The following is a 283,188-nucleotide window of genomic DNA, read 5'->3' as shown; positions in this document are numbered from 1 at the left end:
CTGGCACAGCCCCATGTCCTGGGTGGGCTTTGCCTCGATTATCAGATGAAAATCTGAGATTTTCTCACTCTGAAATCCCTGGACTCGTCATTCCCTGGAGACTCAGCGCTTGTGGAATTCGCTGTTAGGGAAATAATGCTGAAAAATCCTTTCCCTTCCAAATCAGGAGAGCCCTTCCCAAGTGGAGCAAACCCCACTCCCAGCTGTGGCGCTGCCTCAGTTTCCCCAGGCCCAGGAGGTGCCCTGCAATCTCTGCACCCCCGGGTCTGCAGGAGGAGCCTGAATGAACCTCCGGCCCTTTCCAGCATTCCCGGCTTTCTTATTTGGGTCGTGCAGCTCTCCCCACTGCTAATTAGGGTAATTAAGGAGTGTAAATGAGGGGTCTTGGAGGCAGAACGTGGTGCTCGAAGTGAGAGCTGTTCATGCAGTTTCCCGGTGCATCCAGCTGCCCTGGAACTGAGGATGCTCCTGGCAGCAATTCAGGGAATTCAACATTAGGGGCTTTAAGGGCTTTGCAGAGCAGTTCAAGGGAAATTAGGGCTGAAAAATGCAAATGTGAGGCTGGGATGTGTCTGGGTTTGTTTTTAGAGGAGATAATTCGGGGGAAAGCTGAAGAATCCCCTGTCCCAGCCCACCCAGGCTGCTGCTCCTTCACCCCAGCGTTCCTGCATGGATGCTGCAATGAGAGCCACGTGTGAACACGCAGGGAAGGGGGAGCAGCCCTGGGATCAATAATTCCTGCCTGGGAAGAAGATCCCAGCTGATTAACTCAGCCCAGATTCCCTGCCTTGCCCTCCAATGCTGCCTGTGTGGAGATGAGTTCATGTCAAAGCTCTGGTGGAGATTGTCTGGTGCTTTCTCTCTTCTGCTTTTCATAATTAAACATTTCAGCTTTAATTTCTCCTGTCTTTATAAACAGCATCATCTTTTAGCCTCCGAGTTATGCTCTGGTACCTTTTCCTTGCTGCAAGAGCCTCAATGACCACAGTTCTGTTCCCTCCCTGATTTTAACAGCTCACTCCTCTTCATGAGCCATTCAGAGCCTCATTTGAAGTCTCTAAAATATGAATTATCTGGGAGGAGACTGGGAAAATATTGGAAATTTATTGGATTTTGGCTCCACCGCACAAGGTGAATGAGATCTTTGGCCCCTTATTTACGCGAGTCCCTTTAAAATGGGGATTTTGAGAATTAGAGTTTATTTTTCTCTTGTGATGAAAGTAGCAATAGAGATTTCTAAATAATCTTGAATTTTCCTCCTGGTTTGTTGGTTTGGGTTTTTTTTTTTTTTTCCCAATCAATTGATTTACTTGGAACTGCTGTCCTAAAGGCTAATGAGGCAGTACAGAGATTTATGGATGATATTTCCCTGGCTCTGATGGGACTCTTTTAATGCCTAATTAACTCTGTATCAAAGCATCCCAACCCTCCTGAAACCTAAGCCACCAAGAATCCACTTCTTGTTGATTTTTCACTCAGGACTTGTAAAAACTCAGTCTTGGAATGAGCCACCAGCGCCACTGGCTCTGGGATTGAGCCTTTGTATGCAAAGATTTGGGGTTTCCATACAAAATATCAATTTTTCTGGTGAAGAGCTGAGGGGATGTGTGAAAAGTGGAATTTACTTTTCACATTTTTGTTCAAGCCTGCATCTCCTTTGAGAGAGGGAGATTGCAGGGGCGAGGCTGAGGCAAACATAAACAGCTTTGGGGAGCCGGAAATTCCTCCAGTGCCACGAAAAGAACAATATTTGTGGAAAAGCTGCATGTGAAGCCAGCCATCCCCAGAGCAGCGTGAGCATCTCCACGAGGTTTGTTTTGAAACAGAAGCCACCCAGAAATGTGAGCAGGGCTTTGGTGGCTTTGGCTTTTCTGTGGAATGTGGTTCTTGCAGGGGGAGAGGGAATCAGAGCATCCTCAGGAGAGAGAGGCCAAGGGGCTTTGAAGCTGATACTGTAATTAAGGCCATGTTTATATAAAAGTAAACATTTGGGATAAGAACTCAGCGCTTCCTCCTTTTCCTGCTGCTGGGTTTTGCTTTTTATTCCTGAGCTTGGCCATTTCCAGATGATTTCCAGCAGCTCAGGGTGAGGGGAGATCACTCATGTCCCCAAACGAGCTGCTTTGGGGCTCCCCAACATCACTTCTGGCAAATTCCATGCTTGGGGTGCCTGGGAAACAGCTCGGGGTTGGGATATTTGTTTAAAATGCAATTTAGGATGCAATAATCTGCTGTGAGCTGTTAACAGCTCTCACTGAGCACCAGTTCTGCATCCAGGACCCCTTATTTACACCCCAGAGAGAAAACTGGGAATGGATTCTTCCCCAAACCTTTTGGGGGGTGGGATGAAGGGGAGAGAGGAGCAGTCCTGGCCAGCAGGGAGTTGGGGTTGGGGTCTTACAGATCCCTTATTCTGTGCTGCACTCTGCTCCTCTTCTATTCAGCACCACAACAAGATTTTCTGCCCTACAGAAATGTCCTGATTTTTGGTTTTTTTTCTGATTTCCTCAGAAATTTACTCCTGATTTCTGGAATTCAGGGAATTGCTCTTGCTGAAATTCTGCCTGGACACCTCCAGGCCATCAGAGGTGTTGCCTCTCCTGCTGAGCAAATAAAGCTCCTTCTGCAAGCACCATTTGCTGGATTCCTCTTCCCAGTGGTTCTGTTTTCCAGACCTTCTGTCTCTGTGTTATGGCAGAGACAGAAGCACTTGGAGAAGTTCTCTGAGTTTGAGTTCTCAGGAGAGAAAGAGGAGAAAACCTCTGAATGTCCCTAAAAAAATAATTTACCTGGAAGTGGCTGTGCAGCTGAGAGGGCACAGCACTGATGGACCAGTGCAGAGGAACTGGGGTGCAATAATTAGATATTATAATATATATTGTTATATAAAGAGTAAAGATATTATAACTATTACTATAATTATAATAAGATATATATAGTATGTATATTGTTATTATAATTATATATAATTATAATGTATAATTATATATACTTATTACAATATATTATATATTATATATTATATATTATATATTATATATTATATATTATATATGTTATATATTATATATTATATATAATATAATATGTATATTATAATATGTATATATAAAATAATAATATATATAATATAATATAATATATATAATGATGATGTAATAATAACATATTATAATATTATAATAATTAAAGATGATATTATTATTATTATTATTATTATTATTATTATTATTATTATTATTATTATTATTATTGATATAAATAAAATTTTCCAGCAGTTCTGTTGGTCTACAACCAGCCCAGGCTAAATCCTCTCAGTGTCCATGTAAGGACCTGCAAGAGTTTCTCTTCCTGGGCCATTTTTTATAGATTGTTTGGGAGAAAGATTCTTCTTGCCTGTTGATGTGACCTTCAAAAGCAGGGAGGGGGTGGAAGGCTGGAGCACAGGCTGAAGTGTCTCATTTCATGAAAGACACAAGGAAAGTTAGATTGATTGATGTATAATTCCCTAAGGGGAGAGAATTTTATTAGAGGAAATGACTGCCAAAAAAATCTTGAAATAATTAATATCAGCACTTGCAGTTTTTAAGTGCCGGGAGAGAGAGAAAATGAGGGGAATTTATAATCCAGAGCTGAATGGAGGGGCTGTGTGTTTTATCCAAGGTATTGAACTGATGGAGAAGCAGATATTTCACTGTTTCAATTAGCACAGATCACTTTATTACTTTCTCCCAGACAGTAATTATTTTTGGTGATGAGGAAGCCTTGCAGATTTTTTAAATTTTCCCCGTGCATATGGGATGGAGCGCAAGGATGAACTGCACTGACAGGAAGTCAGATCCCCTGAGAACTTCAGTCTCTCTGAAGGGATGGATGGCTCAAGGAAACACTTCTGACATTTAACAGCATGCAAGTGTCAGAAACGTCTGAGCAGGGAAATTAACAGTGTTTATTAGCAAACACAACGACAGCTCTTGAAATCCCTTTCATTAGGGCTGTGTTTGGAGAACAAGTGGAGCAGGACATGTGTGAGAACATTGAGGAGGAGCTGGCAGGAGCTGGAGGATGAATGAATCTGAGCTCAGAGCGCCTCACTGCAGTGCCTGAAACGGGGAATTTAAACTGGGGCTGTGCTGGTTTCAGGCTCCTTTAGTGGGCTCGTTTATCCTGTGATGAGGGCAGGGATGGGCTCCAGAGCTGGTGCTGAGCCTCCCCTTGCCGTGGAAATTGGGCTGGGGAGTTCCAGGTTCAGCATCCCAAATCTGCTCAGATCCTCCAGGTTCAGCATCCCAAATCTGCTCAGATCCCCCAGGTCTGGATCCCAAATCTGCTCAGATCCTCCAGGTCTGGATCCCAAACTGCTCAGATCCTCCAGTTCTGGATCCCAAATCTGCTCAGATCCTCCAGTTCTGGATCCCAAATCTGCCCAGATCCTCCAGGAGAATTGGATCCCAAATCTGCTCAGATCCTCCAGGTTCAGCATCCCAAATCTGCTCAGACCCTCCAGGAGAATTGGATCCCAAATCTGCTCCAATCCTCCAGTTCTGGATCCCAAACTGCTCCAGCTCTGTCAGTGTCAGAGAAGAAGGGAGGGAAGGGCTGAGCTGCCTGAGCTGCAGAATTGATCTTTGAATGGATTCTGGTGCTTTTCCCCTCAGAGTTGCTGCCCTGTGCTCCCAAAGCCCTGCAGCAGCAGCAGCCACAAGCACAGAGCTGCACTTTCACAGCAGCTTTTGGGAATGGTTTCAGCAGCTCCTGCCTTGATTTTTTTCCCCCTGGCTTTTTTGAAGTGGAGTTTGACTGGTTCTGTGGCCAGGGCAAAAATCAGTTGTGTTTGTGCCTGTGATCTCTTTTGTGGGGGAAAAACCTACAGGGGAAAACTGGAATGAATCAAAGCCAAACACTGCTTTTTTATTATTTTTTATTTTTATAATTTTATTTTTATTTTTATTTGAAAGATTTCCAGGTTTTGTTATTTATTATTATTTTTATTTATTATTCATTTTTGGTTCTATTTTAATTTTTATTATTTAATTTTATTTTTATTATTTATTATTATTTTTTATTTTTATTTTTATTTATTTATTATTCTTTGTTAATTATTTTATTATTTATGATCTATTATTCATTTATTATTTATATTTTAAATTTTATTTTTAATTTTTATTATTTATTTTTTATTTTTATTTTTTATTTTTATTTTTATTTTTATTTTTATTTTTATTTTTATTTTATTTGAATTTTTTTCCCACTGAAATTTGTAACGGGCCAGAAGTTTTTATTTCAATAAGACCCTGTTAGATTGAGGAAAGTGGCTGAGAAAACACAAGACTTGATGGAATAAGAGGCACTTCAAGAGCTGCAGAGAATCCACTGTGGCCCTGCCCTGTTTGCCATGCTCGGGCAGAGCTGAGGTTTTATTCTGCTCTGGTACCAACCCATAAAAGGGTGATGAGGAATCCTGGCTGCCAAGCTGCTCCCGAGCAGATGTGCCATTGTAAAATCCCATTTTTGTTCATTGCCCGCTTTGTGTTCCCTTCCAGGCCTCTCCTGTGCCCAGCAGCCCACAGCAAACACTGCTGGCACTCTGCAAACAGCCAGCCAGGCTGAGCAGCCTTTTTGGGGTACAGAAAAGGAGATTTTATCTGCTCCTCTGCCCCCCAGCGCTGTTAGCTCCACTCTTCCCCAATAAATGATTCCCCTGGGCAGGCTGGGTGATAGAGGTCTCTGTCCTGGGTGCTTTTTGTGCTCAGCCTTATCAGCCCTGCCCAGGGATGGTTTCTGGCTCCCAGTGCCAGGAGCTGCTCCTGGAAGGGCTGTGTGGAAGAAATTCCTTTTCTTTGCCCTCTGGCTGTATGGTTTTGCACCAATAGAAAATAAGAAAACCATTTCAAACACTAGGAACTGTGTATTTCTGCAGGAAAACTCAGTGTGACTCCACTGATTTCACACACTTTGATAATTTACATTGGATTTTTCTTGTGAATCTGATTTGGTTTTAATCCCTCAGGAAAGTGAGGGAAAAGTGCCATCTCTGGGGCAGACAGGGCGGCCAAAGATGTCACTATTTCATCTATAAATAAGGAAAATACTGAATTTGGGAACACTTTTAAAGCTCCTGAAACTCCCTCCCTTGTCAGGAGCACTATGGGTGAAAAGGGAAGGAGTCACTGTGGATTGAGCTGCAGAACACCCCAAACCCTGGTCAGAATTTATCTCTATAACAATAATTAGCCCCAAATCCACAGATTCATCCCTCCCCTGCCTCTGACACCCACCAGAGCAGCTGAATCACCACCAGGGTGTAGAAATATCAGAGGACATTACATTTCCTCCCTCCCTGCGCTGATTTCCCTCTGCCCTTGGTTTTGGGGCCAAACCAGGTGGGAGAGGGAAGCAGGAGCTGTTCCATGGCTCTTTGGTGCACAGAGCCACTCTAATTTTAGCTCTCTGCCTTATAATTAAGGCTTTGAGCTGGTTTTTCTCTGCCTCCCCTCTCTGTGGTCGTGTTTACCAGGAGGAAAATAGATAGGAGCTCTCCCAAGGCCAACTCTCAAATTGTACCCTTAGAAAATGTTGGGTTTAAATTGCCTGTGGTCCTGAAGCTCTTCCCAAGGTCCTGCCTTGGTCTCAGTTTAAGAGCAGCACTATAAATAAGTACAAGCAATGGTAAATCTCTGAGTAATGTGCTTCTATTATGTAGCAGAAGCTCTAAAAAATCAGCACAAAGATGCTTTGCAACCCAGAAATTCCAACTGCTGTGTCAAGCACGCTAAAGCTGAAGCATGGATGAGGTAAAGCCAAATATATCCCAAAGCTTTAAATTTAATCCACCCCATTCTGTGCCATGAGGAATCATTTATTGCTGTAAATCACCACCAGAGATGATTAATTGCCTGGCATTAGCACCACGTTCTCTGGTGAAATTATCACCCCAGCCATGGCATGAAAACATATTTCACCTCCTCTCCCCAGGATGAAAACAGGAGCACGTTCCTGTGCGCTAATCAAGCCCTCCATTAATCAGGGTAAGGCACTGTAATTGTGATTACACTCAGAAATCAATTAATGCTCACCTTAAAATAAAACAGTGCTCTCAGCTGCAGCAGGTGCCCACTCTGTGACTTTAAAGCCCTTTTTGGTCTCCTCAGCACCTCAAGCCCTGCCTTGCTTTTGCAATCAACTGCATTTATTTGTTGTGTTTTCCTTCCCTCCCTTCAGAAGGTTCTGGAGCTTTTTCCAGAGCAAACAACTCTGGAAGTCAGGGGCAGAAACACTGCTCAGGCAGCTGAGCTATAAAACAGGGGAGAGGGGTAAAATCCTGTGCTCTGGGTGATCTGTGCTCCCCTGGCAAATATTTGAACCTGGAAACATTGGTGGGAGATGTGGCTGGTGGGGCCATTGGAGTGAGATGTTAACTGTGGGGTTTTGTCTCTCCTGATCCCTGGAACTAATCCCGTTTTTGGCATCCAGCTCTGGCCAGCCTGGCCCTCCCTGCAGCCTGAACAATGCCCGGATTCTCCAGGCTCAGCATTCCAGGGTCTCTCAGCTTGCTGTGAACATTTGCAGGGCACAGGAGAGGGACTGAGGTGTCGCAGCAGCCTCGAGTGGGTGTTTATTCCCTTCACACCCAGCCAGACTCCTCAAAGATTCCAGAACTCCTGGCTGCCCTTCAGTGTCCTGAGAGGCTCAGTGACTGAGAGCCCAAGAGGAGCAGCTCCCCCTGAGCCCTGCTGGGGATGAGCTCTGGGGCAGCACTTGCAGGATTTGGGGAAGTTTTTGGGAAGTTTCTGGCTGGATAGCTGAGAGGGCTCACAAGAGCTGCTGGGCAAAGGATGGGACCCCACGTCTGTGGCTGGGAGGAACTTTCTGCTGAGAATAAACTGGCACAGACAGCAAAGAAAGCTCTGGTTTGGGGCTGGCCAGCCTTGCCCACAAGTGGATAAGAGAGGAAAGGTTCTTGTGGTTTCCCTGTTCACCCGTTGTGTGCCTGCGCTCAGCTCCTGCTGCCCCGTTTGTCCCAGGCTGCACAGGCAGTCACGGACGTGTTTTATGAAAAATCCTCTCCTGGGAAGCTGAGAGGCCTCAGGAACAAAATGTAAACAAAATGGTTATCTGCTGCAGTGGAATGCAACAGGTGCATCTGGGATTGGTCTCGTGTGGTTGTTTCTAATTAATGGCCAATCACAGTCTGGCTGTCTGGACTGTGTCAGTCACTCACAAGCCTTTGTTATCATTCCTTTTCTATTCTTAGCCAGCCTTCTGATGAAATTCTTTCTTCTATTCTTTTAATATAACATAAAGTATTAATATAATATATATAATAAAATAATAAATCAGGCCTTTTGAAACATGGAGTCATCATTCTGGTCTCTTCCCTCATCCTGGGACCCCTGTGAACACCAGCACACAGGCAGTGAGCAGAAAACCCAGAACAAGGCTGGTACAGGCAAAAAACCCACAGTTTGGGACTGTTTGTTCAGCATGAAACTCTTTTTTAGCGCTTCCCCTTTTCAATTAAGCTACCAGAAGTGAATCCAGATTGATTTTCCGATCTAGATCTGATGAGCAAACGCTGCTTTGCTTCCCTCTCTAACAGCTCTCCTTTCAAATATCACCCGCCTCAGTTCTGGCCGCTGCTGGTGGAGAATTTCCCCGAAGAAAACTGCTGCTTGTGGCCTGTGGGAAGAGCTCTGGAGCAGGAATTGCCCTCCCAGCAGCTCCCACCTCGTGTCCCCTGCCAAGGAGCCAGATGGAGGTGGGCTCTAATCAGGTCACTGCAGGAGAAGGAGCTGAGAGACTTGGAGGAGGCAAGAGCTGGGAAAGGCTATCACAGCTATTTCTGACTCCCGAGGAGGAGAGATTAATTTAGATCGTCTGGTGTACACAAGGAAAGAGGGGGTGGGAAAAGAAAAATAATAAAAAAAAATCTGTTTGGAAACAAAGGGGCCCAGTCCTGAACGTTTCTCTGGGCTCCGTCATTAACGGCGCTGATGAAAAGGGAACAAACGGCTCCTGCATCATTACTGAGCCCGGGCTGTCACACAAACTGCTCCAGACACGGGGCTTTGTTCCCAGCAGAAAGGGAGGCACACATGCCCTGCGTGCACAGAGAGCTGCGGGCTCCCATGTGCCTGATTAGGGCACACAAAAGTGAAAACACAAACACTGACAACGCACCGAAGCCAACGGTGCCTGGTGACCCCAGCCCAAAACAGGAAAACATCCCAAGGTTCACAAGCTGCAAACCAAGGGAGATGATTTCTGTTGAGTTCTGCCACTCTTCACCAGGGAATTTGGGGAGAAAACCACCAAAATGCCCCAAACTCCTCCTCAGGCTGGTGAGAAGTGCTGAATGGTCTGGGGTGCTGAGCTATAAAACAGGAGAGAGGGGTAAAATCCTCTGCTCTGGGTGATCTGTGCTCCCCTGGCAAATATTTGAACCTGGAAATGTTGATGGGAGAGCAAAGGAAGAATCTACAAAGGATTGTGCAGAATTACAGAAATTGGGGTGTCACATGGGAAGCTTGAATTTAGAGTGATCCTGCTCTTTGCAGATGTGGGAGGTGAAGGACTTGAAGCATCAGGTGGCAACAGTGCAAGCTCTTGGATATTCTCATTTTCTTGCCCCTTTTCTCCCACAAATTAGCAGATTTTACTTTTCTGACAGTGCCTAAGGGAGCTGTGAGCTGGGGGAAATTCTGAATTAATGGAAACTGCTCAAAACAAGAGCTGAAATACAGAATAAAGTGAGGTTGGGTCTATTCACAAGCCAGTTCCGGGGGTTCTTGGCCCACTTCTACTCCTCCATTCATCAGGCAAAGGTAATTTCTTTATTGCAGTAGGAATCCTAACACAAACACAGTAAATGGAGTGAAAACCTCATGTAAATGAAGTGCAAGCCTCATGTAAATGAAGTGAAAGCTTCATTTAGGACTCAATTCCTTTGCCTCACCTTTTCCTGTCAGAGCAGAGAGAAGGAAGAGTTGATAACAGGGAGAGGTATTGAACCAACCTTTCCCCTCCTGAATTTAAGTTTAGCTCAGTCTCTGACCAAAGGCTCTGCAAATCAATTAGGGCTGACAAGCCCAGCTCTGAGTGCAGCACAGGGCAAACGGTGATGGCTCAGCACTGAGAAAAAACCTCCATCATTTCTGACCCTTGGGTGGAGCAAAACACTCAGGGCATGAGCAAAACAGAGAAAAAAAAAATCATTTATTGGTGAGCACCAGGGTTGGAGAATAATCAGCTCCCTACAGCTGCTGGGTGGCTCTGGCTGGGATGTGTCCAGATTTTTGGACTCCATTCTCTTCCTTCTGGTGCTGATCATTCCCATTTTTTGGGTTTGATCTCTGTCAGTGCCACCTTTTGGGTGCACACAGAGATGGATTTTTGCTGGCAAAGGCAGTCCCTTATCCCTGGTTTTAGAGCTGAGGTGTTTTCAGCCTGCAAATTGCTGCTTATTGGGATCACTCTGATGGGATAAGGACAGCCTTGGGGGACTTCAAACTTCCATTACTTTTTAATGTGAGGAACTTTAATAGAAAGGCTGAGATGCAGCTCCTTATTGCGGTGCCTCAGCATTTCTGGAGCCATCAATCCTCCCCTTGCCCCTCCGTTATTACTGATGTATCAATTCTTTCTACTTCTCTGAGCACTTAAATTGAAATAAAATCAGGTTTAGGCTTTATGTGTCTTTAATATAATGAAATTCAGCTTAAAGTCGTAGGAAAACACTCCTTGGCATGAAGTCCTCCATAAACGGGAGCAGCAAGAGGGGAAATGCAGGATTGTAAATCTGGGAGGGGGAAATTCCCAGTTTTGTCTCTCCCTTATTTCAAATCCCCCCCTTTTCCCTGTTAATTCTGCCTGCAGGGGTTCATGGTGTATTTTATCTGGTTTATCCCCTTTTCTCAACCAAACTGCTGAGGCACAAAGGTATTTTCACATTCCATGCGCCCCAGTGCAACAGCAGAGGGCTTTGCCACACCCAAATGCCCTTATTTGGGATTTACCCCACCCACATTTCCTTATTTGGGTTTAACCACGCCCACATTTCCTTATTTGGGGTTGGTCACACCCACATTCCCTTATTTGGGGTTGGTCACACCCACATTCCCTTATTTGGGTTTAGCCATGCTCACATTTCCTTATGTGGCTTTGCCACACCCACATTTCCTTATTTGGGTTTAGCCCCACCCACATTCCCTTATTTGGGTTTAGCCACACCCACATTCCCTTATTTGGGTGTTGCCATGCCCACATTACCTTATATGGACACAACCACACCCACCTTTGCCATATTTGGGATTAGCCCCACCCACATTCCCTTATTTGGGTTTTGCCCTGCCCACATTCCCTTATATGGACTTGGTCACACCTACCTTTGCCATATTTGGGGTTAGACCTCCCCAAATCCCCTTATTTGGGCTTTGCTCTGCCCCTATTTCCTTAGTTGGGTTTGGCCACACCCACATTCCCTTATGTGGATGTTGCCCTGCCCACATTCCCTTATATGACTTGGTCACACCCACCTTTGCCATATTTGGGATTAGCCACACCCACATTTCCTTATTTGGGGTTTGCCCCACCCACATTTCCTTATTTGGGTTTAGCCCCTCCCACCTTTGCCATATTTGGGTTAGCCCTGCCCACATCCCCTTGTTTGGATTTAGCCCTGCCCACATTCCCTTATTTGGGCTTTGCCCCACCCACATTTCCTTATTTGGGTTTAGCTCCTCCCACCTTTGCCATATATGGGTTTAGACATGCCCACATTCCCTTATATGGACTTGGCCACACTCACCTTTGCCATATTTGGGATTAGACCCTTAAACCCCAAAAAAATCATCCTTTTTTTGTGGATGAAAAGCCACAGCAAGGGCCACAGCTGAGATGTGGGGCTGGACAACCTGAAAAATGAAAAATCATAATAAAAAAATGGTTCAGACCAAGCTGAAACAATTTGCGTGCTCACTAAATGATATTTTTTTCCTTTGTTGAGGCATTCCTGAATACTTCATTTTGTTCCAGACCAATAAATCTTGAGATTTATCAGCATCTCCACCCAAGGTTGGCTGTGATTTTTTTTCCCCAATAAATTTAATTGGTCCTTAGAATTCTTCTGTTTCTTTCCCTGTAAAGAACTTTGTGCCCTTTTGATTAAAAAAAAGGAAGAGCTTGGTGGGGAAGTCAGTGAAATCTTTTCTTTCCCCGCCCTCCTGGTGCTCCTAAATCTGATTTTAAGTGTCTTCAGTGGGGATCACACAGGATCATTTGTCCATGTGTGAGAGTGCCAGTTGCTTCCAGGACTCTGTGGAGCAGCAGAATAAATTGAAAAAGGAGGGGAAAAAAACCCAGGAAAAATAGAAATACACGAATTTCACAGGAAAATATCCCCTGCCCTAACAGTAAGGTTGGGACTGCGTCTTTTGTCCTTGGGTGTGTGTGGCAGCCATCTTCACATCTTCAGTGTCATGCTTTCTATAAGCTACAAGAACATAAAATTTGGTGGGTGGTTGGTTGATGATTTATGATCATGGTTTGTATTTTTGTTTGGTTTTTGGAGGGGGGCCAGTTCTGGGGTTTGTTCTATGTTTGTTTGGGGGTGGTTGTAGAGTGATGGTGACGTTTGATTGTTGTTTTTGACAGTAGGAAATACAGAGGAAGGTTAATTGAAAGTGTATTGGTGACAAGTGATTTGGATAATGTAGGGATATATGGTTTAATTATTTGACAAAAATAAAAAATAAAAAATGTCCAAACTGCATCCAAACAGCATGGCAGCAGTTTGCAGGGAGCCTCCTGAGCAGGCATTTGTGGATTGCTTGGGAAGGACATCCAAATGTCAACTAACACAGGCAAAGGCATCATTTTCAGTGCACCCCGAGGCTCCCAGCCCTTCCTGGCTGCTTTTAGGAACAAATTAAATCATCCTGGGCAGGGCTGCAGCATGCCAGAGCCCTCAGCAGGGGTTGCTGCAGAGAGAAAAGGGGGGAAACTCTGCCCAGAGCAAGGTGGGAGCTCTGTGTGCAGCTGGGAGCATCAGCCTCGGGTTCTGGAGGGGTCTGAGGTGCCTCCTGCAGAAATCTGCATCATTCCTCATCCTTCCCAAAGCCTCTGGGCCTCTTCCCTTCCCAAAATTTCCCTTTCTCCTCCCTTCCCAAGCTCTCCCTTTCTCTTCCCTTCCCAAAATTTCCCTTTCTCCTCCCTTCCCAAGCTCTCCCTTCCCTGCCCTCCCAAAATATCCAGCTCCCATTCCATGCTCCACATCCCAGAACACTTGTTGGGCCAGCAGGTAAAAAAACCTTTATTCCAGATTGGAAAAAACCTTTCCATCAGGATAAAGAACCTTTCCAGCAGGAAAAAAACCCCTTCCAGCCCAAGGACAGGGCTTGGAGCAAGCTGGGAGCTGTCCCTGCCCCTGGAATGGGATTTGGGGTCCCTCCCAACCCAAACCATCCCGGGTTCCGTGATTCCCAGGTGTGCCCAGAACCATCCCTCCCCTGTGGGAAATGTGGAGGTGCAAACCCTGCAAGCAGAGGGAGCAGCAGCAGCCCAGGACCCTGCTCTGGGTGAGGCACAAATGCACCGAGCTGAGCAATCAGGTGGTGGCAGCTGAGCAAAAATGAAATTACAGCTGCTGTGACCCCTGGCAGGAGGCCAGGCCTGCACTCAGAAGGATGGTTCTGGAAAAACCAGGAGGCTAAATGACATTTTTCACATTTATATCTATTCTTTCCCTGTCCCCCAGCTTGTCAAATTCAGCTGTGCTCCAGCCCTGCCAGTCCAGGCTTGTATTCCCAATTTCCAGCTGCGTTTTGGGATCGTTTATTAAGCCAGAAACAATTAAATCAAATCCTGGTGTAGCTGTTAATTATAAGGAAATAAGGACTTATTTCAATAATCCTACTGTTGTGTTCTGCTTCTCTTTTGAACTGAGTTTTTTAATCAGATAGAAACGGGAGCTCGGGATGCTTGGAAGAATCTCAGCATCCAGATTTCCAAGCCTGGTGCCTCTGTTCCTTTAAGCCCTAACCCAAAAGCTTTATTTTTAAAACTGCTCTCACTCTGTGGTATCTCTTCAGAGCTTCTGTTCCATTTGGCAACTTTAGCAGCTCATTAGGGCTTCTTGCTTTTATTTTGACTTGGGTAATGAGGGCTGTAAAGAATTGCCAGTCTACACTGGTGCTAATGAAAACCAGAGTGCAAAGGGCAGAGCTGATAAATCCCGCTCTGTGAAGGGCTCAGCAAAACATCTCAGCCAGGATTTAGCTCTGAGCTGCCCCAGCAGGGCCCAGCTTTGCCAGGGGTGGTTTGTGTGCGGGGATGAAATCAGCCCCTTGATTTCCAGCGGGTTTGGGGCTCTCAGGCTGCAGGGACGGCGCTCCCAGTGCCCCCAGGCTGGCTGTCAGTCTGTCCCTGCCTGGGCAGATGGGGACAGCACACAGCTCCTCCTGCTCCTCAGCCTTGCAGCTTGACTCGGGGCTTGGCTTTTCCCAGGGTGAATTAGGGACGAGGAGGGAAATCCCTGCCCTGCTGCCCTTCCCTGCCAGCCCTGCTGTCCCTGTGTCACCTGTTCCCGGCTGGATTTCTCCTATTTCCATGGCAGAGGCTGCCCAGCCCTGCTGTCCCTGTGCATCCCCACCCCTCTCTCACCTGGATTTCTCCCCATAGCAGAGGCTCTGCCCAGGTCTGCTGTCCCTGTGTGTCCCTATCCCTCTCTCACCTGTTCCCGGCTGGATTTCTCCCATTTCCATGGCAGAAGCTGAGGCTTTGCCCAGCCCTGCTGTCCCTGTGTGTCCCCAGCCCTCTCTCCCCTGTCTCACCTGGATTTCTCCCATTGCCATGGCAGGGGTTGGGGTTCTGCTGTCCCTGTGTGTCCCCACCCCTCTGTCACCTGTCCCACCTGGATTTCTCCCATTTCCATGGCAGAGGCTGAAGCTCTGCCCAGCCCTGCTGTCCCTGCGTGTCCCCAGCCCTCTGTCACCCAGATTTCTCCCCATTGTCATGGCACAGGCTGGGGCTCTGCTGTCCCTGTGTGTCCCCACCCCTCTCTCACCCAGATTTCTCCCATTTCCACAGCAGAAGCTGAAACTCTGCCCAGCCCTGCTGTCCCTGTGAGTCCCCAGCCCTCTGTCACCCGGGTTTCTCCCCGTTGCCATTGCAGAGATTTGGGTTCTGCTGTTCCTGTGAGTCCCCAGCCCTCTGTCACCCGGGTTTCTCCCCGTTGCCATGGCACAGGCACAGCTTGGCACCTCTGCTGCCACCTGCCCAGCTCTGAGCACGTGTGGCCGCCTCTCCTGCAGTCCCTGCACATGAATATTTCATGTCTGCAGCCAGGGATGCATTCCATCACTCTGAGGGCTGGATCTGCAGCATCAAACCAGGCCCAGTGATGGCGTCAAGGCCTGGCTTCTCCTTCTCTAAACCCGCTGTGAAACCCGGCCTGGCACTGCCCACATCGCCCTGTGCCCCCTGAAAATTCATCATTTGTCATCCCCAGTGTTTTAAGTCTGGCCTGGCTCCAGAGGGGTCTGACAGAGAGGAGGTCTGGATTGGAAATCAGGGAAACCCTTCCCAGGGTTTCTCTGCCACAATTTGTGCCAGGGAAGGATTTTTACGGTGGCTCCACATTCTCCTCTGCCCCCAGCTGATCTCATCTATCAGCAGGTTTTGTTTTTTTTTTTTTTAAAACCTTTTGTTGGCAAAAAATTTGTAATTTTCCCTGCATTTTCTGTCATCTCTAAAGGCAGGGACCGTGCTGCTGTCCCAGAATTGTAATAACTTATCTCTCCTTGTTGCCTTTGTGTCAGGTGTTATTATTAATCCTTATCAGTCTGTTGAGGGGAGGAAATTAAAAGGTCTGAAGGGACTGAAAACTCAGAAAAAAAATTGTACTTTGCTCACAAGCAGAAGCAAAAAAAAAAAAGATTATGTACAAGATTGAGAAGTATATTTCAAACTGATTTCTTTTATTTTTGGAAATAAGTTGTACAGAGGCCAAAAAAAAAAAAAAGGAAATTTTCACTTTATCCCCAAAAAGGGGGAGAAGCCAAAGGAGAACCACAGCAAACCCAGACAGGGCAATTCAGTCCAGCATGAAATTGCAGAGTTAAATATATTTCACTGCAGAGAAGTCATTTGAAGTTGCTGTGAATAAATAATGGATTTCATTTTCATAAACAACTCATTTTACTTCACAGAAAGCACCCAGAGCAAATGTTGCTCTGAAATTGTTTAATTACCAAGCCTTGCACTGAGTTATTTGCTGTGAACTTTCTGTCTTTCAGCATCTTCCCCTCTTAGATTAAATCTCATTTTCCCACTCAAATGCTGGGGTGTGAATGGAATCAGCACTTTCTGTATTTAGAATGGAACTGGGTTTCTGCATTATTAAAAGGGGGAAAAAAAGGGTTTTTCAGGAATCCTGGAGCTCATTTGGCTTTTCTGTTTCTTGTTTTCAGAACTGCTTTCCAGGGCAAGCACAAGGAGTGGGGTCCAGCTGTAAAAGAAAAAGGAATTTTGCTCCAGTCTCACGCCCATGACCTTGTCCAGCTGCTCATAAAATGGGATTTATTCAGCACCATCCCAGGCTTTGACCTGAAAGGTTAATTTTAACCAAACTGGCCAATTTACCTTTAATGGGATTTATTGGCCCCCAAATAGGGATCAATAGGAACTTTCCATTACTGGGCTTGTAAAACCAGCCCCGAAAATAGAAATAAACAGGAATGAGGAGAATCAGGAGAACAGCAGTAACAAATCCAGAGCTGTGCCTGGAGCTGATTCTTGGGGCTGAGCTAAAGGAGTTTATTTTTCCACCCAGACATGGATCAGACAGGGCTGAAGCCAGGACATTCTGTCAATAGAGCAGGAAGTGCAAAGCACTTGATGTGTGAAAAGAAATATTAATATTTGAGCTAAAACTAATGGGAAAAAAAATCTAAAAAATCTGATAACCAGAAACAGCTTTAGGTGAGGATTTATTCCTTTTTCCCCCCCTGAACTTGCAGGAAGTTTGGGGGCTCTGTGCATCTTGCAAAAGGAAAAGGAAAACAATGAGAGCAGTTTGGGCTCTGTTGGGTTTGGGATGAGGACATTCTATCAATAGAGAAGGAAGTGTAAAGCACTTTATGTGGTAAAAGAAATATTAATATTTGAGCTAAAATGAATGGGGAAAAAAATCTGTTTTTTCACCCACCCTGGTTCAGAGGGAGATTCCCCCTCAGGAGGGTCCTGATTCAGCTGCTGGATCCATGGGGGATTTCTTTGGATCATTCCAGGGCTGGAAATCAATCAAAATCCAGGTCTGGCCACAATCACAACTGAGAGTATCCCAAGGGCCTGAGCACAATTCCAGCTGCTGGGGATGAGAAAATGTTGGATTTTGGGATGGTGATCAAAGGCTGAGTGCCCACCACTGCCTGGGTTTGAGGCAGTGGAAATTGAGTTTCCTCATCCCTGCCAGGATCTGGCTGCAATAATTTGGGGATGTCTAAAGGAGGCTCAGGGGGCACTTTTCCCTCCACAGCTCCCAGGAAACAACAGGAAAAGGAGAAACAGCCCCAAATTGTGCCAGTTTTCCTAGAATTTCCCCATTCTTCACCCTGTGGGCTGAATTGGGAGCCTGGCAGGGAGCTGAGGGCACCCCAGTGGGACCCTGGCGTTTTTATCTCATTCTGCAAACCACAAAGAACCGCAGTGAAGGTGCCACTGCTTTCCCTGCTGGAAACGTGTGTTTTCTTCTCTGAAAATCTGTGTTTTCCTGTCTCCTCCCCTTTCCCTGTCGCTCCTGCCACTCTGCACACCTCCATTTGCAGCATATCTAAATTCCCCGGTAACAAATCCCCTCTAAACCCTGCTCTTCAGCGTTTCCCTGCTGCCATAAATCCAGGCTGAGCAGCAGACTGGAAGGGGTGTAAAAAATGCCACGTCAGGCAGCAAAACGGGCAGATAAGGGGCTGAACAAGCCACCAGGTGTTTGATCATCCCTCACGTGCTGCCAGAGCAAACAAACCTTTAAAAAGAAGTAAATGGACACCGTGTCCTTTTCATCTGCTTTATCTCGCCTGCTCCCAGGCAGGAGATTCATAACTGGCTCTCCCTGGGCCTCGTAAATTGTTTCTATTATTCATGATTAAAGTCCGGAGCAGAAGGTTCTTGCATATATCAGCAGACACTTGTTAGAGACAGCCCGGTGTTATTAAGACATAGATCCAGGCAAAGGTCGTTAGGAGAGCGTCCAAATGGAAACATCACACGGGAGACAGGGGAGAAATTCGGGGCTGAATGCAAAAGAGGAGAGGGGAAGCGTCACAGAGGGACAAAAAGGGGACAGGGGGATGGTTTTGGGGCTGGGGGAAAGAGAGAAGAGCTTCAGCACATCCCTGTCCCGTCATGGTGGAGTTGAACCCCAAACTCCACTCAGTTTGTTCCAAGGATCTTTAAGCTGGGCTTTATCAGGGCCCATGGGGGACAGAGGAGAAAATCAGGGCTAATTATAAAATTGAATATATTCACTGGGAAGCAGGGCAGGACAAAAAGGGGATGGAGGGAGAGAGGAATAGCTTCAGCACATCACCATCCCCTCCTGGTGGTGTTCAGCCCCAAAACCCTGCCCTGTTTGTTCCAAGCATCTTTAAGCTGGGCTTTATCAGGGCACATCCAGAATTTAAAGCCACACTAGAGCTTATCCCTGTGTGAAAAACGCCAGTCACTTGGTTTTAAAATTTTAAAAGTTTAATTGTAATAAAATGGTTATAAAAATAGCAATGTAATTAGAGTAATAAAAATTTGGACAATCCGAATTAGGACAATATGAGACAATGAAAACAAAGAGTTGTGGACAGTCTGGGTACCTTTTCTGGGCAAAATAAGCCTGAAAAAGGACCCACGTGAACAGAGGATTAACCCTTAAAAGCAACAGCCTGTTGCATATTCATACAGCTCATCCACGATGCATAAATTCCATTCAAACACAGGATTCTGGCTGGGCAGTGTCAGCTTCTTCCTCTGAATCCTGACAGCATCTCCAGGGCTGAGCAAGGCAGGAAGAAATTAATTTATCCTGATAAGGGAGCAATAAATTCTCTTTCTCTGAAAGACTGAGGTGTCCTGTGGCTGCTATCTCAGTGAGAGTACTTTCTTTAAAAACTATCTTACACAGCATCGTTTCTATTTTAGCATTATAACCTAAAACTATATATAACCTAAAACTTATAACCTAATAATACCCAATAACCTTATAACCTTATAACATTAACTTATAATGTTATAACCTAAAACTATATTTAACACATTACTTAAGAAAATTAACACAGCATAGTTTTCTAACACAACACATATAATATTCATTTTAATATCTGCCAAAAGCCAACGATAAAATACCCATTTTTCACACCTGTTTACCACAGCCCCCTGCATGCCTGGCAGGAATATCAGGTTGCAGATATTCCAGATGTTGCGGAGCCTCACTGAGGCCGTGCCTGCAGCTCCGAGAGCAGCTGGGGCCTGGTTGGGCTGGGAGCTGCTGCTGCTGGCCCAGATGAGCCCTCCCAGCTCCACCAGCCCCCTCCTGCTCCTGCTGGGGAAAACAGAGGTGTTGATTCATTGGTGGTGCTTTAATTGGAGCAGCTCCACAGGGCAGGAATGGCTGCGGCTCCCGGGGCTCCCAGGGAAATCCAGGCAGGTGCATTTGTCACATGTGGCTCATCTGGAGATCCACAGAGGAGGCTGAAGGGGAAATAAAGGGTATTGGGAGGAGAGGAGCTGAGCCCCACATCTGGGAGCAGAGTGAATCCCACATCTGGGAACTGAGCCCCACATCTGGGAGCAGAGAGAGCCCCACATCTGGGAGCAGAGTGTATCCCACATCTGGGAACTGAGCCCCACATCTGGGAACTGAGCCCCACATCTGGGAGCAGAGTGAATCCCACATCTGGGAGCTGAGCCACATCTGGGAGCAGGTTCCTGCCTGCCCAGCCCCTCCTGTTTGGGTCTGTTTGTATGTCCCTGTTTTTTGGAGATGTTTCTGTGTCCCTGTTAGTTTTGGGGTGTTTGTGTGTCCCTGTTTTTTGGGGAGGTTTCTGTGTTCCTGATTGGTTTGGGATGTTTCTGTGTCCCTGTTTTTTGGGATGTTTCTGCGTCCCTCTTTGTTTTGGGGATGTTTCTGTGTCCCTGAGAACACAGGAATTGTGTGGAATTGGGATGTTTCTGTGTCCCTGGCAGGAATTTCATGGAATATGAGATTGGCACAGCCTGCTCTGTGCTTCAAAAGTGCCAACACAACTGTGCCTGCCTTGTCTTAGACTGGAATCAGAGCAGACCTCAGGAAGGTACAAATACTCATTATTCTGTTGTAGAGCCTGTTTTGTTAAATCAAAAAGGAGCCATAAACAATGGCTGTCAGTGGGGTGGTTGTTAATCCTCACCACCACACCTGGGCCTTAAACCAGCCTTTTTATCCCATAAATATTTATTTATTTTTTAGTGCAGGGAGAAAGTCCAGAAAACAAGATGATGTTGCCTTTTTAACAGGGAATGGGAATCCTTTCCTTTTTTGTTTTGTTTTAAATTTAAATGATGAAGTGCTGTTTGAGATCCCACCTCACTGGGATCACCTCTCCTCCTGGTGAGGGCGAAAGCTGGGCTGGGTCTCTGTTCCTAACCCAGCTCCTTTTGGCTCCCTGGACTTTCTCCCTAGCTGTTTTAAGGGGTTGTGGTGAGAATTCACAATCACCCCCTGCCAGCCAGCCATTGTCTATGGCCCCTTCCCAACGTGATTTAACAAAACTGCCAGCGAGTCAGAATTAATGCAAATGAGTGCAAATTCACATATTCCAAAAGGATTAGAATATCATTAATGTGGGCATTAAATATTTAAACAATATCTCAATGAAAGAATTATGAGCTTTCAAAGCTTGTCTGTGTTTTATGACCACATTAAAGCAGTTGTAATGACATCTTCTATGCTGGGACTTGGAATTATCCTTTTTTTGAAGGGATCATCGTGGCCAGAGCCCCCAGTGTCCCCTCAGGTCCTGGGTGTTGTTTTCAGTGGAATTTTGTGGCTGGGAGAGGCTGTGGGTGTAAAACCCGAGCAGCACCAGCAGAGCTCTGCAGGGTGATCCCAGCTCTGTTCTGGAGTCAGAGCTCACCCCTGGCCTTGATCCCTGTGGGATTGAGCTGATGGAGAGCTGGGAATGTTCTCCTGGATGTGGGGGATCCTGTCCCTACAAACAGGGCAGGAATTCCCAGGAATTCCCATAGGATTCCCAGAGCAGGAATTCCTGTTCCAGCTGCTCACTCTGGGTTTGGTCTCTAAGGGGACTCTCAGGGCTGAGCATGGACAGGGATCTCCTTCCTCATGGAACGAGCCTGATCCATCTTTATTTACACATCTGGTACTCTGCTTTCCCATCCAAACCGAATTCAGGCCAAGTGATAAAGCACAGGCACGTTCCATGGCCAGCTGCAGTGAAAAGTTCTGATTTTCTGGGAATAACTTGATGGAAACTCTGCCCTGTTTCAGTTACTTGGAGAATGTCTCAGCTGAGAGAGGAGCTTGCAGGAGAAACAGATGGGCACAGATCAGATGGGGACAGCGGGGATCAAGGCATTTATTTGAGTGGCAAATGTAAAATTAGGATGAACTTTGATATTCCTAGCCTATCTTGAGCCTGTCAGGCCTTCCCCTCCAGTGATCCTGGAGCTCATCAGGATAACTGAAAGGATCCAAATGTAAGATTTGGGATGCTCCCAACCCCACAGTGATGTTTTTAGGGCTGTGACAGGCAGGGCTGCAGTGGGATCCGAGCTCAGCTCTCCCCTCCTGGCACACAGCACTTCTCCTGTGCCCCTTCCAGCAGTGCCATGCGTGCCTGACAAAGGGATTGAAATTAAAAAATCAAAGGGAACCAAGTGCATTATTCCTCTCAGGGAAAAGAGAGAGCAGTGAAGAGCCCACTTGTGGGACTTAATGCGTTTTTGGAGGAGCTCTCTGGCACGGTGGGGAGGATTGCAGGGAGAGAGCCGCGGATCCAGAGTCGGGGGAGATCCTTGGTGATGGCAGGGATTGTTCTCCAGGCTCTCAGCCTCTGCTGGAGGCTCTCAGCTCTGCCAGGGGCTGGGAGCTGCCTGGGAAGGGCAGGGAAGGAAGGGAAGGGAAGGGATGAGCAGGGAAGGGAAGGGCAGGGACGGGCAGGGAAAGGATGAGCAGGGAAGGGATGTGCAGGGAAGCACAGGGGGCTGGCATGATTTCCCAAAAACTCTGTGCCTCCATCTCTGCCTCTGCTCACAGCCCCTGTAAGGGTTCAGGTGAGCTGGGCTGGGATGATTTCCCAACACTCTGTGCCTCCAGACTCTGCTCACAGTTCCCTGTAAAGGTTCCAGATGAGCTGGGCTGATTTCTCCAACACTCTGTGCCTCCAAATTCTCTTCTGTTCACAGCTCTCTGTAAGGGTTCAGGTGAGCTGTGCTGGGATGAATTCCCAAAAACTTTGTGCTCTAAGCTCTCTTCTGCTCTCTGTAAGGGTTCAGATGAGCTGGGTTGAGATGATTTCCCAAAAACTCTGTGGCTCCAAGCTCTGCTCACAGCACCTGTAAATGTTCAGATGAGCTGGGCTGGGATGATTTCCCAAAAACTCTCTGCCTCCAAGCTCTGCTCACAGCCCCTGTAAGGGCTCAGGTGAGCTCACCTGTCCCTGAGTGAGAGCTGGCATGCAGAGGGGCAGGGGACCAGGACTGGGTGGTGCCCCTGGGTCCCTCCCAGCTTATGGGGTCTCCATCAGAGCTCCTTTCCTCAGGAATGGCAGCTGTGGCTCTGCTTTCAGGAACTGTGGCCCTTTTCCACAGGGCTGCAGGCTGGGGAGGGGAGCTGGGCTGGGTGCACAGGGAAACCCTGGGTTTTGGAATCCCGGCAGTGGAAATCTCCCCTTCAGCAGCAGGGAATTTCCTTGTGCTGCTTTCAAAGGCAGGGCAGGGCTGGGCTGCTCACCCTGGAACAGCACAGGGGGGTTTCTGTGGGGCAGGAGGGATCCAGGTGCATCCAGGCAGGGATCCAGATGGATCCAGGTGGATCCAGACCCTGCAGCACTCCCTGTTTCCATCTCTGAGTGCAGAACCCCCCAAGCTGAGCTTTGGAACCTGACTGAGGATGGTCAGACACCACGGCCATCAGGTCTGTGACCAATCTGATCCAGCCCTAAATGCATTCCTTGTAATCAGCAATCTGTTTGCTTTAGCTGCAGCCGCCACTACGTGACCAGGACGTGATCTAATTAAATGCAACATATTAATGATCCCTACATGGATTTGTGATCCTGTAATGAACGGCAGAACTACACCACAACTCTGCTTGGTGTGGCTGGGGCTTGGATTTTAAAATTATTTGCTGCATTTAATGGCCAAATAATTAATGATAAATCCGTGCGTGACGTTGCTGTAAAATCCCTGATGAAACCTGCTCTGAGAAGGACACCAAGCCCAGAAAGGTGGGAGAAATGAGAATTAATTTAGATTAATTCAGCTCCTGCATGGATAAGGGCTGGTTGCAGATCTGTGCTTGCTCTGCCAGCTCCAGCTCTGCTGTTTTGTTGCCTCATGCACAAAAGCAGCCCCAGGGATGGATGAAGGGAGCAGCAGGTTATTATTTTTTATTAATTATTTTATATACATGTGTATATATATATATAAATATATACACATATATATAATTATTTTATACATATGTATATTATTTTATATATATGTTTTTATTTATTTTTTATTAATTATTTTATATATATGTGATTTGCTGGCATGTCAGCCCTGAGATTCCCTGTGATCTGCTGCAAACCTCGTGGCAGATTAAAGACACAAACTGGGAACTTGAGACAGAGCTGGCTGCGACTTGAAACAATCCCATAAATATTTATTTGTGCACAGCTGCTCTCGTGGGGGACTCACAAGGGGACCCCATCCCCCTTCCCTTTTGATTCCTACAAGTCCCATAAATTGTCATTTTTTTGACCCCTGCTTTATTTAATGGCTTGGTTTCAAGTTAGACACGAGGAAAAGGAATAAATAAATAAATGGTTTGGGAGGAGTTCATCATGAAGGGAACAGAGTTTCTCAGCAAGGGGTGAGTGGAGGCTGATCCTGCCTTGGGGCAGCAGAGCCCCGAAGCTTTTCCTGCCCCTTTTTGCCCCAGTTCTGAGGAATCTGTCAAATGCTTGTTGAGTTTTCTCAGCTGTTGGTGTAGAGTGAAAAACCCAGGCCTGACCCTCGAAAACCAGACTGTCCTCACACAGAATGCAGGGGGTGACAGCCAGAGAAAAACGAGCCTGACACTGCAGCCTGCTTTCTGTGCTGCTGCCATGGAGCCAGCAGGCACATTTACACAATTTATTTCCACCATTTCTGGGCTGGTTTTGTTTTGTTTTGTGGTTTTTTTTAGCTTTGCAAAGTCTGGTGATTGGACTGGTTTCAACTCTTCATTGCTGCTGGTTGGTCCTGCTGTGAAATCCTTGGTGGTGCTGCTGAAACTGGGGTTCCAGAATGAGATTTGGAGCTGGGGTTCAAAAATGAGATTTGGAGCTGGGGTTCCAAACTGAGATTTGGAAATGGGATTCCAAACTGAGATTTGGAGCTGGGGTTTCAAATTGAGATTTGGAAATGGGGTTCCAAACAGAGATTTGGAGCTGGGGTTCCAAACTGAGATTTGGAGCTGGGGTTCAAAGCTGATATTTGTTGCTGGGTTTGGGGTGCCCTGCGCTGCACAGGGGGCACAGATGGAGCCAGCACAAAGTCACTGCTGCCCCTGGAGGGGACACAGGCTCTGGGCTGAGCCTCAATGAACCCTCCAGGGGGAATTTCTGCAGCTCTGTCTCCTGAGAGGAGCACAGGGAACCAGATCGATTTTCCTCTCTGCTGGCAGCCGAATTTCCATCACAAAGGAGCTGGGGGAGCGTGCAGAGAACTCGCTCAGGCTCCTGGATTTGGGGACGGAACCTGTGGTGGTGTTCACAGGGGTCCCAGGAGCAGGGAAAGACGAGGATCTGAGCCCATGTTTCAGAAGGCTTGATTTATTATTTTATGATAACTATTATTTTATATATTTTTATATATATATATATATACACACACACATATATCTATGCACACATATATATACACACACACGTGTATATATATATACACACACACATATATATATATACACATATATATAAATTTATGATAATTATATATTATTTTATGACATATTATATTAAAACTATACTAAAAGAATAGAAGAAAGGATTCCATCAGAAGGCCAGCAAGGAATAGAAAATAATGATAACAAAATCTTGCGACTGACCAGAGTCTGAGCCAGCTGACTGTGACTGGCCATTAATTAGAAACAACCACATGAGACCAATCCCAGATGCACCTGTTGCATTCCACAGCAGCAGATAACCATTGTTTACATTTTGTTCCTCAGCTTCTCAGGAGAAAATTACCTTAAGGAAAGGATTTTTCATAAAACGTGTCAGTGACAGGAACGCCCTGGAGAACCTCAGGCAGTGCAAAACCCAGGCAGGGAAGGGTTGGAGCCTCCACAAGGCTGCAGCGATTCCAGGGAGCTCTGGATGCTCAGGAATTGGTTGCTTGGCTGCTTTCAGCAGGTATTTTATACATATATGTATAAAAAACAGCAGAAAAATTGGGGCAGTGCACGCTGCCTTTGATCAGGGTGTAGCTGCTCCAGAGCTGCCCTGATTAAATCAGAGGGAAAATAAATTGAAAGGGCTCCTGTCTGATTCGTGAGACTTCTTCAGGTGTTCAGGGGAGAGAAAAAACATCCAAGGAAGCAGCAGGAGAGGATTTACCATTTCATTGCCAAGGAAACTCCTGCTGGCACAGAGGGCAGGGAATGGAGGGGAGGAACTGTGGGATTTCAGTGTTCAGGGAGCCAAGAGGAAAAACTGAGGAAAAACTGAGGGAAACACTGCAGAATCATCAGCACCATGTCCTGCAGGCACAGGACAGCAAAGCTATTTTCCTGCTCTGCTCTATTCTTATTTTCCTGCTATATTCTGCTGTATTCTTATTTTCCTGCCTTATTCTGCCGTATTCTTATTTTCCTGCTCTGCTATATTCTTATTTTCCTGTTTTATTCTGCTGTATTCTTATTTTCCTGCTATATTCTGCTATATTCTTATTTTCCTGCCTTATTCTGCTCTATTTTTATTTCCCTGCCCTGCTATATTCTTATTTTACTGCCTTATCCTGCTATATTCTTACTTTCCTGCTCTGCTATATTCTTATTTTCCTGCTCTGCTATATTCTTATTTTCCTGTTTTATTCTGCTATATTCTTATTTTTCCTGCCCTGCTATATTCTTATTTTCCTGCCTTATTCTGCTATATTCTTATTTCCCTGCTCTGCTATATTCTTATTTTCCTGCTATATTCTGGTCAGGGTCCAGAAAACTTGGAAGCATCAGAATAATATAAACCAACATATCAACCATTTCATCAGAATAACGTAAACCAATGTATCAACCATTTAATCAGAATAATATAAACCAATGTATAAACCATTTCCTTTTCACTCCCTGCTGGCTCTTTCCCCCCATTCTGACCCTGATTTGTTTGTGCCAGTTTGGGATGGACAAACAAGCCCAAATCTCTTTGTTGGCTGCTGTAAAACACAATATAAAAACCAAAATAAGCAGAGATTTCACTGCAAGAGGCACCAGGCCTTCAGGGGATGTTACCTCTGGGGAATTTGTTCAGGTTTTATTTTTAATGTGAAATGGAGGAACAAACCACGGAATTGAAGCTTTTTGGTAAACCTTGCACAGGGCCCACAGCCCAGCTCGCTCTTTTTGCAGCCTGCTTTTATTCATGCCCCAGATTTGCTTTTTCTCAATGGGTTTCCCGAGATAAAAATGTGCATTCTGTAGAAAAAAAAAAAAAGGGAAAAAAGGATAAAATCAGTGTATTTCTGCTTTGTAACCAACCAGGCTCCATCAGAAGTCTCTTTTTTAAAATGAGCAGCGCATTTCAGGTGTGCAGCTGAATTTCCTAAAGCTGCTTGTCAGAATTACCAAGGTAGAAGGCCCAGGTGCAGTAATTGGATTATGAGGCAAAGCATGCAGAAATCTCTGTGTGTCCCTCCCCTCCAAGAACAGATTTTTACTGCTGCTTTCAGTGAACTTTTGCTGGGGTTCAGGGCTCTGAGCAGAGCAGCAGGAGCTGCTCAAGTTTCCTTCAGCTCCAGGCTGATTCCAGAAAAGCAAAGGCAGGAAAACGTGAGGAAAAGCTGTCCTGGAAACGAGGCCAGGGCTTGATGGCAGCCAGTGCCTGAAAGGGGAAGGAACTTGGACAAAAACTCCATCTGGGAGCTCCTCAGTCTGGGTTTCCAGGCAGGCTTGAACGTTGCTCCAATTCCTTCTCTTCCTGCCTTGACCCCAGCATCAAACTTGGCAGATGTGTGTGGGGATCAGGGAGGAGCTCAGCTTGGAAAGCTCCTGAATAAAACAAAGATGTTTTCTTTATTTATTTTGTTATTTCTCTCAGCAGCGAGGAAACGGCCAGGGCTGCAGGTCTGGAAGGGGCTGGGGGTGACACTCCTGTGAAAAACGCCAATCACTCGTTTTTAAATTTTTAAAAGTTTAATAGTAATAAGATGGTTATAAAAATAGCAATATGATTAGAGTAATAATAATTTGGACAATTTGAATCAGGACAATATGAGACAACAAATACAAATTAAAAAAAATTAAAAGGGAGGGTTATCCATTAGAGGGAAATCTTTGGGATCAGGTGTTTTAGGGAGTCTGAACCTCTCAAGTACCTCAGAAGTGGGGAAAACCCCCTAAATTCCATAACAGTTCAAAATTAAAAGGCAGGGTTGTACATTAGAGGGGAATCTTTGGGATCAGGTGTTCTGGGGAGTCTGAACCTCTCAGGTACCTCAGAAATGGGGAAAGAGAGAAGGGAAATGTGGCTGGAAATTGGGATAAAAAGGAGGCTGCATCCTCCAAAAATTGGAGAGACCCCAGGGGATGCCCCATGGCCTCTCCCTTTATTGGAATAAATCCAAAGGACTCCTCTGTCTCCTTTTTGGACACCAACCTCTGGTGTTTGTGGGTTCATTTCCCGGACACTAATCAGTCCCCACACTTGGGAGGAGAGCCCCAAACCCACCCAAAATGGATGTGGACCAGGACTGACCCAAACCCTGGCTGTGGGGCTGAGGACACAGAGGGGAGCAGAGCTCAGCACTGCCAGCACCACTGGGGAAGGCTCTCAGTTTGTTTTCCCCACAGGGATTTTTTGCAATTTCCACATTCGGTGCCTGTGCTGAGCAGGCAGCACTGGGGACGTGGCCTGGGTGCTATCAGGGTGCTCATTGCCCGTGCCAGGGCTCAGCACGAACATTCTGTGAGGACTGGGGACCCAGGGAATTGTGTTTACCCGGCACAGAGCCCGGAGATGCTGCTGCTCTGTTGCCTTGGTTACCACACAGCCTGACAATATCAGCAGGAAAACGCTCACATTGATTTCTCCCCCCTCCCCTTGTTTTCCCTCTGAAGGAAAAGATGATACCTGGGAATTAAATTAATCCCTGGGCTGGCTGCAGTTGTGTTTCCAGCACAGCTCCTGGGGATGGATGCACAGGGATGGATTTTCCCCCTTTTTCCCAGTTTGCCACTGCTCCTCTCCCCTTAACCCTTTGCCTGCCGTGGTTTGCAGAAGGAGGCTCACTCAGGGCTGGGGGAAGAAGGATTATCCGGGGTTTGAAGGTTTTTGTGTGCACTGGGAGGTGGGCATGATTTATTTAAGGTGAAATTTCCCAGCAGTTCTGTTTCATGGGTGCTCTCATTTCACTTCCTAACTCCCATTCACACCCAGGCAGCTGGGAATCAATGTAGAGAACAGCACCAAGGTGAATTTCCCGTGTTGAAAGGAGAAATAGAAGCACAGGAAATGGAGTTGGCCTCTCTGACCTTGTTAATGTGACATCCACCCAGGTCTGAGGGCCCAAACCAGGAGTGTCCCCATTTGAGTCCCTTCTCCATCCTCTGGGCACACCTGGTGCTGAGGCAGATTCAGAACTGAAGCCAGGCTGGCACAAAATTGCTTAGGTGGGAGGCACTGGAGGCTGCAGGAGAGATGGAGAGGGGTTTTCACAAGGATTGCAGTGACAGGATGGGGGAATGGCTTCAAAGTGACAGAGAGGGGTTTAGAGGGGATAGCAGGAAAAACCCTTCCCAAAAAACCCTTCTCTGTGAGGGGTGGGGCGAGAATCCAAGAGGAAACTTAATTCCTCCACTTTTAGCAATTAAAATCAATTTCTCCTCATTGGAATCTGAGAATCCTAAAATCTTCCAGCACTGAACAGGAAGGAAACTTGCACGGTGCCAAAGGCTCTCAGTCCATCCCATCAGCAGCCCCCTGACAAACCACAAAATTACATTTGTGTTTTAATAATAACTTCCCTTTTTAATAACCCCTCCCTGAATCTGGGGTTTCATCTCTGGTTTATCCTGAAATGGGAATGGGGGTATTGAGGAAGCACAGAGCTGAGGATGGGCTGCTCAGCAATTCCTGGCAACCACTGCTCAGCCCAGATGAACGCAATGCTCCACAGAACTTCCAGCATCCCTTCTTTGTGCCATTTCAGCCTTAAACATCCCAGGATTTTTGTTTATTCCCTAATTTCTGTCCTTCAGAGCTCTCTGTCCCTCAGTTTGTCCCTCCCACGCTGAAGAACCGAGGCAGCACCCCACGATTCCAAACACATCCGTGTCGTTGTAACTTTTGCTGCAGCAAATGGAAATCACCTGCTGCTGCTGATTCCCCTGCCTGGAGGCTTAATGATGCCATGAACTCTGCAAGGAGAGTTTCTGGCGCTGGATCCAATTATCCAGAGCTCAGGATGACTCAGGGAGGAGAGGGGGACAATGCCAGGCTGCTGTCACCCCGTGGTCACGCACGGCAGATGAGCCTTTGAACGGGCTGTGTCACAGCTTGCGCTGCAAAATCTGCTTCAGGTGGGCAGGCTTGAGGGCTGGGGGGAGAAATTCTCATTCCCTCAGGCCAGCAATGGGGAAATGAGGGGCAGGGATGCGTGAGAACCTTCAGAAAGGGGACTCTGGTGTGCCTGATCCTGCCTGCAGAGCTTCCTCCTGCCTCATGGCTCCTGCTCCTTCTCTCTGCTTTTAATTTGCACTGCACAGTTTAACCATCACTGCATCCCCTTTGGGCTGTGTATTCTTGGAGAATAAAAGCTGGGTGGGAGCACGGGGTGCAGGAGCTGGAGCAGCTGGGGAACCCTCCCTGCTACTCCCCTGAGCTGGGGCTGCTCTTTGTCCCCAGACAGGTGACAATGGACAGAACAGAGTGCCCAGAGGAGCTGGAGAAGTTCTCTTTGGCTCCAAACAGGTGACAATGGACAATGGACGGTGACCAGAGGAGCTGGGGCTGCTCTTTGTCCCCAAACAGGTGACAATGGACAGACCCAGGTGACCAGAGGAACTGGGGCTGCTCTCTGGCCCCGAAGAGGGGACAATGGACAATGGAGGGTGCCCAGAGGAGCTGGGGCTGCTCTCTCTGGCCCCAAACAGGTGACAATGAAAAGAAGGGATTCCTCAGAGGAGCTGGGGCTGCTCTCTGGCCCCAAACAGGTGACAATGAAAAGAAGGGATTCCTCAGAGGAGCTGGGGCTGCTCTCTGGCCCCAAACAGGTGAGAATGGACAGAAGAAGGTGACCAGAGGAGCTGGGGATGCTCTCTGGCCCCAAACAGGTGACAGTGAACAGAACAGGATGCCCAGGGGCAGGAGGGAGCCCTTGTGATGGCCAGCAGGGCTCCAGGAGACCTTTCCTGGCCCTTTCCCACAGCCCAGCCTGTGCTCAGGAGCTCCTCATGCCCCTGGGCAGCTGCTGGCCCCCACAATTGGTTCCTTTCTCCTCAGCAGGTCCCAGGCAAGGCCTGGGCTGGGAGGGGAGGCTGCAGGCCCCCGTGACAAGTGACATGATGGAGAAAATTGCCATGTCAGCCCCGATTAGGGACAGCATTTCCCTCCCTGCCCGGCCTGAGCAGGGTCCCTGGGGCTGGGGATCACCTGGAGCTGCTGCCCTGCCCGGGTGGGGACGTTTGGGAGCACACCCAGGGCAGGCTGTGGGGCCTGGGGGGTGTTGGAGCACATTTTCCTGCTTGACCTGCTCCTCACCCCTCCCTGTGCCAGCAGACAGGGGAACAATGAGCTCCTTTCTGAGCCAGGGTGCTCTGGGGGATTTTTGGCTGCTTCCTAGGGATGAGATCACGGGGAAAACAATTCCTTTTCCCCCTAATTGGAAGCTATCAGCAGCTCTCCCTCTCCCTAGGTCCAGTCAAAACCAATTGCTGGCTCTTGCAAAGCCCCTTCCCAAAGGCCTGGGTTTAGAGAAACAAGGCTGGGCTTAGCTCTGCCAGTGTTTTTGGGGGTCTCTGGGGCATCATTTCCCTGTTCATCAGCCCCACAGCACCTCTGCTACCCCTTGGGTTAACTCCCAGTGCCTCCACGCATGCTTTCCTCCCTTAGAGAGGCAGAACTTTGGGAAGAGTCCCAAATACCACCCTAAAATCTGCGTCCCAACCTCACCCAGGGAGCCTTTTCATAACAATGCCTTTCCATCCCACCTGACAGGGACCATAGGCAGCTGCCACCCCGATTACCCACAGCACAGAAATCTCCTTTGGCAGGTTTGGTTTCCTTATTTCCTCACATTAACTGTTTCCCTGGGAGCCTGGAGAGAGGTTCTGTCCCAAGGAAAAGGAACAGGGGGCAGCTGAGGTGGGAGCAGCCCTGCCTGGGCTGTGGGCCTGGACATCTCTGGGGGTTTCTGGAGAAGGAAATGAATCTGACTCCGTGTTCTTAAAAGAATATTATATTATATTATATTATATTATATTATATTATATTATATTGTATTGTATTGTATTGTATTGTATTGTATTGCATTGCATTGCATTGCATTGCATTGCATTGCATTGCATTGCATTATATTATATTATATTATATTATATTATATTATATTATATTATCACATCATATTATGTCATATTACATTATTTAACTATATTACATTACATTATATTACATTTCATTACATCATATTATATATTATATTGCATCATATCATTGTGTTACATTACATTACATCACATTATATAATTTTATATCATATTATACCATATTATATCATATTATATCATATATCATATCATATATCATATCATATCATATATCATATCATATCATTTCTTATTTCCCTAAAAGGGAAAGGAATAATCCCCATCCCGGACCAAAGAGATTTAAAAGGATCTTTAGTGCCTGGCAGTGCCACTAACAGCAAAGGAAGCTGCTCCAGGAGCCCAAACATTGGATTTGTGTGGGGAAAAGAGAACTTTTAAAACACAGATTGCCCATGGGAGGAATATTTGCATGGAGATTTTCCTCCTGGCTGATATCACATCTCCCAGCCTGGGAAATGAGGCCAGGGGAGGTTTTTGCATGCTCTGCATGGAGGGGGAAATGGGAGATAGCAGAATCACATTGGGCAGGTGAGAAATTGCCTCTCGCTTTCCTGCAGCCACGATCACCCCTCCGAGCCAGGGAGGGGGGGCTGGACACAGAAATTATCTCCAGGAAAAATAAAGCAGCTTTTAAAATAGCAGGCCTGGAGGAACAGGTAACTCATCTGCAGGAGCAGTGCAATGCAAGAGGAAATCCAGATTAATATTTAGCAGGAGCAACAAACCCTTAACACCACATTTCCCCCCAGAACATTCTTCTCTCCATTTTATTGTTCTTTCCCTTGGAATGCTTTGGAAACAACTCAGGTGATTCTTTGCAGGCTAAAGCAGTGATAAGAGGTTTTTTTGTGTTTATATAATTTCACGTACAGCTGATGGAGCAGATTGTGCTGCTGGTGCAGGTGCAGCTCCAAAATCCTTCCAGGTAATTGGGATTTTTTTGAAGGAGCCATTATGGAATTTCTCATTCCCATCCCATCATTTGTGAGGTTGCAGCTCTTCTCTCTGTTCTAAGATTGGGGTGTTTTTTTAATGGGCTTTTAGCCACTTCAGGATCTTTGTTTTGGATTTTAATATGGTTTTAATTAAAATAAAGATGTTAATGGCACACTTAATGTTCAGGAAAGCAACAGCAACACTTCCCCAGTGACTCACTTAAGGAAAGCACATCAGGCTGTGCCTTTATACTGAAATATCCTGGTTGTGCTGTTTGCCCATTTTATCTCCTCACAACCTTGGAATAAACTGGGACTGAACTGAAATTCCAAACAAAGGTCCTGAAATGGCTAAAAACCCACAAAATTTGGCTTTCCCCCCTTCCCTTGGCTGGCAAAGCCCCTTAGCTGGGAGGAAAACAGGGCAATAATTGGGAATTTGGGGTCACCATGTGACTGCTGAGCGCTCTATAAACATGAAGGGAAACCCAAGGAACCTGAAATTAATATTTGGGGCTGCCCAGGTTCATCCTCTCACTGCAGTCACTCTGAATTCTCCTCTCCTTGCAAGCCCCCACTCTGCTGGCATCAAGAACAAATGAAAATATCCCTGTGTACCAAGCAGCTCTTAATAATTCCGTCAACCCTTAATTTGCTGCGACTCAATTAGTGCAGCAGCTCATTGACATTGTTAAGGTTAATAACTGCGAGATGCAGAGGACAGGACTCCTCACCAACCACGCTGATTGTGGCAATTGTGCAGCAAAGCAGGGGAACAACAGGAAAATGTTACTTAGCAGCACTCAGGCAGCAACTTTGGCAGCAGTCAGATCCCCTGGGAGAGCTGCAGGGCCCATGGATGCTCCTTGGATGCTCCTTGGATGGTCCGTGGATGGTTCTGACTGGGAAATTCAGGCAGTTTGGGCTGGGACGGTCTTTCCTAAATCCTGGGGGATTTCTCCTCGTGCTGGAAGAGCCAGGTTTTGGTAAAAATTAGTAAAAAATAGCAATTTTTCTCATCCCAGTGGTGTGTCCGGACTACAACAATCTCCCTGAGGGAAAAGCCCAGTGGAATATTGCCCCAGCAGTGCTTTGACCCTTTGTTCTGAGCATGGCCTTAAATAATTCTGCTTTTCCTCCTCCGGAGCTGCAGCCAGGCAGGACCACTCCTCCCATCACCACCACTGAGCACAGGAGTGATGGTTTAATGTATGTGCTGGAGTGACTCCTCAAATGAATCTTAATCACATGGGCTAATTAGAGGCTGTGTTTGTTAATCAGATGTGAATAGCAGGCTGATTTCTCCATTTAGATAAACGTCTGCTGCAGAACCTCTTGGCAGATGGGCCAATGTTTGCTTCCCCCAGCCTAAGTGGGCATTTTAGCAGGTTGCAAACATCATTTCATTGCTAATTAGGGACAAATGAAAACAGCAATCCTGGTGTCCAGCACGGGGCCCAGACCCTCTCCTGTGCTGGGAGGTGTTGAGAGCTGGAATTTGCCTTTGGAATTCCTGGGATTCCTTGGGGTCCTGGGCTGAGCTGTGCACAGGACTGCTCAGAACTCTCTCCCCCACAAAATACATCAGGGTGGGATTTACTTGCAGGCTCTACAGGAAGAAACCAAGGTGAATTCTTGGGGATGCCCTGTGCAGGGCCAGGAGTTGGACTTGGATGATCCTCGTGGGTCCCTTCCAAATGGGATTCCATGATTCCGAATAAAACTGAAGCCTGGAGAGCTGATCCTGTGGCTAACCCAACTCCAATCCAAGTTTCTGATGCCCTCAAGTCCAGAAACCAAGGCAGGTGAATTTAGCCTTGAAATGCCCCTGGGATGTGGGAGCTTTGCCCTCTGCCAGCTCTGCCCTCTCATCCCCATGGATCCTCTCCACAGTGCTGGGCTGGCTCTGCCTGGGCCATCTCCTCCCTCCTGCCTCCTCCAGCCAGTGCACAAATGACATTTTCAGCGCGTTTGCCTTCCCTTGCACTCTCCAGAATTACCCTGAAGAGTATTTAAATATCTCTCCCCATAATTACACCGAGTTCCCTGTGCCCGTATTCCCAGCAGCTCCTCTGCCAGTGGAAGTGCTGAGTTCTCCTGCTTTTATCATTCCTACCTATGGATTACAAATAGATCTTATTAACTGCTCCGAGCTGACACATCTATTGGAATAAAGGGGCTCCTTCCTTCGCAGGCAGCAGAACAATCTTCCTGTTATGCTAATAAATGCAGGAATTTGCATAAATCTAATCAGATGGGGAGGCTCAGATGGAGCCCAGCGCTCCTGGGGGCTTGGGAGAGCTGCTCCTGCAGGGGAATTGAGGGGAATTGTCCCCACCAGTTGGGACTGGGCAGAGACTGGGAGGGAAGGAGGTGAGAGCTGTCTTTCCATCAACCCAGCTCAGTTTCCAGGGGATTGTGGTGCAGAGCCCGTCCTGGCTCTCCCAGCCTGTTGTATTATGCATTTTATGCATTAAATGTTGTGCTGGAGATAAGAGAAGGCAATTTGCTGCGAGCCCTGATTGTGCTGGACCATCCCTTTGGATGAATGATGAGTGTAAGCACTGTTTGTGCTGCTGGGATGTGCAAATGCAGCGCCCCAAAACCCCCTGGGCCTGGAGCGTCCCCAGCCTCACAAACCCCCTTTGCTCTGCTGGTGAACAATCCCCTTCCCTTCCAAGATAAAGAAACCATCAAAAATTCCTGTGGATTTGGGGACAAAAGCTGCTGGAAGGATTTGTGACACCCATGGCCCTGTGTAGGGTTTTGTGTCTTGGACAGCTCTGCCTCAGGTTGGGCTGAAGCTGGAGGTTTTTGGGGCAGTCCTCTGCCCCCTTGTTTTCCATGTGTTGGAAAATAGGGTGAACACCCCTCAATTCAGACCTTATAAAAGGGGAGGATGGTTTAATTCCCATACAGAATCTTTGAGCTCCACCTGCTCCTTGCACAACCCCTGTAAAATGAAATATTCGAGCTGGTTTGGGCAGCACCTGCTCCTTGCACAACCCCTGTAAAATGAAATATCCCCACCCAGATGGGCTGGGCAGCAGCCCTGTGTGCAGCACAGAGGTGGGATGCAATCACTTGGTTTGTTGTGGGTGAATTTTGGATTTTAGAAGGCTTTCATTGCCCACCACTGCTCCCTTGGAGCAGTCACAGCTCAAACAAACAAGAACAGCACCAATGAGGGTGAGAGAAAAGCAGCCCTGGCCCCCAGAGCCCTGCAGGTGATTTATCCCTGCAATGATCATTGCAAATTCCATCACTTGGTGCAGCTCCAAGAGCCTCACAGAGCATCCACAACTCAGGAAGGAACTTCAGACACTCCAGCAGGGCAGGACCCTTGGAGGAACCGGGAGGTTTTCCTGAGAGCCTTCAATGTGGCCCTAAATAAGCCCATAAAATGGAAGTGCTTTTTAAAGGCAATCTTGCACAGTGGGGCCTGCACTGGCAGAGCCTCCTGGTGATTTAAAGGTTCTCCTTCCTCGTGGCTCCTGCAAAAACTGCAACAAACGGGAGCCTGGCTGCTGTGAAAAACACCCCTGCCTGTAAATCTAGGGGAAAAGCTATATATATATTTATATATGTATATATAAAAATATATAAATATACCTATATATAAAAATATATCTATAAAAATGTGATAAACATCCATAACCCCGAGCCATAAAACTGGGAGGCTGGGAAGCACTGGCAGGGGAAGAGCAAACCTGGATTTTTGCTTGACTGCTTCTGGGATGTTTTTCCATGGTGTTCCTTGTAGTATTTACTATTTTTTTTTTTTCTGGAGGTTCACACTGGATGCTTTGAACAAGAGGAAATCCCACAGCACTGCAGTGGCTCATTTGTCATCAAGCTGCTTTTTGGGGTGGGTTTTTTTTGTTATTTTGGGTTTTTTGTGTTTTTGTTCTTTCTGTTACGTCATTTGGGTCTCCCTTGCTGGTTTCCAGCATTTCCTCGGGGTTTTCTTCTCTAACTTTTCTCGAGGGAGGGATGGTGCTGTGGGATGGGACCTGGGGGCTGGGGCTGTTCTCCTTTTGCTGCTGACTCCACCTGTGCCTCCTTCCACTGCTTCTCTTCAAATCTGTCCCCTTTGGTGGTGGTGCTTTATTCAAATCTGTTTGAATGACAATACTGTGTTTTGTTTGATTAACCAGGGCTGTGAGGAGCTGGGTCCTGCTCTGCTCCAGCAGAACCAGGGAATGAGGAGCTGGCTGCACAGGGTGGGCAGGAGCTCAGTGATTTGCATACAAAGAGCTGAGATAATGAAAATGTCCAATTAAAACCATAAATCAGGAAAATCCTGGCAGGGCTGCACTGTCCCCTCCAACAGGAGGTGGCTCTGCAGTGAGGGGGCTTTGCTGGAGGAATCCAGGTGGATTCTCACACCCAGGACAAACCCACACAGAGCTTTTCCTTTTCCTTTTCCTTTTCCTTTTCCTTTTCCTTTTCCTTTTCCTTTTCCTTTTCCCTTTCCCTTCCCCTTTCCTTTCCCTTATCCCTTTTCCCTTTTCCCTTTCCCTTTTCCCTTCCCTTTCCCTTTCCCTTTCATTTTTCTATTCCCTTTCCCTTTTCCCTTTCCCTCTTTCCTTTCCCTTTCCCTTTCCCTTTTCCCTTTTCCCTTTCCCTTCTCCCCTTGGCTTTTGCAGCACCTTGGACCAGAAGCATCTCCCGTTCCCACATCAGGAACGAGTCCAAGGATGGTGTCAGTGCTTGGTGTTGGCTGCCAGCTCTGCAATGTCTTGATTGCAAAACCTGCTCTTTTCCCAGGTTCCTAAATCTTCCTTTCTGGAGGTTTTAATTGGTGGTGAGCAAAGTAATGATGTGTCAGCCAGGCAATCCTTGCTCTATTCATCTTGCCAAAAAGGGGAAAAAAACGGGAATTAAAGGAGAAAAGGATGATCTTGGAGGCGTTGAGCAGGTTAATGATGCTGTGATGCTGCAGAGGTGGCCTGGCTGTCACCAGGGGCTGTGACACCCGGGCTGGGCATCCAGGCCCAGGGCGAGGGCCAGGGGGTGCCCCAGAGAGCCCCACTTATTTATTTATTTGTTCATTTATTTATTCCTTTCCCAGAGCCAAGAAGGCCAATCCAGACTGCATTTATATATTTATATATTTATATATTTATATATTTATATATTTATTTATTTATTTATTTATTTATTCGTTCATTCCTTTCCCAGAGCCAGTAAAGCCAATCCAGACTGCATTTATTTATTTATTTATTTATTTATTTATTTACTTGTTCATTTATTTATTTCTTTCCCAGAGCCAAGAAGGCCAATCCAGACTGCATTTACATATTTATCTATTTATTTATTTATTTATTCATTCATTCATTCATTCATTCATTTCCCAGAGCCAGTAAAGCCAATCAAGACTGCATCTATCTATCTATCTATCTATCTATCTATCTATTTATTTATTTGTTCATTTCCCAAAGCCAAGAAAGCCAATCCAGACTGCATTAATCAATTAATTTATTTATTTATTCATTCATTCATTTCCCAGAGCCAAGAAAGCCAATCCAGACTGCATCTATCTATTTATTTATTTATTCATTCATTCATTTCCCAAAGCCAGTAAAGCCAATCCAGACTGCATAAATTTATTTATTTATTTATTTATTCCTTTTCTAGCGCAAAGAAAGCCAGTCCAGACTGTATTTATTTATTTATTTATTTATTTATCTATTTATTTAGTTATTTATTTTTCATTTTCTAGAGCCAATAATGCCAATCCAGACTGCATGTATTTATTTATTTATTTCCCAAAGCCAGTAAAGTCAATCCAGACTGCATTTATTTATTTATTTATCTATCTATTTATTTATTTATTTTTCATTTTCTAGAGCTAATAATGCCAATCCAGACTGCATGCATCTGTTTATTTATTTCCTAAAACCAGTAAAGCCAATCCAGACTGTATTTATTTATTTATTTATTTGTTCCTTTTCTAGAGCCGAGAAAGCCAGTCCAGACTGTATTTATTGATTTATTTATTTTTCATTTTCTAGAGCAAGTAATGCCAATCCAGACTGCATGTATTTATTTATTTATTTCCCAAAGCCAAGAAAGCCAATCCAGGCTGCATTAATCAATTAATTAATTTATTTATTTATTTATTTATTTATTTATTTATTTATTCCTTTCCCAGAGCCAAGAAAGCCAATCCAGACTGCATCTATCTATTTATTTATTTATTCATTCATTCATTTCCCAGAGCCAGTAAAACCAATCCAGACTGCATTTATTTATTTATTTATTTATCTATTTATTTAGTTATTCATTTCCCAAAGCCAAGAAAGCCAATCAGGACTGCATTTATTTATTTATTTATTTATCTCCTGTATTTCTATTGCTGGGGATTGCAGGGTTGGGGTGTGAGAGGCTGAACACTGAGCACAATAATTCAGTGGCTCCTGGGGTGGCTGCAGAGATGTCCTGGAGCTGTTGTGAAGCAGAATCCAAGGGCAGGATCTGGAATGGGGAATTCAAATGCTGATAAGAGCATTTCTTGCTTTAACCCCATTTCTGTTCAATATCCCTCTGCTGTTATCAGCTGGGTTTGTCAGGGTAGCCCCAGCTCCTGCAGCTGCCACAGCAAAATCCCAAACTCCTGCCCGTGCCTGTTGGGGCTTAGGGATGGTTTTTTTGGGGTTTTTTTTTTTTGTTTTTTTTTCCCCACAAACAAATGTATCTGAGCCCTGCAGGGCACAGGGCAATGCCCCTCCTGCTTTTCTGCTGATAACATGGCAGCTTTCTCACAGGCAGCAATTTGGGAATTGCACAGATCATTTCATTTTCTTGCTGTTTTGTCCAGGCCCTGCTCTTCTCATCTCTCTCACAAATGCCCCTCTGTAGAGAAAACATAATAGAAAAGAGCCTGGGGAGAAAAGCAGAATATTCAGTGATTCAGGGATCCTCGGGGAATAGTTCAGCTTTTACTGCACAGTCACCACCAGGAAAGATTGTAAATCACTTCTCTGCCTTCCTCTCATTGCCTTGCTATTTAAAAATGTAATTAGATCTGCATGTTCCTTGGTTTTAATTTTCATTATGTGTCTGGAGCTGTGTTGTTAAGGTTGTTTGATGTTGGCTCCTAAGTGAAAATAACTCTGCTGCATCCTGAATATCCCTGCACTTGATTCCACTTTGGATCAGGGAAATGTATTATTTTAAAGATAATAAGTACCAAAATAAAGCATTTGAAGATATTTAATTCACATTTTCCAAAGGGTTTCTGGCTAGACCAGAGGCTGGTGTTATCTGCAGAGTTTGATAACAGACAGGAAAAATCCCCTGTGCTCTCCTTGGGGTTTTGTTTGGACGTGTGGATGGGGATCTCAGGGGTTGTGGACAGGGGATTGATGCTGAAACTTTAAATGGGACAGACAGGATGGAATAAAGGAGCTGTAAATGCACTGCACACTCTGGGGTGTTTGTGCTGCTGGCGCTGGTGCAGGGTTTGTTTTGCTTTGCTTTGTTTTGCTTTGGTTTGCCTTGTTTTATTTTAGTTTGGTTTGCTTTGTTTCTGTTTGTTTTGCTTTGTTTCGCTCTGTTTGTTGGTTTATTTTTTTCTGTAAACACAAACAGTGAGAGGGCAGCAGATAATTCAGGGATGGATCTGAGCTGTGAACTGTCTGCTCCTCTGTTTCCAGTGGGAATGCTGCTCGGGCACTGGGGGCTCTCAGCACAAAGCAAACCCACTCCCACCTCCCCTGCAGAACCCAGGATCCTGAGGGGGCTTTCTGCACAATTCCTTTAATTTTGGGACCATTTCAGGCACCAACAACTTCTCCAGGGCCTTTGGAGAGGCCACAGCCAAGCTCCTTTCTCATGTCCGGGATCCAGCCTCGTTTCTTTGCCTGATTATTTGGGTACAAACCCTTAGAGCTCTCCCAACCACACACATTTTAATGTTTTCCTCTGCTGGTGGCTCAAATCTCTTCCTTACTCTTTGATGCTCTTTATGGGTGAAGTTTTCCCTGAATCCCTTCAGGTTTCTCAGCATGGGGATTCCTCTGAGTTGTCTTGGGGCTGTCACAGGTGCCTCTCTTGCCCCTTTTACAGAGAATCATATAAAGCCCTTTTCCTCCTCAAATAAGGACCTTTTCCTCCTCATACAAAGCCCTTTTCCCCCTCATATAAAAACCTTTTCCTCCGCAAATAAAGATCTTTTCCTCCTCATATAAAAACTTTTTTCTCCTCATATAAAGATCTCTTCCTTCTCATATAAAGCCCTTTTCCTCCTCATATAAAGATATTTTCCTCCTCATATAAAGCCCTTTTCCTCCTCATATAAAAACCTTTCCTCCTCAAAACCCACGGCCTAGGAAGCAGAATTGAGAGTTGCACAAGGCGTTATAGGGAAAAAAAATAATTGGTGAAATTTGATACGATGCTTCTAGTTCAGGCGTTTGAGCTTTGCACAGATAAAAGAATCAATTCCCACCTCACAACAATTCCTGCTGGAGCCCTGGCAGGGCAGGGCAGGGAGGAGCCCGAGCTCCCTGTGCTGCTGCTCTGGGTTGGTGCCCACTCCTATAAGCTCCCAGAGCTGTCTCCTGTCTCCCAGCATTAAATTCCTCATTATCTGCCTGCTTAGAGACCAGCACTTTCAGGGCCAGGGCTGCTTGACTCAGATTTTGTCCAACAGCTGATGAGAGAAGTCTTTGCTCTGCTTGGGGTTCTCTGGGGAATGAATTTCTCTGGACTTGGAGAGGAGTGGTGGAGGAAAGGTTGATCTAAGATTGAATTAACTGGGATAACTCTTGATCAGCAGCAGCTCTGGGACATTAATCTGTGAATATTCAGGTGCAAAGTGTATTTTCCCTAAAATTGTCACCTCCTCTTTAGGGCAAGAAGGAAATGGGAGAGAGAAACTCCTTTTGGTGCAGGTGTCATTCTCAGAGAATGGAAATTATGACTGCAGCATTTGCAGGATGAAACTTTCCTAAGTGACAATTAACATGAGATATCTGATGGCTTTCTGTGCAGAGTGACAGGCAGGAAGTTTCCAGCTGCAGCCAGCCAAGGAACTTTGCTCTTCCCCCTGGAGCCATGTCACAGCAGCTCAGTAATTTGCTGTGTCCTCTGTAATGATTCCTCCCTTGGTTTGTTCCTCCTCCTCTGTCACTCCCCCAGCACCGAGGGCAAGCTCTGTCCTTTTATTTTGTGATGAGAACAGTTAGAAACGGAGCTCAGCAAGAAAAACTCCGAGTTTTTCCCAAGCAAGGCCGAACCATGCAGAGCAAACCATTTCTGTCTCCCAAGGAACAATCCTTCAGGAGCCAGGTACTGCAGCTCCATCAATCCTGGTGTCAGCAGAGCAGCGGCTTGTGAAGGATCAACTCCAGAGCAGGCACAGCACTGGGGGACATGGAAATGCCTCTGCCCTGCCCATCCATCTCTCTCACAAGGCCAAACTGAGGGACGTTGCTGAGAACATTGCTGAGAACAACCAAACAGAGCATTGCTGCTCCCTGCCCGTGCTCCTGGAGAGGGTCTGCTGATGGAGAGAGGGATCCCAGCCCTGGCACAGGGATTTCCTGCTCAGATTTCCAGAGGAGACTCTGCAGCCCCTGCTCTGCATTATGGAGAGTCTGGGACTCACTGGTGCCCCTGAGAGACCCAAACCCTGCCTGGAAGTTCTTCCCATCCCTGAGGTGTGAATTCCTCCTGGTTCACACCCTGTGCTTTCCCTCCCTGCTGGGGCCTTTCCACCTGCACCTGCAGCACTTCCAGAGCTTTCCCTGGAGCAGGGATGGGATCAGTGCTGCCATGGGGTTGTTGTGCCAGGCTGGGGCTGCAGAACTGCCCCAAACCAGGGCCAGACACGAGCTGGGATGTGAGGAGGCTGCAGACAACATCCAGCAAAGCACAAATCTGTCACCATCACATTTTCTGAAGAATCCTCTTTGCCCAGGATTCTTTATTGGGAAGCTGAGAAGCCTCAGAGAAAAAGGAAAACAATAATTATCTGATTTGCTTCTCCTGTGTTTGGCTGCTTTGGAATGTGGTTGGAGATTGTTTATCCAACGGGTGATTGTTTGATGGGTTTCATGTGAATTGTTTTAACTTAATGGCCACTCAGGGTCAGGCTGTGTCAAGACTGGAAGGAGTCAGGAGTTTTTCATTATTATCTGTTAGCCTTCTGTCTGTATCCTTTCTGTATTCTTTAGTATAGTTTTAGTATAGCATAATGTAATAAAATGTAATAAAATGTAATATAATGTAATATAATGTAATATAATGTAATATAATATAATATAATATAATATAATATAATATAATATAATATAATATAATATAATATAATATAATATAATATATAATTCAGCCTTCTAATAGCATGTAGTAAGATTCATTCCTTCCTGCCACCCCAGGAAACACCACAGAAATTCTGATTTTTTAATGTTTCCCCCTAGTTCTCTGTACCACAAGTGCAGGGAAGGATGAGATACAAGACATCCCTGCCCAAACCCAATTTTGTTACACATTTCCACCGTGCCTTTGTTTTAGCTCCCCAAACCCTGCCTGGCTGCTCCAGTTTATCAGCCCCATCTCAGCTGCAGTGGATGCTGGCCAAGGCTTTATCATTTAATTTTGCTGCCATCCCTCATTCCTAATTCATAACCCAGCTCTCTGACAAATTGAATTTGTGTAACACAGTAAACAAAGGGGCCTCCACTCCAGTTCCTGTGCTGGACAAACCTTGTTGGGAGCAGGCAGGGCTGGGGACAGGGCTCAGCCCCACTGAGAGCCCAGCCTGGTCATTGTGCAGCCCAGCCAAGAGGAGTTTGCACCTGGTGTGATAATTTTAAATGATATTCATTACCCTCTGCAAGGAAATGGGGGGAACCTCTGTGTGCAGTGACAACCAACAGCTGAATTCTGCTTTATTCTTGATAAAGGGGGTGGTGGTTTGCACAGTCTGGGCCCAGAGGGGCTGATGGAGATGAAACAGAATTTCAGAGCTGCCCTGAGCTCACCTGTGTCCAGCTGTGCTCCCTCCACTGCAGTTTAAAACCATTTATCTTCCCTCACCAACACGTTTCCCACTCCTCCATGCTCAGCCTTTCCCTATCCCTCTATTTATTGTTATTTTCCCTTTTTTCCCACCTCTCCATGCTCAGCCTTTCCCATTCCCGTTTATTGTTATTTTCCCCCTTTTCCCACCCCTCCTTTCCCCATCCCTCAGTTTATTGTGATTTTCTCCCTTTTCCCACCCCTCCTTTCCCCGTCCCTCAGTTTATTGTTATTTTCTCCCGTGGGAGCAGCCTGCAGGGATGGGAGCAGCTCCACTGCCCTCCTGATTTACACCTGGCAGCAGGGCTGCTGATCAATCTGCCACCTTAAAATTCATTTTCCCCCCCATTTTTCCTCCCATTTCTGTCAAAAACCTGAGCGTCTCCCATCCTATAAGTGTTGATTATAGAGGAAAAAAGAGAGAGAGAGAGAGAAATTCCTGTCACTCCTTTGCATCCAAACACAGCATCCAGGGAGACAAAGTCTAATTTTAGAGTGCATCGGAGACAGCAGCATCTGAGAAACTCAGCTCTGCCCCTGGGGAGGCTGCGTGTGTACCTGCAAGCAGCTGATAATAAATAACTCTGCAAGGTAGAAACAAAAATAAGCAGAGATCCTTCTCCTTTCGAGCCCAGCTCGCTCCCAGCCCCGTTTCCAGGGGCAGGCAGGGCTCAGTTGGTGCTCTTGCAGGGATGTTTAAAGAGGGAAAAGCCTGTGTTGGCTGCAATAAAAAGGGCAGGGTTTGGGGTTTGGGTGGCACGTTCCTGTGGCAGATCAGCATCACAAATCCTGCTCCCCTCTGAAATTCATCTCTTCTGCATTTCCTTCTCCCTTTGAGGCTTTCAGTTCAAAGCCTCGTGGGGAAAAAAAATAATCCTGACAATGGAGAAGAGATATTGAACCTTCCCAAATACCTGAAAAACAAGGTTTTCCTTCTGGGATTGGCACGTTATTATAAATAAACACATTTGTGCCTGGGCTGCTGAGACAAGGGGAGAGGTTTGACCCGGTGGGGCAGCAGGGTCAAGGTGCAGGGGGGGAAAAACTCCTTGGAGGGAAATCCAGATGGGCTGAAAATCCAGGGAATGAAAATCCAGGGAATGAAAATCCAAGGGAATTCCAGGTGGGCTGAAAATCCAGGTGGGCTGAAAATCCAGGGTCATTCCAGGTGGGCTGAGAATCCAGGGGTATTCCAGGTGGGCTGAGAATCCAGGAGCATCCCAGGCAGAACAAGGGACTCTTTTTGTGGTGGAAGGCACAAACCTGGTGCTCAGGGGTGGGAAAACGGCTGGGAAAGGACTGGGGTCAGGGTTTGTCCAGGGAATGAGAAAATCTGGGGCAGAATTGGGATCAGAGTTTGTCCAGGGAATGGGAACAACTGGGGCAAAACTGGGGCAGAATTGGGGTCAGGGTTTGTCCAGGGAACAGGAGCAGCCTGGGCTGTGGCACTGACCCATGGGCACACTCCTGGCTGCGGCACTGACCCATGCCCACATCCCTGGCCGTAGGAAGCTCCACGGCCCCCCTGGTGCCTGCCAGCCCCTGCCAGCCCTCCCTGGGTGTCCCTGGTGTCACCAGGGGCCCTGCACAGCTCGGTGGCACGGGGGACAGTGACAGGCTGTCAGCCAGGCCCCGGTGTCACAGCCAATTCCACCTTGAGGAGCAGGATGCACGAGGCATGCTGGCTAATTGAGAGCAGAAATGGATGATTGTCTGTGCCATCATCCCTCTGGGTGACACTTGAAGAAGATGACATTTGAGTGAGGTTTGCTGTTGAAATAAGCAGGAGTAATTCCCATTTTTGGCCATTGGAATAAATGTGTTTCTTTAAAGGGCTCTGGCAGGGAACAGAGTTCTGCTGCTCTGCTCCCCTCTGGCTGCTCCAGAGACCCCTGGGGCTCCCAAACCCCTCCCTGCGATGAACTCCATTATTTCTGTCACTGGTGGAGCCCCTGGTGTTGCTGAACTCCTGCTCCCAACGAGCTGCCAGCTTTATTTTCCAGCTTTATTTTCCAGGTTTATTTTCCATCAGGGGCCCCTGAGGACCAGGATGCTGTGAGTTAATAAACACCTCTGCTGCCCCAGCCCCACATCCACCAGGCAGAGCACAGCCCCGCTCCCCTGGCCAGGAATTCCTCTCTTAGCATTAAATGTCCTCCCACCATCCCAGACCCCATCCAGCCTGCCTGGGACACTTCCAGGGATGGAGAATTTCCCTGCTGGGCTTTCCAGGCTGCCCTGAGCCAGCCCTGCTTTTTCTGCCTTTGCGAAACACAGCTCAGACAGCAGGACAGGGGCAGGCTGCTGGAAATGCCTTGGGAGAGGTTATTGCAGATCTGTTCTCAGTGTTCTCCTCTCCTGGAGAACCTCTTCCAGGGGAATGCTGGAACATCTCAGCCTGCTGTTTTAAAGGGCTTTAAATATTTTGGGGAATTACAGAAAAAAATGCCCCTGGCAAGTCCAAGGAAGTCCTGCTGAGCATCCAGAGCCAGAAGAAAATGTATTTTCTCATTTTCCATCTCCCCAGAGGAGCAGGGCCAGGGGCTGGTGGGAGTTGCTGGTGATTGCAGCGTCCCAAGGGTGTGATTGCAATTTGTCTCCATTGTGAACACTCCAGTTTAGGAATAATCACTTTGTGTAACTCCAGCTCTGTCCCTTTGGCTCTGCATTTAAAAACACCCCAGAACATCTTTGGAGCCTCAGATCCACCAGTCCGTTGCAGAGGAAGGGCACAGAGTGGGGTCAAACACACCCAAAATCTGCTGAAATCTGGATTTTCCATCAGCCCACCAGCAGCAGCACTGGGGTAGTTAAGCTGAAGCCATTAATTGAATTAGCAGCCCTGTGAAATGCTCTGTCTGCTTTCAGGAACACGAGCTTTCGTCCTGGTGGTTTGTGCAGCATTGATTTGCTCTCAGGAGCTGCAGGGACTTTGCCACGCGGCTCTGTGAGAGCTGCCCCAGACATTTCCGACGGAGGAAATCAGAGAAACTTCTGCAGCCTCAACAAAAGACACGAGTTATTCCTGCCGCAGACCTCGGTCTGCCTTCCCCTTCCACTGGGGCAATAAACACATCATTTGCTGATTAATTCTGTGCCTCCGGCTGCTGCCTGAGTGTTCTGTGGCTTCCCTCTCCCCCTTCCCAGCTTGCTCACAGTGAGAGCTGCTCCAGCCTCCCAGCCCATAAACGCCACTGCAACCCAGCTTAAACCTTCAGGTTGTTGGGAAAAATAAAAAAATAAATAGATAAATGCCTTTTCTTCAGTTTTAGAGCAGCCAGTGCTGGCTGTTCCAGCAGGAGATGGAGCCAAATTGGGTTTTCTCAGCTTTGTGCTGTGCCTGCACCTCCTTCCCGTGCTCCTGGTGAAATTCTGTGTAAAGCTCAGCCCCAGCTGCTTTTGGAACCTGCAGTCCTGCCCAGAGCCTCATTCCCTGCCTCTGCTGCTCACTGCACATCTGGGAGGGCAGATTTTGTTGTCAGAGGGAATCAAGGAGTGCAGAAAGAAAACATTAAAAATAAATCTCCAGCTCATGGCAAGGGGCTCTCGCTGCCCATGCCCTGGGTGAGAGATAAATTGAGTTGTTCTCTCTCTGTGCCTCACTGTCTCTTGCCCATGCTTTGCTGGGTTTCTCTTACTCCCAATTTCCCCCTTTCATATCCAATTTACTTGTTCAAAGGGGCTTGTCCAAGGTGAGTTATGGAGTCTCCATTGCCCCAAGGCTCCCAGGTGTTTGCAGCCTGGGAGCTCTGCAATATTTTCTGCTCCACTTGCCCAGGGCTGCAAACCCCTGGTCCAGCCTGTTGGGCCTTATCTGTGTGGAGCAATCTCCCCAGGCATTTATTTAATTCAATATTTATTTCATTGCCCCCGTTTTTCTGCTCTTTTGAACCTTGGATATCAAGAGGGCTGACAGGAAACGTGTGCATTCTGCCTGTAGCTGTATTTATTACAGGTTTTGGGGTTGTTTGGGGTTTTTTTCACAGCTTTAAGTGCCCACCAGGGGCAGGTTCAGCAGAGAATTGAAAGAAATTTAATATTTCCTTTGCTAAAGACCAAAGCTGCCATCAGAGCAGGCCCATCATGGCAAGTGGAGAGTTTTAATCTCCAGGACTGATGAATCCAAACTGGAATTATGGCAAGGAGGGGAAATCAGAGCAGCACAGAAAGGTGCAAAGCAGGAGCTGCTTTGTGCCACCCCCATCCAACTGGGAGCTTTGAGTTTCTGTTTGAGCTGAGCAAAGCAAACACCCTTAACCCAGGGAGGGAAATGCCAGGAGACTCCTAAACCCAGCAGTGTTTGCATGGGTAATTTTACCTGGCACTTTACCTGGGGCATTTCCTGCCCGTGCTCCAGGCAGCAGAAAAATCCATCCCCAGGTCGAAAAACATGGAAGGAAAAAATGGATTTTGGTAAAGCAGGGCGTGAAACCAAAGAGTGAGTGTGGACAGAACTGAAATAAACGGAGAGATCCACAGTGAGCTTCTCCTTCCCACCCCACCCTGTAGCTGCAGTGTGCTTGTACTCATTCCCCAAAAATTTACTGATTCTGGAATGTTCAGAGATCCTGCAGCCACAGGTTTACCTGGGCACTCCCACATCTCCTAAAAATTAACAGGGGCTGATATTAAATATTCCCCTACTAAATATTCCTCTTCTCTGATATTAAATATTCCCCTATTAAATATTCCCCTTCTCTGATATTAAATATTCCCCTACTAAATATTCCTCTTCTCTGCTATTAAATATCTCCCTTCTCTGATATCAAATATTCCCCTTTGATCTACCAATATCAGAACTCACAGTGGGCTTGGGCAGAACTTTGGGCTCCAGATCCCAAACCATTCCAGCCTGGCTGCACAGAGGAATTTTCCTCCTGTCTCTCCTTTCTATATTTAACTCCCCAAGGCTCATTAAGCACGAGCCTGCACCTTGTTACCACATCAATCCCACCGAGTTATTTTTCTGCTGCAGTTATGCTTCAATTTGGAGTATTAATTTCCTTTAACTCTTGCCCTATTAATCACTTTAACAATCAAATTAAGACAATTATTTTAATGAGTTAATGGATTAGAGGGAGCAGACGATGCACATTCATAACCACTCGTGCCAGGGCACTTTTACCAACGTCAATAAAATATGAGATCATAAAGGAGCTCCTATAGGGCTGAGCTTTCTGTCTGACTGATTTAAACCCGTCTGTCTCGGCTCTCAGGGAGCTTTTATGTGCTCTGGGCCTGTTAAAATCAAGAGGCAGGCAGGGAGAGGCAGAGCTGTTATTTTTCCCTGGGATGTTAATGCTGCCTGGCAAGGTGTTCTCTTTTACAGCCCCTCCAACGTGGCTGCTCTGGATCTGTCATGGCAATGGAGCTTCTGTCACCACCTTTTGTCACTTGTTTTCTCAGGAGATGCTGAGTTGTGAAGTTCCATCATCCCTGCAGTGGCTCACAGTTCTCTGCTCCCCAGGTGGGAATTTTGGCCTGGGGAATTCAGGGATTCTCCAAGTCGTGACACCTTTCCTGTTTCCCTGATTTAAAATGTGATTTCTGGTGGGATCAAGCTGGCGTTTCCAGGAGATGGAAAGAGGAAGAGTGGAGGGACCAAACCCAACCTGTGCAAGAGTTTCTGGATGTGTTTCCATCCCACGGGGCAAGGGGGGTTTGGAAAGGCTGAGATTTTGTCTTTTTTGATGCTGAAGAGGTAAAATTTTAAGGTAAAAATGTCCTGGCCATGATCAATGGACACCAGAGCATTCAGAGGGTTTAGAGGGGGAACAGAGAATGACCAGGACAGGGGGAAATGATGGTGATGGTACCTGGGGAAATAACACCTGACGGCACCTGAGGAAATAATGGTGATGGTACCTGGGGAAATAACACCTGATGGCACCTGGGGAAATAACACCTGGTGGCACCTGAGGGCAGCCTGCAAGGAACATGGAGAGGGATTTTCCCAGTTCAGGACCAGGGGAATGGTTTCACACTGAGACAAGAGGTTTGGGTGGGATTTTGGGAAAGAATTCCTCCCTGCCTAGAGCAGCTGTGGCTGCCCCAGCCCTGGAAGTGCCCAAGGTTGGATGAAGCTGAAACACAAAATGGGGACTCAACGCTTTTATCTCCTTTGGAGCAATTTCTGAGCCTAAATCCTCTCGCTGCAAACAGCAGGTGCCTGATAAGAGGGAAACCCCTGCTCTGGGAGAGCAGCTGTGGCCCTGAGGAAGGATTCCCTGGCAGGGGCAGCAGAGCCCTTCCCTGTGCATTTCCAGCACTCAGGACAGAGAGGAGCTGCTCCAAATGCCTCTCTGATGGCCCAGCTCCATCAGCAGGGCTTTGCTCTCTGCAGGCTGTGATGGATCTCCCAGTCCCACGGCACAGGAACCCATCCATATTCCCTGAGCAGCTCCTGCTGGGATAATCCTTCAGCTCCGTGCCCATCCATCCCAATAAACCCCAGGGAAAATAATAAACTTACAGATCTATTGGGATTTCACAGGGAATGTGCTCACAAGGAGATAAATGACAACTTTCCAGTCTGGAGCATCGATCCCCAGGGTGAAGGGATGAGCTCTGGGTGGGACAGGGAAATGCATCAGGGAGATGGAGACGGAAAATCCAAATGACCAGGGCTGAGCTGGGATTTGGTATTTTTGGTGTGCCCAGGATGAAATGAGAATCTGACTCTATGTTCTTAGAAGGTTAATTTATTATTTTATGGTTTTATATTATATAATATTACATTACATTATACTATATTACATTACTTTATATTACATTATGTTATGTTATGTTACATTATAATTATTTTTTGGTGTTTGAAGTTCACCAAATTTATATTATATTATATAATATTACATTACATTATACTATATTGTATTATATTATATTATATTATATTATATTATATTATATTATATTATATTATATTAATTATGCTGTACTAAAACCATACTAAAGAATAGAGAAAGGATACAGACAGAAAGCTTAACAGGATACTAAAGAAAAACTCGTGACTTCTTGCAGAGCCCTGACACACCCTGACTGTGATTGGTAATTAAGTAAGAACAATTCACATGTTGGATAAACAATCGAGCTGCCAGGAGAACTGGACACCCCCAGTTTGTGGGTGGGTTTCACTGCTGGCACCCCCAGTTTGTGCGGGTGCCAATCCTGCAGCTCCCTGCACAGCCCCAGCCCCTCTCCCTCTCCATTCCCAGTTTAACCATTCCCAGGCTTAGCCCAAATCCAAATTAAAGCAGCCCCAGAGCCAAAGCTCCAGGCAGGAATGGTCCCAGGGCTGCTGCAGAGCAGGGGTTGCCTCTCCTGCTGCTCCTCTCACTGCTCCATTTCTCTGGAAATTGGGATTGTTCAGCCAAGAGCACAACGTTGTCAGCTCTCCCCAGCCCCACAAAAAGGGACAGAATTCAGAGTTTTGCCTCTTGCACAAAACCATGAATAAATCACCGTCAGATTCCAGAGAGTTCAGACCGAACCCTTTGCCAATGCAGAGCTCAGGGGTTTTAAAGTAACTGCTGAGTCCAGTAATAAATTTTAGAGGGAGAAGTCGCTGACCTTTGGAACAAAACCCAACTCCTACATCTGTTGAATTCCTTTCCAAGGTTTTCTGTGCCTGAAAAGTCTGCAGAATGGAAAAGTTTAACTCAGAGAAGGGTTCGGTTCAGCAGGGCAAGGGATGGAGCTGATGAGCAGCTGCCCCTCCTGCAGACAGAGATTGGGGTGCAGGAGGCAGCTCTGGAAATGAACAAGGAGAAATAAGGAGAAACAAGGAGAAACAAGGAAAAATAAGGAGAAATAAGGAGGAATAAGGAGACATTTATCCAGAAGTCCTTCAAAGTAGCAGCAGCTTCTCCTTGTGTTGTTCCAGGCTGCAGGCACACTGCTGACCCGTGCAGGCCGGCTCATAAAAATAAACTTGTGGTCTGAAAAAGTGCCAAATCTCCCTCCCAGTCTGCCCCAGCAGAGACCTTGGCTGTGGTGCCTGCAGACACGTCCATACATCACTGCCTGTCCTTTCATCAGGGCTGCAGGGCCTCGTTAGCCGTCCCTCATTTCGTGCAATTTGCAGAAAAACGCCAGGTTTAGGCTGAGAGCAAGCGAAGAACATTTATGTTTTTTCCTCCGCCCCCTCTGTGTTCTTTTCATTGGTGCCTTTCCAAGCGGAGCTCCCAGCCCGTGTCCTGCTCATCTGGAACACATCAGGCTGCTGAGGAGCTCGGCCCCACTGGGAAAAGCTGCCCAGAAAGGCCCTGCTGGGGTCACTCATTCACAGCAATCCCTCCCAAAGCTCCTCCTGGCTCAGCCCCATGCCCTGAAGCTCATCCCACACCCTGTACATGGAATTAGGCAGCCAGGAAACAAGGAATTCCTTTCCTTTTCTTTTACAGGCTCAGCCTGAGCTCTTAACACCAAGTTCAGCTTTTAGAGGAGCTCAGATCCTTTGGAAAGGGCTCACCTGTGATGGAAAGAATAATTTATATTTGTGGTGGAGGGGAGAGGAAAAGAAAGAAAACCAAACACTAATTAGGCTTATTAAAATTCCTGCTTCTTACAGCACTTACAGGAGATCATTTACAGTTGGCCAGGAGAAAATTTTGGGGTCTAAAGAATAAAAGGTAGCTTTAGGATGCATTAGAGCACCTTGTAAAGCACTGTGGAAAGGCTGGTGCCCCTGATGGAGTCAGGGACTGATCCAGAGCTGACACACAACAGCATCATTGTCCTTGCATCAGGGAGCAGCTGTTGAGTTTTGGTTGTGAATCCTCCCTTTCAACCAGTTTAGGATTTGTCTGCTTCTACCAAAATCACTGGGAAAAAAGGAAAAAAAAAAAAGAAGCAAAGCACAGCCTGACTAAGCAAATGTTCTCCCTGCTGTGATGGCAGCATCCCCAACAAATTCGGGGGGAAAAATACAATAATCACGAGCAAAGCAAACTCCAGGGTCTCTGCAAAAGCTGTTTTCTAATAAAACATCATCCCCTCAGGAAATTAATTTGTATGCTTAATTGGTTCAGAGAAATAATCTTCAGCAGGTTCCCTGAAGGACTTTGCCTTAATCTTCCTTTATTTCCCCACGTTTGCTGCTAGGACCTGGAACAGCTCCTGCTGCCTCTGGGCATCCATGTGTGGCAGCATTCCCATTTCTGTGGGATCCCTCTGGCCCTGCTCACCTTGTGCAGCGTGTCCTTTGGAGGGGACACAGGAACCCTGCATTTCTGGCCGTGCTCCATCCATCCATCCATCCCCGGCAGGGGCTGGCTGTGGCTGTCACACCCTGCTGCCAGCTGGGAGCGCGTCCAGGCTCCTGTGCCCTCCCTGCCTCGTGCCAGGATGTGCCAGGCTGCTGATGGATCATCGCGGGCACAGCTCACAGGGAACTCCAGGCTGGCACCAGCAGGGACCCTGTGCTTTGCTGGGTTCGCCTGCATCCCTTTGCTCAGAGATCAGAAACCTCCTGAAAGTGGCTGCAGCCTCCCAAGCTGGGCTCTTCCTTTGGATAAACCCAGCCTGGAAATTCCAGAATTCTGGATAAACCCAGCCTGGTGAAATTCCAGAATTCTGGATAAACCAGCCTGGTGAAATTCCTGAGCTTTGGATAAACCCAGCCTGGAAATTCCAGAGCTCTGGATAAACCCAGCCTGGTGAAATTCCAGAACTTTGGATAAACCCAGCCTGGAAATTCCTGAGTTTTGGATAAACCAGCCTGGTGAAATTCCAGAGCTCCAGTTTGGCTCAATGAACCCATTTTGGTGAAATTCCAGAGCCCCAGTTTGGATGGCTAAACCCATCCTGGTGAAATGGTGAAATTCCAGAGCTCTGGATAAACCACCCTGGTGAAATTGCAGAGCTCCAGTTTGGCTCGATAAACCCATCCTGGTCAAATGGTGAAATTCCAGAGCCCCAGTGTGGCTGGGAGCTGTCCCAGGGAATAGCAGGTACCAGATCACTCCCAAGGGATCAATCCCTTCCTTGTTTAGGATTCTGGAGCTCAGGTCCTGCCAGAGCAGCCTCTGCTGAGTTCTGGCTTTTCCCAGCTCTTACAGGATGAGTTTTACTTCAGGAATTGCTGGGAATTGTGAAACAAAAGCAGATTTTGGTGCAAACTCCACACAGTTCTTTCTGAAGTGCTGCAGATTCAGAAATTATCAATTCTGTTATCAGCAGAGCAGCTCCCTCCTCCCCAGATCCCAGGGCTCTTATTTAGGCTCAGCTTTGTCTCGTTCCCTTCTCCAGAACACAGCCCCCCTGCACCTCCATCAGAACAGCAAGTCTGGCTTTTATTAAATTATATAAAAGCAAGAAGCTTTTATTTCTTTCACATTTTTAGAGGATTGTTCGTAGCCCACACAGCATCTGTCGGAGAGTGAGATGAAGTCACAGAAATTCCCTTTATCACCGGGAAACTGGGTGATGCTCACGAGGGAATAAAAGCTCACCCTGAGAAAAGAGACTGGAAAAAGCTGTTCCTTGGATTTCTGCTCTGCTGGAACCACAGCAAGGGCTGCTGGCTCTGAGGGAATCATTTGTGACAGCAAACAGCAGCCCTGACACACCTGGAGTGCAGCTTACATCAGATTTCAGCTCCTAAAAAAGAAAAGGTGGAAATGGGAGCAGAGAAACCAAAGCTGATTCCAGCTCACAGGATTTGGGAGAGAATCCCAGAGCATGCAGGACACGTTTCATCTGCACCACAGCTGGCCTCTTGCTCCTATTTATAGGTCAAGAAAATAACATTTTGGAATCCAGGAGTCGAGGCAGTTGCCAGGGGAAACTCGATATTCTCGAGGGAAAATTGTTCTTACATTTGCAAAACTTGGGGGTTTCTGTAACAGCTAAATGTAAACCAAATGTGACATGAGGAGGAGGAGGAGGAAAGAGTGGGTGGAAGAATGGGAAGATGAAGTAGAAAGCCAGCTCAGGGTTTGGTGTGGGGTCCTGGAGTGAGTTTTGCCCCTTTCCATGAGGAATTCTGCACCCTGAGCTCTCAGAGCACGCTGTGCTGGAGGGCTCCGGGGCAGGACTCTGCTTTGTGCGGCACAGCAATGACAAAAGCACACCACGGCTGAGGAATGGGGCTGTTTCAGGTCAGAGTTCTCCAGCTGGGTTTGTGAGCACCCCGAGCTCATCTGCAGGCAGCTCTGCAGGCAGACGTGAGCTCAGGCTGCTGCTGCAGAGCCTGCACACACAGGGCAGCCAAATTCAGGGGTGCAGAGCTCACCCCAGCCTCCCTCATGGGGCAGCTCTGTCCTGAATCCAGCTCAGGAAGTGCTTCATAGCATCACTGCTTTGGGGTTTGTTGGTTTTTTTGGGTTTTTTTTTTTTTGACTTCCAATCAGGAGAAAATGGATTTTTTACAAAGAACAGATGAGAAGCAGACAATGCTTGTGCACCCACACACAGCACGCAGGCACTGAGCAGCTCTGGACAGGAGAGGAATGGAAAATCCATGTAAAGGCACAACAATTGGCCGCTCTTTGCAGGTGTGAGCCAGACCAGGGCAGGAGGGATGGGTCAGTGGCCACCCAGGAGCTCCACAGGCTGCCCCAGCCCTGCCTGGCTCCCTTGGGAACAGCAGCAGCAGCCCAGGGGTGGCTCTGCAGGACCAAAACCTGGCCAGGGCTGTCCCTGTGGCTCAGAGCTGTTCTGTTCCTGTGTCCCAGAGCTGTCCCTGTGTCCCAGAGCTGTTCTGTCCCCATGTCCCAGCGCTGTTCTGTGTCCCAGAGATGTCCCTGTGTCCCAGAGCTGTCCCTGTGTCCCTGAGCTGTTCTGTTCTGTGTCCCAGAGCTGTTCCTGTATCCCAGAGCTGTTCCTGCATCCCAAAGCTGTCCCCATGTCTCAGAGCTGTCCCTGTGTCCCAGAGCTGTCCCTGTGTCCCAGAGCTGTTCTGTTCTGTGTCCCTGAGCTGTTCCTGTATCCCAGAGCTGTTCCTGCATCCCAAAGCTGTCCCCATTTCTCAGAGCTGTCCCTGTGTCCCAGAGCTGTCCCTGTGTCCCAGAGCTGTTCTGTCCCCATGTCCCAGAGATGTCCCTGTGTCCCAGAGCTGTCCCTGTGTCCCAGAGCTGTTCTGTTCTGTGTCCCAGAGCTGTTCCTGCATCCCAAAGCTGTCCCCATGTCTCAGAGCTGTCCCTGTGTACCAGAGATGTTCTGCCCCTGTGTCCCAGAGCTGTCCCCATGTCCCAGAGCTGTTCTGTCCCTATGTCCCAGAGCTGTCCCCATGTCCCAGAGCTGTCCCCATGGCTCAGAGCCCGGGGCTGGCACAGCCTCTGCCCGAGGCAGGACAGGATTTTCCATTGTGTCCCCAGTGCCCATCGATCACTCCCGGCTCTGGGGTTGTTGCTGGCTGCAGGGGCATTGATCAGGAGCGTGAGCATGGGCAGGGGTCAGGTGCTGCCATCCCCTGCTCTGCCCCAGCCCTGCTCACGTGGGCTGGCAGCTGTGCCCTGCTGGAGCCGGGCTGGGCTGGCACTGTCACCTCCCTGGCAGGGGACAGTCCCCACAGCTCTGACAGCAGCTGGGCACAGGCTTGGGTGATGCCTGAGCTTTTCAGCTTTTCTGTTTTCCAGGTTCTGCACTCCATTCTGAGCAGTTTTCTGGTTTCTGTTTTCCACGTTCTGCACTCCATTCTGAGCAGTTTTCTGGTTTCTGTTTCCAGGTTCTGCACTCCATTCTGAGCTCTGTTACAGTCCTGCTTAGCTCTCCTCACTTTTTGGGCAGAAGAAATCCTTCTGGGTCTGGGAACAATGTCACCATCAGAGCCCCGGGCCCAAAAAGGACAAACAAAAGTGAATCACAGGGAGGAGCCAACGGGGCAATGGGACTTCATTACCTGGAGCTGTAATTGGACAATTAACCCCTGACATGCAAATAAATCTGCCCAAAAACCTCGTGGCTGTGCCCATCATGGGCAGACATTAATCCAGGCAGGTTTGTGGGGACACAGCCCCCAGGAGCTGCTGCTGCACCCTCAGCTGCTCCTCTGGCATGGAGATGCTGAGGTTTTTCCCATTTCACTCTCAATAAACGCCCCCGGCCTGCTGGAATTGATGTGTTGTAGGAATTGGTGTCAATTCTGACGACATGCTCACCACGGGGGTGAAGTGCCTTCAGTGTCACAGCATCCTGTTGTGATGTTTGCAGAGCGCTCGGAGGGGCTCCTTTCAGGAGGCTGTCTCAAAATGGGATTTGTTTTCTCAACATCGCAATCATCTGAAAAAAATTGACAGTCTGGAGATTGTTGTGGTGGAATTTGGAAACTTTTTCACTCCCTTCATGCACGGAAATGTGAAGGTTTTAATTGCTGCCTTTCTAAAGAAAGGAAAAATCAGCTTTCCCCACCTCCTCCCCCTCCCATCTGAAGGCAACTGCATCAAAAAAACATTTCTTCCTTCAAATTTGTTTGCTGTCCTCTCCTACTAATGATGTTTTCCTCCCCATGTCTCACACCATTTATGTGAACAAATTAATCTCTGGAGCTCCCAAGATGCAAAATAAAAAAAAGAAAAAGAAATATTTGACAGCTGGAAAGCCAAGAGATTAAGGGGGAGATTTTGGTACCTAAAGCCAGGTAAGGATGGGATGCTGTTTATAAGGCACCAAGGTCACAAAGATTGCATCTTCAGGCATCAAACCAGCTCTGAAATCTGCCTGTGACTTGCACAGAAATCCAGAATAAGGCTGAAAGCAAATCTTTCAAAAAATCTTCAGAGGTGGAACCGCCTCTGCTCGTGGCAGCTGAATGAAACATTTCCCCTTGGAGTGAGGAGAGCAGGGAGCAGAGCCTGGCGTGTCTGGAGTCCTTCCCACAGGGATCCATCCCCCACAGACCCGGCACACGCTGGCAGGGCCGTTTGGTGACACTGATAAATGTCTGTGATAGAAAATCCCAGCTGGAGCCCCTCACTCGCTCCAGCAGCTGAGCTCAAACCATCCCACGTTTAGGAAAATCCCCTCTGAGCCCCTTTGGGAGGCCAGCAGCCCGGATTGCCTGGTTTAATTTGTTCCCAGATTTTGCCTGGACAGTAATTTGTCCCCAAAGAGACAAATTTGGGGACAAATGGGACTCAGTGGCACAGCCTGCGCCCAAGGTCAGCTCTCAGAGCCCAGCCCTGACTGTGCAGCCCCCCAGACAAATCCACTCCTGTGCAGGGAACACCAAAAGCTTGCTGGACAAGGAGGCTGTAAAACAACAGCTAAAAATAAACCAAAAATTCCCATAAAGTTTCAGTGGTTTTGATACCAGCAAATTTACAAAAATTATTGACTGCTTGTAGCACAGAGAAATGAATGCAGGGTTTTCAGTGAGAAGTACAGGCTGGGTGCTGCTGCCCCATGAACATTTCAGCTGGGCACAGGCAGAGCATTAATTCCGGGGGTTCTCCAGGCCACAGGACAGCCAGGGAATCGCTGGAGCTGGGTGTGATGAAATCTGATGGTGGAGGAGAGAATTCCTGCCCGTGGATCGGGGCTGATTTATGGGCAGCCCTGGCCCAGGAGCTGCACTGGAGCAAGGCCCAGCTCAGTTTGTGTGCTGGGGGATGCTCACAGCTCAGACATCTGGAATTACAGGGCCTGGAGCTGCTCCCACTGAGCTGAGCTTACCCCCAGGGCCTGAGAGAGGAGCTGGCACAGCTGGCAAGGACATTTATGCCTTTGACCCAATCCTTAAATATTATATACTAAATATATCTTGACCCAATCCTTAAAAATTATATATTAAATATATTTATTATATATATTAAATATATCTTGACCCAATCATTAAATATCATATTTTATATATTAAATGTATTTTGACTCAATCATTAAATATTATATTTTATATATTATATATTAAATATATTTTGACCCAATCATTGCATATTATATTTTAAATATTATATATTAGATATATTTTGACCCAACCCTTAAATATTGCATATTAAATGCATTTTGACCCAATCTTTAAACATTATATATTAAATATTCTATACTGAAATATTTTGACCCAGCCCTTAAATATTATATATTATTTTGTCCCAATCCTTAAAAGTTATATATTGAATGTATTTTGACTTGACCCTTAAATATTCTTTATTAAATATATCTTGATCCAATCCTTAAATATTATATGTAAAATATATTTTGACCCAATCCTTAAATACGATATATAAAATATATTTTGTCAAATTCCTTAAATATTATATGTAAAATATATCTCGACCCAATCCTTAATAATAATAATAATATATAATATTTAAGGATTGGGTCAAAATATATTTAATATATAAATATATTTTGACCCAATCCTTACATATTACATATTAAAAATTCCATATAAAATATGTTTCGTCAAATTCCTTAAATATTATATGTAAAATATATTTTGACCCAATCCTTACATAATAATATATAATATATAAGGATTGGGTCAAAAAATATTTAATATATATAAATATATTTTGACCCAATCCTTACATATTATATATTAAAAATTATATATAAAATATATTTCATCAAATTCCTTAAATATTATATGTAAAATATATTTTGACCCAATCCTTACATAATAATATATAATATGTAAGGATTGGGTCAAAAAATATTTAATATATAAATACATTTTGACCCAACCCTTACATATTACATATTAAGTACATTTTGGCCCAATCCTTACATATTACATATTAAGTACATTTTGACCCAACCCTTAAACATTATACATTAAATATATTTTGACCCAACCCTTAAATAATTAAATCCCTAATCCCAAGGGCTGCTGGAGGTCCCAGCAGAGATTCCGAACCCAGGAGGATCCCCAGGAGGGAGGAACACACAAACTGCGCTGCCAAAGGGAGAGGAGGGAGCGTGGAAAGCGATTTGCAGCTTTTGCAGGGAGAGGCTTCCCCTGCTGCACTTCCCCGGAGCTGCTGGGTGGCACAGCGAGCAGAAAATAGCTTGGAGCAGCTGGTGGGAGCCTGCTGGGGCAGGACAGCAATGTTTGCTGCCAGGCTGGGGCACCGCAGAGGGGAGGGCTGTGCCTGGCACCCGCAGGGTCAGGCAGGCTCCGCTCACACCCAGCCCCAGCCAGACGCAGCATTTGGAGCAGCAGCAGTGCGGTTATTGCCGTGAGTTATTGCTCAGAGCGGGGCTGGCAGCAAGGCCTGGGCTGAAGCTCCCCACAAACAGGCTGTGACAATCCTGCTGCCACGCTGCTCCTGCCTGGGGGCACAGGGCTGCCACAACCTGGGGCTCTGCTGGCTTTTAATGGCTCCGTTGTAGGGCAGGGCTGGGCTCACCTGGGCAGGTGAGGGTCCAGGGAATGTCCCACAGAATTGCTCTGGTGCCCTTCTCCCATGGAAACGAGAGGAATTGGAAGGTGGAGCTGGGGTTTGATTTTGAGGAATCGGAAGGTGGAGCTGGGGTTTGATTTTGAGCCTTTTTAGCCCCAGAAATTAGAAGAATCAGAAGGTGGAGCTGGGGTTTGATTTTGAGATCTTTCTGCCCCAGAAAGGAGAGGAATCAGAAGGTGGAGCTGGGGTCTGATTTTGAGGAATCAGAAAGTGGAGCTGGGGTTTGATTTGATGCCTTTCTCCCATGGAAAGGAGAGGAATCAGAAGGTAGAACTGGGGTTTGATTTTGAGGAATCGGAAGGTGGAACTGGGGTTTGATTTGATGCCTTTCTCCCTCAGGAAGGAGAGGAATGAGAAGCTGGAGTTTGATTTTGATGCCTTTCCCCCATGGAAAGGAGAGGAATCAGAAGCTGGAGCTGGGGTTTGATTTGATGCTTTCTCCCATGGAAAGGAGAGGAAATAGGAGGTAGAACTGGGGTTTGATCTGGGGAAATGGGGTCACCCCTGCAGAGCCCAGCAGCACCTGGCTGCCCTGGGGCTGTGTTTGATCCCCTTTCTCTGCAGAAGGGATGCAGGATCCCCACAGAAAGCAGCCATGAAATTGTAAAGAATTCAGCAGGAGGAATCCGTGTCCCTCGTGGCAGCATCCCTGCAGCAGGAGCAGCCAGAGCAAGGTTTGGAATGCAGATGCTGTTGAGATTTTGAATGGGGATTTTAGGGAGCAGGGAGGACTTCCCCAGGTCACCCTTTCTGGCTGTAAATGAGGATTTCCCTCTTTCAAGGGTCTCATTTCAATGTGTCTCACTTCCTCCTTTTTTCCTGGAAGAAAAATTCTCATTGTAGGCCACGGCTGGAAAACCCAGCAGATTGGGGACTTGCACAAATGCCATTTATTTCCCTTTATGCAGAAAACAACAGAACTGCTGCGGGGAGCTGGGTCCCATTACTCAGCTCTCTGCGTGGTGTTGGACTTGATTTAAGTGGCAGAACCCTTAATTAGGGCTCTGAACAGGCCCCTAATGGAGCAGCTGGGGGAGAAACATTTGTCTGATCAAAGCAAACAGAATTGGATTCCTTTCCCTGAGGGAGCAGGGAGGGAAAGGGGATGACAGAGTGAAGACACCGAGTCCAGCAGGACACAGCTGGGTTTTCCCTCTGGTGACCTCTCTGGCTTTGAAAACATCTGCCCTGGAAGCTCCAGATGCAGATGAGCAGCTGCAAGGGGGGTCTGGAGAAGAAATGGAAAAGCTGCGTCCAACCTGGGCTCCTGGTCCCCAAAAGAGCAAAAACAAAAGGGTTGTTTCAGAGAAAAAAAGCTGTGAAAGAGCTCAGAGGGAAATCTCAGCAATAACATTATCCTGGTCATTCACAGAGGCCACATTCTGCAATGTTCAAAGCTTCTGCTTGAAAAGGCTTTTGGAAAATGGTTATTTTAATACAACCTGTGAAGCTTTAGTGTTAACTCTGCATAATAAAACATTGCAGAGGGTCTGCAGTTCCCCTCCATGCAGAGGAAAATCTCTCCCTTGCTGCAGTACTGAGGAGAACAAGGTGCAGGTCGTGGAAGGCTTTGGATGCTGAACCCCTCTACGTGGCATGGAGATGAAATTTATGTTAAAAAAATTTGCTTTATGGAGAAATTTTGTGCTGGGCCCAGCCCCAGTGCCTGGGACAGGGAAAATCACCAGCTGAGGGCAATGGGGGCATTTATTAATGTATTTTCCAGGAGGTATCATGGTGACCATCCCCAAAAATCAGTGATCTTTACTCCTGGTGGAACTTTATTCCCTGCAGCCACACAGTTTGTGCTCAGCTGTGGGAAGGGACAATCCCAGGGCCGAAGGCATCTCAATATCTGGCTCTAGAGCTGCTGAAAATTGGGGGTTTTTAGCCCCAAAGAGCCTTTGAGACATCAGGGACGGGGGAAGCACAGTTTTGGTGTAAATTGCATTGTGAGCAATGCCAGGAGGAGCTGGGGGCACGGGGCAGCTGCCAGAGCTGGGGCATCACTGGAATTAGTGGGAAAAGGCCTGGTTGTGCTCCTGAAAGTTCTGTGTGAAGTTGTTGTGAGCTGAGGAGAGCAGCGTGTGTGATGGATGTCCCCAGGAGCCCAGGTAACAATGGCAGCAGCCCTGTTTGCTTTGCCAGGGCCTGTACACAGCAAATTAAAATCAAATATTGGTTCTGCAGCAGGGACTCCGAAGGGGAGAGGGGTTTTTTGCTTGATAAATAGCTGGGTTGGTGTGGGGATTCATCTCAGCCTCCACACAAACAAACCCAAACTCAATATTTGCCCATCTGGGGTGGGCTGGGGGAGATCCCTCCCCATTTGCTGTCATGGGCAAAACAGCCTCCACTTGGGGGAAATTAATTTAATTTATGACCAATCCCATCAGAATAAATAAAACCTCATCCTAAAACACCTTCCCTCCCTTCCAGGCTCAGTTTTACTCCCATTTTCCTGAACCACCTCTCCGCCAGCAGCCTGGGGGCTCAGAGAATGGGCTTGGGCTCAGCTTTTCCCACCTTGCTTCTTTAAGAATCCCCGTTTTCCTTTTCTCTACGTGAATAAAAAACACCCAACCCAACAAATACCCAGAAAAAGGGAAGGTCTGCAAAAAAACGGGCTGGAATTTAAAGACAAGATCTTGGAAAGGGAATCTGCTGCCCTAAAAGTGAATCCCTGCTTTTCCCTTCCCAAAATCCCAAAGATCCCACCCTGGGGCTCCCTCACCCCCTGCACACGGACACACAGACACAAAATCTCCTTTTTCAGCTGCCTTTGGAACACAAACTCTGCCAATTAGCCCAAGTTTCGTGGGGGAAACAGAAAGTCAAAATATTCCTGCAGATCCACATATGGCCAGATCCTTGCTGGGTGTCGACGCTCGCGGTTTTTTTGGAGCTGGGCCACCCTTTCCTCTGCGCTGCCTCAGTGGAGCTGAGCTGATTTTGGCTTTTCTAAGATACAGATCTGGGCCATTGTTGTTACAAATGAGTGGAAAAATCTGCAGTGGGGTGTTGTTCTGGTGAACAGCCCCGTGCTGGAGCATCCCTCGTTCCCTCAAACCCCCTTGTGAAAAACGCCAATCGCTCTTTTTCAAAATTTTAAAAGTTTAATAGGAATAAAATGGTTATGAAAAATAGTAATACAATTAGAGTAATAATAATTTGGATGATTTGAATTAGGACAATATGAGACAATAGAAACAAAGAGTTACGGACAGTCTGGGTACCTTCTCTGGGCAGCAGGAGCCCGAAAAAGGACCCACGTGAACAGAGGATTAACCCTTAAAAGCAACAGCCTGTTGCATATTCATACAGCTCATCCATGATGCATAAATTCCATTCAAACACAGGATTCTGGCTGGTCATCATCAACTTCTTCCTTCTAATCCTAACAGCAGCTTCGAGGCAGGAAGAAGTTCGTTTCTTCTGATAAGGGAGCAATAAATTCTCTTTCTCTGAAAGATTCAGGAGTCCTGTGGCTGCTATCTCACTGTGAGTCCTTTCTTTAAAAAAAGTATCCTACATAGCATCATTTCTATTTTAACATTTTGTTTTTGTAACCTAAAAAAATAATAATAATGCTGTATTAATTCTCTTCAGTACTATATTTAACACACTACTTAAGAGAATTAACACAGCATTATTTTCTAACACAACACATACAATATTCATTTGAATATTTGCGAAAAGCCAGTCATAAAATACATGCATTTTTCACACCCAGGAGCAGAGGGAGCAGGGCCTGCTCTGCCTCCCCACGTGGTTTTGGCACCAATAATGCTCATTTCAGACTGAATTTAACATATACCTGAAGGTTGCCCACTTGCTCCCAAACAGAAAATTGCAGTTGGCTGCTCTGGCTCCTGGCAGGGCTGGATTCAGAGCTGAATCTCCTGGCTCTGTGCAGATCCAAATGGGAAGCCTGGAATGGGAGCTGTTCCCAAATATTTGGGGTTTCGTCACAACAGAGGTCAGGGGAGTGTGGACAGAGGAAATTCTGCTCCATATTCACTGGGAAATGAGAAATCGCCCTCCAAAATGTGCCATGGCTGGATAAAAATAGGAGTTTAATGGAAGATTAAATCCATGGAAGCTGAGATTTGAATGCAGCAAATTTTAAAACCCCCCATGTCAATTAAAACATAAAATAAAATATATTTCCTTAAAAAGAACTGTCCCAAGGCAGCACAATTTACACAGAGCTTGTGCTGGACCATGAAGTGGAAGTTTTCCTGCCTGGTTTGTCAATTGGAGGAATAAATGGAGTTGAACACTAACAGAACTCTCCAAAGGGCATTTCAAAACCAGAAATGGAACAGAAACCCACAAACAGGAGGAGAAACAGGGAAAATGGCAGTGAAGCTTGAGCAGCCACACGGTGAGAGGGGATCCTTGGGAAAAATACCCCAAATATTCAAAATGAGAATGCTGGCGACCTTTTTCTAGCAATTTCTCCATGAGAAAATTCACATTCTCTCATGAGCTGAGTGAGCCCCTTGTACTATCCTGGAACCACTAATTCAAGGGGAATTAAAAGTTCTGGATGGTGAATTTTGCTCTCTCAGGAGGTCCCGTGGATGTGTGATGGCTTTCAAATATTGAAATAAATGTGCTCTTTGGAAATCAAAAATTACTCTCTGTCTGTCGAGTTAATCATGAGCTATCTCTCAAAATTAATCAACTTTTAATTTTATCCTTGTGCAGAGGCACAATCCGGAAAGTGCTTGGGGAAAATCAGAGTTGCATGAGGGGGAAAAGGAGTAAATCAGTAAATCCATGTGGATCCCTGAGTGCAGGGAATCCAGGCATAACTTCTGTCAATGCATGAATGCACTGTTTGTAATGGGAAATAAAACCCCTGGTAAATAAAAAAAAATGAATGTGCAAAGCATTGAAAAGTCAGGGTTTTGTGAAGTCTCACTCTGCCATTATTTGCAAAGCCCAAAATGAGGTTGCACACAATGTGTGGTTTATTGGGAGGATTTTTCCTGATGGTGCAGTTTAGAAAGGGGGGAAATGATGTGGGAATGAGAGGAAGAGGCAGCTTGGGGAGGGGAAAATGAGACAAACACCCTTTTCTCCTCACCCCTCTGCTGAACAGGGCAATGCATCTCCTCTTTATGCCCAAATTTTGGGACTGTAAACCTGCTAAAAGTCTTTGCTATAATTTCATGACCCAGGTGGGGCAGAAAATGGAGTTATTTTTGCTCTGAAAGCTTCTGCCCAACCCTTCGTGTGGGCACAGGCACGAGAGAGGCTCTGCCTGCAGCTCTGCATATGCAGATTTATTGTTATTAATTATTTATAGGTCACCAGGAGTGTACATGGAGCGTCAGACACACCAGAAACAGGCTGGCACCTCCTGTGAGTTGTTTCCCATCCAAGTCTTCAAGCAGGAAATTTGGAACCCCAGCATTTTCAGGACAAATGTGCTGATCCAAAAGGAATAACTCGTTTTCCACTGAAATTGGCACAGACTGGCAGGGAGCAGCTTTCAGGAGGGAGGATTCCACCCGAGTTTTCATTCTGGGAGAGCTTTTCTGTCATTCTCTGCCCCTTTTCCTGCTCATGAAATGGTTTCTTTATGCTACCAAAGGTGTTGTGTCACCAAAGGCAGAGCTGGATTCCTGCAGGGCCACATCCCAGAGGTGCAGAACATTTATCCTGCATCTCAGTTCCTGCTGATGGAGCTCCCCAGGTGTCCCTGGGTGTACTGTGCCACGCTTTGGCTGCAATCTGAGCCAGGGATTCCCAGCTGAAGGGTGGGAGAACCTTTGCTAAAGCCACGGGATTCCCAGGGGGAGATTCCTGCTGGGAATGCCACAGGAATTGCACAAAGCACCAGCCTGGCCACTTGGAGCCTCTCCAGACAGCTCCTGCTGCAAACCCTGCTTTTATTCTCTGAAAAAAAATAAACTCCTGAGTGGTGACACTGGTGCTGCTTTGGTGTCCCCAGCTCTGCTGCTGGGCTGCTGCAGCTGCTCCCTGGGGTCAGAGAGGCATCAAAGGAGTGGCTTCATCACTGATGCTGCTTAATTACGTGCCCCTGCTCTATCCCTGGGGCTGGAAATAAATATTTTTCCGTGCTAAACATAGCATTGTGCTCCATTCCCAGCTGATTCCATTTCCATTTCCCCTTCAGCACTGCTCTGCTCTCTCATCTGCCTATGAACACCCAGCCCTTCAGAGCTTCTGCTGGGGATGTTTCCTGGAGTTGGAAGGACTTCCCTTCCCTTCCCTTCCCTTCCCTTCCCTTCCCTTCCCTTCCCTTCCCTTCCCTTCCCTTCCCTTCCCTTCCCTTCCCTTCCCTTCCCTTCCCCTTCCCTAATGCCCATACAGACCCCAGACCTAATTAGGAGATAATTTAATAAGCTAAGATCAGCTACAGAATGTTCAGGTTGAGTTTAGGGTTAGGGTGGGGGTTAGGGTTCCACCCAGGTTTAAGGGTTTTTAACCCACAAATCCCAGATCTCCAGGCACGCTGCAGCTCACTGCATCAATTGCAGCCGAGGGCCATCCCCTCCTGAAGCAAATGTCCCTGTGTGTCCCCACGGTGCCATTCCCTGGCCAGGTGTCCCTGTGTGTCCCCACGGTGCCATTCCCTGGCCAGGTGTCCTTGTGTGTCCCCACGGTGCCATTCCCTGGCCCGGTGTCCCTGTGTGTCCCCACGGTGCCATTCCCTGGCCAGATGTCCCTGTGTGTCCCCACGGTGCCATTCCCTGGCCAGGTGTCCCTGTGTGTCCTCATGGTGCCATTCCCTGGCCAGGTGTCCCTGTGTGTCCCCACGGTGCCATTCCCTGGCCCGGTGTCCCTGTGTGTCCCCACGGTGCCATTCCCTGGCCAGGTGTCCCTGTGCCACCCCCACAGCCCAGAGCTGCCCAGCCGGGCCCTTGTCCTGCTCCCACCCCCTGCTTGGCTCTCCTGGGAGCACATTTTGTTTATGGAGGCTGTTCAAAGACACTGAACCCCTGCAGGGGCTCAGCTCCAGCTCCAGCAGAGGGGCAGGGAGGAATTTCCATCTGGTGCCCGTGGGTGCAGGAGAGGCCATGAGAGGGCTGCCTGTGAAACCTTTGTGAAGCTGGGCCTTGGTTGTGCAAAATAAAAGCCAAGGCTGGGTCGGTGCCAGGGCAGCACAGGAGCGAGAGGAGGTTACAGCAGCATTTATGCCTTTGACCTACATTTCCATTTCCATTTCCACATCCCAGCCTCTGCAGAACTCATCTGAGGGGCTGCAGTGGCTGCAACGGGAATCAGGAGCATTCCCAGAAACACCCAACACCCTGGCTGGGAAAGAGCAGAGCATGAAATGCACGAGGTTTCTCCCCCCAGGATGAACACAAATCACTTGGGCCACCCTTTTATTGCCCTGTGAGGATGTGGCTGCCCCTGGATCCCTGAAGTGACCCAGGCCAGGCCAGACAGGGCTTGGAGCAGGAGAGGCTGAGGGGGCTGGGCCTGGGGCCTGGGCAGAGAAGGCTCAGGGGGTGCTGAGTGAGGGTTCATTGCTCTGAATGTGGGTGTATTGCTGTGAGTGAGGGTCTATCCTGTGAGTGAGGGTTACTGCTGTGAGTAAGGGATCATTGCTGAGTGAGGGTTATTGCTGTGAGCGAGGGTTTTTTGCTGTTCCCAGTGTGGGGATTCCCTCCAGCCCTGGCTTCACCCCCGCACCAGGGTGCTTGCCCACATTCTGACACCATATTGAAGAGTTTTCTGCAATGATGCAATATTCTGACATCACATTGCAGAGTTCTCCATGGGTTGTGAGGGGCTCAGCAGAATGGTGGCACATTCCCTCTCCACCCGCCCATCACTTGGGCATTTCCATCCCTCCCCAGCCCTGTTGGCAGGCAGGACCCACTGTGACTCCAGGGCCTTTGAAATCACATTTTCACCGGTTTAAATTGCCCAAGCCCAGCCTCCTTCCAGCGGCTCCCTCCAGTGGCTGGCTCCAAGAGCTGTTTGCTGCCAAAGCCGTCACTTTTGGCAGGGCTGTGTTTGTGGCTGTGTGATAAACACTGAACCCGGGCACACCGGGGCATCCCCGAGGTGCAGCTTGCCAGGAAACAAAAGCCCCGAGGATGAGAGCTCGGGGGAGCAGCAGTGAGTGGAGCCCTTTAATTGAGCCTCTGAGGGCTGAAATGGGAAGGGGAAGGTGCTGCAAGACAAGAGGATTTCTCACCAGAAAGCTGAGATGGAAACATTAATGGAAATATTAATGGTGCCACTATCAACCCACCTAAATTTCTCTGTCAGCCTGGATTAAAGTCCCTTAAAACAAATAAAAGCTGAATGCAAAGGGTGTGAAACAGCCCTGGTTTTGCTCTGGGACATTCCCACCTGTGATGGTGTTCATGTTGAAGGAAGAGATGAGGATCTGACTCCATGTTTCAGAAGGCTTGGTTTATTATTTTATGATATATATTATATTAAAAATATACTAAAATAGGAGAAAAGGTTTCATCAGAAGGCTGGCTAAGAATAGAATAGAAAGGAATGATAACAAAGGTTTGTGGCTCGGACAGAGAGTCCAAGCCAGCTGACTGTGATTGGCCATTAATTAGAAACAACCACATGAGCCCAATCACAGATGCACCTGTTGCATTCCACAGCAGCAGATAACCATTGTTTACATTTTGTTCCTGAGGCCTCTCAGCTTCTCAGGAGGAAGAATCCTAAGGAAAGGATTTTTCATGAAGAGATGTCTGCGACACTCACCTGTTCCCAGCTGCAGTTTGGAGTGATGGAGATGAACGAGGGGCACGGCTGGAACATTCCAGATGGAGGAAGGATGCCCTGATCCACGGGGCTGTTCCTCAGGCACAGGCACAGGAGTTGCCAGTGTTGATTCATTGAGCTCAGGCCCAGGCAGGTCAAAATCAATCACGTCAAAAATACATCACCTTCATCCAGTGGGTTTTTTAAAAGGGAATGAGAGGTGCAGGCTGCAGGGATAAATCACGGCAGAACGGGGGCTTGCTTGGAAACAAACCCATCATTTGCTCTGAAAGCATAAATATGTTGTTTGCTCCGAACATTTCCGCAATATTTAACAGACAGCTTGGCGGGGAGACAAGGCTTGGCTTGGACAAGCTGTGTCTGGAGCTCAAAAAATGGGATTGAGGAGCAGAGCCCCCCTTTTCCAGACCTACAGCTCCCTCTTAGTGGTTTGAACGACACCTTCACCCTGGGCAAGGCTTGAAATTGGGAAAAAGAGGATTTTCCCTCCAGAACTGAGGGGAAATGCTGTTTCTGTGAAGACAGAAAGTGATCCCCAAACCTGCTGCCCCAGGGTGCATCCCCAGCGTGTCCCACACCAGGATCAGCTCCCAGGGCAGGGGCAATGAGCTCTCCCTCCTTGTTGGCAGGAATGGAGCCCACGTGTGATGGGCTGGGAGCACATTCCCAAGCTGACAAAAGCAGCACAAAGGGAGCTGTGAGTTATTGTAGCTGCTCCTGCTCGGTCAGAGTAAATCATCCCAGCTCTGCTGACAGCCCTGCGGCTCATCCAGCCTGCCCCAGCTGGAAATTCACCCCTTTTCCTCCTCCAAACACAACACTGAGGGATTTCCAGGGGGAAAAGCAACAGGATGCAATGAGAAGGATTAGGCTGAGGCAGAAGTGTTAAAGTGGAGGGTGAGAACTGAGGCAGGGATTGTAGGGATGGTCTCACTTCTTCCATCAGCTCTTGACACACAGATTTGCTTTTATTCAGAGTTTGAAAGAGGAAGGGAAAGAAGAACAAACACTGAAAGAGCAAACACTTCTTCCAGGAGTTAAACTCGCAGAGCAGAGCTCCCTGGGGAGCTGTGCCCAGCTCAGCTGAGCCTCCCTGCCAGCTGGAGATTTCCCAATGGGGGCTCTGGGAAGGAGCATTTCCCTCCTCAGCATCCCAGGGAGAGCCCAGGAGGGAGCCCCAGGCTGAGGAGCTCCAACACTCCCAGTTTCACAGGTGGGGATTGCACCCAGAGACTGCTCTGCCACCCCAGCCCTGCCAGCACCTTCTCCACCAGCCCAGCTGAGGGAAAACCTGGGAATAAACAGCACCTGCAGTGGCACCAGACAGGTTCTGACTTTGTACCTCACCTCCATGCTCACTTCTCATTCCAAGGGATGTTGCTTTTGCCTCGCTGCTGCCAAGTTTCTGTTTGCGAGCAGCTCTCCCAGTTCATCAATGAAAAGTGAATCAGGGAGCTGAGTCAGCCCAGAGCTCAGGCTGCTGATTGCAGGACCAGCCAGGAGCCTGTGCCTGCAAGGAGCAGCTCCAGGCACCCCGAGTTCCCCATGGGAGCAGCCTGGGTGCAGAGATGTCCCCGGAGATGCTGGGCACTGTTTGGGGTGCAGGGAGCAGATCCCATCCCCAGGAGCACAGCCCTCACAGCTCAGCACAAACCCATGCAAAGGCCTGTAGGGTCTGTGGGAATCTTCCCCGTTGCTGGTTTGCAGCCAGGAGCTGGGGCCTGGCTTTGTTTTGCAGGAATTGCTGGGGGATCACGTGGAGCTGCTGGCGCTGGGAGGATGAGCTGGCACGGATCCCCGGGGAATGAAGAGGGGTTTTGTTGTGTGTGAGTGGCTCCTGGCTCCTCTGAGCTCTCCAGCCAGCCCTGCAGGAGCAAATGGCCAGGCAATTCCAATTCCAGCTGCATTCCTTCCAGAGCTGGGAAAAGGGGACAACAGGTGGTGGTGGCAGATGCTCAGGGGTTAAAAACCCTCCAGAGCAGAGGAGGTAGAGGGAACCACCACCACCCTCACTCGAGACACCCTTCAGGATGTTCAGGTAACCTGGATTCTGCCTTGGCTCTGTGCTTGGGAATTACTGGGAGCATTTCTCTCCCACTTTTGGAAGGAAATCAGAAGCACTGAGCTAAAACTGCAGCCTTGGTTATCCCAGCACACAAACCACCAGCTGTGAGCCACCGGAGGAATTCAAACCTTTGTGCAGAAGCTCTGAATTCCTCCCCTGCATCCCCGGGGCTGTCAGTGGTGATAAAGTGACCAATATGAGGCAGGAAGTGAGAGGACATGGATGGCACTCCCAGCTGGAGCAGGAGCTGAGTGATGAACAGGGAAATCTTCTGGCTGGGGCTGCTCAAGCTGCAGAGTTCAGCCCAGATATTAAAAAGGAACGTGTTGGATGCTTTAGGTCAGGAAAGAGATATCAGGAAGATGCTCTGGACACGGTGCCTCATCCATCAAAGGGACAAAAGCTCAGGGTACCCTGTCAGGGAGCTCTCCCTGGGCTCAGGGAACAGAGCTGCATTAATACTCTGGGCATGGAGCAGGGAAGGACCCAACTCTGCAGCCTCAGTGCAAAAAAAGAGCCCCAGGAGCTGTGGGGAGCCATCCCCAGCCTCTCCTGGCTGCAGGTCTCCATCTGTGGAGCAGGAGGGGTTTGCATTGCACGTCCTGGTGATCATCCAGCCAGGCAGGCGTGTGCATTTTCACAGGAAGCACAAGGAGGAGGAAACACAGCTCGGAGCTGCGGCTTCTGGCAGGTGGGAGGGCTGGCAGAAGGAAGGAACTCAGGTTTTCACAGCTTGTGCATCTACTGAGGGGTTCCTTCCATATCCAGAGAGCCCAGACAGCAGCTGGGGAAGGCAACAAACTGAATTAAAGAGGAGGATTCCTCTTTCCTGCACTTTCCCTCTGTTCATTGAGCTCTCACCCTCTCAATTACAGAGCAGAACCAACCTGGGCAGAGCTGGGAATGTTCTTGTGGCAAATCAGCCCCACCTCAGCCCTCAGCAAGGACACACAGCCACATCCTCCTCAGCCACGAGGGCCAGGACCTCCACATCCACTGGGGCAAACTCAGGGGTCCCTTCCTCCTGTTCCACCTTCACACCCCCTGGGGGAAACTCAGGGGTCCCTTGTCCCTTCCTCCTGTTCCACCTTCACATCCACTGGGGGAAACTCAGGGGTCCCTCCCTCCTGTTCCTCAGGGGGGGCTTCAGGCACAGCCCTCATTCTTGGTCTTGATTGTCCCAATGAAAGCTGAGATTTCTTCCTAACCCAGACACTCTGGGGTAAATCAGGCTGAGTTTGGGCACCTGGGTGTCCCTGGGCACCTTTCATGTTCCCCAAGGGTGCATTTTCCATGGATCTGGGGGCAGACTGCAGCAGCCTGACCTGGGGCACTGACCCCCTCCCCAGCTGCCTGCCAGGGACGGATATTTGCTTTAATGCTGCCCTGGGAGTATTTAAGGACTCTTTTAGGCAGCTTTGCAATTTTAAAAGGTTCTCAGTGATGCAAACACCTTCCCCTCTTGCCTGAACCCTCTGCCTGGGCTGCAGAGCCATCTTAGCCTGCCCTGCTTTGAAATGGAGGAGGTTTAAAACCCCAAAACACCCAGAGAAAAGCCCCAGCAGTGCCTCAGTGATGCCCAGCCCCAGGTGGGTCCTATCCCAGGCTCAGGTTCCTCTCCCCAGAGCCCTGCTGGGTATGGGCTGGCCTGGCTGCTTGGATGCTGCTGCTGGGCTGATGCAAACCAGCCCTGCCACACATCACTGTCCTCCCCAGGGAGCAATTTGTGTGGCCCCAGCCCCAGAGCACTGCTCAGGCACACAGCGAAGGCATTAATGGCAGTGAGAGGCACCTGGAGCCACCTGGAGCAGAGGCAGCGATGCCACTGCGGGTCACTGCCCTTCCACTCTCGCTGCTGAAATGTCAAAAGGCAAAATAACCCCAAAAAACCAAAAAAAAATCCAAACCAAATGTGAAAAATGATTGTGTCCTTCTGTTTGTCTCCTGACAGACAAGTTCTATAAAAGGAGAGGTGTCCAAGGGAGTTCCTGTGAAAGGAGAAGGGGAACACCACCAGCAGCATCAACGGGCAGCAGGAATAATGCAGATTTTTTGTGGGAATTAAGCCTGCCCCTTTTCCATAGCCTTTCATCCTCTGCTTACAGCTGAGGTGCCCTCAGCTCCAGGGCTTGGTCCAGGCTGTGTCTCCCTTCCAAGACCCCTCCTGGAACAGAGTTTGTGTTTACAGCAGGGAGATGAAAAGCCAGGGGGAGTTTTCATCTCTGCTCTGCCCCTCAGGAGCATCATTAATTGGGGCTCCAGCCCTAAATAATCCCCCTGATCTGTCAGATCACAGATGATGAACATGACAGGCAGCAGCCTGAAGCAGATCAGTGCTGGGCTGGAGGAGTCCCCAGAGAGGAGCAGGGAGAGCCAGGCCCAGGGGTGTGCTGGTGTTCACAGGGGTTTTCAGACTGGGGAAGAGATGAGGATCTGACTCCATGTTTCAGAAGGTTTGATTTATTATTTTATGATATATATTATATTAAAACTATACTAAAAGACTAGAAGAAAGGATTTCATCAGAAGGCTCTTGTTTTTAAAATTTTAAAAGTTTAATAGTGATAAAATGGTTATAAAAATAGTAATGTAATTAGAGTAATAATAATTTGGACAAAGTGAATTAGGACAATATGAGACAATAAATACAAAGAGTTAGGGACAGTCTGGGTCCCTTCTTCTGGGCAGCACAAGCCCGAAAGAGGCCCCACGTGAACAGAGGATTAACCATTAAAAGCAACAGCCTGTTGCATATTCATACAGCTCATCCATGATGCATAAATTCCATTCAAACACAGGATTCTGGCTGGGCAGTGTCAGCTTCTTCCTCTGAATCCTGACAGTGCCTTCGAGGCAGGAAGAAGTTCATTTCTTCTGACAAGGGAGCAATAAATTCTCTTTCTCTGAAAGATTCAGACGTCCTGTGGCTGCTATCTCGCTGCATGTCCTTTCTTTAAAAAAAGTATCTTACATAGCATCGTTTCTATTTTAACAATTTTTATAACCTAAAACTATATTTAACACAGTACTAAAGAGAATTAATACAGCATCGCTTTCTAACACAACACATATAATATTCCTTTGAATATTTGCAAGAAGCCAGTCATAAAATACACATTTTTCACACCCTGAAACAGCTCCAGAGCACAGCAAAGTTGTTTTGATGCAACATCTTCCAAGATTGGGAGACTTTGAGCCACTTCTTTCTGAGGGAAGAAGAGTCAAAGTTGGTGTGTTCCTTGAGGAATAATGAAGTGCATTAATTGATCCTTTGGGCTTCCTGCAGGTTCCTGAAAGTCTGTGGATGGAGGGAGAGGGATTTATCAACTTGTTTTTAATGGCTGTGAGGAGATGAAATTCCACCTGGTGTCTCCTCCATCCCTAGGACACCGCCGGCACTTTCCTGGTTCCCAGGTAACTTGTTAATCACCAAACCGGCGCTAATCACCTACAAGAGATAAACACCATGGCAGGGATGTCAGAAAGCTTTGGGAAACCTTTCCTGCCCTGAATTTATGGCTGTGCTGCTGGGAGAGAGAAAATCCTGCCCTGTGTCCCAGGGAAAGCCCCAACGCAGGGCAGGAGCTGCCCCTGGCAGTGTGGGCAGGCAGGACCTGGCAGTGCCGTCAGTCCCAGCCCAACCCCTGTGCCACAACATCTTTGATGGAAGACCCTTTCCTTAGGAGTTTTCCTCCTGAGAAGCTGAGAGGCCTCAGGAACAAAATGTAAACAATGGTTATCTGCTGCTGTGGAATGCAACAGGTGCATCTGGGATTGGGCTCATGTGGTTGTTTCTAATTAATGGCCAATCACAGTCAGCTGGCTCGGACTCTCTGCCCGAGTCACAAACCTTTGTTATCATTCTTTCCTATTCTATTTTTAGCCAGCCTTCTGATGAGATCCTTTCTTCTATTCTTTTAGTATAGTTTTAATATAATATTAAAATAATGTAATATAAAATAATGTAATATAATATATAAGATATAATACAATATAATATAATATAATATAATATAATATAATATAATATATATAATATGTTATATATTATACTATATAATAATTTAGTATATATGTAATATAAAATAATAAATCAATGAAATATGGAAATCAAATAAATCTGAAACATGGAGTCAGATCCTCATCTCGTCCCTCATCCTGTGAACACCATCACCATCCCTCCATGTCTTTGGTGATGCCTGGGACAGTGAGATGCCCGAATCCCACATTCCCTCCCTGTCCCTGCCTCTCTCCTGCTCCCGAGGCGCTGGCCCAGGCTGGGTTGGTGCAGTCAGCGCCTGTCACCGAGCTGGAGTTATTAAAGTTATTAACCATCTCACCTCCCTGAAAGCCCTGACAAGAACCTCATTCCAAAGGCCTTTCAAACACTCCTTAGCCCAGATAAGGCTTGAAGGGTGAGGAGGCAACAAAAAGCAGCTAATCCACTTAGCTGCCAGGGGAGCCTTCAGCAGCCAAAAGAGCAAGTGGGTTTTTGGGATGACTTCTGGCCAGGCACATCCTGGGGATTTCCAGCAGCTGCACAATCCTCGCTGCCCGTGTTTTCTGGTAATGAATACTAACGATCCTTCACTTCGATTTTAATTGCCTGCCCATCAAGCTTTGTTAATCTTCCCTATTCTCCTGAATCTTTCATCGTGTCACTTTTTTTCCCCCCCGTGTTTCTTCTGTGTTGACAAGGCATTTAAACATTTCGCCAAGCAGCCCGTGTCCTCAGCCCAAGGAAAAGGATGAGAATCCCCATTTTGGAGGGAGGAGAGATGAGAGATGCTGCACGAGGAGTCTGCTCAGAGTGGCTGGAAGTCAGGCTCTGTTTTTAAACAGGACACTAAATACCTCCGAAGTGGGATTGCCAAATTTGCCACATTTGGGACTCGCTGTGAGGAGTTCCTAATTTGAATTTTGTGTGAAAGCAGCATTTCTATCCTCAGCTTAGGCTCTGGGATTCCTTCACTTTGTGCCCTTCAAGAGGAAAGGAACAGAGATTCCTGGGGCTCTCTCATTGCTGGCCAAGAGACCTGGGTTTGGAGCCACACAGAAACTGAGGGTTGCTTTGGAGACAGACATTGAGCAGCAGCAAGCAGCAGAAATTAAAGTCACAATTCCTGGCTGCAGCTGCCAAAAAATCCTTGCAGGGGAAGGATCACACAAGGCATGGAGAGTGCAGAAATCACTGGGGAAGGGCTCTGCTTGCAGGGACCTGGGGCAGTTTCACAGCCCCTTCCCAAAGTGAGACGTGGGAGGGATCCAAATCTCTCAGAGCTGCAGATTTAGAATGAGAACATTTTAAGGATATTTTTTTTTTCTTTCTTTTCAGGAGTGTTTGTGGCCAAACCCCTCCTCTGAGGAGTCTGCAGAGCCTGGGGGACAGAGCCTTGGAGTGATGCTGGCAGGGCTCTGCTCCTGAGAATCTGAATTCTGTGGGCATTGACTAAAGCATTGGGCATCTCATTGCACAACTGACCCGGCTGATGTTCCAGGACAAAAATCTCCAGCCATCCCAGTCTGCATGGAATCTTAGTTTCTAAGTGGAGGATTTGGGGAGGAAACTTAAATCCCTAAATCTAAATGGACTTTTGGGTGATGACTTTGATGTATAGATTACCCAACTGCTGCTCTGACTGTAGATCCACAGCATTGTCCTGTTGGAAGGAAAGCACAGGCAGAGTTTTGGGAAGAAATACTCTTAAAGGCCTGCTTGAATTCATGGTTTCACAGCCCCTTCCCAGCCAGGCAGAGTGAGAGTGGGAGCAAGCCAAATCTCTCAGAGCTGCAGATTTAGAATGAGAATGTCTTAAGGGTCCTTTCCTTTCCCCTTTCCTTTCCCCTTTCCTTTCCTTTCCCCTTTCCTTTCCTTTCCCCTTTCCCCTTTCCTTTCCCCTTTCCCCTTTCCTTTCCCCTTTCCTTTCCTTTTTCCTTTCCTTTTTCCTTTCCTTTCCTTTCCTTTCCTTTCCTTTCCTTTCCTTTCCTTTCCTTTCCTTTCCTTTCCTTTCCCCTTTCCTTTCCCTTTTCCTTTCCTTTTTCCTTTCCTTTCCTTTCCTTTCCTTTCCTTTCCTTTCCTTTCCTTTCCTTTCCTTTCCTTTCCTTTCCTTTCCTTTCCTTTCCTTTCTTCCCCTTCTCCTCCTTCTCCTTCTCGTTTCTTTCTCATTTCAGGAAAATCCGAGGGAGTGTTTGTGGCCAAACCCCTGCTCTGAGGAGCCTGGGGGAGCCCTTGGAGTGATGCTGGGCTGGTGGGGAAGCTCAGAACCAGCCCAGCCCAGCTCAGGCTGCCCTGGGACAGCAGCCCCGTTGTTGTCACACCTGCCGTGCCGCGGGAGGCCCCAGGTAGCAGGGACGTGTCCCCAGCTGCCACTGCTCGCTGTCACCAGCGCTGCTGCCCTGATTAAAGTGCTCCGGGCAGCTCCTTAACGAGGAGTTTAAAGCAGCAGCAATTACAAGCCCTTAATCCATCCCAACGTGGGAGTGGAGCTGGGCTCGCTCTCGGAAATAGTGCTGCAAACTGGGCCACAGAGCAGGGAAAGGAGGATCCTGGGAGCCAGAGGGGGTGATGAGGATGGGGAGGGAGCAGGGAGGGGAGCAAGGCTCGGCAGGAGCAGCTGCCTTGAATTTTCAGCTGCTGTGGGACAGCAGAGTGCAGAGAATGATCTGCAATCATCTGTCAGTCCAGAGAGGACATTTATCAGGCTGATCACCTGCCAAGATGTGTGATGCTGCTAAAGAAAAGGTTGAACATTCACTCAAAAGTAGAATTTACTCCTCGTGTCTCTTCCTCTTCCCAGTTTTTGGCAGCCCAGATTCTCCGCTGCCCTCCCACCTTTCTATCATGAAAACCATAAAAAATCTGAGGTCACCGTGGACAGGATCCCACGGAATCATGTCTGATGGCAGCTGGGAGCTTTCAGGAGGCCCTGAGAGGAGGAGGAATTATTCACTCTGCAGTGTGTCCAGCTTCTCCTCAGGACTGAAAAACGCAGGCACAGGTGAATCTGTCAGGCTGCAAACAAAACCAATCCTTCAGCAGGGGAGGAGCTGCTCAGATGTGGAAAGGGAGAGGGGATTTTGCCCAGTTTCACGCACACAGGGAGCAATTCCTTGTGTTCACCTGAGGAAATGTGTGTCCTTCTCAAACACAGCCAGAGCAGCACTCACCAGGCAAAAAGGGCTCATTTCTGACAGAAGAAAGAAACTCAAAGCAATTAAGGATGATTTTTGTGCTTCAGATCTCTAGAAAGCCTCGAGGAAGTGTTTGCACTGATATTTAAACCCCAGACATCCCCAGTCTTCCATGGCTACATGGAAACCTTAGTTTGGCATCTGTAAAATAAGTGTTTCATCTTATCTTGTTGATATGTCACATTTTAATAGAGAAATGCAATCAAATGAAGAGAGCTGCAAAGGCGGTTTTCCTATGAAAGCAGAATTGATTGGTCTCTGGTTGAGGAGTAAGAGAAGGTCAAGGATCTTAAATCAGGAGCTCCTGTCAGACACCCCCATCTAATCCCCTAAAAGAAGGGGGCTCCCTCATTCCTGGCTCAGGACAGAAGCCAGCCCCTAAATTTAATTCAGAATGGGCTCAGGCAGTGGCTGTTGGTGCAGCTGCAGCCCTAGATATCAAATCTCTTAGGTTTTAATGCCTCAGAGACCAATTCTGCTTCCTCTGCTGAAAAGGAAAGTGCAAAACAAAGGAGGGGGGAGGCCACAACCTCCCCAGCAAAGGGCAGCTAATAAAGCACCTGCTTTGCTCCTTCTCAAAGGCAGGAAATTGGCAATTTTACTGCCTGGCTAGGAGCCTGCAGGATGGGGCTTCACACCCCTGAAGGTGAGCCCGGGGCAGGTAAAAAGGCACAGGTAGAAGTCACCTCCCTGCTCCACAATTATTGTCACAAGAGCTGGGTGGCAGCAAGGTCCTGAGACAGCCCAGCCTGCTCCACTTCAGCTCCACAGCTCAGAAATTGCTCAGTGGCACAATTAAACCCTCCCAATCCCTCTGGGCCCGGGTCACAGCCCCTTCAGGAACAGGGAAGGGCTCTTGGAGCTCCTCTTTAAAAATCTAAATTAGCCCAGGAAGTAATTGCTGATTATTATTGCTATTATTATTTATTACTTCCCGAACTGATAAGGTGTGCATGATCTGAATGCTTCCAAATCCTGCCTGCACTCAGAGAGGAGTTCTTGCAGTCTCTGGGAGGAAGAATTCATTAGGAAATGAATTTCAGTTTTATTGCCAGTCCTTTGTTTTTTCCCCCCTGAATGGCTTCTGTGAGCTTTGCATTTATCATGTGGGGGGAGAGGCAATTAAAATGCAGGCAATTAAAATGTGGAGGTGAGCACTGGTGCTGTAAAACACAGCTAAGGAGAGGGCAGGATGGATCTCCCTGCTGCTTCCTCGGGCAGGAGGGGGTGAGGGATGCTCTGGACTAAATGGGGCAGCACTGCCAGCCAGGAGAGGGGTGCAGAGCAAGGATTTGGGCTCAGAAAAGGCATTTCTTTTCTGACCCTTTCTATACCTTTCTGAGCCTTTTTGTGCCCTTTTGTGCCCTTCTGTGCCTTTCTGAGCCTCTCTGTGCCTGTCTGAGCCTTTCTGAACCTTTCTGTGCCTTTCTGGCCCTCTCTGTGCCTTTCTGACCCTCTCTGTGCCTTTCTCTCCCTTTCTGAGCATTTCTGTTCCCTTCTGTGCCTTTCTCAGCCTCTCTGTGCCTCTCTGTGCCCTTCTGAGCTATTCTGTGCCCCTCTGACCCTCTCTGAGCATTTCTGAGCTTCTCTTACCCTCTCCGAGCCTGGGAACCCGGGCAGGGCCAGCTCCCCTCGCCACCCAGAGAGAAGCAGCCCAGAAAGGATCTGGGATGTGCTCCAGGTCACAGAGCAGAGCAGTGGCCAGGAACAGGAGCCAGCTCCCACTTCCCTTCCCAGAGCCTGTCCCCCGTGTCCCCCCCTGGGCTGGCTTTAATCACCAGAGCCTGTTTGTTTTCCTGGCCCTGCATTCCTCACCCACACGACATCGGATCCTCTCTGCCCTGCTGGGCCAGGTGGGTGGACAGCAAGCAGAAAATACTCTCTTTTTTTTATGAGAAAGAAAATTCTCCAAACCTTTTCCAAGCTTCCTGCTGGACTCCAGCACTAGAGTGCCCAAATTTCCTTGGGAGGGTTTTGTCCCACTCAGCAAGGAGAAAATCTTCTCCTTTTTTTTGAGAAAGAAAATTCTCCAAGCCTTTTCCAAGCTTCCTGCTGGACCCCAGCACTGGGAATTTCCTTGGGGGGTTTTGTGACCCCTTATCCCACTCAACAAGGAGAAAATCCTCTCTTTTTTTGAGAAAGAGAATTCTCCAAGCCTTCTCCAAGTTTCCTGCTGGACCCCAGCACTGGAGTGCCCAAATTTCCTTGGGGGAGGTTTTGTGACCCCTGGTCCCACTCAGCAAGAATAAAATCCTCTCTTTTTGAGAAAGAGAATTCTCCAAGCCTCGTACTGGACCCCAGCACTGGGAATTTCCTTGCTGGGTCTTGTGACCCCTTATCCCACTCAGCAAGGAGAAAATCTACTTTTTTTTTTGAGAAAGAAAATTCTCCAGGCCTCCTTGTGTACCCCATCACGGGGAATTTCCTTGGAGGGGTTTTGTGACCCCCTGGTCCCACTCAGCAAGGACAAAATTGTCTCTTTTTTGAGCAAGAAAATTCTCCAAGCTTCCTTGTGGACCCCAGCACTGGGAATTTCCCGGTGGGGTTTTTGTGCCCCCCTGTCCCTCTCAGCCTCCCCTGGCCAGGGGAAAGAGGAGCTGCAGAGTTTCACCCTGAGCTGGCAGGCAGGAGCGTGTGAAGGACACTGAGGAGGGGCTGGGATGTGCAGAGCTACCAGAATGTGCTCTTGAACAGCACTTAATTAATGAATTGCAGGTACAGGATCACTCCAGAGAGGGGAGGACGCCCTGGCAGTGCTGCTGTCCCCAGCCATGGGTGCCCACACCGAGCAGACCCCACAAAGGAAACCCAGAGTGGGCCCAGCTGAGCTGAACTTTAGCTCGGAGCCCGGTGCCACATTGCCATGGCAACAGCAGGGCCGTGCTGGGCCTGAGCGCTCTGCGGCCTCATCTGGGTAATGTCAGACCCAGAACATCCCTCTGTCCGTCCTGGGGTGCCCAAACCCCTGCCAGGGGCTCAGAGACCCCGGCACAGAGCCCAGAATGCCCCTGTGTGGGTTTGAGTGTGACCCATGGAGCAAGTTACCAACCTGAGGTGAAGATGTGCAAGCCACGACAAATTGAGTAGAATAACAGTGAATTTTTCACCAGGTGAAAAATAGATTTTTTGAGGTTTTTAGAATGGTGATCCAGGGAGCAAGATGGAAGAATCTGGGTGTGTCCAGCCAGACAAATTAAGTAGAATGACAGTGACTTTATCACCAGGTGGAAAAGTAGATTTGGGGGTTTTTAGAATGGAGGTTTAGGGAGCAAGATGGAGGGAACTGGGTGTGTCCAGCCAGACAAATTAAGTAGAATAATAGTAAATTTATCATGGGGTAAAAAAGTAGAATTTTGGGGTTTCTGGAATGGGGGTTCAAGAGGCAAGATGGAGGGATCTGGGCGTGTCCAGCCTTTCTCCTTCTTCTTCTTCTTGGCCTCCATCTTCTGCTGTGATGGTGGCACTTTGGGATTGGTTTAGAGTAGAAGCTCACTGTCTAACATAGGTGATGGGTATTGGGAAGTAATTGTAAACATTGTACAGGTAGTTTTTAGTATAAAAAGATAACACCACCCTGGGAGCAGACAGAGTGGCTGGACTGTCTTGCTGAGTGGGCCTTGGTGGGACAGGAGAAAGAATTTTATAGATAAGAAACAATAAACAACCTTGAGAACGAGAAATTAAGAGCTCTGACTCCTTCTTCGACCACCGGGCTGGGAAAAGAGATTTTCTAACACATCTTGGGGTCACTGTGAGCAGCAGAGATCCCGACAGCTTAAAATATCACTTTTCCATGGGATCACTGAGGTTGGAAAAGCCCTGTGAGACCATTGAATCCAACCTGTGCCCAGCCCAGAGCCCTGAGTGCCACCTCCAGCCCTTCCCTGGGCACTCCAAACCTCCCTGGAGATCTTCACCGACCCCAAAACCTCCTGTGGTGGGATGGGGACATGGGAGGGGATATTTGGAGACCCAGAGGCATTAAAGGAGTCCTGTACCCTGTCCTTGACAGATTTGGGTTTGTAAAATCTCTCTGGTGCTTGGAGGGGCTGAGCGAGGTTGAGGATGAGGATGAGGATGAGGATGAGGATGAGGATGAGGATGAGGATGGAGCACAGTCACACCTGGGAGGCTCTGTTGTGGCAGCAGGAGCAGGAGCTGGGGGCAGCAGCTTTGAAGCTGCCTCAGAGGTGTGTGGATCCCCCAGGGATGGGCGCCTGCAGGTGCTCCCTTTGTCCCATCAGCTGCCACGCCTTGGCACCAAATCAAAGCTTTTTCCAGAGCTCACTTTTATATCCTCTCACTGCCTGATCACAGCGTGGCCGGTGGGGAATTCAGCCAGGATTGCCTTTGAACAGCAGGAAAACTCCACATTTTCCTGAGAAAACCTCCAATCCTGGTGCTCTCAAAGCCAATACATTGGATTTGTCTCCTTAGAGCAGCCCGTGGCAGTTAATTGCAAGTTTTCCTTGCAGGCTGCAAGCGGTGGAATCTCCAAAAGGCATTTCTGATCTTGGGTGCTCTGTAAATATTTATGTTCTTTCAGTGGAGGAATGCCTCGCAATCAGACAAACCACACAAAGGCAAATGAACTCATCAAAAGAAACCACAACTGAAATGTAAATATCATAAAAAAAGGGAGAGAAAAAAGCCTCTCTTCTGAGAGAACTCCCAGCCCAGGTGGTGCTGTGGGTTTTCCTCAAGTGAGGATTATTTTTTTCTAATCTGCAGGTGCTTCCAGATGATGCACAGGATGGGAAACCTGGCCCAGTCCACCTTAAATCTGAGGATTTAATGGAATTTCAGTGTTTTGTCAGGCTCAAAGGCTGTAATTACTGACCAGGACATAATCACCACTCCCACTCCAACACTCCAACTTTCACCCGTGCCTTTGGTACATTTCAGACCTGCTCTGAGCCAAATATTTTGCCTCCTAATCACAGTTTACACCCTCTATTCCCAAACATCAGGTAGCAGCAGGAAGGGAGAGCCCGTGTTCTGTCAGTTAAAGGTTTCTTTATTTCTTGTTTTTTAACACTATCAGCTAATCCCCAGCACCAAAACAACGTTGGAACTTTGTCAGGAGTTTGCTGCTGATATCCAGGAATATAATTGCATTTATTTATCTCCCACCTCCAAATTTTAATGGATTTTTTTTGTCCCCTCACAGATAGCAACAAGGACACAACGGGCCATAGATAGGCTGTAAATGTAAAATCCCAGTTTTCTTCTTTCTTTTGAGCTCCTCTTGGGACAGATGCAAGCAGCAAGCAGGACCAGGAGTTTTACTGCCAGGATGCAGCTTGCTTGTAAGAAATCCTGGACTTTTCCTCTGTCACTTTCTGCTGGGAGAGAGAAACTTGGAATTTTTAATTCCATTCTGGGCTCTTTTTTTGTTGATTTTTTATTGGTTTTTCTGGAAAGTAAGACAACTCAGTCAGGGAACGTCAGAATGGAAATTATTCTTGCAGAAAGTCTTGCACATTTGCAGGAGGTTAAACCAAGGAAAATTGGGAGCCATTATCTTCCCAAAGGCAGAAAATGTGTTGCCTGAATTAATGGCTGATTTCAGGAATACACTCAGAACGCCATCCATCAGAAATGAGGTGCTGAATTACCAGCAATAGCCCCGTTCCTTATTAAACACTTTGGTTAATTAGTCTGGGAACGTTTCACAGGCTGGGGCTCTGTGAGGAGCTGCAGAAGATCAGAGCAGAAGGCAGCAGGCGATGGATTAGTGAGCACCAGGACTCAGCAGCTCTGAAATCCCCCTGCCTGAGCTCCCAGCCCCGCTTTATCCACCTGTAACCACACAAATAAAAGTGAATAATGATTATTGTGGCCAGGAGACCACGACAATTGTTCTTTCTGAAGAGGTGAAAGCTGCCGGTCTGAGCTGAGAACCACCTGCCCTGATTTTGTGTGAATTCACAGCAGAACCACGTTCTGTGCAGGTAAATCTGTGCAGGATTTGCCCTGCAGTGAGACAGGGAGCCCACACTGCAAACCACAAAGCAGGGGGAAGAGTAAATGCAGGATAAAGGCAATTCTAAATTTCTAAATGCAAAATAAAGGCAATTCTAAATTTCTAAATGCAGAATAAAGGCAATTCTAATTTCTAAATGCAGAATAAAGGCAATTCTACTTCCACACCTGTGGGCTCTCCCAGGTGAAGCTCCCAGCAGAAGGACAGAACGTTTCCCAGCCTGCAGAGCTTTTGGTGGTGCTGGCAGTGCCACCTTTTGCTTCCATCTGTGGCCCTGATGGAGCACAGCCCCCTGCTCCTCCCTCCCCGAGCCTGTGCCATAAATTAATGGCATTAGAGCTCCCCTAATGTCCTGCCTGAGCAGGGTGGTGCTGATCCCTTCCCCTGGCAGGGGCCCAGGCCAGGTAATCACCCTGTGAGCCCTGAGCACTGTGGGGCTGCTGGCAGCTCTCAGTGCCAAACACAAACCCCACACCCCGAAGGGTTTTCCCCCTTTCCTTCTATAAAAACATCCATGATTTCTTTGGGTTTGTTGCCATCTTTGCTGAAGGATCAGCATTCCAGGCAGGGATGTGTTGGAGCCCCCATCTGGGGTTTGTTTACGTCCAGCTCTGCCCTGACAAGGGCACTTTGTGCTGCTGGGGATGCAGGGGGACAGCAGGGAAAATGATGTCTCTATTCATGGGCAAGCACCAATTTCCAACTGGCATTTTGTCCCAAAAAGGCCAGAAATACAAAATTGCTCCTCAGCTAAGAAAGTGGAAACCAGGTCTTGATGTACAAAGGATTCTTATGCAAAAACCCCCAACCCTGGGGCTGCATAATGGAAAAAAATAGGGTGAGTTGTACTTTTAGCTTAAATGGAGCAGATAGCAAACTAAAAATCCAGGGACAAATTCCATAATAATTTATTGCTGAAAATGAATTTTTTTGCCTTGTGAAGTCAGGAAAGAGTGAGGAAAAAACCCCAACAGATAACAAAGTTGTCACCTGGCTGATCAGAAATGTGATTGTCCCCCAGTTCTAGAGGGGTGCCCCATGTCAGCCCTGCTCACCTCGCCCTGTGTGTGCCTTAAATGAGCTGGAAACACAGCACAGAAACATGAAACAGAATCTTCTGCTATTGGATTTTCCTTTGCTTTGCTCCATTTGTGCTGTGATTTATATGGAGAGCACAATTTGGAGAATTGCATTGTGCCAGCAGTGAGACCACACTCCCTTTATGCCAAGATGAATTATTCTGCAGCTTTCCCATGCTGCTCAGTCATAAACAGGGGCAGTGGGCAGAAGATGAACCTGTGATTAAGCAAGATTTTCTTTTTCAGGTAGATTTCCCAATTCCGAAATATTTTTTGATTATAACATAGAAATTATTTCTGGGAAAAAACCATTTCTCACATTTCCATCTTCAATGGTGTGAACAACTTCCCAGACATTGCACAGAGCTTTAAGGAGAGTGGGAGGAGGAAGAGCCCCAGAAGAAAAGGAGTTCATGGAGTTTAAAAATGTAATTTACGTGTTCAACAAGAGTCCTGCAGCAAGATGCACGTTCCACATGCATCTTAGAGCTCCTACAAATAAACAGCTCCGCTCCCTCTGCTGCAGATTTTGATCTTGGGAGCAAAAATAGGAAATACCAGCCTGACACTGGGACAGGATCCTTTCCCTGCAGGGCCAGAAGGGTCTTTTGTAGTGGGATTATTTCAGAAGGGAGGCTTGGTCAGACACCCAAGATGGAAATTTGAAATACTGGAAGTGATTTGAAATATTGCAAGTGATTTGAAATACTGAAAACATTTCCTCCAGTGCAGCAGCTCTGTTAAGTGTTTGACTGTTTCCAAGATAAAAGCTGCTCCCAGAGTTAACCCCAGCTCAAAGGGCTGTGTTTAATGGCCTGGTGCTGTGGTGGCTCTGAGTCCCAGCCACGCTGGGAATGGAGTGCAGTGTGGATATTGATTAGCCCTGGAATTGTGAGTCATTTCCCCCGATCCATTGCTGAGTGCTGGCGTGCCCAAGGGGCTGGTTTAGGCTTCAAAAACACAAAGGGAGTGTGGGCTGTGGAATGGCAGTGACTTTCATTCAGAAAAACATCTTTGCAGAATGGCTTGGCTCTGAGCAGGAAAATATTTACATCCCTTCTAATCTGGAACTGGAATAACAAGAAACAAAACTTGAAATGGCAAAAAAAAAAAAAAAAAAAAAAAAGGGGGGGCAAGATCCCACAGTTCCAGAGGCTTTGTGACATTAAATACACTTGAAAGGACAAATCACAGCCTAGGTGTTAATTACTCACATTGCTGCAATGGAGCTTTGGAGAAGGGCTGGAGGGACAGGGGAAGGGATATTTTGTTTTTCTTGCATTTATTTCCACCCTGCTGGTTCAGGACTGGCCTTGTGCTCCATGGTTTGAGCTGAGGAGCAGGAGCTCTGATTTCAGCTCCCTTTGGCCACAGGTTTCCTACAGACACATCACTAAATCAAAGTGTGCTCAGCTAAGGTGACTTTGTTCTGCTTTTTTGGGCTGTGTCCTCAGCAGGGGCTGCGCTGGGAAAATAACATAGAAAATATTGTACACCAAGTTTGGGGTTACAGAACAATGAGGACTTGGGGAAACCAAGTTTTGTAAAAGGGAAATATGAAATAATGGGGGAATGTGCTGAATTCCAGCATCTTTTCAGGGCTGCTGCTGGATTGCAGGGAAGCTGCACAGGCTGAGCTGTGTTTAGGGGTGATGATGGTTTTGTCTCCAGATTTATCACAAGTTCCAGCCCTGGGGACCCCTCCAAAGGCAGTGTCTGTCCCTGTTGTCCCACCTGAGTGGGATCAAAATGGCTCCAAAGAGGATCCTGAGCCTTAGCAAAGGTTTTTGTGCTGTTTTTTCCCCCTTCCACCACAAGCGCAGCCCTTCTCCACGAGAGGCTGGAGCAGCTGTGCAGATGGCAGACAGCTGCCAGAGAAATGCATCATCCTCCATCATCTGGCACCGCTCCTGCCAGCACAGAGCCGCTGCTTTGTCACCCAACAATTCCTCATCTGAGAGGGAACCTGGCTGAGGAGAGCTAAAGCCACACCAAAGATGCTCTCCTGATCCCGTCTGGGGGGTTTCAGTGGCGTTCATGCCAGCCTGGGCCCTCCTCACCCAGATGTGGAGATGAAAGCCACCACATCTTTTATTGTTGAGTGCTTTACATGAAGGACCTGTCTGTGGAGCAGCATCTTGTGTTTAAATCATTAAACATCACTTTGATTCAGACTGGAGCACAAGAGGACCAGCAATAAAAATAAAAACTGTCTCTAAAAACCAAGGATGGATCCATGAGACAGAGCTGTGAAAATCCTGGTCAGGACTGGGGTCTGGGGGTGATGCTCACCAGTGAATTCAGGCCCCCAGACTGGTGATGGCAAAGATTAAATTCCAACCCTGGTGCTTTATATGAAGAACCTGTCTGTGGAGCAGCATCTTGTGTTTAAATAATTTAAATCACTTTAATTCAGACTGGAGCACAAGAGGACCGGCAACAAAAACTGATTATAAAAACCAAGGATGGATCCATGAGACAGAGCTGTGAAAATCCTGGTCAGGATTGGGGTCAGGGGTGATGCTCACCAGGGAATTCAGGCCCCCAGATGATGATTTAAAACATTAAATTCCAACCCTGGTGCTCTATATGAAGAACCTGTCTGTGGAGCAGCATCTTGTGTTTAAATCATTAAACATCACTTTGATTCAGACTGGAGCACAAGCGCAGCAGCAACAAAAACTCTAAAAACCAAGGATGGATCCATGAGACAGAGCTGTGAAAATCCTGGTCAGGACTGGAGGGGCAGCACTGCCCTGGGGTCTGGGGTGATGTTCACCATTGAATTCAGGCCCCCAAACTGGTGATGGCAAAGATTAAATTGCAACCCTGGTGCCCAAAGGTTTCATGGCTAAATTTTAGCATCCAGATGTGCCTGGGAAGCTGCCTCAAAACAACCTGGATGTTGTAAATCCCGTCCAGGCTTTGGTAACAAACCAAAGGATGTATTCAGTTCCAGAAAAAAAGAATTTTCCAGGATCTTTTTCTTTCTCACTGCATTTCAGCACCATCTTAAGACCATTATGCAAAAATAGAAACACTCCTTTACTCATATTTTTATCCTCTCCACAATATTTTTGGAGAAATGTGAAGCTGACATAACACAGAGTCAGAGAGTGAGATTCTGTTACAAGTTTTATTCTTCTGTGCCTGAAACCCAGTCACAACCAAAGAATGTTGGGGAAACATTCAGCTCTGCTCCGGGCTGATTTAAAAATGGAATTATTCCTTTTTTTTCCCTTGGAATGACTGCCTACCTGCCTGCCTGGTGGGCAATCAGCATAATCCTGTTCAGTTGCCTCTCAGCAAGAGGAAAATTAAAGCACAGTTCTGCTCCAGTGGATTCGTCTTGTGCAGCTCTGACTGGCAAGGAGCTCCCTGTGGTAAGCAGAGAGAAGAGCAAGAAGTTGTAAATTACTCTTTTTTTTGTTGGTTTTTTGGACAGCTCTTTACTTTTGGGGGATGGGGAGCCTTTATTAAGTTTCCAGTGGTCATTGATGCTTTGGAGGCAGCTCTGGGGATGGATTGCTGAGCGTGGCTCTGGCAGCGCACCCCATGTGCAGGGAACGCGGCTCCTCAGAGCTTGCACATGTGCCTGAACATTCCTGCCAGGCATATTTATACTTCTTTTAAATCAAAGCAGGCTGGGGGATGGATTTTTTCAATTAAAACAATCCTTTATTGCTTGCTACCATGAGACACCCTCTTGTTTTAGTCTCTTCTGTGCTAATTTTGCACACGCTGGTTTTACACTTGCATTCATGCACATGATGTGATGGCGAGGCTTGGAATAAATATTATTATAAATAAAAGCAGCAACCAGAACAGCTGTTCTTTTAAAATAGCCAGGTATCAGTGATGCTGGTGTCTGTTATTTAGAGGCACTGGGTGATGGAGCTGCTTTAAATACCTTTAATATTTTAAATTAGAAACCAGTGACACCATGGGGAGAGTGGAAGAGAGCAGTCAATTAATCCTCATGTACTCTGTACACCCCTTTTAATTCCTGTGATTCTGCTCAGCTGGGAATCCTTTTCTCCTCTGAATTGAAGCACCAGAGTTGACTGGGTAGGTTAAAAATATTAAAATGAGACATTTAGTGCACACTGGCAGTGCGGAATGGTTTCATACGAGGAAGTGTGCATGTTAAATGTAACATTTTAGCTTCAAAAATGGAATATTTCATGAATTCCCACAAGTGCCAGGTGACTGCCAGGAATGCCATCAGCTGGGTGACATGTGAGCTGTGAGTCAGAGTGACAGAGCATGGCCAGGAAATGGAATATCCTTTCCCTGGGTATTTCCATGACTAACAGCTCACATCCAAATCCTGTCAGCTCTGGGCAGGAACCATCCCTGGCCGTGGGCAGCAGAACTCCAGGAGAAATCCAGGATAAAGCTTGGAGCTCCAGGTATGGACATAAAGTCCATGAATTCCAAGTTTGGATGCTCAGATTCTGAATTTCTGGGCTGCAATTTCACCTCTCCAGTTCTCATGACTTCCCCCTCATTCCTTGGTTTGTGACATCACCAGAGCACAGGAATATCTTTGTGAGCCACCTTGTCTAAAAAGGAAAGGGAGATACTCTTACTTTTCTGCTATATTAAGACTTTTAAAAATAATCCGTGGCAAAGACAGGGATGTTTCAGGGGACTGTCTCAGCTTTTATTGCCTGGCTGTGAAGAATATTGATTTGAGGTCATTTTGCATAGCGTTGTTATCCATCACCATAAACATCTGCAGAGCACAGAACCATCCCCCTCTGGCCAGGAGGAATTCTGAGGTGCATTCCCTCCTTCTGCCCCTTTTCCAGAGCCTCCAAATAAGGGAGAGCTCTGCTTTGTGGTTTAAAAATCTGGGTCTAATATTTGTGAAATGCCTGTATAGTTAAAATTCACTTTTATTATATTTGCATAGCAGAAGTGGAATTAATTTGACAGGTTCCACCGCTGCTGCTTTTAAATGCGGCAGAAAACTTCAAATTTCCTGCTCACTTTTATGCCAAGTACCCAGTGAAGTCAGGAACTGAGACTTGCACTTCAGTTATTGATTGATGGGATTTTTCTCCCCTTTTTATTTTATATATTAAATGCACAAGCATGGCCCATAAAGCTGTGTTAATGGCCAAAAAAAAAAAGGGAAATGTGTCAGGTAATGTACTCGGAGCACCTCATTCCATTTGGATATGCCTGGGACTCGTCTTCATTGGATTTTCATCATAAAAGCCGTGATTTTGTTTTTAAATTACTTGGAGGCCTAAATCCAGGCTAGACACTTGGTGTCTTTGCTCTGTGAAGGGTTTTGAAGAGAAAAGCTCGTATTTCAGGAATTCTGCTCCAGGTGAAATGGTGTCCCCAGATTCTCCCTTATTCTGCCCCATCCCTGAGCTGGAGGGGCTTTGGGGTGATTTTTCCTCTGCTGATTTCCATGTGAGTTCTTCCCCTGGAAAAACTCCCACATCAGGGACTAAAATATTGTTAAATAGGAATAAAGATCTCTGCTATCTCCAACACAAACAAGCGCTCCCCCACAGCACACAACAATTCATGGTGTTTGTTGTGTGCAATATTCTCTCCTCACAGATCCTTCTGTTCCAATTTTTGGGGATGTCAGCTTGCAGGCAAGAAGAGCTGCCTTAATTGATGTGATGTTCTCTCCAAGCTATTGCTTACCACAGAGGAATATTCCTGCTTTGCAAGGGTTTGACTCTTTTGTTGATTTTTATGGAGGACTGGGATTTCATGGAAACCCCTCAGTTTATAAAATTGTGTCAATAGCAGCCTGTGAACTTATTCTGGAAGCTCTAAAGGTCATTTTCACAAGGTGGCAGGGACACCTCCCACTGTCCCAGGGTGCTCCAGCCTGGCCTTGACATTCCCAGGGATGGGGCAGAAATTCCTCCCCAAAATTCCATTGACACATCCCCTCTGCAGGCCTGAAACCATCGCCCTTGTCCTGTCATCATCTGCCCACGCAAATAAAAATAAAGATGTTGTGGAACCCTGCTGTGTTCTCTTCTGGGGTTGCTCTTCTCAGGCCAAGCTCACAGACATTTAATCTCGAAAATTTGGGTAATAATTGCTGCAAGCTCAGTGCCCTCCATAATAAAAACTAAACCTAATGTGTAGAAATCAGCTAATTGTTTTCAGGATAGAGGGGTATTTCTTCCTGAGGTTTTTATTCCAAATACTCTGAGGACAAGGTTGGCTTGCTGCTGCTGCTGCAAAAAAAGCATATATAAACATATATGACATATATAAACATATATAGCATATATATTTATATATAGCATACATAAATATAAATAACACATATAGACATATACACCATGTATAAATATATATACATATATAAACATATATATAACATATAAAAATATATAACATATATAAATAGATATAGCATAAAAATATATAATGTGTACAAACCTATATACCCTATACATAATATGCACTGTTTTTCTAATATATAATAATATTACAATATTTTTTTGCATAAATATTAACTACCTACTTTCTATAGCACATAATACATATCATATAATATACACATATTTACATACCTATTAAATACACATTATATACACATTAGAGTAATTGATATTCTAATACTATAATATTATTTTATAAGAGTAATAATGATGCTATGATAATTAATGATAATGTAATATAATATAATATAATATCATGTAATGTAATGTAATATAATATAACTCAATGCAATGTAATGTAATATAATGTAATATAACGCAATGCAATGCAATGCAATGTTATATGATTATATTATATTATATTATATTATATTATATTATATTATCATGCAATAAATATATCATAGAGTAACAATTAGTAATGATGCTACGATAATGAACAACAACACGATACCAATGAACAATAACTATTTCCCTATTCCTCTGCTCCCTCACTCCCCAGACAAAGCCCTTTCCCCCCCCCCCCACGGCGCGCAGCAGCGCGGCACTATTTCCCCTGGCGGATGGATCTCTGTGTCCCGGCGCGCAGGGATCGGGGCGCTGCGGTCCGTCAGTCAGCGCCGTCAGGCGGCGCCGGGACGCGGCGGGCGCAGCGCTGAGCGGAGCGGCCACGCCGGGCTCGGCTCCCGCGCCCTCCCCGCGCCCGCAGCCCCGGCCCGCCGCTCCCTCCCGCCGGTGCGATGCTGCTGCCGCTCGCCGTGCTGCCCTGCGCCTTCGTCCTGCTGCGGGCCGCAGGTACGGCGGGCCGGGGGCGCGCCGCGAACAATGGGCTCGGGCGGACCCCGCGCTGCGGGGGCTCGGCGGGGCCGCGGGGTGGCGGAGACGGCAGCGGGAGCAGGAGGAGGAGGAGGAGGAGGGTGCCGAGCCGGGCTGGGCTGCGCTGGGCTGGGCTCCCCCGGGGCCGGGCTCGCTGCGCGGGGGGCGCAGACAATGGGCGCGGAGGGGATGCTGCGTGCGGGGTCGCGGCGGGCTCGGGGATGCTCCCGCGGCCGCCGCCCTCCGCCGCCCGCCCGGGGCACGGACGCGGCCAGGGGCGCAGCCAGGGATGCGATCGCCGTGGAGCGGCCGGAATAATAACAGGAGAAGGAGGAGAGGGAGAGGAAAGAAAAAAAAAAAAAAGAAAAAAAAGAGAAAAAGGAGGGGCGCGGGGCGCTGCCGTTGTGGAGCGGCCCCGGGCGCGAGCCGTGGTGCGGTGGCCCCGCCGTGGCCGCTCGGCAGCCGCCGGTCACCGCCCGGGTCGCCCCCGCCCGGCTGCGGGAGCGGCAGGTGGGCTGGGAGCGGCGGGATGGAGCGGCCACACCTGCGCCGGCCCCGCCCCAGCCAGCATCCCTGCTCCGAGCTGCATCCTTGTGCTATCCATCCATCCCTGCTCCGAGCTGCATCCCTGTGCCATCCATCCATCTCTGCTCCGAGCTGCATCCTTGTGCTATCCATGCATCCCTGCTCCGAGCTGCAGCCCTGTGTGCTCCATCTCTGCTCCGAGCTGCATCCCTGTGCCATCCATCCATCCCTGCTCCGAGCTGCATCCCTGCTCTGAGCTGCATCTCTGCTCCGAGCGGCATCCCTGTGCTATCCATCCATCCCCGCTCCGAGCCGCATCCCCGTGTGCTCCATCCCCGCTCCGAGCCGCATCTCTATGCTAGCCATCCATCCGTCCGTCCGTCCCTCCTCCCCGGCGCTGTCCGTGCCGGCGCTCCCCGGGGAGCGCTCCCGAGCCGCGCTGCGCTCCGCCGGTGTTTGTTCCGCGTCCCGTGCTGTCCCGTGCTCCCCAGCCCTTGTCCCCCGTCCCTGGGGAGCATTCCGGGCTGGCGGTGCCATCGCCCCCTCGCAGCTGTCCCGCGCCTGGCTGCGCTCCGGGATATCCCCGGTGCCGTGTCCGCGTCCCCGCGCTCCCCGGAGCTGTCGGTGTGTCTGTCCTTGCCGCGTTCCGTCCCTGCCTCCTCCCCACGCTGGGGATTTTTATCTCCTTAAGCAATTACCGCCGCTGGGGCTCTGTCTGCGCTGGCGGTGACGGTGGCAGTCGCGGTGGCACTGGTGACAGTGGCTGTCGCGGTGACAGTGCCACCAGCGTCCCCAGGGCTGCTGCCAGACCCGAGCCACCTGTTTAACATCGGCACCCACCCCGAGCCCTGCCCGGCTCTCCGTTTGGGCTCTGTTTAATTAAAATAAAACCCCAGAGCGTTTGTGAGGGGTCTGTGCGTGGCGGGGGGATCGCGCTCCCGTTCCAGCCGCTCCTGCCCTGCCCAGCTCCGCATCCTGCCCGGCCACACCCTCGCATCCCACATCCCTGACACAGCCCCGACACAGCCCCGCCGCCTTTTCAGCTGGGGGAGCCCACAATAAAGCGCCTCGCTTCGGGGTTTAGTTTTTTTTGGGTTTTTTTTTTTTTCCCCTCAGGGGAAATAAATGGGAGTAAGCAAAAGAAAAATTATCTGCATATCAGCTGTTGCCCCACTCGAATGCATGTTTATCCAATAATAATAATTATGAATATGGAGGCTGCCTAGGGAGCTGCACAGCTGGATCTGTTAAATCAGCACAAAATGGAGAACACAAAAACCAAATAAAATATTAAAAAGCTAGAACAAAGCAGCAGCAGTGTTTATGGTGAAAGCAGCACCAAGCGCATCCAGCTCTGCTTTCCACCCTAAAGGATGCTCTGCTTGTGTTCCTGCTTTTTTTCCCCACTCTGTCATGGGGGAGAAGGAATTTTGCTTGAAAGCTGTGGAGATGTCAGTGCAAGAGGGTGTTTTATTTATTTCTATTTATTTTCTGATTGTGCTGCTAAAGAAACCTTAAGCTTAAATGTAAGAGGAGGCAAGAGGGAGATACTCATCAGTGAGGAATCCCTGAGGAAACTGTTGTGTGAGCACAGTTGTGGGGTGGGCTCACAACCAAACCGTGTTTTTATGGCTTTTAGGATAATTCCACATTTCGTGTGTACCCCCGTGGCCTCTGGTAGTGATGATTTATTTTATTTAGTCTGCTGTAAAATTAAAACATTCCCTGATAATGCAGAAGCTGATTTATAGACAGAGCAGATGGCTCCTCTCCTTTCATGTGCATCCTGAGAACTGTTATTTCCTAAAGAATAGAGAGGATTTGGTACCAAACTTTATCCCCTTGACACATGAACTTGAAAATTCCCCAATTGGCTCTTGGGCTGGGTTTGGTATTTTTCAGGGGGGGAGGAGTTTTTAGTGTGTGTGTTTTGTCAGAGGTTTTTTTAAGGACATTTCAAATGAGTAGCCTCCCCAATCACCCGGTTTTGAAGTGTTAAACATTGTGGCTGCTCTCCAGGCTGAAAGTGCCTTCACTTCTCCTGGCTGGCCTCCAGAAATGTATTTTAAGGATAACTGCTCTGCCTGGGTGCAGGCGCTGGGTACACAATGCCAGGGGGGGTTTGATGGTTTCCTGTTTGTTTGGGGTGGGAGGGCGATGCCATGGCTTTCCTGCACGGGCTGCCAGGGAAGCAGAACCAATTGCTGGGGGAGGAGGAGGAGGAGGAGGAGGAGGAGGGGATCCTGCATCTGCTGCCATCAGTCTGCGAGGAGCAGAGGGACCAGCTCGGGGGGGGAGACAAAAGCCCAGTTTATTTCCTCATTTCAAAGGCCGCCCTGCGGTTTTCCTCGTTGTTTTACACACCTGGTGATAGAAAAAAAGGCACATTTCTGGGGGTTTGGGGTGGGTTTCTGGCGTGGTTTTGGAAGCATCGTCCTTTGCAGTGTGTTCAGCGTGAGATGGGCATATGAACTTGCCCAAATGCCTCTGCAGGCAGCCTGGGAGGAGCTGTTTCCCCTGGAATTGTGTGGTGGCTTTTATGCAGGGAATTCTGAGAAAGCTTCAAGGATCTGATGCTCCCAGGGCAGTGTTTTCCAGGTGCTCTGTGTATATATACAAATATATATATAGAGGGTGTTGATTTCTTTGTTAATTTCCCCAATCTCTCCTTTCCCACGGATGTGAAACGAGCAAAGCCACTCGCTTGTAAACCCTCACTTGAAAACGACAAGGAAACAGAATTGTGTTTTCCTTGCTGTTTATAAACGGGCAGAATGGGAATAACTGGGCTGAGGGTGTGTCTGGCAGGGAACTACGGCTCCCAGCAGCTCCTGGATGGTTCCTTTGCGCATGTTTTTTTCAGGAATTAATGTGATTTAAAAAAAAAAAAAACGAAAAAAAAAAGAGCCACCAGGCAAATAGACTTTGAGGCATCCAAATCACCGGAGCAAATGTGAAGGTCAGCTCTGGGCTGGCTGTGGCTCCTTTTGTTTAGGAAAACACATTAGCATGGAGCAAAGGGCTGGCTGTGCACGGCGATGGAAATGAGCAGGGCTTGGCAGCAGGGCCCTTCTGGTTCCTGGTGGGGAAATGCAGCTGCTCATTAGCAACGATGCCTTTTGAAGTGACCCGGAGCCAAATGGCAGCTCCTGCTGCTGCCTGCCCCTGGGACTGGCTCGGGCAGACACTGCAGGGAGGTTTGCATGGGGGTTTGGGTGTGCAGTGCACGTGGAATGGAGGCAAACGGATCAAAATCGAGGATAAAATTGAGATTAAATGAATGTATGGCCTTAAATCCAGTGCTTTGCACTGTGTTGATGGTAAAGCAGATAATCCCTCTCCATAGGGTCGGTGATGCAGATTCCAGACCTAAGTGACACACACAGGATGGAGTCTCCATCCCTGCAAGTGCCCAGAAATGGCACTCGGGGCAGGGTTTGGTGCTGAACACGGTGCTGCTGCAGGGTTGACAGTGACACTTGATGATCCTAAAGGTCTATCCCAACCTTAACGATTCTCTGGTTGCACAAAAAGCAATTTCAGGAAGAATTTCCTCATGGGAAGGGTTAAACCTGGGCAGGACTGCCCTGGGAGCTTTGGATTCCCCATCCCTGAGGTGTCCAAAGAATTTCTGGGCAGGGTGGGGACTGCTCACAGCTTGGACTCATGGCTTTGTGGGGCTTTCCCAGCCTCAGGGGCTCTGATTCCATGTGGCAAGCCTTGTGCCACAACACCTTGGGCTGTTCCAAGGATCTGATGCTACCAGGGCAGTGTTTTCAGGTGCTTTGTAAAGAGGGCGTTGATTTCTTTGTTTATTCCCCAATTCTGTCCTTTCCCACGATGTGAAACAAGCAAAGCCACTCACTTGTAAATGCTCACTTTGAAAATGACAAGGAAACAGAATTGTGTTTTCCTTGTTGTTTATGAACTGGAAAAGTGGGAATAATAACTGGGCCCCCAGGGAGGAATGGGAATAACTGGGCCCCCAGGGGAGGATTCCCCACCAAGGGAGGTGCTGACATCTTTTAAAATACCCAAAACCACCTGAAAACTTCCCCAGAGGCATTTTTTGGACCCTGTTACAGCTTTGCCTTCTGAGGTCGCTTTTGACCCAAGAATTTGTGTACTGGAGGTGCTTCAGCTCAATTCTGCCTGGGACAAATGTGGGGCATCAGCAGCCTCGGCCCAGCTGCCGGAAAAGCTGATTTTGGGGGAACAGCACACAATGGGAGGTTTATCCTGCACAGCAAGTGCAAATTGCTTTAGATTCCTCTGAAGCAGCAGCAGCAGCAGCTGTGGGGTAGAGTCACAGAGAGCTGTGCTTAAGAGCAGGGGGAGTTATCTCAATTCTCCAACGTGAATAATAATTGGGATGGAGAGCTGGTGCTTGCAGCAGAAATCACAGAGCGAGAACAGGATAAAAACTGTGCTTGTGCCTGGAGATGAATGTCTGCACTTGGCTCTGCAGAAGCAGAGCTGGGGGTGGGAAAGGGGGTGGGATTTCAGGAATCTGTGTTTGCTCTGTAATGGCTCAGGGTGGGTTCAGTGCTCCTGCCCTGCCCAGGGATGGAGGCACCAAAGGTCCCAGGGGAATTCAGGATGAAATCCAGGTCAGAGAGGGGACAGAGCCCCTGATCCCACAGCCTTTCCTGTTGTTCTGGCCCAGCAGGGCCATGTCCCACCCCTGATGCAAGAAATCCATTTGGGGCTGCGGGCAGTAATGGGATCTGTGTCAGGGCTGATCCATCCTCTATTTGCATCCTGATCTTGTGACAGGACAGATACAGGGGGAGTTGGGAAAATGGGAGTGGGCTGGTTCAGTGCAACCTGGGAAGAATAACGTGGAAAAATATTTGGGAAATCCATTGAAATGGTCAATTTCTTAAAATGGGAAGCAGATTTGATTTATTTTGAGTTAAATGTCCATCACTTCACCAGGGCATCACTGGACAGGACAAAACCCATTTAAAGAAACTCTTGACTGCTTGATTGTTGCAGAATTGTCAATCTCATCATGCTTGAGCAGAAATATTTATGTTTCCTTTCTAGCTGAATTTTTCAGACTGGTACAGCCGTTGGGTAAATCAGGGTTGGTACTTTCCACAATTTGTTGTTAAAATCAGGCAAGTTGGGTTAATTCTCTGAAAATCCACCTGCTCCTGACTGCTGAGGCCACGTTTGGAGTGTGAGCTCCAGTTGTGGAGCACAACCAGTGGATTTACTGCAGAGGGACTGGAGGAGCATCTCTGGTGTGAGAAGAGGCTGAGAGAAGGCTCCAGGGATGTGGATGTGCATAAATCCCTGCTGGGAAGGAGTGAAGACAGCCAGGATCTCCCAGCAACAGAACAAACTGGAATACAGCACAGCAAATCCTCTCTGCATATGAAAACACACCAAAATCCCATTTTTTTAAATTATTGTTTTATTTTTTTGATTTTTTTTTTTTTTTTGTTGGATGAATCCTGGACCAGTTTGAGTGGAGAGATTGTGGATTCTCCATCCATGGACTTTCAGAACACACCTGGTGACCTCCTGCCTTCCCCTCCTGCACTGGGATAGCCTCAAGATGTCCCTTCCAACCCCAATTATTCTGTGATTTTCCACCTCTACTCTTCTAAAAACAGTTCTAATAGAAGCTTATTTGAATATTTAATTCACTTTTCCTTCTTTGTTTATGTCATGACATTTCTCACCCTTGAATCTTTAGGAGGAACAAGAATGTTAATTGTTTGTTGCTGGTTTATGGTTAATTGTAATTTACCACATTGATTAACTTGGAATGTGACTGCAAAGACATGAATGGGAAAATCTGTGTACAGATATGGGGAATTGTGTGAAATGAAGGGTTAGAGGTAGAAATGAGCCAGGTAACATCCAGGCCACGTTTTGGGCAGAGTTTTGTCAGAATCAGTGAAATCCAAGGTCCTTTCCAGAGGAGAGCCCTGGCTGAGCTGTGGAATTGAGCAGGTGATAATGATGAAATAAAGTGATGAAGATTTTAGACAATGAAATAGAAAATCGTTGCCTCCATATTTAAATGGGCTTTCCCAGATGTTTAATATCTCTTGTCCCAAAAGCAACTGTATAAAAAATACTTTAAATGTTACTACAACTGCAATATATTCCTGCAGAGTTTAGTTAATTGTCCCTGAAATCAAACTGTAGGATTGTAATTGTCCTTGTTTTATGGAGAAAAACCCCTAAAATTTATTTACAAAGTGCAGTTCTTTTTACAGTGAAGACTGATGTGCATTAAGCATTCAAAAATTGAAATCCCATTTTTTTACTTCTAATGTGGGATATTCAGGGCTGGTTGGAATAAAACCAGAGGAGGAGCTGCCAGATTGGTGGTGTTGGCACAGTATTGGTAAAGTCGGCTCTGATTGTGGCATTATTGCATATTTTAAAATAGGAACAACCAGATTGGTGGTGTTGGCACAATATTGGCAAACTGGGCTCTGATGATGGCACTATTGCAAAAATTAAAACAGAACAACCAGTTTGGAGGTGTTGGCACAAAATGGCAAACTGGGCTCTGATCTGTGGCATTATTTCATAATTTAAAATAGGAGCAGCCACATTGGTGTGTTGGCACAATATTGGCAAACTGGGCTCTCTAATCTGGGGCATTATTGCACAATTTTAAAACAGGAACAACCAGTTTGAGGGTGTTGGCACAAACTGGGCTCTGATCTGTGGCATTATTTCATAATCTAAAATAGGAGCAGCCACATTGGAGGTGTTGGCGCAATATTGGCAAAGTGGGCTCTGATCTGTGGCATTAATTTGAAATAAACACAGCAGGGATTGAGGGCAGCTCGGGCTGGGGATGCTCGATGGGTTCCTCAGAGCCCAGCCTGTCCTTGCATGTTAATCAGCCTCTCAAAGGAGCTCTGATGTGCATTGTGCAGGCTCTGGGGTTGTGGTGCTCAAAAGGGTTTTTATTCCATTCAAGTGGAGGGGCTGAGAGCAGCAGAACCGGGCAGTGGCTGGGGAAGGACAGCCCTGAGTGCCCCGGAGCTGTGCCCTGCCAAATGGGCACAAAATACTCAAATGTTCACCCCCAGCTCTGCCTGGCTCCTCGGGCAGCTGGGGGGTAAAATTAAATATTGGACAGTTGGGATCTCAGCAGGCCAAGCTCGAGGTCGTGATTGTGTTGGGAAACTTGGAGGGGGTAAAAGTTGGGAAAATGAGAGATTTGTGAGTTGGGAATAACGGGATTTCTTCCAGGTAAAGGTGGGCAAATTTCAGTTGTGTAAGTTTGGAATAACAGGATTTCTCCCAGCAAAAGGCTGAGGCAATTGAGTTTGGGAATAGCAGGATTTCTCCCAGGTAAATGTTATGGAAATCTCAGATTGTGTGGTTTGGGAATAGCAGGATTTCTTCCAGGTAAAGGTTGGGGAAATGGCAGATTTGTGAGCTTTGGAATAACAGGATTTCTCCCAGGTAAATGTTATGGAAGTCTCAGATTGTGTGAATTTGGGAATAACAGGATTTCCCACGTTAAGAGTGGGGAAATTCAGATTGTGTGAATTTGGAATAACAGGATTTCTCCCAGTAAAAGAGTGGGGAAATGACAGATTTGTGAGTTTGGGAGTAACAGGATTTCTCACAGGTGAAGTTTGGGGCAATTGAATTTGGGAATAACAGGATTTCTTCCAGGTAAAGGTTGGGAAATTCAGATTGTGTGAGTTTGGATAACAGGATTTCTCCCAGGAAAAGTTAGGGCAATCCCAGATTGTGTGGGTTTGGGAATAACAGGATTTCTCCCAGGTAAAGGTTATGGAAATCTCAGTTGTGTGGGTTTGGGAATAACAGGATTTCTCCCAGGTAAAGGTTATGGAAATCCCGGATTGTGTGGGTTTGGGAATGACAGGGACTAACACAGCAGTCCTCTGGTGATGTGGTTTTATGTAACTTCAGCTGCTCTGGGGCAGTGTGAGGTGAGGTGTTATTGAGCTGAAAAAATCCAGAAAAGGGGAGATTTGGGCTCCTTTTCTTTGTACAAATCTCAAAAACATGGTAGATATTGAAGTCCTTGTTTCATAGATATTGAAACATGGACCTCAGTGAGCAGTAGGGATGTTTCAGTGGGTGATGTTGGTACTGTGAAGGAGAAAGTGGCAGATAAAATATATATCTATGTCTGGATGGATACAGATGTACATACAGATGTTCTAGTACAGGAATTTTGTGCACTGAGTAGAGAACTGGGCTGCAGACTGTGCTTGTGAGTTGCCACCATCTCATGTTGTGAAGAGAGGTGAGAACTGATCCTGGTTGTGCTGAAAAAAACCTTTTGTTGGGAGGAAAAATCTGCATTTCAGACAAGCAGTGAGCCTATCACTGTGCTCCCCAAATCCAACACTGTCATCCTGGCGTTAATCAATATTATTGAGCTGTTTGCCGAGTCCTTGGTGTCTCTTTGCTGCTGCTTTTCCTCCTTTATCAACTCTTGGGCACATTTCTTACGCCTGATTATTTTGTTCTGTGAGAACACTGGCAGGGTTCCCTGGTAGTGTGAATTTCTGCAGTGAACTTATGGAAAGCAGCAATTCCAAACAGGTACCCAGGGAGCTGAGAAAGCCTTGGGGATGATGCTCAGCCTGGGCTGAGGTTGCATTTAAGGTTTTTGTGGAAATGAATCACCTGGAGTCGAGCTTTTGGTGTGGTTGTTGTTGTTTTCTGTGCTCAAAATGGAATTTTCTGGGTATTTTTGTAGGGAACACGAGGGATTTTGGGGTAATTTGGTGACATGGGGAGCATTTTTCTGCTCAGTGTTCATTTTTGCTGTATTTGAGTGAGGATTGTTGAGTTTTTTTGTGGATGGTTTGGGGTAGGAATGGATGGATTTCTGCCTGTGTCACTGCAGTGAGAAGGAAACCCCAGACCATCCCTGCCAGCCAATGTTGTTGTTCTCTGTGCACAAAATGATATTTTTTGGGCATTTTTGTAGGGAACACGAGGGATTTTTGTGTAATTTTGTGATGCTTTAAGGCAGCAAGATGGGGAGAGCATTTTTGTTCATTTTTGCTGTATTTGAGCGAGAGTTGTTGGGTTTTTGTGTGGATGTTTTGGGGTAGGAATGGATGGATTTTCTGCTGTGTCACTGCAGTGAGAAGGAACCCCCCAGACCATCCCTGCCAGCCAATTCCCATTTATTTCCCTGATAATCCCATTTAAAGCCTGTTTCACTTGCAGTGTTTGGAGGTGGAGTGCAGCAGGAAATACTGAGTACAACCAGTGCTGGCATTTCCTTTACTGAGAGCTGCATAAATGTGGTTTTTATATCAGTCACATTAATGGTGTGCAGGCTGTGCACTGCTCTGATGAAGCACTCAGAGCCCACCTGGGCGTGCTCTGAAATCCCCAAAATAACCAAAATAAAACTTCTTTCAGATTTGTTAACGTGCATCACAGATCCCATGCAGTCCAAGCATCAAAATGCTCCACCATTATTGGCTAATTATAACATTGGAGGATTTAATTTTGCATTTTTCACTGTGGTAGCAGTGAGAGGAGTACACTTTTGGCATTTTAGCAAAAAACAACCAACAGCTGCTTGGCCAAGGAACTTTTTGAATTCTTGAGAGCTGCAGGAGTGAAAAGAGCAGAGCTGGGCAGTGCTGCAGTTGTGTTGGCAGCAGATAATCCCCCAGTGCAGCGAGGAGCAGACACAGGAATTACTGCACACAACCAAATCCTGCTGCACTTTAATCTCCCCATGATCTCTGCGAAGGCTCGCAGCATTTATTCCATTTATTCCTTTTATTCCTTTTATTCCTTTTATTCCCTGCTCCCTCCTGGCTGGGGTTTGTTGGGAATGAAGGAGAGAAGCTGGAACACATGAAGGAAATAAAATTTAATTTTTTTAAATTTTTTTTTCTGTAAGAAGAGCTGCAGATCAGAGATTTAATTTATATTGATTCACGTCTGGCTTTGCCATTGGGTTTTATTTGGGCTTTGGCTATTTTGCTCTCTGATTTTTCTCCATTTCTCTGTAAAATGAATATTTCATGAAATACAAGCAAACTTGGAGTAGTTTGTGCTTCATGGACAAAAATAACGTAGTGCTGCAGTGTTTGTTTGTAATTTTAATTTCCCACTGCAGGCTGGCATGGCTGTTAGCTCCAGAGCAGGAAATACTGTGAAATATTTCTGTTTAGAGTAACGGTTATTTAGTATAAACACAAGTAAATAAAATTTATTTAGTTATAAATACTTTATATAGAGTAAAAGTTATTTTGTCTAGCAATGGGTGTTTCTGTTGGTAGGATGCTTTTATTCCTGGTAAAAAAGGTGAAGTTTTTGTGGTGTGCAGTTTGGTTTTGCACAGTATCAGGCACCAGGAGGTAAATCCTGCTTTAATGCAGTCCCAGGGAGGAATTGAGGAATTTTTCTCACCTGCTCACAGGTTCTGATGGATCCCTATGAAAATTCCAAGTGCCTAATTGAGTAAAAATCAATGTAAATCTCCTTAACAACCATTTCTTTTAAATAAATCACTTGTGCTCCTCTTTCTTACACCTGGTGAGAAACCAGGCTTTTCACTGAAAGAGAAAATGTGATTTTTTATCCCACCCAGGCCCTGCCTGGCTGCTGACACTGCAATTAATGTGACCTGCTCTCATTAATGGCTTGTTGGTGGGGAGGGAAAATACAAAAATTGGTGTAAACTCTGCTCTTTTCCTTGCTGGGTGCTCTCAGCTCTGGGAGGGTTTGAACCAATCTGTCAGTATTTTGTGTGTCCCACACTTGGTGTAAGAACAAAAACCTCAACACCATCAGCAAAGCACTGAGCAAAGCCAGCCCTGAGGTATTTTTCACTCAGTCTCTTTTCCAGGAGAAAGCTGCACTTCAAACCCTTTGATTTTTTTAAAAAATCTCTTTAAAACACTCTTTTTTAAACCCACACAGTTTCTGGAGCAGCTTTTCCCATTATTTTCTTGAATATTCAAAGTGAAAAGGTGCCCTTGGAGCAGTCCCTGGAGTGTGTTTGCTGTGGGTTTTTTGTGTTCTGGGCAAATACACTTCAGGAATTTCTGCTTTTATCAATGGCAGTGCTTGGTGTTTGCTGATAAAACAACAGTAGAAATAAATGGTTTATGCTCAAGCTTGTGGGATTGCATTATTTAAAGTGAAAATAATACCTTAAAGCTTTTTTTGCTTTTTACTGGATGTGCTTCAGTTTCTGATAACCTGTCTCTGTTTTAGTTACATTTTACCTCTTAATCCCCCAAAAATGGCAGAATGTGCCAGAACGTGCAGATGAAATGCCAAGTTTTGCAATCCTCATTATTTTGGTTAAAAGAAGCCATTTTTATATGAGGAATTCTTGCTTCATGAGACTGGATCTGGATTTAAATGCAACCACAAAACCATTGTGGACCATTTTTGTTGTGTTCATCCCTGAATTCCAGGACCATTTTTGTTGTGCTCAGCCCTGAATTTCAGGACCATTTTTCTTGTGTTCATCCCTGAATTTCAGGACCATTTTTGTTGATTTTAGCCCTGACTTCCAGGACCATTTTTGTTGTGTTCATCCCTGAATTTCAGGACCATTTTTGTTGATTTTAGCCCTGAATTCCAGGACCATTTTTGCTGTGTTCATCCCTGAATTTCAGGCTCTGGTTTGCAGCTGCAGGCACTCTGGCAGGTCTGGAGGGCGATCAGTGCCCTGTCCCAAAGCTTCTGTGCATTCCCAGGAGCTGCTTTTTATCAGCCTAAACTGGTCCATCCAAAGCAGCCAGGAAATAAAAATAGAAATCCCCCACTCCTGCTTTGGGCCCTGCATTATTGATGGGTTCCTGCAGTGTCCTCTGTGTCCAGGAGATTTATGGAGTGTGATTTATTATTTAGTGGCACATGCAGGAGCACCTCCAAGCATTAAAGAAACAAAAGATAAAGGTATTTTCTTATCAGGTGAAGGGTTCTCCTATCTCATTTTCCTTGGAGATTGCAGCAGCGGTGGGAGCAGAGGAATTCAGCTGGAGTGGTGAGTGAAAGCAATGCTGCTGATTCCCTTGGAATTTAGCACTTTAAATGGATTAGAACTAAAAATATCCCTGCCTGGCATTGCGTCAGAGCCTTCCAGAGGATCTGCATTTCCATGTTTGATGGCAATTTCAGAAGATTCCCACGTGGGAGCTAAGTGGGAGCCAGGGTTGGGGATTATTGTGAAATTCCTGGGGGTTGCTAAAGTGGGAGCAGCGTTTGGGAAGGAAAAGGTGATTTTTGTCATGGACAAAAAGGTGATTTTTGTTGCAGACAGGTGTGTGATTCTCTCCTTGGACATTGGGACAGGAATGGGTTTGTAGCTTTGGGGTGGGATCTTGCAGCATCTGGTTCACCATGTCTTGTTCATAAATTCTGAATGACCAGTGAATTCACTCATTGCTCACAGTTTGGGGTTTTTGTTAATGATGGTGTGAGAACACTGCATTAGGGCTTGAAATCCCAAACCCCAGCAATGGTTTTGTACCAGTGGAAAGGGAAATAATCACATTTGTGCTTACCTAAAACCTGCAGTTTTAGGGAAGGGATTTTGATGGAGCTTCTGCTCCTGTTCTGTTTGGACAAATGTGACTTTCCTTAAGCAGTGAAATGATCTTGTGGAGGGGCTGGACCAGAGAAGCACAGAATCCCACAGTGCTAATTGGGGTGCTCTTAATTAAATGTGGTGGTAGCACCGTGTTAAACACCCTCATGCATTATTAATTCTGAACTGCTGGAAAATCCCTATAAATCAGTGCAAGATTTCTTCCCCTACACTGAACATTTCTGTTGATTCTTGGCCCATGTTTTGTGTAACTGCAGAGCTGTTGGCTGCACATTCAGGGGCTCCAAAGGTGAGTTTCTCCTGATGCTGCAGGTGTGTTTTGGGCCCCAGGTGTTGGTCCTGCAGCTTTGTGGAAGGTGAGGGGAACTGAGCAGGGTTAAACTCCTCTGTTGGGTGGGTCAGCTACCTGCACTGCAGGGAAGCCCTTTGAGATGCTCTAAATTCCAGACAGGTGAGATTTGGAGGCTGTGGTCCAGGTTAACATTTTGGACTCCACTAGATGGCACTGATTTGTTGTGCTGTTGATAAAAAACTATCAAATGCAGTGGGAGACTTTTATTTTTTGAAGAGGAGCCAGAAAGGAGGTGATGAGGATGCTCAGTATTTATCTGTTTGTCTGCTGGGTGCATTGATGGTTTCCTTCACGACCTCCTGCTTCTGATGAGGAGTTTTGGATGGAGTGAGTGTATCTTGTAATATTTAGCACTGGGAAGACATCTCTAAACAAACACCTGGTTTTTCTTATCCTCTTTGTGTGGAAGGAAGAAGCTGGGTCAGTGTTGGTGCAGGCAGCTGGGTTTGCCATAACTGTGTCTCAAACCGTCACAGAATCCAGGATAAATAGAAATTCTTCTCTTTCTGATAAGGAAATAATGTTCCTGGTGGGTTAAAGTCACACAGTGACAGTTCTGGGTGACACCAAAGTGATTTCAGTGTGGTGGTGCTGAGGGCACTGGGTGGGAGCAAATAATTAATTATTCCAGGGGCAGAAAAGGCTGTGAGAGTTCTTCTGGTAAATCTGGTGGCCAGATTCTCCCCAGGACCTTCTGTGTGTGCTGCCTAGGGTGGAAGGGCAGAGAATCTGTAATTCCCTCTCTCCTGTCTTCTCCCTGCACCCCCTGTGCTGCCCTTGGGGCATCCCACATGGAGCAGGAGCTGTTCTGCTCAGCATTTAGGATGTTCCATGAGGATAAACCTGGGGTTGGGCTTGGTTCCACCTGGTTTTCCTGCTGTAATCTCCTTTTCCTGGCAGCTGAGCAGTGCTGCAGGTTGGCCTTGCCTGACTCCATCACTCGTGGGTGTTTGGATCTGGTGCCTCACGAGAGTTGTTGTGCAGGGAGTGTGCAGCTCTCCCTCCTTCTCCAAACTAAATCCCGCCTGTTTCCTTGCCTTCCTTCCAAGAGATTTGCAATTAAATGGTTTTTCAAGGAGATCAGCCTCCCATTTCCATTGCAAAGGTCTGTTCTGTGCCTGGCCTGTGCTTGGAGGGACGAAGCCTTTCAGGATAAATCCAGCAGTGACTCCCCAGAATTCAGCGTTTTGTGGGTGCTGCTGCCTCCTCCAGCTGCAGGTTTTGGGGCTGTGTGTGGGGTTTTTGCAGCTCTGTGTGTTTCCGTGGGGAATTTTGTGTTTCCCCTCCCCAAAGGCTGCAGGGAGACGTTGGCAGGGCTGGGCAGCCCGGGCACTGCAGCACTGCAGGGAGGCACTGAAATCCAGTTTTGTGCAGTTTTGTGGTTTCGGTGCCACGGAGCTGGGGCTGATATTCCCCATCTGCTTTGGGGTTTCCTGGTGCTTTTCCCTCCTCTCCTCTCAGACTGGAGGTTCAGTTGTTATTTGGCCTCAGTTCAGAATTAGTGATGGTTCTCAGCTCACTGCAGTCCCTGTGACATTGGCAGGGTTGGCTTTTTCCAAATACTTCTTTTTTTTCCTTTTGCTACCATGAATTTTTACATAAACTTATGAATTTTACCCTTGGTGGGGAAGCATTGGGTGATGTGCACTGGCTTTGAATTAATTCCTAATGCCGTTGTTTCCTAACTCTGTGATTTATATCTATTCCATTTCATTCTGGGCTTTATACATTATTAATTCCTAATTCCATTATTCCCTGACTTTTTCCCATTGCCTTTTTCTTTTTTCTTCTTTCTCACAACGTTTGTCTCTTGTTTGCTGCGTACTGAAGCTTTGATGTTCCTGGATAAATGATTATTAATAAATTGATCATGTGCCGTGCCTGGGATCAGCCTGGCTGTCCCAGGGGTGGGTGGGGACCAGGTGCCTTCTGTACCTTGGACCTCCCAGGTCTGGTTTATCCTCAAATAAATTTATCCTAGTATATAATTATAATTTAAATAATTATAATATAAATAAATTTATCCTAAAATGTCCAATATAAATAAATGAAGATGAAGGGGAAAATTGTCCTGATTGAAGAGGGGAAAATCCAGCTTAATTCAGAGCAAAGTGTAATTAAGGGGAAGAGTAAATCGGCCCAAAAAGGGGGGACTGAGTGGAGCAGGGCAGGGCTGTGGGGTTTGTGCTGCTGGGAGAATCAGGCAGGGCTGGCTGGGGACTCCAGGCTCCCTTTGCTGCTCTGTTTTCCAGCACAGAAGGTGGAATAGTAATTTATTATCTGACATTCTTGGCAAACAGATGGAAACCACTCTGCCTGTGAATTTGCAAGGGAAAGGATTCTGGGAGCAGGCTTTGCATATGTCCTTCCCCCCTTGGTTTTTGTGCATGCTTAGGAAAACAACAATGAAGTCATGCCTTGTTGTTGGAAGGGAACTTGTGTGGTGTTCCCACTCCTGCTGTCAGCATGGATAAGAGAGACATCCACTCTGAACGTGGCAGAGGGATGGAAATAAAATAAAGCTGAGAAGTGCAGTGAGCTCTGCGAGTTCTGCTCGGTTCTCATCCCACATTTGCATTTTGTCGTGTAGAACAAGCCCCTCTGTTTGATGGTGAAGGAAGAGATGCTAAGGCTAAAAACATCTAATTAAGAAGCGAGCAGAAGTGTAGAATAAACCTCTCTGTGTGATGGTGAAGAAAGAGGAGATGCTAAGGCTAAAAGATCTAATTAAGAAGCGAGCAGGTGAATAGAGGGCTCAGATCAGCGAGCAGCGAACGTGCCCTTTGCAGCGCTGACATGTTTGTGTTGTACTCCGCCTTTGTTTGTGCTTTCCTTCAAGAGGGCAATTAATTAACTTGTTTCTTTGTTTTGCTGGGAGGCTTTGCCTTTGGTGAGTTTCACACCAGGGAGTTCTCACCCGGCAAGGATGAGAAAGGGGCTCTGGCTTTGGGAGGGCAGATAAGAGCACTTGGGAACGGGGATTTTGCAGTTTGGGGTAATTAATTGCCCTCTGGGTGTGTGCCCTGTGTGTGACCAGGCACTGCAGAGGTTCCTGAAGCACTCGGATTGTTCAGGAGCAGCAGCCAGGGTTTGTGGCAGGGGCTGGGGCTTTTCCCTGCAGAACACAAAGCCTGGAGGAGGCAGTGGAAGGAATCAGCCAGATGGGTGCTTAACCTAAATCCCCTGAACTCCCTGGGGACACCTGGCCCAGGCTGCTCGCCTGCTCAGGGCTGCTGTGCGAGCTGTGGGAGTGCTTTATTCAATATCCAGGTACAAGAAATGGCCCTGAGAGCTCCTGGAGGGGAAATCCTGCTCACAGTGTCAGGGAGCCATAGAGGAGATGGCACCAGGATCTGCTGGGCAATCCCAGCAGGAGCCTGGGAATTCCCACTCACAGCTTTGGGAATGTTTGGCTTTCCTTCTAAGTGAAAAAACAGCCATGGCATGGACATTGACTGTAGATCAGTGGGAATCTCCCATCCATGCACCACCAAGGAATTCCCATTTTGTACATCAACCACTTGGATCTATCATCCCATTTACGGTGACTTGGATCTGTCATCTCATTTATAGTGACTTGGATCCATCCCATTTATAGTGACTTGGATCTACCCATCCCATTTATAGTGACTTGGATCTACCCATGCCATTTATAGTGACTTGGATCTGTCATCCCATTTATAGTGACTTGGATCTATCCCATTTATAGTGACTTGGATCTGTCATCCCATTTATAGTGACTTGGATCTACCCATGCCATTTATAGTGACTTGGATCTATCATCCCATTTATAGTGACTTGAATCTGTCATCTTATTTATAGTGACTTGGATCTGTTATCTCATTTATAGTGACTTGGATCTACCCATCCCATTTATAGTGACTTGGATCTATCATCCCATTTTTAGTGACTTGGATCTGTCATCCCATTTATAGTGACTTTGATCTACCCATCCCATTTATAGTGACTTGGATCTACCCATCCCATTTTTAGTGACTTGGATCTATCATCCCATTTATAGTGACTTGGATCTACCCATCCCATTTATAGTGACTTGGATCTATCCCATTTATAGTGACTTGGATCTATCATCCCATTTATAGTGACTTGGATCTATCCCATTTATAGTGACTTGGATCTATCATCCCATTTATAGTGACTTGGATCTATCCCATTTATAGTGACTTGGATCTTTTATCGTGACTTGGATCTACCATCCCATTTATAAGGAGATACAGAGACTGAAATGAACACTCAGATATTTCCACCCTCTCAGAGCTCATTGCAGTCTCTGCAGCTCTGCCTTTCTGTTCCCCACCACAGCAGCACCCCTTATCTCTGAATTCCACCCTGAATTTCTCCCTGTGCTGCCTGGAAGAGGCAGAAAAGGAGATGCCAGCACAGTGATGCCCCCTGAAACCAGCAGCTCCTGCCTGACCCAGGGCAGGTTCCTTCTCCAGGATCAGAAAATCCCTTCCAAACCCTGGTGCCAATTGCGCAGAGCCAGGCAGGACCCCGTTCTTGTTCTGGTGCCCATCAGGGGCAGCTGCAGGCTGGACTTTGATGTCCTGGAGGACAATGGGGTCCCTGTTCCAGCTCCAAACGCCTCTCCTTGCTGTGCTCTTTGTCTGGGGACTGTGGGACTGGGGAGAACGTGAGGGGCAGCACGAGATGGAAATCCCAGGCAGGAAATGGCTCCCAAATGCCATCGCTGGGATGGCAGGGTTTAGCAGGGATGCACTGGGAGGCAGCAGAATTTTAATGCTGGCAGATAAATGAGGATGAAGGGGAAAATTGTCCTCGTTGAAGAGGGGAAAATCCAGCTTAATTCAGAGCAAAGTGTAATTAAGGGTGGAGGGGAACTTCTGGTGTAGATGGAGAGAGCTGAGAGATGGCAGGAGGAGTTTCTGTGCACACATGAGATTTATGTATTTCTGTCTGGTTTTCCTAGAGAATGTGCCCACCTTTTCCTGGGGTGTTTTATGCAGTGGGCACCAGAAATTCTGGGTGATCCAAAATTGATTTGTGCAGCGAAGGAGGTGAATCAATGCAGGAAATCTGAATTTCTGCAAAATGAGGTGCTTTAAAAAGAGCAGGAAGAGGAGAAGTGGTGGTGGATCCTTGTGTTTGTGAGGAGCAGGAACTGGGAGGGATGGGGATAGGATAATGGGGTGCCAGAACCCCCATCCAGCGCTTTGGGTTAGGGCTGGCTGTGAAATAACACCAAAAAGATGTTTCTGTCCCTTCTCTCCCTAAAATCTCTCATTATTTGCCTCAAACCCCGGCTCATTAATCTCAGACCCATTCTCATTTCTGTTTTCCCCAGAGCTGTGGCAGGATCCCAGTGAGTCACCTTCTCCCAGGGTTTTGTTGCTGTTCCCTCAGTGACAGGAGTGACTGAATTCCTGCTTGCAGGCATGTAGGAGATCCCACATCCCTGCTGCCATCTGTTACCAAACTTTGAGGGTTCTGTTTTTCCCAGTTTGCAGCAATTTGAGGGAGAGTAGGGGAAATAGAGCAGGTGATTAAAAGGAGGATTCAAGTGATGCAAAACATTGGTGGAATGACCAGGAAAAGAGGAGTGCCTGCGGTGGGGCTTTGGGAAATTCAGCAGCCTCTGACAGAAGATGGTTTTACTCAGATATTCTGGCTGTATTCCCCCTGTCATGAACCAAATTTCAATTTATTCCTTTATTTTCAATGGCGTGTGGCTGTAATTGCAGCTCATTATCTCTGTTGTGGTGAAGGCAGGGCTGAGGGTGTCCCAGGAGGTGCAGGCTGATAACAAAATTCACCTTGCACGTGAGCTCTGGGTGCCAGCCCTGCCTCCTGAGTGCATTTTTTAATGAGCTCACCTCGTGGAGAGATCCATTGTTCCCTGCACAGACAATTGCTGGCTTGTGCTGTTTGCAGTTCTCTGCTTGGCCACAATTCCTGGCTGCTGTGGGAATTATCCTGTGGGTTTGGCTTTTTCTTCAGCAGATACAAAGAAAAGGAATAAAACCCCCATGCAAAAACATCTTTAATTATTTGTGTTTTAGTGATACAAAGCTCCCTCTTCATTATGTCACTTTTGAGCATGGATGAGCAAACAGCACTTTGTGTTTTTCCCACAGGGGAAGAAAATGTTTCTTAAAACTGAAATAATCCCCCGTCATTCATGAGTCAGGGCTGATTTTAGGAAGGAGTTGATTGGACATGAATTACGTAGATGCTACTCCAGAGTTGAAATTATCTTGGGTTACTGTGGGTATTTTTATCTGTGCAGCTGCAGGATTGAAGGCAGAACTGTGCCTACAGCTCTGCTTTCTGTAAAGAGGAATTTATAACAGAACATTTGAATCTTTCCCTTCAAATATTCAATTAGCAAGCTTTGATTTTTTATCTTTTTCTGTCGCACAGACAGATCCCACCTGCGCTTTGGATTCCCTGACCCCGCTGACTTAGGCACCAAATCCCTTTTTGCCCCTCATTGCCTGAAGTGTGAACTCACTGGGCACATCTGTCCCCAGATGTGGGGTCAGCTTTGGTTCAGGGTCCTGCTTTTGGCTGTTGAGTTTGGGGTTATTTTGGGTGTCTCAAAGTGGAATTGTGCTTAACCCTGAGTCAGGAGCAGCTGGATCTCAGCTGCTTCCATGTGGGGGCTCCTGGGGCTCCTCAAATTCTGGTTTTCTACACCCTAAACCCTTTTATCCTCTTACAGCATTGATTTTTTTTATTTATTAATTTAATTTTTTTCCCCTAGAAGGCACGATACATTTATTAATTTATTTTTATAAAGAGCTTTGAATTTATTTTTATAGAGCATTTATTAAGAGCTGCGAATGATCTTGTTCGTGTATTTCTGAAACCTTTGGGGGAAAGCAGCCTGAAGTTGTTCCTGTTTGTTCTGATGTGTCAGTGAGTGCCCAGAACCGTGGGCATGGCAATCACAGATCAGCTTTGGCTGCTCTGCCCCGTGTCAGGTATTATTAGCTGTGCTGAGCATCCAATCCATCCAAATCCAGCAGCTAATCCCCTTGTTTGAAGGAAATTTTAATGCTGCCCAGTGTCAGAAATGTTTGCTGGTGCTTCTGTGCACGTTGTGGGGTTCCTGAGGGTTTGGGATTGACTAGAGTCAAAATCACCCAACCTTCAGGACGGTTTTGTGTGCTGGAATGTCACTGGGACTGGGCTGGGTGGAGGAATGAAATCAGTGAAACAGGGACAGCTCTGAGGAGAGCAGACCTGGCTGCTGCTGGGCTGGAACTCAGCAAGGTGAGCATTAGTGAGGGGCAGAGGGTGAGCAGAAAAGCATCAGCCAGGGGAAAACGATGAACTGAGGAAAATGGTGAGCAGGGGAAAATGGTGAACGGGGGAAAGTGATGAAATGAGCAACTGTTATTTAAAAAAGCCCTTGTGAACCTCCCTGGGTGCTCTCCGTGTGGCAGGCGCAGTCTGGAGCAGGCAGTGTTGTGTTCTGCAGATGTGTCTGGATACCTGAGTGATGTGCCACAGCAGCAATCCTTCACCTGGCAGCCAAGAGATCAGAAAATCCAAATATCTGGGTGGCAGGCCCAGTCTGGAGCAGGCAGTGTTGTGTTCTGCAGGAGATGTGTCTGTGCACCTGCCTGATGTGCCACAGCAGCAATTCTTCACGTCCTTCACTTGGCAACGAAAAGATCAGAAAATCCAAATGTCTGGGTGGGTTCAGCCCAGAATGAGCTTTGCTGAGCATCCCCAGGGAGGTTACAGGGTGCTGGGAGTGCTCCTGGCCCTGCTGCATTTCTGCTGAGGGTCCTGCACTGCTGCTGAGGGTCCTGCACTGCTGCTGGCCCAGCCTGCAGAGGCTGCTCCTGATGGAACAGCTCCTGAAGGTGCTTTGTCCTGCATCCCAGGGGATTTTTCCTGCATCCCGGGGTCTGTCCTGCATCCCAGGGTGTTTTTCCTGCATCCCAGCGGATTTTTCCTGTATCCCAGGGGATTTTTCCTGCATCCCAGGGGTTTTTCCTGCATCCCAGGGGGTTTTTCCTGCATCCCAGGGTCTGTCCTGCACCCAGAGCTGCTCCTGGCTCCAGGTGTCTGGTTCTGCCTGATAAGATGGGATATTCCAGGAGGAATTTCCTGCTCTTAAAAACCAAATTTTTGGAGCATCTTGCAGAGCAGGCCCTGAGTTTCTGGCTGTAAAATCAGTCAGGCTGGGTGTTGTTAGAGCATCCTCCCGCAGAGCCTGATGTTGACTAAATGTGCATTAAATCCCTTGTGTTTCCTGGGTATCCTGTCATTCACAGCTACCAGCACCTTTCATAGCCCCATTAACCCTTTTGGTGACGTTTTCTCTCTGGTCTGCACTGTTCTCTGCTGCTCACAGAAGTTTTTGCCATCTTTGTATTGAGTTCTTCACCTTCAGGTGCTTCTGGAAAACCCTGAGGAGATAAAACTGGCCAGAATGTTTATTTTATGGGATCTGGATTTCAAATTGAAATTTTTCAATACAAATTTCTGATTTTTTTTTCCCCATAAAAACCCCTCTCCCTGGGGAACCTGAACCCCACAGCTGAGTTCCTGCCTCCCCTGCCACCCACAGGCTTGGCCAAAAATGTCATTTTTAAAAACTGTGCTCAGATGATGTGAAGTGAGCATGAAAGCCCTGCTCAGCACAGATGCCCTTTTCCAGCTCTGGGGTTCCTTGTGCAAGGAGAACCATCCCATGCAGCCAGAGGAGGAAATTGTGGGATGCCAGCAGTGCTGTATAGGAGCCTTTCAGTGCCTGCCCACAGAGCACTTCCAGAAAAACTCAGAGCCAACACTTCCCTTGGCAGCAGCTGCTTCATTTTCATTTTTTTTTAAAGTTAATTTAAATTATCATCTCCTGCAGACAATCCTGCCTCAATGTCCTTGGTTTGAGGTTTCTCCAGCCCAGGCACACGAGGCTGTTCCTGTTGGATGTGAGCAGCTTCAATCCCTGTCAGTCCCTGATTGTGGGGAGGAATTTGGCACTGCTGGGAGTTCAGTTATTATTATTTCCCCCCCAATAACGTGATGTTGCTGGAATTTTCCATGAGTGGGGAAAGCTTGTCCTTGTCTAATTTTTTTTGGGAGTTTTGTGGTTGAGGGGGTTGGGAGCACAGCCTGGGATAACTGAGAGCAGCTGGAATATGTGAGAGAAAGGGGGAGGCTGCTGATCCCTGGGGATGGGGAGATCCCTCCCTTTATCCCTGGGCTTGGCAAGTCCCCCTGCACGTTTTGGGGTCACAGTTGGCTTCCAGGGTTGCTGTAATTGTAGATGCAGCTGATTTCACCCATTTTCCCCTGCTAAAAGCCATTTCTGAGCCCTCAGCCAGGCTGGTGTCCCTGGGCAGAGATTCCCAGTTCTGTGTGCAGGGAGGGAGCTGGGACAGCTCAATCCTGGAGGGAATTTCTTCATTCTCCCAAGGTGTGGGGAGCCCTCAGAGCATCCCCGCATGTCCAAAGTCTGCCAGGGACAGGCGTGCAAATTGTGGTTAAAAATTGATAATGGTGCCAACAAAACAGGCACTGAGCTGTGAAGGGAGGCAGGGCTGTGTGCAGGGAACAGAGTGTGCCTGTTCTGAGGGCAAGAATTGCAGTGTTTGGGTTTCTGATGGGCTTTTAATTGCTAAAAGCAGTGCCCTGGGTGTGTGTGTGTATGTGTGTGCAGGACTCACAGGGGTTGTGCTGTTTGAAACATGAATTTCCAGTTGGTTTCTTTTCTCTTCCTGTGCCAAAGGTGTTCTCTTCCTTCTGAAAGAGATTTTGTTGTTAATTCTGTCAGAGGGGCTGCAGGGGTGCTGCCTTTGGGGTCCCTTCCCAGCCTTTGGGGTCCCTTCCCAGCTTTTGGGGTCCCTTCCCTGCCTTTGGGGTCCCTTCCCAGCCTTTGGGGTCCCTTCCCTGCCTTTGAGGTCCCTTCCCTGCCTTTGGGGTCCCTTCCCAGCCTTTGGGGTCCCTTCCCTGCCTTTGGGGTCCCTTCCCAGCCTTTGGGGTCCCTTCCCTGCCTTTGAGGTCCCTTCCCTGCCTTTGGGGTCCCTTCCCAGCCTTTGGGGTCCCTTCCCCACCTTTTTTAATTTTGGGAAGCGCAGCTTGGATCATTCCTGCAGAGCTGGAATTCTCCACTCGCTCTCAGCAGGCCTCACCATCATCATCCTCGCTGGCCAGCAGTGGGATTCTCTGCACATCTGCCCTGGGAGTGCTGCTGGTGGCTGTAATTAGTGCCTGTGACCCTAATGAAGGTGGCAGTGTCCCACAAGGACAGACCCCATTTCCATTTCCCCGTTGTTCCTGTCCAGTGGAGGCTCCCAGAGCTGGGGACAGGATTTGGCTGCACTTTGTGCCTTGTGATGCCCCAGAATGAACAAGAGGCCCATTCATGGCTGGAGTTTCCCTGCAGGGACAATAGGGAAAATAAGGAAATTGTGTCACTTCTCATCCCAAAACATATTTCAGTTTGAATTTTCCTTGTTTTCCCCCTTCCTGGGTTATAAATCAGATTGCCTCTCCCTTTTTTTGGGCTGCTCCCAAGGGCTGCATAACATTTTTAAAGAATAGAATGGATATTCAGTGCTTTTAAATGATAGAATGCATATTCTGTGCTTTCAAATAATAGAATGTTTATTCAGTATTTTTAAATAATAGAATGTATATTCAGTGTTGCAAAAAGCCCTTGGGATTGTGTCTTGGGAGTCAGTGGCTGTGTGGGATCCTGGGCTGTGACATTTCTCTGTGACATTTCTCTGTGACAAATCTGCTTTATGAAATGGATTATTGAATAGGACTCATTGGAAAACAAGCACAGCTATATTTTATTTACTTTTGAAGGGAAAGAATGGTAAAAAATGGCCTAAAAGCAACCCAAAACTGCTTTAGGCTTTAACAGCTCCACACCCAGATAGGAAATGTTGGTGGGCTCGGGGAAGGTGCAGGGATTTTTAATTAATAATCAGGAATTCCACTTCCATCAGCTGTGCCCCTGCAGGATCCCTTCTGCACAGCCCTTCCCTTCCCTCTTAATTTTCATTGCAGCTCATTTTTTCCTGGTGTTTCATTCTTTATCATCTGTTCCCTTTTCAGAATAATTAAGGAATGAAACATATGATTTATGGCAATTATCTTGCACATTAGAGGGGGGAAATACACAGTTTGTCTGGTTGCTTTGGTGTTGCAGTTTGCAGAGTTGATAAGCAGCCCCAATTTCCTGACACATTCATTTTTCAAGTTGTTTCAAGAGAATCTGATGTGACACAGTGAACAAAAGACTAATCTAATTTATCTTTTGGATTCTTTTTTTTTCTCATCTCTCTCTCATCCCTGTAGTGTTTCTGCTTGGCTGGCTGCATATGTGGATGGGTTTGTGGTGGCATTTCAGTTTTGGGGTGGATGCTGAGACACGGATGTGTCCTCCCCTTCCTTGTGGTTCCAGAGTGACACCAAAGCCTCTCTGGCTGTGAATTCCAGAGTCAGGGATCAGTGTGGGAGTGAAAACTCTTCTTCCTGCAGGGAAACACTCGTGGGGTTTCCTGTGATCATTTCCAGTGAACAGCAGCTGCATTGATCAGGCTCTGGTCAGTGAATTACCAGGTTCTGATCAGTGAATTATCAGTGAATTACCAGGTTCTGATCAGTGCATTGATCAGGTTATGATCAGTGTATTGATAGGTTCTGGTCAGTGAATTGATCAGGTTTCAGTCAGTGCATTGATCAGGTTCTGGTCAGTGGATTGATGAGGTTTGATCAGTGAATTACCAGGTTCTGATCAGCAAATTGATGAGGTGCTGATTAGTGAATTGATCAGGTTCTGGTCAGTGCATTGATGAGGTTCTGGTCAGAAAATTGATGAGGTACTGATCAGTGGATTGATCAGGTTCTGGTCAGTGCATTGATCAGGTTCTGATCAGTGAATTATCAGGTTATGATCAGTGAATTATCAGGTTCTGATCAGTGAATTACCAGATTCTGGTCAGTGGATTGATCAGGTTTCAGTCAGTGCATTGATCAGGTTCTGGTCAGTGGATTGATGAGGTTCTGATCAGTGAATTACCAGGTTCTGATCAACGCATTGATGAGGTGCTGATCAGTGAATTGATCAGGTTCTGGTCAGTGCATTGATGAGGTTCTGGTCAGCAAATTGATGAGGTACTGATCAGTGGATTGATCAGGTTCTGGTCAGTGCATTGATCAGGTTCTGATCAGTGAATTATCAGGTTATGATCAGTGAATTATCAGGTTCTGATCAGTGAATTACCAGATTCTTGTCAGTGGATTGATCAGGTTTCAGTCAATGCATTGATCAGGTTCTGATCAATGAATTACCAGGTTATGATCAGTGAATTATCAGGTTCTGATCAGTGAATTACCAGGTTCTGATCAGCGCATTGATCAGGTTCCCAGTGCCAGGGGTCCCTGATAATCTCTTTTACACCATCCCCATCTCCTTCTCCACTGCCTGCTCCTCATGTCCCTTATCCCCCCAACCAAAGCTCAGCTGCCTGCAGGATCAGCTTGGTTGGGTTTTAATTCCTTTCCAAGGGGTGAGGAATGAACTGTGTGTGTGGAAGGAAGCTCTGCAGACAGCAAATGCTGTTTATGTGCACCAAGGCTGGGCCCAGCCTTAGGAAGGAGCTGAGCCCTGACAGGAAAGACTGAGGGGTTTTCTCCTAACCCTGTTTTACCTTGGCAGCAAAAGTAGATTTTGCAACTTCAATTGTAATAATAGTAACAATCGTAATAGTAATAGTAGTAATAATAATAGTAATAATAGTAATAATAGTAATAATAGTAATAATAATAACTATTGTTAGTAGTAGTACTAGTAATAATAATAAGTATTATTATTATTACTATGAGTACTACTGCTACTATTACTATAATAGTAATAATAGATTAGTAATCCTGTTTTATCTTGTTGCAAAGTCTGTTCTTAGCAGCAATAGATTTTGCAACTTTAATAATAATAGATTTTTCAACTTTAATAACGACAGTGGTAATAGTAATAATAAGAATGGTAATAACAATAAGAATAGTAATAATAGTGATGATGATGATGATGATAATAATAATAATAATAATAATAGTAAGCAACTTTAATAGTGCTGGCCCCCAGGCCTCGAAACCAGGGGTTTAGCAATGCCTGGTGGCTGTGACACAGGGAAATCCCATTTTCCTTGCTGTGCTGCCAGGAGTGCAGAGGGGTTTGGTCTGTGTGTGTTCATCTCCACGATCACAGCATGGCAGGGGATGGGGACGTGCTGAGGGACAGCATTGCTGGTGGCACTGAGCTCCTGTTCCTGGCCATAATTGCAGTGATTTGGGTGGCAGGAGCCTCCAGTGCCCTGGCAGGACTGGTCCCCTATTGGGCTTGTCACCAACATAAAGGAAATATTAAAATAACGAGTCAGGCTGAAGCACCACAGCAGGAACACAAGGCAGGGTTTTGCTCAAGGTAAAGCAGAATGTCAGAGTGCAGAACAGCTTCATAATTCCAATAACTGAGGCTGGAACAGCTCCTGTTCCACGCTGCTGTCCCCTAAACCCAATCTTCACGCTGCTCTCAGATACTGGGTATTAGATAAGGTTATTTCACCACTCCTCTTGCCTGGCAGAACTTGCCACTTATGAAATGATTCCATTTAGCAGATTAGTTTCTGTAACTGCATATTGCTTTTCATTAAAATTTCATGGGGCTTTTATTTAACATGCACTGGAGCCTTGTTTATGTGGGACCTGTTGAAGGCAAAGTGGATTAGGCTGTTTAAGCCATGTATAATCCATTCCCCATGGGCTGGTGTGTGCTGCTGCCTGCCTGCTCCTCATCCCTGTCCATCCATCCATCCATCCATCCATCCATCCCCTATCCCTCCATCCATCCGTCCATCCATCCATCCATCCATCCATCCATCCCCTATCCCTCCATCCGTCCATCCATCCATCCATCCATCCATCCATCCATCCCCTATCCCTCCATCCATCCGTCCATCCATCCATCCATCCATCCATCCATCCATCCATCCCCTATCCCTCCATCCATCCATCCATCCATCCATCCCCCATCCATCCATCCATCCATCCATCCATCCATCCCCTATCCCTCCATCCATCCATCCATCCATCCCCCATCCATCCATCCATCCATCCCCTATCCCTCCATCCATCCATCCATCCATCCATCCATCCATCCCCTATCCATCCATCCATCCATCCATCCATCCATCCATCCATCCATCCCTCCATCCATCCCTCCATCCATCCATCCAGAGAGGAGCAGCATTTCTGCATTTGCTGCACAAGGGATTGGCAGTGCTTTAATTGCGTGATAACGAACTTGTTCCAGGCCTCTCCTCAGCTGACTTGCAAATTTTGCCCGGTTTTGGCCCTGGAATGGTGCCAGTTCTTGTTTGCAGGAGCTGGCTGCTCTTTGCATGGAGATTCCTGCCCCGTTTTCATGGATTGAGGGCAGGTGTTTGTGTCTTTTTTGTTTAATGCTTTGTCCAATGTGGAATTTTTCTTCACTAGGGGTCACCAATTGTGGTGGTGTTTGAGGGCTCCCAGGATGAGGGAAGAGATGAGGATCTGACTCCATGGTTCAGAAGGCTGATTTATGCTTTTATTAAATATATTGTACTGAAAGAAAATTATATACTAGAAGAAGAAAGGATTTCATCAGAAGGCCAGCAAGGAATAGAAAGGAATGATAATAAAATCTTGTGACTGACCAGAGTCAGAGACAGCCGGACTGTGATTGGCCATTAATTAAAAACAACCACATGGGACCGATCAAAGATGCACCTATTGCATTGCACAGCAGCAGATAATTAATGGTTTTCTTTTCCCTGCTTTTTCCTGTTTTTTTCCTGTTTTTTCCCTGCTTTTTTGCAGCTCCTGAGTGCTTGTGGAGCAGCAGAGCCCTTGGAGGAGCCCTGTGCTGCTGAAATAGGGCAGCCCTGGTGCTCCTGGGGGGTGCTAATAGCTTAATTGTCACTGGCAGCTCCTCTTGATTTTCAGCTTCTTTGTCCTCTGAAAGGTGATAAAATAAGGCCAGAAAATCCAGAGGCATTTTCCTTTCTAAGCCTCCTTTTTCCAGGCTTCTGAAATGTATTTATGCGCAGGGCTGCTCCTAACAAAGGCCTCTTTGAGGGTCCTGTGGTCGTGTAACATTCCCTCCTTTCACATGAAATTAAGGGCTGTGATTTACTGCAGTGACCTGAGTGCCTGAGTGCTTGCATTTACAGCCAGCACGGCTTTTTTTTTTCCCCTCTTTCTTTTTTCCCCTTTCCCCCCTTTTTTTCCTTTCTTTTTTCTTCTTTTTTATTTTCTTTTTTTCCTATTTTTTTTTCTATTTTTTTCTAATTTTCTTCTTTTTTTTCTCTCTTTTTTTCCCCTCCTTTTTCTCCTTTTTTCCTCCTTTTTCTCTCTTTTTTGTCCTCTCTTCTTTTCTTCCCTTATATGGGATCTGTAGGATTTTTCCTGTTTTTTTCCTTTCCTTCTGTGGGATTTTTCCAGGTTTTTTCCTCTCCTCCTGTAGAATCTATAGGATTTTCCCTGGTTTTTTTTTCTTTCCTTCTGTAGGATATTTCCTGGGTTTTTTGGGTTTTTTTTTTTGTTTGTTTGGGTTTTTTTTGTTTGTTTTGTTTGTTTTTCCTTCTGTAGGATTTTTCCTGTTTTTCCCCTCCTCCTGCGGGCTGTGCCTTTTCCCTGGCAGGTGCTGGAGGAGGGCTAGGGGCTGCTCCAGTCCCCTGAGAAGCTGCTGGAGATGCCATTAAAAGCTGGGTTAATTGGGAGCTGTCTGCCCTGCTCAGCCCGGCCTCTCCTGGGAGCTGCTTTAGTGCAGGAAATACAGATTCAGGACAAGGACTTGCACAAGGAAAAAAGGCCAAAGCTGGAATGGGGAAAAGGAATTGATTCCTTTAGTCATAACTGAGTTTATGTTGGGTGCAGCTCAGACCAGAGTGTGACGTTGCTTTGCTGATATTTTATGATGCCTTTAGCCAGATGAGCTGTAAAATAAAAGGTGAAAATGCAGGTTTTTGCAGAGTGGTTGGTGGCTGATGAGAACATCCCTCTGCCTTGCTGCAGTTTATTATTCCTGGCATGCAGCACAAACCCACTGAGGAGTGCTGCAGTCACCCTGGGCAGTGAAATTCCTCTCTTGCCTTTGCTGTGAGAAGTTTTCCGCTCCCATTTTCAGCCTGCTGCTCCCTCAGATGTGGCAGTGCAGTTGCGCTGCTCTGTCATCCTCTGTCTCCTTTCCTTCCTCTTGTTTTATCTGTCCTTGTCTGTCTTGTCCTTCACTCCGGCAGGAACAAAACTCCTTTGTGGCTGCAGAGCCGGTGCCAAATGCTTGGAATAACTGTAGCAGTGCGCGAGTGAATGTAAACCATAAAAGGGCCAGTAAATTCCTTTTAATGCCATCCTATAACAACCAGAATTCCCATTTTAATAACTGGGGCAGGGCAAGGCTTGACCTGGTTGTTTGGTGCGAGCATTCACTTGCTTGGCTGGGTTCAGAGATTGTGTGCTCAGCTCTGCAGCCGTTTGCTGTTAATGATGCTGCATTCATTAACATCCTAATGAGAGCCTGGGCTCCCTTCCTGGGCCAGATCCTTCCCTTACCTGAGTCCCTGCTTCCATCCAGGCTGGAGTGCAGCTGATTTATTGTGCCTGGGAAGGGGCACTGGGGGCACAGAGATCAGCCATTGCTGATAATTTATTATTTTAATTATTTTAATTATTATTAATAATAAATAACTGACGAGAATTATTATTATTATTATTATTATTATTATTATTATTATTATTATGTACATATAATCGAATATATTATAATAATATATTATAATACATATATACATATTATTATTTTTACATTATGTGTACATATAATATAATACATTTTAATATTATATTATGATACATATATATAATACATGTATGTATACATATATACATATATAATATAATACATATAATACATTTTAATATATTATATATGTATACAGGTATACATACATGTATTATATATGTATATATGTATTATATTATATTGTAATATATTGTAATACATGTATACATATATAATACATGTATGTATACATGTGTACATATATAATGTTATAATACATATCATATAATACATTGTAAGAATATAATACATACATACATATTTAATACATGTCTGTATACATATATAATATATATTTTAAGGTTGCTGTTTGCAGCATTGCACAGGAATCTGCTGTGCCATTTCTGAGGTCCCCATGCCCAAACTGAGGCCATTCATTATTCAGGGAGGATTTGCTCTCAGTGCCAGCTCTGCCTCGTGCTGTGGAACTCCTGGGTTGGGTTTGCATTTTGGGCTGACCCAAGCACAGCAGAAGGAATTTGGGATGAGTGGACAAGTTTTCCTTTCCCATCAGTGGCTCTGGGATAAGGAATGTTGGTTGTTTTACCTCTCCTGGTCTGCATTGTGCTCGTGCTTCTTGCAGCCTGTGCCAGCTGCTTTTTTCTCCTGGGAGGGGCCACGTTCATGGGATTTCATTGTGGGACCCAGGAATACGAAAATAAACCCTCCCAGCCCCACTGTGGCCTTCATTCCAGCAGCAAGCAGTTATTAGTGGCAGCAGAAATCCGTCCCAGAGATGCAGAAATAGCAGAGGCAGAGCTGGAGCAGGCTCTGGGCAGGGGCCCCATCTGCTCCTGGTAAAAATGTGGGGAGAGAAAATGCAGAAAATACAAAAAATACAGAAAATACAGAAGAGTGGTGGCTGCTCCCACTCCTCCCTTTCTGCATCTGCCCAGAGTCTCAGGATATCCTGAATCCACCAGGATCAGCCAAATCCAGCTCCTGGCCTGCACAGACACCCCAAAATCCCTGCAGAGAGGGGTGTTTGTGCAGCGGAAAGTGAATTAATATTGCTTTTCCACTTGCTGAACCAGCTTGGCTGCCAGCTCTTTCTCCCTCATAAGGCACCCTGGAAAATGGGAACACCAGGTCCTTTTTGCCCTTCCATGGCCATTAACCTTGTGCTGTCTGCCTGAGTCCAAGTTTTTTCTGAGTTAGAGTGGAAAATGCTGCTGTCCTTGGGTGCAGTGCTGGTTCCTGGCTCTGTGTGTAATGCAGGGCGCAGGTTTGTGCTGGGATTTTTGGAGAATTTCATTTGGGTGAAAGAGGGCAGGGTTGGAGTCCTGTGGTGTGAGTGCCTGACTTGTAGGCACAAAGAAATTTGGTTTAATTTCACTGAAATTTTGTTTAATTTCACTGAAATTGGGTATTTATTTCACTGAAGTTTGGTTTAATTTCACTGAAATTGAGTTAATTTCACTGAAATAAAGGCAGTTTCTTGGCTCTCCTGACCTGTCAGAATACAGATTATACACAATGAATATTGGGGCTGAACTGAGCCATTCCTGCAGATTTTCCCTTTATTCCTTTCTGGATCCTTTGAAGGAGCAGATCAGCAGAGTGCTGCTTTCTGACCTTAAAATACATGGTTTAGGAGGGCAGAACCCCATCCATGTGTAATTCAGGAAACTGGCAGCAATCCCAGTTTTCATGGACACTTACAAAGGATTATTTCATGTGCTTGCTGGGCAGGGGATGAAGGGAGCAGGGCTGAAGATGTTTTCCTTTTTATTTTTCTATAAGGAGTGCTCAGTTCTCCACTTTTATTGCCACTGAAGAATGTCGGGGACATTGCTCATCCTGTCAGGATTTTCTGCTGCTGCCTAGACCTGTTCTTTGTCCTTTCTGGCCTTATTTGCCCCAGTTTCCACCAGTATTGTTTTATTATAAACCAGAAAAACTGCATTTACCTTTTATTGTCAGATAAACTCAGTAGGTTTTGATTTGTGTGGGGTTTTTTCCTGATCTGTGTTGATAGGACAGGATTTTTATATCCAAGGGAAAAGGTGACATCCTGAACTCTGGTTTTTGGGAGATGGTGAGAAAAGGACCTTGCAAATAACCAAAGAATGTGGATAACAAAGAACACAATTTATTATTTAATAGGAATTGTTGGGAAGAAGGTGTTCCAGTTTCATCCCTTCCAGAACCTTCTGCCATGGCTGGTTTTGTGCTGCCTGTCCACATGTTTGATGGGCAATGCTGTGTTGTCCCAAATGAAGTTTTGCACTGATCAGATTCCTTTTTTCAGCCTCAAACAATGGGATGGCAGCAGGATATTGGATCTGGGATGGATGGGCAATGTTATGTTCTCCCAGATGAAGTTTTGCACTGATTAAAGTCCATTTTTCAGCCTGAAATGACGGGGGCAGTTTGTAGTGTGTGATTTCCCCTCGTGTTCCTGGTTCTGGAATCATGGCTGAGATTTTGGCTGGAAAAGCAGAGCTGGGTTCTGGTGGTGGGGATGGCAGCAGGATATTGGATCTGGGATGGTTGGGCGATGTTGTGTTGTCCCAAATGAATTTTTACACTGATCAAATTCCTTTTTTTCAGCCTGAAACAATGGCAGAGTTTGCAGTGTTGATTTCCCCTCGTGTTCCTGGTTCTGGAAAAGCAGAGCTGGGTTCTGGTGGTGGGGATGGCAGCAGGATATTGGATCTGGGATGGATGGGCAATGTTGTGTTGTCCCAAATGAATTTGTGCGCTGATCAGATTCCTTTTTCCAGCCTGAAACAATAGGGAGACTTTGCAGTGTGTGATTTCCCCTCGTGTTCCTGGTTCTGGAATCATGGCTGGGATTTTGGCTGGAAAAGCAGAGCTGGGTTCTGGTGGTGGGGATGGCAGCAGGATATTGGATCTGGGATGGATGGGCAATGTTGTGCTGTCCCAAATGAATTCGTGCACTGATCAGATTCCTTTTTCCAGCCTGAAACAATGGGATGGCAGCAGGATATTGGATCTGGGATGTTCAGCTGTGCCTCTCACTGCTCCCTGGGGATGCTTTAAAGCAAAGAGCAATTAATGGTGCTGATTGCAGGAGGGTTTTAGTGGGGCAGGAGTGCTGGCCAGGCTCTGACACTCAGCACATCGATCCTTGCTGCGTCTGGCTCTGCCTTGGTCACTCTGGGGACATTTCCATTCTGCTGCTGCTCTCTGAGGACATTTCTGTGACTCCTGCTGCCTTCTCTGGCTGTTTTCTGTATTCCAGAGCAGCGCTGCTGTTCTTGTGCTGTCATTTCACACCCAGGGAGTGAGGGAGGGGAGGAATCCAGCAGGAATCCTCAGGTGCTTTAAAGGTCTTTGCCCTCACAGATCACTGAGCATCTCCTTCCGTTCTGTTCCCTTGCAGTGAGCAGTTTTACCCTGGAATTCCAATTAAAACATTGCAGGTACCAGGAAAACGTGGCAAAGCTGATGGCACGAGAGCCCTGTTGTTAACATCAGTCAAAGACATCGGTGTTCAAAGTCATCTTGAGATTTTGGGAGTTGTAACCCTCAGCAAAAGTCACCCCAGAACATCCTGATCTGGAAGGGACTCAGAAAAATCACAAAGTCCAACTCCTGGCCCTGCAGGGCTCCCCAGCAGTCCCACCCTGTGCCTGGAAGTGGTGTTGGCAGAATTTGGGAAATTCAAGTGTGGAATTCGGGAAATTCAAGTGTAGAATGAAGGAAATTCAAGTGCAGAATTTGGGAAATTCAAGTGCGGAATTCGGGAAATTCAGGTGTAGAATGAGGGAAATTCATGTGTGGTGCTTACGTGGAGTCAATTCTTGCAAATCTTGGAGTAAATTCTTGCAAATCTTGGAGTAAATTCTTGCAAGTAGGAGTAAGTTATCCAGTTGTGTTTGGAGATCACCGGAGATTTTCCTTTGGTGCTTTCTTGGAGCAAATTCTTGCAAGTCTTGGAGTAAGTTATTGGAGTCATTTACTCGGAGTAAATTCTTTCAAGCAGGAGTAAGTTATTTCAAGGAGTATGTTGCTTGTAGAGACCAAGGGAGGTTCAGAGCTGAGCTCCCAACACTTCTCTTAAATTTTGGGGCACAAAAGCTCAGCTGAAGCGTTCTTTGTGAGCCTTGCATAGCTGATGGGTTGCAGTGATTACATTTCTGGTGTTTGTGAATTCTCCCTGGGTTTCCAGGAGCCTCCCCAGAGGCCAGGGATGAGGGATTGAGGTTTTCCTTGGCTCCTGGCAATCTGGGCACTGTTTATCCTGTCACTCACAGCTGATGCTCAAGGCCTTTGCACCCCCTGGCTGGGCTCACATTCTTTTTTGTTCCTCCCTTGGCATCACTTATTTCTGAGCTTCTGTAAATGATGTGTGAATGTGGGGCTGTGTGAACTGTTCCTGTTATTGAGGGGCTCTGATTTATTGCCTTCACCTTGGCTGTGTTGTGCCAGCCATAGAGCAGTGAACAAACTCAGTTCTCTCTGATTTTTGGTTCCTATGCTTGCTGAGCAAATAGGGCAGTGGATTATTCTTCCCAGCCTTCTGGTTTGGTCATAATAATATTCCAGTTTTTATTAATGATTCTGATAGTCCTGATGATGTTCTGGAGGTTCTTTCTCTTGCAGTTAACACACACTGGAAATGTCTCCACAAATTCCAGTGGCACTGGAGAGGAGATCAGAGAAAAGAATGAGAAATAATTCTTATCTTAATTTGTACTTGTTGTGAACTTGTGGGATGTGTTATGAAGATTTGGTTACTAAAGAGTGGTTTCTTAATTTATCAGTGGTGATATTCTACAGATTCTACACATGAGTTTCCTGAATTCTGCACTTGAATTTCCCAAATTCTACACATGAATTTTCCTACATTCTACACATGAATTTTCCCAAATTCTACACATGAATTTCCCTCATTCTGCACATGAATTTCCCAAATTCTACACATGAATTTCCCTCATTCTGCACATGAATTTCCCTCATTCTACACATTAATTTCCTTCATTCTACACTTGAATGGTGATGGTGTTTGGATTGCAGGACCAATTAGGTCTCGTTGTATTGTGTTTATAAGAGTAATGGGTTTTTTTTTAATAGAGATTGGTTCATTTTCTGTGAATCATGGAGTTAATACTAATTATTGCCCCTTGTGACAGCACTTGAGAATGAAGTCTGGGGCTGGGGGTGGCTGGGGAGAGTGGGGTTTGCCGGGAGCAGGGGTTGCTGCCTCTGAGGAAGGGGAGCAGCTCCTCCCTGGAGCCCCTCCTGCCTGACAAACAGCAATTCTGTGCTCCTTGCATGTGGAAAATGGGGATTTTATGATTGCCTTTTGGCAAATATTGAAATGAATATTATCTGTGTTGTGTTAGAAAGTGATGCTGTGTTAATTCTTTTCAGTGGTGTGTTAAATATAGTTTTAGGTTATAACATAATGTTAAAATAGAAACGATGCTGTGTAAGATAGTTTTTAAAGAAAGGACTCACAGTGAGATAGCAGCCACAGGACACCTCAGTCTTTCAGAGAAAGAGAATTTATTGCTCCCTTATCAGAAGAAATGAACTTCTTCCTGCCTTGCTCAGCCCTGAGGATGCCAACAGGATTCAGAGGAAGAAGCTGACACTGCCCAGACAGAATCCTGTGTTTGAATGGAATTTATCCATCATGGATGAGGTGTATGAATATGCAACAGGCTGTTGCTTTTAAGGGTTAATGTGGATCCTTTTTTGGGCTAATTTTGGCCAGAAAAGGTTACCCGGACTGTCCATAACCCTTTGTTTTTATTGTCTCATATTGTCCTAATCCAACTCGTCCAAATTATTATTACTCTAATTATATTCTATTTTTATAACCATTTTATTACAATTAAACTTTTAGAATTTTAAAAAGAAGTAATTGGCATTTTTCACACTGCAGGATGCAGTTTGTGCTGCTCAGCACCCTGCCAATCCAGCCAGGTTGCTGCAGGAGCAGCCTTGAGTCCTGAGCTTTTACAAATCCTGCTTTCCTCCTCTGCTCCAGGTTCTTCCCTATCACCCACCCAGATTTCTCTTCCAGCACAGGGTTGTAACTTGCTTGGTTTTTAATTAAAGTTGTCCATTGTCCATTCTCTGATTTAATGGCTCCATAAAGCATCCTGGCTTACCCTGCCTCAGGTAAATGAAAATATTTGCTGTGGTAAATAGGACTATTAGTTTTATGATCCATAGCAATAAAAAGCTTTTATCAAGAATGTCATCAAAAGAGGCATAAAATTGCATTCCATGTAAAAAACACTGAGATGTCTGGGAAGTTTTACTGCAATTCATAAATTTCTGTGGGAAAAGGTGTTAATAGGATCATTTTTTGCTGTGCCTCGTGGTCATTTAAAAATTAAAAGCTCTTGTGAGCAGATCCTGTACAAGGAAATGACGGGGTCACAAGGTGGACATAATTGGGATTATTCCCTTTTCCCTGCACAGATTCCCCACATCAGCCTGGCCGTGTCAGTCTGTGCAGGAGCACAATAATTCTGACTGAGATGGAGCAGAGGAGAAACCTCCCTGAGTTCCCTGCCTGTGTTTTTGTGCTGCCTGGGCCCTGATTTCAGCTGGGTTTCCATGCACACCCTGCCCTGGCACTGAAATAATCGCAGGGATGGGTGGGCTTGGCTGGGAGAGCCCCCCTGTCCCTTGTGGGGTGTGCTGGGTGAGCCCCCAGGGCAGGGGGGTTCCTCAGTGCCCAGGGTGGGCTCTTTGATGGAATAATTTGAATTATGCTGCCTCTGGAAGTGACCAGCAGCTGGTTTTGCTGCAGCAGGGGGTGAATTGCCCTTCTGCCACCCCCAGCATCCACCAGGTCCAGGTCCTGCTGGAAATGGAGAATCGCAGTGGAAATGGGGAATCGCAGTGGAAATGGGGAATTGCAGTGGAAATGGAGAATCACAGTGGAAATGGAGAATCGCAGTGGAAATGGGGAATTCCATGGGAAATGGAGAATCACAGTGGAAATGGAGAATCGCAGTGGAAATGGGGAATCCCAGTGGAAATGGGGAATCGCAGTGGAAATGGGGAATTCCATGGGAAATGGAGAATCGCAGTGGAAATGGGGAATCGCAGTGGAAATGGGGAATTCCATGGGAAATGGGGAGTTGTAGTGGAAATGGGGAATCACAGTGGAAATGGGGAATCCCAGTGGAAATGGGGCATCCCTCTCCTTTGGGCACACCTTTATTTAGTTTGGGATGTCTCTCCCCTGGAGGTGGTTTTGGTGACTTTATTTCGGGGTGTCCCTCCCCCTCGGACCCCTTTATTCGGGCTGTTCCGTGCTGCTCCTGCCCTCTCCAGGTCCTGCCATTCCCCCAGGGCTCCCCATCCCCTCCTCCCGTTGCTGGCAGATTTAGGGAGCGGTTGCCATGGCGACGGGGCAGGGATGGGATGCGCAGCCCAGCTGGGATCAATCCCAGCTGCCGCCTCCTCCTCCTCCTCCTCCTCCTCCTCCCGGGCACCCGGCGCATTTTTAATAAAGTGACCGTGCACAGGAGCCTTGTCTTTGTCTTGTTAAGCCTCTGTTGTGCATTAAACCCCCGGGGCTTTCACCGTAATCTGCTGCAAATCCCGCCCTTGCTGCCCGGGCTGTGCCCGCTGCATCCAGGGGGTGTTTGTGTCCTGATGGGTTTTATTGCTGGAATTGGGTTTAATTGGTGAATCGTGGCTAGAAATGAGGGAAATTAAAGGTGCAGCCTGTGAGAATGGAGCCAGGGGTTTGGTGACACCTGAATTTGTCCCTGCTGGGCTTTGTTTGCCCGGATATTCTGGATGTTTTGATTCTGGTTTTGTGGTTTTTTTTTTTTTTTGGTTGGTTGGTTTTTTTTTTGTTTTGTTTTGTTTTTGTTTTTTGTTTTTGTTTTTTGTTTTTTGTTTTGGTTTTTTTGGGGGGGGTTGTTTGTTTTTTTTTTTATTCTGGGGTTTTTTAATTTTTTTTTTATTATTCTGGGATTTTTTTATTATTATGGGTTTTTTTTTTTTTTATTCTGTTGTTTTAATTCTGGGGTTTTTTGATTTTTTTTTTATTCTGGATTTTTTTGATTCTGTTTTTTTGTTGTTGTTGTTGGGGTTTTTTTGTTTTGTTTTGTTTTTTTATTCTGGTTTTTTTTTTTCCTGGGGTTTTTTGGATTCTGGGTTTTCTCCGGGCTTTGTTGCAGTAATGCTTCATTACCTGGGTTACCTCTGACAGGATTCCTGCTCCTGGAGACCCCCTCCAAGGCAAACCCCATCCAAATTCCCTCCTGGGCTCGGAGTGAGAGGGAGAGCCCTTAGAACTGAGTTTAGCCCTTGATGGGAGCTGCAGTGTGGGCACTGTCCTGGGGATGTGAGTGTGGGGTGACCCCAGTGCTGGAGTGGGGTGAGCATTTCAAGAGGTGAGGGTTTCAGGAGGTGAGGATTCCAGGTGAGGATTCCAGAAGGATTCCAGAAGGATTTCAGTCCTTGCTGAGCTCTCGGGGTCAGTGCTGAGCTGATGGAGGCTGGAAAGGAGCAGTGCTTTTGTGGGAGGGGAGGGATGTGAGCTCCCATTTATCTGAGGGAATAGGACCCCACAGTAAATCCCTAATTTGGTGTATTTAGTGTTCCAGGATGCTCCTTTTGTGGAGCCAGAGCAGTGTGAGCACTCACATTCCTGTTCCAGGTGTGTCACCTTTGGGATTTGGGCAGCCACAGTCCCAGTTCCCGATAATTCACTTTATTTCCTTTATTTCCTGCCCAGGTACAGCCTCCTGCCTTAAGCTCAGCCTGAGCCCAGCAGGACACAGCCTCCCTGCCTATTAAACCACGGCTTAATTTGAGCTCATTTCTTTTGTTGAGATGCAAAACTAATTATATTGGACTACAGATGAACAGGAAGTTGCATTAGCAAATTTGTTGTCTTTTCTTTTTTTTTTTTTTTTTTTTTTTAATCAATGGGGAATTATTCAGCATTTTTGGGGGGCTGGGGAACTTTATAACCAGATAAAAGATATGGGGGAGGGCAGAGCTATAAAAAGTGTTATTGTGTGATTATGAAGAGGCCTTTTAATGCAGTTATTATGTGATGCTAAAAAGGCCTTTATTGCTTGGAGTTGGAAGCAGAATACAAATGGGCTCGCAGTGTCTATTAAACGAAGAGTGGAAAAAATAGTCCCCATTTCCCTGGGCTGCAAAGCAAAACTAACGATTAAACAGCGATTAAAATCAGCAGAGCTGGCTTTGTGTGTGAGCTCCCAGCCCGAGCTGAGCGTGGGGATGATGGTGAGATTGCAGGTGTGAGAAACGCCAATCACTTGGTTTTTAAAATTCCAAAAGTGTAATAGTAATAAAGTGGTCATAAAAATAGCAATAGAATTAGAGTAATAAAAATTTGGACAATCCGAATTAGGACAATATGAGACAATAGAAACAAAGAGCTTGGGACAGTCCAGGTACCTTTTCTGGCCAAAATTAGCCCAAAAAAGGACCCACATTAACAGAGGATTAACCCTTAAAAGCAACAGCCTGTTGCATATTCATACAGCTCATCCATGATGCATAAATTCCATTCAAACACAGGATTCTGGCTGGGCAGTGTCAGCTTCTGCCTCTGAATCCTGTTGGCATCCTCAGGGCTGAGCAAGGCAGGAAGAAATTCATTTCTTCTGATAAGGGAGCAATAAATTCTCTTTCTCTGAAAGACTGAGGTGTCCTGTGGCTGCTATCTCAGTGAGCGTGCCTCATTCCTCTCTTTAAAAAAATATCTTACATAGAGTAGTTTCTATTTCAACATTATGTTATAACCTAAAACTATATTTAACACACTACTTAAGAAAATTAACACAGCATCACTTTAACATAACACATATAATATTCATCTGAATATTTGCCAAAAGCCAATCATAAAGTATGAATTTTTCACAGCAGGCACAGCCCCTTGTTGTGGGGACCTGTTTGTGCAGATGACAGTGGCTGGGGCTATCCCAGCTCCCATTGTTGCTTCTCCTGGAGACAAGGGCTGTGTCAGGGGGGTTGTTGGCTCAGAATGTGCTCAGAAAATGCTGATATTGCTGTGCTTCCCCCTGAGGGCAGGCAGAGCTCCCCCAGCTCCAGGCTCAGTGCCTGACCCCAGCCCAAGTGTTTCCCCAGCACTTTAGGGAGTATTACCATTGGCACGCACTGCCAGGTTTTAATTTCTGAACCAATGCTTGTTTCTCACAACCCCAGGTGTGCTTGGCAGCTGGAATAATGCCTCTGTGGTCTGGAGGTAAAATTAGCTGCTCTGGGAGAGAGATTTTCAGCTTTTCGTGCACTACATGAAAGCACCGAGGGTGTTTTCCGAAGAAAACCGATTTTGGCGTCCTCAAATTCAACTTGACCCGGGCTTGTTAGGCCACAGATCTGCTGTGGAATTAAGCTATAGCTGGAGGAGAGCCAGAATCCAATTACATTTTCTGCCTAATGGGTCATAATTTATGCAATGAGGAAGGAGCCAGGGATGGTGCTGGGGGAAAAGGGCGCTGGGCCTGCGTGGGTGTGCGCTGGGAGGGGCTGCTGTAAATGGGAATGGGCAGAGGTGCTGTCCTTTGGTGTTTAAAGCCTTTCTGTGGTGTTTCAAACATTGTTCTGGTTTTAAAAAACTTGTTCTGGCGTTTAAAACCTTGTTATGGTGTTTAAAACCTTGTTGTCGTGTTTAAAACCTTGTTCTGGTGTTTAAAACCCTTCTCTCTTGTTTAAAACCTTCCTCTGGTGTTACAAACCTTGTTGTGGTGTTGAAAACCTTGTTATGGTGTTTAAAACCTTGCTGTCATGTTTAAAACACCTCTCTCTTGTTTAAAACCGTCTTCTCATATTTAAAACCTTCCTCTGGTGTTTAAAACCTCGTTCTCCTGTTGAAAACCTTGTTCTGGTGTTTAAAACCCTTCTCTCTTGTTTAAAACCTTCCTCTGGTGTTAAAAACCGGCGGTTCAAATCAGAATACAGATGTAATCCAGGACTGTAAATGGAATGAGGGATCCCTGGGGACTGTAAGGCTGGCAAAGGTGTTTTGCTGGAGCCCACAGCCCGTGTCTGACCGTGCTCATTCCCTTCCCAGCCTCTCTCCAAGTGGACATTGTTCCAAGCCAGGGGGAGATCAGCGTTGGAGAGTCCAAGTTCTTCTTATGTCAAGGTGGGTGCTGGCCAAAGGCCCCTGGGTTCATTGATTCAGTTCAGAATGAGACAGACCCTGCTGGGATGGTACTGCTGCTGTGGGGTCATGCAGAGCCTGGGGTTTGGGGCATGCTGGGCTGTCCCAGTGTGCTGTGGGGTCACTCAGAGCCTCAGCAGTGGGGTTTGGGGCAAACCCTGGGGTTTGGGGGTGTGCAGAGCTGGGCTGTCCAACTGTGCTGTTTGCTGCTGTGGGGTCAGTCAGACCCTGGGGTTTGGGGTGATGAAGGGCTGGGCTGTCCCACTGTTCTGTGGGGTCAGCCAGAGCCTCAGCAGTGGGGTTTGGGGCAGCCCCTCAGCACTGGGGTTTGGGGGTGATGCAGTCCTGGCCTGTCTCACCCGCTCTCTCCCCCAACCCTGCAGTGGCCGGGGAGGCCAGGTCCAAGGACATCTCGTGGTTCTCCCCGAACGGGGAGCGGCTCAGCCCGGGCCAGCAGCGCATCTCGGTGGTGCGCAACGATGACTCCTCGTCCACGCTCACCATCTACAACGCCAACATCGACGACGCCGGCATCTACAAGTGTGTGGTCAGCAGCCCCGAGGAGGGCGACTCCGAGGCCACTGTCAATGTCAAGATTTTCCGTAAGGAGCCCTCACCTGGCCCTTCTCTTGCCCCCTGGCTCTTGTCGTGCATTCCCTGACTCTCTCCTTACCCCCCTGGCTCTCTTCTTGCCCTCCCTGACTCTTCCCTTTCCCCCTCGGCTCCTTCCTTTCCCCCCTGGATCTTTCCTTTCCCTGCTGGATCTTTCCTTGTCTTCCAGCTCTTTCCTTTCCCCCCTTGCTCTTTTCTTTCCCCCCTGGCTCTTTCCTTATCCCCCTGTATCTTTTCTTGCCCTCCTGGCTCCTTCCTTGCCCCTTTGCTCTCTCCTTTCCCCACTGGATCTTTCCTTGACCCCCTGGCTCTCTCCTTGCCCCCCCCATGTTGAATTTGCAGCAACCCCAACGATGGGAGAGATGAGTGAATCTGACTCCATGTTCTTAGAAGGCTGATTTATTATTTTATGATGTTCTATTAAATTAAAAGAAATTGTATGCTAAAAATGTACTAAACTGTAGAGAAAGGATGTATCAGGAGGTTATAAAAGAATGGTAGTAGAAACTTGTGACAGACTCAGAGAGTCCGACACAGCTGGCTGTGATTGGCCATTAAATTAAAACAATTCACATGCTGGGTAAACAGTTCTCCAAATCACATCCCAAAGTAGCAAAACAGGGAGAAGCTGAAGCTTCCCAGGAGAAGAAGCCCTGGCGAAGGGATTTTTATAAAATATCAGGGTGACAGGTGTGCTGTGGGCAGTAATTCACTCAGACCTTGATCCTCCCCAGGAACAAGGAGATCTCTGGGGTTTGGGGGTTTCTCTGCTCCAGCTGTGCTGAGGAAGCTGCAGTGACCTCTCCTTTCCCATTTTCCAGAAAAGCTGATGTTCAAGAACGCTCCCACCCCGCAGGAGTTCAAGGAAGGGGACGACGCTGTGATCGTGTGCGACGTGGTCAGCTCGCTGCCCCCCACCATCATCTGGAAGCACAAAGGCAGGGATGTCATCCTGAAAAAGGATGGTAAGGCCTTGTTCCTGTCCACCTCCCTCCCACACACAGTGCTGGTGCTCACAAGGGATGGGGAAGCAGCTTTTCTTGACCCAAGGCCTTGGGATGTGCATTTAGTCACCCCAGGTGCTGTGGTTTGCCTGTGGCAGGACAATCACATTCCCACTGAAGTGGCCACCAGGCTTTGGCACCAAAATCAGCCAAGGAATGCTGGATAAAAAATACAGATGAAAGAAATGCTATGAGACAGAAGAGCTGGGTGTTGTGACATCCTCCACCTTCCTGAGGAACGGGGCTGCAAGCTCCTTGCAAGAACATTTCCCTTTATTCCCAACTGCTCCAGAGGGACTGGCAGAGACCCTGAGCCCAGCTGAGCAGGTGTCCCACACCTGGCACACAGGTGGCGGGGCTGGAGCCCCTGGGCAGGGGGATGAGGCCCAAACTGCTCCCTGGCTGATGTGTTGCAGTGCAAACGTGTCTGTGGGACCTCATGGTGGGGCTGAGGTCACCTTCTGCTGTGGGTTGGGCTGGGAGCACAGAGCCCACCCAGGGAGGAGAATCTGAGGCTGAAAATCCTGTTGGTTGAGATAAACACAGTTCAGTAAAGCAAAGCAAACCAAACCAAGGAATTCCTTCAGTGCTCCCCATCATTCAGCCAGGTCTGCTGTGTCCCCCTGGATCTGCTCACCTCCCTGAGCACTGACCCAGAGCAGGGGCAGGGACAGATCCAGCTCCAGCAGCATCTCCAGTTCTGGTGGAGAGAGAGATTTTAGGAGAAGGGAAGGGAAGGGAAGGGAAGGGAAGGGAAGGGAAGGGAAGGGAAGGGAAGGGAAGGGAAGGGAAGGGAAGGAAAGGAAAGGAAAGGAAAGGAAAGGAAAGGAAAGGAAAGGAAAGGAAAGGAAAGGAAAGGAAAGGAAAGGAAAGGAAAGGAAAGGAAAGGAAAGGAAAGGAAAGGAAAGGAAAGGAAAGGAAAGGAAAGGAAAGGAAAGGAAAGGAAAGGAAAGGAAAGGAAGAAGGATAGGAAAGAGAGGCTGTGTGATCTTCCCTTGCCTTTCCTTGTGCTTTGCAGTGCGCTTCATCGTCCTGTCCAACAACTACCTGCAGATCCGCGGCATCAAGAAGACAGATGAGGGCACCTACAGGTGTGAGGGGAGGATCCTGGCCCGGGGGGAGATCAACTTCAAGGACATCCAGGTCATCGTGAATGGTGAGGGGCTGGGAGCAGCACCTCACCCCAGGCTGCTGCTGGAGCTGCTGCCTCACACTCACACCATCCTCTTCCTCTGCTGTGTCCAGTAGAATGTCCATGGGACACAGGGAGTGTTTGCCAGCTGTTTACGGGAGAATAACACCTCGAGGAGCCTGAGGGTCAGAGTGAGGAGCTGAGCTTGGTGGCACTCACGAGTGGTTCTGGCCACCACACTGATTTCTTTTGTGTCTCCCCACCCTCTGCCCTTTCTATCCTGTGCTGGTGACTTTGGCCGTGCCTCAGACTCAGTGTTCAAACCCTGCAGGTGGTGATGCTGACAGGGTTTTTGGGTGAGCAGAGGTGCACAGGAGCTCTCTGTGCTGATGGCTTTGGCCATGCCTCAGACTCACTGATCAAACCCTGCAGGTGGTGATGCTGACAGGGTTTTTGGGTGAGCAGAGGTGCACAGGAGCTCTCTGTGCTGATGGCTTTGGCCATGCCTCAGACTCACTGATCAAACCCTGCAGGTGGTGATGCTGACAGGGTTTTTGGGTGCCCCCAGAGGTGCCCAGCAGCTCCCTGTGGCTCACACCTTTGTGCTCCCCACTCACCCTGTCTCTGCTCTCTTGCAGTGCCGCCCTCTGTGCGTGCCAGGCAGAGCACCATGAACGCCACTGCCAACCTGAGCCAGTCTGTCACCCTGGCCTGTGATGCTGATGGCTTCCCCGAGCCCACCGTGTCCTGGACCAAGTAAGGATCAGATCCTGTTGGTTGAGATAAAAACAGTTTGATAAAGCAAAGCAAACCAAGGGGTTCAGTGCTCCCATTGCTCAGCTGTGTCCCCTCCCAGCTCCCTGCACTGCCCTGCCAGGTGTGATCCCCACTCCAGGGACTCTGCTCTTGGAGTTCTGCAGCCTTTGGTGAAGGTTAGCAGCACAAATTGACCTGGAAAGGCTGATGGCAGCTTGGAGTGGTGCCTTGGTAGGAAAAAAACCACCTCTGGGGGGGTTACAGCTCTGTGGTGTGCCAGGAGGTGGGAGCTGGGGCAGGAAGGGGTGGGAATGGGTACCAAGCTGAGCTCTGGAGCCCAGGGGCAGAGGAGAAGGGGTGGGAATGGGTACCAAGCCGAGCTCTGGAGCCCGGGGCAGAGGAGAAGGGGCTGGTCCCTCTGAGCTGCAGGGCAATAACTGCACGGGCAGGCCTGCAGCAGGCTGGGCTGGCTGCTGCCCCCACAGCCCCGTGTGCTCTGTGCCCCCAGGGATGGAGAGCCCGTGGAGGAGGTGGAGGAGGAGGAGGACAAGTACAGCTTCAACTCGGACGGCTCCGAGCTGGTGATCCACAGGGTGGACAAGAGCGACGAGGCCGAGTACATCTGCATTGCTGAGAACAAGGCTGGGGAGGCCGACGCCACCATCCACCTCAAAGTCTTTGGTAACGGCCCTGGGGGGAGCTGGGGGAGCTCTTTGTCCCAGTTAATTCGTGCCAGCTGTGCCCGTGCCCCTCTGCCATGCTGGGGGTGTTGGAGCTCCTGTCTGGAGCCATCCATCCTGCCCAGCCCAGCTCCTGTGTGCTCTGGGTCAGACCCACAGCCTGCCGGAAATGCCCTCCAGGATATTTCCTGGAGTCCTGATCCACCAAAGCTGCTGTTGGAAGGGTTTTAGCACCTGAGTGGGGCTTGCTGCAGCCTGGATGGGGAGGTGAGCTCACCCCAGCACTGTGGGAGTGACCTGAGGCTTGAAGGGGTGAGTCAGGAGCTTCCCTGCCTCCCAGGGATCTGGAAATATTGGGGAATATGGAATTCTCCCTGCCTCCCAAGGGTCTGGAGGTGTTGGGGAATGTGGAATTCTCCCTGCCCTATGTGCAGCCCAAGCCCTTGGCAAAGGGCTGGTTTGGGCAGGGAGGTGGAAGGGGGAGCTGGTAATCCAGGGGTGAACATTTGTACCCTCTGAACTGGCTCCTCCTTGGAGCCCCAGCTGTGGGAATGAGCACAAGAGGTTTTCCAGGTCCAGCACAAGAGGTTTTCCAGGTCCTTCCCTCCTGCAGGAAGGTGCAAGCCCCTGTGCTCCTTCCCCAGCTGGCAGGAGATGGTCCCAGCTCTCCCCAGTGCTGCTCACCCTGAGCCCCCCTGAGCCAAGGCTCCTTTTCCCCCTCCCCAGCCAAACCCAAGATCACCTACGTGGAGAACAAGACAGCCATGGAGCTGGAGGATCAGATCACGCTGACCTGCGAGGCCTCGGGGGACCCCATCCCCTCCATCACCTGGAGGAGCTCCAGCAGGAACATCAGCAGCGAGGAGAAGGTAAAGGTGGGAAGGGGCAGCCCTGCCCGGCCTGGGGGGCTCAGCACAGCCCTGGCACTGCCTGGCACTGCATGGGGGCACGGGGGGCTCTGCTGCGGCTGGGGCAGTGACACACCTGGGGCACACCTGGGACACTGCACACCTGGGGCACTGCCACTCCATGCAGTTATTGCACTGCAGCTCAAAGGGACCAGCCCCTGCTCCTCTCATTATGGAGGAGTTTTCCATTAAATAACTTGGGGCGCTGCCACCTGTGCCACTCATGGGGCAGTGCCACACCTGGAGCAGGGACACAGGTGGCACTCCCAGGGCACTGCCACCTGTGCCACACCTGGGACAGTGACACAGGTGCACACCTGGAGCAGTGCCACACCCTGAGCAGTGCCACAGGTGTCACACCTGGGACAGTGACACAGGTGCCCTGCTGTGAGAGCCACCTGGGGAGTCCTCCTGCAATCCCTGCTGTGTTCACCGGGGGGATTCAACTGGGGAGCCCCCAAACCCTGTTCAGAGCAGTTCCTCCAGCTGCAGGAACATCTGGCAGGGGGGATGAGCCCCCTGACCCAGGCAGGTGCAGGTGAGGGCTGCTCCTCCCCAGGACCACAGTGAGCCTGTCCATCCCTGCTGCCCTGTCACACTGCACATCCCCAGAGCACAAAAGCCTGCCTGTCTTTTGTGCTCACCTGTTCTGTTGATCCCATCAACACCATCTCGTTCTTAAAAGGCAAAAATAATTAGCAGTTTTTTTCCTTCTTGAAAGAGAGTGCTGGTGTTGTTGTTGCTGCTTTAATTAGAGCAGGCTGGGTGTGCTGCTGCTGCTGCTGCTGCACTGGAGATGTTTCATGAGCGACCAGGAGGCAGAATTTGGAGCCAGAGCAGGTCTAGACAGAGGCAGGAGTGAGGAGTTGTTGCTAATTAATAATCTCCTATTAACAGGATGGTGCTTCAGGGCTCAGCTGCCTTGGCCATGCCAGGGGCTCTGGCTCAGTGTGACACTGCAAGTCTGGGAGCAACAGAGCTGTCCACTGTCCCTGCTCCCCACAGCTGCCCTGCAGCTCCTAAATGAGCTTTGTTAATTGCCCCCATGACGTCAGCCCCTCCCTCGTTGTCCATGTGTAAGTTTATTAATCGGGGTGCCAGAGCTGTCCAGCTCAGTTCCTTCCCAGCATCTCTTGGATCCCAGGCCGCTGTGAATCCCTGCAGTGTGCAGGGAATGGTTCCAGTCCTGCAGAAGCTGCAGCCTGAGCAGGGCACCTGTTTGGGCAGGATTTGGGTTATTTGTTCATGGGTTTGTCTCTGTTAGCCCTGGGAGGTGCCAAGGGCTGCAGAGCTGCTGGCTCTGAGGTTTGGGTCCCAGCCATGGACAGACTGGGGCAGGGAGGGGATGGAAAAGCTGAATAAGTGGTAGGGGAGCCCCCCTCTGAGCCCAGTTAATCATCACAGCCCAGTGCAAAACTGCTAACTCATTTTTGCTGGCTTTTGAGACTCTGCTTGCTGCTCTCAGGTGGGTGATCAATAGCAAGGGGAATGTTCATGCTCTGACACCTGGAGGTGGGGGAAGAGCCAAGGTTTGAGGTGCTGCCATGTGCTCATGGGCTGGTTCAAACCTTCAGGGCAAACATTATTTTATCATGTCCCCTGCACTTTCTAGGTTGGATTATTGTGTGTGTGTGCATTTTGTTTTGGTTTGTCTTGTACTTTTCTCATTCTCTCTCTTGTGCTCTGAGTTGAGGGAAACCTTTCAGATCTCCAGAAAACCCTGAGGTCAGAACAGCTCTATAAATACTCTCATACAAATTCTATTAGAATATTTAATTCTATTAAATATTCTGTTCCAAATGCATCTATTCAGTTTATTCTCCACTTTCTTTCTCTGGGACAGCACGGGGAAGTGGATGGTCTTTGGTGCAGGACAGACAATACTATTTTAGGAATTTTCAAGCTTACTTTTGAAGGCTTCTGTTATCCAGAATGCTTCTCTCTTGCTTTGTGGTGTTTGCTCTTGTAATCATCCCTCAGTGTAGGTTTTTAGAGGTGTAGAGATGCCTTAACTCCCAAAACATTCTGGAAAACCCACCCAAAGCCCCAAAGGAAAAGGAGGATTTAGTTCAGCTGTGTCTCCTGGCAGATTTTGGGCTGTCCCAGCCACCATTCCCTGCAGGGCAGAGAGCAAAGGGAGCATCTTCTCAATAAAGGAGTGAAGAGCAAGGGCATCAGCTCCGAATTCTCCTTCTGCATCCCAGACACACATCCCTGATCCTTTATCCAGGGCTAAAACTCCTGAAAGCTGCTCTCCCTGCTCACCATTCCCTGCAGGGCAGAGAGCAAAGGGAGCATCTTCTCAATAAAGGAGTGAAGAGCAAGGGGATGAGCTCTGATTTCTCCCTCCTGCATCCCAGACTGAGTTTAACCCCTGTGCTGCCACTGTGCCTTCCCCCAGGGCTGCCCCACAAGGCTCCCTGTGCCTCCTGCAGGTTTTGGGGTGAGCTCCTGTCCCAGTGACACCCAGCCCATTGCTGTCCCTGAGCCCTGTCAGAGCTGTGTGTGCCGTCTGTGCTATCTCAGTGTCCCCTGGCAGCAGGGCTCTCTTGCTGCCCCTCATTCCCTGAGCCTCCATCTCCATCCCTGTCACCCGTGTGTGCTGTGACACCCCCACAATGTCACTGTGCCTCTCAGCCAGTGCTGCCACCCTGGTGATTCTTGACTCCTGAGCAAATCACAGAGAGCTGAAATATAAATTATAGGGGGGGAATGGAGCACAGCAACCTGTGAGCCACAGGGAACGTGGTCCTTGCTGCTGCTGGCTTTCTCTGAGAGGGAAATGTTTGCTTTGCAGTGAGCTTTGGGCATGTCTCACTGCTCTGGGGCTGGGTGCTGCCATCCCTGAGCACAGGGAGCTGGGGCTGGGGCTGCTCCTCCTTCCTGCATGGATCCAGGCCTCCAAATGCATGATGAGCACGCTAATCAGCGTTAATTAATCAGTGTGGGGTGGCAGACAGACCAGGGGCACAACACTGGGGCTGCCCAGAGCAGCTCAGTGGGCAGAGGTGTGTAGGAAAGGTGAGATGTTCAAAGGAAACAGTCCCTGATGTAATCAATCAGCCTCGAGGTGCCAGCAGCCTTTTTTAGCCATTTAAAAACAAAAGCAGAGGCTGTGAAATGGTGAATTCCAGCCTGAAACTGATGGGAGAGGGAAGCTGTGATCCCCCACCCCACACACAGGAGATGCTCAGCTTGGAGCCTGCATGTGCACCCAGCTCAATGTGCTGCAGACACTGGTACCTAAAGCAACCTTTGACAAACTTTTATTGCTTTTTTTCTGTCGTTGTCGTTGTGTTCTATATCTGTTCTCTCCAGGCTTCGTGGACCCGGCCCGAGAAACAAGAGGTATCAGATTGTCAGAGCTTTAGCAAAACTTCTTTAGGTTCTTGGTTGTTGGTTTCTCTTCTAAGCATCACAGATTAACAAATCTCTAGTGCAGTAACCAACTAAACAAGCATTAATCTGACCCACTTAAATTACCAGTACGTACAAGGAGCAGCTTCTAGAGGTAGAAATTGCTTGGCATGTAGTGATGCAATTTTTGGATGAGCAAAGTGGCTGTGTTGGGAGTGAGGAACTCTGCTCGTCACCTAAAAATGAAAGGAAAGGCAATTCAAATGAAAAGCAAATGTAAAAATGCTCTTTTCACCATTTTTTTTTTCTGTGCTGCCAGTGTGAATCATCCTCTCTTACAGAGAGGGAAGAATTAGCACCAACCTGTATTTTGGGAAAGTCATTTTTGCCCAGGAAAGCCTCCTCTGCTCCAGCCAACTCACCTATTTGCTCATGGCACTCCTTCAGTTTGACCTTCTGTGGGAAGGAAACTGCATCATGCTCCATTTCCAAAGCAATGCAGAGAAACCTTGCACCAGGGGCATTTCTGCACAAAATGCTCCAAATTGCTCAATTATTTCCATTTGTCTTTGGTTTTTAAGGGTCAGCGAGGGGGAGGTGGGATAATGCAGGGACTGGGGTTGGTGCAAATGGGGTTTGATTTTATTTCACGTTCAGTGCTGTGCTATAATAATAATAATAATAATAATAATAATAATAATAATAATGCAGCTGATTTGTAGCCCTCTTGCTTCAAAATGGACCAGAAGGAAAGTTCCCAAGCAAATAACAGGGGTCAGGTGGAGAACAGAATGAGCTGTCAGAACTGGGTGACTTGGATTTGTATTTTTAGGCTCAACTTCGTGGAGGCTCTGATATTTTAAATCATTTTGAAGCCATCCTAAATCCCAGAGGCTGAGCAAAGGGAAGCTGTAACTTGAGCACCCCCCAGCTGTGTTTCATGGGGAGATCCTGCCCGTTCTCCCTTCACAATAATCTGTGGGCCTGTGGCAGGTGGAGGAATCGGGTTCTCAGAGCAGTTTGCGCTGGAGAATTTGGAATTTGAGTCGCTGCATCTCCCCAGGACGCACAGGAATTCCTGTCCCAGCTGTCCCCTCCCTGCCCCAGTGTTTTCTCTGTGCTCTCTCCCTCCAGCTTTTGATTAATATGAGCACTAATACTATTAAGTTTGCTGTCTCTAAATTTCTTACTGCCTCTTGTCTCAAAATACCCCAGTGGGGTGCAGGATATCTCTCTAAAATTGCTTTTAAATTGCTTTAAAGTTGCCTGGGGGCGTTCAGCAGTGGATTCCAGCAGGATGGAGGTCAGGGCATGTTTGGCATTAAATATTTCACTTTTACTGGAGGAATTTCGGGTGAGGAGGTGAAGTCAGTCCTGGCAGCATCTCTGGGTACACCCAGACTGGTAACTGGGAATGGGTGCAGCATTAGGAGTGTTCAGGGCTGCAGTTAAATACAAATATCAAACACTGCTCTGCAAGAAAAGGGCAAGGAGAGATCCCTCCTCTTCCTCAGTGCAGTTCCTGCCTGGCTCGGGGTTTTCAGGGGTTTGTGGGGGTTTGGGAAGTGAGGGGCATACAGGATTGTGCAGAATTATCCCTAGATGATTTATCCCTTGTTTGGGAAAGCTGAAAGCCCCAGAAGATGAAGGGAAGGAGATAAATGCAGCTTATTTGTCTCTGCTGTCCCCTCTGGCCCTGGGCTGTGCTCACAGTGGCTGTGCCCCAGGGCATGGCCAGAATTGGGGGAAATGCCTGCAATAGGATAAATTGCAGTAATTGGCAATAGAGAGAACATCCTGCTCTGTTCTGAGGAGTGATTCACCGAGCTGCTCTCCCCAGCACTTGGAGTTTGTTATTTTGATCCTTGCAGTTGGGGGATTTGAGTGAAAGGGTTGCAGATGTCAACATCTGGCTCCCAAATCCCTGCCTGTCCTGTCTCCAGCACCAGAGCCCGCGGTGGGCTGCAGCAGGGACAGAGAAAACCTCAGTGAGCTTTCTTGGCTGGGCTTGTTCTCTTCCTCAGAGTGTTCTTCCTGATCTCCCTTTCTTCCCTTTTGCCTTTTTGCATTAAAAACCAGAGCTTCATTTCCAGAATGAGTTGCGTTGCTCATGGAGTCCTCCCTGGCCATGATTTCCTGGCTCTCCTCTGGGGTGGATCTTGGAGAAAGGCAGGAGCCATTTGGGTGTAAAAATGCCTTTTCTATGATCACCTCTGGTGATCCCACACTTGTTTTATCCTTTCCACTCCTCTGGTGAGGTCCCAGAGACAAATATTGGGAATATTCCCAGGTCTGGAGTTGTGGTGCTGCTGGAGTGAGCTGGGGTTGGGAGCGAAATCCAGAATCAGACAGAAGAGAGCAGGGCAGTGAGGTAAAAGCAGATTTTGCTGGTGTGGCACCACTGTGGTTTCATGCCAGGCTCTGAAATGATGCCCACAGCACCACATGTCCATGGATGACTGCTCCAGGGCAGGGATGGAGTCTGTGGCTCGTGGCACTGGCCAGGGAATTGCAGGAGAGAGGAGGGAAATACACCCAGTTGTTTATGTGCTCTCACAAGATGCGATTTTTGTGCATTTGAGATTGGCCTGGTGCCCATGAGCTGGTGCTGGAGCTAACTGAGGTGACAAAAGAGATTTATTGTAGAGACTTTGCCAGTCTCAGCACAGAGAGGAGCTCAGGCCCAGGGGTCTGAGACACCAGAGATGCTTTTTGTGCACTTGGCTGTTGGAAATGCTCAGGTTTTACTCATTTCTCAGCACTGGTCCTGCACCTTCCAAGGAAACAGATGCTCCTGGAAGTGGCAGGATGCAGCAGCAGGCACAGCCCTCAGGGTGCCAGATTTACTCCCTGGTGAAAATCAGAAATTACAGGAGGGAGTTGGAGCTCCCAGGCTGAGGCAGGAGCAGCAGGAGGGAGAGAGGAGTCCCTGCTTTGTGTTCTCGTGGATTTGGTGACAAACTGGAGAGGGAAACCAGCCTGGGCTGGTGGGTGGGTGCAACCCCTTGGAGTCCCCTGGGATTTTGCAGTCCTTGTTTCTCTCTGTCAGTGGCATCCCCACACTGTCTTGATGTGGGAAATGGTTCTGGAATTTTCTTGGGGCAGGGCTGTCTCTGGAGGCTTTCTTGCCCTTCACTGCCCTTCCCTCTCTTGCTGTGCCACGTTCAGGTGGAAGTTCTGAGCTTCCTTTTGCCTGATTCAGCTCTGGGCTCTGCATCTGTGCTTGCTTCCCCATTCCAGGGGCACTGAGATAAAACCAGTATTGCTGAGGGGACAGGAAGGGCTGGAAGCTTTTGGGGAGGTTTCCTTTTTTTTTTTTTTTTTATCTCTTTGCATGCTGGATCTCTGCAGTTCCCACCGTGGGGAGAAGCTTTGTGCTCAGGTTGTGTGGTGTTCTCAGCCATGTCGGAGCTGAGGCTTTGCTCCTGCTCCTGCTGTTCCCCCTTGCCCTGGGTGCTCTGAGCCCCTGCACACACAGTGACAGAGCTGCCCCTGCTGCTCTCACCTGGCCTCAGGTGGGGGATCTGCAGTGCTGGGGCTGGCTCAGCCAGGGAGTGTGCCATCCTGGGGCAGGGGCAGGGAGTGTGCCATCCTGGGGCAGGGTTTGTGCCATCCTGGGGCTGCCAGGGGCTGGGGCAGGGTGTGTGCCATCCTGGGGCTGCTCTGGGGCCGGCTATGTGCCATTGTGGGGCAGGCTGTGTGCCCTGCTGGGGCTGCCTTGGGGCAGGGTGAGTGCCATCCTGGGGCAGGGGCAGGGAGTGTGCCATCCTGGGGCAGGGTTTGTGCCATCCTCGGGCTGCCAGGGGCTGGGGCAGGGTGTGTGCCATCCTCGGGCTGCCTGGGGCAGGGTGAGTGTCATCCTGGGGCAAGGTTTGTGCCATCCTGGGGCTGCCAGGGGCAGGCTGTGTGCCCTGCTGGGGCTTTCGGGGGCAGGGGCAGGCTGTGTGCCATCCTGGGACTGGGTTTGTGCCATCCTGGGGCTGCCAGGGGCAGGCTGTGTGCCCTGCTGGGGCTGCCTGGGGCAGGCAATGTGCCATCCCGGGGCAGGCTGTGTGCCATCCTGGGGTGTCCCTGGGTGCCCAGGGCTGCCCCTGGCGGGCTGTGCTGTGTGCCCTGCTGGGATGCCCAGGGCTGTGGCAGGCTGTGTGCCCCGTGGGGCAGGCAGCGTGCCCCAGGGCCGCCCCTGACGGGCTGTGCTGTCGCAGACGCTGGACGGGCGGATCGTGGTGCGCAGCCACGCTCGCGTCTCCTCGCTGACGCTCAAGGACATCCAGTACACGGACGCGGGCGAGTACATCTGCACTGCCAGCAACACCATCGGCCAGGACTCGCAGGCCATGTACCTGGAGGTGCAGTGTAAGTGCCCTAGGGGGGGCTCTGGGGGGCTGGTTCCTTCCCTGTTCCCTCCCTGTGCTCCCTGTTCCCTCCCCTGGGTGCTGCTGAGGGTGAGGGTGTAGAGCGTGAGAAGTATTTTTATTTAAACCAAAACCCAATTTATATTACATAAAGAAAAAAAAAGTGAAGTAGATACTCCATTTATCACTATTACAATCACTGTTACAAAGGGCTGTAACACAGTGATGAAAAGAAAGAGGAATTAATTACAAGTCAGAGGCTGCAGTAACTCTCTGTAGCTGAGAAGCAGCTCAGGCTGGGTCTCTGTGCCTGGGTCTTCTTTGCTCCTCACCACAGATCTGCAGCAGTCCCATTTCTTAGGAGCAAAATGAGGAGGGTGAGGGTGTGGAAGTCTCAGTGTGAGATGTTGCAGGGTGTTCTCTGTGTCTGGGTGCTCTCTGCATCTCACCACGGGTCTGCTGCAGTCCCATTTTTTAGGAGTCAGGTTCTCCCCTAGAGCACCTTCCCAGCCCCATCCTGCTGTGTGCTCCTGCCACGCTGCCCTTCTCTCTGTGCCCTTCAGCAGCAGATGTTCCCCACGCCCTGGAGGAGAGGAAAGTTCCCATTTCCCATATTAGATTCCCTTTCCCGCATTGAGGTGGACTCCAGCCAAGGGTTCCTTACAGAGAGGCTTTTTTGGGAGCTCGGCTGGCTCTAATCTTCTTCCCAAATGTCTCTTCCAGATGCCCCCAAGCTGCAGGGCCCTGTGGCCGTGTACACCTGGGAGGGGAACCAGGTGAACATCACCTGTGAGGTGTTTGCCTACCCCAGTGCCGTCATCTCCTGGTTCCGGGATGGGCAGCTGCTCCCCAGCTCCAACTACAGCAACATCAAGATCTACAACACGCCCTCAGCAAGTTACCTGGAGGTGAGGAAAAGCCAGCAGTGCCATCAGATAAGTGATGATGAGGGATTCTCTCTGGTCCTCTTGGTAGAAGTGAAGTTGGGGCGGTGTTTTGGCATGTAAATTCTGAGAAAATCAGGTTGTGGGAGATAAAGAGGAGCAGGAATTGGAAGATAATCAGGTAGCAGAAGAGACAGCCCCTGCTTGCCTCTGTGCCCACTGCAGCTCTCCTGGACAGCCCTGAGAGCACAGACACCTGGGTTTTATTGTAGCTTCTCCCCAGCTAAACTCAGGTGCCTTGGCAGAGTGGAAAGGGTTTTGGGATCCCAGCTGAGCCTGCCTTGCCCCCCCAGGTGACCCCAGACTCAGAGAATGACTTTGGGAACTACAACTGCACGGCTGTGAACCGCATCGGGCAGGAGTCCTCCGAGTTCATCCTGGTGCAGGCAGGTGAGCAGGGAGGGTGGCACAGGTGGGTGGCACAGGATGGGTGGCACAGGATGGGTGGCACAGGATGGGTGACACAGGGTGGGTGGCACAGGTGGGTGGCACAGGATGGGTGACACAGGGTGGGTGACACAGGGTGGGTGACACAGGGAGGGTGACACAGGATGGGTGGCACAGGGTGGGTGACATAGGATGGGTGACACAGGGAGGGTGACACAGGATGGGGGACACAGGGTGGGTGACATAGGATGGGTGACACAGGATGGGTGACACAGGGTGGGTGACACAGGGAGGATGACACAGGGAGGGTGACACAGGTGGGTGACATAGGATGGGGGACACAGGATGGGTGACATAGGATGGGTGACACAGGGAGGGTGACACAGGATGGGTGACACAGGGACCCTGCTCTGCTGCCTCCTGACAGCAGCTCCAGCCTGCAGAGAGGCTGTTCACACATTCCTGCTGCCTTGGAGCTGCTCAGCATCTCTGGTCCCTCGTTTCCCCAGGGGTTTGTTCTTCCCTGTGCTCCTAGAGCTGTGATTTGGATTTGGGCACCCCAGCTCAGCAAAGCCCCTGAGAGCAGCTGAGCTGCACATCTCAGAGCTGGGCCGGCCTGGGAGGGCTCCAGGGTGCCACAGGGGCACGTTTGGGCATTATTAAGCTCCATTATTAAGCTTAAAACTTCCTAATATCTCACTAGATAAACTTCTCTGCAGCTTAGGGAGTTATTCTAGCCAATAATTGACACACAGACCATTGTTCTATTTGTCTTTACTTTTCTACTTCTTACATAACTTTTCTGCTGACCAATCTCATGGCTCCTGCTCGGCTCCAATCACAGTTCTGCTGTCTCTGAGGCCTGTCTTGTGCAGCTTTCCCAAAACCCTCTGGTTTTATGGATTCCCACAAAAGAGCCCTGTGGAAGGGACAGAGGGGACAGAGTGGCAGCCAGGACTGCAGTGTCCTGTCAAGGGACAGAGTGGCATCAAAGCTCTGTGAAAGGGACACTGGGGACAGACTGACGTCCAGGACTGCAGAGTCCTGTCAAGGGACAGAGGGGACAGAGTGACATCCAGAGCTCAGAGCCCTGTGGAAGGGACACTGGGGACAGAGTGGCAACGAGGACTGCAGAGTCCTGTCAAGGGACGGAGTGACATCCAGAGCTCAGAGGGACAGAGGGGACAGAGTGGCACCCAGGAGAATTTTGCTGCACTGCCCTCATTGTTCTCTTTTGGAGAAGGGACTGGCAGTCTCCACCCTCTTAGAGAGGAGCCCAAATTAACATCCCTGCACTAACTAACATCTCTAAACCTGCCTAAACCCTCTGTGAGGCTCAGCCCCACCCTGTCCCGTGCTGTTTGAGCCCAGGGGCTGCGGGCTGGTGCCAGCCCCTTGCCCAGCTCCGTGTCTCACGCTGCTGTCCCTTGTCCGCAGACACGCCCTCCTCGCCCTCCATCGGCAGGGTGGAGCCCTACTCCAGCAGCGCCCAGGTGGAGTTTGAGGAGCCCGAGGCCACGGGCGGGGTGCCCATCCTCAGGTACAAGGCGGAGTGGAGGGCGCTGGGCGAGGGCGACTGGCACTCCCGGCTCTACGATGCCAAGGAAGGTAGGAGTGACAATAAACACCTGGTTCCTTCACCAGCAGCACTGAAAAACATGGACTTTCCTGTCCAGGCAGGGTGGAGGGTTCAGGCTGGAGGCTCCAGACAAGTTTTTTAATGTTTTTACATTTTAAACATTTGCTGTGAATGGCACGTGGAATTTTCGGCTGGAAATGAGAGCTCAAGAACCCTGGGCTTGGAATTGCAGTTTTCACTTGCTGCTTCCCAGAGGAGGCTTTTGAACCCTCATCTGTCACCCCTTGGTCCCCCTTGAACCATAAACTGTGCTATTCCAGCAGCAAGCCCATCCTGTTGAAATGATCTATAGCAGTGCTTGTGGCACAAAATCCATCCTGGAGTCAAATAAAGCAAAATGATTTAGATTTGGGGAGGGTTATAAAAGGGAGAGTTCTGTCCAGAGCTTAAGCCTCCACCACCAATCCCATGTGGAGCTGAAATTGTTATTTTATTCCCCACTGCAGTGGTGTGATCCCAGCTAGAGCCAGGTGTGTTTATCCCTTTTCTCCCCGCGTGGGGACAAACAAATTTTGTCCATTTATTTCTTTGAGCCCTGAGCTTTCCTGTGCTTTTTCTCCCCTCAGCCAACGTGGAGGGCGCAGTGACCATCACGGGGCTGAAGCCTGAGACCACCTATGCAGTGAGGCTGTCAGCAGTCAATGGCAAGGGCGTGGGGGAGCTCAGCCCGCCCGCCGAGTTCAAGACGCAGCCAGTTCGTAAGTACAGCCCAGGCCAGCCCTCCCTGCAGCCTCCCCGAGCATGGATCTCACCTCTTCTCTCTCACAGACCTCGCTGCACCCTCTGGTTTCTCCGTGGGTTTGGGTTTGCTTGGTAATTCAGAGGTTTCTCTGAAAGGGAGGAGTTGTTCCGCGTGCGCTGGTTGGTGTTTGCAGCTCAGCCTTGGTGCTGCTGCCAAGGAGAATTTTAATGAGGAAAAGCAGCTGAGGAGGGGTTTGGTCACAGAGAATGTGATGTCACTGTCACAAGGTTTGTTTTCCACACTGAGGTGTCCAGCACAGGACTTGCCTTGGGCTGTGGAAGGTGAAAGGAGGGAGAGTCGCTGTGTTTGAGATGCCCCTGCAGCTCTGGAGGGATTCCATGGGTTCCTCAGGCTCTGCTCTGCTCTGCCGGGGCCATTCCCAGGTTCTGCTGTGGCCCAGCACTGTTCTCCTGTTCAGGGAAGAGTTAAACCCCAGGGAGCTGTTCAGGGTGGGAAGGAGGGCAGGAGGAGAGGATGGAAGGTGCAGTGGGCAGGGCAGGTGTGACCAGAGCAGGCAGGGAGAGGAGTTTGACCTGGTTCTGTCCCTTTGCTCCTGCATCCAGCCCTGGCTGCTGCTCCCAGCCCTGAGCTGGAATTCTCTCTCCAGACCCCTGAGCTGAATTCAATTCTCTCTCCAGACCCCTGTGCTCAATTCTCCCTCCAAACCCCTGAGCTGAATTCTCTTTCCAGACCCCTGTGCTGAATTCTCTCTCCAGACCCCTGAGCTGGAATTCCCTCTCCAGACCCCTGTGCTGAATTCTCTCTCCAGACCCCTGTGCTGAATTCTCTCTCCAGACCCCTGTGCTGAATTAATTCTCTCTCCAGACCCCTGTTCTGGACCCAGGGCTGTCCCTGCCCATCCCAAGCATGTCTGGAGTCCCCTGAGCTCTGCCCATCCCTGCTCAGCAGGGCACACGTGGGATGCTGATTTTCCAGCTCCATATTCTCTGTCTCCTCACATCCTCTACATTTATATATATATTTTTTTTGTTTTGTTTTTGTGTGTCTATTTCTGTCTTTTTATTTTGTTTTTGGTCTGTGTCCCATCCATGGATAAACTGCAGGCATCCCTCACCCACGTAAGTGCTCTCTGCATTTCTTTCGCTCTCTCTTTTTGTGTTTTTAGAGTGTTCCTCTAACACTTCCAGCTTTTAATTCTTTTAATTTAGTGCCTTTTTCCTCTCAGGGGCTGTAGTGTTTATTCCCTAACCACACTGACCCTGGAGTAGCCACTGCTCTTGTCTAGAACAGAATTGGGGTTAACTCTTTGTCTGTGCTCCACAGCATGCAGTTGGAATATTTAATGTAGTGATTATCTAATCATAATAATAATCAAAATAATAATAGTTAGCTTGTTGACTCAGAGTGGAGTAGTGGAAGGCTTCATATTTATGAATCCATTAAAAACAGTTCAATTTTAATGATGCTGAGATCATTCAGGGAAATCAATTCAGCCAAATTACAGATCTGGTTTAGACCAGAGCCAACCAAAAACTTCAACATTTTGAATATCTCACAATTTTGAAAGCACAAAATTGAAGGAAAAAAATTCAATTTTTTTTTCTCCTCTTCTCACTAATGATTTTACCATTGGACAGTCTTCCAGCACTTGTGTAGATTGTGTGATTAAATAAATAAACCTCATACTAAATTTTAAATAAATGGCATGTTCCCACTTCCAATGCAAAATGAGTCAGGAATGTGATGGATTTGTGTAATTGTGAGTGAAAAGTGGAGATGGCTCCATAGCTTTGTGCCTTTCCAATCAAACCTGATCAATGGAGCTATAAAATCCTCTTTATCCCAGTGAGCATTATGGCATTTATCAGTGCCTCCCTGTGGGGAGCTGCTGCTACTCCCAGGATTACAAGGACAAGCTTGAAGAAGCTTCTTTGAGATTTCTGAAGTGAAAAACAGGAGGGGTTCTTTTAATATTTTTCTTCATTTTTTTATTATTTTATTATTTTATTATTTTATATTTTTATTTTTTACCCAAAACTTGAATCCTGCTTGTGCCATTTCCCGTCAAAGATTGCATAGGACCAAAGCTTGGATGTAGGGGAGCAGGAAGGGGAAGGATGGATGGACAGACAGACAGGCAGGGCTGCAAACTGCAGCAGTTAGGGAGGCGCTGGGAGGCATTCCCAGAACATTTGTGCAGTGTGAGGTTGTTTGGATCCCGTTAATTCCAGGAGCAATAATTAAAAATAACGCCATGAGGGGTGATGATGGTCAGGGTTGGAGCCCAGGCTGAGCATTGGGGCAATCCCAGGGAGGGCAGGGCTGGGATCCCCTGCAGTGCTGCAGGAAAAGGGGAAATGCAGTGGAAGGGAGAGGAAAAAGAGCAGGAGAAGCTCTGCTGCAGCCCCAGCCTCATGGCCAGCACCTGGGGACGGGTGGGTGGCTCTGCACAACATTCCAGCGCTTCTGGGCTGGAGTCTTTTGCTTTTTTATCATTATTTTCATGTGGGGAGCTGCCAGTCCCTCTGTGCTCCCCAGGGCAGGGTAAGCTGCAGTTCTCCCTCCTTTAACTCATTTTTTATTTTGATTCTATCCTCCCCTTCAATCTCTGCAGCTGGGATCACCCTGGGATCGTCCCCCCATTCTCTGCTCCCTTCCAGAGCCCCTCTCAGACCCTGCCTGGAAATGGCACCACAAAAATGCCTTTTCTCCATCTCTGCTGGGGCTCCAATCACCTCTTTGTGGGCAGTCACAAGCAGGAGGAATTTTTGTCCCCTCTGGAGTGATTTGAAGGTCACAGAGATGTCTCAGGAATTTTACAGCTCAGATTAACCAAGGCCACTTGTTTTCCTTGCCCTATTATTTAGAGTCTCTGTCTGAATGTAAAACCTGACACCATTTTTAATGCCTGCTGGGATAAGCCTGAAGTCATTTTGATTTATTTAATTTCCCTCAGTAAGAAAGAGAAGTTTCTGTCTATCTTAGAGAGCCTCTCCATGAGGTAATTAGTGATAATTATGGATTATAGTGGCACAGATGAGAATTCTGGAGATTGGAGGAGTGTCTGAGTTGACCTGGGTTTGCATTTTCATTTTAACCATTTGCTGCTTTTCTTCAGTTCCTTTTCCTTACAAATCTGCAGCCAAACAAAGGCTGGAGGAGGACAGGGATGGAGTTTGAACCCAGAGGTGTTCAAAGAGAGCAGAGCATGGTGTGGTGCCAAAATACCTTTGGGTACAAACCAGCTCTGCAATCACCCCAAACCAGCACTGCAATCACCCCACATCTCCTCATTCCCTGGATTTGGTGCCAAAATACTTTTACGTATTTTTTTATGTACTTTTATGTACCAGCACTGCCATCACTCCACACCCTACATCTCCTGGGGCAGGTACCAAAATACCTTTGGGTACAAACCAGCACTGCAATCACCCCAAACCAGCACTGCAATCACCCCACATCTCCTCATTCCCTGAGTTTGGTGCCAAAACACTTTTATGTACAAATCAGCACTGCGATCAGCCCATGTCCCACATCTCACATGTCCTCATCTCCTAGAGCTGGTCCCAAAATACCTTGGGTGCAAACCAGCACTGCAATCACCCCAAAACCAGCACTGCAGTCATCCCAAATCTCACATCTCATTTCCTGGGGCTGGTACCAGAAAACCTTTATGTGCAAACCAGCGCTGCAATCACCCCTATGTCCTTCATCTCCTCGTCTCCTTGGTTTGGTGCCAAATACCTTTGTGAACAAACCAGCTCTGCAATCACCCCCCATCCCACATCCCCTCGTTCCCTGGGGCTGCCGGGACCCCTCTGGGGCTGCCAGGACCCCCCTCCCTGCAGCAGCAGGGCTTGGCAGGATTTCTGCAGCTCTCTGGGTGCCCCAGCCCTGCCACCCAGGCTGGCTGTCCCCCTCAGTCCCCTCCTCCTGAACCCTGCCCTGTGTCCCTGCTGTCCCTCCCTGGTCCCCACCCTGTGCATCCTTGTGTTTCCATAGCAACCCCAGCTCCGGCCGCTGCATCCCTGAGCCCCGTGGCTCTGAGTGAGTACCTGGGGCTGCTGGCCCTGCCCTGGCGGCTGCTGGAGCCCTGGGTCCCCCATGGCAGGGCTCTGGGGCACCCTGGGCTGGCTGCTGGCAGCGGTGTGCAGTGTGAGCATGTTCACAGCCCAGCATGCTGCCCCTCTCCCCCCTTCTGAAAAATGGGAATAAAAGGCTCAGAAAAAGCACAGAGAGGGAGAGAAAGAGGAATAACCCCCTCAAATCATCCTTTCCAAAAGGAATGTTTCCTTTAGTGTTCCCCATTTTAGTGTTGCAGCTGCCTTTGCAAAAGGGAAGTGCATGAAATCGTTTTCTTGCTGCCCTGCCTTGCTTTGAATATAGGGAGATACAGTTGATATTAAAATGAGGGATATTGGTTGCTGGAAGAAGATGCAAATGAGGAGGTAAAATAAAAATGCCCTGCAGGAGAGATCCCAGGGCCCTGCTTGCCTTAAAAGGGGCCTCAGGCTTCTAGAAAATTCCATAGAATTTGGAATTCCATAGAATTAGAGATGGGAACTGGATTCAGCCTGCCCTGGTTGGGTGGCCAAGGGAGAGGTGAAGCCCTCAGTGAGGATCTGAGTTCCTGGTGCATGTGTGTGCTTTGAGTCACTAATGGTCTCTGCCGAGCCAGGAGCTGCTTGTGTGCCTTGCAATAACCCAGAGTGTGTCTGTGGTCACTGGGGTGTTTACCTGAGGGGGGTAGGAATGGTTTTCTGAATGGAAAACACTCCAAGCATGAAGTGTGGGGTGATCTGGGGGTTGGGATGGAGGGAGAGGAGAGTGTGGCCAGCCAAATGAATTTATAATTAATTCTAATGAGTGCATTTATGACTGGCACGTTTCATGGTCTCACAGGTGACTCTAAATGTCCTTTACCTGCCAGTTTCCACAGCAGCGAGTTCCTCATGCAGTAATTTTCATTTCCAAATGCCAAACCCCAATCCCTGCTGCACCCAGGGGCTGAAGAGACCTTTTCATTCCTGTCAGCCTGGGAGGATGGGCTGCAGAGGGCAGGGGCAGGCTCTGCTCCTCATCCTTTATCCCTGAGCAGGCAGAGACTCCCTCCTGGCTGTCCCTGTGTGGGCTGGACACAGCTCCCCTCGAGGGAAAACCTGGGGTCACGTTTTACAGAGCAGTTTGTTCTGAAACAAAGGAATCTTCACCCAGAAAAGCTGCTGAGAGCTAATTAATGATAAACATTTCCCAGTTTTGGTGGTGTGGGGGCTGTGTGTGAGGAGGAGGAGGAGGAGGAGGGGGAAGTTTCCTTTCCCTGCCCTGGGGCTCAGGCTGTGAGCAGGAGCAGAGCTGTTGTTTGTGTGCCCACATGGGTGTGCTGGGCTGTGCTGCAGCCTGTGCAAGTGGGGGATTCAGCAGCAGGGAAAGGGCAGACGCTGCTCCACCTCTGCTTCATTTCATTGCTGCTGCTGCTGCTGGGAGGGCTCTGTGCCCTCCCCTGGCCCCTCCTGGGGCTCAGAGCAGCAGCAGTTGGGGAGTGAGAGCTGCCCAGGGCACCACCGAGGCAGGGACAGAAACCCAGAGAGGCTGCGGGGCTCTCTCTGCTGCCTTTGGGCTGTGGGATCAGTGGGAGATGTCTGGAGGCACAGAGGAGCTTCAGGAGTGTCTCTCCTTGGGTTTAACCCTCTGAGGTTGCTCCAGGAATCAGTTCTGTGCCAGTTCTGACGTTTTTTCTTGCAGCTCTCTCCTCTCTGGGACCTGCTTTGCCTTGCAATGGTTCAGCTCATTGAAAAAAGGGATTTTTTTTCAGGTTGGAGGGGGCTTGGAGTAACCCAGTGGAAGTTGCCTCTGCCTAGGAGTGGATAATCCTTCCAACCCCAACCATTTTATTCTCTTCATGCTGCTAACTGCCCTTGATCTTTACCTAAAGCTCCTCTCCTGAGGACGGGAGCCTCTCTTGCCTGGTGTGAAATCTCAGTTATATTGAATTTACTGCTGCTTGGGAGAGGTTTCTTCCTGACCAGAAAACACAAATTTTCCTTCCAGGCAACCTCACAGCAACTCCTAAACCTCCCTCCTTCACAGTGCCCAGAGTTCTGTGTTTGAAGAGAATGGATTGAGAGCTTGGCTGTAACAAATGGATTTTACATTTTGTGCCATCAGTTCTTTGCCCGTAATGGTCTGTCCTTAATCTTGTCAGAGACAAGCACCCAAAAGATTAAGGGTTTAATTCTCTGTACATCAAATTAGCGGGGAACTACCAGAGCTCTGTGGAGTAGCCTCATTAGGGTGAGACAGAGGTGAGAAATGGGAGTTCTGGAGAGATTTGGGAAGGGAGCTCGGGCTCAGTGCTGAGCTGGCAGCTGAGTTTCCCTCATTCCGGCATTGCCCATCCCTGCCAGCAGCTGCTGCCTTCCATGGGGATGGATTCCCTGTCCCCCATTGGGGATGGATTCTCTGTCCCTGAGCCCCATTGGGGATGGATTCCCTGTCCTGGATCCCTTTGGGGGATGGATTCCCTGTCCCTGAGTCCCATTGGGGATGGATTCCCTGTCCCTGGATCCCACTGGGGATGGATTCCCTGTCCTGAGCCCCATTGGGGATGGATTCCCTGTCCTGGATCCCTTTGGGGGATGGATTCCCTGTCCCTGAGTCCCATTGGGGATGGATTCCCTGTCCTGAGCCCCATTGGGGATGGATTCCCTGTCCCTGGATCCCACTGGGGATGGATTCCCTGTCCTGAGCCCCATTGGGGATGGATTCCCTGTCTCTGTCCCCCATTGGGGATGGATTCCCTGTCCTGGATCCCTTTGGGGGATGGATTCCCTGTCCCTGAGTCCCATTGGGGATGGATTCCCTGTCCTGAGTCCCACTGGGGATGGATTCCCTGTCCGGGATCCTGTTGGGGATGGATTCCCTGTCCTGAGTCCCACTGGGGATGGATTCCCTGTCCTGAGTCCCATTGGGGATGGATTCCCTATCCTGAGTCCCATTGAGGATGGATTCCCTGTCCTGTCCCCCTTTGGGGATGGATTCCCCATCCCTGGGCCCCACTGGGGATGGATTCCCTGTCCTGGGGCAGATCCCAGCCCATCCCCTCGGTGTCACTGCCTGCACTGACCCCATCCAGCTGCAGCTCCTGGCTGAGAAGTGTCCCTGGCCATGGTCCCCTCAGCAGGGTTCTCTCTCCTGCAGTTGTTGTTGTTGTTGTTGACCAGGAGCAGTTTGTGCTGCAGAGGGAGGACACACCACTGTGGGGTGCCAGGGTTTGTGGTTTGTCCTCCTTTTGGGCTGGTTGTGACCCTTTCACCTCCTCTGCCTCGGAATAACAATAATTCCCTTTTTCTTCCCAGCAGTTTTGTGGATTCCTGCAGCAGTCCTGGCACTCACTCCAATGGTTTTGTCCCTTTTGTTCCTCCTATGACTAAGCAGTGACGCAGCTGTGCCTAACACAAGGCCATAACTCAGTGCTTGCTGTGGTTTAATATTCTTATTTTCCAGGTGGTTTTACTGTCCCCCCCTCAGTGTTTCTGATATATGCTGGCTAATTTAATTTTGCTCCTATTTTTATTTACTCTGTAATTCTGTTGTTGATTTTTTTTCCCTTGCCCATTGTTTACATCAGTTTTTTAATTTTTTTGTATTTTCCATGTGACCTCCTCCACTTTCCTTTCAACCAAACTCATGTGCGTGCGTATCATGTGAATTTGTCATGTGGCTTGCATGGTGCTGATGATGTCGTCCTCGCTGGTGAACAGAAGGTAAAACACTTTGTTCTGATTGGTTGCCTAGATTTTTTGGGGTGAGGATTCCCCTGTGGGATCTCCAAATTCCAAAAAAAACCCCAAAAATACAAAAATCTCACCGAGCCTTTTTGGAGGAGTTGCTCGTCACTGTCTGCATGGGAAGAACTCGACTTCAGTCCTCTGCATTGAGATGGAAAAGACTTGGAGGGAAGACAGGAAAAAAAAAAAAAACCAAAAAATCACCTGGCTCAGTCATTTGCTTCTTCACTCTCAGAGTCCAGCAAGGAACTGTGCTAGGAAGGTGCTGAAAATCCTCTGGAGTGAGCACCAAAGGCCAAAATCCTTTTGCCTCTCTATGGGACCAACCACAGACTGGAATCTGATGGGAAATCAGCGCTCAGTTCTGGAGCACCCTCTCTCCTGTTGCTGTAGCAGCATTTTGACCCTAGAAAATACACATTTATATTGACATATATGCACACATCCACACTGTTTAGTAGCCTTCAAAACTGATCCTGAATTTTTAGAAATCTGGTTATTTGGAGTGTGTCACAATTCGATTTAAGAAATAATTCCCTTTTTATTGTGAGTGAAACTTAAGCATAGCTAGAATGAGAGCTGTGCTATCAAATACTCTCTCTGTAAGATGCTGTTATAAAATCCTCTCTCTGTATAAAATTGTGCATATAAATCCTGTGAAACAGCACCGAGTCTGTGGTGGGAGCCAGGCCTCACACAGATCTCATCAGAGGGAGGATCTGGCTCTGCCAGAGCCCCTCATTCCTCATTCCACTGAGGCTCTGGGAGCCTGGCAGGGCTTTAAACTGGACTCAGCAGATGATTGAGCCTGGCAGGGCTTTAAGCTGAGGAGCAAATGACTGAGCCTGGCAGGGCTTTAAGCTGAGCTCAGCTCCCAGGAGCTGATGGTCCCCAGCAGAACAAGGAGCAGATGGTTGAGCCTGGCAAGGCTTTAAGCTGAGGAGCAGAGGGTTGAGCCTGGCTTTGTGTGAGCTGGACTCAGCCCACAGCAGCTGTGGGGTGCTGCAGAGCAGCTCCTGGCACTGCCACACCTCACCCTGAGCCCAGTCCCAGCGGGGCAGGGTGGGAAGCTCGTGCTCCTGCTTCTGGAATTGCCTTTTTGGCCGGGAAAGGATTTAGGCTGGGCTTTGGCAGGAAAACAGAACTAACACCAGTAACCTCCCCATGCATGCACAGAGCCCTGTCCTGTCTCCTCCCTCTGCTGGATCCAGCAGGGTGGGAGATGTTCCTGTCTCATTTATAGACCTTTGCTGGAGTTCCAGCAGGGTGGGAGATGTTCCTGTCTCATTTACAGACCTTTGCTGGAGTTCCAGCAGGGTGGGAGATGTTCCTGTCTCGTTTCTGCACCTCTGCTTTTGTTCCTTATTTCTGCTGCTGCTGTTTGCTCCCCTGGTGTGCACCCCGACCCCAGCCTGTTCTTTCTCTGTGGTTTTGCCCTCCGTGGTGTTTGTTCCCTGGTTTTATGGTGCTCAGAGATTGCAGAAATCAGCCCTTCCCTCCTTCCTCTGCTGCAGAATTCCCCAGGTTTGCTCTCTGAGCGCAGGGAGGATGCAGGACCTTGCCTTGCTGCCAGCTGGGCAGGGATTTAACCTCAGAGATTTTTCATTTTCTCTTTTCTCCCCACCTCAAGTTGCACCCACACCTGGTGCTCGTGGCACCCTCTGAAAATAAAAACAAGAATTTCTGCCATCCAGCAGAGCGGTGTTAGGGGAAGGAAGCCCTGAATAGAAACCAAAGGGTTCAGAGGACTCCAGGAGACATTTCCTGCTCCCTGCAGCAGCGGATGGTCAGAGCACTGATGGCTTAGCAGGGAGTGGGTGAGAATTAAATTGGCAATGTAATGGCTCAGAGCCCTGCCCTCAGCTCCCCTGCCCCCAGCAGCTTTGGGAGCCTGGAGAAAAGCCCTCATCTCCTTGCTCAGGCTGGCCCTGGATTCCTGTGGAGCTGCCCCAGGCAGGGCTGGGCTCTCCTGCATCCCAGCAAAGGCCTCTGCTCTCTCCTTTGCTGAGTGTCCTGGGGGAGTTTTGAGCATCAGCCTCAATCCCTGGGAGCACAAGGTCCTGCACAGAGAGGATTTGATCAGATATCTGGTGATCCAGCAGGAGGTCTGGGCTCTGTGGAGCTGCTGGCTCTCCCCAGCCAAGCAGCAGCAGCAGCAAAGGGGGGTCCCTGAGGGGTTCCCCTGTTTGAGAGCTGGGAAGGCTCTGAGGAGGGAGGGACAGGCTGGTTCCTGCCCTGGCTGAGCATGGAGCACCCCTGGGTGCTGTTGTGCCTTGCAGCCCCCGTGCATGTGTGAGCATGAATCCTCCTCTGACCACCTTCTCTCTGCAGCTACTCACATCTTCACTCATCATAGGGTTGCTGATTCTGCTGGACTAAACTTTTCCCACTAAACTTCTTCCTCCTCTGTTTGACACACTAACCCAGTTTTCGTTTTACAGCCCTGTGTCTGGATTGCATCCACCTGCTTGAGATCAATGAAATAAACACTTATTTCTGGAGAGAAAACTATGCCTTAGCAGGGCTTGCACTGCTCCACCTGTTGGTTTTCAGCACTTAGGAGTGTTCTTTTCTTTGAAGAGAAGTGTTTCCCAAAGCTGAAATTAATTTAAACTGTTGGGGAGGAAGGGGTGAATCAGGAGCTAGAAATTAGATAATTCAAATGAAGAAAAGGAGGAGAAGTTTCAGCAGAGCAGGTAATGAATCATGGGAATGGCTGTGTGTAAGGTAGAGCAGCATCTCTGACATTTCAAATCAAGAATAAGCATCTTTTCAGAGGATGTTCCTGTTAGTCTCAGTGCTCAGTCACTGGGAACAAACTGCAGGCTGTGTTAGAGGAAAGGTCAGACTCTGTAGGTGCAGTGTTCCCTCAGCCCTTGGGGATCTCTGTGCTCATTAATGATCAATTAATGATCAGCTCTGAGATGGGGACTGGGGAAGGAGCGAGGAGATGCTGCTCTTGCTCTGTCCCTGTGCCACAAACACTGAGAATTCAGCCCAGCTGCTCCTGAGGGCTCACCCAGAGCAGGGCCAGGGCTGCCCTGGGGGCTGCTTTGGGCTCAGGGTGACAGAACCAGGCTTTGCCTTCTGGTTCCTGTGAGTTTGGTGACTAACAGGACAATTGGTGACTAACCAGGACAATTGGTGACTAACCAGGACAATTACTGCAGAGCAGCTCCTGCCACTCAGCCCCACAGCCAGAAGCAGGGACTTTGTGGTGCTGTTTATGTTTTGGGATGGAGGAAAAAAAAAATCTCTGCTTGTTTAACTGAGGTGTTCAATGTGCCCAGGTGAGGATGGAGATTTCCTGTCTGTCTGTGCCTTAAACCACACTTGTGTCACCTGTTCCTGTTCAGTGGGCACTGGGACAGCTGTGCCAGGGTGGGATCCACATCTGGAACATCCAGGGGGCGTGGGAGCCCTGCAGTGGGGATAAAGGCAGAGGAGAGGATTTGGGAAAGCAGAACATAGCCTGGAAAAAGGAGTGTTGCCTCTTTACATCCATCAGAGGAGTTATTAAACACAAATGTGTGTGTCCCACACTCCTGCAGTGGGATTGGAGCAGTGCTACAGCCTGGAATTCATCTTAAATCACGGCTCCTTGCAGTTTCCATTTGGTATTTCACCAAAAACTGTGCTCATACTCCTTTGGAAGGCAGGAGGGAGGGGAAAGGGCTTCAGATTCCTTCTGAAGGATGTTGGGGGATGAACCTTCCTGAGCTGGACACAAATCCAGGGTGCAGATCTGCACTCAAACCTCCTGTATTTGGCTTTTTTAGCAGAGCTGCAGGGTGGGACTGGGATCCTCCATGGCATGGAGGAATTGAGGAGCTGGGGAGGAGAAGCAGTGTGGGAGCTGTGGGTTGCAGGGCTGGGGTTGTAAATCCCTCCGGTAAATCTCCTGCCCTGCAGGAGGAAGGGACATTTCCATTTTCTGCAGTCTAGGACATGATGGCCTTTTTCTCCTAGAAATGGAGAAATTCTAGAGGAGCAAAGGGAGGAGAAATGATTCTAGAGGAGCCAAGGGGTTTCTCTGAATTCTCTCCAGCATCCCCTGGAGTTCCACAGTGCAGGCTGGGTGAGGGGACGTGCTCTGGGTTCTCATTTAAATTGTCCAGCAGCTCTAAAACCCCCAAACAAATTCAGGGTGCAGACCTGGGTCTGTGTGAGAGGCACGGGGTCCTTCCCAGTGGTGCTCTGTACATCCCATCCCTCAGGAGCAGCCACAGCCCCTCCTGATGTTTGCCAGGTGTTCCACAGCAGCTCTTACAGGAATTGCTCATTGCTTTGGGGTTTTCTTGGGGAGGGGGGATCTCTTTCACTCTGACTCCATTGCAGCACATGCAAAAATGGAAATTTGGTGTTTAAAATGCAAGAAACACTCGGGTGTGGGAAGTATTTACCTCAAACACACGGCGTGTTCTGTGCCTGGGTCAGCTCATCCTGAGCTGAGGATGATGAAGTGTTCTCATCTTTTACGAGCACTTTTTCCTTCATAATGCCTTTTTTTCCCCCCCAAATAACCCTGAATGCCCTGAATTGCAGGGGAACCCAGTGCCCCCAAGCTGGAAGGTCACATAGGAGAAGATGGCAACTCCATCAAGGTGAACGTCATCAAGCAGGACGACGGTGGCTCCCCGATCAGGCACTACCTGATCAAGTATAAAGCTGTAAGTGGGGCACAGCCCTGATTCTCTGAGCCCCCCTGGGTTCTGGGAGGGGCTGGGTTGAAGGGAGGAATTTCTTTCACTCACCTGGTTTAATCTGACATGCTGAGATGTGAAGGAGTGCTTTTAAATGAACAGAACTTGCAGCTTTTGCTGTCTGAAAATAATTTAGTGATGGGACAGAATGAGAGGAGGAGGTGAGGAGATTTTGTCTCAGAAAACAGGATTCTGAGCAGGAGAGAGGCTGCTTTGGCATCTCAGCCTCTCCCCCCAACAGCATTGGAGGGTTTCAGTGAATCCTGGTATTGTGAACACGTGGAATGTGCCATAGAGATTTGTTTACCAAAGAGTAGTCTCTTAATTAGCCAACAGTGATGGTGTTTGAATTAGAGGAGCAATTAAATCTACCTGTCTATAGAAGCAATGGGTTTCTTAATTGTCTTGATTTGAACAGACAGGTGTGTGCTAAGGAAGGCAGGAGCCTCCCCTGAAATGGAAAATGTAAACCCCTTCCCTCCAAATTTGAAATTAAGGGGGGCTCTCAGGCCAAGATACGGGATCAGGAATAACAGTTCTTTATTAGGGAGGAAAATAAAAATAAAATTAACAATGCAGTAAACTAAACCAACACTGCCAGAGTCAGAACCCAACCTGACACCCTGTGGGGTGTTGGCAGCAGTCCCATTGGAATTGTGGCTCAGCCCTCCTGCAATGTTAGGGGTGGTTCTGCTGGAGCAGGGATCCTGGAGAAAGGGTGTAGATCTTTTTCCTCTGGTAATCCACTGGAAAAGGCATCTGCTGCTCCTCTGGGAATCCAGTGGAAAGGCTGTGCTGGTGTCCCAAACCTCAGATTGTATCCCGGTAGGAATGCTTGGCTCCTCCCCCTGGCTGGAATGCTTGACTCCTCCCCCTGGGTGGAGCTTCTCGCAGTGGGATGATGGAATTTTTATCAGCTGTGCAGGGACACTCAGTGTCCATGAACAGGAGAGATGACTTGTTTTTAAAATTTTAAAAGTTTAGTAGTAATAAAATGCTTATAAAATAGTAATATAATTAAAGTTAAGAAAATTAACACAGCATAACTTTCTAACCTAACACATATAATATTCATTTTAATATTTGCAAAAAGCCATTTTTCACAATCAGACTTCTGTAGATCATAGAGTTAATGCTAATTATGACAGCCACGCCCTGTCAGATAAATTATGCATTTTTTCACCATCAACTTTCTGTGGATCACAGAGTCAGTGCTCATTATAACAGCCCTGCCCTGTCTAATAAAATACGCATTTTTCATAATCAGCGGGTCACAGAAATACACATTTTTCACAATGTGTGTGTCACAGAAATACGCATTTTTGACAATCAGCTTTCTGTGGGTCACAGAAATACACATTTTCCACAGTCAGCTTTCTGTGGAGCACAGTTAGTGCTCACTATGACAGCTACACCTTGTCAAATAAAATACACATTTTTGACAATCAGCTTTCTGATTGCCAGAATCAGTGGGTCACAGAGTCAGTGACAACAATGGCCTGTCAAATTAAATGCACATTTTCCACACTCAGTTTTCTGTGGGTCAGAGTCAGTTCTGACTATGACAACCATGCCCCGTCAGACAAAACACACATTTTTGACAATCAGCTTTCTGTGGATCACAGAGTTAATGCTCCCTGTGCCCTCCCTGCAGAAGCACTCCTCGGAGTGGAAGCCCGAGATCCGGCTGCCGTCGGGCAGCGACCACGTCATGCTGAAATCCCTGGACTGGAACGCCGACTACGAGGTGTACGTGGTGGCTGAGAACCAGCAGGGCAAGTCCAAGCCTGCCCACTACGCCTTCCGCACCTCGGCGCAGCCCACGGTGATCCCAGGTACTGCTGCAGTGCCCCCTAATGCCACCGAGCTGCCCCCGTGTGCCCCAGTAACCCCCAGAGCTCGCTTGCTTCCAGCCCATTCTCTCATGGTCGGTGCCCCCACCCGAGGCTGAGGGTCGTGGCTGCGTGCATACCTGTGGCAGGTATGTGGGACTGAAACCCCTGCCTGGCTGCTCCCAGGGAATGGTGGCTCCTTGTGTGGGGTAGGAGAAGCTTTCTGAGAGTGGGAAGTGGAATTTGTGTTTTGAACCCCAGCAGGGCCTTCAGCTCTGCAGGGTGATGCTCTGCACAAGGCAGATTTCCCATCTCTGGAGGAGTAAAGGCATCAGGGGTTTGCTGGCACTTGGATGGGAAGGCAGTGAAATGTGACCGTGTTCACAGGGTCAGAGGATGAGGGAAGGGATGAGGATCTGACGCCATGTTTCAGAAGGCTTGACTTATTATTTTATGATATATATTATATTAAACCTATACTGAAAGAATAGAAGAAAGGATTTCATGAGAAGGCTAGCTAAGAATAGAAAAAGAAGGAATGATAACAGAGATTTCTGTCTGGGACAGAGAGTCCAAGCCAGCTCACTGTGACTGGCCATTAATTAGGAACAACCACATGAGACCAATCCCAGATGCACCTGTTGCATTCCACAGCAGCAGATAATCATTGTTTACATTTTGTTCCTGAGGCCTCTCAGCTTCTCAGGAGGAAAAATCCTAAGGAAGGGATTTTTCAGAAAATATCATGGCTACAGTGAAAGATCTCTCTCTGAGCACTTTTCAGTTCAAATTACCAAATGAGGATGAGAAGGCAGTGAAATGTCTCTCTCTGAGCATTTTTCAGCTCAAATTACCAAATGACAGTGATTTTCAAGCAGCAGCGGTTCAGTGTTGAGGAGGACATCAGGAGAAAATAACTCAAAGGCTTCAGGGTGCTGCTGGAAGCTCTTAAAACAGAGTGTACTTATTGGTGTGCTCATAAAGTGAGGGATGAGGACAGTTACTGCAAAAACCAAGCAGAACTCTCAGCTGGGAAACTGGAACTGAGCAGTTTGTGGCAATCTGTTGGAAGGACAGTTAGGATTTCTTTTCTATACGTGGACATTTAAAAAAAGCAGTGGGGAAACACAGACAGAGCAACCAAAGCCTGAGGATGGGTGGCTGGAGTAGCTGTAAATTGAGGTTGTGGTGGTTAAAGACAGGATACTGAGTCAGGGCTGCCCTGCACAGGCAGGGTTGGTGCTGCAGCCCATCCTGGTGGGGTTTCATTCATGGTTTCTCTTGAAAGCAGAGAGTTTCCTTCAGTCTTTCCCTGAGAACTCAGTCCCTGCTCCCCTGAGCCCGTTCCCTGGAGGGAGCAGCTGAGCCCTTGTGGGAATGCTGCAGCCCCTTGGCTGAGGCAGGCCGCGTTGCTGAGCACAGAAATGGGTGAAAAAGTGCGAAAAGTGGGGCTGGCAGTGAGGAGGAGGGAGATGGGCCAAAGGAGAGCCTGGGGGTGCTTGGACAGGGCGTAGTTTTGGGTGGAAGGACCCTCAGTAACTCATTAACTCACTTTGTGGTTCTCATTTTCAGCAGCTCTAACCCTTGCTCCCCCTCTGAGCCCTTTAATCCAGGTAACATGAGCAGGAACCCTCTAAAACCAGGGGAAAGCCAGTTTGTTACCAGAGGTGAAAGTTCCTGGCCTCTCTGCAGTTATTCCTTACTTAGCTCGGTGTGGAGTTCAGGAGGGGCCATGGTATGAGGCTGCCTCTCAGATGTTGCAGGTGGAAAATTCAGATTTTGGGTGTGCAGGGTTGTCCCAGGAGCTGGAACTCAGCTGCTCCTCAGAAAGGGCTGTGTCCTGGTGCAGTGCCATGTTATTGCTGCCTTTGTGACTCTCTCTCCTGGGTTTTTGTCATTTTGGCCTCCCAAGGTATTCCCTGGTGCCCAGACTGAGATTCTGAGGAGAATATTTCCAGGGACAGGTTGGTTTTTCCTCTGCTGTGCAGCGCCACAGGTTTCATTGCCAAGCTGCAGCAGGGAAGAGGCTCTGTGTGTTCCTTTTCCCTTTTCCCTTTTCCCTTTTCCCTTTTCCCTTTTCCCTTTTCCCTTTTCCCTTTTCCTTTTCCCTTTCCCTTTCCCTTTCCCTTTCCCTTTCCCTTTTCCCTTTTCCTTTCCCTTTCCCTGTTCCCTTTCCCTTTCCCTTTCCCTTTCCCTTTCCCTTTTCCCTTTTCCTTTCCCTTTCCCTGTTCCCTTTCCCTTTCCCTTTCCCTTTCCCTTTTCCCTTTTCCCTTTTCCCTTTCCCCTTTCCCCTTTCCCTTTCCCATGGCATTTCAGTGTTTTTATCCCAGAATGGGCTGTGCAGGAGTCAGAGCCAGAGCTGTAACAGGAATTGTGCTGTGCCTGACAGCAATAACCAGGGATTCCCTGCAGGAAAATGTGCATTTATTGTGTGCAGTCCTTTGTTCCCCTCACCTGTGCAGAGCTCTGAGTGGCTGGAAGAATAAGGGTGTTATTTGCAGTAATAATAACAATAATAACAACAATCATCACACTGGCATTGGAGTGGTTCCCAAGCAGCTGGGAGGCTGAATGGCAGAGTCAGAGATTCCTGAGACCTTGGTGCTCCCTCAGGATAAAGTGGATGTGTTATCCAGGCTTTGGGGCAGGGCTTGGACAGGCAGGTGGAGTCTCTGCTGCACCGAAGCTTTTCTTGTTTTCCTTTTTCCCTGCTGAAGGCAGTGCTGTGCTCTCAGGCTCCAGACACCATCTCCCTGTGTCTCGCTGAGCCCCTTCTGTCCCTTCATTTTAATCTCATTTTAATCTCATTTGCCTGCACTCCCCACCCTCCCTGCCCTGCCTTGGACCCTGCTCTGCAGCTTTGGGCTTTGCTGAGCTTCTGCCCCTTTTGTGCTGAATGTGCTGCTCCTTGAACCCTGAGCCATTTTAATTTACGAGATTAAATTAAACCTTTGATTCTTATGTTTTCTGTATTTATGACCTAATTTTTTTTATCTATTTTTCTCTCTCTTTCTCTCTCTCTCTCTCTCTCTTTCTCTCTCTTTCTTTCTGTTTTTCTTCCTCTCCTCCTTCCTTTCCCTCCCCTCTCCCTTTTCCCCCAACTCCTTTCCTATGTCTGTCATCCATGGTCACCTTGGATCTCACGGGGAACATCCACGCTTGCCACATGCACCAAATTTGTTTTTCAAACAACCATATCCCCCCTCCTGGGAACCATTGTCTGGCACCTGCAGCGACCTTGGGAAGTCCATCAGCGTCGTCCTCCTTTGTCTCATTGCTTCTCTCTGCAGTGACTCTGCTTTTGCTCTGTTAGGAACTTTCAAAAACAAAAAAAAAAAAAAAAGAGTCAAATAAAGCAATATTTGCTTGGGAAGGCCTGGGTCCCACCAAGGTGTGGAAGGAGATAACTTTGCTTCAGAGGATCGTGTCAGTTCAGAGAAAAACAAACAAAAAAAGAAACACAGAACTTTAAAAAAATGTTTAATTTGAAAGAGTCAGTATTTTGTAACAAGGAAAAAAGGTTTCAGCCAAGTTTTTTTCTCTTTAACGTTTTTTTTTGTTACTTGTAATGAATTTGCCCTTTTAAATGGATGTAAAGAAAGATTTTTTTTGTGCTGTTTGCTTGCTGTTTTCATCAAAGGAAGGTGCAATGTTGAAAGCCTTTAAGATCCTGCTTTTTACTGATTTCTCTGCACATCTGGTGCTGATCTTGTGCAAAAGGAGGCCCCATCCACAAACCCACAGACTGTAAAAAGAAAGAGAAGATTTGTCAGAGACCATCCTGCTGATTGCCCACATGTCTCTGGGGGCTTTTGCATGTGGATCCAAATGTCTGGAAGGTTTTCCTGCCGTGCTGCTCTGACCATAAACATCTGCTGGGATCCCACTGCTGCTCTTCCTCTTCCTCCTCCTCCTCCTTGTCCCTCCCTGGTGTGCAGGGTGGGGCTGGGCACCCCCGGCCCATGGACACACCCAGTGCCAGTGGATTTCCAGAGCTGTGTTCTCACAGATCCCTTTCCTCGCTGTCCTGACAGGAAATCTTGGCTGGGATGGAGCGAGCTGAGCAGCACAGTTGTAATTACTGATCCTTAATCATCTTCCTGGCTAGCTGTGGGTGTGGCAGCATCAATCCCTGGGCTGAACTGGTGCAGCAGAGCCATCTTTGGTACCAGATCCTGGGAATGCCCTTGGACAAAACTCAGATGATTTTTGCATTGCTTCTTTGGAAAAAAAACCCAAACCCACAGAACTCCCCACCCCACAAAAAAAAAAAAAAAAAAAACAAACAAAACAAAAACCTACCCAAAAAACCTGACAAAACTACCCCAATTAATTTTTGGGAAATCCATTGGGATAGGAAGTCCATTGGGGTATGAAATTCGTTGGGATAGGAAATCTTTTGGGATAGGAAATCCTTTTGGGATAGGAAATCCTTTGGAACAGGGAATCCATTGAGATATGGAATCAGTTGGAACAGGAAATCCATTGAGATAGGAAATCATTGGGATATGAAATCCATTGGGATATGAAATTCATTGGGATAGGAAATCCATTGGAACAGGAAATCCATTGGGATATGAAATCCATTGGGATAGGAAATTTGGGATATGAACTCCACTGGGATATGAAGTTCATTGGGATATGAAATCCATTGGAACAGGAAATCCATTGGGATAGGAAATCCATTGTGGCAGAAATCCATTGGGATAAGAAATTTGGGATATGAACTCCATTGGGATATGAAGTCCATTGGGATAGGAGATCCATCGCCTCTGATGCTCTCCTAAAACCAGGGTTCTCCTAAAACCAGAATGTCTCAAGGCCTCTCAGCTGTGTGGGATTCATCTCCTGACAGAATCCTGCCCTCACTCGTGTCTGGCTCTGCCTTCTCTGCTCTGCTGTGTTGGAACTTCCCTGCCTGGATTGGAAATGCAAACTTGATGCAGGTGTCATACACAGAAGCCTGTGGGTTTATTTTTTATTCCAAACCCCCTCATTTCCAGTGCTGTAGAGTGTAGACTCTTTGTTAGAGCTTTGGAGTTTGCTGAAGTGCAGCAAAATAATCCTGATACTAAAAACTGGTGTGGTTTGCCCTCTAACTGCATTAATTGAGCTCATTGTAGGTCTGAAATCAGCTTTTTGTGGGTTTCCCCTTATGCACAGAGGCTGACATGTTTCTCACCAAAATCACAGCTATTAAAATGATCTCTGTAACTTTGTGAGGTTGGTGTGGAGAGAGAGCAGCACCTGTGGAGGGGGTTCTGTCCCTGGGAAGGGTTCAGGATTCTCTGTGGCACCTTTAGTGTGACTGAAATGAATCCCAAACGCCACAGCAGCCAGGAGCTCAGCCAGCATGGCTTACAGACAGAAATTGCTTCTTTCTGTTGGATAAAATGAGGAGCAGAACTGGGGCTTTAGCCCTGATCTGTGCAGATTTGGAACATGCCAGGTACCAGAGATCTGTCAGGCCCTTGGTGTGAGTAAATTGAAATTTAAATAGAGTTTTTAGAAGAGCCACAGAGGAGGCAGAGGCTCAGATGTGGAAGCAGAAGATGCTCAAGCACTGGGATTTTCCTGCCTGCAGTTCCTGTGTGTGTGAGGGGCTGCAGAGCCCTGCAGGATTCCCAGTTTGCTGCAGCCCTTCCACATTCCCAGAGCTGTTTCTCACAGCACTGTTTGGCTGTTTTTGTGGGCAGGAAGGTTTGGGAATGTCCTGCTCCACCAGGAGCAGCTGCAGGTGCCTGCACCTCCGAGGTTCTGGGGGATAAAAAGTTTTTATCAAAAAGGTTTTAAAAACAGCTTCTCCTGGCTCTGCTGGGATGGGGTGGGCACTTGGGGCAGGGTGTGGTTTATCCAGGAAAGGATTTTGGTGTCACTCTGTGTTTTGGGACAGGGGTGTGATTTATCCAGGAAGGAGGATTTTGGTGTCACTCTGTGCTCAGCCTGCAGAGGAGAAGCTCTGGGGTGACCTCAGTTCCCCTTGCAGGACCTGGAGGAGCTGGCAGGAAAAGGGGAGAGGGATGATTTCCATGGGATGGAGGGACAGGAAAGGGGGAATGGCTTCAGACTGATGAAGGACAGGGCTAGGTGGGGTTTTGGGAAGGAATTGTTCCTTGTGAAGGTGGAGAGGGGCTGGGATGGGATCCCAGAGCAGCTGTGGCTGCCCAGGGTCCCTGGAAGTGCCCAGGGCCAGGTTGAATGGGCTTGGAGCAGCCTGGGATGGTGGAAGGTGTCCCTGGACACAGTGGAAGGTGTCCCTGGACGTGGCAGGGGTGGGATGGATGGGATTTAGGGTCCCTTCAGGCCCAGCAGAGCCAGAAGGAGCAGAGCTCTGAGGCCACAATGCACAGGAATCCAGGGCAGCTCTGGGAAATCCCAAATGCCCATCCCCATCCCAGAGGCTCTGGGAGCTCACTCAGAGGGTTTGGATGTGGATTTCTGTCCCTGGAGAGCAGAATCCTTGTCCCCAAGCTGCTGGGAGCTCACTCAGAGTGTGGGACATGGATTTCTGTCCCTGGAGAGCAGGGTCACAGCTCCCCAGGCTCTGGGAGCTCACTCAGAGGGTTTGGATGTGGATTTCTGTCCCTGGCAGAGCAGGGTCCTTGTCCCCAGGGTGGGCTGGGGGAACAGCCCTGAAAATCCCTCTGCAAAGGGATCAAAGATCTGCTCTCCTGGGATGTGCTGCTGGCTACAGAGTGGATTTTTGTTTGGTTTGTCCCTCCTTCTTCTTCCTTTTGCCAAATCCTGTAGGGCCTTGGCCATGCCTGCAGTCCCACCTGCCTCTCCCCACCCTGTTTGTGTCTGACATTGTGTAGTGACGCCCCCAGCCCAGGGGGACACAGCTGAGCTCTCTCTGTCAGGGCAGGTTCTGGGCAGAAATTGAAACTGTTGGGCGATTTTCCTGTGCACTGTGAAATGAGGGGGGTTAGAAAAGCCAGTCTCGCAGGAAGCTCATTTTCCATTGGAAAACGTAATTTGTAATTAATAAATTCTTCACTTCTTTAGAATGAAGGACTCCAGAAGTTCTTTAATGGTTTGTGTTTCCTTATTTAACTGGTGGAAATGTTATTCCTCCATGTCCTGAGAATGGCAAAAGGGGATTAATGGAAGGGCTGGATGTGGATCAGGTCAGAAATGTCCAACATCAATTTATTACATTTATTTCATACACACAGTATGAGCAGATGCTCCACATTATTTATACATGTCTTTATTTATTTATACATTTATTTATACATTTATTTATACATTTATTTATTTATTTATACATTTATTTCTCCATTTATTTATATACTTCTTTTGTACACAGAGTTGTTTTAGGCCCCAGCAAACCCTTTAGGGATGTCTAAATATCAGTTTCATAAATACAACATAAATCCAGCTACAGAATGGAGGGAATGGTTCCAGAAAGTATTTGGAGATCAATTTAATTTAATCAGATGGGACAGTCTGTGAAAGAGTAATCTCCTCTATGATTCCTGCATTTTGTAGGAGCAGCAAAATTCCTTTACAAGGAAAAAGAAAAGCAGCAAGAGCCTCCCAAGTCCATGAGGCTGTGGAGGATTTTTATATTATGTTTCCTTGTGCCTTCCCTGGAAAGTTTGGAATTTCAATTCATGCCACGAGTTAGGATTTCTGAAACCACAGCTAATGGGAAAAGGTTGGAAAGTTCCTGCAAATTGCAGGGCTCCCTTAGCAGCCTAGAAACCCAAATTGCAGGCAATTACCTTGGCCCAGTTTCCTTGGCTTGAGGTGTAAAATCCCAGAATAGCACAAGAACAGGGACATTCCCCTGCAGGCCTGCCCTGCTTCCTCAGCTCCATCCTCCTCCTCCTCCTGGGTTAGGGCAGCAGGGCTGGGGGTTTTGGGGGGGTTTGGTGCCTGCTCAGGGCTCTCCATGGGCTCTGGGGGAGCGCAGGGGTCTGTGCCTGTCAGGGCAGGAATTTGGGGGTCACAGCTCCTGGAAAAGCTGGGGAGGGGGAGAGGAGGCAAAGAGCAGCACTGTGGTGTGAGTGGAATTCTCCACAAGGGGGGAAATGGCAGCTCTGGGGACCCAGGGGAGGCTGATGCTGGATGGTCCCCTTGGCCCACACAGGGGTGGATGGGAGGGTGACAGAGCTCACCTGGATTATGGAATCATCCCTGCAGGGATCCTGAGCGCCCCCAAAGGGGAAAATCCCAAAATCCCTGCCCTCCTCACTCCCTGCAGGGTGTGGTGGATCCCTGTCACCGTGTCATCCTGCCCCTTGCTGCCTGTGGGACAGTGTTCTGTCACCAGGGGCTGGGCTTGTGATCCCTCAGGTGCCTCACTGCGGCTTTTCTGCACTTTTCCTGCTGGAATCTGCATCCCTCGATCCATCTCGGGGTCACAAAATGAAACACCCCCTCTCTGCCTCGTGTGTTGAACCGAGAAAATGCATGGCAGGGGCTGTGGCTCTCTCCAAGCCCTGGGAAGGGTCTTCTCACCTGTGACATTCAACATAAATGGGACTAAGCGGATCAAGGGGTTCTGCAGAGACAAGATTCCAAGGGTTTGGGGCTCCAGGGGCTGGGCTGGTGAGAGGCTGGGAGCCATGAGCAGGTTCTGCAGAGCTCCTGAGCTCCAGGGAGGGCTGTGACTCAGTTTCACCCTCCAGGGCTCACCAGCCCTGAGTGATTTGTATCCCACCAGGAAAACCCTGCTGCGGAGCCTGGCCTTTGCTTTCCCTGCTCCTTGGGCAGGGCCAGGGCCTCTCTGGACCTTCCTCCTGAGGAGGAGGAGGAGGGAAGCAGGAGCCCTGCCCTGTGTGTAGAGCAGGGATTGTGCTCTTTGCTTCCCAAGCTTCATCCCAACAGGAATGGGAGAAGCCCCATCAGGGCCCTCCTTTCAGGCATATTCTCTGTGGGATGAAGCCCTGGTTATTACATGGCTGGCACAGGGGGTGGAATTCTAAAAAAGCAACTTAGTGCAGCCAAGTGTGAGCCCCGAAACCCCAGATTTTAACCCGAACGCCTTCTCTTGTTCTCTCCCTCGGTGTCTGAAGCCAGCACCAGCCCTGCCTCGGGCCTGGGCACTGCTGCCATCATTGGCATCCTCGTGGTGGTGTTTGTGGCGCTGCTGGTGGCCGTGGATGTCACCTGCTACTTCCTGAACAAGTGTGGGCTGCTCATGTGCATCGCCGTCAACATGTGCGGCAAGTCCGGCCCGGGCGCCAAGGGCAAGGACATGGAGGAGGGCAAGGCGGCCTTCTCGTGAGTACTGACCCCAAAACCTCCTTTTGTGTCCCAAAACCCTCCCCTGTGTGCCCCCAGGACCCCCTCTGTGCCCCAGGGGCAGCAAAGGAGCTGCCTCAGGGAGGGCTCTGGCAGGAAGGTGGGTTTGGAGCTGTTCCTCTGGGGTTTTGTCTGGTTCCTGTTGGTAGCCATCAAATAGGTGGCCTCAGTGCTGGACATCCCAGAGCTGGACATCCCAGTGCCAGACATCCCAGTGATCCCAGTGCTGGACATCCCAGAGCTGGACATCCCAGTGCCAGACATCCCAGTCATCCCAGTTCTGGACATCCCAGAGCTGGACATCCCAGTCATCCCAGTGATCCCAGAGCTGGACATCCCAGTCATCCCAGTTCTGGACACGCCAGTGCTGATCATCCCAGTCATCCCAGTACTGATCACACCAGTTCTGCACACCCCAGTCATCCCAATTTGGGACATCCTAGAGCTGGACACCCCAGTCATCCCAGTGACCCCAGTGCTGGACATCCCAGTCATCCCAGTGCTGATTACACCACTTCTGGACACCCGGAGCTCTGTGCTGGGTGCTGGAAGGAGCAGTGACCCCGGCAGCGCTCCTGGCTTGGGCCCATGGCCGTGGTGGCTGTGTCCGTGCCTGGCTGTCCCTGCAGGAGCAGCCATCACTCCCCTTGCCGTTCCCTCGTTGCAGGAAGGACGAGTCCAAGGAGCCCATCGTGGAGGTGCGCACGGAGGAGGAGAGGACCCCCAACCACGACGGGGGGAAGCACACGGAGCCCAACGAGACCACCCCGCTGACAGAGCCAGAGTATGTGGCCTTAGGCAGCCCTAGCACAGGGGCACTGCACTGCCCCCAGCTGCCCCAGCCCCTCAGCAGCAGCAGTTAGGGCAGCAGGAGAGGAAGAAAGGTAAAATCTCCACGTGCCAGTGAGGAAGCGCCTCCTGTCAAGCTGCAGTGGTTGCTGTTCCCAGCACTGCAAGGGAAGGGAAGGAAGCAGTGTTTGCTGGAAGGCTCTGTCCCGTGTGGAGATCCAGCACTGTCCAGGATCTGCAAAGGATCCAGAGCAAAACCTGCCCCAGCAGTGCTGGGTGAGAGCCTGAACCCGTGGGGAGAGATCCTCCCCAGGAGCTGGGCATGGATGTGGAGTCACAGCAGGGCTGAGCATCCTGAGAGAGAGCTGGGAGCTGAGTCTGCATTCGTGTGTGAGGAAGGAGTTTGGGTTTATGGGGGCTTCAGACAAACCTGCAGCAGCAGGACAGGACGAGGTATGGGGCTGGACCCAGGGTCCCATGCAGGGACTGTGTTGTGTTGGTGGCACAAGGCTGCAGGCTCAGGGGGTGGCAGAGCTGCCTGGAGAGCTCAGGACAGGCTGAGAGGAGAGTTTTAAGTGAGGAGAGTCTCTGCAAGCTGACAGGATCCCAAACACTCCACGAGAACAAACCATCCCTGCAGGTCACGTCCTCTTGGCTTTTTTCTCTTCCTGATGATCCTGAGCCATCCCAGCCTCGCTCCCTTTGCATGTCTGACCTCTGCACGTCTCTGCTCCCGAGTCCCCCTCCTGTCACATGTGTGTGCTGTCCTCTCTCCCTCTCTGCCCTCTCTGCCCCTCTCCCTGCTGTCGTTTCGGGCCTTCATTGTTTCTCTCTCTCTCTCTTTCCCTCTCCCTCTCTCTCTCTCTCTCTCTCGTCCCCGTGTCCCCCTCGCAGGCACCCCGCCGACACCGCGGCCACCGTGGAGGACATGCTGCCTTCTGTCACCACGGGCACCACTAACTCTGACACTATCACTGAAACCTTTGCCACCGCCCAGAACAGCCCCACGAGCGAGAGCACCACGCTGACCTCCAGCGCCGCCCCGCCGCCCGCGGGGGCTCCCGATGCCGCCACGGCTCCCGGCCAGGCCACCCCGGCCAAGGGCACGGCCGCCGCCTCGGCAGCGTCAGCGACGCCCTCCTCCACCCCCAAAGTGGCCCCTCTGGTGGATCTCAGCGACACCCCCAGCTCTGCTCCGGCCGCCAGTAATTTGTCCTCAAGTGTCCTGCCGGGGCAGGCCGTGCTCAGCCCCAGCGCCGCCGACGCCGCCCCGGCCGCGAGCAAGGCGGGCACCCCCGGCCTCACGAGCCCCGCAGCTCCCAACGAGGCCAAGCAGGAGGTGGCCAAGAGCCCCGAGAAGGAGCCCGTGCAGCCCAGCGCGGTGAAGAGCCCGGCGGAGACCCCCAAGAACCCGAGCGGCGCGAAGGGCGAGGCGGCCGCGGGCAGCGCCGCCAACCCCTCGCAGAACGGGGACTTTAAAATGGACGAAGGGACCTTCAAGCCACCAGACATTGACCTTGCCAAGGATGTTTTTGCAGCTCTTGGCACTGCTTCTCCTCCTGCTGCCGGCGGGGCCGGTGGGCAAGCCCCCGAGGCTGCTGCTGCCGCCGCAGACAGCTCTGCCCCCGCAAAGACCGAGTACGGCCGCCTTTACTCTTGTGTTGGTTGTGTGCTGTGTCCCTCGTGCCCTGGTGCTCGTGCTGTGTCCTCTGTTGGGTGTTTTCTTGACTGATCTCACTGTTCCCTTAGCCAACTAACTCACCTGAGAGCCCTTGGAAGGAGGGGAGCAGGAGAGGCTGTGCCAGGGAGGCAGAGGACAGGAGGACAGGGAGCTGGGAATTGATCAGAGATAAATTAATTGTTGTTGTTCCTCAGGCTCTTGGGCAGCTTTGTCTGTCCTGGGTTATCGTTTGGTAAGGAAGAGCAGAAATAGTTGAGTTTGGTGTAAAGAGCTCTCCTCAGAGTGCTGAGGTTCTGCAGGTCAGTGATGCCGTCTCCTGCAGGTCAGAGGAGCCTCAGGGCTCACTCAGGGTCAGGCTGGGCAGCAGCAGTGCCCTGGGCAGGGCTGGGGGGCTCTGGAACTGTCCCCAGGCTGGGCAGTGTGAGCCTGGCTGAGATGGGAGCGCCCTGAGCTGGGCAGGAGAGAGAAAACAGCACCTGGGGGTCCCAGCTGTGCTGCAGATGTTGGACCTGGCTGGGCTGGCAGTTGTCGCCTCTGAGGGTGGAGATGTCTGTGGCAGAATTCCTATCCTCTGTGTTCCCCTTTCTCCAGCATCACAGGGGTTTCAGGAATGGCTTCCCACAGGAACACAAAAAGTGGGATTGCTGCAGAATTGTCAGCAAATTCTAGATTGTTTCAGCAAATTCCAGCTTTGGGAAACACCAGTTTGGTAAATACCAATTTCAGAAGATCTCCATTTGAGAAAATCCCAATTCCAGTGAACGCGAATTTGGGGTGCTAACGCCAAATCCTCCTGCAGCTGGGGGAGCTTTCCTTGCTGCTGAATTGTCAGGGACTTGGGGTGCTAAAGCCAAATCCTTCTGCAGCTGGGAGAGCTTTCCTTGCTGCTGAATTCCGTGGCTATTTTAGTGTGAGCTGTGGTTTTTGTCATAGTATTGAAATAACAAAAGCTTCAACATAGTTTGGATGTGGAAGGTGTAGCGCTAGTTCAGATTTGAGAAACAAAAATGAGAAATAAATATTCAGGACTTAATTTAAAACAAAAAGAGAAAGAGGACAACTCTTAGAAAGAGCAGAAGCCTTTAACTGAGAGGAGCAAGCTGACAATTTGGCTTTAGCTTGGGGTGCTGAAGCCAAATCCTTCTGCAGCTGGGGGAGCTTTGCTTGCTGCTGAATTGTCAGGGACTTGGGGTGCTGAGGTCAAATCCTGCAGCTGGGGGAGCTTTCCTTGCTGCTCATTCTGCACCCCTGCAGCAGAGCAGGAAAAGCCAGAAAAAGCTAATCTAGACCTGAATGAAGCAGGGTGCGGAGCTGAGCTGGGCTCCCCTTACCCCCCTGCATCAGGAGATGCTCTCCCATTTCCCCTGGAGGGATGTGCTCCCTGTCCCGTGGCTAGCTCAGCCCAGCTGTGTTTCTGTGCCCTAAAGCCTGTCCTTGTGGTGCTTCTCCCCAGGAAAATGCCAGCAGAGGACAAGGGCGCCGCGCAGGACAGGAAGAGCCCCGCGGCGGAGGCGAAGACGGCGCCCAACGAAGCCACACAAACAAAGGAGAGCGAGAGCAAAGCATGATCAGCACCAGAGGGGACGGCAGAAACCTTCACCCGAGCATTGAAATCACAACCCACACACCCATCTCATTCCTCTAGTGTCTGTTGCCTTTTTTTAAAAAAGAAAGACAAACAAACCAACCAGAAAAATGCATAAATGGGGGGAGGGAGGGAATGTCTCTTTTTTCCGTTTCTTTTTTTAATTTTTTCTCTTCTTCTCTTTTTTTTTTTTTTATTTTGATTTCTATTTTTCGCTTTCTTTGAGATTTCTAGAAAGGTTCTATTCGTTGTGCACTTGCTTTTAAAAAGTAAAACATGTTAAAAACAGGGTTAAACCCGTCACCAAATCAGGGCTCAGCTGGCCCTGTGTATATTCAAACAGGCAAACATTGCAATGCTGGTTGCAATGTGGTTGGGAAGCTAAAAATCAAGTAGTCCTAGACACAAAAAAAACCCACAAAAAAGACAAAAAAAAAAAAAAAAAAAAAGAGACCCTGTTGTTTCCTTTGTTAGTATAGCAGAGATAGCCACTGTGCTGCTGGGCACAGCTGGTGCTTAAAGAACAAAGTCCACAATTTATTTTTATACTTTTCAGTCGAGTTTGAAATATGTAAAGCCTCATAAATAAGTTATAATTTCTGTTCACCTTGTATCTGGTCAGTATGCAAAGTGTCTCGAGCTCTTTGTGACTGAATCCTGCTCGCCACGTTAGACCTTTATTTGGGGTTTATTATTATTATTATCTATTTTTTAGGAAGAATGCCAAAATTGCAGCTTTGGGGGATGTATTTCAATTTGCAGTATTCAGACTCTACATTTCTTTTCCAATTTTACGTTCAATTTTTTTTTTTTTTTTTGTTTTTTTGTTTTTTTTTTTTTTGTTTTGGCCAACTTTGGTTCTTTCCAGTGTTTACAATTGACAGATATTTTTTTAACTTCTGTTGTGTTGAAATGGATGTGTAAAATAGCTGCCTTTTTTTTTTTTTTCCTTTTATTTTTGTTTGGTTTTTCAGTCAATCCAGTCCTGTAGACACTAGGGTAGCAGCATGCTTGCTTTGCAAAGGGAGACATTTTCAACCATGGATGTTTACAGTAGTCGTTTCCCCTTTTTTTTCTCTTTTCTTAATTATTGTTATTATTATTATTATTGTTATTATTATTATTATTATTTCTTACTGGAGTAAGAAGAAAAGCGATGCTGGGGTTTGGTTTGGGGTTTTTTTGGGGGGTGGGGGTGTTCAAACCTCTTGCCACCAGTCAAGGGCTTTAGCCAGCAATCCCCAGATCTGCGTGGGGTCAGGGAGTTGCTGGGGAAAATCCTTTCTGTGCTTAAATTTAGTTTGAAGTCCCTCGCTGGACCTGGGCCTGACTGCATAAGAGAAATCTCATCTCTGCTTTTTTAGGACATTCTCCCCTTTCCTTCACAGAGCCCTCCCGCAGCTCTGAGGGGCGCAAGGGAGGTTGGGCAGTGTGGGCTGGTCTGGGCTCAGGTGTGTGGCCAAATCAATCCCTCCTGATCAGGGCAGAAAATTCCAGTTGCAGAAAATCCCAATTTCAGTCAATTCCAGTTTCAGCAAATTCCAGTTTCGGGAAATAGCAATTTCAGGAAATGCCAGTTTTGGTAAATAACAATTTCAGAAGATCTCCATTTCAGAAAATCGCAAAGGAGTAAACACTAAACACCAATTTCAGAAAATCCCAGTTTCAGTAAATAACAATTTCAGTAAATACCAATTTCGGAAAATCCCAATTTCAGTAAATAATGATTTCAGAAAACAACAATTTCAGTAAACAGCAATTTCAGAAAATACCAATTTCAGTAATTCCCAATTTCAGTAAATCCCAATTTCAGTAAACACCAATTTGAGAAAATTCCAATTTCAGAAAATCCCCATTTCAGTCAGTTCCAGTTTCAGTAAATACCGTGTCCTCTGACCCTAAAACTAAAACCCAAAAGCAGAGATCTTTTCCCCACAGGTGCTGGGCAGACCCCAGACCCTTCTGCAGCTCCAGCTCCAGCAGGACCCAGCTGGAATCAGGAGCAGGGGCTGGAATTCTGGGCAAGGGCTGAGGCAGCACCTGAAAAATCAAATTATGGATGGGGGAGCTGATCAGTGGGGTTTGTTATCAGGAATTGTGGAGCAGCACTGAGATTTGGGGTGGGAGAGCTGATTAATGGGATTTATTACCAGGAATCGTGGGGCAACGCTGAGATTTGGGGGTGAAAAGGAGCTTTGAGCAGAAGGAAGGCAGAGGAGTGTAGGGAGAGACCAGCCCATTGTATAGAGATGTTCCTCCTGTTGGGGTTTTGGGTATTGTTTCCTTTTTTTTTTTTTAATTTTTATTTTATTTTATTTTCCCCTTTATTTTCTTTTTTTTTTTTAATTCTACTTTAGATCTGCAAGCTTGTGCACTGTGGGTGCGTGACTATTTTAGTGTGAACCGTGTTTTTTGTCATAGTATTGAAATAATAAAAGCTTCAACATAGTTTGGATGTGGAAGGTGTAGCGCTAGTTCAGATTTGAGAAACAAAAATGAGAAACGAACATTCAGGAAATTAATTTAAAACAAAAAAAAAGAGAAAGAGAACAACTCTTAGAAAGAGCAGAAGCCTTTAACTGAGAGGAGCAAGCTGAGGAGGGGTGTGGAGGCTGTGTCTGTGTGTTCCTTGGGAATGTTCCCTCTGTTCCAGTGCATCCAGCATTCCAGATGTGGGGGGCAGTGCTGTGTCCATCCCAGCTGTGGGGATCCATTCCAGCTGTGAGGGTCAGTGCTCTGTCCATTCCAGCTGTGGGGATCCGTTCCAGCTGTGGGGGACAGTGCTGTGTCCATTCCAGCTGTGGGGAGCAGTGCTCTGTCCATTCCAGCTGTGAGGATCCATCCCAGCTGTGAGGATCCATTCCAGCTGTGAGGATCAGTGCTCTGTCCTGTGCTCACTGTGGGGTTTTTGGTTTTGTTTTGCTCAGCTCCCGGGACCCCAGGGAGGGCTCAGGGGGTGCAGCTGACGCTGCCCCGCCCGTCCTGACAGATTTTGGGCAGGATGGAGCCTCGTCCCCAAAGCCAGCCCGGTGACACCCCACAGCAGTGTCCCTGACCCCCAGGATTCCTTCCTTTTCCCCAAAGAAACGAGTCCATAACCCAGCTGGGCAGCAGCAGTGCCTCCATCCCCGTGGCTTTGTCCCTTTCTGTGCCCAGTTCTGGCTGCTTTTGTCACCTGTGCGTGCTGTAACCCCCACAGTGAGCAGCTTTGGTAGGAACCACGCCCCAAACCTGCCCAGGGACCTCCAGCAGCCCCTGCCAGGTGGGCACTGGGGGAGCTGCCCCACCTGGGCTGGCGTTTGTCCCAAAAGGGGACAGCTCAGAGCCCGCCCAACACCCAGTGACAGCCTGGGGGTGGCACTGGCTGGGCTTTAATGTCTCCTCCATCCCAAAGCTGTGGTTTGGGGTGGATGGAGCGAGCTCAGGAGGGAGCAGCTCCTTCAGTGACCCCTCCCCACTGCCACGGCTGCTCCAGGGTTGGTGGCACTGCTGTGGTTCCAAATGTCCATCCCTGGGGTGGTGGCACTGCTGTGGCTGCTCCAGGGTTGGTGGCACTGCTGTGGCTGCTCCGTATGCCCATCCCCGGGGTTGGTGGCGCTGCCATAGCTGTTCCAGGGTTGGTGGCACTGCTATGGCTCTGTGTATCCATCCCCAATGTTGGTGGCACTGCTGTGGTTCCATGTGTCCATCCCTGGGGTTGGTGGCACTGCCATAGCTGTTCCAGAGTTAGTGGCACTGCCATGGCAGCTCCATATGTCCATCCCTGGGGTTGGTGGCATTGCCATAGCTGCTCCAGGGTTGGTGACACTGCCGTGGTTCCATGTCTCCACCCCAGGGTTGGTGGCCCTGCCCCCTGGCTGTCCCCAGTGTCACAGGAGCTGTCCCATCTCTCTCGTGCTGCACCATTCGTACCGGTGACAATAGTGCATCCCGCCCGTCAGCTTCCCGAGTGGCGTTTTCTTTTCACACTTTTCTATGGAGCCTTCAAACCCCACGTCCTTCACCACCAGGCTGTTTTGATAGTTGTTCTCAGCCCCTCCATGGCCATCCTTCCCCAGCATTCCCTACTTTTGGGGGCCTTCTATCTTGTTAAAAAAAGAAAAAAACAAAAAATCTTTTTACCGAGTGAAACATCGACTCCACCTTTATCCCCATTCTCACTGGTGTAAATACTGATACTAACTGAGGATTTTGACTTTGCATTCTGTCAGAATACTGTGTTCAAATAAAAACTACAAAAAAAAAAAAAAAAAAAAAAAAAAGCTGATGCCTGCAGTCTGCCCTTCTTTGGTCCTGCTCCTCGTCCCACCTGAGTCCACCAAAACCAATTGCAAGTTTATTTCTCTATCCCTCCACATTTATTTACATCTTTCCTGGAGATAGCAAACACAGAAATGCAGTTTCACAGCTACTGGGAAGATTTTTCCCCCAAAAAAGACACTTTTGTGTTGCCTGGCTGTGGAAAGGGTGATTGAGTGTTGGGTGTGAGAGGTGACCTCTGCCCAGCCTGAACTTAAAGAGGTTTGAATGTAATTCATTCATTCAATTTATTCATTTTAAAGTCTTGATTTTTTTTTTTTCTAAATCCTAGATAAAAATTGCCCAAATGCCCAACTTTAATTTTTTTACTCTGGGGGTTTTGGGGAGGGGAGGGTTGTCTCACCTTCACCAATTGGGCAAACCAGAGTTGATTCTCACACAGAAGTTCCCATTCAGCTGAAAAGGAGTTTTTTAAATAATTCCCCAACCATTTGATGTAAAAACCACCAATTCTTCCAAGTGGGGAAGCACCAAGTCCCTGATTGGGGTTGGAGGGAGGGTTGGGGTTGCCCCTGGGGATTTGGGGTTGCCCTTTCTGGGTTCAGAGCCCCTCAATCCCCCGGTCCCTGTGGGAGCTGTGCCCTCCCTGCCTTTCCTGGCCCCCTCTGCCCCCTTTGGGCCTGGAGGAGCTCAGGGGTTCCTCCCTCCTCTCCCCAAGAAATGAAAAGGGATTTTCCTGCTCCTGGAGCTGGGGCTGTGCTCAGTGGCAAAACCACTGACAGATCCTTTGTTAGATCTTTGTGTTTCTTCGGCCGTTTTCTCAACCCTCAGACCTTTTAATTTCCATTTAATTTTAATTTTCCCTCGTCTCTCCCTCTGTTAAGGCCATAGCACCTGGCTGGCAGTGTCACCTTGGCTGAGTGTGGCTCCTTTTCCCCCGGGCTGAATTTGGGGTAAGTCTGAGCGGGGCTGGGGGCTGGAGGGAGATTTTTGTGCTCTTTCTCTCATCCCTTCTAGAAATCACCATTGTCTGGCCTTTTATCAGGTAGCAGTATCTGAATATCGTGCATGAGCTTCAGAGCATCATTTTAAGGGCTTTTTGAAGTATTCCGAGGCTAAAGGTGCCTCTCCCCTGTTCACATTCACTGCTCTGTGTGGCTTTGTTCCCCAGCTTTTGTGTGGTAACAAATAAACCCCAAATTCCCGAGCATCCCACTGCCCCAGCTATGGCCTCGTGGGTGTTTTTAACTGGACACTGGGCTGGGAACAGCTTCATTAGAGGGGAAAAATCATTTTGGGATGGAGGGTGGTGTGGGCAGAGCTGATGGCAGTGAGGGGAGGGACAGGAACTGTTTGGGTTTGGGGCATGAGGGGGAAAAGGAGTATCCTTGGTGTTCCTACAAGGAAAAGGGGTTATCCTGGGTTTTCCTACAAGGAAAATGGATGTCCTTGGTGTTCCTATAAGGAAAAGGGATGTCGTGGCTGTTCCTACAAAGAAAAAGGGTATCCTGGGTTTTCCTACAAGGAAAAGGGATATCCTGGCTGTTCCTGCAGGGAAAAGGGATATCCCGGCTGTTCCTACAGCCAAGGGGTGGAAGGGATGGGGGTCTCTGGCTGCCTGCGGAGCTCAGCACCTCTCTGGCACTCAGGATTCCATCTCCGGCTGATGAGGATGGATGGGGGAACGGGGCAGTGGATGCGGCTGGGCTGGAGGCTCCCGGAGCCGCAGCAGCCTCAGGTTGAGCTGTCCCTGTCCCTGTGCGGAATGTGCCATCCCGGGATTGCTGTGTACCGGGAATGGCCATCCCGGGCAGAGTTTGTACCGGGAATGGCCATCCCGGGCTGAGTGGGTACCGAGAATGGCCATCCCGGGATAAACCTGTGTCGGGAACGTACCGGGAATGGCCATCCCGGGCAGTTTTTACCGGGAATGGCCATCCCGGGCATCGCAGCTCCGCGGTTCTCGGGCTCCCTGCCGTGGCCGATTCCTTCCATCGCCGCCGCCTCGCACAGAGCCGGGAAGCCTTTCAGGAGATCGCAACAGGGAAATAATCCGAGTCTGGCATAAAAATAGGGACGAGCTTCAGGCTGGGCATGGGCAGGAATTCCTCCATGGAAAGGTTGAACCATGGGCAGGGGCTGCCCGGGGGGGTGTGAGGTGCCCATCTCTGGAGGTGCCCGGGATGGCCCGGAGGGGGCACCAGAGCTCTGGGCTGGGGACAAGGCGGGCACGGGGCACGGGGAGCGCTCGGTGCTGCCAAAGCCCCTTCCCAGCCGGGATAACCCCGGGATTCGGCCGGGACCTGCCGCTTTCCCGCCAAATTACAGGCTCATTTAAATAACCACGCCCGTTAATTTGAATAACACCGAGCGTTCTTATTTGCATAACCCCGCCCTTCGCTTGCATCGCCACGCCCACCCGCTGGTGCCGCGTCGGGCGCGTTCCCCTGGCAACGGCGCCGCGGGTTCGAGCCCGGCCCCGGCGGCTCCCGCTGCCCCTCGGGGTCCTCCGGTGTCCTCCGGTGTCCTGTTTGTGTCCCCTCGGTGTCCCCTCTGTGTCCCATCTGTGTCTCATTGTGTCCTCTCTGTGTCCCCTCGGTTACCCCTCTTGTCCCGTCTGTGTCCCTTCCGCGTCCCCTCTCTGTCCCCCCTCTGTCCCCCCGGTGTCCCCCGGCCATGCTGCGTGACAAGGACACCGAGGAGGATTTCCAGCGCTTCCTGCGCCGCGTGGACGATGTCAGTGAGTGACCGGAGGGGCGCGGGGACATCGCGGGGACAGCGCGGGGACAGCACGGAAACAGCGCGGGGACAGCGCGGGGACAAAGCGGGGACAGCCAGGGAAGGGGAGGAGCGGGGCCGAGGGCGGCCGCACATCGGTGGGGAAGGGGCAAATGCCGCTGTGCCCCGGCCGGTTCCGTTTGTTCGGTGTTTGCCGGAGGCTCGGAGCGGCTCCCGCCTTTATTTGGGGTGCTGAGAGCCGCTTGCTTCTGTGGATTTCATTAATGATAGCAGAAAGTGCAGGGGGCTCCTGAAAGTGACGGAAACTGCAGGTTTGTGTCCTGAAAGTGACAGGAATCCACCGTGGGAAAGTTTCTGTTTATTCAAAGTGCCGCTTGCTTCCGTGGATTTCATCAATGCTTGCAGAAACTGCAGGTTCTGTCCTGAAAGTGACACAAAATCCGCCCTGGGGAAGTTTTTGTTTATTCAGAGTGCCCAAGGTCACGCTGGAGCGCCCCGGCCTATGGGAGAGGTCCCTGCCCATGGGACTGGGTGGGTTTTGGGGTCTTTTCCACCCCAAACCACTCAGGGATTCTGTGGGTTTATGGTAAAAGCCATCCTGGCCAGCGCTGCCTTCAAAGCCACCTGAACTCCTGGTCCTTCCACGTTTGAAGTCCTGTGTGTATCTATATTTTATTTGAGGTTTTCCTGTGATTTTTTTAGCCAATTTGCTGCAAGGGCTGAAGTCCCCGGACTCGGCAGTGCAGGAGAAAGCCATCGCTGAGACAGAGAAAAGGCTCCGAGAGCAAGGGGCCGGCAGGGAGGAGGAGGAGGAGGAGGAGGAGTGCAGGACCACGGTGAACAGAACGCTCATCAACCCTTCTGTAAGGGCTTTTCCCTCTGAAATTAAAGCTGGGCCCAGTCCAGGTTAAACACACAGATGGGAACTTCCCAGGAATGCCAGAATTTATCGAATCTTTACCATTTTTTGATTAAATATCAAATTGGTGCTCCTGCTGTGTGTCAGGCTGGGGATTTCAGGTGCACAAAGACATTCCTGATGCTGCTGTGGCTTTTCCCAAACCATTTCTGGCTTTCCCAAACCATTTGTGGCTTTTCCCAAACCATTTAATTTCTGTTTCTGTTCTTCCAGGGCACACCAAGGGTGCAGGCAGCAGATGCAGGTAGGACACTGCTCCTCTCTAAATAAAACCAAGCTCTCAAACCAGCTCTAGCAGGGATGGAGCTCATGCAAGAGCTGACTCCAGCCCTTTTCCTGTGTCTGTAACCAAAATTCAGTCAGCTCTTGGGGCACACTCAAGGTCTCAGCACCGTGGCTGTGTTTTCCACAGGTGGGAGCCTTGTCCTCTTCTGGCTCCTCATCTCTTTACACTTTTTATTGTGAATTTCAAAGCAAACCTGTTTGTTTGGCCCTGGGGAGGAGCAAGGCAGGTGTGCAGCTCCTCAGGGGTGGCATCATCCTTGTCTGTGACAGCTCGTCAGCCACTTCCACTTTAATTGCTGAAACGGCCCCTTGGTGTTGGCTTTTATTGAGAAATGACTCACAAGCACCCTGGGAATTATTGTTTTTACGCTGTTTTAATGAAGTTTGCTCTTTTTTTCCCCCTCTAAAATGCCACCAACCCTGCTGTTTGGAAGATGGCTTCCTGGCAGCTTTGGAGAAGGATGCCAAGGAACGAGCCCAGAGGAGGAGGAGGAATGAGAAGCTGGCAAACGGTGACTGCTGAGAGCAGCCCCAGAAATGCCTGCCAGGGGCTGGGGGAGGCACAGCCGGGCCTGCCGGAGCCCTGGGACAGGCCCAGGGCTCCTCAGAGCTGCTGCTCCTGGTGCTCTGCACGGTATCAGGCGGTGGAGCTGCTTTGGGATGGAGGGAGGGGAGGGGAACGCTCAGTTCTCCCTCTGGAAGGGGAATGGTTGCAGGGAAATAATGGAAATAATAATGGAAATAATGTAAATAATGTAAATAATAATGGAAATAATGGAAAAAACGGCTGGGCTGGAACCCTGGGGCTGTCCCAGCAGGAGAGCCTGGCTCTGCCTGCCCAGTCCCACTGGGGGATGAAATAAATGAAATATTGGTGGAGATTGTTGCTGTTCTCAATGCACTGTGCTGCTCTCAGCCCTGAAGGAGCAGGGCAACGAAGCCTTCAGGGCAGGAGACTTTGCCCTGGCCATCCAGAGATACTCAGAGGGGCTGGAGAAGCTGAGGGACAAGCAGGAGCTCTACACTAACAGGGCCCAGGTCAGTGCCAGGGCAGCAGCCACTTCTGGCTGGGTTTTGTGGGGCTGTGCCAGGGTAAAAAACCCAAACCATTGTTCTGTTACACCCCTTGGAGGTGGTGAGACCCTGCTCCTGCACAGCAGGTGGGGAAAATCCTTCCAATTCCCAGTTTGATTCAAATACTCTGAATTTTTTACTATTAATAACAAATAAAATAAAATAATTATTATTTATATTCTATATAATAACAGTATATATTACCATTATACTATATATAATATATAATATATAATATATAATATATAATATATAATATATAATATAGTATATAGTATATAGTATATAGTATATAGTATATAGTATATATTGTATATTATATGTAATATATTAGCTATTACATATTATATATATTATATATAGTATATATTATATTATATTATATTATATTATATTATATTATGTTATATACAATAATGCTTTTCCAGGAATCCCTTCTATAACTGCAGAGTGAAATATTTGCCTTGCAGTCTCTGTTTGCCTTGTGCACTCTGTGTTTGTGTGTAATTTAGAATTCTATTCAGCTGATTCTAAATTAGAACATCCAAGGAGATGGCAGACAAGTTAAGAATGGAAATTACCCTGCAAATCAATGGCCAGGCCAATCAGCAGCCTTGTTTTATTCTTTTTAATTAGCCGGTGTTTGTGCAACAGCGAGCAGAAATTGTTTGAAGGATTCTAATTCTTCTGCTTGGACTTTTTTTTATTTATTTCAGGCCTACCTGAAGCTCCATGAGTATGAGAAAGCCATCAGTGACTGTGAGTGGGCATTAAAGGTAATTCCACAATTGCCAAGTGGAAAAGACCCTCAAAATCAGCATTATTTACAGAAATCCATATTTTTTACTCAAATGAACAGGAAAATATTCACAGTTTGGAAACCCTGCTTTCCACCCTCACTTCAAGCCTGTGTTTTTTGATTCCCTGGGGGCATTAATTCAGCATAAAAACATTAGCCACCACTAATAAATGGTACAAACACCCTAATCTTTGCTTTGGGCAGCTCTAATAATAATCCGAATTTTAATAATTAATAAACAATAATTAATCAGAGTGCTGGGAAAAAATACTGAAAGGCTGAAATGTTCTAAAGACATAACTCATATTAATTTCTGGTTTACCTCAGTGCAATAAGAACTGCCTTAAAGCCTGTTTCCTCATGGGGAAGGCTCACCTGGCCCTGCAGCACTTCTCTGAGGTGAGCTGGGTGAATTTTGGGGGCACATTTTGTCTGCTTTCGGGGATGAGAGGGAAAGTTTCATGCCTCAGTTTTTGTTTTCTGCTGGAACTCTGATTTTTTGCTCCTTGGAATTTACTGGAAAATTCCCTTTGAGTTTGCAACAGCAGGCAGATGTAGGAACTGAGAATATCTGAGAGTTTTATCATAGTTTTTTGAGAGTTTTATCATCTGTGTCCCGATAAATGTCATTTTTCCCTTTTATTAAAGGCTGTGGCCCCAAAAACCTTTGGGGTGTGATTGGGATATCATTGATATCATTGATATCACCCAGCTGGAACTGAGCACCCTTTTTTCTCCCTGCAGTGCAGGCAGTGCTATGAGAAGATGCTGCAGATTGATCCCCAGAAGGAAAACCTCTTTAAAGGTGAGAAATATTCTTTTCACCCTTGTTTTCTGCTGAAGAGGGAGCAGAGTTTCCCTGCCACACTTGGTTTCCCTGTGACCTCCTGCCTCTTCTTCTCCTGGGAGGCTTCAGCTTCTCCCTGCTTTGCTCCTCTGGGATGTGATTTGGAGAATTGTTTACAAAACGTGTGAATTGTTTTTAATTAATCACCAGTCCCAGTCCAGCTGTATCAGACTCTCTGGTCAGTCACGGGTTTTTATTATAATTCCTGTCTGGCTTTCTGATGTCTCCTTTCTTTTTCTTTAGTGTAGTTTTGGTATATCATTGTAATGTAATGTAATATAATAAAATATAATGTAATGTAATATAATGTAATGTAATGTAATGTAATGTAATGTAATGTAATGTAATATAAGGTAATGTAATGTAATGTAATATAATATAACATTATATCATATTATATATTATATAATGTATAATTATATATAATATATACTATATATATTTATATACATAAATATATTAGATAATATAATATAATATAATATAATATAATATAATATAATACAATATTACATTATGTTACATTACATTAAAATGTAATGTATTTATATGATATTATATTATATGATATTATATGATATTATATTATATTATATTATATTATATTATTATATTATGTTATGTTATATTATATTATATTATATATTTCTATATATAAATACATATTGTATGTAATTATATAATATTTAATTTATAATATGATAGAATGGAATATAATATAATATGATAGAATGTAATATAATATGATATGATATGATATGATATGATATGGTATGATGTGATATGATATGATATGATATGATATGACATGATGTGATATGATATGATGTGATATGACACTGGCAGAGTGCATGGAGGAGGCCAGGCTGGAGGAGCAGAGGCTGAGGCAGGAGCAGAGGGCACAGAGGGAGCTCCAGGCCGGGAGTGTGGCTGCTCTGTCCATCCAGGAGCTGCTGCAGAGGATCAGCAGCCCTGGCCACGACCTGCCCTACTACACAGGGGCCATCAGCCTGCTGGCAGGAGCCGTCAACACCTGTGAGTTTGCTGCAAAATGTTCATTTTGTTAATTGTTGTTAATTTTGGGAGGTGTAACCCAGGCAGAGGAGGGCAGGGCAGCATGTTTTAAAGGATCCCAGTGACTGTTCCTGCATTTCAAACACAAAACTGGCACTGTGGGTATTTCAGCGTGGCCAGTGGGTGTTCACAGCATTTTTTAGCATCAGACTGATGCTGTAGCTGAGCCGCTGAGAGTCCCTGGGGACTGGAGTCTCGTTTGTTTATAAACATTTGTAATTCATAAATATTTGTAATATTTGTCATTTGTAATATTTGTAATTTATAGATATTTGTAATTCTCTGTTAAAGCCCGTTGAGTTACAAAGCCAATTTTGTGTTTCAGCCTTCCTGAATAATATAATTAATATAATACAATATAATATGATATAATATATGATAAGATTAATATAATATAATATAATATAATATAATATAATATAATATAATACAATACAATATAATATAATATAATATGTATAATATAGTATAATATAATATAATATAATACTATAATTAATATTATTACTATAATTAATATAATATTTATTTCACTTGACCCCAAAAGCACCAGGCACGAACCAGAGCAATTTTCAGCTTCAGAACCACTCCTCCTTCACTCCCTGCTGAATTTTCCCCCATTCCCCAGGATGTTTTTGCCCAGAGCTGCTGCCGTGACCTTTTCTTTTAGCACTGCCCAGGAAGAGCAGGAGCCTGCCTGGCTGTGGCCCAGCTGAGCTTTCTGTGCTCTTGCAGGCTCTGGGCAGACGTTCTTCAGGACAAACAATGGCTTCAGTATCCTGAGCAGCGAGGCTGTCAGAGGGTGAGAGCTCTCCCAGGGCCGCTCCAGCCCTGGGAAATGCAATATTGTTTTCAAGAAACAGAATCAGCCCTTGGGATGCAGACGGACTGATCGGAGGAGGGTGGAATGCCAGATTCCAGTGGGTGAATGGAGGCACTTGTACCTGACCGTGGCACAGACAGGGCTGCCTCAGATGAAGGAGGAGAATCCCTGGGCTGCTGTTTGTGTCTGTTTGTCTGGGCAGTTATCCTATCCCTGGTGCTGAGAGCAGCTCTGCAGAAAAATCTGAGTGGGAAAGAGCAGCTGAAGGCTCTGGCTGCAGCCCCTGGAGCTGAGCTTGGGCACCAGGATCCCCTGGCACTTTTTAGGTTCCATATTTTGGGTTTTTTAGTCCATCTGTATTTTGGGTGGTGGCTGCAGGGGCACCTGAGGGGTGCAGCACATCCAAATTCCCATTCCCTGGATATTCCCCATGGTTTGAGCCACCCTTTGCTCTGTTCAAAGCTGACTTTTCTCATCCAGGGCCTTCTGTGCAGAGAGCAAAAGCCCTGCTGAGGAGGAGCTCTGCGTTTCCCTTCTGCTCCTGTGGCAAGCTGCCTGTGCTGGCAATGGTAAAGCCCTGGCATCCCCCTGATCCCTGTTAATTAATGAGGGATTCATTTGGCATTTCTGGGCTGGGGCTGGGCATGGCCACCCCTCTCCCAGAGCACCTGCATGGTTGGAACCCAAATTTTGCAGGTCAGAGGAGGTGTTGGGTGCAGGATGGAATTTCCAATCTCTGAGCATTTCCAATCCACACAAGGGGTGGGAAGTAAATCCCCTGTGATTTTTGCTGCTCCTGAGATAACACCCCTTGCACAGTTTTCTCTGCTTTAAGCAGTTACACCTGCAAAAAGCAGAGTTTTACAGAAGAGAAAGCTGAATTTATTTAGAATTATCAATCACTAGAGCTTGGGCAGGTACCTGCCTCTGATTTTAGGGTGAGAAATGGGTTGGGGTGCGTGGTAAAGTGTGACGGTGTTCACAGGGGACTTAGGATGAGGGAAGAGATGTAGATCTGACTCCATGTTTCAGAAGTCTTGATTTATTATTTAATGATATATATTACATTAAAGCTACACTAAAAGAATAGAAGAAAAGGTTCTCAGAAGCTTAGCTAAGCTAAGAATAGAAAAGAAAGAATGATAACAAAAGGCAGCTGTCTCGGAGACAGCTGGGCCTTGATTGGCCATTAATTATAAACATCTGAGATGGGCTAATCAAAAATCTACCTGTTGCATTCCACAGCAGCAGATAACCATTGCTTACATTTTGTCCCTGAGGCCTCTCAGCTTCTCAGGAGGAAAAAATCCTAAGGGAAGGATTTTACATGAAAAGATGTCTGCGACAGTTAAGTGGAAATGCAGAATAGTGTGTTGACTTGTGGGGCTCAGCTGTTAAAATAAAATATTCATGCTGAAAAAAAAATAAAATAAATGAAATTAAGAAGCCAATGAGTGACATTGAAGAGATTTTCTGTCCCTTTCCAGAGGAGAACCAGCGTGTGCTGCTGGCCCAGCCCGAGGTGGGTGCCCAGCTGCCAGAGCTGCTGTCCCGTGGCACTGCCCAGATCCAGAGGGAGACCCTGGCCCTGATCTCCCTCTACTCTGAGCACGAGGGCGGCCGCAGGCTGCTGGGCAGGCAGGACCTGAGCAGGTGAGACAGCAGGGAAAGGTCCTGGCAGGGCTCAGGGGAAGGGGGCTCGGGGTGCCCTCAGCGCTCTGCAGCCCCTCAAAGGTTGGGCTCTGTCTGCAGGGACTGACAGAGCCAGAGCACTCAGCCTCGAGCTGTGCCAAGGGAAATACAGGCTGGATATCAGGGAAAAGTTTTTTACAGAAAGGTGATAAAGTTCTGGAATGTTCTGCCCAGGGAGGTGGTGGAGTCACCATCCGTGATGTGTTTAAAACAAGGCTGGATGTGGCACTGGGTGCCAGGGTTTAGCTGAGGTGCTAGGCATGGGTTGGACTTGATGGTCTTGAAGGTCTCTTCCAACCTGGTCATTCTATTCTCTGAATTCTGTGACTTCTGTGAATTTCGGTGAATTTTGGGAATGCCCAGGAACTGGGAATGGTGGAGTCACCAACCCTGATGTGTTTAACAAAGCCTGGATGTGGCACTGGGTGCCAGGGTTTCAGTGAGGTTTTGTTGGGACTGAGTTGCACTTGATGCTCTTTGAGGTCTCTCCCAACCTGGTCATTCTGTGATTCTGTGAATTCCTGAGGGGACACAGTGGCACTGAGGTTTCTGCCCTTTGAGGCCAGGAATGGCAGAAGTGGGAGTTGGATATGTGGGGTGGAGCTGCAGGAAGTTCTGATGGCTGAAATAAAGGATTTTAAATGAATTCCTGTAATTTGGAGTCCCCTCCTCCAAACCCCTGTGGCACTCAGGCAGAGCTCACCCTGTGCCTGAAAATCTCCTGGGTTGCAGCTGAGAATCTCTCCTCATTTAATAACTGGGGTTATTTAGTGTTGCCATGGCTCAGTGGGTGGGGAGGAAACCCCATTGCCTTTGTCCCTTATCCTGCTGCTTCCTCCCTCTGAGAAATGTCCATTTACTGCTTTGGACTAATAATGGGTGCTCATTGTTCATTTTCCTGGGGAGGAAAGGTGAAAGGAATGAGCCACATCTCAGAGGGTGCTCAAAGAAGGCAGGTTTAACTGTGGCTCCAAATACCAACAACCTAAAAAATAAAATTTTGATATTTAATGATTTATGAATTTTTGTCTGTAATGATTAAACCAAGGCTGACACAAATTTTTGGTTATTTTTTTACATTATTTTAACACCAGATGGCTGCAGATTTTGATGGCATTTGTCAAGTGCACTGATGCAAGGGCTGAGAGTGCCATGAACATCCTGTCTGACTTAAGTGGGGAGGAAAGGTAATTTATTTCAATTCCTCATTCATTTCTCTGAAGCTGTGCTGTGAGCTGTGTGAAATGAGCCAGGGACAGCCTGTTGGCCACCTCTGCTGTGAGGTTTCCATTGCTCTTCTCTTGCTTTTAGCTGTGATTTGTGACTAAAACGTTTTGATTTTTATCCCCCAACAGGTTCCAAGCCCAGTGTCGGGCCACGTTCTCCACGGCTGTTTCACCTTTTTTCACCCAGCTGCTGGTAGGGAAGATCTGGTTTTGGATTTCCAGTTTATTTTTGTGTATCCTGGGCAAAGGGAATTTTCCAGAAAATGTGACTGTGACACCTTGGGCAGCTGGGGTTCACCAGAGAGCTCCTGGAGTGCCAGGGGGGTGGCACACCCAGATGTGTTGTTTGGGGCTGATTCTGCCTTGAAGATAAAGTGAAAATGAGGAAAATCTGCAAACTTTGGGAAGCTGGGGTTTACCAGAGAGCGCCTGGAGTGCCACAGGGGTGGCACACACACACACAGTGCCGTTTGCCGGTGGTTTGTGTTTATTTTGTCTTGAAGATAAAGTGAAAATGAGAGAAATCTGCAAACTTTGGGCACCTGGGGTTGAGCAGAGAACTCCTGGAGTGCCATTCCCCACGACCAGAGAGGTGGCACACACACAGTGCTTTTTGGGGCTGATTCTGCCTTGAAGATAAAGTGAAAATGATGGAAACCTGCAAACTTTGGGCATCTGGGGTTTATCAGAGACCTCCTGGAGTTGCCAGAGGGGTGGCACACACCCAGATGTGCTGTTTGCTGGTGCTTTGTGTTGGTTTTGCCTTGAAGCTAAAGTGAAAATGAGGGAAATCTGCAAACTTTGGGCAGCTGGTGTTGAGCAGAGAGCTCCTGGAGTGCCAGGGGGGTGGCACACACACCCAGATGTGCCGTGTGCTGGTTTGTGCTGATTTCCCTCACCTTGCTGTGTTCGCAGGTGTGTGCCAGGCAGGTGAGTGCCAGGCAGGTGCCCTGGGCAGCCCTGGCCCGTGCCCTGGCCGTGCTGGGCAGGCTCTGTGCAGATGTTGGGCTGCGGGCACAGCTGGCTCAGAGCAGGGAGTGCTGGAAGGCCGGCCTGGAGCTGCTGGTAAGGGAAATCCCCAGCCCTCCCCTGTCTGTCTGTCTGTCTGTCTGCTCCCCTCCCAGCCCTGGGCCCTTCCCTCTAAATGGGATTTTTGGGGGGGGTCTCAGAGCTGCCCCCCTCAGCTGTGCCCCTTCACATGGTCCCGTCCTGCTGGGAGCTTTGAATACAGCCTCAGGTCAGATAAAGGATTTCCTTGTGGCTCTGTGCTCTTCAGCATAGAAAGCTTCAAATTCTTCAGCACTGAAATTAAAAATTCTTGTTTAAAATTCTTCAGCACAGACAGTTTTAAATTGTTCAGCACAGAAAGTTTAAGATTGCAGTTTAAAATTCTTCAGCACAGAAAGTTTGAAATTCTTCAGCACAGAAAGTTTCAAATTCTAGTTTAAAGTCCTTCAGCACAGAAAGTTTGAAATTCTTGTTTAAAATTCTTCAGGACAGAAAGTTTAAAATTCTAGTTTTAAATTCTTCAGCACATGAAGTTTAACAATATTGTTTAAAATTCTTCAGCACAGAGAGTTTGCAAATCCTTCAGCAGAGAGAGTTTAAAATTCCCGTTTAAAATTCTAGTTTAAATTTCTTCAGCATAGAGACTTTCAAATTCTCATTTAAAATTCTTCAGCACAGGAAATTTCAAATTCCAGGATTCTAGCACCTCCCAGGTGAGGCTGTGCTGTGAGCGCAGTCCCCAAGCCCTGAAGGTTGAGGGATCTTTGTGACACCCCAAGCACCCCAGGTTTGGGGGTGCAGCTTTGGGTCCCACCCGCGGGTTGGTGTCACGGGGTGCCCCCAGCTCTGCTCCTCCTGTCCCAGCTCTTTCCCTGCCCTGGAGCTGCCCAGGAAGGGCCTGGCCTGCCCTGGGCGCTGATTTTGCTGCTCTGTGCCAGGCTGGGTGCCCCGATGCCAGCCCTGGGTACCAGCACTGCGTGTTTGCACTGCTGGGGCTGATGATGAACCTGCTGCTGGAATCCAATGGCACCATCCAGGTAAGCAACACCTGGGAATTTAAAATAAAATAAATAAATTACAGTGTTGCAGGTTGTTTTTAAGGGTGGGTGATAATTTAAGTAGGCTGAGAAGTGAAAAAGGGATTTTCTCTTCTGCCACCACCTCCAATATATAAACAGCCATGAGGAAAAAACAGTGTAAAGGGCACAGATTATCTTTCCATGCGTTTTCCCTGTGTTGTTTCCCCTAAGTTTTCCCTGTGTTGTTTCCCCATTTTCCCCTGAGTTTTCCCCATTTTCCCCCTGAGTTTCCCCTGATTTTCACCTGTGTTCTCCCTGAGTTTCCCCCATTTTTCCCCATTTTCCCCTGAGTTTTCCCCATTTTTCCCCTGATTTTCCCCTGTGTTTTCCCCATTTCCCTCTGATTTTCGCCTGTGTTTTCCCTGAGTTTTCCCTATTTTCCCCTGATTTTCCCCTGTGTTTCCCAGGACTTTGCTGTGCCCATCAGTGGCAAGTGCCTGGCTCTGCTCAGCCACCAGGACGGAAGGATTGTCACAGTGAGTCACCCACAAAAGCTGGGTTTGGGGCTCTCCTGAGCTCCTCAGAGCCAACTTCTGCCCTGTGCAGGAGACTTTGAATCCTCAAACGCTCCCAATAGCAATAAAAAAGTAATAGACCACTTTTATATTCATTTTTATATGGTTTGATGCAAGAGGTTTTCAAGGCTCCCTTGAAATCTGCTTAATAGAAGCTCTTAGAAACCACTCCAGTGTGGAACCGTTAAAAATGAGTGGAGAAGCAAAGCAGGCAGAGCAGTTTGGGGGTTCAGTGTTCCCTTTGCAGCTGGGATGGGGTGGGACTCCAGGGAGAGCAGCTCCTGCAGCAGGGGCAGGTGGGGGCTCTCAGTCCCTTCTGAGCTGTTTTACCTCTCTCAGTGCCTCTGCTCTCTGCCAGGAGTTTGTATTTTTATTTTCTATTGAATGAACACCCAGGGTTCCAGTTTGGGCTCCTCTCTTTCTGTGCTGAAGCTCTGCTGGGCTCAGTTTCCAAAAAAGCCACATCCTAAAGCTGTTCTTTGTTAGATCCTGCAGTTCTGAGATTTCCTTAATTCCTGTGAATTTCTCCTTCCAGTACTTTAATTATTTCAGTTTTACCATGCAGGAACAAACCAATTAAGCTGCCTGGAGCAATAAAAGTTTGGTTTTGCTTCTCTTTCCCCCTGGTTTAGAGAGCCACAGGAGTGCTGAGCCGTGTCCTGCCTGCGTCTCCCTCAGCGGTGCAGGAGGTGGTGAGAGCAGGAGTGGTGAAGAAAATGCTCAAATTCTTGAAAGTAAATCCAACTTCCTTTATTCCTGCCTGCATTGTCCCCTGAGCAAATCTACCTCCCCCTGGCCTTATCCTCCTTTTTCTGGAGGCTGTGTCTGCATCCTTGGCCATTGTCACAGTGCTCCCAGGCTTCATTTTAATTTTTTTTAAATTCTTAATTCTAATTCTTCTTTAATGTTTTTGTTTAATTTTTTATTTTAATTTTTTTCTTTAATTGTTCTTAATTTTTTTTTAGTCCTTAATTCTAATTATTCTTTAATTTTTTTTCCTTTAATTTTTTTTCATTTGTTTTTTCCTTTCTTCTTAAATTTTTAAAAATTCTTAATTCTAATTCTTATTTTTTTCTTTAATTTTTTTCTTTTAATTTTTTCTTTTATTCTCTCTTCTTACATTTTTTAAATTCTTAATTGTAATTCTTCTTTATTTTTTTTCTTTTATTTTTTTTCTTTTATTCTTTCTTCTTAAATTTTTAAAATTTCTTAATTCTAATTCTTCTTTAATTTTCTCACTGTGTTTGCCCCCTCAGGTTGGGGGACAGCTCACATCCAGCTATGCCATAAAGACCCTTTCTGTCTGCACCAAGAGCAGCAGGAGAGCTCAGGAAGAGCTGATGAAGGGGGATAAAAGTAAGTGAAACTTGTGATTTCCTATTAATATAACCCCTGATTATCCTATTAAAATAACCCCTGATTTCCAGGGCTCGGGGCTGTTTCTCCCTCTCGTGGCTGGATTTATCCAGCCCATGTTCAGTGATCCTGGATCTCAGGATTCTGGTCTGGGATATTGCTGCTGCTCTCAGGTGTCAGAGCCCAAACTCTGCCATCCTTAGGGGCAGCTCCCAGCTGAGCTTTGGTAGCTCTGGATGCGCAGGAAGCCTTTTGTATGTTCCTTTTTCCAGCTCTTCTTTCCACAACAGCATCTCTGCTTTTTTTATGTTCCTTTTCCCAGCTGTTCTCTCCACAACACCATCTCTGCTTTTCTTATGTTCCTTTTTCCAGCTGTTCTTTCCACAACAGCATCTCTGCTTTTTTTATGTTATTTTTTCCAGCTGTTCTCTCCACAACAGCCTCTCAGCTTTAAGGCAGTTAATAATAAAGCACTGGGATGCTCTTCCCAGGGAGGTGGGGGAATCACCATCTCTGGATGTGTTTAACAAACACTGGACATGGCACTTGGTGCTATAGTTGAGGTGTTAGGGCATAGGTTGGACTCAATGATCTTAGAGGTCTCTTCCAACCTCATTATTCTGTGATTCTTTGATTCTGTGATTCTGTAATGTGGCACCTTCAGCTCTCTGAGAGACAGATCTCTGGAAAGTGGAGCTGAGGCAGCTCCTGGCTGCTGAAATTGCCAGGAAATGCCCTCATTCCCCAGCTTTTCCAGGCAAACAGCGCCAGTCACAGCTGGAGCAGCTCTGCCTGTCTCTAACCCAGATTTCCCCTCCTGCAGAGTTTCAGGTGCTGCTGGAGCATCTCTGGCTGTGTCTAACAGAGATTCCCCTCCTGCAGGGTTCCAGGTGCTGCTGGGGCTGTGTCTAACCCAGATTTCCCATCCTGCAGGGTTCCAGGTGCTGCTGGGGCTGTGTCTAACCCAGATTTTCCCCCTTTCAGGGTTCCAGGTGCTGCTGGGGCTGTGTCTAACCCAGATTTTCCCCTTTCAGGGTTCCAGGTGCTGCTGGGGCTGTGTCTAACCCAGATTTTCCCCTTTCAGGGTTCCAGGTGCAGCTCTGGCTGTGTCTAACCCAGATTTCCCCTCCTGCAGGGTTCCAGGTGCAGCTCTGGCTGTGTCTAACCCAGATTTCCCATCCTGCAGGGTTCCAGGTGCAGCTCTGGCTGTGTCTAACCCAGATTTCCCCCCTTTCAGGGTTCCAGGTGCAGCTGGGGCTGTGTCTAACCCAGATTTCCCCTTGCAGGGTTCCAGGTGCTGCTGGGGCTGTGTCTAACCCAGATTTCCCCTTGCAGGGTTCCAGGTGCAGCTCTGGCTGTGTCTAACCCAGATTTCCCCCCTTTCAGGGTTCCAGGTGCAGCTGGGGCTGTGTCTAACCCAGATTTTCCCCTTTCAGGGTTCCAGGTGCAGCTCTGGCTGTGTCTAACCCAGATTTCCCCCCTTTCAAGGTTCCAGGTGCTGCTGGGGCTGTGTCTAACCCAGATTTCCCCCCTTGCAGGGTTCCAGGTGCTGCTGGGGCTGTGTCTAACCCAGATTTGCCCCTTGCAGGGTTCCAGGTGCTGCTGGGGCTGTGTCTAACCCAGATTTGCCCCTTTCAGGGTTCCAGGTGCAGCTGGGGCTGTGTCTAACCCAGATTTCCCCTTGCAGGGTTCCAGGTGCAGCTGGGGCTGTGTCTAACCCAGATTTGCCCCTTTCAGGGTTCCAGGTGCAGCTCTGGCTGTGTCTAACCCAGATTTCCCCCCTTTCAGGGTTCCAGGTGCTGCTGGGGCTGTGTCTAACCCAGATTTTCCCCTTTCAGGGTTCCAGGTGCTGCTGGGGCTGTGTCTAACCCAGATTTGCCCCTTTCAGGGTTCCAGGTGCAGCTCTGGCTGTGTCTAACCCAGATTTTCCCCTTTCAGGGTTCCAGGTGCTGCTGGGGCTGTGTCTAACCCAGATTTTCCCCTTTCAGGGTTCCAGGTGCAGCTCTGGCTGTGTCTAACCCAGATTTTCCCCTTTCAGGGTTCCAGGTGCAGCTCTGGCTGTGTCTAACCCAGATTTCCCCCCTTTCAAGGTTCCAGGTGCAGCTGGGGCTGTGTCTAACCCAGATTTCCCCCCTTGCAGGGTTCCAGGTGCTGCTGGGGCTGTGTCTAACCCAGATTTTCCCCTTTCAGGGTTCCAGGTGCAGCTGGGGCTGTGTCTAACCCAGATTTCCCCCCTTTCAAGGTTCCAGGTGCTGCTGGGGCTGTGTCTAACCCAGATTTCCCCCCTTTCAAGGTTCCAGGTGCAGCTGGGGCTGTGTCTAACCCAGATTTCCCCCCTTGCAGGGTTCCAGGTGCTGCTGGGGCTGCTGCACTCCGCGGATGAGCTGACTGTGGGCAATGCAGCTTTCTGCCTCAGCCAGTGCCTGCTGCTGCCCGGGGCTGCCTCGTCCCTGCTGGGCTCTGGGGCGGTGCAGCTGCTGCTCAGGCACGCTGGGGGTGACGCTGCCAGGACCTCGGTGCAGCAGAACTCGGCCATCGCCCTGGGCAGGCTCTGCGTGGCTGAGCCAAGGTAAGCCCCTAAATCCACTTTTTAAATTTCCCTTTTCTGTTATTTCAATTTTCTGTTATTCTGTTATTTTTATTCTGTTATAGTTTTTATTTCCCTATTCTGTTATCCCTAAGAAAGCAACCAGGGTAAGCCAAACCAAGAGTTGTTAGGTTATTTTTTATAATTACTCCATTCTAATTCCTTTCTCCAGCCAGAATCCCTCCCTGTGATCTGTCCCCAAATCCCTTTAGGGCTCCTGAGGTGCCAGTTCTGTCCCCACATCTCTCAGGGAATTCATTGTCCTGTGCTGGAAGGAATGCTGCTCACTTGGGATCTACAGATCCGTTAAAATCTGTAAATCCCAAATGAGCAGTAGAGAAAATATCAGCCCTGAGATTTGTCTGAAACAGCAGAGATAGAAGGGAAACTCTTTCTTTTCTTAGTTTTGTTAATCTGAAATTAACCTATTTGTAGAATGTCATTTATGTGCCTTTCTGAGGGCAATAATAACCTAGAAACTTTATTAAGAGTATCTGCATTAATTTGGATGTTAATGTGTTAACATGAAATTAATAATGTGTTATTATTATTTCTATTATTATTACTATTACTATTATTTAGAAACTCTGTTTTATATTGAATAAATTATATTTATATAAATATATAAAACATATAAATTATATTTTTTATAATATATAAAATGTTGACTATTTTATATTGAATATATTGAACTATTTCTAGCATTAAGCACCCCTGCAAGCTTGGGCAGAGCAGTGAGAGTTTAAAACTTTGATTTTCAGTCACCAGCTGTCCCCCTGTTGTCTCTGCAGGCACATGCAGCAGCTGAGGAAGCTCAATGGCCTGGCCATCCTGAACTCCTCCATGAAATACGTGCAGAGCAGCTGAGCTCCTCAGAGCCCTCCCCAGTGCCCTCCATTCACTGCTCCTGAGTTTTCTTTGCTTTAATAAAATTCATTCAAAGCACATCAGCTTTTCAGCGGCTTTTTGGAGTGGTTTTGGTACCCCACAGAAGCCAGTTAAGCAAAATCAGGAGGAAGGAGTTAATTTATTATCTCAGTTACCAAAATATCCCCTTGCATTAGGCTGCCTTTGCTTTAATAATTGGCATAAATTTAATAAACGGCCATTAATACAGTGTAGCTTTTTTTTTTTTTTGTTGGTTTTGAACACAGAAAACAGAAGAATTTATGACATTTCTGTGCAGAATAAACACAGGCCAGCCCAGTTTGAGTATAAAATGGCTCTTTGGGTCCTCTCCTTGGCACCTGGGGGTGGCAGTTCTGGGGGGAACTTTGTCCCCCCAAATTATCCAGCAGCTTTTTCCAGAGAGAGAGAGAGAGAGCAGCTGGATCAGCTTCCCCTTGTGAGAAACACTGGGCTGGCACTGGGGTCAGGGAGCTCCTGCTGGACCCCTGGCACAGCCTGGACAGTGGGGAAAATATTGTTCAATAACGAGAATATTGTTAAATAATGGTAAATGTTGTTGAATAATGGAGAATATTGCAAAATAATGAGAATATTGTTCAATAATGGAGAATATTGTTCAATAATGGAAAATATTGTTCAATAATGAGTATATTGTTCAATAATGGAGAATAGTGCTGAATAATTGAGAATATTGTTAAATAATGAAGAATATTGTTGAATAATGGGGAATATTGTTGAATAATGGAGAGTGTTGTTGAATGATGGGGAATATCGTTGTTCCCAGCTGTCATTAGGGCCCTTATCTGCCCCTGCTCAGGTGTTCAGTGCCCTCACACAGGCAGGGCAGTGTCAGGATCCTCTCTCAGCCTGGCTGCAGGTTTGTGTGCCTGGCACTGATTCCTGCTGGGGGCTGCTTGCTGCCTGCAGAGAATGTTTACAGTTATTTGGGGGCTTTATGGCTAAAAAAACCAAAAGGGATATAACTGTGATTGTGCCCAGGGAGCCTCTGGGCTCTCAGAAAGGTTTGAGTTCTGTGCTGGTTTCACTATGGTTTCTGTTCCTCCCTGGGATCCAGCCTGATCCCTGTGGATGTTTTTATTGCCACGAACTGGCAAAAAAAAAAAAAAAAAAAAAAAAAAAATTCAGAATTATAGAATAGTTGAGTTAAAATGGACCCACAGCTTCACCCAGTGCAGCTGCCTGAGCACTCCAGGGCTGAGCAGAATCAAAGTGTGTTCAGGGCATTGTACAAAATCCCCTCTTCAGGGAGCCCTTGCAGTGTTTTACCCCCTTTTTGGCTAAAAAATGCTTCTTAATACCCAGCTTGAACTCAGCACCTCCCCTCCACGTCCTCCTGGGGAGCTGCAGAGAGCCAGGAGGTCTCTCCTGATCCTGCTTTTCTCCAAAGTGGGCACCCCCAGAGCCCTGAGCCTGGCAGGGGCACTCCCAGCTCTGTTCCCTCCCCTGGCTGTACCCAAACCCCTCCACATCCTCCCCCAGCCCTTCCCCAGGGCTGCTCTGCTGTTCACAGTCCCATTTTCCACCTTTTGGATGCAAACCTGCCCAGCTCTGTTCTTTTGTTCAAACCCATTGATTCCAATTGGCGCAGGGTTTTTTTTCCTGGACCAGGTCATTGGTCAGTGTGTGGCCTAAGCTCTTATAAAGTGACCCAGCCCTCTGCTGCCCTGCAGAGCAGCACCTGCCCGCTGCTGGGAGGCAGCAGCGAGCCCAGGGAGCTGCTGCCAGCTGGGACATTCCTCGCTGGGATGGCTCAGGGCATGCAGGAAAAATTCCCCCTCTTGGTCCTGCTGGCAGCTGCACTGCTGGAACTGTCTGGTGAGTGCTGGGCTTTGGTTTGCTCTACAGAGCTGCTGCTTGTCTGCTTTTCTGCCTCTGCTATTGCTGCTTTCCTGCCTCTCTGGCTGTGCTTTTTCTGCTTTGCTGCTTTTCTGCCTCTCTGGCTCTGCTCTCGCTGCTTTCCTGCCTGTCCTGGGCCAGCCTTGGGGATTCCTCTCTGGAAATCAAGGGCTCCTCTCTGGCTGCTTCAAGCCTTGGGTGCTTCAGGTGGTGCTGAATGGCAGCAGCAGAGGAGGAGGGAATGGGAATGGGAATGGGAATAGGGCTGGGAATAGAACTGGGAATTGGAATGGGAATGGGAGTGGGAAGGGGATTGGAGCTGGAAATTTGAATGGGATTGGGAATGGAAATGGGAATGGAAATGGGAATGGAACTGGGTTTGGAAATGGGAATATGGGACTGGGAATGGGAGCAGGAATGGGAATGGGATTTGGGCTGGGAATTTGAATGGAATTGGGAATGGGAATGGGATTGGGAATGGGAATGAAAATGGGACTGGGAATGGGACCAAGAATGGCAATGGATCTGGCACTGGGACTGGCACTGGCACTGGCAGTGCCCAGTTCAGCTATGCTGAGGAGCTGCTGGAGCAGCTCAGGGCTGACTCCAGCAGATCCCAAGGGCTGTCCTGTGTCCCCAGGTGCCTCAAGAAGTGGCCATGCTGGCAGTGGGGCGCTGGCCCTGAGCCCTGCTGGAGCAGCCCAGCCCAGCCCCGAGCCCATCACTGAGGGGGACTGGGCTGGGGGCACCTCGCAGAGCCCAGGAGCTGCTCCCAGCCCTGGAACGAGCCCTGAGCCCGTGTCCCAGCCGGGGAAAGCTGCAAACAGAACAGCCCCGCTGCCCTGGAGCCTGGCAGGGGCTGAGCTGCTGCACACAGCAGCCCCCAAAGCCCAGCATGGACTCTCATCTCCTGGAAGCTTCTGGAGCTCCACACAGGGCTCACAGCCCCCCACAGCCCTGCAGGGAGAACCAGGAGCTGCTCCTGGGGCTGGTCCCAGCCATCCCAGCGCCAGCTCAGGGCTGCCCCAGCCCTTTGACGCACAGGACTCTCCCCAGCTCACGGCTCTCCCTTCCCCTGCTGCCATGGAGCACAGCAAGCTGCCGAGCCCTAAAGCTTCTCCTCTGAGCCCAGCACTCGACTTTCATCCTCCAAGGAGAGAAATGGCAGCGTCTGCACTTCCCCCAGGAGCTGGGATCGCTCTGGCAAGGGCAGGGGAGGGAACGCTGCCCACGGGGAAAGGGAACACGGGGGAAGGGCCCACAGGAATGGTGCCTATGGAAATGGTGCCCACGGGGAAAGGGCCCATGGGAGTGCTGCCCACAGGAATGGTGCCCATGGGGAAAGGAAACACAGGAATGCTGCCCACAGAGATGCTGCCCACAGGAAAAGGGCCCACAGGAATGGTGCCCACAGGGAAAGGGCCCACAGGGAAAGAGCCCACAGGAGGAGTGCTGCCCATGGGAATGCTGCCCACAGAGATGCTGCCCACAGGGAAAGAGCCCACAGGAGGAGTGCTGCCCATGGGAATGCTGCCCACAGGGAAAGGGCCCATGGGAGTGTTGCCCACAGGAGTGCTGCCCATGGAAATGGTGCCCACAGGGAAAGGGCTCACAGGAGTGTTGCCCACGGGGGTGCTGCCCACAAAGAAAGGGCCCATGGCCACCAACCCTCCATCCCAACCCAACCCCACAGCAGGGGTGGCACCTGCTGGCCTGAGGAGCACTCAGAGCTCGGCTGCTGGAGCCACAGCTTCTGCCAGCCCAGCCCAGCCAGCCCCAGGGCAGCTGGGCTCAGACTATTCCAGAACCAGCCAGCTCTCCCCTCTGCAGCAGGAAACCACGGGCAGCACAGGCAGGAACTCAAGCTCAGCTGTCACAGATGGCTCAGAACACCCAGCCCAGCTGCCTGCTCCTCACAGCCTCCCTTCTTCATTGTGGGTGGAAGCCCCAGCTCCTGAGGGATCCCTTCCCTCTCCATCCCAAGCTGGCACCAGCGATGGACAGCAGCCCCTCGCTTTGCCTCTCAACTGCACCGAGCACCTTCCTGAGAGCAACAGGAGCTCCCAGGAAATGGCACTCCCAGGAGATGCTGCTCCCTGGGCAGTGACAGAGAAACCTGGGAAACCTCCCTCACCTGGGACCCCACAGCCTCCTCCGAGCTCATCCTCATTAACCCAGCTGTGGATCTCCACACCCACACCTTCCCCAACTCCCAAAGCAGCAACTCCTGCCCACTCTGCAGCCATGCCCACCTTTGGGAACGGTGACCTCCTGCCCTGGGATCCTGTCCCAGCAAGGCTCCAGCCTCCTGCTGCCTCTGCTGCTGCTGGGATGCAGCCCACGGGCCCCAACACCCCGAGGACCTCACCCTCACCTCCAGGCTCTGGCTCCCAGCTCCAGGGAGCTTCTGCCCCTCCAGTGCCCCACGGAGTCTTGGCTGGGATGCTGCAGGTGAGCACAGGGAGAAGGAGCAAACCTGGTTCTCTACCACTGACCCCAGAAGCCAGCCCTGTCCCCAAAATTGATTATCCAGCCCTGACCCCAGCAGCCAGCCCTGTCCCCAAAACTGATTCTCCTCAAGTGTCCCCAGCAGCCAGCCCTGTTCCCAGAATTGATTTTCCAGATGCGTCCCCAGCAGCCAGCCCTATCTCCAAAATTGATCCTCCTCAAATGTCCCCAGCAGCCAGCCCTGTCCCCAAAGCTCCAGCCCTGTCCCCAGCAGCCAGCGCTGTCCCCAAAGCTGTTTCTCCAGCCCTGTCCCCAGCAGCCAGCGCTGTCCCCAGCCCCTCTGGAGCCCCCAGCCACAGGCCCCAGGCAGTTCCCAGCCCTGTCCCCCCTGAGCTGGCAATTTCTGCCCTGCCCTCCTCCCATGCCCAGCGAGGCCACCCCGGCTCCCCCCCAGCCCAGCCTGGCCCAGGGGTGCCCGGGGAGGTGCCAGCAGCCCTGGCACAGGCTCTGGGGCACCACTTCAGCACAGCCCCTGGTGCAGCCAGAGAGGAGCCCCTGGCCCTGCTGCCCTCGGCCCCACTGCTGTCCTTTGTGCTGCAGAGCGCTGAGGGCAGGATCTGCCTGCAGCCCGTGCAGGATTCCCCTCTGCCCCCAGGATTCCCCAATTCCAGCCTTGGGGGGCTGCTCTCCATCCAGCAGGTCCTGGCAGCGCCCAACTCTTCAGTGCTGGGCCTGGCACACTCCCACCTGAGCCCCTCCAGCCTGGTGCTGGTCAGGCCTGTGTTTGTCCTGCTGCCCAGGGACGGGGCACAGGGGCTGTCCCCTGCTCAGGGTGACCTCAGAATGGCCCCCCTGGCCACCAGCGTGGGGACAACTGCGAGCAGCCAGGGCAGCCCAGTGAAAACCAGTCCCCCTTACTCCGCTGGGAACTCTGTGGGACCTGGACCTGCCCTGCCCACTGTGCCCAGGCAGCAAGCAGGGAGGGCAGAAGTCAGTTCTGAGCCAGTGCCAGCTACTCCTATTTCCACAGCCCTGTCCCCAGCTGTGCCCTCAGCCCCAGGCCTGTCCCCCCTGTCCCCAGCTGTCCCCCCAGCCCCAGGCCTGTCCCCCCTGTCCCCAACTGTGCCCTCAGCCCTAGACCTGTCCCCCCTGTCCCCAGCTGTCCCCTCAGCCCCAGGCCATGTCCTGGTGCCAAGGGTGAGCCCCACGCTGCAGCCCCTGCCCAGGCTGCCCCAGGAGATGCAGATTGCTGCTCCCCATCCCCAGCCAGCCACAGGCACTGCTCTGCTTTCCCTGGCAGCAGAGCCTGGCAACTCCCCTGTGCCCACTCAGAGCCTCCAATCTTCTCCCAGAGGGTATTTCACCACTGGAAGGCCACAACCTTCCCCTGGAGCTGCTTTCCTGGCAGCAAAGGGACCCCAGGGCTCCCCAGAGCCTGGGGGCAGCACAGGGGCTGCAGGGCAGGAGGGCTCAGTGCCCACCCCCAGCCCAGCCCATGCCCCCTGCCCGGGATGTTTGCCCTCCAAACCCCCTCCCAGGGCCCTCCCCAGCACCAAAGCCCTGCAGCCCTTCCCTCAGAGGATGCCAGGCACTGAGTTGCTGCCATCTCCAGCAGCTCCCAGCACGTCCTCAGCCTCCTCGGTGCTCCCAGCTGGGCACAGGGAACCCACAGTGGGCAGCACAGCCCGGAATACACTCTCTGCTCCTGCCACAGCAGCTCCAGTGCCCATCAGGGAACCCACAGTGCGCAGCACAGCCCGGGCTGCACTCCCTGTGTCTGCCACAGAGGCCCCAGTGCCCATCAGGGAACGCACAGCGGGCAGCACAGCCCGGAATGCACTCCCCGTGTCTGCCACTGCGGCTCCAGTGCCCATCAGGGTCAGCACAGACCAGAATGCACTCCCTGTGTCTGTCACTGTGGTTCCAGTGCCCACAGTGAACAGCACAGACCAGAATGCACTCCCCGTGTCTGCCACTGCGGCTCCAGTGCCCATCAGGGTCAGCACAGCCCGGGCTGCACTCCCTGCTCCTGCCACAGCAGCTCCAACACCCATCTCTGCTGGGACACCTGGTCCCACCCAAGGTTTGGAGCTGGGATTGAGCCCTGCTGTGCCTCAGCCCCTGGCAAACACCCAGAGCCCAACAGCAGCACCAAGGCAGGGTCTGATCCCTACAGAGAAGGCTCTGATCCCCATAGAGCAGCCTCTGCTCCCCACAGAACAAGCTCTTCACCCCATAGAGCAGGGTCTGCACCCCATAGAACAGGTTCTGCTCCCCACAGGGCAGGCTCCATTCCCCACAGAACAAGCTCTGCTCCCCACAGGACAAGCTCTGCACCCCACAGGACAAGCTCTGCACCCCATAGAGCAGCCTCTGATCCCCACAGGGCAGGTTCTGCTCCCCACAGGGCAGGCTCTGCTCCCCACAGGGCAGGCTCTGCTCCCCACGGAGACCCAAACCAGAGCAGCCATTTCTGGGGAGGCTCTGGCCGTGCTGAGCCCTGCAGGGCTGGCTGCCAGCCCTCCTGCCCCAGCTCCTGAGCTCTCCCCCGTGCTCAGCTCGAGCCCAGCTGCAGCCAGCAGTGGGGCAGGAGCTGCTGCCTCCCTGGGCACCAGCGTGTCCCCATCGGCCACGGCCGGCCCCAGCACAGCTCAGCCACCCCCAGTGGCCCTGGGACAGCAACTGGGTTTAACTGCAGCCCAGCCAGGCCCTGTTCCTGTCCCTGCACTGGGGGCACACCCCAGAGCCACACAGGCAGCGGGCACTGATGTCTCTGCGGCCAAGCTGGCACTGTCCCCGCTCACAGGCACAGAGCTGTTCCTGCTGCCAGCCCCAGCCGGGCAGCCCGAGCCCAGGGTGGGGCTGGAGCCCTCAGGGCAACTCCCTGTGGCACTGGGGAGCGCAGAGGGGGCAGCAGGAGGAGATGCAGCCCCCAGCAGGCAGCTGCCCACCCAGGCACCCGTGCCAGCTGCACCGCCACCATCAACCAGGCTCCTGCTGGAGAAGATGTCCCACCCTCTGGAGAACATATCCCACCTTCTGGAGAACGTGTCCCATCCTCTGGAGAACATATCCCACCCTCTGGAGAACATATCCCACCCTCTGGAGGTGTCCCACCCCCTGGAGACATTCCACCCACTGGAGAATGTATCCCACCCTCTGGAGAAGGTGTCCCACCCTCAGGAGAATGCATCCCAGCCTCTGGAGAAGATGTCCCATCTTCTGGAGAACATGTCCCACCCTCTGGAGAGGTTCCACCCTCAGGAGAATCTATCCCACCCTCGGGACAAGGTGTCCCACCTGCAGGAGAATGTATCCCACCCTTTGGAGGAGATGTCCTACCCTCAGAAGAATGCATCCCAGCCTCTGGAGAAGGTGTTCCACCCTCTGGAGATGTTCCATGCTCTGGAGGTGTCCCACACTCTGGAGAACATATCTCACCCTCTGGAGGAGGTATTCCACCCTGTGGAGGTGTCCCACCCTCTGGAGAACGTATCTCACCCTCTGGAGCTGTCCCACCCTGTGGAGAAGGTATCCCATCCTCAGGAGAATGTATCCCACCCTCTGGAAGAGATGTTCCACCCCCTGGAAGAGGTATCCCACCCGGGGGAGAACATATCCCACCCTCTGGAGATGTTCCACCCTAAGAATGTATCCCACCCTCTGGAGGAGATGTCCCACCCTCTGGAGAACATATCTCACCCTCTGGACAAGGTGTCCCCCCCTCTGGAACAGATGTCCCTCTCTCTGGACGAGGTGTCCCCCGCTCTGGAGGAGGGTGCCCTGGAACCTGTCACTGGTCCCTCCATCCCTGGCACTGCTGCCCGGGCAGTGCCACCGCCAGCAGTCCCTGCTGACAGGCTGGTTACCGAGGGCCCTGCCAGGGACAGGGACAGGGACCCGGAGCCCGTCCCGGTGTCCCCGGGCCCGCAGAGCCCCCGGGCCGGGAGCGGCGCCCGCACAGTGCCGGGGCAGCCCGGGCTGGGGGCTGCGGGCACGGCCCCGGGGCTGCTGCCGGGCACGGAGCGGGCCGAGGAGGAGGAGGAGGGCAGGACCAGCGAGGTGACAGACGGAGCAGCTGAAGCCTTGGGGACAGCGGTGACCCCGGAGCCCGGAGCGCTGCGGAGCGAGTGGCACCAGAACAGGGGGCTACGCTCGGCTGTGACCGCGCTGGACGGGCAAGTACCCGGGCTGGCTCCCTGTGGCTGCTGCTGCCTGGCTGCCTTTCATCCCATTCCCTTTTCCATCCCATTCCCTTTTCCATCCTATTCCCTTCCATCCTATTCCCTTCCATCCCATTCCCTTCTCCCCTCTGTCCCCAGGCTCGCCGTCGTGAGCGATTCCTGCGGCGCCGGGAACCACTCGGTGCGGCTGAGCCTGAGCCCCGCAGCCGCCGCGGAGCCGCGCTCGGAGCAGCCCCACGACACCTTCGTGGCTCTGGTGGCCCTGCAGAGCGACAGCAGCCGGGCCCTGCTGCAGCTGCACTCGTGCTGCGTGACCCCCTCGGCCAGCCCCGGGACTGCGGGGGCTCAGTGCTGCCTCTTCCGCAGGTTGGAATGGGGAACTCCTCCCTTTGTGTAGGGTTTGTGGAAATAACCCCTCCCTTTGTTTAGGATTTATGGAAATAACCTGTCCTGCTCCCCCTAGGGGGCTGCGGGGGCTCAGCGCTGCCTGTTCCACAGGTGGGAATAGGGAACTCCTCCCTTGGTGTAGGGTTTGTGGAAATAACCCATCCTGCTTCTCCTAGGGGGCTGCGGGGGCTCAGTGCTGCCTCTTCCGCAGGTGGGAATGGGGAACTCCTCTCTTTGTGTAGGGAGGAACTGCATTTTTGTGTATTTTGTGGAAATAACCCATCCTGCTTCCCCCAGGGGCTGTCACAGGGGTGCAGCATCCCCTTCCTGCTGGGGAGGCACACCCAGGGGTGCCAGCCATTTGGATCCCCACACTCCATTTATTTCAGCCCCCCCAGGACATGGGAGGGTCATTGCTCAGGGTTAGTGAACCCACAGTGGGGTGAAATGTGGGTTCCAGCAGCTCAGGGGGTGATGGGCACAGTACTACTAAACCAATCTCTGGAAACATCTCTGCTACTGTGGGCTCTGAGCAGGGAGCTCCAGCAGGGAGTGCTGCTGTTGCTGGATTTTCCTGCCCCTCAGACAGGGCTGCAGGGCTGGGCTGTGCAGTTTGTGCTGGCATCTGGAGCTGATTGCTGTTTGCCCCTGCCAGGCTGCCCTTGGAGTGCAGCCACATCCAGCTGCTGGAGGGTGGCAGCTCCAGGGCCACCAGCTTCTCCATCCAGCTGTTCCAGATGCTGAACCACTCCGTGGCCTACCTGCACTGCGAGCTGAGGGTGTGCCTGCCCGGCCAGCCAGGATGTGAGCAGGTAGTGAGGGGGGATCCCACCAAACCAGGAGGGATTTGCTGCTTCCAGAGCCTCCACACCAAGGTCACCCCATGGCCAATCCCTGGTTGAAATCTGGGAGAGGAGGTAAAGGTGTGGAAGGGTGGCAATAGCTGGTAATCCCTAAGAAAAGAAAATCAGGGAATAAAGATTTACACATGTGCTGGTCCAAGTATTGGAAATTCACCTTTAGGAACGACAGCAGAGGTGGAAAAGACTGAGGAGGGCCTGGGGCAGAACTTGGGGCAGAACCTGGGGTTCTGTTCAGGACACTGCCAGGTGTTTCCATCTCTTTCCCAGGACTGCTTGGAAAGTGTGGAGCCCCTTGCCCAGCCCAGTGACAGGACCAGCCATGGAAACCTGCACAGGCTGGTCTCCCTCGGGCCCGTCTGGAGGATGGACAACAGGTTTCTGTACAAGGCAGAGGAAGGTGGGGCTCTCCTGGGCTCATTTCTCTCACAGAAGTTTTTGCTCAGCTTTTCCTGCTGCAGGAAAACCCGCACATTTTTTATAACTTTATTGCTTAGGTTATATCCAACAACTCCGGACCTTTGCTTTGGCCTCCCTGGATCCCACAGGTTGGGGTTAATCAGTGTCACATCCAACAGAGTTCCAAAGGCACCCTGAGAGGGAACTCCAGCTTTAGGAGGAGGGAAGGGGAGAAAAATGAGGCAGAATGTTCTGTCTGTAAAGAACTGCAGCATTTTGGAGCAGAATGAGGCTGCCCATAGGTCAGGAGTGTTCATAGGTGAAACACAGAAATGTTTGATGTTAATTAGATGCTTGTACCTATTAGAAAAGAGCTGGTAAAACATGAGAGACTTCTCAAAACCTGCTGGCACCATCCCTGACTACTTGTGGCTGTGCTTGTTTGTACAAAGAACAATCCCTGACTCCTTATGGCTGTGCTTGTTTGTGCAAAGAACATTTCTCACTCTCCATTCCCTCTCTGTGTGCCCAGGTGCTGCTCCTGCCGCACTGCTGCCCATCCTGCTGGGCGCCCTGGCGGGCTGTGCTGTCCTGGGCGCTGCTTTCATGGGGCTGTGGCTGCACCAGCGGCACAGAGCCAAGCCCAGCCGTCATCCCCTGCCTGGAGAAGTCCCCGGGCTGTGATCCCAGCAGCTGAACTGCTCCTGCAGCTCCCCCGGCCACCAGAGAAGCAGCTGGGTTTGCTTTGCTTCTGTAGAGCTCCTGCTGAACAGGGAGCAGGAGATGCCACCCCTGCCCCGAGCCTGCCTCTCCTCCCTCCCTTCCCTTGAGCACCAGAGCCCACAGACTGCAGGGAGAGCAGAAAGGGCTGCAGTGCCCCGGCTGCCAGGGCCAGGCTGGCACAGCAAGGGCAGCAGAGGGGAGGGCAGGGGGCAGGAGAGCCAGGGAAATGCAGCACTGTGCTCTTACAGCCACCAGGGAGGGATGGATACACAGCACTGTGCTCTGGGACGGAAATACAGCACTGTGCTCTGGAACTGCCACCAGAGAGGGATGGAAATACAGCACTGTGCCCTGGAGCTGCCACCGGGGAAATGCAGCACTGTGCTCTGGGATGGAAACACAGCGCTGTGCTCTCCCTGCCACCAGGGAGAGGTGGTGAGGAAAAGGATGGAATTGGGTGTTTGGACAGGATCCAGAGCCCCAGAGATGTGTGCCCTGGGATTTACAGCTTCTCTCACCTCTGAGGAGCCAAGTGCCTTCCTCCTTGCCCTTTAACGCTGTTTTCTCCAAGTCCCCACTGATGGTCAGAGAACCCCAGTAGTAGCAGAATTCCAGAATCTGCTGGAATGCACTGGGGAAAGGCATCCATGGGATAGGGGACACAAACTGGGCTCTCCTGGGGCTTCAGGGGGTGGCTGTGGGAGGGCAGCTGTGCAGAGCCCCCTCCAGGCTCCAGCCCCACATCCCCCAGTCCCAGAGGAGCTGGGGCTGCCCCATCCTGCCCAGGACCTGCAACAGTGGGAGAATGAGCAAGGAAACACCTCTGGGGATGTGCCTGTGCTGAGTATGACCAGCAGGACCTCAGCTCCTGCTCCTCCTGCCCCCAGAGCTGGAACTCCTGAGCTGCTGGCCCAGAATTGCCCCTGGGAGGTGTGGGGAGGGAGAGAAGCAGCAGCTGCTGCCCCTCTGCAGCGTGGGTTGAGTGTTCCCCTCCTCCTGAGCTCTGCAATAAACCTGAGCCTGCAGTGTTGGTCTGGTCTGTGCCTGCAGGGGAGGGAATGGGGCGTCCTTTCCTTGCCCCCAGCTCCAGAACTGTGCTGGGAGTGGAGGGGAGCAGGGCATCACTCCGGGTGGGCAGTGCCAGCGGATTGGCAGCAATCACCTTCCAATTGGGGTTTTACTCCCTAAAAAGCTCCAGAGCCTTTTTTCCCCTCTTTCCTTCAAAGAAGGGACTGCCAGAACCCCTCAGTGTAACACCACTCACTCACATTTCCACCTGGGCCAGCCTTCCTCCAAGGATTTCCTCAAAATTCTACCACAGAACTGAAAACCCCAGGTCAAGGCTTGCTGGCAGTGAGACAATTACCCTGCAGCAGTGCTAATTATTATTTGTATGGCAGTAGCTCTGAGGAAATCAGCAGCACCTTGTATTTGACACTGAGCTACCTCCAGAGAGAGCTGAGGCATTAAAGCCACAAATGCACCGAGAGTTTTTAACCCCTTTTTAGCTGAAGGTGTGTGTGCTGCTCCTGTGCTCACATGGTGAGGTTAAACTGCTCTGACCAGTCTGTGCTCCTCCCAACACCCACTTCCAGGGAGATTTGATTTTATTTTATCCCCGAGGGAACTGCTCTGGTTTGCCACATTTCTGGTATTTCTGCTGAGGTTTTTTCCCAGCCTCTTGCACTCATGTGCCAGTTCTGGTTGGGGTTTTTCCTGTTCTTTATCTTTCTAGAGTGGTTTTTTCTACCTCTCCATCCAGCTACTTCTGGGGAGTTTTTAAACTCAGTTTTTCATCTTTCTAGAGTGTCTTCCATGTCTCCATCTAGCTGCTTCTGGGTTTTTTTCCCTCTGTTCTTTCTGGAATGTTTTCCACCTCTCCATCTTGCTGCTTCTAGGGTTTTTTAAACTCAGTTTTCATCTTTTTGGAGTCTTTTCCACCTCTCCATCCAGCTGTTTCTGGGGGTTTTTTTTCCCCCCTCTGTTCTCTCTGGAGTGTTTTCCACATCTCTCAGGTACAATGGTACCTGGTAGAATTCTCTGTTCCCTCCAAGCCTCACCCTGTCCCAGTCCCCACCTAATTTCCCCCAGGCTGTGCTGATGCCCCAGATAAGGAATCCCACCCTCAGCACGGAGCACTCACTGCCGGCTTGTCCTTTGCACCTGGAATTCTTGGAGGATTTGCCCACCCAGTTCTGGGTATGAGCGAGCAGAGCCACGCTGCCAGGCTGGAGCTGAGCCTGAGTGAAAAGCAGAATGTGTGAGCAGCCCCACTGAGGATCCACCTCTTGGCACAGGGCTGCCCTGGGGTGAATCCCCACCTCCCCGGGCAGGGCAGGGCAGGGCAGGGCAGAGGAGCTCCTGTGCCTCCCCAGCAGGCAGCAGAGCCAGCTGTGCCATGGGCACGGAGCGGGGCGGGCTGGGCAGCCTGACCGTGTTCAGCAAGGAGGATTTCGAGGATGAGTGGCTGCGAGTGGCCAGCGGGGGCTTTGGCCACGTGTACCAGGTGAAGCACAGGAGGTGGAGGACGGTCTATGCGGTGAAGTGCTCCCCGTACCTGCTGCAGGACTCCAGCATGGACAGGTAACCCCTGATCTGCTCCGGCCATCCCAGCTGGATGGATTGGGAGATAAAACTTGGCAGGAAGGAGCTTCTGCTCCTTGGGAAGGGCTGGGTACCCAGAGGGAGTGGGGAATAGGAGTTCTGCCTTTCCCTGTCCCGTGTGGATGCACAAGGAACGCAGAGAATAGAGCAGGGCTGAAGCCTGGGGCTGAGCTCAGCACCTTAAACACAGATTAAAGCAGCCTGGTGGGTTATTTACAGCTGCCACTGGACATTGGGGCTGAGGTGTATCCATCAAACTGAATTAATCGCCAGTTAAAGATGAGGGGCAGAGGATTTACAGCTGGTTTTGCTGCCCTGCTCCTGTAGCCTCCAGACATCTCCTTCCACTCTGTGGGGCACCTGCAGCTCCTCTCTGCCTCTTGCTCTCCCAGCAGAGACTCTTCTGGTGCCCACCTTGAGTCTGGAGATGGAGCAGGGCCAGGCAATCACAACCACTGCTGATAACACATCCAATACAGGCAGAGCTGATGGAAAAACAGCAGAGTTGATGGACTTAATTTAAAAATTTATTCCCTTCAATTTGGAAGGATCCTGCCAGAATAAAAATCTCACTCTTGTGATTTCTTGTTGCAGACAACAACTGAGTTCAGGCTGAGCACTGCCTGTCCTCAGTTTGCTCTGCAGATTCCACATTTGCATTTTGTTCTTGTTTGTGGAGGGAAAAAAAGAGTCAAACAATCAGTTTTAATTCTGTGTCTTATCAATTGTAGTAAAATACCTGAGATTCCTCAACCCGTGAGTAGGTCTTACTGTGGGGAGATTTTGCTGGGCTGAACCATTTTAGATGCCTGGCCTGATTGCTGGCAGCTCAGCTCCATTCCCAGGGTGTGCTTTTTGAAGGCACTCCTGGCCCTTTGCTGCCTGGCTGCTCCCCCAAACTCGTTCAGCAGGTCGGGAGGGGTGAGCCTTGGGAGAGTTTGGAGGAACAGGTCTGCCAGAGCTGGCAGCCTGCAGCAGTGCCAGGCTTCCCTGGGAGCAGAGTCACCGTGCCCAGGGACAGAGCTGCAGGCACAGGAGGAGCTGCAGGAGTGGCCAAGGTGTGGCACGGAGCTGTGCCTGCTCCTGGCATCCTGCTGCCAGGGAAGAGTGGGAATTTCATGTGACCACAGAGTCCTTTGGGCTGGGAGGAACCTTAAAGCTCATCTCCATCCTCTCTGCCCACTCCTGGCATCCTGGGAATTTCATGGCACCACAGAGTGCTTTGGGAACAGCCCTAGAGCTCATCTGAATCCTCTCTGCTGTGGCCAGGGGCACCTTCCTCTGCTCCAGCCTGGCCTTGGACACTTCCAGGGATGGGCAGCCTCTGGGAATTCCATGCCAGCCCCTCTCCGCTCTCACAGGGGAGGATTCCTCCCCATCTAACCCTGCCCTGGGGCACTTTAAAGCCATTTCAGCAGTGTCACAAGCACAGGCTCTCTGTCCTCACTGCTAAGGATTGAAACAAGTGCAAGCTTTTCATCTTTCCTTTGTGCTGGCTGATTTTGCCCAAATAAACCTCAGCTCATTTTGAGAAGTCACACCATCATCCATGTCAGATTTTAATCTACAAAAGATCCCTGTGTGGCAGCATTACCATCAACTCAAGGGGGAATTTGGGGTGAATATTTTTGGTGAAGCAGTGCTCAGAAAGGCTGGGTGTCACTAAGTTACTACAGAGTTACTGAGCCTGTGAATCAACTGATAAAATTTCTGGCTCCCACTGTATTTTTAAAATTTATTTTTTATTCTTTCATTATTTATTTATTTATTTATTTATTTTTATTTTTTATTATTTTTTATTTTTATTTTCCATTTTCCAGGACCAGCATGAACTGTCTTATGGAGGAGGCCAGCAAGATGGAGAAAATCAAATTCCAGCACATTGTCACCATCTACGGGGTGTGCAACAGCCCCCTGGGGATAGTGATGGAATACATGGCCAGGGGCTCCTTGGAGAGAATCCTCCCCACCCACAGACTGTCCTGGCAGCTGAAATTCAGGGTGATCCATGAGATGGGCTTGGCCATGAATTTCCTGCACAGCATGAGCCCTCCCCTGCTGCACCTGGATCTAAAGCCAGGGAATGTCCTCCTGGATGGGAACATGCACGTCAAGGTACGGCCATCGCTCACACCAGAGCCGGGTTATTTCTGCCAGACAGCTCCAGAACCGCAGTAAATCAGGTTCTGCAGGAACATCCTGTGAAAGAGTGACCTGTGGGGTGGTTAACCAGCAGCTGCCGAGCAAATGACACTGGTGGTGTTCTCAGCACCACACAGCCACTCTGGGCCAGCTCTGGGGATTTAAGGCTCCAGCTGCACTCAGTGGCTGCAGGTTATCAGGGTTTTGTCAAGCTCCAGCTGCTCCCACCACCTCCTGCCCCCGATCCCAAAGATGGGGAGATGTCTGGGTGACAGCAGGAGGGACAGTGTGAGCATTTTGGGGCAGCATCCCTGTTCCTGCTTGCAGATCTCCGACTTTGGGCTGTCCAAGTGGATGGAGCAGTCCAGCAGGATGCAGTACATCGAGAGCTCAGCTCTGAGGGGCACCCTGAGCTACATCCCCCCCGAAATGTTCCTGCAGAACAGCAAGCCCCCGGGGATCAAGTACGATGTGTACAGGTGAGGGCTGGCCCAGGGCACCCAGGGGTGTCCCCGGGCTGTGACAACCAGCAAGGGGGGCTGGACACTGCCTCAGTTTGTTTCAGTTCTGCTTTTCTGCCTCCTAGAACGTGGGGAACACACTGGGGTGCCCCAGCCTCAGTGGTGAGACAGAGGGAGGGGGTTTTCTGTGGATAATCATCATCCCAATGCACCCTCTGCCCCAGGTGCCATCACACCCTATTCCCAAAAATGAGTGAGAGCAGAGCCCGAACAGCCAGTGCTGCTCTTTCATCACAGTCCCTGCTGAGACTGATTTTAAAACAATTCCAATGTTGGCTTATCTGCCCCAGTGTTCAGCTTCATTTTGGTCAGGAACAGGCAAAGCAGAGATTTCAGCTTGGCTTTTGTCCTCTTAGGCGAGGAGCTTTGCAGCACATTCACATGAGCCCCAAGTCCATGTCTGGAAATTCCTCAGCTCCTTGGCCTTTGCAGCACAGAGGGTAGAGGGAAGAGGGAAAGGAGGGTTTGCAGGGCCACAGGAACTTGCATGAGCCAAGGGCTTGAAACCTCAGTGTGAATAAAGTGGAAGAAAGGCACTGAGAGCCTGACTTTGCCAGGAAAGGCTCTAAGTGCCTGCGCAGACCCCTTGGAGGATGATGACCCCACTCCTAAGGGAGATGCATGAGGCAGAACCACAAGTCCTGATCCTTTTGGCCTGGGGGATGAAATCCTTCTGCTCTGGGAGCTGAAATCCTCCCCTCCTGAAGAACCTCCTTCCTGACCTCCCCATTTCCCCAGAAGGCAGAAGCAATAAGAGCATCTCATGTCCAAGTGCTCACAGTCTCTCCTCTCCCGCAGCTTCGGCATCGTCATCTGGGAGGTGCTCATGCAGAAAAAGCCTTACACAGGTAAGCATAAACCCTGCACCCTAAAATGTCTGTCCCAGCCCTTTTCCCAGGCAGAACACCCAGAGGTGCTGGATTTTTCCAGGGGCCAACATGATGGCCATCATCGTGAAGGTTGCGGCGGGGAAGAGGCCGGGGCTGGAGCTCGTCAGGGACGACTGGCCCGGGGAGTGCCACCAGATGGTGGACCTGATGAAGAGGTGCTGGGACCAGGACCCCAAGCAAAGACCCAGCTTTGCAGGTGGGACTGGGGCGTGGATCTGATGGGGTTTCCAGTGTTGAGATGACCCCGAGGTGTTAGAAAGTCTCTTTTTCCCAGCCCCCAAACCAAAGAAGGCAGAATTCCTTGGCTCTTGTTGTCAAGGTTGTTTATTTTATGTTATCTCTACCATTCTTTCTCCAACCTGCTGAGCTCTGTCCAGCAAGTCAGGTTGTGGAACACTGACCGCCCTCAGGGCAGTTATCTTTTTATACTTAAGACTACCTGTACTTTATTTACAATTACTTTCCAATACCTATCACTTGTGTTAGACAGTCTGTCTCTACTCTAAACCAATCTAAAAGTGTCACCATCACAGCAGAAGATGGAGGACAAGAAGAAGAAGGACTGGAAATGCCCAGATTCCTCCACCTTGCCTCCTGAACCCCCATTCTAAAAACCCCAAAATTCTACATTTTCAACTGGTGATAAATTCACTACCATTCTAGTCAAATCCTGTGGCTTGTAACTCCTTACACAAAGTTGGTAATCATTTCCATGGGTTAAAATCAAAGGCACAGGTATCTCTGACTCCATGCCAAGGTCTCTGAGCCCCCTGCCAGGGTCTCAAGTCCTCCAGGGCAGCCAGAGGAATTTCCTGGGTTCCGACATGGATCAGCCAAGGGTCATCCATGGGTTGACAAGCAGGGTTTGTGTCCTGTTTTCCCAGTTCCACCTCCAAGGTTTAACAGCTGGGTGCCCTTTTGCTGTCGCACATCCCCTCATCCCTTCTCCCTCCCTTCCCACGTGGGTCTGGAGCTGGGGCACAGCTGAGCTGAGCTGCTCTGCCCTGGCAGATATCCCTGTGGAGACCGACGTGCTGCTGGCTCTGATCCAGAGCCTGGTGCAGGACCCGGAGAACGAGCGCCTGGTCAGGAAGATGTCCCACAAACCGGCCATCTCCAGGAGCCAGCAGGTGAGCAGAGCCCCCCTGCGCCTCTCAGGAAACTCCTCTGAGCCTGCTCCTTGTTCTGACCAGACCTTGAGGCGCTTTCTCCTCCCAAAGGTGCCCCTCAGCACCTTCACAGGCTGTCTGCACAGGCTGTGACTGTAACTCAATTATGGGGATGAGATGCCTGCAAATTAATTAACTAATTCACAAACAAATGTACTAAATGATAAATAGTCCAAGAGGAAAACCCTTTTTTGGACCTGCCCAGGTGAATTGGGTTTATCATGGTGGCCTCAGTCACTAAAAGAAACTCACGCAAACACAGAATCACAGGGTTCTGTTCACGGTACAAAACTGAGGATGTTCCACTTTGAACAATTCTTACAGATTTTTTTTAATAGTTTTAAATCCTCGTGTTTCTCTGGATAAGAAAAAAATCAGGCTTCTGGATAGTCACGATGTAATCCCAGCTACTGGAGTAATTATGCCTAGAAAACAGGGAGAGATAGGAGTTGGGAATTATTGGCGTTTAGAGGGTTTTGCCAAGCTGTGCAAAAAAACCACATGCTGAAGAAGTACGGGCTTGGGGGTCCCTAAACAACAACGGAAATAATTTTCAGATGCTGCCATGCAGTCAGGAAGCAGAATATGGATGTGTCTGGGAGCAAATGAGCACAAGGAGGAAAAGCTCATGGATATCCAGAGATCATCTTCAGGCTCCTCCATTCCTGATGTGTCGTGATTGGCTTAGCTGAGTTTAGGGTGCAAAAACAGGATTGCATGAAAAACTCTCAAATGAAAACACAAAACTGCAGAGCAGCAGCAAAGGGCTTTGTGCAAACATTACAGAATGCAAATAAACACTGTTTTATCCTTTTCCTTTCCTCCTTTCTGAAAACAAGGGTGACAAAGAGGAGTTCACCTTCCCCCGAGACACCAGGAGTGGGGGTAAGTAGGGGACCGGCTTTAGAATTGAAAATGAAAGAAGGGGAAGCCATAAAAGTTGTTTGTTTTGTTGTAGAAGGATGTGGCTCATAAGGTTTTCCTTGTGGGGGCATTTTAAAGTAAGGAAAATTTTAAGTTAAGGAGAAGTTTAAGTTAAGGAAAATATTAAGTTAAGGAAAAGTTTAAGTTAAGAAAAATGAACTATTAAGGAAATAGGTACTGTGAGGGAGAGGTCAAATGTCCCAGGTCACGTCTGGCCTTATTTTACGTTCCTTATCTCTCAAATTACTTCATTTCATGTTGTCCTACGAAGTTACTGGCTCTCCCTCCCTTCCTGGCAGTTTTTCACTCTTTTTCTCCCATTTTCCATCCCTGCCTTTAGGAAAGGACCCGCAGGAGGTTCCTGTCCCACCTCCACATGTGGAGGCTGGCAGCCCTGAGGAGCTGTGCCCCGAGGAGCTGGGCAGGGTGCAGGAGAACGGCCTGACCCCGCTGCACCTGCAGGTGCTGCAGGGCCACGCGGCCAAGGTGCGCTCGCTGCTGGGCCGCGGGGCCGGCGCCAATGTCACGGCGGGCGGCGGCTGCACCCCGCTGCTGCTGGCCGTGCAGCGCCGGCTCCCCGACATCTGCGCCCTCCTCATCGAGCACGGCGCCGACGTGGACGCGGCCGACGAGGACGGCTGGGGCCCGCTGCACTTCGCGGCCCAGCACGGCGACGACCGCACGGTGCGGCTGCTGCTGGACCACCGGGCCCGCGCCGACGCCCAGGAGCGCGACGGGTGGACCCCGCTGCACCTGGCGGCCCAGAACAACTTTGAGAACGTGGCGCGGGTGCTGCTGTCCCGCCAGGCCGACCCCAACGCGCAGGAGGTGGACGGCAAGACCGCCCTGCACGTGGCCGCGGGCTTCGGGCACGTGGGCCTGGTCAAGCTGCTGGCCAGCCAAGGGGCCGACCTGGAGAGGAAGCAGAAGAACCTCAGGACGCCGCTGCACGTGGCCGTGGAGAGGGGCAAGTTCAGGGTGGTGCAGTACCTGCTGAAGAACGGCATCTCCGTCAACAGCCTGGACCAGAACCACTACAGCGCCCTGCACCTGGCCGTGGCCAGGGGCAAGTACCTGATCTGCGAGAAACTCATCAAGTATGGGGCCAACGTGGAGCTGAGGACGGACAAAGGCTGGACCCCCCTGCACCTGGCCTCCTTCAAGGGGCACATCGAGATCATCCGGCTGCTGAAGGGCAGCCGCGCCCGGCTGGACGCCAAGGGCGGCATGGACTGGACGCCGCTGCACCTGGCCACGCGCTACGGGGACGAGCCCGTGGTCAGCGAGCTGCTGCGCTGCGGGGCCGACCCCAACACGGCCGAGCGGTCCCGCTGGGCCCCCCTGCACTTCGCCGTGCTCAGGGGCTCCTTCCTCAGCGTCATCAACCTCCTGGAGTGCCGGGCCGATGTCAACACCAGGAACAAGGTGGGCCGGACCCCGCTGCACCTGGCGGTGCTCAAGGGCAACATGGCCATCGTCAAGACCCTGCTGAAGGCGGGGGCCCTGCTGGACGTGGAAGACATCACGGGGTGCACGGCCCTGCAGCTGGCCGTGAGGCACCAGCGGGAGAACATCATCACCCTGCTGCAGGGCAAGGAGGCCTCGGGCAGCAAAGCTGGGAGCAGGACTCTGAACGAGGTGAAGATGCCCAGGCTCATCCCAGGAAGGACAGATCTGTAAATTCACCAGCTCCAAAATCTGCAGCTTGAGCTTTCCCAAGCTTTCCCGTTCGCGTTTAATGCCTCAAAGCACCTTGTCCTGTCCCCTGCTGATTGCAGGAAAATATTTGCCCTTTTTAAACTGACGTTTTTAAGCGTGAACACTCAGAGAGTAAAAGAAAATGAAGTTATTTGATGACAAGGTCTTTTCCAAGCTTGTAGAGCGTTTTGGCTTGGTTATACTCTAGGCAGTGCTTTCCTACTGAATCCTTCCTGAGCAGGGATTTATGCACCCCCTGTTCATGCAGGCAGTGCTGAAGCTGTGCACAGCACACACAGCTTTTATTGCTTTCATTCCATGTTTTCCTACAGAGAAAATTGGTGTAAAATGGCCCTGGCACAGGTGGGAATTGAATCGTGAGATTCTCACCTGCTGCTGGCACAGCAATGTGTCAGATTTCCTGACATCTCCTTTCTGTAACAAGAATGAAATAAAACAAGGCAGGGAGGAAAAATCACTGCTAGAGAGTATTGAAATGGATGCAGCACAGGGAACAGAAATTCCAGAATTATCACACACGAGATCTGGCTGCTTGCAGGTCAAGGTTTGAGTCGTGTCTCTGGGGGGAAATAATTCCTGGTTTCCTTCAGGAGGATGTTCCAGCTCAATCAGTCCTGTGAAAAACATCATCTTGTGGATTTGATTCACTGGTGACAGTGAGAGCCCTGGTGTGCAGCTCTGACAGCCCTGCTGTGACTCCTGAGTCCCCAAACGTGCCTGCTGGGAGGGTGACTTGTCATGGCCTTGAGCTGGGAAGAGGCTGAAATAGAAACAAACAACCCCAGCTCTGCAGGGGAGCTGTTGTTGCCTGATAATGTGAGATTAAATGGGTTAAAAAGAGGGGTTAAAAAGCCAAACCTCTGCTAATGTGGTTTTCATGTTATATTAACTTAAAGTATTGATGTGTATTGTATTCAAACCCAGTTTTTCACAATGCTTTGGCACCAGAGCCTTTAGATATAATTTAAAATAAATTGTAATGAAATGATTCATTTTTAACATTTGCCGTTGGTGAAGTGGGGAGCTGGGCAGGTTATGAAATGAAATGCTGGTGACATTTTGGCTTGCAGGGAGTGTAAAAAATTGACTTTTTTATTGCAACCACAAAAAAAAAAAAACCCAAAAATCTTGGCATTTCCCTTATTTACCTGCTCTTGATATTCCCTAATTTTCTCCAAGGAGGAAAGGCCTGGCTGAAGGAATTCTTGGGATGCTCAGACCCTCCTGTGCAGCTCCTTCCCTCAGCTTCAGCTCTATTGATTCAGCAAATGCCTCCCCTGCTTGGTGTCATTTGAAATATTTACCCAGAAAAGAAGAAATCCAATTGCCACATAATTCAGCAGCTCCTTTCTGTCCCTGCTCCAGCAGAAAAACAAAACTCAGCTCGTATGTCATGGAATGTTCTCTACAAGAGCTTAATTAAATTTATAATGAAAATAACAGGGGATTGAGAAGACACGAGGGAAATACATTGCTCTTGCAGAGCATTCCAGAGGTGATAGAAGCAATTTGCAGAGAAAATTACCTGTTTGCTGCTCAGTTTCTATAGAAATTAAATGAGTCTTTACAAACTCTGGAAAAGTGCATTCCAGCCTCCGCTTTGTGACTGTGCAACTTGCAGCTTATTTCTAAAATTATTCGTAGATCTCCATCCCCCCTCCCCTTTCTTTTTTTTTTCCTTTTGCCTTTTTCAACTCCATTTCAGTCTTTTGTCCCTGCTGATTATCTCATGTTCTTAAAGTTCACAGCCTAGGCAGGGCATGGCAGCAGCAGCAGGGCAGAAACCACCTAAACAGCTTGTTTAGATTCAAAGAGATCAAAATTATTGTTATGCCTCAAAAATTATGGTTTTGGGGTACCCAGAGCTGCCTGGTGAGCAGGGTGGTGTTCTGATGTTGGCAGGGAGTTGTGGAATGACTCTGAGCATCCCCGGGCTGCAGCAGCTCCTGACATCCTGAACCACGGGGATATTTCCAAACCACGGGGATATTTCCAAACCACGCGGATATTTCCAAACCAATTGCTCTTCAAAACCCTCACAGAATCCCAGCATGGTTTGGGGTGGTAAAGACAGAAAACCAGAGGGGGGAAATTTAAGGTCCCTTCAAGCTGATCTTGTTACAGCCCTGCTCCCTGCTGGAGTCACCTCGAGCTCTGTAAATCCTGGGTGTGCTTGAGAGGAATGGCAGATCTGTGTTTCCAGACAAGCTGTGGGGCTACTGGTGGATAAAACCAGCACTGGGAGAGAAAAGAAACAATGGGAAGGATTCCACTGATTGATGAATGGAAAAAGAGATTTGCTTTTACAAATAAACTTCAGGTTTGCTGACAAACAAAATTAGACATTGAAAGATGAAAGAAACAGGGGAAGAAAAACCCCTAAATTCCATAAGAATTAAAAATTAAAAATTAAAAGGGAGGGTTATACATTAGAGGGAAATCTTTGGGATCAGGTGTTCTGGGGAGTCTGAATCTCTCAAGTACCTCAGAAATGGGGAAAGAGAGAAGGGAAATGTGGCTGGAAATTGGGATAAAAAGGAGGCTGCATCCTCCAAAAATTGGAGAGACCCCAGGGGATGCCCCATGGCCTCTCCCTTGATTGGAATAAATCCAAAGGACTCCACTGTCTCCTTTTTGGACATGAACCTCTGGTGTTTGTGGGTTCATTTTCCTGACAGGCTGCCTGCACTCCCTCTGCATCACCTCCACCCAGGACACCTTTGGGAAAGGCATGGGACTGTCAGGAGCCCGTGTTCCCCACAAGCAGCACACCAAGAAACTCAGAGCAAATCAATCAGCAGAGCAGGGGATGGTTTCACGAGGGGCTGGCACTGATTTCCTAAGTGCTCTCTCAGCGCTGGATCTGACTGTAATATCAATCCTCTGATGTAAAATTCCTTTGAAGGGGAGATGCTTGTTGTGATGAAAACGTGGACGTTTCAGTCAGAAGTGTGGCTCTTCTGTGAGGGAATGCTCACAGGAAAATGCTTGGAATTGAATTTGGTTTAATCCACGTTTTGCATTGCTCCTGCTTCCCAGAGACTATGATTTGTTTGTTTGGCAGTGCTGCAATTATGCAGATATGGGATTAAATTAAAATTAAAATAATGCTGCGTTTTAGAGGAAAAGAGATCTGAATAAATACAGCTTGTGGGGGGGAAAAAACCCTTATTTTTAGCAGAAATGCTTGTTTTTTTCCATAGCCCCTTAGGTGTGGAAAATCAAGATGTTTCTGACAGCAGTGATGTGAATGTAGGAGGCAGTGATTTTAATGTAAGAAGGAATAGTGAATTCTCTGTGTTTCTTTTTCTTGCAAGGAGGTGGTTGTAGGCTCTGTGCTGTGGCAGACGTCAGTGTGAGACGTGCCTGGCTCTGCTCAGCCTCTCCCTGGCCTGGCAGGATTCCTCCCGCTCTGCTCCCTCCCCAGGCCAGCCAGCACTGCCCTGTGCCCTCCCAGCCCCAGGGAGAGGATGAGAGATCTCTGAAGCCAGGGCTTGGAGTTTGGGGTTCATTTCAAAGGGCCTGGGTGCAGGGACCTTTTGGAATTTGGGGTTCATTGCAAAGGATGTGGGTGCAGGGCCTGCTGGGATCTGCCAGCCACAGCTCAGAGCTGGCCTGACAGAGAGAAAGAGAGATAAAGAGAGTAGTAGAGAGGATGAGAGAGTGAGGTTCCTGTTACAATACAATAAATCTTCTGGTGGTGGAATTTGGGGTTTATTGCAAAGGGTGCAGGGACCTTTTGAAACTTGGGGTTTATTGCAAAGGGCCTGGGTGCAGGGCCCTGCTGGGATCTGCCAGCCACAGCTCAGGGCAGGCCTGAGAGAGGGAGAAAGAGGTAAAGAGAAAGAAGGCAGGAGAGTGGTAAAGAGAGGATGAGAGAGTAAAAGAGAGGATCAGAGGGTGAGGTTCCAGTTACAATACAATAAATCTTCTTCTGGTCTTGGAATTTGGGGTTCATTGCAAAGGATGTGGGTGCAGGGCCCTGCTGGAAGCTGCCAGCCACAGCTCAGAGCAGGCCCGAGAGAAGAGAGGGGAGAGAGGATGAGAGGGAAAGAGAGTAGAAGGATAAGAGCATAAAAAGGTAAAGAGAGAGCGACATTCCCGTTCCAATACAATAAATCTTCTTCTGTGTTGAATATTTTGATTCTCACTAACTAATCTAGTACAAGATACAAATCCTACAGCATTTCCATGCAGCCTATAAGAATCATTACATTACCATCCTGTGTTGCATTTTAAACCCTAAAAACTCCTCTTTGGGCCCCTTCTGCCAAGCTGTAGGGTCTGCTCTGACCCTTGGGCCTGTCTGCAAGCAGAGGGTGTTGTTCCATCAAAAGGGGATCACCTTCAGCCAGCCACACCATTGCTTTCCAGTTGTTCAGTAACTAGGGATCTCAAAGCTTGCTTCCATTTCAATCTCGCTTATAGTTTCTATATTCTCAAAATCTTTTGCCAGGCAATCATATTGATAAGGCTTTCCTGTTTCATCTCCCCCAACCTGTCCCTTCCTTCACAATTAAACCACGTTATCCCCTCCAAAATCTGCTCCCCAGCCAGCTCCATCAGTGCAGGTGTGAGCTGCACTTCCATTAGAATAATGGGGAAGGGCCTGGCTGGGAATCAAGGAGATCTTGCTGTTTGCTCCTAGCAGGCAGCTCATCCCCAGCAAGTTCAACATCTTTTGATCAGCTGCTGCTTTCCTCTCCTCTGCCTCAGAGCACAGCAGGGAACTCTCCTCCTGTGCAATTTGCTGCTGGCCTCCTTCTCTTTTTTGGGAAAAAAAATCAAAAAATCCCCACAAACCCGAGCCCAAAAGTGATTGTTTTTAGAGCCTGAGGTTCTTGGCAGTGAGAGGTGGAGTTCAGCTCTGTGGGGACAGCTTGGGGAGGAGATATCACAGTTCAGGCTCTCACTTTGGCAAGTCAGAGCTCCTCACACCCTCTGTGGCCTTGGGAAAAAATCTTTTGTACCCAAACAAAGCCCAGGAAAAGATTTATATCCCTCAGAGGTGCAGAGCCCAAAATTTGCTGCCCAGCCTGGGTCTGGGGGTCGTGGAACCATGGAATTTGTGAGTCCAAAGAGCTTTTTGTGTGGCAAGGATTGGTGCTACCCACAGCAGTGTGCTGGGAGGAACAGAAAACCACCCCTGGAGCATCCTTGCTCTGAATTTCCCTTTAGAAAAATAATCAGGTACAGAGACCACCTCCAAATGATCCAGGAGAAAATGCAGAGAACCAACTGAACTCCCCATCCTGGAGGGAATTTCTTCTGAACAAAAATAAATAAATAAAAATCCCCAGCAGCCTTGCTGGATAGAAAATATCCTATTAAAGACTCCAAGTCCATCTGGAGCAATTACAGAGAGGAGCATTAGGCCAGGTCAGCAATCAGGAGGTGCAGTAATTAGATGCAATAAGGGCTAAAATGAACCTTTATTTGCTGCTGGGCTACAAGGCCATTGCTTCAGACAGAAAAGGGAAATGTTACAGACAGAGAAAATTCAGCTTGGACAGAATTGAGGTTTGGGGCATTTCTGGCCTGGTTCCATTGCATTTCCACTGCTCTCCAGCACCAGCCTTCTTATCAGCAGCAAGGTTTTATTGCTATTCTTTGGGCAAACCCTTCATATCTGCTCCAAGCAGAAAAGGAAAAAATCCTTACAAGGCATTCAGGGAATTCACTTTCTCGCCTTGGAAAAGACTGCAGTCCACCAAAAGGTTTTGCTGAGGCTGCCCTGCCGTTGTTTGGTTTAAGTCTTTGTTTTGTAAGGATTTCTCGCAGGATTTCTCCCAGGAGAGCTGAGCTGGGCTCTTTGCTGCCCAATGTGCTGCTCCTTTTGGCTGAGCAGGGTCGTGTTCTGCTCCAGGGAATGCTGGAAAATGCCACAGGACCATGAGCCCACTCAGACATTAAAAAGTGGCAGGGAAAAATCAACAAGAGAGAGAGAGAAAACCAGAGAAAAGGTGGAATTCATCTGAAATCCCACGAGCTTGGAAAATGCTGCTTTTGAGACATTTTGGGAGCCTGGAGCAGCTCCTGGGGCTTCCTGCTGCATCTCCTTGGCCCCACAGATCCCTGATGCTAAGAAAGGTCTCCAGATCATATTTTCCAAAGTTTTTTCCATCCCAGTCAGGACAGCAGGGAAGGGCTGGTGCCCAGCCCTGGAATCCACCTGGAAAATTCACCTGGCCCCACTGGGTTTGTAGGCTGAGGGGGAAATTCAAATTGTGCCTGAAACACAAGCATGGGTTTGGGGATTTCGGAGGCTTGGACAGCTGGAGGATGAGTCTGGCTGCAAAAAAATCTTTTTTGGCAATGAATTAGAGCTGTCAGTGAGCTGTGCAGCCCCTGGGATGTCACCCACAGTGGGGGACAGCTTTCCCCAGGGCTTGGGGTTTAAATGCCTGTTCCCAGCTCTGCCAGCCTGCCTGGGTGAAGCACTGTCTCAATCTACTCATGGAACACTTCCTTTTGGCTTTTTTTATTTTTGTAATTAAGAAGGAGGTAGAATTGACTGTGATTTTCCCTGGTATCTCTGAATCACTCTCCAGGCCCTGCAATTCCACTGTCTGCAATCTTCCCCAGCCATCCTGGCCTCAGCTTTGAAGCGATTTAGGGCTTGTTTATCACACAGGCAATCAGACATGCTCCTTCCCAGACACCCTGGAACTGCCAGGGAGCCGAATGTTCCCTTAGCTGGGGGGCTCAGACACAAAGGCAGAGCTAACCAGGTTACCCGGCACCACCTGAGCCCAGCCCTGCCCTCCCAGCCAGCTCCAGGTGGGCATTTCAATGTAAACACCATGCAGGAATGTGACCTGCAGCATCTGCCACCAGCTGGGAACAGGCACAAACTCAATTACTGCAGCAGGAAATTGCCAGTCCCAGTAATTCAGACATAAATCTGCATCCTCAAGGTTAATTTGCTGTGACTCTGGCTCTGGCTGCAGCCTCCAGGAGCTGAGCCCTGCTGCTGGCCTGGCAGTGGGGCAGGGCAGGGCCAGGTTAGAAAATTAAAATCTCACAGATGTGTGTGTGCTTGGCAGGAAGATTTTTCAATGTATAATCCTGGTGCTATGGTCTAGCTGAGGTGTTAGGGCACAGGTTGGACTCGATGATCTTAGAGGCCTCTTCCAACCTCATCATTCTGTGATTCTGTGATTCTGTGATTCTGTGATCTGAAGAAGGAATAGAAATAGAAGCAAGTTTTGATACAGAAGAAAAGAATTGCTGAGCCAGTCTCACTGTATAACCAAGGAGGCAAAGGGTGTGTTAGTTAGAAGGGGGTTTTGTGACTTAGAGGATAAACGTACCTCAAAAAGAAGATGTTTTTACCAAGCACAAAGATAGCACAGGCAAACAAGGCAGCAAATGTGGCAAGTAGAAAAAAGAATTTTCTACTGCAAGAAAACTGAAAAACAACTTCTGGCTTAAACGATAATGCACTGACTTTTAGTGATTAAAGAACAGTAACATGGATGTGGTAATTACAGTAGTTATGATAGGCTAGAGGTAAAAGTTAAGGTATAGATTCGTTCTGCTGCATTAAGATGCTCAGCAAAGAAAAGTTTAGAATGCATTGTAACTAAAAGAAAAGTATATAATGCATTTGTAATCAAAAGAAAAGTATAGAACGCATTGTAACCAAAAGAAAAGTATAGAATGCATTTGTAATCAAAAGAAAGCTGATGGGTACAGGCACAGCTCTATCACCCACAACCCTGGACTGCTGTGACACCTTGAATACAATAAACTGCATTTGTAATAAGCTGCATTTTGTAATAAATGCATTTTGGAGAGCTGCCTGAGTCCCACATCCCCCATTTCATCTCTCACACCCGTGTTCTGCTCCCAGCCCCCCTCAGCAGGTTCTGGGCCCATCCCCAGCTCAGTTCTGGGTCAAACCCTCCCATTTCCATCATTCCCCCAGCGGTTCCCTGGCAGGGAACGCAGCCCACGGCCCAGAGGGAGGCAGAGGCAGGAGCTCAGCTCTTTAATGTCACAGAATTGTCATTGCTCTGTGCCATGGCATCATCTCACGCTGTGGATTTCACCCAGGGTGGGCTCACCCCTCCCCAGAGCTCATCATACACCTGCTGTCACCCCAGAGCCCATCACACACATGGTGTCACCCCAGAACTCGTCACACACCTGGTGTGACCCCAGAGCTGGCCCTGCTGTGAGCACACCCCCCTGTGTCACATCCTCTGCAGGCCCCACAGCAGCTGCTTTCCCATCTTTGCTGGGTTTTTCCCAGCAAACTCAGAGAACGGTGCCAGCTCAAAGTCACTTCAGTGTTTGCCAGGAGCCGTCCCAGGGGGAGGGAGGTGCTCAGAGGAGCTGTACATATTTGTTTAGACTGGCGCTGACTGCCCATTTCTTCACACAGACGAGCTCCCAGCTCATAACCTGTCTTGTTCAATCAGATTTGCAGCTCCTGGGTTTCCCTCTGAAGCTTTGTACATTTTCCAGCTGGTGATTTGACAGAGCTCTCTGAACTCAGGAGCTGCTCAGAGATTCTCTGTCTTGCTGTTAGCACTTGGAGACGAGATTACATTTCTGGCTGATGTCAGTTCGGGCTTTTCCTGCTTTTTTTCACACGGCCTGAATAAAAACAATCAGCTCTGAGGCTGCACTGTGCAGTAAATATTAATGATGGCTGTCAGGAAACATTTGATGCAGTGACAAGGGCTGAGGTTATGACCTGGTTTTCTGCCAGGTGAGGTTTGCAGCCCTGCACACAGCTCAGAAGGATTTATGAACAGCTGGATACAGCCAGGAAGCAGAAACAGCCATGAGGACCCCTGAATTCTGCTGGTTTGTCTTTTCCCAGCATTAAAGCCCCACAAGATCAGCAAGGCAAGGAGGATCTGGGTGGTGCCTGCTGCTCTGTCCTGGGGTCAGGGCAGAGGCTGATGGGGCAGACTGTGCTCAGGAACTGCTCACCTTTTATATTCTTAAAAATTCCCCTTCATATCCTTAAAAATTCCCCATCCCAAGGCTCCCAGGCTGCAGGTGAGGAGCTGGGGGTGGCATTGCCCAGAGGGGCTCAGGGCTGCCCTGGCAGAAGAATCCTCTGCGATGGAGTGATGTGTGGGGTGATGGAGAGGAGGAGATGAAGGCTCCTGTTCCTGCAGAGTCTGCCTCCCTCAGCCTCCAAAGGCAGCAGGCACAGAGGAGTGTGTCCCCTGCCAGCCAGGAGCTCTGGGGGCTAATTTCCCCCAGATTTATCTGATTTACCTGGGACTGATTTCCCCCAGATTTATCTGATTTATCTGGGGGCTGATTTCCCCCCTCTGTTCTGAGCTGAGCCTGCTCAGTGTAGGGGCAGCAGCTGAGCCCCATCTCCCTGCAGAGTCCATTTTCCCCAGCTTCCTCTGCACTCTGTGCCTGTTCTGGTGCTGTGCCACTCCTCGTGCCCCTGCCGTGTGCCACCAGCTCCCCTGGCAGGCAGGGGCTGGGGTAAAAACACAAAAAATGCTTTTCGCCATGTGCTTTTCACCAAATTGCTTTTCACCAACTGCCCTGGCAGGCAGAGGCTTGGGTAAAACCACAAAAACTGCTTTTCACCATGTGCAAGGACAATAATGGGCTGTCCCCTCCCTGCCCCGAGCCTGGCAGCGATGCTGCAGCCGGGCTGGGGGTGCCCTGCCCCTGGCACGCTCATCATTGAGCTGATTGCATGCCAGGCAGGATGGCAGCAGGGAGGCAGAGCTGCTCGGGATAAATGTGCTCACTCACTCACTCTCATCAGCCTCTCCTCCTTCCCCAGCCCAGCATGGCAGCTTGGGGAGGCACAGTGCTTTCCTCTCCCTTAAAAGGGTTTTTTGCTTTGCTTCTTAAGTCTCTTTAAAGGCATTTCTAGGCCTGTTAATTATTCATGATGCCGTGATTATGTTTAGTCCACTGTGATCACTCTTTCTTTGGTGAGGAAAGTTGTTATTTGTGAGTCAAAAGCTCTTTATGAAGCAGACAGGCTGGTATCGTCAGAAAGGCTTGGGGGAGCAGTTGGAATTATTAAAAGAAGCTTTGATTAAAGACAGGGAGTTAATTTAACAAGAGTAACTGGTTTTCTCTTTTTTGTTTTTTGGTGCAGAACAAAGCCCAGCCACGGATGTGTCAGGGCTCACCTGGAGCAGCAGGACTCACTCAGCTGCCCCAGGAGATGGGCAGAGCATCCCTTTTATCTCTTTTGGGTGCTGTGAGTGGCTTTTCTCCACAGGCTCAGGAATGAAATTTGGCTGTGAGGGTGAAGCTCAGAGCAGCTGCCTTTGATCCTGCCAGGCTCAGGCCAGACTGGCTGAGAACAGCCTGGTGTGTCCTGTTTGATCTGAAAATATCATTTATTCTGCTCACTTTGGGAGGGGAGGGGGCTTGGAGCTCCTCATTTTCCCTCTGTCACGGTGGCACTGAGGTGAATCATCCAACAGGGGAATTCAGCCTCATCTGAACTCAGCAGTTCTGCAGATTCTGGTTTCTGCATAAACGAGGGCTTTGGGGCAGGGATTATTCTGTGTTGGCTCAGACCTTTGGATCTGAAACGCCATTAAACTGAAATTTCAGCTTGTTAGTTCTTGGAGATGGACAGACAGCTTTCTTTCCCAGCAGTGGGAAGGAATTTCTTTGTATTATTTTTTCTTCTTTTATATAAAGAAAATAATCTTTATTTTAAAAGTGCTGATTAAGCCTGGCTGAGGGTCCACCTGCACAAACACCAAACCTGACTGTGCAGCTTGAGAAACATAAATTAAAATATTCCAAAATAAAATAATGAAATCTTCCAGCATGAATCCAGCTGGGCACCTCTGCCTTCCTCCCCTTCCTCCTCCCACCCTCCCCAGCCCACTCCTGCCTGGGGGAGCAGAGACATTTCAGACCATTTCCCATCTGGCTGTGCCCTTTGCAGCTTTCCTCTCTCATGTCTGACTCTCGTGGCTGCAGGCAAGACAAACAGCAGAGTTCTCAAGGATACACTGGGGTAAGGGAGGGAAAAGGAAAAACCAGTCAGAAAAAAGGCAAATCTCATGTGAGGGCAGCTCCTGCTCTGTGTCTTTGAGCTGTGCAGCAGAACCAGGGCTCCCTGAGCCCAGAGGAAAGCAGAACAAAACAGCCAGATCGACATCAGGGTGGCTTGTGCAAGTCTCTATTTAATGACAGTGCTGCATGAAGACATTGTTGGTGTCACATGTACCTGTGATGGGCATTTTATACATTCCTGACTCCCAGGGGAGCCGTGTTTGCACTGGAGATGTTCACCACAAGAGGTAGTGGCTTTATTTTTCCCGTTTTCCTTTTTTTTATTATTAATATTATTTCAGCAGGATTGGATAAGCTGGTTGGACCTACTGGAGTTCATTTACTCTTCAGCCAGGAAGATAAAGAGTTCTGTGGAGTGGGAGCAAGCAGGCAAGCAGCAAATACAGTGCAGGCAGAATTCACTGGCTTTTAATTCAAACCTGTTTGGGGGTGCAGAGATCCCCAGCCAGGGCTTCAGCAAGCTGGGAACCACAGGGAGGGAAAGCAGGACCAGGAAGACTCAATAAGCAGAACAAAAGCTTCAATTATAAATCATGAATCCCAAAAGAGGGGCTAGAGCAAGGCTCTGAAGGTCTGGAGGAACAAAGAAATGAAATCTTCTGGTTAAGGTGGTTTTACAAACCGGCTCAGTGCCCTCTCCATCAGCAGCAGAGGTCCTTGGGGAAGCAGGGGTTGATTTTTCCAGGGTGGAAGGAACAGTGAGGTCTGGGTTTGGCAGGCTCAGAGCTGGGGAGAGGCTCCCAAATCCCTTGTGCTGGGCTCTGAGGAGCTCCCAGTGCTCTCCTGGTGCCAGCACACCCTGCCCTGCTCCTGGCACTGCCTCACTCCTTGGGCACCAGAGCTGAGGATGACTTTGGTGCTGTCTCCAAGCGGGGAAGGCTCAGTCCTGGGTGTCAAAGTGCTTTGTTTGCTGTCTGGAAGTGCAGGAGTTTTCTGGGGAGGGAAAAGCTGCTGCAGAGCTGGGCAGGCCTGGCACTGCCACCCTCCCAAGGGCACTGGGGACCTTCACACTCCCTCAGTTCAGCCTGGAGCGGTGGGAAGGAGCAGCTTCGAGTGTCCTGGGGATGGAGGCTGCAGGTGATTCCTCACAGCCAATACTGCAGCTCCGGGAATCACACCTGGGGTCTGCTCCACATGAAGGACACTGCCTTCTCCTGCAGCCTTCTTCCCCCCATGGCATTTTGGACGAGTTTTTCAGGTGGGCTGAGCTCTAAGGTTCTGCTTCTAGATTCAGAAAAAAAAAATTGGGAGCGAGGTTCACAGCACTGGAGATGAGGATTTTTAAACTGGACACAAAGTAAAGTTATGGCACAAAGTGAAGATATTATCCACATTATCCTGAGGGGTATTAATATTCCATTTATCCTGTTATTATTCCATTTATTCTGAGAGCTCACACCAGCCTTCAGTACAGGGCAAACATCACCTATGGCAACTTCCAAATGCTTTAAAGCTTTTTTTGGTCTATATATGTCATATTTGCTATTTTTGTTCAGCTCCTCAGCTGTTAATTCCCTAAGTCAAACAGACCTTTCTGCTTGTAAATACATTTAAAAATAGACTTGTTGCTATTTTTCTGCCCCAAAACCTCCTGCCTTTGCATCATGCTGTGGATATTGGGGTACAAGTCTGAACGAATTCCCATCACTGAGTGAATTTGTTTGGTTAAAAATTTGTTTGGTTAAAAATTCGTTTGGTTTATACTTCTTTTTGGAAGAAAGAACAGCTCATGTGTGCCTGAGATCCCTTGAGCTGGAGTTCCCAGTTTTGCAGTTTTTAGCTCTGAAGAGCCAGGTTCAAATGTTACACAAGGCTGTGGGCTGAAAATCAAAGTCCTGGATTGCAGCCCATTCCAGGAATGGCAGGTTTGGAACAGAAACCTGGGGATTAAGGTGGGAGTGCTGCTCCCATTTCAGAAAACAGCTGGGATTATGTGCTAGAGCTGCTTGGTGTAATCTTCTCCTGAAGCAGGGCTGGAACTCATCCTGCCAGCACAGGAGAGTGCTCTGCTAGCAACACAGGAAATCCAGGGAATTACAGGAAACCTTGGAAGAGCTTCACCTCATCTGAAGCAGGAACTGACTGAATATTCCACAAACTGCATAGAGAAAAAAAAGGGATTCTATTGCTTTCCCAATTGTGATTTTACTCCTTTAGAAAGCAGCAGGAAACTGCACCCTGGGAGTCTGCCCCTGTTTATGGCTATTGCAACCCTCTGCTGCTCCACCTCCTGCAGGGATTTCTAGCCAGACCTATTTCCACGTTGTTTTATTCACCTTGCTGTGTTTTATTTACAGAGATATTGCAAAATCATGTGAACTGAGTACAAGCAGCACGTAGAGCGTGGCTTTGGCAGTGCCAGATTCAGCGTGGTGGAATGATGCTCTTGTGGGGTTTCCATTCCTAGAATCCATGGAAAAATAGATAGCAGAGAGTAAGGGATGCTGGAAACATCCAGACCTTCCCAGAGTCCAGCTTGGACACAGGAGCTGGTCCAGGCAGGGGCTTTCTTGGGTTTTTATTCTGGCTTTTTCCAAAATGCACAGTTTTATCTCCTTGACTGTTGATTTAAATTAGGCACAATGTTATTCTGCACTCTCTGGGGAGAGACAGAGGCAAATCAGACCCGAGGCGCTCCTTGGGCCCCTGATTCAGGTGAGAAGCAGCAGCCCTGGCCTGGCTGGGTGCTCAGGGTGCCCCCCTGGCACAGTGTCCTCGTGTCTGTACATTCACCACGCTGCCACCCTGCCCTGCAGTCACCTGGGCAGAGCCTGGAGATGAGATGCTGGTGGGCAGAAATCGCTGATGGGAGCTGAGGGGGTCCTGTTGGATGTACACCATGCAAGACAACGTTCCACTCCTTGAGTTTCTCTCTCTCCATCTCTTTGTTCTTTTTGGCTTGGGGCTCCACAATCCATCCTATTCATTCCTATTTACACCGATGGTTTGATGTGAGACTGATGCCCCCTTCTCCCTTCCACCCATGGCTCGTAGGCTCCCACTGCTGCAGGGTCTGGGGGTGGCAGAACCTTCTCGACCCATCTGGGGACCTCTGAAAGTTCTTGGGTTGGTTTTTGTGGGATTTCTGAAGGCTTCAGCAGTTAAACACCGGGTGGGTCAGCTCGAGGTGAAGGCAAAGCTATTGCACAGAGCTTGCAGAGGCCCTGGCTGGCTCCGGCTGCCAGGGGGAAGCATGGCCTTGTCTTTGGTGAGAGTTGTACCCAGCGCTACCTCCTGCTGCCCCGTGGCCACCCCGTGTCCACAGTGCCCTCCAGGCCGGGCGGTGGCCACGGGCGAGAACCGAGCGAGAGCTCCTCGGTTCCTGCACCTCCACTTCCAACACAGCGCGAGGCTGGCTCTGAAAAGCGCCCTGGGGGCCGGTCCAGAGGTCACCCAGAGAGGTGAGACACCCTCCCACCTCGTTCCAGCCCCACCAGGTGCCCGGGCACCGCGCGGTGCCCAGCTCCAGAGCTCCAGCCCCCTCCCCGGCACGGATGGCATCGCTCCCTCTTCCCCCTCCGTTCCTAAAAAAAAGCGGGCGCTGTTTGTGGCTTTAGCAGTGGAGGATCTTCATGAAAGCCTTGCGAAACTCGATGTTGAAGGTGGTGTAGATAATGGGGTTGACAGCGCTGTTGACGTAGCCGAGCCACGTGAAGGCGCTGTACATGGCCGGCGGGATGTTGCAGTCGCAGTGCATGTTCAGGATGTGAGTGATGAAGAAGGGGAGCCAGCAGATGATGAAAACACCTGGGGGGGAAAAGGAGAGAGGAGGAGTTTGATGGCTGAAAGCTGGGTGGGCTCTCGGGCTGGGAGAACAGCGAGGTTCTCTTTGGTGGAAGGGGAATTTATTTCCCAGAGGAATGGGATTTGTGTTTGTGTGCTCAGTGTCCTGCTCTGCGTTCTGCCCTGGCACTAACGAACTCCTCTGCTCAAGAAATGAGCCGAGACACAGCAGAAACTCTGCCCTTCAAGGTGCCAGCTCTGCAGAGCTCTGCTGCCTTTTATTTCAGAAAGCCCAGGAGTATTCCCTGGTTTTGGGATCTCAACTGGCCCTGAGTGGGGCAGCTTTGGGCACCCTTGGTGCAGCCCTGTGCCAGCTTAGTGCACTTTGCCTGTCACAGACATCTTTTATGAAAAATCCTTTCCTTAGGATTTTTCCTCCTGAGAAGCTGAGAGGCCTCAGGAACAAAATGCAAACAATGGTTATCTGCTGCTGTGGAATGCAACAGGTGCATCTGGGATTGGTCTCATGTGGTTGTTTGTAATTAATGCCCAATCACAGTCAGCAGGCTTGGACTCTCTGGTTAGTCACAAACCTTTGTTATCATTCCTTCCTTCTGTGTTCTCAGCCAGCCTTCTGATGAAATCCTTTCTTCTATTCTTTTAGTATAGTTTTAATATAATATATATCATAAAATAATAAATAATAATCAATCAATAAAATAACAAATAAATATAAAAATAAATAAAACAATAAAATAATAAATCAAGTCTTCTGAAACATGGAGTCAACATTCTCATCTCTTCCCTCATCCTCAGACCCCTGTGAACACCAGCACACTTTGCCTGCCATCCTCTCGTGTGTGAAGGGAAATGAGTTCTGGGGGGGTTGGAAAATCAGCCTGCACAGGACAGGGGTTCCTGCAGGGAGCCCAGGGCAGGCAGGGCACGCTCTCACCGAGCACGATGGCCAGCATCTGCGTGGCTTTCTTCTCCTTCTGCTGGGACATTTTCCTCCTGATGACGGCCTTGAGCAAGTTCCTCGTCTTGCCGTTGGGCAGGGAGTGGATCTCGAAGACCTTGGCTGTGTGGTGGGATTCTTTGGCATGGCCATTCTTCTCCACCTTCCCAGGGCTGCTCAGGGGTGCCTGCAGGGTAGAGTTGTTGCCCCGATTAGAAGCAACTGGCACAATCAACTGGTGGTTACTTGGTGCTGTGGGTTTGAGGGCCGTTTTCTCAGGGGGACTGGTACTGGACACCATCTCCATTTCCATCTCTTCTATGTGACTCTCTGCCTCCTGGACAAGAATCAAATGTCCACAACATAATGACAGGTAAATACACAGAGAGGAGCAACGAGCATTCCTTACAGAGTGAAGCTGGATGATGCTGGAGAACAGTCAGTCCCTCTTCTCCCTCCCTGCCTGGAGAAAGGGCTGTGCTGTGTTGGGGTGTTCTGGGCAGATGGGACGGACAGAGCTGCACTGGAGGATTCTCCTTTTTGGCACAAAGAGGCTCAGAAATGGGGGAGATGCTGTCTCCACTCTCTACAGATTTTGTTCAGGTTTTCAGAGTGAAAATAAATAAAAATGGAATCAGCAACCAAAGCCTAACAAAGCCAATGCAGTACAAGATTTAAATAACAGAGAGAAGAAGGAAATCAAAAGCATAAAAATGTTCAAATGCCGTGGCTTTTAGAGCTGATCTTTCGGTGAGCTTAATCTGGCTTTGTGAGCTCTGTGAGCTTAAACCCCCTGCTTCACTCCAAGGAATGGGAAGACTATTTAAATTTTGAGATTGAATGGTAACCTTTGCTCTTAGGTTTATTTTTCTCCCACCCTACATAAATGAACCTCGTGTCCTGAGGGAGAAGGGGAAGGCTGAAGGCTCTGGAAATCTCCCACTTCTCTTTAACACTCACCACTTTGCGCTTATTAACTTGGAAGCTCCCATTGGACTTCACAATAACTGTGCAGAGCTTGACGTCTTCTGGATGAGTGCATTTGTCCTAAGGGGCAAGCACCAGCTCAGAGGTTACATAGGCAGAGAGGGGTTGGGAAGGGAAGCTGGTAAGGGAGGCACGTGGGAACACAAAGGGATGAGTCAGGAGTTCAGCAGCGCGGCTCAGAGCCGAGCAGGATGGAGAGGTGGATGGAGAATGCTGTGGAGGAGCAGGGATGGAGGCTGCCACCAGAGCAAAGGGGCCACGGAGCTCTGCTGTGTCTGTGTGTCCCTGTCTGGCTGCCTCCTCTGCAGGCAGCAGGGTGTGGAGCTGGAGCATCCCCCGGGCTGTGCTGCCTGTGCTGCCAGAGCCCTGCTTTGACAAGTGGGTTCACAGCCAGCCCGCCCAGCTGGGCTCCCTCACACACAGCTCCTGCAGGGACAGGCTGGTGCTGCAGAGCTGTGCTTCCCAGAGAGGAGCTGTGCAACCCAGGCGCTGCCACCGAGCTCTGGGGACACCTGACAGCCCCTAAAGGGGGTTCAGAAGAGCTGAAGAGGGGCTTGGAGTGGTGGGACACGAGGAAATGGCCTTAAACTGAAGAAGGGAGATGGGTTTAGATTGGGTATCAGGGAGAAATTCCTCCCTGTGAGGGTGGGCAGGCCCTGGCAGAGGGTGCCCAGAGCAGCTGTGGCTGCCCCTGCATCCCTGGCAGTGCCCAAGGCCAGGTTGGATGGGGTTTGGAGCAACCTGGGATGGTGGAAGGTGTCCCTGCCCATGGGCTTTAGTGTCCCTCCTGACCCAAACCATTCCTGGAGCCTGTGATCCTGCAGGACTGACTCACACAGCGGTGCAGCCTCTGTTCTTGGCTACCCCAGCCCAGCCCACGGCAATGCTGGGGGTCACTGCAGCAGCTCCTGGTGCGGATCTGCTGCTGGAACAGCCCTGAGATCCAGGGAAGCCCGAGGAGCCGCAGCCAGCGAGCCGGGAGCCCAGGGAGTGCAGCTGGGACCCCAAAGTGACCCCAGCACCCAGCTGTGGGAGCTCTGCCCCAGGCAGGGCGGCGTGGGGCAGGGGGAGCAGGGCAGGGGGAGGCTGTGGAGGCTGGCTACCTTCAGGGGGGCCTGCGTGTCCGAGTCCAGCACGTGGCTGCTGCGCTTGGTGCTGACGCGCTTCCTGCGCCGCCGCAGCACGATGTAGATCTGCACGTACACCAGCAGCGTCACCATGAAGGGCACGTAGAAGGACACGATGGAGGAGTACACCACGAAGGCAGGGTTGCCAATGATGCACTCCTTCTCATCTGCAAGAGAAAGCCTCTCAGGGTTGGCGTCCCCGGCTGCCCTCGGGCTGGAGGGGGTCACATCACCCCGAAAGTCCTGGCTGCTCCTTGCCTTGCAGCTAAGTGTTGTATTGCACTAAATAGTTGTTTAGTTGTTTGCACTGGGTGTTTTAGTAATTTGCACTGTTCACATGATTTGTATCCTGTGACCTCATGGTCTTCCCCTTTTTCCCCCACTCAGCACTGCAGATCCCATGCTGGATCCAACCAATATTCCCAGGAAACTGCTGCCTGGACTGCCAGACCTTTCCTCTGCTGCCTCAGGGAAAGGTCCTTTTTGTGTGCTTTAATAGAAGGAGGATTTTGAATTTCTAGTGGACAAATGTTAAGGTAAACACAGATTGGTGTTGTGTGAACTTCTACATCACTTCAGTTCTGGTGAGACTGAACCCCTGCTCTGGAACAGCTGGAGATGAAACAGACCCAGAATCAGCATGCAAATAGTGAGGGGTGGCAGAGGGAGAGAACACTTCAGTACACCTCAGACCTGATCCCACCTTTATTCCTGCCTGACTGGGAGGGCAGCAGGAGGGAGCTGCAGAGGGAAAGAACACTTCCAATACCTCAGACCTGATCCCACCTTTATTCCTGCCCATCTGGGGGGACAGCAGGAGGCAGCTGCAGGTGCCAGAGCCCTCACCTGTGTTGTTGAGGCCGAAGAGGAGCGGGCAGGAGATGGCAAAGGAGAGCACCCAGACCACGGCGATCATGACGGTGACCCTGCGCTTGGAGCTGTAGCGGGTGTTGTAGAGCATGGGCATGGCCACGGCCGTGTACCTGCAGGGGACACATCCCCCAGGCTGCTGTCACCCTGCCGGGGCTGCCACTGCCCGCCAAGCACAGGTTGTGTGTGCCAGGGGGCTGCAGCCACGCCAGGAGGGTGAGGCTGGGTCAGCTCCTGGTGTTCTCCTCCCACCTTCCCACCAACGCCTGCTGCACCATCCCAGAGTACAAAGAGCAGGGAGCACAGAGCAATTCCATGTGCACCCCCGGGAGCAGAGTTTCTGTGCCTCCTGACAGAACTCCCTGCTCACAGCTCATTGGGATCCTCTAGGATGCTCTTCAAAAAACTCCCACAGTTTTCCAGCCTCTGAGTCCCACAGAGGTGGCTGGGACTGGCCACCCTGGGTTTGGCACAGCCTGGGTTTGGCACAGAGCCCTCACCTGTCAATGCTGATGGCACAGAGGTTGAGGATGCTGGCAGTGCACATCATGACATCCAGGGTGACAAAGATATCGCAGTGGATGCGGCTGAACCGCCACTCCCCAACCACCTGCGGAGAGAGGATGGGTGGTGAGCAATCCTTGGGCAAACCCTGGGGTTAGTGAGCAATTCCTGGGGCTGGAGAACAATCCCTGGGGCTGGAGAGCAATCCTTAGGGTTGGAGAGCAATCCCTGGGGTTAGTGAGCAATCCTTGGGGTTAGTGAGCAATCCCTGGGGCTGGAGAGCAATCCCTGGGGCTGGAGAGCAATTCCTGCAGCTGCTGTGGTTCCACCCTGCTGCTCTCTGTGGGTTTGGGCAGCCCCAGCACAAACCTGGGCTCACAAGGGAAGATAAAGGAGCTTAAACAGCTCCCTGAAGCATTTCAAGGCAGAATGAGGAGGGAAACACATTCATTTTCATTCCCAAGCACCTCTGATTTTACTCACAGCTTTTTCCCAGACAATTTTTCCAATTACACCCAGCAAAGGTCAGACAAGCAAGAGCTTCCCTTCATTTCTTAGTTTAAAAAATCGGGGTAGGCATTCCTCACGTTTATCTCTTTTATTTTTGGTGAAGAAAATGAGTTTAATTCAGAGTGAAAAGCCTTTAACACTCCACACGAAGTGCCAAAGACAAAGAACTAATGATAACACTTCCAGGCACCAGTAGCCTTTTTTCTCCTCACTTCTCTTGCTGTTGAAGCTGAACTTTGCCAATTAAGTTTAATAGCAATTATTCGGACTGCCGTGTTTGACATGTGATGAAAAAAAGTATATTTCCCTCTAACAAAAATAGAGCCCTACTGCATTTGAAAATAGAATGAATAAGATATCTATTCTTCAGTTATTTCTGCTCTGATATACATAACCATAGGCAGCATAAAGAAGGGAGAATGACTGCATTGAAGCCTGAGTGACAGATGAATACTCAGTGATTAAAAAAGCACTTAAGAGACAGTTACATCAGGAACTTTGAGGAGAATTTGCCCAAAGGCAAAGGTTTCCAGCCAGATCCAAACCTCTGGGAAACCGATTTCCTGAGGGCATGGTTTGGGGGAAGCTGGGAACTGCACAGTTCTTTCTCTTGGTGTTTTCATTTGTGTTGGAGAAACCTCCAAAATTTGGGGGTAAAAGATCTGTTTGCACCAAGGCTGGGGTTTTCTCAAGTGTTTCATTTTGATTTTGAGTTTTAGGCCAAGTTTGTCTCACAAAATCTGGAGGAAACTGTCCCAAATGGTAGATGAAGGCAGCTGCACGTGAGCCCAGAAAAGGGAGAGAATTTTGCATCATTTGTGGTTTATTCTTCTGCCTTAAAATTAAAATGGTCAGAGAGATTCTTCTGGCTGGACCTGAGGAAGCAGGAGCTTCTCCCAGCATCAGCCTCTGCTTCAGATTTTTGGAATAGAAAGGAGCAGAACAGAAGGAGATGCAGCCCCAGAGGCAGAGCCGGCCTCCACCAGCCCGTGGCCACTTAATGAGCTTCAGCAGAGGCTCTGAGTTATCCTCCAGTGCCACGAAAACAATCATTAACTCGGGGATAATTAGCACTGTGCTCTCCCACAGCCTGTGCCACATCACTGGCTTTGTTTTGCTTTGCATCAGGACTCACTGGGCTCACTGATGATGGTTCCTTCCCCTGCTCTCCTCCTTGTGTTATCATCCCTCCTATGGGAAACTCAGCATGGTTTGAGTTGTGAAAAGTGAATTTTTTCCCCCTATATTGTGATATAAAGCTGTGCTTTCCCATCCTGCTTCCACTTCCACAACTGTCTTCCTGCAGCCCTTCAGAAATAGGGCCTTGATTGCTATATATATATTTTTTTTTTTTTTTCTGATTGCTGGATTCAATGATCCTTGTGGGTCCCTTCCACCTCCACAAATTCCCTGTGGTTTCAGTGTGATATCCATGGTGGAGTTTTGAACACAAAATTGGGGTCTTTTCCCACTTGACCTCGAATTTCTGGTGCAATTGGGTTGTGATTTAGTGCCCTGAGCAGCAGTGGGGTTTCAAGCTACCTGCTCTCCCATCCTTCTCCTGGAAAAAAATGGCAATTTTGGGGATGAGAAAGCTACAATTTCAGGAATGGAGAAAAATGCAAATTTGGGAATGAAAAAGTTACAATTTTAGGAATGGGAAAAAATGCAATTTTGGGGATGAAAAAGATACAGTTTCAGGAAAAAAATGCAATTTCAGGTATGAGAAAGCTACAATTTCAGGAATGGAAAAAAAATGCAAATTTGGGAATGAAAAAGCTACAATTTCAGGTAGAGAAAAAAATGCAATTTTGGGAATGAAGAAGCTACAATTTCAGGAATGGAAAAAAATGCAATTTTGGGAACGAAAAGACCTGCACTTCAAGGAACAAAACCCGTGTATTTAGGGCATGAAAATCACTTGTGGGGAATTCAGGAGGCCGATTTCCAGGCTGCCACACCCTCCCCACCCTCCCTCAGGCCAGCTCTGAGCCCTTACCTCCATGTAGACCACCCAGGGCATGCAGAGCGTGGCCACCAGCAGGTCAGCCACGGCCAGGCTGACGATCAGGTAGTTGGTGGTGGTCTGCAGGGCCCTCTCCCTGGACACTGCCATGCACACCAGGACGTTGCCAAAGACGATGATGAAGATGAGGAGGGCCAGCAGCACGGCGTAGTAGTTGTAGTGCGGCCTGTGCGCCGCCTCCGAGGCGTTCAGGGCCCTGCTCCAGTTCCTGTCCCCGTCGTACCACGAGAGGTTGAGGGGATCCATGGGGGCCCCAGTGCCAGCCGCCAGCTCCACCCTGCCACACAGGTGTTGCACAGGCCCTTGGGTCAGCATGGGAAATGAAAATGGAAAAAATAAATCAGGTTTCTGCTGCCTCGCTCATGGTCTGCCCAAGGAGGTGGTGCAGTCACCATCCCTGATGTGTTTAATAAATCCTGGATGTGGCACTGGGTGCCAGGGTTTAGGTGAGGTGTTGGGGATGGGTTGGACTCGATGATCTTTGAGGTCTCTTCCAACCTGGACATTCTGTGATTCTGGGAATTCTGGGAATTTTGGAAATTTTGGGAATTCCCAGGGAATGGAAATGGTGGAGTCACCATCCCTGATGTGTTTAACAAAGCCTGGATGTGGCACTGGGTGCCAGGGTTTAGTTGGGATGTTGGTGATGGGTTGGACTCGATGATCTTTGAGGTCTTTTGCAACCTGGTGATTCTCAGAATTCTGGGAATTCTGGGAATTTTGGGAATTCCCAGGGACTGGGGAGGTGTTGGAGTCACCATCCCTGATGTGTTTAACAAAGCCTGGATGTGGCACTGGGTGCCAGGGTTTAGCTGAGGTGTTGGGGCTGGGTTGGATTTGATGATTTTGAGGTCTCTCCCAACCTTGTGATTCTGTGAATTCCCTGGAGCCTGTTCTCCCTGCCCTGGTGAAATGTTTGGCTGGAAATGGGATGGATGCAGAGCTGCTGACCCAGGCAGGGATTGCAGAATTTGGTTTTATTTCCCTGACCCAGGCAGGGATTGCAGCAGTTGGTTTTTATTTCCAGCTCAGCCCAGGTTTCTGTGGCAGTTCCTGTGTGTTCCAGCTGGCTCGGGGTGCCTGGGCTGTTCTGATGTTCTGTCCCTGCCATCCCCTGCTCCCTGTGAGGTGTGCACAGTTCACGGCACAAGTGCCTTGACCCACTTTGTTTATTTTCCATGTGCTTCGTGGGGCTTTGGGCTGTATTCCTTTCATTTTTTTCTTCTGTATTTTCCTTATATTTTTTTTTTTTCCTCCAGCAGTGAAATAAATAAATTTTAAACCCTGGATAGTGACAATGATGGAAGTTGACAGCAGCAGCTTTTGCAGGCAGGGCTGGGCTGTGCTGCCTCTGCCACGGCCCCAGAGAGGTGACAGTGAAGTGGGACACGGTGGGGACAGCACTGCTGCCACCCCACAGCCCTCAGCAGCTCCTGGCACTGGGAACAGCATTTCCTGGTGAGAGGAATGGGGGATTTGTGTTTCCAAACCAGCTGTGGGGCTGCTGGTGGATAAAACCAGCACTGGGAGAGAAAAGAAACAATGGGAAGGACTCCACTGATTGGTGAATGCAAAAAGATATTTTGCTTTTATAAATAAACTTTAGGCTTGCTGAGAAATTGGACATTGAGAGATGAAAGAAACAATGGGGAAGAAAAACCTCTAAATTCCAAAGGACCAAAAATTCCATGTTTAATGGAAGGATCAAAAATTCTGTGTTTGAGGGAAGGGTCAAAAAGTCCATGTTTGATAGAAGGATCAAATATTCCATGTTTGAGGGAAGGGTCAAACATTCCGTGTTTATTGGAAGAACCAAACATTCAATTTTTAATGGAAGGATTAAATATTCCATGTTTAATGGAAGAACCAAAAATTCTATGTTTAATGGAAGGATTAAATATTCCATGTATGATGGAAGGATCAAATATTCCATGTTTGATGAAAGGATCAAATATTCCATGTTTGAGGGAAGGAACAAGTATTCCATTTGATGGAAGGGTCAAATATTCCATGTTTGATCAAATATTCCATGTTTGATCAAATATTCCACGTTTCCCAAGCTGCATCTCCACCAAGACCACACTGGAGGTCTGGCCCTGCTCTCAGACACCCCAAACCTTGGCCACTTAATTTCCTTAATAAAAAGACAAAGTGACTTCGATTTATTAAACCACGTAAGTGATCAAAATAGCAAAACATTTGCAAATATCAAATTCACCTGGGAACAATGGTTTCTTTATGTTTCACTGAGCTTTTGTGTGCTTTTCTCATTCAGAGAACAATTTGGATAATAATCCTTGGAAATTTGTTGCATATGGGTCCTTAATAGCTGATAATTCAAAAAGTGTCTGTCTGACAGTGCTATCAGCAGCACTTGATAGCTCTACAAATGTCTTCTTAGGAGCTGTCAAAGTGTCAGAAATTAATTAAATGTTAGCTTCTGTGACTCAGAGTGAAGGGGAAAAATCAATGCTAAATACAGCAACAGTTTTTTCTCCTCTCCTGTTGCCCTTTCATAATGCAAAACTATCTCAAGGAGGCAGAACCATGCAGAAAATGCAGGGTGGGACAAAAAAATTGATTTTAAAAAAAGCAGGGGCATGGAGAAGTGTGTTTGAGGTGTGAAAGGGTTGGAGAGGGGCAGGAGCAGCCCCTTGGGCCTGGGCTGGTTTTGCTCTGAGTGCAGGAAGGAAATTGGCTTTGGAAAGGAAAGGCCACAGATGGAGATGGGCTCAGCAATCCCAGCCCTTCCCAGGCTGCTCCAGCTCCCTGCTGGATTGGAGGAGGCATTTATAGCTCATCTCGTGTCCATTCATCAGGAGTTTCCTCAATGGTGCTCAGGGAGGGTGTAAAAATCCCTGGGTGAAGCAATCAACATTTCCTTTCATTTCCTTCTCTGTCTTCCTCAAGAGGTTTTTTTTTTCTTTAAATAGAACTATTTTCACAGGAATAATTTTTGCCTTTATATGCATCATGGGGAAAGTTAATGTTTGAATATTGTACAAAGGAAAAGATTTGGTGTTTCTATTAAAATAAAAAAAAAGAGTTTTAATTTGGGAAAATGAAAGAGAAGTTCCAAATATTTTGCATGAAATAGGGAAACTTAAACACCAAAACCTAGAAATTAAAACTGTTTAAATTAAAATTGTGTGATCACACAATTAAAGGCTGTATTTAGCACACATCCTCGTGGTACAAACTACAGTTACATGGACAACTCTGTTAATTCCCAGCTTTGGAAAGTTTGAGTTTTTAGAACTAAAAAGAACTTTCAGTTGAGTTTTAGTCCTAAAAAGAACCTTCTTTTCCCCAGCCCAGAGCTGGCAGCATTCTTGGTGGCCATTAGGGAGGTTTGTGAGTCTCAGTCCTGCTTTGAGGAGCAATTTTGATTTCAGTGCTGACAGTTCCTCAGAAAGAGGAAAGAAAGGAGAAATAAAGAAAGAAGCACTTAAAGAGCTGGGGGGGAGAGGGAGGCTTTTCCCTGCTCTGCCCAAAAGCTGCATTTTCCTGGGGAAAAGGCACAAACAGCACCTGGCTCTGGCCTGGTTGAAGTTCCTGTACAGAGGTAAAACAGAGCCTTGGTTTGGGGGAGAAAGAGCCCAAAAAGGAACAAATTCCCCCGGGAATTAAGGGCAGCAAAGCCACTGTAATTCCCACCCCAGAGATTTCCAGGGTGGCTGAGCTGATCCAGCCATGGATTAGCTGCAGGGTCAAGGGCAGGACAGGGAATGCAAGGTTGCAGCCTCGTGTTTGTTCGATGGCAGCAGTGCAGCAGCACCCTGCTGCTCATCATCCTCATCATCCTCATCATCCTCATCATCCTCACCATCCTCCCTGCTCCAGAAAAACCTCCCTGCAAGCAGTTCCCCAGCAGCTGGAGGGTGGGACATCTCACTAATACCCTACCAAAAAAAAGCCTTTTAAAAGGCTTTTTTATATATAATTATAATAATTATTTTATTATATTATTTATAATTATTATTTATAATTAATTTTTATTTATATATATATTTTTTTAATACAGTTTTAAAGTACAGTCATACCGTTATTTTTAAAATACAGTTTAAGCCTTGCTACTCTGACTGACCTAGCAGCTATCTGGTAAGTTACTGTGCAAAAGAATAATGAAAATAAAAATCAGTTAACATGACAGTCTATTCTAGTAATGAAACAATTCACACCTCTAAAAACAAAATTCTGTCACATAAGAATCTGCAAAACAAAAATGCAAACACCTAAGTAAAGAAAAGCTCTTGGCAGGTACACAAACAGATATTTTCTAACCAATAAATTAAGGAGCAAAAAAATTATTCATCAATTTGATTTAACACAGTGCCTTCTGATACCCCTATAAAAATATAAGATATATGATAATGATTCAGCTTTTCTGCTTAAGAAATCCAGAGTCCTGTGTGTTTGTGTTGGAGCAGGGGGGGAATCTGCAGAATTCCCAGGGACAAGGAGAGGGGCTGCAGTGCAGAGCCAGGGCTCTGCCCTCCTCTGCTGGCAGCTCCCCCTGCTTTTCCAGAGATCAAACTGGAAAATGTCCATTTGCTGTGCCAATATCTCCCCATGGCTCCTCGTGATGGATCCTCTAATCAGGATTGTGGCAAAGAGCACGAGAGAGTGAATGCGGGATGTTCACGGCCCAGCAAACTCCTTCGTGTCTCTGGCACCTTTTTCCTCTCAGAAACTGCAACTCTCCTTTTTGGTTTTCACCCTGCTTGCAAACTCTTCCAGGAACAAAACCCTGCCAGGGCTGATCCTGGTCAAGGTTTGGGGCCTTGGACTAAAACCTCAGCCAGCCTTGGTTCCTGCATGGAGCCCCCAAGGTTTTGCCTCAGACATGACCCATTTAAGATGAAATCAGGAGTTCAGAGTGAGATTTCAGGGCCCAAGCTTTTCTCTGGGCTCCAGACCCAATTTTGGACACAATTGTGCACCCATGGGGGAAAGAGCAGCCAAAGCCACCAGAGACAGCATCCCTGAGGGTCATGTCCCACTCAGATCAGCTCCCACCTGCTGTCCCCAAGGCCTTTGGCCTGCAGGTGTTGCCAGATTGAAATTTCCTGCTCATTGCTGCTGCCCAGAGGTGCCCATCCCTCCCAGGCAGAGCCTCTCCACAGGCCTGGCACAGAAATCAATGCCTGACTGGGATTTGCACAGAACGCTGCCTCCCTGGGTGTTGTCACTTTGCTCTGGAATTCTGGAATCAATGGGCCATGGGAAGCTGTCAAACTGACATTCCTTTCTGTCCTCAAGGTGTTCGCTGAGAATGCAACAAAAATATTCCACTCAAAGGAAAAAGCAGCATTTCTTTGGGGCACAGAGAAAGTGGAAGAAAAGGGAAGGGGGGAAATGTGTTAGAGGAGCTGCTTTGTGTCCCTGCTCAGGGGGTTTTGGAGGGGGAAAAAAGCCTCTTCTGGAGCAGTTTCACTGTTTTTTATTTTGCATGCCAGCCCAGAATTGCTGTGGACTCCTGGTTGTGGTTCCCTGGAGAGCAGGGAAGGTGTGGAGCAGCTGACACTGAGTGAGAACCTTTTCCTACCCATTTCTGCTCAGGGGACAGGTCTGCAGGCTCTGAGGAGGAGAGGCCAGGAATGAGGAAAATATTGTAAATCCTGCCTTGACCTGAGAGCTCTGCTGAAAATGCCCTGCCCTGCCCTGGGCTCCTCAGGAGCAGCTGGCACAGAATTCACCCAGCACAGTCCCGGTGGCTTTAAATAACCACAACTCCCCCGGGCTCTCTGTGGCTGATGCAAATGCAGCAGGGAGGTGACAGGGGAGGTGACAGCCGTGACTGAGGCCTGGCAGTAATTACACCTGAGTGCTTCTGAGCAGGGCTGGGGGAGGCACAGCTCTGCTTCCCACCCTGCCCTGCCCTCTCTGCTCTGCAGGAACCAGCAAATTTCATGAGCAGGAGGTTTGGGTACCTCTGCACACACAAGGGCAGAATTAGAGACAAAATCTGATACAGGGATCTCCTTAAGTCAGGTCTTATGAGCTCTTGGAGATCTGTTCCTACAAAACTCCTTCCCAGGCTGGGCTTTCAGGGGGCTGAATTCTAATTTCAGCACTGCAGCCTTCAAATCGATCAAACCAACAGTTCTGCCATCAGCTCCTTCCAAAATCCTCTGGAAAATCTTCCTCCTCTGCCTCTGTCCTGGCTCCCCGCTCCCCTGATCCTCTGCTATCCAAGATATCAAGGGTGTATTAATTGCAGCTATTGCACACTTCTGATTCACAAACATTCCTAGTTCTGTATAATTGTCACCATCACATTTTCTGAAAAATCCTCTGTGCCCAGGATTCTACTCCTGGGAAGTTGAGAAAACGGAAAACAATAATTATCTCATTTGCCTCTCCTGTGTTTTGCTGCTTTAGAATGTGGTTTGGAGATTCTTTATCCAACAGGTGAATTGTTTTGATTTAATGACCAAACCTGGTCATTAAATCAAAACAATTGACTCAGGAGTTTTTCATTATTATCTTTTAGCCTTCTTCTGTATCCTTTCTCTATTCTTTAGTACAGTTTAGTATAGCATTCTTTAATACGATATGATATATGATATATGATATGATTGATATGATAGAATATAATGTTATATAATGTGATATAATACAATATAATATACAATACAATGTAATGTAATACAATATCATATCATATCATATCATATCATATCATATCATATCATATCATAATAAATGAGCCTTCTAAATGGAGGAAGATTCATCATTCTAAATAAATGGAGTCAGATTCATCATTTCCTTCCTGCCACGAGGGACCCCGAAAATACCACAGGTAATACTTAATTGGGTGCTTTTGCTAGAAAATACCACACATAATAATCCCTAACTAGGTGCTTCTGCTGGAAGGTGCTCACAGCCCCCCTGAACACCTGGTCCCAGCTTTTCCTGGTGCTCAGCAGAGCTCTGAAAGCGCTCTGTGGGTGACACCAGAGCTCTGAGAGGGCCCTGTGGGTGACACCAGGGCTCTGTGGGTGACACCAGAGCTCTGAGAGGGCCCTGTGGGTGACACCAGGGCTCTGAGAGGGCCCTGTGGGTGACACCACCCCGCTGCCACCACGGCCTCTGAGTCACCCACCCGAGCTGTTCTCGCTGATGCCACCGCGGCGTTCTCTGTTCCCAGCGCTGATAATCACAATCACATTGCTCAGAGCTCCCTGCACCAACTCCGGGCTGTGATTCACCCCCTCCCAGGCAGCAGAGACCCTCAGGATCTCTGGTTTTCCTGTTCTTGATCAGCAAGGGTTTCCTGCCTCTGGAGAGGGTGGCAGGACAATCCCAGCTCCTGGTGGCTCCAGAATTTCCAGGCTGAGCCCTGCTTTTAAGGCAGATTTCCCAGTTCTCCATTTGTGGTGCTGCTCCTTCAAGCATCCCTCTTTCCCTATGGAATTTTTGCCTGAGTTTGAATTTGTGTCACAGGAAGGAAAGTTTCATCCCAGAGCATTTGTCCATCATGCCTGCGATGGAGCAGAACCTTCCCCAGGACCGTGCTCTGCCCTCCCCGCTGGAATCCAGGCACACATCAGGCTGGAGCCCTGCAGAAGGATGTCCTGAGGCTGAATTTCTCTGGGGATTCACTGGCTGCTGCTTCCAGGCCCTCTGAAAATCTCATCCTCCCAGGTTTCTTACGAAGCCCTCACAGAAAGGAAGAATTCAGGCATATCTTCCCTAGAGGGGGAGGAATGCTCCTGCAACTTCCCTTAACCTGTCCTTCTGCTAATAAAAAACAGGCTTCACTTTCAAAGGAATCTTTAAAATTAAGGATTAAGGCCTTGCCTTCATTCAAGACTTGCAGCCAAATATGGTTTTATCAGAAATCCTCCAATTTTAACATTTTCTCACTCCAACATGTTAAACTTCAACAAGGAGAGGTCGTAGTGGATTGGTTTGGGGTTTTTGTCATGAATAATCCTTTTTGGACCACTTTGGGGTATAAATAGCTCCCTCCTGCAACAATCTGCTCCCAGGAAAGCCCAGCACTGCCCCTGCCCACCTGGAATTCAGGAGAGCTTTGGTCCTGCCTGCCAGGCAGAGCAGAGCCCTGGGTTCCTGCTGTTCTTTCAGAATCTGTGGGTGCAGGGCAAGCTTTGATCTCTGCAACATTTGGCAGATGGATTTTTCGAGCTGGAGCTGCTCCAGACACAGCCCACTGGAGCCCTTCTCAGCTGGGTGGAGAGGATGGGCAGGAAAGGCTTTTTAAGAATCATTTCTCACTCTGTGCTTTCAGCTTTGGACACACAACCAGAAACACTGAGCACATGTCGATTTTCAGTGGCTAAAGGGAAGGATTTATTCCTCCCCTGTGCTCTCACATAGGGATGGTCCCTGTCAGAGGCAGCTCTTCAGCCTGAAGATATTGGTTCTTATTAAACATTGCATTGCTATAGACCCAACATCCTGTTCACCACAAAAGCTCTTTTTTCTGCTCATAATTCCTTTATCTGTATCCTAATGCCAAATCTCTCTGACGAGATCTGAGCCTCTGACTAATCTAATAAATTCCCAGCTTCATGAATGCTGGGGATCTGTGTTCCTTTAGAATCTGTGCTGTGTTTGAGATCATCCACCAATGTCTGCAAATAACTCTTAATCACAGCCAATTGTATTAATTTTGAGGAATTGGAAAAGTTGAATCTCTTCACTTCCCTCCCCCCTTAGATATGTACAGAAGTGGCTGAAATTTGAACAAAGTACTGGATAAAACATGGCAAATATTTGAGGGTTTTTTTTTTTTTATTTGTTTTTGTCCGTCTAATGTTCACACTTTGGTACTTGGCATTTGAAGTGTAAAGCAATTTAATTGCAGAAATAGGTTGTGTTAATTCCTTGCCCGAACAAACCCTTTTTGCTTCCCAGGCTTCCCCTGTTCATGCAGCACCTGGCACAGGGATACTGTGAGCTCTCAAGTCCTTCAGCCACACTTTATTAAAAGTAAATAATAATAATTCAGATTGAAGCCATCAAATATTTGCCCTCCACTTATGTCAGGGAGCACTCGTTGAACATCTGCTCTTTGCATTGCCACTCCTCCCCCTGAGCTTGTTTGCAGAAATGTTTGCCAAAAGCAGCGAGTTCCAGAGCTCTTTGGTTCCCCTTTCCCTCCTCCCTGTTCTCCTCAGATTTCTGGGAGTTTGCCCCAAACCATCCCTGACTAAGATTTGCCCCCAGTCCCGTGCATCAGCTTTGATGGGGATGTGTCAATCAGCACAGCCCTTGCTCCAAGTGCCATTCCCTGCATTTAAAACCCCGAGAAAACACAATTAATTATTGCCTGTCCCTCGTGGCCAAGGAGCAGAGCCAGCTCCCATCTCACAGGGAAGGCTCTGAGTATCCCCCCATCCACTTCTCCTCAAATTTCAAATCCTAATGATCCTTAATCATTTCATCCCTGGGCTACAGCAGCTCAGCTGTTCAAATCCTGATTTCCAGCACCCACCTCTGTCATCTTTGCAGGAAAAGGAGAGGAGGATGTGAAAAATGGGCATTTTATGATTGGCTTTTCGCAAATATTAAATGAATATTATATGTGTATATATATAATATTCAAATGAATATTATATGTGCTGTGTTAGAAAGTTATGCTGTGTTAATTTTCTTAAGTAGTGGGGTAAATACAGTTTTAGGTTATAAGGTTAGGTTATAAGTTAATGTTACAAGGTTATAAGGTTATTGGGTATTATTAGGTTATAAGTTTTAGGTTATATATCATTTTAGGTTATAATGTTGAAATAGAAACAATGCTGTGTAAGATACTTTTTTAAAGAGAGGAATGAGGTACTCTCACTGAGATAGCAGCCACAGGACACCTGAATCTTCCAGAGAAAGAGAATTTATTGCTCCCTTATCAGAAGAAATGAACTTCTTCCTGCCTTGCTCAGTCCTGAAGTAAGGATTCAGAGGAAGAAGCTGACACTGCCCAGCCAGAATCCTGTGTTTGAATGGAATTTATGCATGAGCTGTATGAATATGCAACTGGCTGCTGCTTTTAAGGGTTAATCCTCTGTTAATGTGGGTCCTTTTTTGGGCTTATTTTGCCCAGAAAAGGGACCCAGACTGTCCACAACCCTTTGTTTTTATTGTCTCATATTGTCCTAATCCAAATTGTCCAAATTATTATTACTCTAATTATATTACTATTTTATACTATATTACTATATTTTATTACTCTAATTATATTGCTATTTTTATAACCATTTTATTACCATTAAACTTTCAACATTTTAAAACCACCTGATTGGCGTTTCTCACAAGGAGGACCCACCTCTCCTCCTGGATCTGTCCTTTCCCAGCTGCTGCGGGCACTGAGCCATGCAGGAATTGTGCTGGATCAGCAGCTCTGGGAAGCAGCATCTGTTCTGTTCTGTTCTGTTCTGTTCTGTTCTCCTGGGGAGCTCCTGCTCTGCCCTGGGGCCTCTCCAGCACCAGTGTTTGCCTGCCCTCCTTGCTCTGACCTTCCCTAGATGCACAGAAAGGTTCATTCCCTCTGATATCTTCAATTTTTCATCCCTCCCTGCTCTGTGTCCCCACCCTGGTGCTGCTGCATCATCGTGTCCCCTCTCTGCTCGGCTCGTCCCACCCACAGAGCCACCAATTCTCTTCTTTGCCGCTCCCTGTTTTGCCACAAAACTCACGTTTTTGGGAAAATCATCGCTCCCAGGGAGGGTTTTCATTTTCCCTAAGAAAGATGCTCAGCTGGGCACCCTGGGGGTGTTTCTGTGCATTTTGGGGAATATTTTTCCCTTCCTGGCCTTTGGAATTGTTTTACTGATCAATCAAACTTCCCAAGAGTAGAGGGGTCCCACACAACATTTCAAATTCTCTCATATTTAGTGAATTCTGGTAGTGGAAGGATTTTGCTTCCATCAGGTGTGGTACCACCTGTTTTCCAGGTGAAATTGTGACTATTTTCAAGGCTAAGTGGTGGCTATTTTCAGATGAAATCATTACTATTTTCAAGGTGAGATCATGACTATTTTAAGGTGAAATTGTGGCTATTTTCAGGTTAAATCATTATTATTTTCAAGGTGAAATCATGGCTATTTTAAGGTGAAATCGCGGCTATTTCAAGGTGAAATAATTATTATTTTCAGATGAAATCATTACTATTTTCAAGGTGAAATCATGGCTAGTTTAAGGTGAAATCGTGGCTATTTTAAGGTGAAATCATAGCTATTTTCCAGGTGAAGTGATGGCTATTTTGCCTTTTGCCTGTTACAAAAGTGTTTAAGGGTTTTCTTTTGTTTCCACCAGCAGGAGCCACCAAACTGAACTTCTCCCATTAAAACCTCACTAAAATTCAGGCAAACACCTGGAGGTGCTGCAGTGGAGCCACCCAAGAACAGATCGGATTTTCCAGGTGTCTCCAACCTCCTGACAGAGCATCCCTTGCTCACTTCATGGTTTTGGGCTGATCATGCCCAAAAAAAACCACTTTGAAAAGACAAATATTTTCTTCCCCCATTCCACAAAACTCATTGGGAGCATCACTGACAAATCCCCAGGCAGGGGAAAAATGTGAACTTTCAGTGCTGCGTTTTTTGGCTGATTGCAGAATTTCTCTCTCCCTGTCCCTGGGATCACTGCACATGCTGCTGCTCTCCTGAATTTTATTTGACTTTTACACAGTCAGCAAAGTTTCCAGCCTGCTGGGAAGTGCACACTCCATCCATTATGAACCCAATTCCTAAATCCAGTGCCTGGGCCAGTGAATTGCACATGATTTCCATTTCCCTTTAATCCACAAAGTCATTAGCAGGGCTCCACAAAGCCATGAATATTTTCCCCTGCTTGGCAGGGAGCAGATTTCCTTTCAGATGAAGCATTACAAGGAGCTGTAATGTTTTTAATTAAGGTGCTGGGTGCGAGTTATTGTGCAAATTCAGGCAGGACTAAAGCCAGGACTGTTTAATTCATCAGCAATAAAAATCACAGGCTGCAGGGACTAAAATCAGATCTGAAGGCAGGTGCCCAACTTGGTGAGGGTGAAACCAAGAAAAGCCTCCTGCAGATGCTGCTCTTGGTCATACTAAAATAAATATTCTCTTTCTCCTGTGACTTTGTTTTTTCCAGGAATCAGACCCACTCGTAATGGTCACTGTCTTGTCCCACCTGACCCATTAAATATAATATTTTTATGGGAACACTACAAGCATGATGGACACATGCAAGTTATTGAACTCCCTCTTTAGTAATTGCTCTGCCTGTTATTTTTTTTCATTATTTTTTTCCTACTATGTGTTTATTCTCCCTACAAACAAGACCTCTTAAGCTAAATTGTGATAGTTGTGATTCTGATGGCTCCTGAATCAGAAATTCAAGAGTAAAAATTAAATTGCAAAGTGTAGATCCAAAGAAATTGGACATCACCATCATCATTATTATTATATTTCCTTTTATTTTATTATTATTATTGATGTTGGTAATGTTATTGTTATTGTTATTGTTATTGTTATTGTTATTGTTATTGTTATCATCCTTCCTTGTCATTTTCTGTTAGGCTTGTGGTTTCCTAATTGATTCTTCCTTCACACCGAGAGAGGAAAAAAATTACAAATCTTGAGATAAATAAAAATAACGCTTGGAAAGGATGGCAAAGGCAAGTGCAGAGCACCAGACATCACATGTAGACAAACATCCTCCCACAGAACTGGGTTCCTGCACATGGATTTCTGCTTTAGTTAGTGGAACATCTCACAGACATGCAGGCTGGCCTCCAGAGAGGGTGGCTGGGGAGCAGGGTGTCACCATGATATTTTATAAAAATCCTTTCGCCAGGATTTTTCTCCTGAGAAGCTGAGAGGCCTCAGAAACATAAACAATATGCCTCAGGAATGTAAACAATAATTATCTGATCGCTTGGAATGTGGTTTGGGGGTTGCTCACCAACAGGTGCATCTTTGATTGGTTCTATGTGAATTGTTTTTAATTAATGACCAATCACAGTCCAGCTGTGTCAGACTCTCTGGTCAGTCACAAGATTTTATTTTTCATTCCTTTCCAGCTTTCTAATGTCTCCTTTCTCTTTCTTTAGTATAGTTTTAGTATAGCATTTTTAAAAATATACTATATATCATAAAATAACAAATCAGCCTTCTGAAACATGGAGTCAGGATTCTCATCTTGTGCTGGAGACCCTCAAACACCATCACACCAGGGCATGGTAACTTTTTCTAAGCCTTCTGATGTTTACATTCTTTGTGTAAATAACTTATTGTTTTGCATTCTTTTATGGAAGAAGAGAAATCTGATGGACTGTTGGTTTGAGAGGTGGCACTGTCACCCTCCAATCCACTGTCACTTTTGGAAATCTATAAATGTTGGGATCAGAAATTTAAAATTCTCTTTTTTACCTTAGAAAAAGGTAAAGACGAGTGTCTACATCATTGAGTGTCCACACCATTATTTTGTGTCCTATAAGGACAGGAGGGAGCCCTGCAGTATTTCCTGGGTGGAAATCCCTGTGGGTGGGAGCTCTGTGACCAAATGAACTGGAATTCACCTCAGCCCTTGGCCTCAGTGAGGAAATAAATAAATCCAGAGCCAGGGATCCCTGACCTGTTCCCTCAGTGCTGTCCTTGGAAATATCAAATCCTGCTCTGCATCCCATTGCTGAATTTGAGGGAAAGGCTCCTCTTCCAGTCTGGTTTTCTAGAAAGGAAAGATAAGCAGCAGCCTGGATCTCACTGGTACCTGATGTGCCATTTCACAATAATAATAACAATAATAATAATAACAATAATAATAATGGCAGTGCTTTATAATAATAACTGTCCTGCTTTAATTAGCTCCTGTTTTACAGCACAGGCCCCGGGCATGGATCACAGCCTGCTTTACAAATAAAAACAAACCAATGTGTGGGACTCCACTCACATGGAAATTCTGGGGTTGACTTTTTGACTCCCTTGTTAGACTCCCCCTAATTCTTACAGTTTTGCCATCAAAGTGCAAATAAGGAGATTTACACATGCCTGGACACGGTGGGCTGATGTATTCCTGTAGTATTTATTATAATCCCCATTTTAGTACTCACAAACACATTTTTAGAGCATCCATAACCTCATGGGGATGATGAATGATTCATGTACTGGGACATGAGTGATTCTTCCTGTTCAACAATGTGGATGTGAGTGTGGGGGGTGTTTCTATTTTTAAGGGCTTTTTAAATTAGCAAGTTCTTTATAATTGTGGCTTTTCAAAGCCGGGTGGCTGAGATTCACCTCCCAGCTCTGTGTGGGGACGTCTCAGGGAGGCTGGAGGTGTCCTGGCCCCTCTCTGGGGTGGCTTCCAGGGATGGAGGCAAGGCTGGGGCTGAAAGGAGGAGACAGATCAAGTGCAGGACACCTCATACCAGATTCCAGCAATCCCAGAGATAATCGCATTTTTCTCAGCTGTCATACAAACATGCAGACGCTTGAAACAAGCAGATACAAAGGGGCTGGGGGTCAGAGAGTGCTCGTTGTGGAGAGTCTTAATTTGCTGGAGCTCCACGTTGCCTGAGACATCAAAATAGGAGGGGGTTTAGGCAAGTGATTTGCAAGGTGCCAGATTTTAGGTAATAGCTCAAAGTTCTCTGCTGGAGTGTGTCAGCTGCAGCATTCAGGGGAGCTGATTGAACAACCTGAGCTGCTGCTCAAGGGTTCATTTCTCTCCCTGGAGCTGCAGATTGCGCAGAGAGCTCTCAATGGCGCTGATTTTGCTGATCCATCCCCAGCCCCGGCAGTTGGGGCAGCGAGCAGGATCCAGTGTTTGTATTTTTGTGTGCATTTATCAGTACCTGAGTGCCTGCAGACCCTGGCACGGCCGAGGCCACAGAGAGGCGTGGGATAAATTAAAGGCGCTCCAAAAGCAGGAGGATGCCCAGCAGAGGGTTTTATTCAGGTGATTCCGTGATTACCTTTCCCCAGGCGGCTCAGTGGGTTTATTCACGCCCCTGTGAAATGTGAAGTGTGGCCATGCCTGAGCAGCCAGGTACATCCATGCACAGGGGACAATGCCAGGCCCAATGCCAGGGGACAATGCCAGGCCCATCCATGAGGTGCCAGGAGGGCACAGCTGTGTCCCTGATGTGAACCTCGCCTGGAGCAGCAAGCAGGATCCAATATTTGTATTTTTGTGTGCATTTATCAGCCCCTGAGTGCCTGCAGACCCTGGCACAGCCGAGGCTACACAGAGATTTGGGATTTATTCAGGGTTTTATTCAGGTGACTCCGTGATTACCTTTCCCCAGGCAGCTCTGTGGGTTTATTTATGCCCCTGTGAAGTGTGAAGTGCGGCCATGCCTGAGCTCCCTGCAGGGCTCTGTTATCGCAGCTTTTATTGCTCCTTGCAGCCTCTCCCTCTCCCCAGCGCTCCAGAACACATAAAGCTGCATTTACATTTTCTGAATGGACTAATCATGGCTCTCTGCTTTGATAAAGAAAGTGCAGCCTCCCACATAACCACATGGAAACCAACAGGGAAGAGTAAACCAGAAATAAACCCATTCTGGGGGGTTGAGAGAAAAATACCCACCGGGATAATTGGGAGGGACGTACAGAGAAGCAGCAACTGAACGCACAGTCACATCTCAAAAAAAAAAAAAAAAAATTAAAAAAATTACAATGCTAAAAATACCCAGGTGAAGGACAGCGAGAGAAAACATGATTGAAGCAGAACAATTGGGAGAGGAGTTAATGGTTATTAGCAATCGCTCCAGATTGAATATAGGTTGGTTTTGTAACAGCACAGGGGATGATGCATCTGACAGGACTTAAACAATTGCCTCCCCCTTCCCCAAAGGATCTCGCTGGCAGCAGCCTGGCTCTCACTGCTCTGGGTCCCTGCTCCTCAGGAGCTGCTGGAAGTTTTTATTTGTGAAAACCAGCAAAGTTTGATCCCAGACAAAGCTTTCCAAACCTGTATTCCAAGCCTCAATACATTTTAACCTTCAGCCCACTGAATTTTCTCTTAGAAAAATACCCCAGGGAGGCCGAAGTTCCACCAGTCTGGGATCTTTTTATTTATCCAATTCTGCGTTTGCCTGGGCAGGAGTGTGAGAATGGAGAAATGTTTGTGATGTTTCTGCAAACACTCCCCCATCACCCAACTGTTTGCTGTGCATTCATTAACAATCTGTGGACTCCTTTCCCCTGGAACTGCAATTCCCCAGGGTCCCCAGCACTCGGGAACGTTCTGCATCAGTGCCAGGGTTCCCAGCTCAGGGTTCAGTGCCCTGCACCTCCTGGCAGGGAATGTCAGCTCTGGGCACGAGGGAAATCCAAAGCTGAGTCCCAGATTTCCTCCGTGCTCACAGGGAATTTGTGCACAGAGGGTGAAATTGAAATCGAGTTATCCTGAAAGGATTGTGAGGGGTGTGAGCCAAACCCATCCTCTTCATAACTGGAGAGCTACAAAACCTTGAAGAGAAATGTTTTTCAAAGGGTTTTTTTTGGCTGCTGTTTTAGGGAATTTGTGTCTGGTGATTGTCGCAGAATGAACCTCGTGGGTCCCTCCAGCTCAGGACATTCCTGGTTCCATCAGCTTCCCCTGCAGCTCCAGAGCTGAAGCACCCAGAGCAGGGAGGGTGGAGATTTGCTGGTTTGGAGCAAAGGATGGGTTTGGTTTGAGGAGAACACCCAGAGAATGGCCCTTTCTGTGCCAGGCCTGTGCCACAGAGCGGGAACAGCTGTGACACAGCCCTGCCTGCTCTGAGCTGCTCTGTGAGCTTCTCCTGCTGCTGCAGCTGCATCTCCCAGCACGTTTGTCCCTGCTGTGAACCCTGCCTGGTGCCTGCAGCCTGGAGCAGCCTGGGCAGGGCAGGGGACAATGCCAGGCACATCCATGAGGTGCTGTGATGTCTCTGCTGTGAATCCTGCCTGGCCCCCGCAGCCTGGAGCAGCGAGCAGGATCCAATATTTGTATTTTTGTGTGCATTTATCAGCCCCTGAGTGCCTGCAGACCCTGGCACACCAGAACAGCCGAGGCTACAGAGAGATTTGGGATAAATTAAAGGCGCTCCAAAAGCAGGAGGATGCCCAGCAGAGGGTTTTATTCAGGTGACTCCGTGATTACCTTTCCCCAGGTGGCTCAGTGGGTTTGTTTATCCCCTTGTGAAGTGTGAAATGTGGCCATGCCTGAGCAGCCAGGTACATCCATGGACAGGGGACATCCAGGGGACAATGCCAGGCCCATCCATGAGGTGCCAGGAGGGCACAGCTGTGTCCCTGCCAGGCAGGTGTGTGGCTCCTGAGCACGCCAAGGGCACCCCGTGTCCTCCTGCCTGGCACAGGGGCACAGAGGGGACACCTGTGCCTCTGCTGGTCCCTCTGTGGGCACAAATCACCCAATCCCCACGGCCAGGCAGGCTCAGGGGGGGATCCCCCTCAGCTCAGGGAGATCTGGGGTGTGGAGCAGTGTCAGGATGAGCACGGGGGACACTGTGGGGCCACTGATCCCACCCAGACCCTGCCCAAGCCTTTCCTGCAGGGTGGCAGCGACACAGGGGCAGAATCTCACAGGGAAGGAGCTCTCAAACACACCCACACCGACTGCTCCCCTGCTTTTGTGGGGTCACAGGCTGCTCTCTAAAGCCTACAGCTTGCACACTTTCTGCTCAAGTGTGGCAGGGAAGCTCATTTCCACACACAGTGCGTGTGTGTGCACATGGAAGTTAGGTGGAAATGCGGAAAGCGCAGCAGATTTTACACAGAGTTCATAAATCAGTAGGAAACTCTTTTACAAACTCTGTTCAGAAGTAAGCAAGGGAGCCTTGAACGTAACAGAATTTCTGCAGCATGGGATAGAAGTTAAAGGGAGGGGGGATAACAAGAACTACAACAATCTTTACTTGATGGAATCAGAAATATTGCCAAGAGTTTTTTCCTAGATTACTACAAGCAATTACTTCAAAAGAGATAAAAACCAGGGCTTTGAGTTTTTAATACCACTGTGTGTGTAAAGAACAATAATGCCAGGAAAGCCGGAGCACGTAGGAGACCCAGCCCACGCTGTTCAGCATGTGTAACCTCTCTGACCAGCCCTGCTGTAACCTGGGTATTTATAAAACAAACCAGGCTGTTTTCCTTTCCAACTCGGAGCTCCAGCAACTCGAGCAGCAGTGATTCATGCTCCACACACATGCTGGGAGCGGTGCAGCTCCACGCCTGGCATGTGGCAAAGCCGGCATGGGAGAGAGACTTGAGAACTGCAGAGTGGGGAAGTGTGATCTGGGGTAGAAACAACCCACAGACAACAGCTTGGACCAAAAATACCCCGGGGCTGAGCAGGACCCAGCGCCAGCCTGGGGTTTGGTTCCCTGCCCCAAAGCCACACTTTGCACTGGTTTCAAAAGGCTGGATGGAGCTTAGAACTGGGGGGAATGGAAAAATGAATTAAGGTCGAGACAAAGGTGATTGTAAACACAAAATATGCCTGCAGCATTCAGAGGAGAATTTCTGAGAGGTTTCCTTCCAGGGGTTCTCAGGAAAGGGTGACAGATCCCCTGTTCCCCACTGGGGAGGATTGCTCTGCATCAGGACTGGTGCTGAGCACGAAGTCTGACAGGATGCCAGCTTTGCCTCACCAGATGTAAAAGAATGAGTGTGGTAAGAGGAGAAAAGAGTTCCCTCAAATCATTAGACTGAACACTCTTGTTCCTTGGGGAGCTGGAGTGTACCCACATTATATCCTCTGCACACATCCTCCTCCACTTCTCCCTGTCACTCTCTCCATTGTGTCTGCCTGAGAGCAGCGTTAAACATCAAACTTCTAAAAACCAGCCGAGCTTCTCAGCAACTCCAAATGCCTCTTTAGCATACAATAACAATTGTTTGTTGCTTTGCAGTGAGAGGTTTAGATGGAGAAATGAGACAGCCTGAATTTCAGTTTGAAAAGCCGCTCTCTCGCCTCTTGTCTCGCGGAAAGGAACGGCTTAATGGATCCTTTTGGTGTAATGACAAATATTTTCCCTTTTCTCCTGTCTTTATTTACATCTCTAGGCAGTGGTGATCGCAGCAGCCACTGCTGTCTGTGTTCCCTCACCAGGATATTCACCACATCCCTATTTCTGGAAGAAAAGCACAACACCAATCTCTTACCTTCAAGCCATACGAATCCCTCGAGCAGAGGTGCGAGTACTTTGTGCCAAATAAATCCAAACCACCACAACTCTCCACCGTGGCTTTTCCCAAGCTCTCCCAGGCTTTCAGGCAGACTTCTCGCTGTCCAGCATTCACGCAAAAAAAAGCAGAGGAGCAGAAAGAAAGGCAATCACCTGCCTGACCCCTGGGAGCGGGGCGGGTGGGACTCGCCGTGGGCACCCCGGGCTGGGCACTGATGGAACTTGGGGAGCTCGGGAAGCGTCTCAGCTCTCTGGGAAGCGTCTCAGCTCTCTGGGAAGCGTCTCAGCCCCCTGGGAAGCTCCTCAGCCCCCTGGGAAGCGCCTCAGCTCCCCGGGGCCGGGCTCCCCCGCTGCAATTCGCTGTCCATCCCCTTCAGCACACGGCCGGCGGGCGAGGCAGCAGCTCCGGCTCCATCTCCCGGAGCCCAGGCTCGGCTAGCGGCCGGGCAGAGCCGCCCCTTCCTCCCGCGGGCAGATGCCAACAACCTGTTTCCACTCGGGCTCCCTTCTCCGGCCGCGGGATGCGAATTCCCGCAGCGCTCCCGCTCTGCCTCGCCCGCCGCTGCCGCTGCCGCTGCCGCGGGGAGGGAGGGGAGGGAGGGGAGGGGAGGGTGCGAAGTTTCCTCCCCCGAATCCCACGGACTCAGCCCGGCCGATGGGGATGGGCGGCTCCAGCCCCGGGGATGCGGCCCCGGCACCGGGACAGCGGCGGGCGGAGCGCGGGGCCGGGACCGGGGGGGCTGGAGGGGCTCGGCCGCCCCCAGCGCAGCCCCGGAGAGAGGAGCGAGGTGGGGTCCCACCCCCAGGAACCCCTCGGGGGGAGCGGCCCTTCCCTGAGCGCTGCCCTGCCCCGCGCTGAGCTCCCGGGTGAGCGCCGGGGATGCTCGGGCAGGGATGGCAGGGAAAGCCAGGGATGCTCGGGCACGGATGCTGGGTCAGGAATGTTCGGTCAGGGATGCTCTGCCAGGGATGTTCGGCCGGGGATGCTCGGTCAGAGATTCTCTGCCAGGGATGCTCGATCCGGGATGTTAGGACAAGGATTCTCGGCCCAGGATGTTCCCTCAGAGATGCTCGGCTGGGAATGCTCTGCCAGGGATTCTCTGCTCGCTCAGGGATGCTCGGCCTGGGATGCTCACTCAGGGATGTTCAGCTGGGGATGCTCGGCCTGGGATTCTCTCCCTGCTAAGGATATTCAGGGATTGCTCACTCAGGGATGCTCGGCCAGTGATGTTCAGCCAGGGATTCTCTACCAGGGATATTCAGTCAGGAATGCTCTGCCAGGGATGTTCAAGGTTCGCACAGGGATGCTCGGCCCGGGATGCTCTGGTGCTCCTGGAGCTCTGGCACCCTCTGAGCACCAAGGTTAGCGCTGTCCTCGTGTGCACAGCCGTGGCACGGCAGGGAAAGCACGGAATGGCCCCCCAGCATGGAAAGGAAAGCACAGAATGGCCCCCTAGAAGGACAGGGAAAGCTCGGAGTGGCCCCTCAGCACGGGAAGGAAAGCACAGAGTGGCCCCTTGTCGCAGACATTTTTTCATAGAAATCTTTTCTTTGGGATTTGTTCATCTTCTGGGAAGCTGAAGCCCCAGAAAGAGAATGTAAACAATGATTATCAGCTGCTGTAGAATGCAATAAGATGCACCTGTGATTAGTTCATGTTCCATGTGTACAATTAAGGGCCAATCGCAGGGCAAGCTCTCTAGAACACAGTGACAGAGAACTCTCTTGGTTTTAAATTCTTTTCTATGCTATTCTTAAGTTAGCAGCCTCTGCAACTTCTCTCTTTATTCTTTTTAGTATAGTTAAAATGTATTATATATCATATATCAATAAATCCAGCCTTCTGATCATCAAACAAGATTCTCATCCTTCTCTCACCCTAGAGACCTTCATCAAGTCGCTGTAATAGCCCCCCAGCACGGCAAGCAGGGATTTCTGTGTAAAAACCCGCCCGGAGCTGTTATTGCTGCTGTTGGCAGCTCGTACAGCCCCGCTGTAAGGAACAGGACCAGAGCACCGCGTCCTTCCCAGCCCCTAAAAACACCACTGGAATTCTCAGCTGTGCTCCTTGTCTGAACCCTCCCTGCGCTGGCAAAGAGATCTCTGTGCCATTCAAACACCAAGAGAAACCATTTCCTGAAAGGGTGGCCGCACTTGCAATATCTTCATATCTTCTCATAGTTTAATATCCCTGACACCAGCTCATTCCAGAGCATTGGCAGTCCCTCATCTCAAGGGTTTCCTGAGAAATCTCCTCTTTATTTCTCCTGTAATGGCTCAAAACCTTTTCTGAATGTGTTTTTCATATCACCAAACAGCCCTAGACAGAGAGAACAGAGTGAAACCCATCTCTGTGGTGAGGCTTTAAAGAAATTCAGTTTCTGGGGGGGTTTTCTCAAAACCAGTGAATCTCAAATGCTGCTTTCACCTCTCTGGGTGGTGGGACCCTAAATCTCCTGGGATGCTGCACTCCTGAGTTGCTGTGTGCTCACTCTTGACTTTCTGAGTCATCCTCAGTGCTAAAGTCAGACTGAATTCTCCTGAACTTTCCAAGTGTTGCTGCAATAATTTCCTTTTTATTGGATTTATGCGAGTATTGCAACGCCAAGGCAGCCAGATGAGCTCAGCACAGAACAAGTATTTCTTCTGGAGAGCAGGACAGCAAAAGCTCTCACATGCTTTGCTTGCCTCTAAATAAAGATATTTATTTAATGGATGGACAAGATTTCTTTGAGATGTTTATGCTTTCTCTAAAGCCAAGAAGGACCTGTCCTCTCCTTGACTCCTTGGGCTTCCAGCTGGATCACAAGAATATTTTCCATCCAGCCATCCATAAGGAAATCAACTCCAATCTGAGTCAGGAAAGAGCAATTTAATAACTGAGAATTGGGCGAGGTGTTTAATGGACGAGCTCTGAGTCTCACTGACTCTTTGCCATCTGCCTCAGCCTGTTGATTTACAGCATTTAACTGCTTGTAAAACTCATCTCTGCGTGGGGTTTTTTTTCAGCCCTACTAAAGAAAAGAAGAATTTATTCTTTCCCCTGGAAAAGGATGGATTAAAATAATGGCTGGTCTGATGGGAGATGTGCCACAAATCACACCTGCCCCTGCCAGAAATGCTCCTTGTCTCTGAGTCTGGAATGGGAAGGGCTGGAAAAAGCTGCAGGAGACTTTAATCAGGTGATGGAGATGTCCTTAGGAAGTTTAAAGTGAGATTCATTTCCCTTGCATTCCGTACCAAGGTTTTCAATAAATGCCCTGGAGTCAGATGAATCACGGCGGAAAATAAAGCTCAATAACAAGCAAACCAAAGCCCAAACAAAATGAAACTCCAAACCCACGAGTCCATCCTTCTCATAAGGAGCAAAATCTTTTCTTTTCGGGGCTTTTCTGGTTTGTGGGGTGCTGTTCCTGGGGCAAACACTGGTGAATATCCCGAATGTTCTGCATTTCCTGACCATGAGCTCATTTTGTGCTCCTGCAGCAGCAGACTCAGAGCAGCACAGGGGCTGGGAGGGGATCAGGTGCCTCTGCACTGCTCCAGGCCACAGAAAAAGGGAAATGCCAGGGGGATATCAGCCCCTGACCATGAGATAATTCATTCCTCTGCTGCTCTGTCACAGGCTGCTGCTGTGGAAAGCTTTGGAGAGAGCTCTGAGGTCCTGATGGTGACCTGATTCCTCTGATGAGAGGAACAGTTGGCCACAAATGCTGAAGAGGAAACGTTTCTGACACGTCTGGGATAAGGCAGAGGTTTGTAAAGGCCAGTCCTGGACTGCAGAATGAATTTCCCTGCAGGTTTACCCCAAATTTTCTGCTTTCTGTGTCAGGCCTGTCTCTTTCTGGCACCAACATTCGACAGATACAAAAATGGGGAAGGATTTTCAGAGCAAACCACTTCAGTTTGCACTCAGTTCCTCCTCCTGCAGAAACCAGACTCACCCAAACCCTTTAACACTGATTCACTGGTACAAGAGCATCACACACACCCCTGAATGCTGCTCAGGTATCACAGAAAGTGAAAACCCCACAAATCCACAAAAACTGGCCCGGAATGGTGCTGAACTCCCCCTGTTTCCCTGCAGGGTGCTGTTATCTCGTGGGAGATGCTCCAAAGCACCAGTTCCTCATGCTCCCAAAATCAGGGCTCAGTGCTGTGCAGATGAGGAGGAGAGTGAGGAAAATGCCCCAGCCAGCCCAGGCTGCTCAGCCTTTCTCTGTGGCACCCAAATTCAACATCTGAAATGCTAAATCCCGCTCAGGGGTGGAAATGCAGGTCCCAGTTCATCAGTTAGAGCCCAGCCTGCCTCTCCAGCAGCAAATGTGACACCTGAAATGCAAAATCCTGCTCAGGGGTGGAAATACAGGTCCCAGTTCCCCAGTTAGAGCCCAGCCTGGCTCTCCAGCAGCCCCAGAGCCAGGCTGGGTGCTGGATTCTGGAGCAGGATGCTGGAGCAGGATGCTGGATTCTGGAGCAGGATGCTGGAGCAGGATGCTGGATTCTGGAGCTGGATGCTGGAGCTGGATTCTGGAGCTGGATTTTGGTGCAGACCCCTCCGGGGGCTGGCAGAGCTCCTCTCCCCACCCTGAGCTCCCTCCCAGCCCTGCTGCAGACTCATCTGGCTGCATCTTGTGCCACCTTTCCCACAAATCTCCAAATTAGCATCCCTTGCAGATGTTCCCTGGCAGGGCAGGCCTATATCTGACTCTGGAATAAAAGACCTGCAGCTCAGGAAGGCAGATTAGTCATAATGAGCCTTCTGAACTCGAATGCTCTGCGGTTTTCTCGTCTCCTCTGCCAAAACAAGCAGCACTGCCAGCCCCCTGTGCACACTCAGAGCCTTTGCCTTGCTCAGCAGAACGGGCTCAGGGAATTTTGGGCAGAACTGGGGGATGATTCTCCCTGTGGGATGGTTCTCTGCCCTCAGTGATGCCAGGGAAAGCACCCAGGGCTGGCACAGGCTGGCTGTGCATTGCAGATGGGAAATGCAGCCCTGGGGAATGCAGGCTCTGGGCACAGATGTGGAAGTGTCCCACCAAACGAGCTGTGCTGTTAATGAAGGCATTCCCAGTATATTCCCAGTGCATTCCCAGTGCGTTCCCAGTGCGTTCCCAGTGTGTTCCCAGTATTCCCAGTCATCCCCAGTGCATTCTCAGTGCATTCCCTGTATATTCCCAGTGCATTCCCAGTGCACTCCCAGTATATTCCCAGTATATTCCCAGTACATTCCCAGTACATTCCCAGTGCATTTCCAGTATATTCCCAGTGCAATCCCAGTATATTCCCAGTGCATTCCCAATATATTCACAGTATATTCCCAGTACATTCCCAGTGCACTCCCAGTGCATTCCCAGTACATTCCCAGTCATTCCCAGTATATTCCCAGTATATTCCCAGTGTGTTTCAGCCCCAGCCCAGTGTGTCCACCCAGCCCTGGCACTGCCTGACCCAGTTCATTTCCAGTGCAGGAAATCAATAGTGCTGGGTGTGAGATCTCTGCAGGAGCCAGGCTGGCTATTGATATCTGTGGGAAGGAAATGAATTCTCCTCTCCTCGCACATTCCTCAGGATGGGCCAGGAGATGCTCTTACTCCCATCAATCAATAATGTCAATAGTGGGCTCAAAATATTTATATATTTTTCCCAAAAGCAACCATCAGAAAGTTCTAATCTGACAGGGAGGGCTGGAAAATGGATCTGATCTTCCCATGCCACTGATTTCGTGGGGAGCATTGGGCACACTTTGGCTTTTTCTCTGTCTTAGCCCAAAGTTAGGGCAGAGCTTTGGATTGTCATGGGCATGGGGTTGACACATATTTGATATTCTTCAATCAATTGCCGTTTCTCAGGGTTGTTTTTATGCTCTGAACTGGCCTGTGCAATCCCCACAGGATCTGACTGGGGAAATGCCATCAGTGCACATTCAAATAAAACAGGATTTGCTGTGGTGGTGTTCCCAAGCCATGGGCTGAGCCTCTGGAGGGCAAAGCCAGGCTCAGAGCAGAGTCAGTGATGGTTTATCCATGCTGAAGGGTCAGGGTGGGCACACCAGGGTGGCACAGCACACACCCCCCTCCCAGAGCAGCGTTTTGGAACCTGAAATCCTCCCTTCATTTCCTCCTTGTGCACAGGGATAAAGGATGTGCTGCTGAAAGGGATTCCGCGGCAGGCCCTTTGTTTCTGCCTAAATTCAATATTTTGCAGGACAGATAAGCACAAGAGAAGGAGGATTTCAAAGCACCTGGCTGGGCCCAGGTTATTAATTCTGATTCAACCCAAGAAAATTCAGCTCCTCGCTGTTCCAGCACCCTTGGGGTGGCTCAGGTGCTGTCAGAGCTGTGTCTCACCAGGGAAGCACCGAAATGTCAGGCTCTGATGGTCCCAAAATACCTGAGCGTCCCAAGTTTTGGGTCCTAACTTTAAAAGGTAGATGAGTTTTAGAAGGAGATGAGTTTTCCTGTTCTCTCCATCTCTTTGTCTGGTGCTTTCTCTCTGCTAACCAAGGCCCTTGGGAGCGCTGAGTGTTGGCAATCAGCTTGGCAGAACTCACCTGCATTGCAAGAGCCTCTCCTCTGCCTTTTCCGAGGTGTTTTTCTTTTTTGCCTCCTCGTTATTCTCACAGAGCTCGGCAGCCAGCGAAGACGTGTAATTAGAGTTAATTGTGATTGCTCGGTGATGCAGCAGCCCCCCACTGACTTCAGGGTGCTTCAGACTCGGAGGGGAAGGGAAATTTCATCGGGACAGAGCCCCCACAGCACTGCAGGGCTTGTCCTGCTCCCAGGGGAGGTGGCAATGTCACCTCGTGCAGGTACATTTCATTTTCTGTTTGTTTTTGAGGCTGCTGCTGACAGATCTCTGGTGCTGATCAATGCCCCAGCTGCAGTTTTTCCTCCCCGGGGCCCAGGGGGAGGTGACAAGGCTTTGATGGATGATCAAAGCCACTCTTGTCACATCTCACAGCCAAACACCCAGCCCAGAGCTGGCTCCTGCCCTTTCTGGGATCCAGAACCCTCCGGGAATTTTGCCTCTGTCGTGCTGGGATTTCAGGAGGATCTGCATTAAATAACCTGCCTGGCTTGCTAGGGGAAAAAAGGCATTTTAATAGCATTCAAAACCCCTAATTGACATCATTCTGAGCTGCTGTATGGCCACTCTGGACCGGGGATGGACAGGACAGGACACTCTGCCCTGCTGTGCTGATGGGGATTTAATTGCTGGAATTTTGGGCAGCACAAACCCCAAACCCCAGGGACCATCCTGGGCTGGAATTCTCCTTTTTCACTGTCAGATGGGAAAAGAGCAGAGAGGAGGGGAACAGATGGGCCCTTGCTGGTGCCACACACACATCCCCAGAGTGGGAGGGAAACTCCAAACAGCTGCTGGGAGTGGGAGCTGGGGGAATTCGGGAGCTGGGGAGGCTCAGAGCTGGGGAAAATGGCTCTGTATATTATTATATATATACAATATAGATATAATAATAAAAGGCTGCTGCTCATGAGGCAGGAGAGCTGGGGAGGAGAGAAAACCCCAGGGACAGCCACCCACGGGCCACAGGCTGCTGGGAGAGAGAGGCTGCCAGACAGGCCTGGGAAAGATCACAGAAAATAACACAGCACATCCAGCACATCCCAGCTCATCCCAGTGTATCCCAGCAAATCCCAGCACATCCCAGCATATCCAGCACATCCCAGCACATCCAGCACATCCCAGTGTGTCCCAGCAAATCCCAGCACATCCCAGGCTATAGATAAAAGTTAAGGGATAGATTGGTTCTACTGTATTAAAATGCTCAGCAAAGTATATAATGCAGTGTAACCAAAAGAAAAGTATATAATGCATGTAATGCATATATATATGTGTGTGTATATATATAATTTAACCTAATATATAATATATATATTATATTATATATAATATTTATATATTATAATTATGTATAATAATAAAGAATATATGTTAAATAATAATAAATAATATATATAAAATAATATATGTATTATATATATATAAAATATTATATATGTTTTATATATATATATATAAAATATATATATATATGTGTGTGTATATATATAATGTAACCTAATGTTGCCCCTTCCCAAACTGGAGTGGGCACAGTGAGAGGTGAATTCCCAATGTAACCTATATATATATATATGTATATGTATATGTGTATATATATGTGTGTGCGTGTGTATATATGTATATATACATATACATATATATATATACACACACACATATATATACACACACATATATATGTATATATATATGTATGTGTGTAAATATATATGTATGTGTGTGTATATATTTTTTTTTTTTTTTTTTTTTAATGTAACCTAAACCAAGGGTCTCCAGGCCTGCCTGCAGCTGGAGCTGTAGGCACAGCTCTGTCACCCTGGACTGCTGTAACCTCTTGGTTTAATAAACTGCATTTTGCAATAACCTGCATTTTATAATAAACTGCATTTTATAATAAACTGCATTTTGCAGAGCTGCCTGAGTTTCTCATTTCTCTCTCATTTCTCTCTCACTGGCCAAGCCTCAGGGAGCAGCTGCCTCAGCAGGAGCTGTTCCCTCCCTGCCTGCTCTGCACCCAAGCCCAGCTGGCTCAGCCCTTCCTGGAGCACCAAACCCTTCCCCAAGCCAGGCTCTCACACCCAGGGCGCTCCCCCAGCTCCTGCTCAGCAATGAGATTCACGAGCTACCTGGATCCTCTTTGCACTTGGGGAAATAATTACTTTACGCAAGATAATTTGCTTAAAACCATGACAGTTTTAACTATAGTTTAAGGCTAAATGACTGCTCAGCAAGACAGCTGGTAAAATTCACCCTGTAATAAGACTGCAGCAATGTAAACAAGCCCAGCCCATTTAGGGCTTTGAGTTAATATAGACGTCAAATACTTCCAATATCTCTAAATTTCCCAAACCACCAGGCATCTCCCTCCTTTGTAAACGTGTTTGTAATTGATCTCATCCTTTATCACCTAAAATGTCTGTCCTAAATCCATATAATTGATTCTGTTTGAACATAAATTGAATTAACCTCGGAGGAAATGCTGTCTGGTTTGTTGGAGCACCAGTGACACATGGAAAGAGGAATGGAGGGAATTCCAGGCTGGGCTCCTTCCTCCTTGGAATGTGGCTTTTTCCAAAGAAAACTGAGCCAAAAATGACAATTCTTAACTTTTATCGTAAAACGTGCCTTGGGGATTTTCCCTCTGTTTGTAGAGCTCATTGTAGGAGCTGTGCTTTGCTTGATTTTAAGATTTTTCCTGAGTTTATTTTCTCGTGCTCAGGAACTTGGAGAGCTGCAGCCAGGTAAGAGTCACCACAAACCAGGTTTAGGTGACAGGTTGAGCTTTTTCTCTCAAATGCTGATAATTTGAACAAAATCAGGCTCAGGATTTGCTGAACCCCTCACTTCAAACCTTGTGAGAGCCTGACCCAGCAGAACCCAGCGTGGCGAGCAGGTGAAAATTGTATTTACAGAGAAGCCAAAAATATACAGGAAATTATGTATTCTTTCATATATATATATATATGAAAGAATACATAATCTTTTATATATATATATATGTATATAGATATTTTATAGATATCATATATATTTTGTTATATATTATATATATTTATAGAGCCTGACCCAGCAGAACCCAGCGTAGTGGGCAGGTGAAAATTGTATTTATGGAGAAGCTGAAAATATATAGAAAATTATGTATTATTCCATATATATATAATTACAATATATATATATTATAATTTTTATATATTTTTATATATTATATATATTATGTACATTTAAACATATATTCTATATATTTATAGAACTTGACCCAGCAGAAACCAGCCTAGTGGGCAGGTGAAAATTGTATTCATAGAGAAGCTGAAAATATATAGAAAATTTTATATATATATATATATATATATACACTTATTTATTTATTTTTTATAATATATAGTTTTATATATTATATATATATTTATATTTTTTATTTATAAATATTATATGTAATATATTATATATATTATAATTTTTTTTCCTGCCAATGAAGCCTCTGCAGCCTCCTGGCAGGCTGAGCAAAGCCAAACCATTCCAACTCCCCTCCCCAGCAGCAGGAGGGATCTCTGGGGCCTGATGTCCTCTCTCCTGTTCACTTCATCACCACCATCCAATTGCAATGATGGCCATAAAGCCGAAAATTCATTTGCAGCCGCTGGAGTTGGGGTGATTTATTGCTGGCTAATTATCTTGCAGCAGTCTTGAGGACGGAATAATCGCCCTGATTTGCATAATCAAGGCATGGAGTCCTTAGAGCAGGGCTGGCTCTCAGCAGATGGCCCTGGTGTGTGTGGTTGCACCCATCTTGTGTCTCTTTGCCTACAGCAAAAGTTTGCTGTCTTTTACTAATTAAGTGTAATTTACGCTAATATGGGGAGTTCTTTGCGTCAGCCTGCTGGGGGCACAGGCAGCCCTGACCCACCTGAGTGCCTGAACAGCAGCTGGAACAGGCAGGATTTCATAAATATGGGGAATCCCAGCATGATTTTGGTGGGGGATGACCTTAGAAATCATCTTATTCCAATTTACCACAAGCAGGAACACCTTGCACTGGCCCAGGCTGCACACTACAGAATGGCTTCCCCTTTAAACAAAATAATTCCAAAAAAACTCCCTTAATTCCCAAATAATTCCAAAAAAACACCCAGAGCAGGGGTGGTTTGGATGTGCCCTTGTGAGGAAGGAACAGGACCCATAAAACCTGAGATCTTCCCTCTGGAAATGAGATTTCTCTGAGTGCAGGCTTCCAGCTTGCCATTAGATCAAAAACCACACACGCAAAAAAAAAAAGGCTGGGAGCTGTGTTTCAAACCGAAATTTTGACTTGACATTTCTGAGCCCTGTAACTCAGTGCCTTAAAAACGACACCAGCACTTTTCATCTGCCTCTAACATCGGTTTTATACCAATAATTACCCTCACCGTGTAATTAGCTGAGTGTTCTGCAGCTCTGCCTGTCATCACAGAAATGGGGCTGCTCCCGTGGAAGGGTGAGCGCTCATGGGCTCTTTCATTGCCTCAAGTCTGAGTTTTCCAATCCTTGGTTCGAGTGTTTGTTGGTAAAACCATCACACGGGAGGCAGAAATCAATAAAGCAGCTCATCAGGGGTGTTCCATTGTTATGGTTTTGTGCAGGATGGAGAGGAGGAAGGCTGGGTTTGAAAATTCAAATTCCTCCACTTTAGATATTTGCCTGCAGTGCTGATTTTTGATTTCAGCTCCATTTCAGGTGCCCTCCCTGCATTTCTGCTCAAACCTCCCTGCATTTCTGCCCAAAACCTCCCTGCATTTCCCACTGACACCAACCCCACCAGGTTTGGTGTCCTGGTGCTCCCAAACTGCCAAAGAGCAGCAGAAATTGCCTCATTCCCTGCACTTTGTGCCCTCACTGTTGAGTTTTTGAGTGTCTAATGAGGGCTGTGCTCTGAGAGGAAATTTCCCTGTGCCCTGGAGAATTCTGGGCAAGAAAAGGAGGGAAAAGGCAAACAAGGGCAGGGTTTGACACTGAGCCAATGTCCATCCACTGCTTTCCCTCCCAAACTGGAGTGGGCACAGTGAGAGGTGAATTCCCAAGGGTTCACCTCACTCTGTTTCCAAAGGACTCAATCCTGCTTTCAGACCAATCCTCAAAGGATTTTGTTCCCTTCAATGGGTGGGGTGGGAAAGCACAAACTGCTCTTTTCTCTTTTTCCTTTTTTTTTTTTTCTTTTTCCTTTTTCCTTTTTTTTCCCAGGTGTAATTTTTAATTACGCTTCTGATTAGGGAGGAAAACTGTCATGGAAATTACATCTCTGGATTGTCACAATGCAGGGAGGTGAACTTGGCACTTCTTTTCCTCCTGTTGGCTCCTCTCCTTGGGGTTGGGATGGCTTTTTATCCACGGGGCACTTTGCTGTGCTGGGGTAGCCTGGGGAAAATTCTGTGCTTGGGATCTGAGGGTGGGAAATTCAAAGCAAATTTCCACAAAATTGTGCCTTTTTCCCTGCCTGTTTCATCCTCGAGGAGAGAAAAGCCACGTATCATGGATCTCTGTTTGAAGGAGATTTTTCAGAGGACATCTCCTCCCAACAACCACGGGGAAAAGGGAGGAAATGGGGTTGGATTTGCAGCATTTTCCTCTCACCAGGGCACCCCTGAAGGGGTTACAGGGCCGGGATGCTCATCCCTGGCTCAGGTCCCCTGTGGGAAGCTGTGCAAAGTTCAGGAGGAGCCTCACCTGCGTTTGCCCAGAGCTCACCTGCTGCCTGTGCCCTCCCTGCGGAGCAGCTCGGCAATAAAACAGGAAAGGTCAGCTCTGCATGGCTGATGAGCAGCTCTGCCCAGGGGACAGCAGCTGATTCAGGGCTCTGGCAGCCCCCAGGCCCGGCTTTTCCCCGAGTTTTGCCCAGCTAAACCTTTAAACCCAGCTGATTTAGGGATAAAGCATCTCCTCAAAAGCGTTCCAGCTCGCTGCCTCCTCCACTGCCAGCCAAGGGCTGTTCCAGGAGCTGGCAAATCGGGTTTAAAAGGCAAATTAACACTTGGAGATTATCTCCACTCTCGTTTTTTCCCTTTTATTTTGAATTCATTTCAGGCTTACCCGTGCAGCCTGCAGGATGTATCACTGCTGCAATCAGAATCCTTATTAAAAGGGAGCAGGATTGAGCTGCTAATTCCACAGAGCCATTCTGCAGCTCGCAGCTCGCTTGTAATTTAGATTCAATCAGCAAATAAATATGATAACAGGCTGCTGTTTATTGAACCAACACACAGGAAAGCTCTGTCTTTGGGAGCAGAGCTGTGGGGCTTGGCAGGGCTCTTGTCTGGCTGCTGGGCTGGAATTCGGGGAGCAGGAGATGCTTTTGTGGGATCCATCCAGGTGTTTTCCCTGCCTGTCACCTCTTCTGCTGCCTGGTTACCCAAACCCCATCCCTGCTTTGTCCTGTCACCCCAGCCCCATCCATCTCAATATTGATCCCAGTATCGATCCCAGTATGGATCCCATCCCAAAGGCATTTCCAAAGTGTGGCAGGTGACAGGAACAGAAGAGCTCTGGCAAACGAGGCTCTGTGGGCAGCAAATCCAGCAGGATCTGCCTGTTCCTGGCTGGGAGCAGCTCTGGAATGCCCCAGCACCGTGTCCTGCCTCGAGTGGAGCATCCCCTGCTCCAGCGCCAAGAACCTGGAGCATCCTCTGCTCCTGCACCAAGAACCTGGAGCATCCTCTGCTCCTGCTCCAAAAACCTGGAGCATCCTCTGCTCCTGCACCAAGAACCTGGAGCATCCTCTGCTCCTGCTCCAAAAACCTGGAGCATCCTCTGCTCCTGCTCCAAAAACCTGGAGCATCCTCTGCTCCTGCACCAAGAACCTGGAGCATCCTCTGCTCCTTCTCCAAGCAACCCCATACAAACACCAGGCAGGGAGAGAGAAGCTGGGGTTGCCCCAATTCTGCCATAATTTGGTGGCGGATGAGATGCCCAATTCCCACTTTTCTTGCACTAAAATTTGCCCATATATAGCAGCAAGAAATCCCCAATGCAAATGCCTGCTCCATGGGTTTGGGAACCCCATTCCCACTTTTCTTGCACTAAAATTTGCCCAAATATCACAGCAAGAAATCCCCAATGCAAAGTGGGTTTGGGAGGCAAGTGTCAATGAGCTCAATTAATCTTTTTCCTCTCGGATCAGAGCTCCAGAGCTGCACCTTTCATTCACAGGGGCAGCAGTGACAGCCACCCGCTCATTAAGGCAGTCATGGACCTGTGTTAATTATCATGGCCCTGTGTTAATTATCATTTCCATGATGTGGAGCCATCCTGCAGCAGGGCAGATGGAGCTGGGCTGATTCAAAGCTGTTTCTGGTGGCCCAGGGTGTTCTCCTGCAGATTTCTGCCAAACAAACGCAGAAACACCCAGCAAAAGGGAGGATTTACCATGGAAATGCAGTTTTGGGGTGGCTCTGGAGTTTGCCAGGGGGATGTGGCACTGGAGTGCAGGATGGGTAAAGCAGGGAGAGCTTTCCCTTGGCCTCTCAGTGCAGGGCTGGTGCATCTTGAGGCAGAGATGTCACTATCTCTTCAAAATCATCCAAAATCATCCAGTTTTTAATCCCATTTCAGAGCCAAAATCATCCGAAATCATCCAGTTTTTAATCCCATTTCAGAGCAAGACCTTACATTCCATGTAAAGCTCATTCCACATCTGCCACAATTCCCTTTTCCCACTGGATCTGCTCCTTCTGGACATTTGTTTGCCTGTCCTCAATAAGAGTTCCCAACTGTTTCTTTTTCTCCAACTGTTGACTTTCCAACACCAGGGGGAAAAATGCAGAGATTTAGGGCAGGATGGGAAGGGAACTAATCACTTAAGAACTAATTAGCAAGGGACTCTCACAGGGACGTCCTCCCAGGGTGATTGCTGCTCATTTTCAGCTGCGGATTCAGGAAGACAAAATTGTTTTAGGGAGACTTTATTCCATTTGAATTAATTCCATTTTAATTTATTCGATTTGAATTTATTCCATTTGAATTTATTTAATTTGAATTTATTCCGTTTGAATTTGTTTTGATTTGAATTTATTAAATTTGAATTTTTCAATTCCCTGCAAAACCCTGCGAGGAGCACGCAGTGTTTGAGTGGGGAGGGTGGAAAGGAGGGATTTACAAGGGGTTCTTTATTTAATGACCCAGATTTCCCCCCAGTTTGGTGTGGGGCTGATGAGGGATTTGTCTCCCCCTACTCTCTGTGCTCACCAAACCCAAACCCTGGTGGATTCTCTGTGCAGGATGCTGCAGGGTCTCTGCTGCCACAAACACATTTCCTTTTTGAATACCCCAGAATTATCACCAGGGACCACCCCCAAAACACCACACAGAGAGAATTTGGGAGCTGTGCAATGCCACTTTAACTCAGCCACCAGCAGCATCCAAACCATCCCTGTTTATTTACCTCTCCAACTGGATTTAAAACATGAAATTTGGGCCTTTTTTCCCCCTGCAGAGTGAGAGCTGCACAAGGCATGTGTGCTCCTGCAGCTCATGACTCTGGCACTGTGAGTGACTTGTTCTGTTAGCATGATAAACACATGCTGGAGAGGAACAGCACTAATTATGACCCTGTCACCTTCATCAGCTCCCCACTAATTGTTTTGGCTTTTTTTAATCTCAGCGCTTGGAGATGAAACATGATGTTTGGTTCTGCAAAGGAGTTGAAAAGAAAAGAGAAGAAAGAATTGCATTTTAAAATAGCAGCATCAGGTAGATCTTTCTGTTGGATTTGAAATTCAAATGACAGAAATTATAACTTTTTTGTGTGTTATTAAAATAAGGCATGGGAGGTTTTCAGAGGACTTTTCTGGCACTGCCCAGGTGGAGCCTCAGTCCACTGCTTCACCTTGGGCTGTGTTCTCAGGATCCTCCCAGCCCAGGATCGGGGTTCTCTCTGTGTCACAACAAAATAAAACTTCCTAAATCTCTCCAGGTGCTGCCAGACAGCTCAGAAACCTCCCCAGTGAGAAATCTCTTCCTCATTTTTTGAGGAAAAGAGGTGATATTTCCTTATTATGGGCTCTGTGGATCTTGGGAGAATAAGGATTAGGATTCAAGCCTGCAGGAAAAAAAAAAAATAAAATATATATTTTGTTCCTCTGCTCTCCAAAACAGCAGGTGAATGGAGCAGAATGTGGATTTTCTGCTGGGCATTGCTTGAGGGTGATGTACAGGTGTGAAGGACTGCATCAGACTCACACAAAAAAATACCAAATATTTCACAAATGAAAATCAGGACTAAGGTTTGATTAGGGGAAAAAATCTCCGCAGGTGCTCCTTCATCCCCTCCCAAGGGACAGATGCTGTGGCTGCACCAAGACCAGAATTAAACCTGACACTATTGGCTCCCATGGCTCAAAAATGTTCTGACAATTCAGATTTGTATGGAAGGAGGGATCTCTGAAATCTCTTAGCAAAGCTTGCAGGATGTAGTTCCACCTCTTGAGGTGGAGAAGGTTTCCAGCCACTTGAGAATTCTCCATTCCCAATATTCCATTTCCAGTATTCCCAGAGCAGTGAGCGAGGCACAGCTCAGCCTGTGGCACTCTGGCCTTGTCGCAGACCTTCACACAAACTGGTTTTAATTTTTGTTTTACACCATCTCTAAAGGAATATTGGAGAAATCCATGGATCCCACCCAGTGCTCTGAAGGAATATTGGAGAAATCCATGGATCTCACCCTGGCCTTTGTTCTGGTTGTTGTTGGGTGTTATTTCAGTGTCTGGATTTTCATCCCCACATGCAAACAGCAGCAAAAATTCCCAGTGCAAGGCAAGGCTCTGCCCACCCTGGGAATTGTGGCGCGCAAAATGCCAAAACTGGGGTGCCCAGGCCTTGGAGCAAACACATACATGGCAAACCAGCCAGGAAATGAAGCCAAATGTATAAATATGAATGAAAGACAAAGCTGTGATCAGTCCAGGCTCTGATTTCCCATGGCTGCCCTGGGTAATTTCCACCAGCAGTTGTGAAAGGAAATTGCCTGAGAAAAGAGGCCAGGGCTGTTCAATTGTGCAGGTTTCTGTTCCACCACATGTTTATAACCAAGGGCAAATGTCCAGGTTTATAACCAAGGGCAAATGTCCAGGTTTGTAACCAAGGGCAAATGTCCAGGTTTATAACCAAGGCCAAATGTCCAGGTTTACAACCAAGGGCAAATGTCCAGGTTTATAACCAAGAGCAAATGTCCAGCTCTGCTAGGCTGGGCTTTGCAAACACCTCTGGCTGGGCACTGTTGGAAATGTTCCCCTTTTGGGGGAGAACAAAGGGCAGTGGGTGTGGAAAGCAGGAGCTGCACCCCACAGCCCGGGCAGGAGGGGCACAGAGAAGGTGCTGTGTGAAATATGGAACCACAGGAAGGTTTGGGGTGGAAGCACATGAAATATTTCCAGCTGCACCCCTTCCATGGGTGTGGGAACCCAGAGCATCCCTCTGGCTGTCCAGGATGGCCAGGACCCAGTCAGGGGGCTCAGAGACCCTGGCACAGAGCCCAAAATGCCCCTGTGTGGGCATTTGGGTTTGATTATGACCCCTGGAGCAAATTACCAACCTTGTATGAAGATCAGCAAGCCTCAACAGTTTAGGCAGAATGATAGTGAAGTTATCACGGGGTGGAAAAGTAGATTTTGTGGTTTTTGGTATGGGGGTTCAGGGGGCAAGATGGAGGGATCTGGGCATGTCCAGCCTTTCTCCTTCTTCTTCTTCTTGGCCTCCATCTTCTGCTGTGATGCTGACACTTTTGGAATTGGTTTAGAGTAGAAGCTCACTGTCTAACATAGGTGATGGGTGTTGGGAAGTAATTGTAAATATCCATGCAGGGCTCTGTGCTGTGCCAGCCCAGCCTGGCTGCTCCAGCTGCCCAAAGGGGTCCCAGGAGCTGCCCAGGGTGAGGAGGGAGCAGCAGCTCCCCGAGCCCGAGGCTGGGAGGCAGATCATGAATAAACATGATGTGCTCTGCGACTGACGCACGGCAATCAAAGGCAAACTCGCTCAGAGTTTGAAATCCGGACTTTAATTGCCAGCCCACGTTTACCTGGCTGTGTAGGCAGGAGGGAGAACTCTTCACCCAGCTGCATGGGGATGCTGGCTCCTGGCAGGGGAGGGATTGCTGGCAGCTCCTCTGGGAGAGCTCTCCTCAAAGCACGGGGGCTGCCCTTGCTCCTGCTTGGCACACAGGGGTCATTAAATAAGAGAAAGGACCATTAACATCTGCACAGTAATTAAGCAGCAGAGCTCAGCTCTCAGGCTTATGGAGGGATGTTTGTCTTGGTCATTTTGTTTCTCAGCTTGAAAACATTCAGATTATCCATGGTAATCCAGGAGTGGGGAAAGAAAACTGTCCTGCGTGGGTTTCTGGCTAATCCAGCCCAAACTGGTACAAAATCCCAAAAGCAAAGTTCCAGCAGGGCACTTTCCAGGGAGCAGGGAGTTGTTTTCACACAGCCTGGTGGGACGCAGCTGCAGTAAATGAGGAAAAGGGCTCTTGCTCTGCATCATTTTTAATAAAATCGATCCTTGCTGCTGACAAAGATCAAAGCAATCGAATCTGCATGGGGAGACACTGGGCCCTGTGGGCTCAGATTAATTCCAGTCCCCTCATGCCGTTGCACTGGCAGCACCACCCCATCCCCAGGCCCTTGTGTAACCTCATTAGCCCAGCTGACTGCAGCCCAGTCTATATTCCTATAAATTCCTTTTCATTGCCTTTGGTGGCCCCAGCAAAGCAAACCCAAAAATAACCCACGATTGTGTCATTGCCCAAACCCAGTCCCTGATGGATTCACCAAGAATAACCCACGATTGTGTCATTGCCCAAACCCAGTCCCTGATGGATTCACCAAGAATAACCCACGATTGTGTCATTGCCCAAACCCAGTGCTCTGAAGTATTCATGGACAATAACCCATTCTTGTGTCCCTGACGGATTCACAAAAAATAACCCATTATGGTGTCCCTGCCCAAACCCAGTGCCCTGACGGATTCATGGGACTAACCCATTATTGTGTCCCTGATGGAATCATGGAGAATAACCCATTTTTTTTTTTCAGGCTGGGCTTGTGCCAGGCTCAGGGGGTTTTGGAGCACACAGAGCCCGTCCATGCCAGCTCCTGTGCCCTCCTTCCCCAGAGCAGGGAGCAGCAGGGCTGGGCAGGCTCAGGAGGGGCTGGGCAGGATGTGGGGACAGGGACAGGGCTGAGGGAGGCTCTCCAAGGGACAGCAGCCAGCTGGAGCCAGACGAGCCAAGCTGCACGGCCAGACTGTCGTGGGGACAGTAAATCAGGCAGGGAGAGGCAGGCAGGGGAAAGGAAACGTGTCTGCAGGAAAGCTGGAAAATCCAGAGCTGGGAGACACCAGCGAGCGGAGAAAGAGCTCTTCCTCCTCACCAGGCTGGCACGGAGCTTCTCTGCTGGCCCTGGCACCACAGTCACTGCCCTGGCACCACAGTTATTGTTTTGGTACCACAGTTACTGCCTTGGTTACTGCCCTGGCACCATGGTTATTGCCCTGGTACCACAGTCACTGCCCTGGTGCCACAGTTATTGTTTTGGTACCACAGTTACTGCCCTGGCACCGCAGTTAGTGCTTTAGTACCACAGTTATTGCCTTGGCACCACAGTTACTGCCCTGGCACCACAGTTATTGCCCTGGCACCACAGTTATTGCTTTAGTACCTCAGTTACTGCACTGGCACCACAGTTATTGCTTTAGTACCACAGTTATTGCCCTGGTACCACAGTTAATGCCTTGGTTACTGCCCTGGCACCATGGTTATTGTCCTGGCACCACAGTTACTGCCCTGGTACCACAGTTATTGCCCTGGTACCACAGTCACTTCCCTGGTACCACAGTCACTGCCCTGGCACCCCAGGAGTGTCTCTCCCCATCCCCAGCTTTGCCCAAGGGCACAGATGTGCTGTCCCTGCCTGGCTGCCGTGCCCAGGCTGGCAGGAGCAAACCAGAGGAGTCCAGCCCGTGGAGAGGAGCCCAGAGGAGCTCCAGGAACACCAACCCATTGGGCTGGGAACTGCAGCCAGACGCTGCCAAGCTCCACATAAAATCATTTCACACAAACGAGGGCTGTGCCACAAGGGCTCCAAATCCCGCGCAGAGAGGGGACTTGAGAAGATTTTTTTTTTTTCATCCTTTTTTGCTCAGTTTAACTCCTCCCCGGCACTTTGGTGGCGGTGACATGGAGACAAGCAAGTGTTTTATCTCCTGGAAACCACTGCCATCCTCCCTCACCTCCCTGCTCTGTCCGCAGAGCTCCAGCCCCATTACACAGACGATTTATGGCTGTTCTTCTCAGCTTTAGGCTGCCAGCGACTTCGGGAGGGTTATTTGTCCTTAAGTACTTGTAATTCTTCCTCTGCAGGAGCATAATCAGTCATTATCAGCGGCAGTTTCAGGCTCTAATCATAAAGCTGTTATTTCTGTTTAATCCCAACCTTGCTAAGTATTAATTTGATGTTTAATCCCCCTGGTATCTGGCAAT

At 48.6% G+C, this 283,188-nt stretch overlaps 4 protein-coding genes across 18 annotated transcripts; 3 read left to right on the top strand and 1 right to left on the bottom strand.

Annotated features, from left to right (window-relative positions):
- The first annotated feature begins 92,545 nt into the window (after positions 1 to 92,545).
- NCAM1 (neural cell adhesion molecule 1) lies at positions 92,546 to 180,238 on the top strand. 10 transcript variants are annotated; one of them, XM_054291435.1, is made up of 21 exons: positions 92,546 to 92,651; positions 134,017 to 134,091; positions 134,493 to 134,711; positions 135,543 to 135,686; positions 136,744 to 136,881; positions 137,496 to 137,613; positions 138,122 to 138,294; positions 139,020 to 139,162; positions 142,520 to 142,549; positions 146,764 to 146,914; positions 147,637 to 147,821; positions 148,151 to 148,247; positions 149,682 to 149,852; positions 150,450 to 150,581; positions 151,690 to 151,704; positions 162,919 to 163,043; positions 164,731 to 164,911; positions 173,932 to 174,139; positions 174,828 to 174,944; positions 175,844 to 176,587; positions 178,084 to 180,238. In XM_054291435.1, the coding sequence occupies exons 1-21, from the start codon at positions 92,597 to 92,599 to the stop codon at positions 178,196 to 178,198; spliced, it is 3,336 nt and encodes a 1,111-aa protein (XP_054147410.1). In that variant the 5' UTR covers positions 92,546 to 92,596; the 3' UTR covers positions 178,199 to 180,238. The 10 variants fall into 10 exon arrangements, with proteins under 10 accessions (XP_054147410.1, XP_054147412.1, XP_054147411.1 ...); XM_054291437.1 differs by lacking the exon at positions 142,520 to 142,549; XM_054291436.1 differs by lacking the exon at positions 151,690 to 151,704.
- A 4,776-nt stretch (positions 180,239 to 185,014) lies between these two features.
- On the top strand, positions 185,015 to 202,060 carry TTC12 (tetratricopeptide repeat domain 12). 4 transcript variants are annotated; one of them, XM_054291449.1, is made up of 21 exons: positions 185,015 to 185,215; positions 185,917 to 186,077; positions 186,347 to 186,377; positions 186,853 to 186,930; positions 187,335 to 187,456; positions 188,209 to 188,268; positions 188,619 to 188,690; positions 189,036 to 189,096; positions 189,985 to 190,173; positions 190,948 to 191,014; positions 191,516 to 191,604; positions 192,523 to 192,688; positions 193,822 to 193,914; positions 194,083 to 194,146; positions 194,869 to 195,018; positions 195,900 to 195,998; positions 196,448 to 196,516; positions 197,188 to 197,289; positions 197,812 to 197,911; positions 200,255 to 200,480; positions 201,653 to 202,060. In XM_054291449.1, the coding sequence occupies exons 1-21, from the start codon at positions 185,152 to 185,154 to the stop codon at positions 201,669 to 201,671; spliced, it is 2,082 nt and encodes a 693-aa protein (XP_054147424.1). In that variant the 5' UTR covers positions 185,015 to 185,151; the 3' UTR covers positions 201,672 to 202,060. The 4 variants fall into 4 exon arrangements, with proteins under 4 accessions (XP_054147424.1, XP_054147423.1, XP_054147427.1 ...); XM_054291448.1 differs by lacking the exon at positions 201,653 to 202,060 and adding an exon at positions 201,290 to 201,404; XM_054291452.1 differs by lacking the exons at positions 189,985 to 190,173; positions 201,653 to 202,060 and adding an exon at positions 201,290 to 201,404.
- Positions 202,061 to 214,663: 12,603 nt separating this feature from the next.
- Positions 214,664 to 222,195, top strand: ANKK1 (ankyrin repeat and kinase domain containing 1). Its single transcript, XM_054291447.1, has 8 exons — positions 214,664 to 214,848; positions 216,690 to 216,984; positions 217,339 to 217,490; positions 218,331 to 218,380; positions 218,463 to 218,618; positions 219,434 to 219,552; positions 220,431 to 220,476; positions 220,856 to 222,195. The coding sequence occupies exons 1-8, from the start codon at positions 214,664 to 214,666 to the stop codon at positions 222,193 to 222,195; spliced, it is 2,343 nt and encodes a 780-aa protein (XP_054147422.1).
- A 14,621-nt stretch (positions 222,196 to 236,816) lies between these two features.
- DRD2 (dopamine receptor D2) lies at positions 236,817 to 263,263 on the bottom strand. Of its 3 annotated transcripts, none has more exons than XM_054291453.1 (8): positions 263,080 to 263,263; positions 243,950 to 244,278; positions 241,437 to 241,546; positions 240,913 to 241,049; positions 240,043 to 240,233; positions 238,913 to 238,999; positions 237,950 to 238,289; positions 236,817 to 237,018 (listed from the first exon to the last, which is right to left on the bottom strand). In XM_054291453.1, the coding sequence occupies exons 2-8, from the start codon at positions 244,220 to 244,222 to the stop codon at positions 236,825 to 236,827; spliced, it is 1,332 nt and encodes a 443-aa protein (XP_054147428.1). In that variant the 5' UTR covers positions 244,223 to 244,278; positions 263,080 to 263,263; the 3' UTR covers positions 236,817 to 236,824. The 3 variants fall into 3 exon arrangements, with proteins under 3 accessions (XP_054147428.1, XP_054147429.1, XP_054147430.1); XM_054291454.1 differs by having other exon boundaries at positions 237,950 to 238,139; XM_054291455.1 differs by lacking the exon at positions 238,913 to 238,999 and having other exon boundaries at positions 237,950 to 238,139.
- Positions 263,264 to 283,188: the final 19,925 nt, after the last annotated feature.

Source organism: Melozone crissalis, unplaced genomic scaffold (assembly GCF_028551555.1).
Source record: "Melozone crissalis strain CALT ecotype California unplaced genomic scaffold, PUWL_Pcris_2 ptg000092l_1, whole genome shotgun sequence".
NCBI lineage: Eukaryota > Metazoa > Chordata > Aves > Passeriformes > Passerellidae > Melozone > Melozone crissalis.
The sequence above is the reverse complement of the archived record's forward strand: the minus strand, read 5'-3'. Positions and strand labels throughout refer to the sequence as shown.

Coding starts and splice junctions, on each gene's coding strand:
- NCAM1 (XM_054291435.1), top strand. CDS start 92,597: ATGCTGCTGCCGCTCGCCGTGCTGCCCTGCGCCTTCGTCCTGCTGCGG. Junction 136,882..137,495: donor CATCCAGGTCATCGTGAATG/GTGAGGGGCTGG, acceptor GCTCTCTTGCAG/TGCCGCCCTCTGTGCGTGCC. Junction 138,295..139,019: donor CATCCACCTCAAAGTCTTTG/GTAACGGCCCTG, acceptor CCCCCTCCCCAG/CCAAACCCAAGATCACCTAC.
- TTC12 (XM_054291448.1), top strand. CDS start 185,152: ATGCTGCGTGACAAGGACACCGAGGAGGATTTCCAGCGCTTCCTGCGC. Junction 193,915..194,082: donor GACTTAAGTGGGGAGGAAAG/GTAATTTATTTC, acceptor ATCCCCCAACAG/GTTCCAAGCCCAGTGTCGGG. Junction 195,999..196,447: donor AATCCAATGGCACCATCCAG/GTAAGCAACACC, acceptor TGTGTTTCCCAG/GACTTTGCTGTGCCCATCAG.
- ANKK1 (XM_054291447.1), top strand. CDS start 214,664: ATGGGCACGGAGCGGGGCGGGCTGGGCAGCCTGACCGTGTTCAGCAAG. Junction 217,491..218,330: donor ATCAAGTACGATGTGTACAG/GTGAGGGCTGGC, acceptor CCTCTCCCGCAG/CTTCGGCATCGTCATCTGGG. Junction 220,477..220,855: donor CCGAGACACCAGGAGTGGGG/GTAAGTAGGGGA, acceptor CCCTGCCTTTAG/GAAAGGACCCGCAGGAGGTT.
- DRD2 (XM_054291453.1), bottom strand. CDS start 244,222: ATGGATCCCCTCAACCTCTCGTGGTACGACGGGGACAGGAACTGGAGC. Junction 238,290..238,912: donor AAGTTAATAAGCGCAAAGTG/GTGAGTGTTAAA, acceptor ATTCTTGTCCAG/GAGGCAGAGAGTCACATAGA. Junction 237,019..237,949: donor GATGCTGGCCATCGTGCTCG/GTGAGAGCGTGC, acceptor TTTCCCCCCCAG/GTGTTTTCATCATCTGCTGG.